Source organism: Hyperolius riggenbachi, chromosome 11, assembly GCF_040937935.1.
Source record: "Hyperolius riggenbachi isolate aHypRig1 chromosome 11, aHypRig1.pri, whole genome shotgun sequence".
NCBI classification, from domain to species: domain Eukaryota; kingdom Metazoa; phylum Chordata; class Amphibia; order Anura; family Hyperoliidae; genus Hyperolius; species Hyperolius riggenbachi.
The window spans coordinates 206,848,590-207,079,039 of NC_090656.1; the positions used below are offsets into that span (position 1 = coordinate 206,848,590).

At 45.4% G+C, this 230,450-nt stretch overlaps 1 protein-coding gene across 2 annotated transcripts; it reads left to right on the forward strand.

The window, feature by feature from the left end:
- The first annotated feature begins 17,527 nt into the window (after window positions 1–17,527).
- On the forward strand, window positions 17,528–212,056 carry LOC137538938 (uncharacterized). 2 transcript variants are annotated; one of them, XM_068261377.1, is made up of 9 exons: window positions 17,528–17,685; window positions 44,859–45,194; window positions 84,499–84,822; window positions 103,444–103,530; window positions 115,329–115,370; window positions 180,292–180,699; window positions 193,228–193,584; window positions 196,836–196,875; window positions 208,062–212,056. In XM_068261377.1, the coding sequence occupies exons 1-9, from the start codon at window positions 17,613–17,615 to the stop codon at window positions 208,072–208,074; spliced, it is 1,680 nt and encodes a 559-aa protein (XP_068117478.1). In that variant the 5' UTR covers window positions 17,528–17,612; the 3' UTR covers window positions 208,075–212,056. The 2 variants fall into 2 exon arrangements, with proteins under 2 accessions (XP_068117478.1, XP_068117479.1); XM_068261378.1 differs by lacking the exon at window positions 115,329–115,370.
- The last annotated feature ends 18,394 nt before the right edge of the window (window positions 212,057–230,450 follow it).

Here is a 230,450-nt window from a genome sequence, read left to right on the forward strand (position 1 = left end):
GCAACTGGCATTGCTTTTTACAGAATATAGTTGGCAGCTGCCATATTCCTCCCACTTCAGGTTCCCTTGAAGATCAAGTTACAGACAGCAGTTGCCAGTGCAAAGCAGATGATGGGGCAAAAACTGTTTAAAAAAAAACATAAAAATAACACTTGGTTAACAAGGTGGCAACTAATGATACAATTTGCTGAATGATCATTTACGAACGATTCTTTGTATGGATGGTCATAAATCATCATTTGGAACCACTAATGGACAAAAATCTCCTAACCAATCCGATCAGATTAATTAAATTGATCCGATTCGTTAGGAGGTTAAACCCCTACAGACATGGCACTTAGCGATTTTGGTAGCTGCATGTAGCTTCCAGGATCACCTGAGTTTGGAACACAGCGTTTGCGCAAATGATGGTACAGGATCATACCGGCACTGTCCATTCACCTGAATGCCTGTTTTAGGGCTGTTTAACATTGAAAGTCTCAATTTTGCTGTAGGGTTTTTTGCGATCGCTCCAAAAGCACTGCATGCGGTATGTTCCTAACTGTGGAAACAGACAGCTGAAATCTCTGAGACAGCTTTCTGTATCCTTCCCCTAAACCATGATGGTGAACAATCTTTGTCTTCAGGTCATTTAAGAGTTGTTTTGAGACCCCCATGTTGCTACTCTTCAGAAAAAATTAAGAGGAGGGACACTTACAATTGACCCCCTTAAATACTCTTTCTCAAAACTGTATTCACCTGTGTATGTAGGTCAGGGGTCACTGAGCTTACCAGATGAAATATGTTGAATGTTTTGATATTTTAATCTTCGAGTAATCTAAATATTTGATGATTTGAGCTCTCTGCATAGCTAGGGCCCTGCTGTGATGAGAAGGAGAATTGTCTATATTGGATGTGACGCGATTGAGATATCAAAACTATGGATCAATTATATATGTAATATTGATAAGACTGATTGAAAAGAAATCTTTGATTATCTAGCATAGGGGAACAAGGTTTCAGTGGGGATTTTAACATAACACTTTGTCCAGGATGTCTATAGACTGCCCCCTCACTTGGAATGTATATGCCAGCCTTCCCCCATAAGGTAATTAGAGCATGTGGTTCCCATCATTGGGGGCAGGGAATACATTCCTCAAGCCATAGTAGTACAATGAGGCTGTTAGAATACTAGTTTCAGCCAGAATACACCATGTGCTCTCTCTGGGATAAATGAAGTTATTTGAAGCAGCTAGGATTTGGTAGTCAGCGAATAGAAACTATAGCATTATTTAATTAGACCAATCAGAGATAGTATCGTGGGCATTATGGGATCCTCCCATTTCATAAGTAAGAACTTAGGCGGGAGAGAAGGGTCAGTCAGACTTGCTTTCTTCAGCCTCACACACACATTCAGGCACATGCAAACACACAAGCTAGAACAATAGGCCTTTTATTAATATATTTACAGATTACTCAGCAATTTCATTATTGTATGTTTTGTAACTATTTATGAAGTAACTAAGATTTATACCTTATTGATTTATTTTTGAATATTCATGGAAGATCAATAATGCTTAATTAAACAACCACAACTTTTTAAATGATTTATTCTGGTCTCTGAAAGACTTTGTTCTTAAACTACAAATCCCACATTTAACACCAAGCCAATTTGAATTCCAATAATTAGTTCTAAAGGTTTTGGAATCAATAAAATGACAAATTTATGCACCTGTCTAAATTTATTAAAACAATTATTGTGCAATTTCTGTAAATCCAATAATCTTAATTTCACTTCTCAAATATCACTGTGTGTCTCCTATATGATATATTTAACTGGCATTTTTTATCGTAACAACCAACGATTTATACCGGAAAATCATGATGATTAACAAGGTTGCCCAAACGTTCGCATCCCACTGTGAATGCATAATCTGCTCTTCTGTACAGGACATGTTTGTCATCCTTCCTTGTCTGTACCTCCTGCCAGTGATTTAGCTAGTGATGATTCTATTTCAGTTCACACACAGTTTATGAAGGGTACAAGGAGGCTGCCTGCTGTAGAAAATACCAGATTTCGGTAACTTTGTTGAATCTGCTATATATAAACTTCCTTAAAGGGAACCTGAGTAAAAAGGAAAGAGTTTTACCTGGGGCATCTACCGGCACCCTGTAGACGTCCTGTGCCGGGACAAACCGATCCTCCGGTCCCCCGCAGCATTGTTTCTGCCGACTGACCAACTGATACTGTGGTGAAACCCCTCCCACAGGAAACTGTAAGGACCATGGTCCTGGCAGTTTCCTGTCTGTGAATCTCGTTGCATTGTTGGAAATAGCTGTTTACATCTGTTTCCAACTGCCAAAAAAGCAAGCAATCTACTTCTTGAGCTGGTTCTACCCCAGCTGGCTGTTGGAGAATCAAGTGCTGTCAGAGCGGGAGTCAGTCCATTATGCAGCTTGCAGGGAGAGCTGCATTATGGCGACCAGGCATCTGACTAAAACAGGGGGGCACATCTGGCTGGCTGGCAGCACTAAGGGGCAGAATGCAGCAAATGTACAGCAGAGGGGATGCTTGAAACTCGGCTACAAGTCAGAAATTTAGGTCTGATGCAAATAGAAGTGGCCATTTGAAGTGGCAGTGGTGGACTCTTACCCACTCCAAAGGACACGACAGAACAAACGTTTTAATGTTTAACAAAAAATTATTCACACACTCCACAATATTTGCAACGTGTTTCGCAGGCGTGACCTTGCTTCATCAGGCAGTCAGGTAGGACTATACAGCTGATGCCGTCCAGGTCTGTGCCAAGCACCTCTGTAGAGTAGACTGTAGAGGCGCTTGGCACAGACCTGGACGGAATCAGCTGTATACTCCTACCCCTAAAAAGCTTACATACCCCAGTGATTTGGCTTGATAACATGCATACAACTTGACACAAATGGGTTTTAATGGTTATTAAAGGTAATCATCTTCACCTTTTTGTATCTTCACCTGTGTTCTGTTTGATTTTAATTAGTGGGTTTGTATAAAAGGTCAACGAGTTTCTGGACTCCTGACAGACCCTTCCATCTTTTATGCAATGCTGCACTGATGTTTTTTGGAGTGTAAGTCATGGGGAAGCCAAAGAAATGTCAAAGGATCTGTGGGAAAAGGTAGTTGAACTCTATAAATCAGGAAAGGGATATGAGAAAATATCCAAAGACTAAGAATGCCGATCAGCAGTGTACAAACTTTAATTAAAAAGTGGAAAATGATGGATTCTGTTGAAACCAAACCACAACTGCTAGAACAGGGGTGCCCACACTTTTTCAACTCAGAAGCTACTTTAAAAATTACAGAGCCCCAGAGATCTACCAACATTAAAAATGCTAAACTTTGCATACCCCTCCCCCCCCCCTCCAAACCACGATTGTGCAAATGCTGATACAGATTGCTTGCCCCTACCACCATATTATCAAACAGACGTTCCTTCTCCCAGTGTAGGTAGCCAGGCATATGTGCGCCAGTATAGGTAGCCAGGCATATGTGCAGCAGTATTGGTAGCCAGGCATATGTGCTCCAGTATAGGTAGCTAGGCATATGTGCTCCAGAATAGGTAGCAAGGCATATGTGCACCAGTACAGGTAGCCAGGCATATGTGCGCCAGTATAGGTAGCCAGGCATATGTGCGCCATAATAGGTAGCCAGGCATATGTGCTGCAGAATAGGTAGCCAGGCATATGTGCACCAGTATAGGTAGCCAGGCATATGTGCATCAGAATAGGAAGCCAGGCATATGTGCGCCATAATAGGTAGCCAGGCATATGTGCGCCAGTATAGGTAGCCAGGCATATGTGCGCCAGAATAGGTAGCCAGGCATATGTGCGCCAGAATAGGTAGCCAGGCATATGTGCTCCAGAATAGGTAGCCAGGCATATGTGCGCCAGTATAGGTAGCCAGGCATATGTGCGCCAGAATAGGTAGCCAGGCATATGTGCTCCAGAATAGGTAGCCAGGCATATGTGCGCCAGTATAGGTAGCCAGGCATATGTGCGCCAGTATAGGTAGCCAGGCATATGTGCGCCAGTTTAGGTAGCCAGGCATATGTGCGCCAGTGTAGGTAGCCAGGCATATGTGCGCCAGTGTAGGTAGCCAGGCATATGTGCGCCAGTGTAGGTAGCCAGGCATATGTGCGCCAGTGTAGGTAGCCAGGCATATGTGCGCCAGTGTAGGTAGCCAGGCATATGTGCGCCAGTGTAGGTAGCCAGGCATATGTGCGCCAGTGTAGGTAGCCAGGCATATGTGCGCCAGTGTAGGTAGCCAGGCATATGTGCGCCAGTGTAGGTAGCCAGGCATATGTGCGCCAGTGTAGGTAGCCAGGCATATGTGCGCCAGTGTAGGTAGCCAGGCATATGTGCGCCAGAATAGGTAGCCAGGCATATGTGCGCCAGTATAGGTAGCCAGGCATATGTGCTCCAGAATAGGTAGCCAGGCATATGTGCGCCAGTATAGGTAGCCAGGCATATGTGCGCCAGTATAGGTAGCCAGGCATATGTGCGCCAGTATAGGTAGCCAGGCATATGTGCGCCAGTATAGGTAACCAGGCATATGTGCTCCAGAATAGGTAGCCAGGCATATGTGCTCCAGAATAGGTAGCCAGGCATATGTGCGCCAGTGTAGGTAGCCAGGCATATGTGCGCCAGTATAGGTAGCCAGGCATATGTGCGCCAGTATAGGTAGCCAGGCATATGTGCGCCAGTGTAGGTAGCCAGGCATATGTGCGCCAGTGTAGGTAGCCAGGCATATGTGCGCCAGTGTAGGTAGCCAGGCATATGTGCGCCAGTGTAGGTATTCAGGCATATGTGCGCCAGTATAGGTAGCCAGGCATATGTGCGCCAGTATAGGTAGCCAGGCATATGTGCGCCAGTATAGGTAGCCAGGCATATGTGCTCCAGAATAGGTAGCCAGGCATATGTGCGCCAGTATAGGTAGCCAGGCATATGTGCGCCAGTATAGGTAGCCAGGCATATGTGCGCCAGTATAGGCAGCCAGGAATATGTGCTCCAGAATAGGCAGCCAGGCATAGGTGCTCCAGAATAGGCAGCCAGGCATAGGTGCTCCAGAATAGGCAGCCAGGCATAGGTGCTCCAGAATAGGCAGCCAGGCATATGTGCGCCAGAATAGGTAGCCAGGCATATGTGCTCCAGAATAGGTAGCCAGGCATATGTGCGCCAGAATAGGTAGCCAGGCCTATGTGCGCCAGAATAGGTAGCCAGGCCTATGTGCGCCAGAATAGGTAGCCAGGCCTATGTGCGCCAGAATAGGTAGCCAGGCCTATGTGCTCCAGAATAGGTAGCCAGGCCTATGTGCGCCAGAATAGCTAGCCAGGCATATGTGCGCCAGAATAGGTAGCCAGGCATATGTGCGCCAGAATAGGTAGCCAGGCATATGTGCGCCAGAATAGGCAGCCAGGCATATGTGCGTCAGAATAGGCAGCCAGGCATATGTGCGCCAGAATAGGCAGCCAGGCATATGTGCTCCAGAATAGGCAGCCAGGCATATGTGCGCCAGAATAGGCAGCCAGGCATATGTGCGCCAGAATAGGCAGCCAGGCATATGTGCGCCAGAATAGGTAGCCAGGCATATGTGCTCCAGAATAGGTAGCCAGGCATATGTGCGCCAGAATAGGTAGCCAGGCATATGTGCGCCAGAATAGCCAGGCATATGTGCGCCAGAATAGGTAGCCAGGCATATGTGCGCCAGTATAGGTAGCCAGGCATATGTGCGCCAGAATAGGTAGCCAGGCATATGTGCGCCAGTGTAGGTAGCCAGGCATATGTGCGCCAGTGTAGGTAGCCAGGCATATGTGCGCCAGTGCAGGTAGCCAGGCATATGTGCGCCAGTGCAGGTAGCCAGGCATATGTGCGCCAGTGTAAGTAGCCAGGCATATGTGCGCCAGTATAGGTAGCCAGGCATATGTGCGCCAGTGTAGGTAGCCAGGCATATGTGCGCCAGTGTAGGTAGCCAGGCATATGTGCGCCAGTGTAGGTAGCCAGGCATATGTGCGCCAGAGTAGGTAGCCAGGCATATGTGCGCCAGAATAGGTAGCCAGGCATATGTGCGCCAGAATAGGTAGCCAGGCATATGTGCGCCAGAATAGGTAGCCAGGCATATGTGCGCCAGAATAGGCAGCCAGGCATATGTGCGCCAGAATAGGCAGCCAGGCATATGTGCTCCAGAATAGGCAGCCAGGCATATGTGCGCCAGAATAGGCAGCCAGGCATATGTGCTCCAGAATAGGTAGCCAGGCATATGTGCGCCAGAATAGGTAGCCAGGCATATGTGCGCCAGAATAGGTAGCCAGGCATATGTGCGCCAGAATAGGTAGCCAGGCATATGTGCGCCAGAATAGGTAGCCAGGCATATGTGCGCCAGAATAGGCAGCCAGGCATATGTGCGCCAGAATAGGCAGCCAGGCATATGTGCGCCAGAATAGGCAGCCAGGCATATGTGCGCCAGAATAGGCAGCCAGGCATATGTGCGCCAGAATAGGCAGCCAGGCATATGTGCGCCAGAATAGGTAGCCAGGCATATGTGCTCCAGTATAGGTAGCCAGGCATATGTGCTCCAGAATAGGTAGCCAGGCATATGTGCTCCAGAATAGGTAGCCAGGCATATGTGCGCCAGAATAGGTAGCCAGGCATATGTGCGCCAGTATAGGTAGCCAGGCATATGTGCGCCAGAATAGGTAGCCAGGCATATGTGCGCCAGTATAGGTAGCCAGGCATATGTGCGCCAGTGTAGGTAGCCAGGCATATGTGCGCCAGTGTAGGTAGCCAGGCATATGTGCGCCAGTGTAGGTAGCCAGGCATATGTGCGCCAGTATAGGTAGCCAGGCATATGTGCGCCAGTGTAGGTAGCCAGGCATATGTGCGCCAGTGTAGGTAGCCAGGCATATGTGCACCAGAGTAGGTAGCCAGGCATATGTGCGCCAGAATAGGTAGCCAGGCATATGTGCGCCAGAATAGGCAGCCAGGCATATGTGCTCCAGAATAGGCAGCCAGGCATATGTGCGCCAGAATAGGTAGCCAGGCATATGTGCTCCAGAATAGGTAGCCAGGCATATGTGCTCCAGAATAGGTAGCCAGGCATATGTGCGCCAGAATAGGTAGCCAGGCATATGTGCGCCAGAATAGGTAGCCAGGCATATGTGCGCCAGTATAGGTAGCCAGGCATATGTGCGCCAGAATAGGTAGCCAGGCATATGTGCGCCAGAGTAGGTAGCCAGGCATATGTGCGCCAGTGTAGGTAGCCAGGCATATGTGCGCCAGTGTAGGTAGCCAGGCATATGTGCGCCAGTGTAGGTAGCCAGGCATATGTGCGCCAGTATAGGTAGCCAGGCATATGTGCGCCAGTGTAGGTAGCCAGGCATATGTGCGCCAGTATAGGTAGCCAGGCATATGTGCGCCAGTATAGGTAGCCAGGCATATGTGCGCCAGAATAGGTAGCCAGGCATATGTGCGCCAGAATAGGTAGCCAGGCATATGTGCGCCAGAATAGGTAGCCAGGCATATGTGCGCCAGAATAGGTAGCCAGGCATATGTGCGCCAGTATAGGTAGCCAGGCATATGTGCGCCAGTATAGGTAGCCAGGCATATGTGCGCCAGTATAGGTAGCCAGGCATATGTGCGCCAGTATAGGTAGCCAGGCATATGTGCGCCAGTATAATGATCATGTCTGCAGCGTTTACTGCTGGCTGCAGTAGTGTTGTAACCCAAGCAGTTCTGATGTCATTACATGCATTTTCTTGCATAGTTTGGTTTGCACTTAAACTAGTTGCTGATTCCATCTGCAGTCGCTCTGAAGTTAATGACAGTTTAATATGCTTTTGTGTAAACAAACATTGTCTGCTGCAATGGAGGGGCAATCCCTTTCCTGCAGGCTGCATATCATTGTCTGCCTTTTCCTGCTGTCAGCCTGTGATTAATTACCATTCACTTGTGTGGGAATCTGCAGGTCTGCTCCCATTGGATGACCTCAGTATAAAGAACTGCTTCCTGCAATGCTTGATGGGCTAGTCTCAGATTCTGTCTGTTACTCTGCTCGTGCCCCACCTCGTTCCTGGTTCGTGTGGACTGCGCTGACTCCTGCGAAGGGGTCAGCGAGTCCTCCTAGTTCTGCTCTTGTTCTAGAAGTTGTTACTTGCTTGTCTTGTGTCATATATTGGTTCATCGCCAATATATACACATACTGGCGCATTTTGTTATTTTCCTTGTATTCGTGTTACGTTGATACATCAGTGTTGCTGATATATACGTACACGAACTGTTTATTTCCTGTGTTCAGTTAGTCAGCCTTCCAGCACGTTTTGGTAGTTTGCGCGTATCGTGAGCACCCGTGCTGAGCTAGTATCCTGCTCCTGGTCCTGTTTGTGGATTGCGTTCATCTCTGCGAGGAGATAACGAATCCTTCTGAATCCTGTCCTGTTACCGTTTGTGGATTGCGTTCATCTCTGCGAAGAGATAGCGAATCCTTCTGAGCCCTGTTCCCTGTATTGCTCCAGTGCTAGTCAGAGTTCCTGCTTATGTCATATATCGGTTCATTGCCGATATATACATATGTTAGTCAGACGTTACAAATAGTTTCATTGATAGCTGTAATTGTAATACGCTAGGAAAACATACTTATTGTATATTTGTCTGTGTTACGTTCATCTATCTTGATCCTGCTATTTCCTGACTATCTTGTCCTGTCTTTGTGAGGCACGCCATCGCTGCAAACGCATTGGCTGCCTCATTCCAGTCTGTCTTATTGTGGACGCTTGCTGTCACTAAGTAGTGGCTAGTTAAGCAGGCGTTCATTCTGTCTACCTGTCCTGATCTCCTCAGTCCTGGTTTATGCGCTCAGCGCTACTTTGCGCTGAGACGTTATTACGAAAGTGTTGTTTGTGGCTGTACGGATCTGCACCGGCTCTGTGCACCACAATCTCCTATTGGAGTCAGTCCTCTCCTCCACTAAACTGGGGATATCCTGATCCCTTGTGCTAGTGTGTGCGCATATGTGCGCCAGTATAGGTAGCCAGGCATATGTGCTCCAGAATAGGTAGCCAGGCATATGTGCACCAGTATAGGTAGCCAGGCATATGTGTGCCAGAATAGGTAGCCAGGCATATGTTCACTAAACCAAACCTCATTCCATGCATAGCACAGCCAAACACTATTAAATAAATGACATGAGACGGAGTGCCAATATCTAAAGTGTATTCATAAGTATATTGATAACACACCTGACATTATAAACACTCCCATCCCACCTAATTGCATTCACCCAAATTAAACTCCATGCTGCCTGTATACTGCAGATGAATAATTGTCTTATACCAGCGCTGGTTGAAAATTATTGCACCATGAACATTGAGGTCTCAAAAATGAAGTCCATAAAAAACATTTCAAAAATGTAAAAAGTTGCGCTTGAATATCATGCAGTCCACTGGCATATCATGGCATTCATGATCGTGATAGTAAAAAAACGTTGTCCATAAAAGCTTATGGCCACACTGTAGTGCTGGTTAGAGTTCCTGCTGTGATGTGTGAATAATGAAGTCTGACCGACCTCCGCTTGTGGCATGGAGCGAAGCTTGAGCGCGTGGGCGTCCCCACTTACTCATTACTTGCATCTCTGCCACCTCGGAAGAATACTGCAATCTCCTATGACGCCGTTTGATTTCTCTTTCGCGCAGCTTCCCTCATCTCTTACCCGGCAACTACGGTGGGCTGTTGAGCCCAAATTACAGTCGACGCGTTTCACTCGCTGGCCACGAGTTTTCTCAAGACACAAAGGCCTCAATTCACTAAGATCATGCAGGAGATAATAAGGCAAGAGAAAACTTACCTCCACACAGTAAGAGAGTTATCTTATCTCTTCATTCCTTATGTTACCTCCTCTGTAGTTAATTTACCTCCTCTAGTTAATTTACCTCTCCTGTAGTTATTTTCACACGCTGTTAATAAACAGCCTGTCTTTAACTGTGGAGTTATTTTAAGGATTGAAGAGTTAACTTAAAGACAGAAGAGTTAACTTTAGGTTTGCCTGAGGTAAAATGTTTCATGAATACGACGTGCCTCATCACCATGGTGACCACTCTAGAAACGTTATTAACCACCCTGGCGTTCTGATAAGATCGCCAGGGAGGCTGCGGGAGGGTTTTTTTTAAATTAAAAAAAAACTATTTCATGCAGCCAACTGAAAGTTGGCTGCATGAAAGCCCACTAGAGGGCGCTCCGGAGGCGTTCTTCCGATCGCCTCCGGCGCCCAGAATAAACAAGGAAGGCCGCAATGAGCGGCCTTCCTTGTTTTGCTTACACCGTCGCCATAGCGACGAGCGGAGTGACGTCATGGACGTCAGCCGACGTCCTGACGTCAGACGCCTCCGATCCAGCCCTTAGCGCTGGCCGGAACTTTTTGTTCCGGCTGCGCAGGGCTCAGGCGGCTAGGGGGACCCTCTTTCGCCGCTGCTCGCGGCGAATCGCTGCAGAGCGGCGGCGATCGGGCAGCACACGCGGCTGGCAAAGTGCCGGCTGCGTGTGCTGCTCTTTATTTGGCGCAAATCGGCCCAGCAGGGCCTGAGCGGCAGCCTCCGGCGGTGATGGACGAGCTGAGCTCGTCCATACCGCCCAGGTGGTTAAAGACAGGAGATAAGCTTAGTGAATTGAGGCCAAAGTCTTATGCGTCTTGATGATCTCACGATCATGAATTCCATGACATGCCAGTGGACTGCATGATATTTAAGCACAACTTTTTACATTTTTTAAAAGTTTATGTACTTGATTTTTTGAGGCCTCGATCCAAGGTGCAATAATTTTCAACCAGCGCTGGTATAAGACAATTATTCATCTGCAGTATACAGGCAGCATGGGGGTTTAATTTGGGTGAATGCAATTAGGTGAGATGGGGGTGTTTAAAATTTCAGGTGTATTATCAATATACTTATGAATACACTTTAGATAATGGCACTCCGTCTCATGTGATTTATTTAATAGCCAGGCATATGTGCCATAGTATTGGTAGCCAGGCATATGTGCCATAGTATTGGTAGCCAGGCATATGTGCTCCGGAATAGGTAGCCAGGCATATGTGCCATAGTAGTGGTAGGTAAGCATATGTGCTCCAGAATAGGTAGCCAGGCATATGTGCTCCAGAATAGGTAGCCAGGCATATGTGCCATAGTAGTGGTAGGTAAGCATATGTGCTCCAGAATAGGTAGCCAGGCATATGTGCCATAGTATTGGTTGCCAGGCATATGTGCAGCAGTATAGGTAGCCAGGCAAATGTGCCATAGTATTGGTAGCCAGGCATATGTGCTCCAGAATAGGTAGCCAGGCATATGTGCCATAGTAGTGGTAGGTAAGCATATGTGCTCCAGAATAGGTAGCCAGGCATATGTGCCATAGTATTGGTTGCCAGGCATATGTGCAGCAGTATAGGTAGCCAGGCAAATGTGCCATAGTATTGGTAGCCAGGCATATGTGCAGCAGTATAGGTAGCCAGGCATATGTGCCATAGTATTGGTTGCCAGGCATATGTGCTCCGGAATAGGTAGCCAGGCATATGTGCCATAGTATTGGTTTCCAGGCATATGTGCTCCAGAATAGGTAGCCAGGCATATGTGCCATAGTATTGGTTTCCAGGCATATGTGCTCCAGAATAGGTAGCCAGGCATATGTGCCATAGTATTGGTAGCCAGGCATATGTGCTCCAGAATAGGTAGCCAGGTGTAGTCCCCTACCCACTCCATCAGCCGCCGCTCAGCTGCCCTCCTCCACCATGTTGGTATCCCCCTCACTGGTGCTGCATGATGGGCTCAGAGACCTCACATCAGCGGCGACCCGCAGTAGAAAGGAGAGAGGTAGCCTATTAATAGCACGTATATGCGCTGTTGCTAGGCTACCGCTTCCTCTCCACTGCTGGTTACCGCTGATATGAAGTCTCTAGGCCCGTCATGCATATCACTTCAAGGTAACTTTAAAACGGATGCGATCTAAAAAAAAAAGAAATAAAAAAAAGTGACTATATTGCTCCAACAGCATTTTAAATACATCTTTCAATAGTACAATTTAGATAAACCACACCCACTGTTGAAAATCTCTGATAAGTGAGTTTTTGGATCAAATCCTACCATCATCTTAAATGAAACCTTAAATGAGAGGGATATGGATGTTTTCTTTTAAACAATACCAGTTGCTTGGCGACCTTCTGATCTCTTTGGCTGCAGTAGAGTCAATCCAAGGTCGGTCGGCACACCAATTTAAATTCCCAAGCACATTTATTGAATGCACAGCATGACAATTGTTTCGGGGCCACGGAGGGTCCCCTTCATCAGATAAGTGCAGACATATATGTCTGCACTTATCTGATGAAGGGGACCCTCCGTGGCCCCGAAACAATTGTCATGCTGTGCATTCAATAAATGTGCTTGGGAATTTAAATTGGTGTGCCGACCGACCTTGGATTGACTGTATTGTACTGATGTTGCTTCTACATCAAGGTTGTGCACCCAACTACTCACGGCAAGGTGTGCCTTTCCAAAAATCTTTTACTATTTTGGCTGCAGTAGAGGATGAATCACACACCTGAAACAAGCATGCAGCCAATCCAGTCTGACTTCAGTCAGAGCACCTGATCTGCATGCTTGTTGAGGGGCTGTGGCTGAAAGTATTAAGGCTCATACACACATCAGACCATAGTCTTTGGAAAATGAAAGATCACAGACCAATTTTACCCCCTTCCATGTAGTATGAGAGCCATACCTACACAGTCTATTCTATGGAGCTGAACGCCACATCAGATAGAAATCTTTGCAAGATGCTGCACACAAAGATGCTGTAGACATTCAAAAGATCAGTATCTGCAAAAGATCTGTTCCTGAAAAAGATCCGTTCCTGCAAAATGCATTCATAGTCTATGATATCTGCAGATCATCATACACACCTTGTTTAACATACATTCATGTGCAGATCAGATCCACCAGGATGGATTTTCAGATCTGCAGATGATTGTCTGATCTGCAGATGAATGTCAGTTAAACAAGGTGTGTATGATGATCTGCAGATCTCATAGACTGAATGCAATTTGCAGGAACGGATCTTTGGCAGGAACAGATCTTTTGCAGATACTGATCTTTTGTGTCTGTATAGCATCTTTGTGTGCAGCATCTTGCAAAGATTTTTTTCTGATGGGAAGTTCAGCTCCATAGAAAAGACTGTGAAAGTATGGCTCTCATACTACATGAAGGGTGGTAAGATTGGTCTGTGATCTTTCTTTTTCCAAAGACTATAGTCTGATGTGTGTATGTGGCCATAGAGACACAGGATCAGCAGGAGAGTCAGGCAGCTGGTATTATTTTAAAAGGAAAAATCCATATCCTTCTTAGTTTAGGTTCCCTTTAAAAACACAAACACAACCACAAAATTGCAAATTGCACACAACCTAAAAATCACAAATGCAACCTAAAACTGCATAACGCAAAATGATTGTGGGAGAAGTGCTCCCATGAGCACTTATGATCTTGGAACCAGGAGAGCTGCAGTAGTTGATAGGTGAGGGTGGGAGGCTAATTACTTTAGAGGGTAATAGAAAAAGGAGAGGGACTATAAACATTTTACAGGGAAAATTAACGTAACCACTTCCCCTTAATTTCCTGGGCGGTATGCCTGACACTGTCTCAGACCAAACAAAAAGAGCTGAGCGCGGTATGCTCGACACAGTGTCGGGCATACCGCCCATTAGGTTTTTAAAGGTAGCCGTTGCCCCAGTATAGGTTAGCAAGGTATAGGTGCTCCCTCCCCTTCCGCGTCATCAAGTCGCAACCTAGTGCTTTCTTGGTGCATGGCATACAGTACATGCAAAGTTTGCTTCACTGCAACTGTCAACTGCACTGCATGCATCACGTTATACCAACTGATCCATTATGGTAGCAATGCGATTAGACTGTCCGACTTAATGCACCTTGACACGCCAGTGTGAAAGTAGCGTTATGCCTGGTACACACCATGCAATTCCCATGGAATCGACTATTTTCAACAGGTCCAATCTGTTTTTCTGTTCATTTTTCTTTAGATTGAGTTCAGGTTTAACCCATTCCAGTCCAAATTTCTATCTTCTGTTTATTTTGAACGTGAAAGAGGTTGGTACCTGGGGTTCCTTCAGCCCCTAAAAGTCTCTGTGTACTTTGCCGCGGTGTTGTTGCCCCCTCCGTACCGGCGGCAATGGCAGCTTCTGCAGATGCGCGGGTGCGCTGCTCCGGGTCATGCTCCCGTGGCCAAAAGTGTTCTGCAAGGAATGCTCCTGGCTACAGGAGTGCAACTGCAAGAGGCACATTTGGCTGCATGCACAGAAGCTGGGTGACAAAGGAACAGCAGCAAGGGACACAGACTTGGGGGGGGGGGGGGGGGGGACTTCAAGGGGCTGATGGAACCCCAGGTAAGTAAAGCTACACTGATTTAATTCACCTCATGTATCCTTTAAAGGGAACCTAAACTGAAAAGGATATGGATTTTTCCTTTTAAAATAAAACCAGTTGCCTGACTCTCCAGCTGATCCTGTGTCTCTAATACTTTAAGCAGGGCCGAGCCTGGGCGGGTTCTGCGGGTGCAAGGCACCCAGGCGCCTGCCTCTGAGAGGCGCCGCCCGGACGCCGCTCTCTCCCTGTGGCCGAAGCTCCCTCCCTCTAGCCGCCGCCGCGTCAGACCTCGATCAGGCGGGCGGGCACTCGGACCTAGCACGCCGAACTGATATGCGGAAGTGACATCACTTCCGCATATAGAGCGGGTGCGTCCGGCGCCCTCTTACTGGTCAGGTAGCCCGCTAATTGAGGTCTGAAGCTGCTGCAAGGTGAGGAGGGAGCGGCGGCGGCAGCGGCTAGAGGAGAGAGGGGAGGAGAGGGGGGGCGCTCCTGTCACTAACTACCTAAACGGGGACCCTATACCCCCTGGCTACATAGACTGGGCACATATACCCCCTGGCTACATAGACTGGGCACATATACCCCCTGGCTACATAGACTGGGCACATATACCCCCTGGCTACATAGACTGGGCACATATACCCCCTGGCTACATAGACTGGGCACATATACCCCCTGGCTACATAGACTGGGCACATATACCCCCTGGCTACATAGACTGGGCACATATACCCCCTGGCTACATAGACTGGGCACATATACCCCCTGGCTACATAGACTGGGCTCATATACCCCCTGGCTACATAGACTGGGCACATATACCCCCTGGCTACATAGACTGGGCACATATACCCCCTGGCTACATAGACTGGGCACATATACCCCCTGGCTACATAGACTGGGCACATATACCCCCTGGCTACATAGACTGGGCACATATACCCCCTGGCTACATAGACTGGGCACATATACCCCATATACCCCCTGGCTACATAGACTGGGCACATATACCCCCTGGCTACATAGACTGGGCACATATACCCCCTGGCTACATATGCTGGGCACATATACCCCCTGGCTACATAGACTGGACACATATACCCCCTGGCTACATAGACTAGACACATATACCCCCTGGCTACATAGACTGGGCACATATACCCCCTGGCTACATAGACTGGGCACATATACCCCCTGGCTACATATACTGGGCACATATACCCCCTGCCTACATATGCTGGGCACATATACCCCCTGCCTACATATGCGGGGCACATATACCCCTGCCTACATATGCTGGGCACATATACCCCTGCCTACATATGCTGGGCACATATACCCCTGCCTACATATGCTGGGCACATATACCCCTGCCTACATATGCTGGGCACATATACCCCTGCCTACATATGCTGGGCACATATACCCCTGCCTACATATGCTGGGACATATACCCCTGCCTTCATATGCTGGGACATATACACCTGCCTACATATGCTGGGACATATACACCTGCCTACATATACTGGGGACATATACCCCTGCCTACATATACTGGGCACATATATCCCTGGCTATATATTCTGGGGACACTGGCTGTTTGTCATTATGTGCATTTACTGGTGAAAATCTGTCTCTTATTATGTGCATTTGCTGGTGAAAAGCTGTCTCTTGTTACGTGCATTTGCTGGTGAAAAGCAGTCTCTTGTTATGTGCATTTACTGGTGAAAAGCGGTCTCTTGTTATGTGCATTTACTAGTGAAAAGCGGTCTCTTATTATGTGCATTTACTGGTGAAAAGCAGTCTCTTGTTATGTGCATTTACTGGTGAAAAGCAGTCTCTTGTTACGTGCATTTGCTGGTGAAAAGCAGTCTCTTGTTATGTGCATTTACTGGTGAAAAGCAGTCTCTTGTTATGTGCATTTACTGGTGAAAAGCGGTCTCTTGTTATGTGCATTTACTGGTGAAAAGCGGTCTCTTGTTATGTGCATTTACTGGTGAAAAGCGGTCTCTTGTTATGTGCATTTACATGGGGAAAAGCTGTCTCTTGTTATGTGCATTTACATGGGGAAAAGCTGTTTCTTGTTATGTGCATTTACATGGGGAAAAGCTGTCTCTTATGTGCATTTAGTGGGGAAGTTTTGTCAGTAAAAATAATCTTTTGTCAGTAAATTTTTAGGTATTTGTCAGTAAAAAATAACGTGAAAGGTTGGCAACACTGGCAGGCTGTGTGGCGCAACGGGAAAGATACAGGCAGCCCACCTTGGGCTTGGCAGGGGGGAGGAGCCAACATCAGCGAGCGAGAGTAGGGTGGCCGCAGGCAGCCATAAATACGCAGTGTGTGACTGCGTTGCACTAGCAGAGCCTCTCAGCCTGAGTCAGTCCAGAGACTAGCAGACTCGCAGGAAGCCAAAGCCAGCCAGGAGCAAGCCCATGGAAGAGGGGTAGGAATGGGGTATCACATGCATGCGTAAAGAGGTGGGTAAAGGTGTGGGTGTGATTAGGCAGGACATGGGTGTGGTTATGTGGTTGGGCGCGGTTAATTTAACCACTCCCATAGGCGCCAGAGAAAATCTTGCACCCAGGTGCCAGGCACCCCAGGCTCACCCCTGACTTTAAGCCACAGTCCCTCAACAAGCATGCAGATCAGGTGCTCTGACTGAAGTCAGACTGGAGCTGCATGCTTCTTTCAGGTATGTGATTCTGCCACTACTGCAGCAAAAGAGCAGTAGAGATCATCAGGAGTGCCAAGCAACTGGTATTGTTGAAAAGGAAACAAATCCATATCCCTCTCAGTTTAGGTTCCCTTTAAAGGAGTTACCAGGCAAACTGTAAAAAAATTAAACCAGAAACTGATTTAAATCTGCACACACTGAGTGAGGAAATAGTTAACACTGTCTAGGTGCAGTGCTAGGTTCCTGATACCAGCAGCCAGAATATAGTGCTACAGTACCCACAATATGCTCAATGTTTGTGTAGCCCTTGCTGTATAATACACAGAATACATGCAGGAGTGAACAGCCTGTTTTCCTCTCTCTGTTACCAGCAGCAGTCTCCGCCTGCCTCTGCTGCTCAGTTATCCCGGAAGTGATTTAGTGACCCAGCAAGCTGTGTGCGCCGTGAACCAGAACTAGGAAGTTACTTACTTAGGAAGTGAAAGTTTTTTTTTTCCGGAGTCTATGTAAACAGAAGAATGAGCCCGAATTTTCCCATGATGAGAGTCTTTAAAACAATCTGCCTTCTGGTTTTAGCACTAGCTGGAGCTGGTAAGTGTCTTCCCTATCACTATTATGATGAATGCATGCAGTAACACTTTCACGTGTGCCTGAAATGATGAGTCCTCTTTGCAGTTTAAAGGACTATCGCGAAACACTTTGTTTTTAAGTACCCCCATAGCAGTTACTGCATACATACAGAAAAATCACTGTGTATTTATTTTTAATTGGTTGTTTAAGGTTTGGAAGAGAGAGAGAAAATCAGTTTCTGTACCATATTAGGGCCGGTTCACACTTGCGGTTCTCTGCCAAACAGTCCGGATGACCTGACCGGATCCGGACCGGATCCGGATCGGAACCGTACGGTTCTGATCCGGATCCGATCCGGATCCGGTCAGGTTGCATCAGGTGTTCATCAGGATGCGATCCGGATCCGTTTGGCAAAAGATACTAGAAACTGAATAAAAATGTTGGGGTCTGGGAGGTCAGCAGAAGGTGGACCTGTGGAATCAGGCCCTCCGCTGTTTAGCACTCACCTCCACCTCCGACATACTGCCAACATCTCCAGCTCGTTTAAAGTCACTGCTGCTCCACTCCAAAATGCTTGCCCATGTGTCCCCATCCAAAATCGCCGCTACAGTACGCATAGGAAGTGGGGTAGAACATCCGGATTTTTAGCCAGTGTGTTGTGCGCTCTCCGGTTCTCATTGGTTTGTATTGGCCGGATGGTGCAGTCCGGCTCCGCCCCGGATACGGCTGCCGGAGGAGCCGGACCAAAAAATAGCGCATGTTGGAACGGACGCCGGAGTCCGGATCCGCTCCGGTCCGGATCCGGTCCGGCGAAACGGACGCATGTGAACGGACGCATAGGCTTTCATTGCTATGCCGTGCGTCCGTTCCATCCGTTCTGCATGCGGACCCCAATCTCGCTCCTGTGGTTTTGAGTGTTCTGCGTAGTTCATTAAGACAGAAACTATGCTTGTTCAGAATGCTCCTGGTAGCAGGAGCGCAATGTGGGCACATGTGTAGCCCACAGCTCGGCTGGATTGCGGGAATCCACAGCGGAAGAACGGAGTAGACTGCACTGACACGGAGGGAGGTAACGGAGCAAAGGAAGCTGAAGGAAGCCCTAAGTAAGTATAAATCATTTTGTTACAAATTTCTCAGGTTTACGTTAATGCAGCATTTGTAACTCTGAGTGTCAGAACTTGCAGGGCTGTTACTCGGCAGTTGAAAATTACATCATGTTGCATCTAAGTGCAGCCACACTCAATGCGATGGATGCCTCTGCACCGTCTGTGCCGAGCACTGGTAAGCACTCATTGGTTGCACGAAAGCAGCTGACGGGGTGAATTCCCTGATTGATACATTGATTTTTTTTTTAATTGATTTTTTTATTAACAGACTTAGTTTTTGTGTTTAGTAATGCTGCAAATACCCTGTTATCTGGATTGGCTATGCTGGATTAGTGTGCTTTCTGGTTGGTCGAGACTCAGTGTTAATAATATGCTTAGCTAATATTGTACTATACTCCCAATCTATATACTGTACATACATTCACCTTCAGGCTTGCTGGTGGCCAGTGTCCTGGTGGCCTCTGTAAAGAGAAGGAGCAGTCTTCAGTGTGTAGGCAAGATGCCTGCAGGGAGACTGAAGCCAGGGCTTTGATTTTTCTCTGTAGCTGTGAATGGCGGTGCCATCGTGCGCTAGTTGGCAGAATAAATAAAAAAATCTCTGAAGGCTTCAGTGAGGACGGAGAGGAAGGAAGCAAGGAAGCCTTGGGGGAGCCCCAGAAACCTGCTCTTGACAATGCCTTGCACACACACAGCCTTGAAACTCTGTAAGCGTGCTGTGAGGCTGGTTGCTTGAGACTTCCGGTTGGTTGAACTCTGGATAACAGGGGCTTTACTGTAATAAACGTTGCTTTATTACCCTGGTCTATCTCCTTTGGTGTGTGATAACCTTTCAGCTAGCTGATTTCAAAGGGTACCTGAACCAGGCATTAAAATGTAATATTAAGCCTGCCCTTGTTTCTTAAAGAGACTCTGTAACACAATTTTCAGCCTTATTTCTTCTATCCTATAAGTTCCTATACATGTTCTAATGTGGTCTGTCTTACTGCAGCCTTTCCTAGATGCACAGTGGCTGTATTATATCTGTTATATGATCTAATTTTCTCTCCTATGTTGTCTTTGTCGGCTCAGGCAGGAATGTGCTGATCTGCTTGTGATAGGATAGAAGCTATACACACCCTCTCCACGCCCCCTGCATGCTCTGTGTGAGTCACAGACTAAGCTCCACTCAGCCTATCACAAGCTGGTTAGAAGCCATGTCTTTTGTTTGTAAACACTGCCTAAAACTGGCAAATACAAGCCAGGATTACAGCAGGGAGTCACTGAAACAGCACAGAGCGGCCCAGGAGAACATAGTGAATAGAATGGTATGCTTTTTTATCGTAAGCATTTTAGAGTACAGATTCTCTTTAACAGCATGGGCCGGCACTTGCAGAGATACCAGTACACATCCAAATCACTCTAGCCGTGCCTTGCATGCTGCGGGAAACTGCATCATGCTGTCCAGAATTCCGCTGGCATGCAATCTGCACAGCATGCTATGGTACAGAATAGTCAGCGCTTACCCGTCCAGCTCGGAAGCTGGAAAACGCTGCGCATTTGTATGTAGTGGAAACGGGCCTTAAATGAATATAAACCTTCTGTAGAAGTCAGTTCAGGAATTTGCGCATGCCTGGGTTACATAGTTATCTGGGTTGAAAAAAGACATACGTCCATCAAGTTCATCCAGAAAATAAAGTACAATTCCAGCCTGCTCCCTCACATATCCCTGTTGATCCAGAGGAAGCCGAAAAACCCTTACAAGGCATGGTCCAATTAGCTCCAAAAGGGATACAAAAATTCCTTCCTGACTCCAGGTGGCAATCAGATAAAATCCCTGGATCAACACCACTGGGCATTACCTAGTAATTGTAGCCATGGATGTCTTTCAATGCAAGGACAGCATCTAAGCCCCCTATAAACTACATTCTGTGGCAATGCATTCCACATCTTAATTACTCTTACTGTAAAGAACCCTTTCCTAAATAAACGTTTAAAACGTTTTTCCTCCAGACTCGATTTCGAGGTTGTGAGCAAAGGAGATAGACCAGGGCAATAAAGCAACGTTTCTTACACTCAGGATTTTCCTCTCTTTAGAGTTTGTAGCTTTTCCAGATATGGGGCCATTTTATATTCTCTCTGTAAAGACTGATCTATGGTTAGCTTTTGTGTTTTAATTCACTCCTCCATTTTTTATGATTGTTATTATTTCGTATTCATATAGCGCTTACATCTTCCGCAGTGCTGTACGGAGTATATTGTCTTGTTTTTCCACATAGTCCTCTTTGCTCTTGGCTGCGGTGTGTTTTATCTGGACTCTTGTTATGACCTGTGGGCCGGGGGTTGGAGGGAGTATAGAGCTGACCACGACTTTCAGTGCACACGGCTTTTCTTGGTCTTCATTGTGCAACATGACTTTGTAGTGGGGTGAGTCAGGGCTGCTGTACTGTAGGTGGGCCCAGAAGGACAACACTCTCTTCTGTATCTCAAGCAGTAATGGGAATCTACCTAGATTAGCTCGGCAGGCATTGTTTGAGCTACTCGGATGGTTGGGGTGATGACACTGTCAAATACTTTCAGCCAGACCTTTACTGGTGGTTTGAGGTGCTACAGTGCTTTCCTGATGGCATAGAATGTTTGGCATGCTTTGGCTTTTAGGGCCTCCATGGCTGACTTAAAGCTTTCTGATTGGTTGATTTCCAGACCAAGGTATTTATCAGTTCTGCTGATTTCACAGTCATTGAGTGTAAAGCCAAAGGATGGACTCTGGGCTGACCTGTTTTTCCTTGCTATATAGACCTCAGACCTCATTCTCACACTAGATGGTTTTTGGCTGAGAATCTAACATTGCTGGATCATCTTGTCCCAATTGCAGGCTGAGGCTATTGTTCTACTCTTAACACCTCAAGCTTAAGGTGCCCATACACTCGTCAGATTGGCAGCAGATAGATAAGAAATGCATCTGATGATCTATCTGATGCGTTTTTAGAACATTTTTTACCAGGATAGAATTCCAATAGATTTCAGTTTGAAATCTATTGAAATTCGATCTGATGGCATTTTTTTGCCATCAGATTTCCATTAAGGCCAATGCAAACTGATAAGCAATCTCATCAGATCGACCTAAATTTTCCACCCTGCAAGTTCGATGGAAATCCATCGAAATCGATCGAAATCGGCCGTCGATCGGTCGATTGGCCAACCGATTTGCAATCGATCGATCGGGATCGATCGGTCGGCCAGAAAATCGGCTGAGTGTATGGGCTGCTTTAGTTGTTTTCCGCATATCGCTCTCTCTCCCCCCCCCCCCATCGCTCGGCCCGGAACTGTCGCCAGAGGGATTGAGTCTCAATCCCTGCAGGCAGCAGTCCTCATACATGTCCAAGGCTTTAATGATGACAGTTTTGTCAGCTCCTGAAAGAGCAACGAATGCCCAGACAGATGGGAACGTCAAAACATGGGTAGTCTTGAACATGCAGCTTTTTTTCCTTACCTCTGGGTGCAGATGTGGACAGCATGCTGCAGCTGCTAACTGTGGCCTTCTGCTTTGGGAAGTGGGTCATATTGTCCTTGTAACTAATCGTTGCTGTCATGCAAATTTCTCTTCTTCACCCTTCTCCCTGCCCATGATGCTAGGTTGGATGTACCTGATGACCGTTTTGCACTTCTTCTGAAGCTAAACCAAATGGTATGTCAACTTTATGAAGCCTATTCGCAGTGTGTACATATAGTCTTTGCATGGCCTTGCATGGCTCTGAAGTTTGACAGCACACTAATAAACAATCAGACAATTCTGGAATCTGTGCTTTAAAGGGAACCTGAGGCAAGAAAATATACCTTTTTTATTATTAAAAAAATTAACAATAATGATTAAAAAAATAACTAAACCTTGCAGCAGGAATTGGATGCCACCAACAGAAAGCTCTGTTGGTGGCAAGAAAAGGAGGCAGGATTAATTTTGCTGCTAAGTTGTACGACCCTGCTATAAACTGTTAAAGCTGCAGTGGCCTGAATTGTAAAAAAATAGCCTGGTCACTAGGGCGGTGTAAGCCTTTGGTCCTCAATGGGTTAATAGGAAATAATATGACACCCTCCATATCCCTCTCACTTTAGGTGTCCTTTAAAGAGGAACGTTAACCCAGGATTGAACTTCATCAAGTCAGTAGCAGATGCCCCCTTTCCCACAAGAAATATTTTCTCTAACAGATCATCAGGGGGGTCTGTATGTCTAAAATTGTAGTGAAACCCCTCCCACAGTGTGAGGGCATGACCATGGTCCTGACAATTTGCTGTCTGCGAACCTCGTTGCATTGTGGGAAATAACAACTTTTTCCAACTGCCAATTCATATCTGCCATATCTCCTTCTGTGCATAGAACTCTCAGTAACGAACATTCCGTACAGATCACCTGGCAGAACTAAAGATGTCACCACCAGTGATAAATTTCACAATGTAAATCAGAGAGAGGAAGGATTTTACAATGGGAAAACACTGACTAAATAATATATAAATATTAATTATTGTAAAAAAAAAAAAAAAAAGAATTGTATTAAAGATCATTTTCACTACAGTTCCTCTTTAAGGTTTGTGACTGTTAGTTTGCTCCTGAGCACGCAGTAATTATGTGGCTTGTCTTATTTTTCCAATATATGATCCCAAATAATTGGTAGTGCCGTCACACTCTGTGTCCACTTGACTTGCATCAAGTTTGTATATTCTCCCCTTACTTGTGTGGGTGTTCCCTATGGACTTCCATGTCCCAAAAACATATAGATACTGTAAGTTAATTGACAGTCCCTCAAAAATTGGTCTTAGACTATGATGGACATAAGACTATGATTGAGATAAGATTGAGACAGTTGGTGACTATATACTGTGTGAAGCGCTGCAGAATACATCAGCACTAAACAGGAAATCCTAGGTAACGAACAAGATAGGGGCCGAACCTGAATCTGTCCATAAGTTGAAACACTGCTACCTCTGTCCCCAGTACTTCCCCCTTTATGCCCTCCTGTGCCTCCAGTGTCCCCCTCTGTCTCACCTCTGCCTTCCAATGTGTCACCTGTGTCCCCCTGTGCCCTCAGTGTCCCCCTCTGTGCCACCTCTGCCTTCCAATGTGTCACCTGTGTCCCCCTGTGCCCTCAGTGTCCCCCTCTGTGCCACCTCTGCCTTCCAATGTGTCACCTGTGTCCCCCTGTGCCCTCAGTGTCCCCCTCTGTGCCACCTCTGCCTTCCAATGTGTCACCTGTGTCCCCCTGTGCCCTCAGTTTTTCCCTCTGTGCTACCTCTGCCTCTGAACCCCCTCCCCCAACTGTAGTTGAAAAAGTTTTTTTTTTTTTTTCAATTTTTTTAAATCGACTTTCTCAAAAATGTGTTGACAATTTTTTAATTTTTTTTACTTGCTCCCACACAATCTAATGTCACATTTTCAGCTTGTTCTTATCGACAGGTTGTTCATAAGTTAGGGACTACCTGTATAAATACAATGGACATTTGAGGGGTCTCTTACTATTAAATATGAAGTTCAAATAAGACCTTCCCCATTTAACTACACATGCCTTATACCAATGGGGAGCATTGGTATAAGGGGGCTAGGAAACGGAACAGCCAGCTCCCTCCCCCCAATACACACACATCCCCTTGCAAGGTAGCTTCTGTAACTGAAGCCTGCTACCTCTTCCACTCAATGTTTACTCTCCCCTCTATCCAGTTTTCCTTCATTCAAGGTTTATGCACACAGTTCAGTGATCACTAATGCATTCCTATGACCGCAGCACTAGTTCACATGATCTTTGGGCAAAACCAGACTATTTTCATTTTTAGGTAAGATCCTATAAATTCCCCTTTTTAGATTATTCTCTGGCAACCTCAGATGACGGCATAGAGCCAAAACCGGTCAGAGCTACAGAGTGGGCATCTTGAAAAGGTTTCATCTGTTGGTATGCTGGCACATGTAGCACCTCACCGTGATTTCATTTATTCTGGGTCCCTGTTGCTCAGTGTTTATGGATGCTCCTTGCTTTGAAAGTGCTTGTACCTGACTTTCTACTATTGCATCTTAATCCACAGTGATGTACAGAGCAGCTCATTGTACACAGTTTTGACCATGGTTATATTTGAATTTTTAAAAAACCGTACTTTTGATATAGACAAGGGCCTCAATTCACTAAGGGCAGTTCAGTAAAATAATTTCGGTTGGTTAAATATCGCATTCAGTATTGTACACTTCTTCTTTTTTTTTTTTTTTTTTTATTTCACTAAGATCTCCCGCATGCGGTAGACGCTCAGTAATTTAACAAAGAAACATGCTTCCTTTCACTAAGCCCTGCTTGGTAAAGTCTCACATGCTGTGGAGGTTCAGGCAGGAAGCTGTGAGTCTTCCCACAACTGGTGTGCGTGAGTCAGGGTTTTTCTGACCAGTGCATTCCCGGCATTCCTTTAGATCAGTGCTGTCCAACTTCATGGGCATGGAGGGCCATTTTTTTTTCAGACCCCATGGTGGAGGGCCGAAGGTTCTTGCTAGAGCCGCAACCCCCCCCCCCCCCCCCCCCCCCCCCGGAAAAAATGCAAGTAAAGGATAATTAGATTGGCAGCACTTTTCACAAAATGCAATTTAAAATAATGGTGAAGTTGAAAACACGAGGGTTCCCGAAAAATGGGTGTGGCCATGGACCAGAATGCGGGTGTGGCCACGGGTGGAGACAAATTTACATGAACTTAGCAATGTGGGACATTAGATTAGGATAGTGGTGGTGAACCTTTTGGAGGCCGAGTGTCCAAACTGCAACCCAAAAGTCACTTATCGCAAAGTGGCAACAGCAATTTAAACTACATACAAACGTTTTAACTCATACATGAACATTATGGAAAATCCAAGTTGAAAATAAACTGTGAAGATAAACAATTTCATCCATCCTACTCCTGAAAAATGTGGGTTTTTTTTTTAGAACCTCCCAGTTTTATTTTCCGTTTTAAAAAGCTAAAAAAGTAGGTTTAATGCTATTGTCTCATGATGACGATTCAGCTTTTCCATAGTCTCACAGTTCGCAATCATGTGACCCCCAACAAGACAAATTCAGCAATCATGAGGCCCCCAACAAATCATGAGGCCCCCAACAAGACAAATTCAGCAATCATGATGCCCCCAACAAGACAAATTTAGCAATCATGAGGCCCCCAAAAAATCATGAGGCCCCCAACAAGACACATTCAGCAATCTTGAGGCCCCCAACAAGACAAATTTAGCAATCGTGATGCCCCCAACAAATCATGAGGCCCCCAACAAGACAAATTCAGCAGTCATGAGGCACATAAATAGACAGCATTTCACATAAATAAGCAGAATGCCCCTTTAGTGACAGGTGCCCCCCACTTAGATAGTGACAGGTGCCCCCCACTTAGATAGTGACAGGTGCCCCCCACTTAGATAGTGACAGGTGCCCCCCAGTTAGATAGTGACAGGTGCCCCCCCAGTTAGATAGTGACAGGTGCCCCCCAGTTAGATAGTGACAGGTGCCCCCCCAGTTAGATAGTGACAGGAGCCCCCCCAGCTAGTGACAGGTGCCCCCCCAGTTAGATAGTGACAGGTGCCCCCCAGTTAGATAGTGACAGGTGCCCCCCCAGTTAGATAGTGACAGGTGCCCCCCCAGTTAGATAGTGACAGGTGCCCCCCCAGTTAGATAGTGACAGGTGCCCCCCCAGTTAGATAGTGACAGGTGCCCCCCCAGTTAGATAGTGACAGGTGCCCCCCCAGTTAGATAGTGACAGGAGCCCCCCCAGTTAGATAGTGACAGGAGCCCCCCCAGCTAGTGACAGGTGCCCCCACCAGTAGCGAGCCCGTTACCTCTGGGGCTGGCCTCTCCTGTGTCCCCGCTGGCCTCTCCTGTGTCCCCGCTGGCCTCTCCGGTGTCCCCGCTGGCCTCTCCGGTGTCCCCGCTGGCCTCTCCGGTGTCCCCGCTGGCCTCTCCGGTGTCCCCGCTGACGATGCCGCTGCTGCCTCACAGATCAGACCTCACAGATCGCGGCGACTGAAGCAAGCAGAGCGCACGCATGACACCCGCGCGGCAGAACGTCACATGCGGAAGTGACTAATGATTCACTTCCGCATGTGACGTACTCCGTGCGGGTACCATGCGCCCTCTGTTTACATCAGTCGCCGCGATCTGTGAGGTCTGATCTGTGAGGCAGCGGCAGCGGGGGGACATAGGAGAGGCAGCGGCAGCAGGGGGACATAGGAGAGGCCAGCGGGGACACCGGAAGGGCCATGCGGGGACACAATAAGAGGGAGCAGGCATGGCGCCCATAGCGCAAGCCATGCCTGCATCCCAGGGAGACGAGCGGGCCGCAGCAGGTGGCCTGGCGGGCCGGATGCGGCCCGCGGGCCGCCAGTTGGACAGCACTGCTTTAGATGTTCATGGAGCCACTAGATGGAGCTCTTCTGTATACCAGTATACAGATACAGTATGCTAAGAGGATAAATGGCTCTTTCTCCTGCTCTGCCGTTCTGCAGTTCTGCCATCCAGAGTATTGGACCAAATGGGGTGAGATGCAGGGCTTTGTGGCTCTCCCTATTGGCTGTCTGCTACATCTGTCAATATTACCGCATGGAGAGTGTGAGTTACCGGCTGGTTAGAGCTGGAGATAAATACCAAACACTTTAGCTTGAGTTACTGAATGCTTTAATCTTTGTGAATTGCAATTTCTTGAGGTATTTACTGCACAAGATGATTTACCTTACTAGTCGGTAATTTGACTCTTAATTCAGGTAATAGCTTCACTGAGTTGGCATTTGGCAAGGTGATTGGTAAACTCAGCTGTTTTATGCAGGGCTGTGGAGTCAGTACAAAAATCTTCCAACTCCGACGCCTCAGTTTCTGAAACCATGACTCCGACTCCGGGTACCCAAAATTGCTCAGACTCCTCGACTCCGACTCCACAGCCCTGGTTTTATGCATTAGCAAATGTGGTAATGCTTAGTGAATTGAGGCGAAGGTGTTTAACCACTTGCCGACCGCCCACTCCTTAGTCTAATACTTAACAGGGCTGTGGATTTTGTACAAAAATCATGCGACTCCTGACTCCGACTCCACAGTTTCTGAAACCATGACTCCGACTCCAACTCCGGGTGCCCAAAATTACTCAGACTCCTCGACTCCGACTCCACAGCCCTGGTTTTATGCATTAGCAAATGTGGTAATGCTTAGTGAATTGAGGCGAAGGTGTTTAACCACTTGCCGACCGCCCACTACCTATGGGCGTCGGCAAAGTGGCACCCCCAGGACCGCGTAACGCCGATAGGCTTCGGTACCTGGGGGACTGAATTGCTGGGGATCGCGCACAGTGATGCATTAGGCTCCGCCCACCCGAGACGGCAACACGCCGGCCAATTAGCAGCGCAGGTGAGTTGTTAACCTCCGATCTGCTGCATAGTAAGCGTATAATACGCTTTGTAATGTATACAAAGCGTATTATACAGGCTGCCTTCTGCCCTGGTGGACCCAATGATCGAGGGACCACCAGGGCAGGAGGCAGCTGTGTATGTAAGCACACACACACACACACACACACACACACACACACACACACACACACACACACACACACACACACACACACACACACACAGTGATCCTGCCCCCCGCCCCCTGATCGTCCACTGCACCCCTCAGACCCCCCCCTGATCAACACCTCAGATCACTGTTTGCACCCAATCACCCATCAATCACCCCCTGTCACTATCTGTCAACGCTATGTTTTAGATTAGGTCCTAAACTGCCCCCTGGGGGCTCCTGATCACACCCCCACACCCTCAGATCCTCCCCAGACCCCCCCCTGTGTACTGTGTACATCTATTCCCCCCCCCCCCCCCTGTAATCACCCACTGATCACCTTACCTGGCCAGATTACCAGTAGTAATATTTAAAGAATGGAAAGGATGGCAAGGGAGCACACACACTTCATGGGGCTGAAGGAGGCCCCAGGTAAGTATTAATACAGCAACTACCCGTATTTTTCGGACTATAAGACACACTGGACTATAAGACGCACCTAGGTTTGGAGGGCAAAATCCAGGAAAAAAATATATGCTAAACCTGGTGCATCTACAGTGCAGGGGTGTCTTGTAGACCCTTTCCCTACAATTATTATGTCCACCTGTGTCCTCTGTCTATAGCCCCTGTGACCTCTGTCCTTACCATGTCCTCTGTCCCCCTGTGTCACTTGTCTGTGCCACCTGTGTCTGCTGACCATACCCCCTATGACATTTGTTCATACTGTGTCCTCTATCTGTCCCCCTGTGTCACCTGTCCATCCCCTTGTGCCACCTGTCTACACCCCTTGTGTCTGCTGTCCGTACCCCTGTCCTCTGTCCATCCTGTGTCCTCTGTTCCCTGACAATGTGCATCCATGTGTCCCCCCAGAAGGAAGTGCAGGGGCAGACTAGAGTGCACTCAATCACCCATTGCGGCCAATCAGGAGAGGAAAGGCGGCAGAGGGTGGCTGTGATTGGCGGTAAGGGACAGCGCCCCCCGCCTGATTGGATAATGGTCTAGAAGAGAGAAGAGGGTGGACGTGATGTTCCCATTCGTGAATCTGCAGCGAGGGGGGCCCACGGATGATATGCGGACATACAGCGGGATAAAACTACCAGAGAGAGCCGGTGCACAGATGCACTGCTCCAATGTCAGCCACCAGCAGTGGTGAAGATTATATGGATGAGGCGGACAGTGGCTTACGCAGACACAGAAAAAGACCAGGCTTGTGCCAGAGCCACCTATGCAGCATGTCGGCTGATACCATCAGCGGGGACAAAGCCTGTGATCATCACTTGCCTGCAGGGAAGGTGAAATAGGCAGATGCAGCACTCAGAGCCGGGAATGAGTAAGTGAGTGCACTCTAGTCTGCCCCTGCACTTCCTTCTGGGGGGGTCACATGGATGCACATTCGTACTATAAGACGCACCCACTTTTTCCCCCCACTTTTGGGGGAGAAAAAGTGCGTCTTATAGTCCGAAAAATACGGTAATTACATCTCAGGTACACTTTAAAAGACTAATAAAGAAACTTTGTTATGGCTGGATCAAGACCGGAAACCCCTTACTAACTGCTGAACCCCAGGAGGGCACCAAACCTGCAGAATCACCTTACGAACAGTGCAGGAAGTTTGGGTACCGATGCAAAAAAAAAAAAAAGCAAAACATTTTTGGACATGAACTTTTTTTTTTTTTACATGTAAGAGATGTTTCGACTGCAGACACTGCACTACCAACGCTAGGAGACTTTTACTAGCAAAATGACTGGCCAAGAATTCAAAATTGATACATTTTATAACTGTAATAGCTTATAAGTTGAATAGCTACTTGAGTGCACATGCAGTCTTCCATAAGTTGGAAAGACTGAAAGAGAGTTCAAGCGTAGACTGTCCGCACACTTGCATAAGGTAAGGAAGGGAGAAAACTATGAATCCATACCAAATCTTTTTAACGCCATAACTATGATCCCTCTGATTATAGATTAACTGAAAAAACAATTGGAGAGGACAAAACGAAATATGAGACTTGTACAAACTCAATACCTAATGGCTTTTTAATCTTAAAACAATGAAACCAAAGGATCTGAGCTGTGATGTTAAGCTGTACTGCTTTATAGAAAATTCTTATATCTAATTTTGTCATTCTGTTTTGATGCACAGCCTTCATTTAACATCACACAGTTAATACCTCTTTTCACCATAAGATGGCATCTCAACCTCTCTTATCTATAAACCGTGCTGCCCATAATTAGTCATACCCCTGTCAAATTTTGACTTAGAATTACTTTTATTCAACCAGCAAGTAATTTTTTGACGGAAAATGATATTGGTGATCTATATATTGTTTTTTTTCCACCACCAATTAGGCTTTCTTTGGGTGGTACATTTTGCTAGATTTTGGCCAGTATAGCTTTAAAATAATACATGCTACCATAAGTAAAACCCAGGTATTTTATTTGCCCATTTGTCCTGGTTATTACACCATTTAAATTATGTTCCTATCACAATGTATGGCGCTAATATTTGGAAATAAAGGTGCATTTTTTCAGCTTTGTGTCCATCACTAATAACAAGCTTATCATTTAAACAAATGATAGTATTATACCCTCTGGACATGCATTTTAAAGTTCAGACCATTAGGTAACAATTTATGTGTTTTGTTTTTTAATTGTAATTTTTTTTTTAATAAAACATTTTATTTGGGTATTTTTTGGGAGTGTGGGAAGTTAACGGTTAATTTTAAATGTGATTTTTGAATTTATTTTAAAAAATGTATGTAGATTTAGTTTTGTTTTGTTTTTTCTTCCTGTAAGCGAGCGCTCTCGCTTCCAGGAAGCATAGGGAGGACGTGAAACTTTTTTTCTTTTTTAGGTCAGCGATACCGCGGCTTCTAATTGAAGCTGTCGGTCTTTGTAACGGGGACTTAGATCAATGCGTTCCCATTCATTGATCTCCAGGCTAACGGGCGGCGGCACAGGACGCGATCGGCCGTGGGAGCGCGCAGCAGCAGCCTTTTTGAGCATATATGTCTAAAATCAGTCCCGAGCAGGGTTCACACCATATCAGCAGCTCCAATTTGTATAAGCCAAGATTCACGTCATATGCAAAGAAAGAAAATAGAACATATATAGTTTATAACTGCAAAAATTAGGTTTTCTCAAACACCTTTTCACGTGCTATCCTCCCTCACCTTACACATTAAACCACCATTGATGGGACCCCCCCCAAAGTGCCCGCACTCACCCAAGCGCCCTCCAAAGTATTCGGAGGTTAGAATGACAGCATTGGGGGGTTTTGGATCCTCAGCAGCTCACGTTCCACTATAGCTTCCGCAAGATACACTACAAGCTAAAATAGACTAAAATAGTGTAAAACTATCGACTTTAATGATTAATAAAAGTATTGCACTCACAAGCGGTGTGTTTAAAGCGGAATATAACCCTGCATTTCAACTTTGCTCTAAAACATTATTTACAGTATATTATATGCAACCAGCATTTTTCCCAGAACGTCTCAGGACAGCAACCCTGAGACTTGTCTCCATCCAAACTACACTGGACAGGAACTAGATAAAAAAGATTTGCATAATTGGTTAGGCAGGCAGAACATATATAAACCCCTCATGCTCTTACCCCCTCAGTTGTCTTCCTGTCCACAGGACGCTAGATGTCGGGGAGGGCTGGCCACCCATGCTAGATTGCAGGAGCCGCGGCTTGGATGATCCCCTGGGCTGCGCACGCTAGTTTGAGTGCGTGGGATCATGCTGCTCGCACAGCCTTTCCTGGGATGGTCTGAGCGGAGGAAGCGGAAGCGGATCGGAGGCTCAGAAAGTCCCGCCCCCAAGTCACGTGACCGGCGCCGCACGTGACCCAGCGCCGGAAGCAGGAAGTTCCTGGCATCGGCGTGCGCTCCACTGAAGCGAGGCTGCAGGGAGGGAGTGAGAAGGCGGCTGACTCCGCAAACCAGCAGCTGTACAAGCGCTTCTGGGTGCTGTTTTTTCGCCAAGGTAGGCAGTCCTTGTATGAGGGGGGGGGGGGGGGCGGGCGAAATTTGGTGAGCTATTTAAAAGCTCGGCTATAGTCACATATGGTTGTTGGTGACTATGGAGGCTGCCACTGGATCTTCCTCCCAGGGCTCTGTGGAGTCAAGCTCCGTTCCCTCTCTGGTATGTGCAATGTGTTATTTGCTTCATATCTGATAGAGAGGTTTGTTTGGCGTTTCTTCAGGCTAATGGCTGGTATTTTGTTTGTATTTCAGCCTAAACCGGATAAATCAGACTCTAGATCTGAATCCAGATCCGGATCAAGACATGAGAAAGCTGATAAAATAGATAAGCCTGAAAAGCCTGACAAATCTTTACCTCAGTCAAAATCATCACATAAGTCAAGGAAATGTGCTGTTTGTGGCAATACCTTATCATCCTCATCTAAGGTGTTGTGTCAGGAGTGTACAAAAAAGATAGTTAGAGACGAAACTCCCTCTATGATGAAAGAACTTAAAGGTTGGATAAGATCTGAGATCTCATCTGCGGTGCAGACAATTAAAGCGCCTGAGATTTCCTCTAAATCAGATCCTATTTCAGATCCCCCACCTATTACAGAAAGACCGGGTCCATCCGGGCCGGCCCCTGTAGAGGATATTACTTTGAAAAGGAAAAGGAGAGAGGAGGATTCAGCTGAGTCAGACATGTCAGAGGGGGAGTTGGAAATTTCCTCATTGGAGGATATTCCATCAGAGACTGAAAAATCGACAGATAAATCTGTTAAGAATCAAAAGTTTGCTTTTTCAACTGACTTTATGAAAGAGCTGTTAGAAGCGATGCACCAGGCTATGGGTATTACAATTGAACGGAAAACTCTATCTCCCCTCGACCAGATGTATGAAACCCTTTCTGACCCTCAGATTGCTTTTATACCTGTACATAGTAGTCTTAAGGGGCTTATCAAAAAAGAATGGGATAATCCTGATAATAGAGCTTTTTGGCCAAAAGCATTAAATAAGAGATATCCTTATAGTCCGGAAGACCAGAAATGTTGGGGGACAGCACCTAAGTTAGACCCATCCCTGTCGAAAGTTTCCAGAAGGTCAGATCTTCAATTTGAAGATTTTGGGAGTTTAAAAGACCCAATCGATAAGAAAATGGATAATATCTTAAGAAGGGCCTGGGAGGCAGCATCCTTGAATTTTAAACCGTCAATCGCCTCCACTGCAGTAGCAAGGTCTTTAAAATTATGGTTGTTAGAGGTACAATCCCAGATTGCCTCTGGAATCCCCAGAGAAGAAATATTGAATTTTTTCCCAAAAATTTTGCATGCAACTAATTACTTATCTGATGCAGCAGATGACTCAGTGAGACTCACAGCGAGGACCACCGCCTTGGTTAACTCAGCCAGGAGAGGAATCTGGGTGAAGACCTGGCAGGGAGACACATCATCTAAATCGAAATTATGTAGTATTCCTTGTGAAGGAAACTTGCTATTTGGATCCAAATTGGAGGAGACATTAGAAAGATCGGCTGACAGGAAAAAGAATTTTCCGTACAAGAGGAAAACTTTCCGCCCTAATCGTTCCTTTCGTGCCACGGACAAATCGGAACAGACGATTAAGGGTTCCCAGAGAAGAAAGTGGATCCCTAATAAAACTCAGCGATCAAGAAATAACCCCCCCTATGCTTCCTCCGGACAACAACCAAAGCAATGACGCCAGGATTCCAGTGGGGGGCAGGCTAGCCCACTATTACGAACAATGGCACACAGTCTTCAAAAACAGGTGGCTATTGGACATTATCTTAGAGGGATACAAGATAGAGTTTATAGCCCCAGCACCATCCCAGTTCTTTATCACCCCCCCTCCAAGTGCGTCAGCTCAGGCCAAGGCTCTCCAACTAGAAGTGTCGTCCTTACTGGAAAAGAGGGTCATCAGGAAAGTACCAAGGTGTCAAGAGAGACGAGGGTTTTACTCTCCTGTATTCCTCATCAAGAAACCTCAGGGAAGTTACAGATTCATTCTGAACCTCAAAAGACTGAACAAAGTAGTGAGATACAAAAAATTCCGGATGGACAACATCCGTTCAGTGGTAAACCTCCTACAGGAAGCCTGCTACTTGACGTCATTGGATCTCAAAGATGCCTATCTTCACTTACCCATTCATCTAGAATCTCAACAGTTCCTGAGGTTCGCAGTGGTGTTACAGGGAGAGGTAAGGCACTTTCAGTTTGTTGCTTTACCCTTTGGTTTATCATCTGCTCCATGGCTTTTTACTAAGGTCATGGCGGAAGTATTAGCAGGCCTTAGGCTTCAGTCTATCCAGATCATGTCATATTTAGATGACCTGCTTATTTGGGGCCCTTCAGTGGATGTTGTGAATGACCAAATGAATATCACTATAAACTTCCTTCAATCCCTGGGGTGGTTAATTAATTGGGAAAAGTCAGCCCTAACTCCCCGCCAAAAGATGGAATTTTTGGGGTTTGAGATCTGTACAGTCAGCAACAGACTTTTTTTGCCTAGTAGAAAATCAACAATGTTGTTAAAGTCTGTTCTCTCTTTTCAGAACCTGAAGTTAATATCTCTGAGGAAGGCTATGGCACTATTGGGGACAATAACATCTTCCTTCCCGGCAGTACAGTGGGGTCAGCTTCACTCCAGAGTTCTACAGTCCTGGATTCTATCCAAATGGGACAAACGCATCTCCTCTCTGGACAAAAGACTCTTAGTCCCATGGAGCGTAAAACAATCCTTACTCTGGTGGATCGAGCCTCAAAATCGCCTGAAAGGGAATCTTTGGGAATTCCCCACACAGTGTGTCATAACAACAGATGCGAGTTCTTGGGGATGGGGAGCTCACCTCGATTCTCACACAGCCCAGGGACAGTGGTCGAACAGATCTCGTCTTCGGTCCTCAAACAGCAGAGAGTTACAGGCAGTTTGGGAATCTCTACAAGTATTCAGTACTCAGATTCTACAGGCACATGTCACGATCCGCACAGACAACAGTACTGTGGTTGCTTACATAAATCATCAAGGAGGCACAAGGAGCAGATCGCTGCTACATCAATCATCAAGGATGCTACATTGGGCGGAACAGAATGTGCAGTCTTTGAAAGCTGTTCATCTAAAAGGAACCTTAAATTGCCTAGCGGATTTCCCGAGCAGAAAGAGGCTTTCACAGGACGAGTGGAGCCTCAACGACCGAGTGTTTCAACAACTTACAGACCGGTGGGAGGTGCCTCAGGTGGATCTGTTCGCCAGGAGAACCAATGCGAAGTGCCGTCTGTTTTGCTCCCTGTGTCCCGAAGACAAGCCCTGGGCCCTGGATGCATTCTCAATCAATTGGGGTCACCAGACTATGTACATGTTTCCCCCTATCCATTTGATATCGAAAGTGATCAGCAAGATTTATCGAGACAGAGCTCAGGGAATTCTAGTGGTCCCATACTGGCCCAAGAGACCGTGGTTTGCACTGTTGCAGAGGTTAGCTTCAGAACATCTAATCCTTCCAGACCACTCGGATCTATTAGTCCAGGGGCCAGCAGTTCACCCCAACTTGAACCTCCTTCATCTTTCTGCCTGGAGCCTGAGTGGCGATTACTAAAGGGGAAAGGCTTCTCTAACAAACTTTCAGAGACTCTTATACAAAGCAGAAAAAAGGTTACACGTCAGATCTATTATAAGGCATGGAGAGTTTATAGTTCCTGGTGTGACGCCAACGCCAGAGAGCTGGCGCAATCAAATTCTGTTTTGGAGTTTCTTCAAAGTGGATTTCAGAAGGGTTTAAGCATCAGTACCCTGAAAGTGCAGGTGTCAGCTTTGAGTGTCTTCCTGGACAGAAGGCTGGCGGAAGAGGAATATGTCATAAAATTTTTTAAAGCTTTGAAAAGACTTCGTCCTGCTGTTCAGAATAGAGTACCGCCTTGGGACTTAAACACAGTACTGCAAGGGTTATGTGATCCTCCGTTTGAGCCTTTAGAAGAAAGTTCAGATAAACATTTGTCACTCAAGACAGCATTTCTCTTGGCGATAACATCAGCCAGAAGAGTGGGAGAACTACAGGCATTATCCATCCTAGAGCCTTACTGTATTGTATCAGATGACAGAATCACACTGAAGTTGGATCCAGCTTTTTTGCCTAAGGTGGTATCAAAATTCCACAGATCGCAGGAGATATTCCTTCCCTCTTTTTGCAATAATCCAGCAAACCAAAAGGAGGAAAGACTGCATCATCTGGATGTCAGAAGATGTGTTATGGAGTACATGCAACGCACCAGTTCATGGAGACTTTCGAACGCCCTCTTGGTACTATTTGCAGGAAAGTTCAGAGGTAAACAGGCTTCTAAAGCAACTATAGCCAGATGGATAAAACAGGCTATTAATCTCGCTTATACCAAACAAGGAAAGCAACTTTCAGCTAAAGTGAAAGCTCACTCAACCAGAGCAGTATCAACTTCATGGGCAGAGAGGGCAGGAGCATCGGTTGAGCAAATCTGCAAGGCAGCCACCTGGTCAAGTCACAACACATTCGTGAAACACTATAGGCTTGATGTCTTATCTAGTGCCGATTTAAGTTTCGGCAGAAAAGTGTTACAGGCTGTAGTCCCTCCCTAATGGTTATCTTGTATATCATCTCAGGGTTGCTGTCCTGAGACGTTCTGGGAAAGACAAAAATTACTTACGGTAATGTCTTTTCCAGAAGTCGGAAGGACAGCACCCTTTACTACCCACCACTGTTTCTATTAAAATTTATTTTGAAGCATCATTATGTGTGGAGTCTTTTTTTTACCAACTGAGGGGGTAAGAGCATGAGGGGTTTATATATGTTCTGCCTGCCTAACCAATTATGCAAATCTTTTTTATCTAGTTCCTGTCCAGTGTAGTTTGGATGGAGACAAGTCTCAGGGTTGCTGTCCTTCCGACTTCTGGAAAAGACATTACCGTAAGTAATTTTTGTCTTTTTTTTACTAGACCAGCATTGGAAGGGTTACACAGGGCTTTAAAGTTCCTGGAGATTTCTGCAGACACATCCAAAGCTGATATAGATACATTTTGTTTACATAAATGTATCTAAGTGTTGAATGTGACTCATCTCTCTGACTGAGGAGTTGGAGGACAGCCAAAGAGTGTGTAACATTTCTCAATAGATACATATAACTAAATAGAATGTAACAATCTGAGCTTCTGCATATCTCTCCACGGAACTTTAAACCTCTGTGTTTAACCCTTCCAATGCTGGTCTAGTAAAAAAAAATGCTTTTTGCATATAATATGCTGCAAATAATGTTTTAGAGCAAAGTTGAAATGCAGGGTTATATTCCGCTTTAAACAGGCATGTCAAATACAGATGCAGTACCTGGGTGACTGTCCCGACTGATGCCGTCCCGGACCCACGATACCCGCTGTTATGTGCACTTCCGCGAAGTCCCAAACTCCTCTGCTGGTCATGTGTGCCGTAGCTCCGCCCTATGCATTTCGTCAAGGTTTGACTCATCAGGGGCTGACGGCACACGCTGGACCAGCGTCTAAAAAAGGTGCATAGTGTTTCTTCACACTTTAAGAAAGAGCACCAATGCAATCCCGACCAAATGTTTTTTTGGGGAGTAGAAAAACTTTTTCAAGGTTGGAGAGGATCCAATAAATTACACGAGATATTTAAAAAGGAGACGAGTTGGATATATGAGATGGAGACTTTAAAGTGGAACTCCAGCCTAAACAAACATACCGTCATTAAGTTACATTAGTTATGTTAATTAAAATAGATAGGTAATATAATCTCTTACACACAGTGTTTTAAAAGAACAGGCAAATGTTTGATTTCATGATGGCAGCCATCTTTTTGGCAGGGTGACAGGGAGCATGAGACACAGTTCCAACTGTCCTGTGTTCTGAGCACCTCTCCCAGTTGCTAGGCAACGTGAATAACAACATAGGAAATCCCATCATGCTCTGCACAGCATCAGGGAAAAAAAGCCCGGCTGTTTTTCTTTGGGTGGAGATTAGCGAAAAATGCAGCTAAAAATTATTCTTTGGTAAGAAGAACAAAGTTCTGATGCTGTGAAACTGTTAACCTCCCAAGCGTTCTGGACGAGCTGTGCTTGTCCAGAGGCGCTAGAGGGCACCGCTCAGGCCCCGCTGGGCCGATTTTGATAATTTTTTTTTTCAAACACGCAGCTAGCACTTTGCTAGCTGCGTGTTTGCCCCGATTGCCGCCGCCGATCCGCCACTACCCAATGCGAAAGAGGGCCCCCCCCTCCGCAGACCCCGGCCAATCGCCGCCAGGCTGCGCTTTGGGGTGGATCGAGAGTCCCAGTGACATGACGTCACTCCGTTCGTCACCATGGCGATGGGGGAAGCCCTAAAGAAAATCCCATTTCCGGCTGCGATCAGAAGGGTGGGAGGGAGAGAGGAGGAAGGGGAGAATCATGTAGCTAGCGCTAGGCTAGCTACATGATAGGAAAAAAAAAATCGGGCGAAAAAAACCCTCCCACGGGCATGCGGCCGCGGGAATTGAAACGCCCAGCAGGTTAAAGAAACACCAAGCCTTTTCAGTTCTGCTGAGTAGATTTTTAGTCTGGAGGTTCACTTTAAGTCCAAAAGGATTAAATGTGGATTTAGATATAAATTGTTTCATTAGCAATGCATGAGCTAGTGGCAATCCTTATAGGAATGATGGACACCTGATCCCTAAGTTTTTTGAAATGTGGATATAGATTTACTAATTCTGCCTATTGGAATGATCGCTGAGGATTGTATGTGATTGGGGTAGGAGCGCTAGCGTAGAATTTTCTTGTATTAGTGTAGAAAATGCGTGTGTAAGGAGACTGTCTTCTCTGATGGCCTTTGAGGGTGGCGGTTTTTAAATCTTTTATGGGCTTTTTATTAATTTTTTATTTCAAATCTTATTGAATGCTACAACGGAGAGGGAGGGGCAGGCACCTTTTTTAGACGCTGGTCCAGCGTGTGCCGTCAGCCCCTGATGAGTCAAACCTTGACGAAATGCATAGGGCGGAGCTACGGCACACGTGACCAGCAGAGGAGTTTGGGACTTCGCGGAAGTGCACATAACAGTGGGTATCGTGGATCCGAGACGGCATCAGTCGGGACAGTCACCCGGGGACTGCATCTGTATTTGACATGCCTGTTTAAACACACCGCTTGTGAGTGCAATACTTTTATTAATCATTAAAGTCAATGTTTTACACTTTTTTAGTCTATTTTAGCTTGTAGGGTATCTTGTGGAAGCTATAGTGGAACGGGAGCTGCTGAGGATCCAAAAAACCCCAATGCTGTCATTCTAACCTCTGGATACTTTGGGGGGCGCTTGCATGAGTGCGGGCACTTATGGGATGGGGGTCCCCAGCACTGGTAATTTAATGTGTAAGGCGACGGAGGATAGGATGTGGAAAGGTGTTGGAGAAAACCTAATTTTTGCAGTTATACACTATATATGTTCTATTTTCTTTCTTTGCATATGACGTGAATCTTGGCTTATACAAATTGGAGCTGCTGATATGGTGTGAACCCTGCTCGGGACTGTCTGTGGATAACCTGAACAAGGATCGTGAGACTTTCTTGTATTTTTAGCCTATGATTTTGAGCGCAGACTTTCTTTTATGATTATTGTCAAACACAGCAATAGTGGAATGCGAGCCACGTCTGCAATAATACTATCCTAAGCCCATAAGATTTGTTTTAATATACGTCTTAAAGGCTAAAGTAGTTAATAAACGCAGGGCTGTCTCACCCTTTTTGTGTCTTGGATTTTGTTGTATATTTTATTCATCATGTTAATTTTGTCACTGTATTTACCAATTCTGTATTTTGTACAAATTCTGTATTATATATTGGTGTACACCATTGTCAGTATTATTATGTACCCCATGTTTGTGTCTTACTTTGTACAGCGCCATGGAATATGTTGGGGCTTTATAAATCAATAATAATAAAAGACCACGTAAAACGTATGATTACATACTGTACAGCAACACTACCATTCCAACTAGTTTTGAGCCAGACTTTGGCTTTTCTTCAGGTAAAATGGTGCACACCTCAAATTCCATATACTTTATACTCTAGCAGTCAACACCAACTAAACTACTACTATTAAAGGGAACATTAACTGACTTAAAAAAAAAAAAAAAAAAAGCCCCCTGCAGCCGTCCAGTGCACTCACCGGTCCTCGACAATGCTCCGGTCCCCCACCGCGGCTTAGTATTATTTTCGGTCAACTGAGAGTCAGCGGGCCACTGCGCCTGCGCGGCCCTGGCCACATACATCCTTGTCCACGTTCCCATCGTCAAGAGCGTCCAGCACAGGCGCAGTAAGAGAATACCTTGTACTGTGCAGGAAGCTCTTGACGACGGGAACACAAACAAGGAGGTGTGTGCCAGGGCCCCACGGGCGCAGTGGCCTGCTGACTCTCAGTTGGCTGAAAATGAAACTAAGGTGTGGCGGGGGACCGGAGGATAGTCGAGGAGCTGCGATGCCACAGGACGGCTGCAGGGGGCTGGCAGAAGCCCCAGGTAAGTGAAACTTGTTTTTTTTCTTTAAAGTCAGTTAAGGTTCCCTTTCATACTTACAGAGCTGCTGGATGAAAATCTTATACAAAAACATTCAAGAGCAAGAAATTCATACAAGTGTAGTACAAAAAAAATCTGTAAAACCCCCAAGAGCAAGAAATTCATGTAAGTATAGAGCAAAAAATTATATCAAGTGTAGACCAAAAAATGATGTGAACTTTAACCTCCTTGCGACCGCCTAACACCAATTGGCGGTTGCAAGGTGGTAGTCCCAGGACTGTGCAATGCCAATTGGTATGAACTGCAGAGGGAATGTTTTGCTGAGGATCGCATCCCTGCTTGAGTGACGGAGCTCAGCTCTGTCTTCAGTCTACCAGCGGCAATTGCCACTAGTAGATTGTTATGCTGCATACACACTTGAGATAAAAGTCTTTGGAAAAGGCAAGATCACAGACCAATTTTACCCCATTACATGTAGTATGAGAGCCATACTCTACACAGTCTATTCTATGGAGCTGAACTCCCCACCAGATAAAATCTTTGCAAGATGCTGCACACAAAGATGCTGTACACATTCAAAAGATCATTATCTGCAAAAGATCTCTTCCTGCAATAGATCCATTCCTGCAAAATGCATTCATAGACTATGAGATCTGCAGATCATCATACACACCTTGTTTAACAGGCAATCATCTGCAGATCATCTGCAGATCAGATCCACCAGGATGGATTTTCAGATCTGCAGATGATTGCCAGATATGCAGATGAAGTCTGTTAAACAAGGTGTGTATGAGGATCTGCAGATCTCATAGACTATGAATGCATTTTGCAGGAATGGATCTATTGCAGGAAGAGATCTTTTGCAAATAATGATCTTTTGAATGTGTACGGGCATCTTTGTGTGCAGAATCTTGCAAAGATTTTATCTAATGGGGAGTTCAGCTCCATAGAATAGACTGTGTAGAGTATGGCTCTCATACTACATGGTAGGGGGTAAAATTGGTCTGTGATCTTGCCTTTTCCAAAGACTTTTATCTCAAGTGTGTATGCAGCATTAGATGGCAAAACCACTGTCTGTTTACATTGTACAGCGCTGCGGTCTACGGCAGCGATGTACTGGGGACAGTCGTGTCACTCTGCTGTCCCCTACGGAAACTCCGAGAGAGAGATCGGCATATTGCTGTAATTGGCTGGCGGGTGGAGGGAGAATATAAAAATAACAACAAAAAAAAGCTATATTTATAAAACAAAGACACCACAAATAAATAAATAAACATGCCGGCAGCGATCAGAGCCCACCAACAGAAAGCTCTGTTGGTGGGAAGAAAAGGGGGGGGGATTCATATGTGCGCTAAGTTGTATGGCTCTGCAGCGAGCTCTTAAAGCTGCAGAGCCCTGAATTGTAAAAAATAGCCTGCTCACTAGGGGGGTGTAAGCCTATGGTCCTGAATTGGTTAAATTACATTGGACCTTGGGGTTGAAAGTGAATCAGAGGTGAGAAGTATATGGAAGCTGCCATATTTATTTCCTTTAAGCAATACCAGTTGCCTGGCAGCCCTGCTGATCCTCTGCCTCTGCCTCGAATACTTTCAGCTATAGACCCTGAACAAGCATGCAGCCAATTAAGTGTTTGGCATTATTATCAGATTTGACAAGATTAGCTGCATGCTTGTTTCTGGTGTGATTCAGACACAGCTGCACCCAAGTAGATCAACAGGGCTGCCAGGCAACTGGTATTGTTTAAAAGGAAACAAATATGGCAGCCTCCATATCACTCTCACCTGAGGTTCAGTTTAACCACTTAAGGATCAGGGGCTTTTCTTCTGATCGGTGCTGCGTGAACTCTCCAGCCCGCAGCACCGATCAGGAAATAGCCAGGGCGATCAGACTTGCCCCCTTTTTTTCCCACTAGGGGAATGTCCTCCTGGGGGGGTCTGATCGCTGCCCGCTTGCTGCGCTTTGCGGGGGGGGGGCTCTTCAAAGCCCCCCTCCGCAGCTTTTTCGGAGCTCCTGTCCTCTCCGTCCCTCCCTCTCCCTGTATGAGCTGCGCAGGATGGATATCCGTCCTGCGCATTGCGGGATAGGCTTCAGCCTATCATATGCCGGCGATCCCCGGCCAATCAGAGGCCGGGGATCGCCGATCTACGTCACGGCGCTGCTGCGCACCAGCGCCGTATGATGTTTACTACAGCGGGGATTTCTTCCCCGCGTGTTTACATTTTGCCGGCGAGGCGCGATCGGCGGCTCTCCGGCTGTTCACGGAGACTGACATGGAAAGGCGGCCGTTTCCATGGTAACCCACTTAAGACCTGCTGACGCCTATGGGCGTTAGCTGGTCCTTATTTAAAGAAAACCTAAACTGAAAATTAAAAGTCAAAACAAGCATACACAAGTCATACTTACCTTCCATGTAGTCTACTCCTCAGTGTCTTTCTCCTGTCCCGCGTCCTATGTGTTCACTGTGATCAAGGGAATTTTCCGTCCTCCATTTTGAAAATGGCCATTACCCATAACAGCTTTCTGGTCAGCACACTGTTAAACTGTAACATCGCCCACTTGAGCCATAGGGAAACATGGACACATCAGTTCTCCTCTCAGCTATAACTGACAGCAACTGATATTTTACTGACAGCAACTGATATATTTCAGATCTGACAAAATATTGTCAGAACGGGAAGGGATAATTGTCAGAAGAAAATGGTGAGCTTCTGAGAGGAACTGATGGCAAGGTAACTATGTAATGTTTATTTTAAGTTACCTCATTTGTTAATTTTAAATATTTTTACTCAGTACAGGTTCTCTTTAAAGTGGTCTGAACGTCAGAATTTCTACTTTGCTCTAAAAGATTCCTCACAGCTTGAAAGCTACTATCCCAGATTTTTTTTTTTTTAGCAGAACCTCACTGAAATGATTAAACAAAAGCATTTTGTCCTGCTATTCAACTTCAATCCGCATCCAAACTGTAGATAACAGTATATTTGTTTACATTTCAATCTTGTAACAATGAGTGTAAACACAGTGTAACAAGTGAATGAGCTCTCTGTGCTTCACACACACAAAGTTCAGAAAAGCTCATTAGAAGATGTTCATATATAATAAAATGCAGTTTGAATAAAATGCAATGTCATTTTTCAGGGTACGATAAACTACACTTTGGAAACTTGTAATTTGTAAACAGACAATATTACTTATGCACAAAAGCAAATATGATAACTGTATGAGTAATAAACAGTAGGAAAGCACATTTTTATTGAATGTTATGTCAGAGTTTCAGACCACTTTTAGGATTTAAGCTTATAAAATCTTCAGAAAATCACCCCCTCTATTTCCCTTTCTCAGTCATTTATTCCCATAGATCTCTAAATCTTACTTGCAATAAGCCACGTACAGTCAGTCATTAAACTTATTACCGGAATCAATGTTTGTTGGTTGGATGTCTGCATTTCTGGGTTAGCATTGTTCTCCCATCACCTGCCCTCCCCTTGCTGGCTACCTAGACTGCTTATGGTTGGAATTTGAGAGTAATACACTATGCTGTACATTTTTAAATGGACTTTGATGGTCAATAATATCTTTTAAGGACATCTAGATGTCTAATGTTTAAAAAATTATGTTAGAGTAAAGATACATTAGAAAAAGGGAGGGCTCTTTAAATATTCCTGCCGGACCATTATCCAGGTATACAGCTTAGGTGTCCAGGAAGCTGAAGGCAGCCACTTCCATTCCATCACAATTTTAGGCATTGTGTACCCTGCATAAATTGTGGTTTCCATGATGTGAAAGAGTGTGCATACAATCAGATTATCGGAAACATTAATCTGCTGCTTATGAGGATGGAAGTGGTTTGTTGCTGAATATTGTCCAATATTGGCCAGATTATAGTTGCATGTGAGTTGTATTAGTGTGTGTACACAGGCCTAATATAACTGTTGATGCGCTTCTTTGCATTATCTCTTTGCATCAGCTGGTCTGGCTGATCAAGGATTGTACCACTCACAGTTTAGCCTAATTAGGTTGGTGTGCATCCTACACATGTATGGTCTAACATGTTATCCTTTGTCTATCTGTCTAGATGCTTTAATGGTCACCACAAAGAGTTCACCAGTTTCAGTACTGAGATGGCAGATGGCCACCATCCGCTGTAATATAACTGGTCTGGATGCCAACAAACCATTAGCTGTGGATTGGAAGAGGAAAGTGGTAAATGGCATTGAGGAGGACGTGTATGTGTATGAAAATGGACACATCAGGGTGTACAGACAGGGAAGTTACATGGAGGGTGACATCCTAGAGGGAAATGCTGCTCTTCATATTCCCAGAGTGGAGTTCTCAGATGAAGGAGAATACACCTGTATTGTGACCAACACACCATATCAAGCATCAGACAAGACTTCTCTGCAAGTGTCTGGTGAGTCTCCCTGTCTACAACATTCAGTTAATTTGTAATGTTTGTAAATACTGAACATAGTATGATTTCCCTATTCCATGCAAACTAAAGCTAGTGAAGCATTAAATGCCTTGTACTTTATTAGGCCCATTACATTTATAAGTGCTAGGTTGTTTGCTTTGATAAGTTTGATTTGTGTGCATTTGCACTATGGTGGCACACATGGACACAGAAACTTGGGGCTTTATTAGGTTAGATTCTGGCTGGTTCAGGAACACATTGGTGTCAATAATAGTCACACTTATTAGAGGCTTCTCGGATATCCCACACTTGTGAATGGAAGGTTCAGGTGACATTACAGGGCCAGGTTCCTGTGACATATAACATAGGAAGAGGAGAGACCCAAATATTAGCAGGGGCTAAACACAGCTTATTAAAGCAACTGACAAATGTACAGTTTTGTTATCAGAGCCAGATAATACACAAGGCAATTCTAGGTAGTTGTCTGGGGCCTGGAGAGAGTCTAGAGACCTAGTGGATGCTAGCCCCACCAAATCTTTCAAAAAAAGTGAAATCTCTTAGAAGAAAGTGTTGTGAAATTTAATGGCTACATCATGCCAATCGGTGGCTTCCCCAGGACCGTGTAACGCCTACTGGCGTCAAGTCCTAGCGGTCGCCGCTAGGAGACTGCGAAACCGCCTTCTATTTAGACTGTACAGTGCTGCGATCTATGGCAGCGATGTACTGGGGACAGCCGTATCACCCGGCTGTCCCCTGGGGCGGCACAAGAGCGATCGGCAGTCATAGGCTGATGCTTATGACAGCCAATTGCGGTGATTGGCTGGCGGAGGGAGGGGAAAAAAAAAGATAAATAAATTTATAAAAAACAAAACAATAACCTGCAGCAGTGATCAGAGCATACCAACAGAAAGCTCTGTTGGTGGGCAGAAAAGGAGGGGGAAATAATTTGTGTACACGGATGTGTGGCTCTGCAGCAAGCCATTAACCGCTTCACAACTGAGGGGTTTTACCCCTTCAGCATCCGAGCAATTTTCACCTTTCAGCGCTCCTTTCATTCATTCGCCTATAACTTTATCATTACTTATCGCAATGAAATGAACTATATCTTGTTTTTTTCGCCACCAATTAGGCTTTCTTTAGGTGGGACATAATGCCAAGAATTATTTTATTCTAAATGTGTTTTAATTGGAAAATAGGAAAACATTTGGAAAAAAAAATCATTTTTCAGTTTTCTGCCATTATAGTTTTTAAATAATGCATGCTACTGTAATTAAAATCCATGTAACTTATTTTCCCATTTGTCCCGGTTATTACACCATTTAAATTATGTCCCTATCACAATGCTTGGCGCCAATATTTTATTTGCAAATAATGGTGCATTTTTTTTCAGTTTTGCGTTCATCCCTAATTACAAGCCCATAATTTATAAAGTAACAGTGTTATACCCTCTTGATATAAATATTTAAAGATTTCAGTCCCTAAGGTAACTATTTTTTCCCGTTCATTGATCTCCGTGCGAGCTGGCGGCGGCGTGCGGTAGCACGAGCACGTGCGAGCGGGAGCGTGGGTAGCGGCAGGGGGTGCGTATATTTAGGCTCCGGGCGGGGAACTCAAGTCCAAAGGAGCGTAGATATACTGTACCCGGGCGGCGAAGTGGTTAAAGCTGCAGAGCCCTAATTTGAAAAAATAGCCTGGTCATTAGGGAGGTAAATGCTATGGTCCTTAAGAGGTTAAAGCTGAACACTAAGCAAATATAACAATTCAAAGAAAAATTCAGTTATCTGAAGTATTGCACAAAAATATGAATAAATACATGTGTGTATTGTGATTTCTTTCATGCCCGTTTTAGGGTGTTTAGAGCCTGGGCACATGGGGGGGGGGGGGGCAGAGCCGGGACAAGGTCCTCCAGCACCCAAGCTGAGACACTAAAGTGCCCCCCCCCCTCATCACACACTGATTATTATTAGAATAAGAGGCATCCCAGGGCCCCCAACACCCTCAACACCCTAATCTCTAGTTATCTGGCTTGCAGTCACTGCCATGTATCCCCTTTTCTTATTTCTCTGTGCTACAAACACAATAGGGGAATGATAGCTGAGTGAGTTGTGCGCAGGGACGGATCTAACTTGTGCGCCCCCTCCTACACTGCGCCCTGAGGCTGGAGCCTCTCCTGCCTCTGCTTCGGCCCGGCCCCGGGGGGGGGGGGGGCACAGCGATGGGGTTAAGTGCATACAGAATGTGCAGCAGAAGCTGTTACTCACCTCACGGGATCCATGTGCCACATGTCTTTCCCCCTTCGTCGTTTTACGCATCCCTTATCATGGGCCGCCTAGAGCCAGGAAGGAGGAAGGACATGCAGTGTGTGGATCCCAGGAGGCCCGAACTCTCCTCCCTCCCTCTCCTTGTGGCCATCCTGTGCTCCTCTTACCACAGTCTCCTCCTTCATACAGTTGCTGGCACAGTACAGGAAGTGCACAATCATAATGTTGCTCCCTGTGTTTCCCTGCTCACCAGACCCTGTTGCTCTGCTCCACCTCCAGAGTGACCTCAGGGCAAGTAGAAGATGCATGCCACTCAGCTCCGCCTCTGCCCCCTTCCCCACATGAGTGCATGCTGCTGCTGCTCGCCTACTCAGACGCATCACGTGCAGGGTGGAATTCAGTAGTTGAAAACAGCATGAATCTGCATCGATCATGGGCTGTTGGAAAGGAGATAGTGAGTCCAGGAGCTTGTAAAAGATTCGGGTGGGGAGATCACACAGTAGTGAGAAACCCTACCCATGTGCTGAGTGTTACTAAATGTTTTGTATGGAGATCACATCTTGTCAAACATGTGAGATGTCGCACTGGCAAGAAACTATTTTCATGTGCTGAGTGTGGGAAATGATTTGGGCTGAAATCAAACCTTTTCATTCATGATAGATCTCATACTGGTGAAAAGCCCTATCCATGTGCTGAGTGTGCTGAGTGTGGAAAATATTTTGTTTCGAAATCTGCTCTTGTTCATAAGAGATCCCACACTTATGAGAAGCCCCATTCATGTGCTGAGTGTGGGAAATGTTTCCAGTGTAAGTCACTGCTTATTAGACACTTGTGTTCAATATGGGGAATGTATTGGCTAAAATTATATTTGTATAAAGAAGCAAATTTACATTCAGAAGACTGCATATTACTCAGCATATTGGTTTATAAATCGGTAAAGTCACTGAATTAAGGTGACACGATGAGATAAACCTATAGTTTTACGCCTAGTTAGCACTTGCCTGTGATTAGGGATGGTCGAACATTGCAAAATGATAGTTCGCGGTGAGCCCCATTGACTTTAATGGCAGACAGACTTCTAAAACCTTCAGGGCATCTCTGCAACCACAATTGCATTACAAAATGTGTACAAAGTGTTCAAAAACAAAGATAGTGGTATGGCAGAAGGGGATCAATGGCAAAATATTTGCAAAAAATGTGTTTAATGCAAATGCTTATGTAAGGTTTTTTGAGATTAACCCTAATAGGTAGGTTTTGGAAATGGGTAAGGGGTAAGTCAGTATTCCTATACTTGTTTCACCTGGGAAAGGGTAGGTATATGAGGGTCCCCTTCTTAAAGAGGACTCCCAGATGCCACCATGAAGCCTCCCCAAGGCTTCGATGTCCCCACTTTCTCCTGGGCCCTGAAGGTGGGGAAGAGCCCCTTGTTCACGGATTAGACAAGGGCTCCGGGGGAGAGGGGGAGGCTTGACCGCCCTGAAAGTTTTACAAGTTCATCTGCCATTTAAGTCAATAGGACTCATCTGGAACAATAATTTCACCATGTTCGGCCATCCCTAATCACAGGCAAGTGCTAACTAGACTTAGTACTATATGTATCCATGTTTATCTCATCATGTCACTTCAGTTCAGGGACTTTGCCACTTTAGAAACCAATACACCGAATAGCATGAGAGTCCTCAGAATGTAAATTTACTTCCTTGCGGGGGGGGGGGGGGGGGGGGGGGGAATAATGTACAAGGACAGTTATATCAAATACATTTTTCCACATTGATCACAAGTGTCTGATAAGGAGTGGCGTACACTGCTAACATTTCCCACACCCTAGCACATGGATAGGGCTTTTCACCAATGTGAGGTCTCGTGTGAGTAGTTAAGATTTCAGGTAACAAAACATTTCCCACATTTAGCACATGAATATGCCTTCTTACCAGTGTGGGATCACTTATGAAAAACACGAGCTGATTTTGAAACAGAGCATTTTCCACACTCGGCACATGGCTAGGACTTCTCATTGGTGTGGGATCTCTTATGTTTGACAAGGTCTGATTTCTGTGCAAAACATTTCCCACACTCAGAACATGAATAGGGCTTTTCACCATTGAGAGATTTCTTATGCATGACAAAGTTTGATTTGCTCCCAAAACATTTCCCACACTGAGCACATGAATAGGGCTTCTCACCAGCGTGTGACTTCTCATGTGGGACAAGAACTGATTTCTGTGCAAAACATTTACCCCATTCAATACATGAATAAGGATTCTCACCAGTGTGAGATCTCTCAGGCCTGACAAAAAGTTAGTTATGAACAAAAACATTTCCCACACTCAGCACTTGAATGTGGTTTCTCACCAGTGTGAGTGCTCTCATGTTTGACAAGGTTTCCTTTATTGCCAAAATATTTCCCACACTCCATTCCAAAATATTTCCCCACACTCTGATCATATTCACAAAGACTTAGGGCTTGATTCACAAAGCAGTGCTAACTGTTAGCACACTTGTGAAAAGCCCCCCTTCACGCCTAAACTCAGTTTAGGCGTGATAAAATCAACTAGTGCGCAAAGTCCTTATGTTGTGAAACAAGTTGAAGCAACATCAAAAAAAGTTGCTTGCTATTGTTCACTCAACTGATCAGACGTCAATCCAACAGTTGGATTGACAGCTTATCAGTCTTAGCAGTTGTGTGAAAAAGAGCAAGCAACTTTTTTTGAGTTGTTTCAACTTGTTTCACAACAAAAGTTGTTTGACAATTGTGCTGCATAAAAGACCGCTGTTGAGTTTGTGTATGGGGGCTTTAGACTGGCCACAATAAAAGGCTCCTCGGTATAATTATGTAAGGATGCTTACCCCAATCCCAGTCACCCTGATGCACACTCCTTTATGATCCTCCCTTATGCGGAGGTTCATTTTAAAAATGCTTTACTCCTAATGATCAGTTTCCTTTTAAAGAGTGCCTAGGGTGATGCAAACTTTACAAGATGTCCATGGGGCTTCTTATGTGTCCTCATAACACCTGTAGTGGCTCACTTTCACCCGTCTTCCCTCCATACTCCAGGCTCTGCACTGGGTGATACTGTACATCCAGAATATAAGACTGACTTTTTCTCCTCACTTTTACTCCAAAAAATACAGTAACTCCCTCTTTTGTACACTGCCCTGCAATTTGCAGTGTAGCATAGGTGAACATTAAGTATGCCTGCTTCCAACAGCTCCTTGCCTTTCTCTAGCCCAGCACTGTGAACTATGTGCACAGGCTTGTACCTCTATACAGCATTTGGAGCCTTACGGAGGTACGAGGCTGTACGTATTGGGGGGAGTACACCAGGTTAAGGCAGGTGACTTGGATTAGGGGCCCCATCCAAAGTTTTGCAGGGGTGCCCAGCGGTTTCTAGTTAAGCCTCCCCTTGCCTGCCCGACATCCCCCAAACTACTTTGCCTCTACACCACCTTCAATTAGACCACCAGGCGTTTAAAGGTGCAACCACTAGACACCAAGGATCCTTAGCCGATATCTAGTGTAAATTTCAATGATACTCTTATAAGGGTAATTACAATCACCTGTAGTGTCTTCTCTCCCAACTATCCCTGAAGCTTTGTATCTGCCAACTTCCAGCATGTAGCCCCACCCCCTCAAAAAATTATTTTCTGTTTTCTCTTTTGAGATAGAGAAAATAAAATGCTTTTTGTTTGTTTGGTTGTTCAGGGTGGAGAAACTATGCACGGATGCTGGTGGATACAGGGCTTTGGGGGAGGGAAAACCGCAGGTAATCCTAAATACCCTTACAAGGGCACCCCTAAAATTTACAGTTTTTGCTGGATACATGCTTTAAAGAGAAAGGGGATACCACTAGACTGCCAGGGAATGCTTAAAAGTGGAGGGGCCACCAGGAAATGCGGCGGGTACCACTAGACTACCTGGGAATATTTAAAGGGAAAGGGGGGCCACTATGCTCCCAGGGACAGTTACTGCGTTTGAGGGAGCTCACTAGACTGCTAGGGAGAACTGTGGGAAAGGGGGGGCACTAGATTACCATGGAATGCTTTAAAGGGGAAGAAGGGACTACTAGAATACCAGGGAATGCCTTAAAGTGAAACCATTAGTATACCCCTCCCCCCAAAAAAAAAAAATTAAGGGGATCAGTAGACCCCAGGGAAAGCTCCTCTAGACCCCATGGAAAGCTATATACACTAGCAATAAAACGTATGTCAACCCTTTGGAATTATATGGATTTCTGCACAAATTCGTCTTAAAATGTGATCAGATCTTCATCTAAGTCATGACAATAGACAATCATAGTCTGCTTAAAGGGAACCTAAACTGAGAAGGATATGGATTTTTCCCTTTAAAATAATACTAGTTCAGTGTTCTCCCCAGGCTCTTTTAGCCGGGTGCTCCACCCGGCTAGATTTGGTGACCACCCGGCTGTCATCGGCTCACCTCCTATGCTGTAAGCAGAGTTGCCCTGCATTTTCATCTCAACCCACCCGGCTACTTTTTCATGCCACCCGGCTACTATTTCATGCCACCTGGCTGGAAAAAAATTCTGGGGAGAACACTGCTAGTTGTCTGACTTTCCTGCTGATCCTGTGTCTCTAATTTACTTTTAGCCACAGCCCCTCAACAAGCATGCAGATCAGGTTCTCTGACTGAAGTCAAACTGGATTAGCTGCATGCTTGTTTCATGCACTGCTGCAGCCAAAAAGATCAGCAGGACTGCCAGGAAACTGGTATTGTTTAAAAGGAAACATCCATATCCCTCTCAGTTAAGGTTCCCTTCAAACTAATACCACGTTAGCCAGCTGGAGTTCAATCAATGAGATGAGATTGGAGGTGTTGACTACAGCTGCCCTGCCGTATAAAAAACACACACCAGTTTTGGGTTTGCTTTTTCCAAGAAGCATTACCTGATGTGAATGATGCCTCTCAAAAAAGAACTCTCAGAAGACCTACGATTAAGAATTGTTGATTACATCAAGCTGGAAAGGGTTAAAAAAATATCACCAAAAGCCTTGCAGTTCATCAGTCCACATGTCAAAAACCTGAGCGGTTCTTGCCTTTTTCATGATTGCTAACTCAGTAAAGGACCAGCCCTTAACCCTCCTGGCGGTCAATTCAAACCGCCAGGGGGCAGCGCAGCACTATTTTTTTTTTTTTTTTTTTTTAATGCACTATTTTTTTTTTTTTTTTTTAAATCATGTAGCTAGCCTAGCGCTGAACCGCGGCATCCCCCCACCCCCTCCGATCGCCTCCGGTGATCAGGCCCATCAGGAAATCCTGTTCTGAATGGGATTTCCATTAGGGCTTCCCCCGTCGCCATGGCGACGGACGGGAAGACGTCACATACGTCATCGACGTTGTGACGTCAAAGGGAGTCCCGATTCACCCCTCAGCGCTGCCTGGCACTGGGGGTCTGGGGGGGGCGCGACAGGTAGCGGCGAATTGGCGTGGAGCGGTGGCGATCAGGCAAATCGGCCCAGCAGGGCCTGAGAAATCCTCCTGCGCGGCATAGCCCGAGCTGAGCTCGGGCTTACCGCCAGGGAGGTTAAAGCGTTGCTATCATATAAATCTGGCATAGCGGGGTCTGAACCCTCTATAACAGTAATTATAGGTTGACAGTATATACCTTGAAATGAATCGGAGCACTCAGTATTTGATTTTATATAAAAAATTGTATTTGCTTATCATGCAGCATATATACAAAATATGAACAGTTCCAAGTAGTGTTTCCTTCCAACAGTATTCCATCTCATCGTGGCCTTTTATAACCAAGCGATCATCAATCTTCTAAGTACATTCAAAAACAAATATAACAGTTGTGTTATGTAGCATAATATCAAAAGAAGTCTCATCTGTATCAGTAACTGTGTATCTAGTAGGTGTGTAAAACTTGTAGTAATCTTCTTAAAGAAATAGCAAAAAAATAGCTTCTAAAAAAAACTTCTTGCTAACATCTTAACAAAACTTAATGCTTAAAAAGTAATAAAGTAAATCACCAGAATATTTAGCATATTACCCCTTCTCTGTCTCTAACCACTTATAGGAAGGTAGCTTCTGCCTCATGTCTTCTCAGGAGATTGTTGGGCTTCTGCAAACTATGAGCTTTCAGCTCCTACTTTTATAGGGATAGGATGCAATATGACTGCCTAATCTGGAATTTCCCTAATTCCCAGGTTCTGATTGGCTAAAGCTTCGTGTGTCAATGCTTTATCGTGTTTTGAATACCTAAATCATAATATTGTTTATAAATTCCTTAATTACCTTATCTTGTGGGAATTAACATGGGTTTGCAATGTTTACACATTCTGATCAGGTCATTTCTGATGCAGTTAATTAAAATGGACATCACCTGCCATCTTGTTTGCTGGTTGACTTTTTTCCCCAGACAAATATAATAACTTCAACTGGCAGATGTCAGCATTTCCTCATCTTTAACTGATTGGGAAAACCCCTTCTGTGTTTTACATTTTATAAAGCCTGTTCCCAAAACATCATGTGTTATCAGCTAGCTGAGACTAGAACATGTCAACAATCCTCCAGAATCATAACAATCTCACGAGAATGTTTTACTGTGTCAACTATCACTAGTAGAATCCAGCTTTTAACTGTATTTTCAAAGTATTAAATTATATAGAATTTAACTATAATCTTTTCTTTCTTTAGAAGGACTGTATTAATTATTAATATTTAGATTAATAATATTTATGTGTAATCATTGAGCAAATATACATATAAGATTGCTGCCGTAATGTGAATTTTAAAACTGCTTCCAGTCTGTACATACTGCGCCGTCTAACCTTGACATTTGAAAGATGCTTTGTACAATAAACAAGAATGTTTTAGCCTCTGTAACTAAAATAATATAATAATGAGTTTCACTGCTTGGAATATGCTGAGATGTCACAGAGCAATATTTTAAAAAAGTACTCCACCTTTACAGTTTACAATAAATTTTTTGCATAGAACATTAAAACTTAAGACATACACATATGACAGCTTTTCCTGCATATATAAAACCGCTAGAATTCTGACACACGGTAAGACAAATTGTGGATAGATGGAGAAAGTTCAGCACTGCTTCTACTCTGCCTAGGAGTGGCTGTCTTGCGAAGAGCACAGCACAAAATGCTCAGTGAGGTGAAGCAAAATCTTATAGTGTCAGCTAAAGACTTACAAAAGTCTCTGGCATATGCTAACATCCCTGTTAGCGAATCCATGATACGTAAAACAATAAACAAAAATGGAGTTTGTGGGAGGATACCACAGAGGTAGCTACTGCTGCCCCCCAAAAAATTGCTGCACATTTAAAGTTTGCAAAAGAGCACCTGGATGTTCCACAGCAGTACTGGCAAAATATTCTGTGGACAGATGAAACCAAAGTTGAGTTGCTTGGAAGAATCACACTATGGGCTTGATTCATTAAAGAGACACTGAAGCGAAAAAAAAATTATGATATTCTGATTTGTATGTGTAGTACAGCTAAGAAATAAAACATTAAGATCAGATACATCAGTCTAATTGTTTCCAGTACAGGAAGAGTTGAGAAACTCCAGCTGTTATCTCTATGCAAACAAGCCATTAAGCTCTCCGACTAAGTTAGTCGTGGAGAGGGCTGTTATCTGACTTTTATTATCTCAACTGTTCCTGGACTGTTTACTTTTCCTCTGTCCTTACTTCACAGACTGCTCTGAAAGAATCATTTTGAATGCTGAGTGTTGTGTAATCTGCACATATTATAGAATAATGCAATGTTAGAAAAAACACTATATACCTGAAAATAAAAGTATGAGAGTATTTTCTTTGCTGCTAATCTTCTAGTAATTATTCATAGTACACAACCAATTCATTATATCATATTTTTTTTTTCGCTTCAGTGTCTCTTTAAGCTGCACTGCTAAAGCAGCGCACCTTAATGTGAAAGAGCGGCCACTATGCATGCCTTACATAGCAGTGCTCGCTGCTATGTAAGGAGTGTGCCTTCCTAGTAACTATAGTTAAGGCCCATCTAAGGAAGGCACACTCCTTACACAGCAGCCAGTGCTGTTATGTAAGGATTGCGTAGTGGCCGCTCCTTCTTAAGGTGCGCTGCTTTAGCAGTGCAGCTTAATGAATCAAGCCCTATGTGTGGAGAAAATGAGGCACAGCACACAAACATTAAAACCTCATGAAGACATTTTGCAGGAGAACTGAAGGCCATCTGTCCACCAGCTGAAGCTCAGCAGAAGATGGGTGTTGCAACAGGACAACGACAAAAGCATAGAAGTAAATCAACAACAGAATGGCTTAAACAGAAGAAAATACGCCTTTTGGAGTGGCCCAGTCAGAGTCCTGACCTCAACCTGATTGAGATGCTGTGGCATGACCTCAAGAAAGCGATTTACACCAGACATCCCAAGAATATTGCTGAACTGAAACAGTTCTGTGAAGAGGAATGGTCAAAAATGACTCCTGACCGTTGTGCACGTCTGATCTGCAACTACAGGAAACGTTTAGTTGAAGATGTTGCTGTCAAGGGAGGTTCAACCAGTTATTAAATCCAAGGGTTCACATACTGTTTACACCTGCACTATGAATGTTTACATGGTGTGTTCAATAAAAACATGGAAACATTTAATTATTTGTGTGGTATTAATTTAAGCAGACTGGAATGGTCTATTGTTGTGACGTAGATAAAGATCAGATCACATTTTATGACCAATTTGTGCAGAAATCCATATCATTCCAAAGTATTCCAAAGTGTTTCAAAGGTTGCTACTGTATAAGACGTCTATGTAGATGAAATGGCACCTATGGCAAACACTGAAATTATACCCTTCTAGTCAGAACCCAGTGAGAGAGCTCATCCTCTGCCTCTCATACTATTAGCCATAGACCCTGAACAAGCATGCAGCAGATCAGATGTTTCTGACATGATAGTTAGATCTAACGAGATTATCTGCATGCTTTTGCATTTGGACTTCGCATAGGATTGGGGAGCGCACCAATTGTATTCTATAAATATGTTTGTAAGTTGTCATTACTCACTTAGCTCTTCACGGGTGAGCATGAAATAGAGGCTCCAGGAAAAATGGGCGTGGGGTGAAGCCAATATAAGTCTAAACAATAAATACCATTGTGAATTGGACAGCAATGAAAATGACAAAATATTGACAGTGGTAATAACGAAAGTAAAACATTAGTAAATGTTACTGATATTTTACTACAGTACAATGCATATTGTATTTAACCACTTTCTCTCCCCCAGGACGAGAAACTGCATCCCTGCAAAATGCCACAGCTCTGTGCTGGGACGTAGCTACTACGTCCCTCCCCGCCGCGCTTTCCTGCTCGCCTCCCCCCCACAATGAAGTTCCCATTCATTGACCTATGTCCCCATGTGAATGATCGCATGGGAACTTCACTATGTCCCCATGTGAAGTTCCCATTCATTGACCTATGTCCCCATGTGAATGACCGCAGACGCCATTCACAAAGACCATCCACACATCACTTTCTCTATGCGTACTAATACTACGTATGAGAAAGTGAGCGGCGAAGACCTCTTATGGCCAAAAAGTAAAATTACATCTACACTTTTTTTTTTCCAATAAAAGGACATATTTTGACCATATTTTTAAATTTAACCCCTGACCTCCCACACTCCCCATTAGCTACCAAAATTAAAAATAAATACATAAAAATAAAACTTTTTTTTTTTTACAAAAAAAATAAATAAATACATAAATAGTTACCTTAGAGACTGAACTTTTTTTTTAATATGTATGTAAAGAGGGTGTATTACTGTTACTTTATAAATTATGGGCTTGTAATTCGGGATGGATGCAAAACTGAAAAAATGCACCTTTATTTCCAAATAAAATATTGGCGCCATACGTTGTACTGGGGAAAAATTGTAAATATTGCAATAACTGGGACAAATGGGCAAATAAAATGTGTGGGTTTTAACCCTTTCACCTCCAAGGGTTTTTAAAAATAATTAACATGTATTTCATATTTCTATGGGAAGGTGTATAATAAGGTATTTGGGTGTGGTTTTACTTTTTGGCCACAAGATGGAGATATAGAGTCAGTGTGTTCTAAAAATAGAAACAGAACCATCTGTTTATATTTGTTTGTATTTGTGTACATACAGGGACGTAGATACTCGTGCTGGGGGAGGTGAAAAGGTTTTAAAAATGGTAGCATGTATTATTTTAAAGCGATAATGACCAAGAACTAAGAAATAATACATTTTCCCCCATATTTTTTCGTATTATTCCTGTTAAAACGTAGTTAGAATAAAATAATTCTTAGCAAAAAGTACCCTCCCCCCCAAGAAAGCCTAATTGGTGGCGAAAAAAAACAAGATATAGATTGTTTTGTTGTGATAAGTAGTAATAAAGTTATAGGCGAATGAATGGAAGGAGCGCTGACAGGTGAAAACTGCTCTGGTTTTTAAGGGGAAACCCCTTCAATGTGAAGTGGTTAAGTGTGATAAAGATTAAATATTTTGCTCTTCAATAAAACTCATAGATGGTATTGTGTCTCAGGGCTCTTATGATCACTGAAATCAATCTCAGACACCTCTGACAACTGGTTTGCCAGGTGTGTCCGATTAAAGGAAAAACTACTAAAAAAAAGGGTGTTCCACATTATTAAGCAGACCTCCATTTTCAAGCAATATGAGAATGAAAAATGATCTCGCTGCTGCCGAAAAGTGTGAAATAGTTGAATGCCTTGGACAAGGGAAGAAAGGCCATATGATTGACTGCTGGCGATACCTACATCCCCTGGACGGGGATTACACATATTATTCACAGATCCATGGGTTATATGCATGCATAGTCACATTATGGGTTGATTAGTATCCCTTATATGGGGTTTCACAAGCTAAGATTGAGAACATAATGATCTCCGATCACGCTGGGATGTGGATTGACATATAGGTGGGGCATTAAGGCTCCAGAGGCAGGCATTGGAGGTTGAATTACACCTTTACAAGATCTGGAAGTAATACAGACAATATAAAAAGTGAATCATAATTGCTTCAGAGAAAATACCCAGGCTGAAGGGTCCACATTACTTGGGAGGCCCACAAAGCAGTGGTTCGAGGGGAACTAATTTCACAAGGAGCACGTAAAAAAGGGAAAAAGACGGGTGGATATTAAACACCTTAAATAAAATAAATGATTTAGCATCAATTCCACGTTGTGGAAAAGGCCTTGAGAGAGGCAAGGGGGTTCCTTATGAAACTGTAAGATACTAAGACCAAGAACAGGCAGAGGATTTGGTGTGCCAATATGTATGAGTTCAGTAACAAATGTGGTAAAATGCTAGCCCAAAAGATGAGAAAGAAACGAGAGCAAAATTATATTCATAAGATTAAAGATCACAGAGGTAACCCTGAATATCAGGCTAATAAAATAGCCAGTTTCTTTAAAAAATGCAACGAGAAGTTGTACAATATAGGGGAGGGGCAATTTGGGGATGATTCTGCTGATCGTAAACGTAAGATAGGAGCCTATCTAAAATGAGTAGGGATGCCCAAATGGTCTGAGGAGTGGTGTGCGGGTCTGGAACAAGAAATCTCGGTTCAAGAACTTAGGGGAGTGCATAAGGAGATGTCTAATGGCAAATCAACAGGCCCAGATGGCTTCACTAAAAAATACTACACCACAGTCTCCCAACGCCTATTAGCGCCTTTGTGTGACACATTAAATAGCCTGCGTGAAGGAGGACATATGCCTCCACAAAGCATAGAAGCTCACAGCTTGGTTCTGTCTAAAAATGGAAAAGACCATGCCTTGTGCCAAAGTTATAGACCTATTGCCCTTATTAATTTAGACACCAATAGGAATAGGAATAGGAGGCACCACTGGGAATAGGAGGCACGGATCTATGCAGCTCTGATCATGTGCGTAGCCTGGGAGTTCTAATTGATGGGGATTTAAACTTCAGAACTCAAATCTCTGCTGTGGTGAAATCATCCTATTTTCACCTGAAGAACATTGCAAAAATCAAGCACCTCATCCCCCCAGAAGATCTGCCAACCTTAGTCCACGCCTTCATCACATCCCGACTGGACTACTGCAATGCTCTCTACACTGGCCTTCCAAAATAGGCCTTGTACCGTCTACAGCTGATACAGAATACTGCTGCCAGACTGCTAACCAACCAACCCCGTCACTGCCACATAACGCCAGTCCTGCATTCCCTTCACTGGCTACCTATAGAATGGAGGGTCCTATTCAAGATCGGCCTACTGACATTTAAATCCCTGAATAATCTAGGCCCTGGATACATGAAAGATATGTTACAGCTGCGTAGCAATCCCCGCATTCTCAGATCCACAGGTTCTAATAATCTAGTCATACCCAGAGTCCACTTGGAAACTTTTGGTCCCAGAGCCTTCTGTCATGCTGCCCCTACGTTTTGGAACTCCTTACCTCAACAGATCAGGACAGCCCCATCCCTGGACATGTTTAAATCCAGACTGAAAACCCACCTGTTCAGTCTGGCATTTGCAGAAATATAACTTTTGTTGTGTGAATACTTCATCCTACTAATTACTGAATCTGAGAGCCTAAGCGCTTTGAGTCCTATGGGAGAAAAGCGCTATAGAAATGTTATTGTATTGTATTATTGTATTATATATAGACGTGAAGCTCTTCTCTAAAATCTTAGCTAACATTATTAAAGAGGGCTTTCTGTCCCTAGTTCACCCTGATCAAGCTGGTTTTGTTTTAAACAGAGAGGCTAGAGATAACTCTTACAAGGCTTTGAATATTTTTCACTGGGCACGGTTTACAAATACTCCAACTGTTATTCTATCTACTGATGCGGAAAAGGCCTTGGACAGGGTAAACTGGAGACTGATACAGGCTATGATTGAGTATGTGGGATTAGGCCTAGTGTCGGACTGGGAGCTAGAAAAGCTGCTGGAAAACCACTTGCCGGCCAAGCAGCAGTAATCAGGTGTTGCTGCTGGTTTCTGTTGGGAGTGATAATACAGGGCTACTGCTGCTTTGCCAGCACGTGGATTCCCTCAGTTTTCCCACCTTCCAGTCCGACACTGATTAGGCCTATACATGCAGAATTGGATCAATAGCTTGTATATAAATCCATCAGCTAGGATAAGGGTCAATAGGCTTCTCTCACAGAGCTTTACATTGTCAAATGGCGCAAGGTAGGGTTCGTATGAACCTTGAGATTAAGGGGGTATTGATTGGGAATCAGCATTGTAAATTATGTACAGCTCCCTTGCAAATTTTACAATAAATGTACGTAAATCTAAAAACATTGTGATGGGATTAGACCCAAAAGAGATAGAGACTTCAAAGGGATTTCCTTTTTAAGTTAAGAGATGATACCTTGCGGCACCTAGGAATTAACCTGCCTTCAAAACTAGATACTTTATACTTATGTATCTTTCCGCAGTTGCTAGACTCTATCGGGAAAGACTTGGGCCACTGGACTAGAAATACAGTGGCTTGCAAAAGTATTCGGCCCCCTTGAAGTTTTCCACATTTTGTCACATTACTGCCACAAACATGAATCAATTTTATTGGAATTCCACATGAAAGACCAACACAAAGTGGTGTACATGTGAGAAGTGGAATGGGAATTCTACATTATTCCAAACATTTTTTTTACAAATAAATAACTGCAAAGTGGGGTGTGCGTAATTATTCGGCCCCCTGAGTCAATACTTTGTAGAACCACCTTTTGCTGCAATTACAGCTGCCAGTCTTTTAGGGTATGTCTCTACCAGCTTTGCACATCTAGGGACTAAAATCCTTGCCCATTCTTCTTTGCAAAACAGCTCCAGCTCAGTCAGATTAGATGGACAGCGTTTGTGAATAGCAGTTTTCAGATCTTGCCACAGATTCTCGATTGGATTTAGATCTGGACTTTGACTGGGCCATTCTAACACATGGATATGTTTTGTTTTAAACCATTCCATTGTTTCCCTGGCTTTATGTTAAGGGTCGTTGTCCTGCTGGAAGGTGAACCTCCGCCCCAGTCTCAAGTCTTTTGCAGACTCCAAGAGGTTTTCTTCCAAGTTTGCTCTGTATTTGGCTCCATCCATCTTCCTATCAACTCTGACCAGCTTCCCTGTCCCTGCTGAAGAGAAGCACCCCAGAGCATGATGCTGCCACCACCATATTTGACAGTGGGGATGGTTTGTTTAGAGTGATGTGCAGTGTTAGTTTTGTGCCACACATAGCGTTTTGCATTTTGGCCAAAAAGTTCTATTTTGGTCTCATCTGACCAGAGCACTTTCTTCCACGTTTGCTGTCCCCCCACATGGCTTGTGGCAAACTGGAAATGGGACGTCTTATGCTTTTCTTTTAACAATGGCTTTCTTCTTGCCACTCTTCCATAAAGGCCAACTTTGTGCAGTGCACGACTAATAGTTGTCCTATGGACAGTTTCCCCAACCTGAGCTGTAGATCTCTGCAGCTCGTCCAGAGTCACCATGGGCCTCTTGACTGCATTTCTGATCAGCGTTCTCCTTGTTCAGCCTGCGAGTTTAGGTGGACGGCCTTGTCTTGGTAGGTTTACAGTTGTGTCATACTCCTTCCATTTCTGAATGATCGCTTGAACAATGCTCCGTGGGATGTTCAAAGCTTTGGAAATCGTTTTGTAGCCTAAGCCTGCTTTTAAATTTCTCAATAACTTTATCTCTGACCTGTCTGGTGTGTTCTTTGGACTTAATGGTTTTGTTGCTCCCAGTACTCTCTTAGACAACCTCTGAGGCCGTCACAGAGCAGCTGTATTTGTACTGACATTAGATTACACACAGGTGCACTCTATTTAGTCATTAGCACTCATCAGGCAATGTCTATGGGCAACTGACTGCACTCAGACCAAAGGGGGCTGAATAATTACGCACACCCCACTTGGCAGTCGTTTACTTGTAAAAAATGTTTGAAATCATGTATGATTTTCGTTCCACTTCTCACGTGTACATCGCTTTGTATTGGTCTTTCTTGTGGAATTCCAATAAAATTGATTCATGTTTGTGGCAGTAATATGACAAAATGTGGAAAACTTCAAGGGGGCCAAATACTTTTGCAAGCCACTGTAGCTATACCTGGCTAGGCCGTATTAGTATAATTAAGATAAACATCCTACCTAGACTCCTGTTCCCGATGTCAACCATCTATTGCACTTCCCAGGAGCTTTTTTGGGAAAGTGGGATCTATGCTGATTCAGTTTGTATGGAGGGGTAAGAGACCCAGATTATCTTACAATGGCTATCATTCATAAAGCATTTCCGCATGCGGAAATGCTGAAATCGGCTCACTTTACCGACCACTTAGCAAAGTCTCCATTCATAAAGGCTCTTTCCGCATGCGAAGCTGACATTTCCGAGCAGAGCAATAAATCACCGCCTTGTGCGGTGATTATCATAACAAATGTAACAAACTGTCAATTCATAAAGATTACCGCAAGCGGTATGAGGACGGGGAATACCGCCCCCTCTGATGTGGCGATAACAATGTTAAGTTAATGGAGACACAGAACTCCCAGGCAGCTGCAGTAGAGCGGAACACGGAGAAATGTATCAACTCCGCAGCTTCTCCTGTTTCCGCAAGCCTACCGCCTGCCTAGTTCGGGGAATCTCCGCACTGCTATTGCAACTGTATCCTTTTCTATGAATGCCCACACAGAAGTCTAAAATATCGACAGCGGTGTTTTCCCGCACTGATTCTAATTACCGACAACACTTTTATGAATGATACCCAATGTGATAAGGACAAACTGGAGAGGAGGCTTGGAGCTACCAGACTTTAAAACAAATTATACAACGACTGCTGTAAACAGGATTTTAGACTGGCAACGTAATGGGAATCCGAAAGGCTGGGTCAGAATAGAGGCAGGAGCAGTTTGGGTTCCCCCCACTGCTAGGGCTCTATCCTCAGGGAACCCCTCCTTGGGTTAGACACACCTTGCGACAATGGGACTTGTTTGGATTTCGGGCAAGGTGGGCCCTGGAGACTTCTACCTTAACCCCACTTGAAGGAATCCCTTTATTTACCCCGGGACTTGAAAATGGCTTTTTCAGAACATGTAAGGGGACTAGGCTGTTGACTTTAGACCACTTTCCCACAGGTACCAGACTTAAAACAATAGGGGATCTAAGAGAGGAATATGGTGCCTTTCCCTTAGACATGTGGAGATGGCAGTAGAGAGCCCATTGGATGAGAACCAGAGGGGCAGTAAGAGCTATAGTAGACCTGACTGACTGGGAAAAATTGTTTGTACCGAAAAAAAACCTCCCCATTTGATCTCTTGGCTTTATAAGTCCATTCTCGAGGACAGGTGCGGAGGTAAACCTGTATTCTTGAAAGAATGGGAAAGAGACATGGGACAAGCACTGACAGAGGCACAGGAGTTTAGAGTACTCACCTTTGCCCATACCACATCCATAAGTTTACATATCCAAGAGGGATGCCATAAGCTACTTACACGCTGGTACAGAGTTCCTGCATTTGACCAGGATATATGCATCACATATATGCATCACAGGAGGTGTCTTGCTGGAGGGGTTGTGGAGAAAATGGCTCCCTGATGCACATATTCTGGAGCTGCCCAGTGCTCCAGCCTTTTTGAGAGAGGGTGAGAGAAGTGATAAAGGTGTCTGGCCTGGAGTTAGATTGGAATGTATGGCAATTCTTGTTTCACTTCACTCCCATCTCCATAAAGAGATATAGGGCTTATGTGATTCCGTTTTTATTGAACGCAGCAAAAAGTCTGATACCAGTGTGCTGGAAATCCTCTACAGTCCCCTTGGTTGCATGTTGGTTCCGGCATATCAACAGGTTACAGGAGGCTGTAATATTGGTGGGAAGGGACAAATTGGATAAACACAAATCTGTATGGATGTCATGGACAGGGATGCTCATCCGGATTCCGGATATCCGGGTAACCCGGATATCCAAAGTTTTTCCGCTATCCGGCCGGATCCCTGGGCCCAAATCCGGATAGCTCTATGTGGATATTTGGCCGCATACCCGGATATCCGGCGGATATCCGGATCCAATTACTGTAACTAAGGAGATGATGTCATTGAGCCAATCAGAGGGCTCCCAGCAGAAGCCCTAGCAACCAATCACAGAGAGGAATTCTGGCCAGCCCCCCCTATATATAAAGCGGCGGCCATGATGGATATAGTCGTCCTTGCTTTGAGACTGCCACAGAAATATCTCCAGTGTTGTTTGGCTTAAGCAAGTGTATTCCCAAGGTAAAAACCCAGCGTTTTTGCAGCTTAACACCTGTATTATACCACTGTTGTATTGTTGTGTAGATAGCTAGTTTTGTTGTGATTTTAGTTAGTGTGTGTCAGTCTCTGTGCTGCTTCTGGCTGCAGGCTGCAGCAGCTCTCTAGGTCCTGTGACTGTCTGTGTCTGTGTGTGTACTGTTTTGCACACAGGCCAGCCCAGTGCTATTAGCTAATAGCTAATAGCTATTAGTATTATTATTATTATTAGCCTTAATTTAGGAAATAGGCTTACTGTGCTATTATTGTATAGTTAGTACTGCAGTTAGTTGTTAGAGTAGTACTGTGTAATCTTACTACAGGTTACTGCAGTGCTGCTGTCTGTGCTGAGTGCCAGTGTGTGTGACAGTAGACCGTTCCGTTAGTGTGCACACTGTCGTCTACTGTTGTCTGCCAATCAGTGCTGATTTAAGTCCAACACTACCAATTCTGATTTCAATAAAGTAAAAGTACCCCACATCCATCTCATCAATCATCTATCACACAAACGTCAACTTGTTGTACTATCTATCATGTCTGCTGGAACTAGCACCCGGGGAAAGAGCAAAGGCAAGAAGAGAGGGAACGCTGGCACCGTCACCGCCAGCAGTTCTGCCGCACCAATGTCCAATCCACTGGTAACCACTGGCCGTGGGCGCACTGGGCGCCCAGCTGATAGGGGGAGTCACGCTGCAGAGGAGCAGCAGTGTGTAGCGGCAATTTTTCAGCATTTTTCGGCACCTCAAATTGGAGGAGAAAGACGCCAAGCCTGTGATGCAGCTAATGGTGGATGAGCAGGGCACCACCAGCTCTACAACAGAGAGCTCCACCACCACTCCTGTTTGCAGGAGCAGCAGCTGCCGCCTAGCAGCAGTGCGTGGGAACTCGTCGGTCATGTCGACCCCAGCGGGAAGCCTACCCTCAGTCAGTGTCAGGGCCGGTCCTGGACTTTCTGCTGCCTGAGGCAAAGATCGTGAAGGCGCCCCTCCCCCCCCGGGCCCCAGGCACCCCCCCCCCCCCTCAAAGCAAAATTAAAGAATAAAAAAAGACCGCTTCAGTTTCTGCTCTACAGTGAATTAACTATCACATACCTTGCATTACTGGAGACCTGTAGGAAGAGTATGCTTTGAAGGAGAATGAAAAGTTTGGTTTCAGGGCTCCAGATTGGCAATCCTAAAAAAAAAAAGTCAAGTTTAATTCAATAGTCCATGAGAGGGAGAGAAAGAGAAAAGACCAAGCCATATCTTAGGAACAAAGACCTCTAGAAGTTTTCTCCCCAGGGCCAGGCCTCCACATTATTGAAGATTGGTGTGGCAGAACCCCGTCTGCGATCCAAACACACTCAATAGGCCATAAAGTAAAATCATGAGTACATTTATTGAATACAAAACATAACAAATAGTTAAAAGTCAAATATAACCTGTAGCAGGAAAGAGGTATGCAGTCTAGTAACCAAGCAATATCCAACACCATAAGTTCTTGTGATTCACAATATGCATAGCTTGCCAGAACGCTAGAGATTAGGCTGACCTTTAGCGCCACCTAAAAAAAACTCAGTCTCTTTATCAGAGTAACGTAGCCCAGTCAGGGCAAAAATTCTAGTCCCTTAATCCAGATAGCTTTTTCCTCAGTAAAGGACACTTCATATAGCGTGCATAAGACAGATGTCCAATTGCAACGTCTAATCAGATTGTACAGTCTCTTGTTAGATTTTATGGAGACATCTCATGTATTAAATCCTGTTGAGCGGATATTGAAGAGAAGGGGATGCCCATTTGCAGTAACATGATTCCTCATATGCAGATACCTTTTGCATAGCTGGATAGGGCATCGCATGCATACAGGCTGGAATATTAGCAGGCAGGAAAGAGCTTGTTCAGCATAAGGTCCAAATTATTGACACCTATAAAAATAAATGGAGAGTCAAATAGTAAACCAGGAGAGGGAAGAGGGAAGGGGGAGAGAAGGACACATTGTCTGTTTACCTTGCATGCATGTTAGGGAAATTCATAGTGTAACGATGAAGCCATATTGTAGGACTAAAGACCTCTAGAAGTTTGCTCCCAGGCCTCCAAATTGAAACCTATAAGAAATAAATGGAGTCAAATCGTAAAACAGGAGAGGAAAGGGGAACTGAAGGGGGAAAGGAAAAAGGAAAGAGGAAAGGGGAACTGAAGAGGGAAAGGAAAAAGGAAAGAGGAAAGGGGAACTGAAGGGGGAAAGGAAAAAGGAAAGAGGAACTGAAGGGGGAAAGGAAAAAGGAAAGAGGAAAGGGGGAACTGAAGGGGGAAAGGAAAAAGGAAAGAGGAAAGGGGAACATGACAAAGGAAAGAGGAAAGGGGAACTGAAGGGGGAAATGACAAAGGAAAGAGGAAAGGGGAACTGAAGGGGGAAATGACAAAGGAAAGAGGAAAGGGGAACTGAAGGGGGAAATGACAAAGGAAAGAGGAAAGGGGAACTGAAGGGGGAAATGACAAAGGAAAGAGGAACTGAAGGGGGAGATGACAAAGTAAAGAGGAAAGGGGAACTGAAGTGGGAAATGAAAAAGGAAAGAGGAAAGGGGAACTGAAGGGGGAAATGAAAAAGAGGAAAGGGGAACTGAAGTGGGAAATGAAAAAGGAAAGAGGAAAGGGGAACTGAAGGGGGAAATAACAAAGGAAAAAGGAAAGAGGAAAGGGGAACTGAAGTGGGAAATGAAAAAGGAAAGAGGAAAGGGGAACTGAAGGGGGAAATGACAAAGGAAAGAGGAAAGGGGTACTGAAGTGGGAAATGAAAAAGGAAAGAGGAAAGGGGAACTGAAGTGGGAAATGAAAAAGGAAAGCGGAAAGGGGAACTGAAGTGGGAAATGAAAAAGAGGAAAGGGGAACTGAAGTGGGAAATGTAAAAGAGGAAAGGGGAACTGAAGTGGGAAATGAAAAAGGAAAGAGGAAAGGGGAACTGAAGGGGGAAAGGAAAAAGGAAAGAGGAAAGGGGGAACTGAAGGGGGAAAGGAAAAAGGAAAGAGGAAAGGGGAACTGAAGTGGGAAATGAAAAAGGAAAGAGGAAAGGGGAACTGAAGGGGGAAATGACAAAGGAAAGAGGAAAGGGGAACTGAAGTGGGAAATGAAAAAGGAAAGAGGAAAGGGGAACTGAAGGGGGAAATGACAAAGGAAAGAGGAAAGGGGAACTGAAGGGGGAAATGACAAAGGAAAGAGGAAAGGGGAACTGAAGTGGGAAATGAAAAAGGAAAGAGGAAAGGGGAACTGAAGTGGGAAATGAAAAAGAGGAAAGGGGAACTGAAGTGGGAAATGAAAAAGGAAAGAGGAAAGGGGAACTGAAGGGGGAAATGACAAAGGAAAAAGGAAAGAGGAAAGGGGAACTGAAGTGGGAAATGAAAAAGGAAAGAGGAAAGGGGAACTGAAGGGGGAAATGACAAAGGAAAAAGGAAAGAGGAAAGGGGTACTGAAGTGGGAAATGAAAAAGGAAAGAGGAAAGGGGAACTGAAGTGGGAAATGAAAAAGGAAAGAGGAAAGGGGAACTGAAGTGGGAAATGAAAAAGGAAAGAGGAAAGGGGAACTGAAGTGGGAAATGAAAAAGAGGAAAGGGGAACTGAAGTGGGAAATGAAAAAGAGGAAAGGGGAACTGAAGTGGGAAATGAAAAAGGAAAGAGGAAAGGGGAACTGAAGTGGGAAATGAAAAAGAGGAAAGGGGAACTGAAGGGGGAAATGAAAAAGGAAAGAGGAAAGGGGAACTGAAGTGGGAAATGAAAAAGAGGAAAGGGGAACTGAAGTGGGAAATGAAAAGAGGAAAGGGGAACTGAAGTGGGAAATGAAAAAGGAAAGAGGAAAGGGGAACTGAAGTGGGAAATGAAAAAGAGGAAAGGGGAACTGAAGTGGGAAATGAAAAAGAGGAAAGGGGAACTGAAGTGGGAAATGAAAAAGGAAAGAGGAAAGGGGAACTGAAGTGGGAAATGAAAAAGAGGAAAGGGGAACTGAAGGGGGAAATGAAAAAGGAAAGAGGAAAGGGGAACTGAAGTGGGAAATGAAAAAGAGGAAAGGGGAAATGAAAGAGGAAAGGAAAAAGGAAAGAGGAAAGGGGAACTGAAAGGGGAAATGAAAGAGAAAAAGGAAAGAGGAAAGGGGAACTGAAAGGGGAAATGAAAGAGAAAAAGGAAAGAGTAAAGGGGAACTGAAAGGGTAAATGAAAGAGAAAAAGGAAAGAGGAAATGGGAACTGAAAGGGGAAATGAAAGAAGAAAGGAAAAAAGGAAAGGGGAACTGAAAGGGGAACTGAAAGAGGAAAGGAAAGAGGAAAGGAAAGAGGAAAAAGGAAAGGAAAAATGAGAGAGGAAAGAGGAACTGAAAGAGAAGAGGAAAGGAAAGAGGAAAAAGGAAAGAGAAGAGGAAAGGGGCAGAGGACGCATGGTCCGTTTACCTTGCATGCATGTTAGGGAAATCCAGAGTGTGACGTTGAAGTCATATTGTAGGAGTCGGACCAAAGACCTCTAGAAGTTTGCTCCCAGGCCTCCAAATTGACACCTGTAAGAAATAAATAAATGGAGTTAAATCGTAAAAGGGGAGAGGGCAGAGAAAAGGGGAGAGGGCAGAGGAAAGGGAAGGGGGCAGAGGAAAGGGAAGGGGGCAGAGGAAAGGGAAGGGGGCAGAGGAAAGGGAAGGGGGCAGAGGAGGACACATTGTCTGTTTACCTTGCATGCATGTTAGGGAAATCCAGAGTGTGACGTTGAAGCCATATTGTAGGCCCAAAGACCTCTAGAAGTTTGCTCCCAGGCCTCCAAATTGACACCTGTAAGAAATAAATAAATGGAGTTAAATCGTAAAAGGGGAGAGGGCAGAGGAAAGGGGAGAGGGCAGAGGAAAGGGGAGAGGGCAGAGGAAAGGGAAGGGGGCAGAGGAAAGGGAAGGGGGCAGAGGAAAGGGAAGGGGGCAGAGGAAAGGGAAGGGGGCAGAGTAGGACACATTGTCTGTTTACCTTGCATGCATGTTAGGGAAATCCAGAGTGTGACGTTGAAGCCATATTGTAGGCCCAAAGACCTCTAGAAGTTTGCTCCCAGGCCTCCAAATTGACACCTGTAAGAAATAAATAAATGGAGTTAAATCGTAAAAGGGGAGAGGGCAGAGGAAAGGGGAGAGGGCAGAGGAAAGGGAAGGGGGCAGAGGAAAGGGAAGGGGGCAGAGGAAAGGGAAGGGGGCAGAGGAGGACACATTGTCTGTTTACCTTGCATGCATGTTAGGGAAATCCAGAGTGTGACGTTGAAGCCATATTGTAGGCCCAAAGACCTCTAGAAGTTTGCGTCCAGGCCTCCAAATTGACACCTATAAGAAATAAAAAATGGAGTCAAATAGTAAAACAGAACAGGGGAGGGAAGGAGGAAAGGGAAGAGGAGAGGGAAGGTAAGGAGGAGGAGAATGGAGAGGGAAGAGGAGAGAAGGCCACATGGTCTCTGTTTTATAAAGGTGGAATCAAAATACCTTAGATGCATGTGAAGGGAATCCAAGGATTCTTCCTCTATTACACATTCTTCATCTACAATCTGAAACCGGTTTATGGGTGATAGACGACACCTCTGTGTTCAATGGGCACAACATTCTCAGTGGATTCCCTGCAGCTCTGTGGGGAGTGCATACGTAGAGTATAGTACTGCTGTGTAACAAAGTAAACCTGAGACAGATTAAAGTTTTATACATACCTGGGGCTTCCTCCAGCCCCCTTCAGGCTATTTAGTCCTTCGCTGTCCTCCTCCATCACCTGGATCTTCTGCTCTGAGTCCAGGTACTTGAGGCAGTCTGGCGTAGTGCGCATGCACACACTCCGCCGCCGGGAGCGTACTACACCTGCGCAGCACTATTGCGCAGGTGCATAACGCTCCTGGCTGTGGAAGCGGCATGCGGCCAGACTGCGCTGACTGGCTGAATTACCAGGACTCATAGCAGAAGATCCAGGTGGCAGAGGTGGACAGCGAGGGACTGATTAGCCGGAAGGGGGCTGAAAGAAGCCCCAGGTGTGTATAAAACTTCTCTTTTCATCCTTCTCAGGTACCATTTAATTTGTAGCCACCAAACCAAATTTTACCGACATATCAAATTATTTGATTTCATGAGCAAAGAGAGTGCATACATTTGCATAAATCAGCATCAGCATCAACGCAGAATTATTTCCATCTCATTGACCATCTCTATTAGTGACACGGCTGCACATCAGGCTTTATTCTTACAGCGTAAATGATTTTTAGTATATATGAGATTCCTGTGTACACATCATATATACAGTCACAATCAGATGTGTATACCTGACTTTAAAAATACAGGGACTGTCTGCAGCACAACTAACTATTAATTGATTGGTTTATTTCATTTTTGTGGACTAAGCACAGATACACACACACACACACACACACACACACACACACACACACACACACACACACACACACACACACACACACACACACACACACACACACACACACACACACACACACACACACACACACACACACACACACACACACACACACACACACACACACACACACACACACACACGCAGGGCTGGGCCTGCATACCAATACCACTAGTCTAGGCACTGACGCATAGGGCCCAATCATCCCGTTTTCCGTAACTGTCACGATTTTGGGGGGGGAGGCGGCCCCCCGCTATCACGGTATGAGCCCCCAAGTCCCGGGGGGCAGTGGGCAGTGATGGTAGAAAAAAAAAGGATCGAGGCACCAGCCGCGGGTAAGTGGGATGCGTGCATCCCATTACTACCTCCCTCCCTCCCTTGGAATCTGGCCCCTGTGTGTCCCCTGGTTAGAGTGCGGAGCGGGCTGTCATTACCTGCCTCCATGCGTACCGATGTCCAGCTTCATTCTGCTTCCTGTGACGTCACACGAAGCAGGAAGAAGGCTGAATGAAGCTGGACATCGGTACGCATGAACGCAGGTAATGACAGCCCGCTCCGCACTCTGCTAACGGGAGGACACACAGGGGCCATATTCCAAGGGAGGTAGTAATGGGATGCACGTGTCCCGCATCCCACTTACCCGCGGCTGGCGCCTCGATCATTTTTTTTTTTTACAGTGGCACCCATCCTCACCCTCCCCACCACCCACCGGCACCCTCACCCTCCTCCCCACCCACGGCCATCCTCACCACCCACGGGCACCCTTACCCTCCTCACCACCCACGGTCATTCATCCTCACCCTCCTCCCCACCCACGGACACCCTTACCCTCCTCCCCAGCCACCCTCATCCTCCTCCCCAGCCTTGGCCATCCTCATCCTCCTCCCCAGCCATCCTCATCCTCCTCCTCCCCAGCCACAGGCACCCTTACCCTCCTTCCCACCCACGGGCACCATCACCCTCCTCCCCACCCACGGCCATCCTCACCCTTCTCCCCACCCACAGCAGGCACCATCACCCTCCTCCCCACCCACGGCCATCCTCACCCTCCTCCCCACCCACAGCAGGCACCCTTACCCTCCTCCCCACCCATGGGCACCATCACCCTCCTCCCCACCCACGGCCATCCTCACCCTCCTCCCCACCCACGGCAGGCACCATCACCCTCCTCCTCACCCACGTCCATCCTTACCCTCCTCCCCACCCACAGCAGGCACCCTTACCCTCCTCCCCACCCACAGCAGGCACCATCACCCTCCCCCCCACCTACGGCGATCCTCACCCTCCTCCCCACCCACAGCAGGCACCATCACCCTCCTCCCCACCCACGGCCATCCTCACCCTCCTCCCCACCCACAGCAGGCACCATCATCCTCCTCCCCACCCACGGCCATCCTCACCCTCCTCCCCACCCACAGCAGGCACCATCACCCTCCTCCCCACCCACGGCCATCCTCACCCTCCTCCCCACCCACAGCAGGCACCATCACCTTCCTCCCCACCCACGGCCATCCCACCCTCCTCCCCACCCACAGCAGGCACCATCACCTTCCTGACCCACGGCCATCCCACCCTCCTCCCCACCCACAGCAGGCACCCTTACCCTCCTCCCCACCCATTCCAAATAATAAATATATACCCACAACCTCTTCCACCAGTCAGTCTGACTGACTACTACAGCAGACTGACTGTCACTCACAACATTAAAATACGGAATCCGACCCCGGACCGACCCCACCGCTAACAGCCAGAGCCAGCCGCTGCTGAGCCGCAGCAAAGTGACTCACCAGGGTCCAGGGATGGTGGGGTCCGGACCGGACCGCGACGACGGCGGGCAGAGGGCAGCAGGCGGGCAAGGCCGGGGGGCAACGCGGGCTCATTATTGTCACGGTCACGAGCGGCAGCTCTCAGTGACCGTGACTATCATTGGCGGCGGGCGGCTGTCAGAGGAAGCGTGCAGTTACTTCCGTTCCCGCCGGATTCTGCAGGCGGAGCGGAGGCAGCGCAGCGGAGCAGCCAGGCCCAGGACGGACAGGACAGCCTCAGTCAGAGAGGCCTAGTAGCTCGCCTCGGAAGTCCGGCATGGTGGGTGGGCGTGGGCCGCCCGTCACGCAAGTGGCAGGGGCCAGGCTGGCGCCGCCGCCGCGTCACTGTCCACACAGGAGGCCAGCCAGGGTCACTCACCGGGAGATTTCACTGCAGCCAGCACTTGAGGCGTCCAGGCAGGCGGGCGGCAGTAGCTGGTAGGTAGTGACACTCCAGTCTCTCCTGTCCTGAGGGCGGCAAGAACCAGGCGCAGCCGGCACTTCCTCTTAATGCCTGGTGCCGCCCCTCCACTTCCTGCCGCCTGAGGAACCCGCCTCACCCCCCTCATGGGCGGGCCGGCCCTGGTCAGTGTGCTCTTTACTAGTCCAGACACCGCGAGCGCAATCAGGGCTGTTACCACTGACTTAGAGGAGGATATTCTGAGCAAAATAAGATATGTGGATGAGTCACGGATGCTGACTGATTGTTGGGGAGGGGTCCTACTCCTTGCCTGATGTGTCGGCAGAAGAGGAGTTGGAGTCCGCAACATCCCAGCAGTTGTTTGAGGAGGGAGAGTCTGATTATTATGATGATGAGGTGAAGGACTTAGACTACAAACCACAGGAGTGGCATATTAGCTCTGAGTCTGAGGAAGAGGATACGACTGTGGGTCTGTCATGGAGGATCATCATCTCTGAAATTGGCAAGAGCAGCAGTGACCCACAGCCTGCTGCTTCATCTTCTGCCGCTACCACCAGCCACACCACTCAACCCCAGGCCCCAACCCTCGCAGGGAAAAAACCAAAAGCAGCAGGGCGTAAGGGGAAATTTTTATCCCCAATCTGGCATTTCTTTGATCTTCCGTCAGTTGACAGCAAGTTTGTCACCTGTAAGGTGTACCAGGTGAAGCTGTGCAGAAGTTGCAACCCCTCCAACTATGGCACCTCCAGCTTCACAAACCACCTGGCAAAAAAACATTACATTGAACATGAGGAATTCAAGACGCTGAAGGAAGCTGGCGCTGGCAGTGTTCCAGCCAAAACCACCACCACCAGAACCTCCTTTGTCACTCCTGCCGACGCTGAGGCCTGTTCAGGCAGCCAGTCCTCAGTGGTCTCCTCTGCTCCCTCCCCGGCTTCCCGTGCAAGCCAGAAGCGACACCAGACCCTGCTGAGCGAGTCCTTTGTCATCAAGGCTCAGCCTCCCAGCAGCCGTCGCAGCTGGCAGCTCTACAGCCTGCTCGCACGGGCCATGTCCTCCCAGCTCCTTTGTGCAGGAGGGGAGCGACGTGTGCACTCCAGCAGTGCACAGCGCCGGATTGGCCTGTCCCCAGCCGGCACTATTTTTCACGAATGGTCATGCCAGCACTACACTGCTTCGTGATGGCCAACATCAAATGTGGGCTTGATCATGCGGTGGGTGAGCGGGTCCATGTGACTATGGACTCGTGGAGCAGCCGGTTCGGGACAGGCCGCTGTCCTTCCGCTGTCCTTCACTGCACACTGGGTCAGTTTGGTGGAAGGGGGTGAGGAGGGGACAGCAGCATCGTCAAGCTAGTGGGTGGTGCCACCCCGCAGCAGAGTCAGCGGAAGTGCAGCAGGTTCCTCTGCTCCGGGTTCCACCCTCTGGCAAACCCGCCGCCGCCAAACGCCCCCGCCTCAGCAGCAGTGTGAAGTCCCGCTACTGCCAAGCGATGCTGGAGATGGTCAGCCTGGGGAAGCAAAGCCTGACAGCAGAGCACGTCCTGGCCAAACTGGTCCGACAATGGGGCCAACCTGGTTGCTGTCATCCACCGGGGAGGCCTCACCCACATCCCCTGTTTGGCCCACGTCCTGAACCTGGTAGTGCACCGTCTAATCCTAGACATTCCAACATGGTAGAATTTAGGGCTGCACGGTTTTGCGGTTTAAAACTGAAACCGCGATTCACATGCAGGCGATCTTCAGATCGTCAGTAGCTTCGTTTTTTTTTTCAGCGCCCGCTACGCTTGGCCGCATGGTTTCGCCTACCGCCGCGCTGTCACAAACAGCAGTGTATAATTTTGACTGTTAACGAGCCGGGCAGCAGGGGGCGAGTCCAGTCCAGAGAGGCACACAGCTCCACCAATGGCTAGATAGAGATGGTATGACGGAGGCGGTAGGCAGAGCTGTACAGAGGGTACAGCTCCGCCTACTACTCCGCCTTCCGCCGCCGTCATACCATCTCTATCCAGTGATTGGTGGCGCTGTGTGCCGCTCTGGACTGGACTCGCCCCCCGCTGCCCGGCTCATTAACATTCAAAAATATGCACTGCTAGTCGTAGCTAGTGTCTGCTTGTCTCTCCTCCACCGGACATCTCGGCGAATCACGTGTGAGAGATGCCGGGCAGAGAGACAAGCAGCGGCAGCTAAGGGGAGAAGGAAGCTTCCGTATTGTAGCGGACTCTGTTCCAGCCAGAAGCGGTAATTGATTGATTGCAAAGCTCAGAAGTTAAAGCTACTGCCTATACTCCTTCCGCTCGCAATTCCCAATATCCGACCACCAGTGGCTATGTATACTACACAGGAAGGGGGGGGGGGGGGCTAGGGGGGGTCACATGGCTACCTATACTGCAGGAGAGGAGTGCGGTGTGTGTGGTAATTTGGATACCTATAATGCAGGAAGGTTAGGTGAGGTTACCTATAGTGGTGGGGAAATGTGAGTGTGTAAGATGGGGGAGGGGGGTTTGGTTGAGATGCTGTTGGTCGGGGCAGCTAGTGATGGTGGGCCTAGGGCGGTAAAAAGTAGAAATCCGGCCCTGGCAATACGCCGCACATTGTTAACTGCGCCCAGCGTCCTCACAGAAGGCCCCACCTGCATACATGTTCAATTTAGTGCTAAAGCTTGCTTTGAAAAAAAAATCGTAAAAAAATTGAAATCGCAATTTCTGAGTGAAAAATCGCAATTTCAATTTCTCCCTAAAATCGTGCAGCCCTAGTAGAATTCCACCCTGGCCATGTTGAAACGTCTGGTTGAGCAGAGGCAAGCTGTCAACCATTACTTGGCCAAAGCCACCGCCGATGCCACTGTGACGGTACCAGCACCAGCCACCTCCTGGAGATCATACGCAGTGTTGATTGGAGAAAAATGCAGCTGGTGTGCTTGGTCCTGGCACCTTTCCTGGAGGCCACCAACATGGTCAACCGGGACCGTGCGTCAGTTTGTGAGTGGGTGACCATGGCGTGAATGCTGCACAAGGCCCTGGATGGTCTGGTGGAAGTGGGAGAGAAAGACTTGATCCAGCAGGAGCAGCAGCCACCTTTACAGTCCACCTCTGTTCGGCAGGAGGAGGATTAGGAGGAGGTTAAAGACTTGGAGTTGGAGGTCCCTGACCTTGAGGATGAGGACGCACAGCCGAGTGCAGCTGCAGTGGTGCGGGGGTGGAGAGAGCAGGGGGAGGCTGAGGAATCAGAGGAGGAGGACAGCACTTATGAAGATCATGCGCCAGCAGATATGGCAGCCCTCTTCCCCATGGCAGCGCCAATGTTGCAGTGCCTGCGCAGGGACCCAAGGGTCAAACAGATGCGTGGTCGGGAGGACATGTGGATCACCTTGATGCTGGACCCACGGCTGAAGGGGAAGCTGCATCAGTTCCTGTCTGCAGCAGGAGGAGACCCTGTGCGCCAAATGAGGGAGTTGCAGCGGTCCCTGGTTCGGCACTTGGAGGAAGCCTTCCGCCAGACTTCAACCCCCTCCCTTACTGTCACAGTCCAGCCAGCACAGCAGCATGTGCCTGCGTCCATCAGCAGCAGGCGCCCATCAAACCTGCTGTCTCTCACAAAGGCGCTGTACGCCACACCGGTACAGCTGCCGACTGAGGAGGTGCCTGCAGCAGCATTTGGCTCTCAAAGCCAGAACCAGCGCCTGACCCGGATGGAGGCAGACTATATGGGGTCCTACGGAGGCCTTGAGAACGACACCACTGTGGACCACTTGGATTACTGGGTCAAGCACCTTAATGACATTTGGAGCGAGCTGGCGCAGTACGCCCTGGAAGTCCTTGCTTGCCCCCCTTCCAGCGTGCTGTCCGAAAGGTGCTTCAGTGCGGCCGGTGGCGTGGTAACCGAGAAGCGCCCTCGTCTGTCCACCCAGTCTGTGGACAGTATGACGTTTCTGAAAATAAACCAGGCTTGGGTGGTTGGTGAATTCCTGGCCCCTGTTGGCAAGAGGGGGAAATGAAGCAGCTGGAAATCACACTATGCCTTCCTTACCACCCTTTACCACCACAACCTTCAGGCTCCGCATAAGCCTGGTTCAAAAATGTTTGACAGCCGTGGTACCAACACACTAGGTGCCATGGTAAACACAATTGCTGTGTAATTTTTTTGGAGGTGTCAGTGCTGTCCGAGTTGTGGGGAGGCCCCAACTGCGGCAGTACTACCGCTTCCTGGAACCTCTCCTAATTTTTTAACTGTGCCGTGGTACCAACAAACTAGGTGCCATGGTGAACTATCTATGCTGCCTGCCAGACGTTACACTTCTTCTCCTCCTCCTATCTCCTGTTGCCTGTGCTGCTCCCACCGCCAGGGTGCATCGACCTACTCCTCCTGCTGCTGCTCCGGTCTGTGGTACCCACCAACACCAGGGTCCACACTAAACTATTCCTTCTGCTGCCACCAGCTATTACGCCACTACACTAGCCTGCCACCAGCTATCACGCCACTACAATAGCTTTAATTTTTTGGGAGATATCTGAGCTGAAAACTTTGATGTCCCACTTGTGCGGTTGGACTTTGGACACAATGTGGGCTGCACGACCGTCGACCGCTGTCTGGAACCTATCCTGATGTTCATTTACAGCCTTCTGAGTTTTTTTTTTTTTTTTTTTTTTTTATGTCCACCAAATAATAAAGTAGTGTTTCTCTTTAAAAAAAAAAACATGCTACATGCATCATTTACCCTAAAAAAACATTTTTAAAGCTAATTAAAGGGCACTTCCGGTTTTTCTATCCAGATATCTGAATAGGTCGGATATCCGCGGATAATATGTCCGGATATCCGCGTTCACGCGGATACCTAAAAGGCCAGATTCGGATATCCGAACCGGATCCGGATATCTGGGTATCCGGATCAATTCGGATTTTAAAGTGGACCCAAACCAAACATTTTTTTAATTCAAAATATTTAGTTGACACATACAAAGATAAATAAACACTCCTTCAAGCCTATGAGCATTTCAGTGCATGCTTTTCACCCTTCTCTTTTCATAACTAGGGTTACACAGGTGGCAGCCATTAGCAATTCCTCCTTTGCCGAACACCACCTACTCCACCATTTTGCCGGATTCTGTCCCGGCAATATGAGAGGAAGGGAGGGGTTCCTCCAATAAATGTAAAATATTTTATATTTTTCATCATGCAGCTGAAAAAAGGCTGCTATTTATTATTATAATTTAGAAAATAGATTTTATTTCTGAAATCTTGTATTTTTAATTTGAGTCCACTTTAAAAAGTACTATCCGAGTATCCCTGGTCATGGATAATACAGGTATACCAGTCCACGGATGATTATAAGACAATAATGTTGAGCGAGGCTCAGGAGAGTTAATTCCTTTGGAGGCAAATAAAAGGATAATATAGCCTCAACTCTGAGACACAATTTATAATCAAGTGCAAAGTGTCGCAACTGGTAGTTATTATTATTATTATTATTATTTCTATAATTTAATTTTAATTTTCTTTTATTTTTACTTTTATCTTTATTTTGTTGCTTTATAATCTTGTTCTTTTTCTGTTTAACGTTATAATTAAGATTGGGTGGAAATTAATAGAAGGATATAGTACAGCAAGAGGGGTTAAGGCATAATGCTTAAAGAGACACTGAAGTGAAAAAAAATATATGATATAATGAATTGGTTGTGTACTATGAATAATTACTAGAAGATTAACAGCAAAGAAAATATTCTCATATTTTTATTTTCAGGTATATAGTGTGTTTTCTAACATTGCATCTGTGAGGATCCGCGCGGCTGCCTGCGCAGGCAGGCAGCCTTTTGACCACTGTTTAGGTCTGCATTCTGCAGGTCTCTGGAAGAGAGACCTTTTGTCAGTTGTGCAGCTTGCTGCTGAGGAATTTGCATACGTTTGTCATGCAGATTGCCTAACCACATCCTTTGTAGGCTTGCTATATAAAAAGCTATCTTTCCCAGAGTCCTTGGCTGGTCATAAGGGTTAGTTCCTGTGAAACACTCTGGAGAATGTCAGCCTTGCTCATTGTTTGAAGATTAGCTTAGAGTAATTCCTGGGACTGCACTAGGCAGGTTCCCCTAGTGCAGTTAGGATTGCATTATTTGTATTGCCTGTTCTGTCTTTCTGTGGTGTGCTACCAGAGTAGCGGTTGTTACTGGTAGGCCCTTCTGTTCTATTGTTACTATACTTGGATCTCTGTTATCCTATTATCTACATCAAGTCCACCCTTGGTGGAGGGTTGTACCCTTCCTTCTTCAACTACAGAGAGCGACTTTTTAATCCTGAGTGGGGTCAGGACAATCTCCCCACCTGCTTTGACAGTGGTTGCCTACTTGGTAACCCTGGTTTGTGAGTATTAAATTAATATTATTACTCTATCAATTATACCTTACCAGTACATACTACATTATATTGGGCTCTTGGTGTTCTCTCTTTTTCTTATACTTGGATCGCACTCGCTCTGGCGGAAAGAGCAGTGGATCGTATCTCTTACGTATTCCTGTTTTCGTGTATCTGTTTTGTCTTGTACGAACGCTTGCTGGAGGCTCGGTGAGGTAACCGTTAAGCAAGCGCTCGCGTCCTCTGTTTTATGTTTGTCTGTCGGTGGTTAGTTAGGCGTGCTTGTCTCTATTGTGCTTATCACGTGGAGACCGCGCATAAACGCGTGCACTGTTGCGAATGAGTGCGGTGTTCGCATTTAGCTAGCGTTTGTTATTTTCCTTATCTTCTCATTGTATGATTTGCTGTGCCTTTACTACTCTCGTGTTCTGCCTTGCTGTAGCCTTGTGTCACCTCTGGCAATCGCCTCTCTCGCGATTGCGTTCCTACTTCATATCTGCTGTTGTGTATGCACCGTCGCGGGTTGGCGACTAGTTTGGTGCACACACATACAATCTGTCCCTTTGCTCAATCTCATTCGCAATCGCTTCTCAGGCGATTGCGTTCTCACTCGGTTTCCTTGTTGTGTGTCTGCCGTCGCAGGTGGTGGCTAGATTGGTGGACATACATACATTCCTCATCTGTGCTTATTCGGTCTTGTGTCTCTGTTAGCAATCGCCATCTCTGGCGATTGCCTTCTCACTTTGTCTTCATGGTTGTGTGTTCATCGTCGCAGGGTGGCGACTAGTTTGGTGAACACGCATACCCTCTGTTGCTTTGATCTCTCTCTTTCAGGGCTATCTTGCCCTGCGTTTCTTCCCTTCGTACAATTCCTGTCTGGCGTCTGTGGCAGGGCAGAGGAACTGTTCCTCTGCACTCCACAGCTCCACCTGTCGACAGGAATTTCCCTCTACAGGTGCATCGCACCTTTTGCTGGATTTCCTCAAATTACACGCTTGTGGAGGATTTCCGCAGTGTCAGCGCACGTCTTGTGCGCTGATCACGGAGGGAATTCCACAATCGTTACAGTATCATTCTCTAATATGTGCAGATTACACAACACTCAGCATTCAAAATGATTCTTTCAGAGCAGTCTGTGAACTTATGACCTCTCCTCTAGCAGATAAAAAGAAAACTGTTCACTTATAGTTGAGATAAAAGTCAGAAGACAGCCCTCTCCACGACTTTGAAAGTCGTAGAGATTAATGGCTTTTTTGCATAGAGATAACAACTGTAGTTTCTTAACTCATCCTGTACTGGAAACAATTACACTGATGTATCTGATCTTAATGTTTTATTTCTTAGCTGTGCTACACCTACAAATCATAATATCACAATTTTTTTTTCGCTTCAGTGTCTCTTTAAGAAGAAAGATCTACTGTAAGCGAATAAGCAACGGGGTTCATCAGATAGCCAAATGTTAATTAATACCTGTCATATTGGTTAAGAGTATGCCATTTTTATGTAAGGTTGTCCGATTGTTTACTTAAAGTCTACATGATGTCATCCTTATCATGTTTAATAAAAATTACATACAAAAATACTCCCTACTGTAAGGGACAGCAACATATGAAAAAAGTAATTTATGGCTCATTTTACTCTGAAAGAAACCTACTTCTTATTTGTATGTATTTATACAGTGGGTTGCAAAAGTATTCGGCCCCCTTGAAGTTTTCCACATTTTGTCATATTACTGCCAAAAACATGAATCAATTTTATTGGAATTCCACATGAAAGACCAACACAAAGTGGTGTACACATGAGAAGTGGAACGAAAATCATACATGATTCCAAACATTTTTTACAAATAAATAACTGCAAAGTGGTGTGTGCATAATTATTCGGCCCCCTTTGATCTGAGTGCAGTCAGTTGCCTATAGACATTGCCTGATGAGTGATAATGACTAAATAGAGTGCACATGTGTGTAATCTAATGTCAGTACAAATACAGCTGCTCTGTGAGGACCTCAGAGGTTGTCTAAGAGAATATTGGGAGCAACAACACTGTAAAGTCCAAAGAACACACAAGACAGGTCCAAGACAGGTCAGGGATCAAGTTATTGAGAAATTTAAAGCAGGCTTAGGCTACAAAAATATTTCCAAAGCCTTGAACATCCCTAGGAGCACTGTTCAAGCGATCATTCAGAAATGGAAGGGGTATGGAACAACTGTAAACCTACCAAGACAAGGCCATCCACCTAAACTCACAGGCCGAACAAGGAGAGCGCTGATCAGAAATGCAGTCAAGAAGCCCATGGTGACTCTGGACGAGCTGCAGAGATCTACAGCTCAGGTGGAAGACTCTGTCCATAGGACAACTATTAGTCATGCACTGTACAAAGTTGGCCTTTATGGAAGAGTGGCAAGAAAATAGGCATTGTTAACAGAAAGCATAAGAAGTCTCGTTTGCAGTTTGCCACAAGCCATGTGGGGGACACAGCAACCATGTGGAGGAAGGTGCTCTGGTCAGATGAGACCAAAATGGAACTTTTTGGCCAAAATGCAAAACTCTATGTGTGGCAGAAAACTAACACTGCACATCACTCTGAACACACCATCCCCACTGTCAAATATGGTGGTGGCAGCATTATGCTCGGTGGTGCATCTCTTCAGCAGGGACAGGGAAACTGGTCGGAGTTGATGGGAAGATGGATGGAGCCAAATGCAGGGCAAACTTGGAAGAAAACCTCTTGGAGACTGCATAAGAGTTGAGACTGGGGCGGAGGTTCACCTTCCAGCAGAACAATGACCCTAAACATAAAGCCAGGGCAACAATGGAATGGTTTAAAACAAAACATATCTATGTGTTTAGAATGGCTCAGTCAAAGTCCAGATCTAAATCCAATCGAGAATCTGTGGCAAGATCTGAAAACTGCAGTTCACAAACGCTGTCCATCTAATCTGACTGAGCTGGAGCTGTTTTGCAAAGAAAAATGGGCAAGGATTTCAGTCTCTAGATGTGCAAAGCTGGTAGAGACATACCCTAAAAGACTGGCAGCTGTAATTGCAGCAATGGGTGGTTCTACAAAGTATTGACTCGGGGCCGAATAATTACGCACACCCCACTTTGCAGTTATTGATTTGTAAAAAATGTTTGGAATGATGTATGGCTTTCGATCCACTTCTCACATGTACACCACTTTGTATTGGTCTTTCACGTGGAATTCCAATAAAATTGATTCATGTTTGTGGCAGTAATGTGACAAAGTGGAAAACTTCAAGGGGGCCGAATACTTTTGCAACCCACTGTATGTGTTTTAAATTTTACGATTTTCGCGATAGTGGTTCTTTTTAAAACCCCATTCCTGACACCTACCCTTAAGCTTCCCCCATGTCTCTATCCCTGCCACAGATAATGGTAAATACAGAAAACTGTGAATTTTGAAAAATGATACATTTCAAAAACAATAAATGTCAACATTTAAAGAATGATACATTTTAAAAAATGAAAATTTTAAGTTTGATATGTCCGGTGCCCGATAAATATTTATCGGGCGCTCAAATTTCTGATTTTGGCACCCAATAGATATTTGCATTAGTGTCTATGGGGCGTCCAAATTGTTCATTAGTCACAGGCACCCAAATTTCCTGCTTCCCTTCATTGGTGTATTGTGGGAACTGGAACCAAACTTTGTGTGATACCTGACCGCAAACCTTGGCAGGATCCGCCAATTTACACTATTATTCAAGAGTAGAGCACTCTAACAGATCACTTCCAAACAGGAGGTGGAGGTGACTCACACATTTGTGCACACTGTTTTTAGAGCTTGGAGTAAAAAGGCATCCTATACTACTTCTAAGTTACTGAGGTGATAGCTGGTTCAGAGCAGACCAGGATACCCAGTGTATCCAATTCCTTGCATACAGTATTAGTTAACCTCCCTGGCGGTAAGCCCGACACAGTGTCGGGCTAGCCGCCGCAGGGGATCGCATAGCCCCGGGAGGATTTTTTAAAAATAAAACTTGCGCTATAGTCTTCAGCTAGCATTTCGCTACCTAATTATGTGCCCCCGGTCCCCACCGATCGCCCCCAGTCACCGCCGTAATACGTACCTCCCAGGGATCTCGCGATGGCGCAGCCTCCCAATCGGCTTCAGGCTTCACTATGGGGAGGATCAGGACTGCACATGACATCATGTCGTCGATGACGTCATGTCTGATCATCGCCATAGCGACAGTAAAGCTGGATCGTGAAGCTGCGGCTCTCGCGGGATTGCGGAGGGGTAAATATTTCCGGCGGTAATATTTACCGGGGGGGGTTTAGTTGGTTGCCGAGGGACTTGGGGGACATAATTAGTCAACAAACTGCTAGCTTAGGCATGTGTTCTCTTCACAAGAATGCTTGCTTTTTGTAAACTGATTCATTGATTTGATGTTTTTTGTTTTTTTTTATAAATCTAAATATTGTCTCTATCGCACTGCTGACCGTGGTAGAGACTGTAACTGTATTTATTGACTGACTGCAGATTAATAATGTATGGGTAAAACACAGACCTGCAAGCTCCCAGCCCCCCCCCCCCTTTTTTTTTTTCCCCCTTGTGCTCCATCCTGCAGTGTATATGGCTTCTCCCGAACTCATAATAATCAAACATCAATCCTGGATGCATCCTTTTTAAAATAGATTTTCATTACATTTAGTTTTTCTTAATGAACTCAAATGTCTAACAGATTTAAATCTGTATATAATAATAATAATAATAATAATATATGCCTTGTCTGTCTATTACCATGAACAGAATCTTCTTCAGTCCTGTGGCCTTTAAAATTGTAATATTTTGTGTTTTGTTCTACAGTTATTCCAACATGTACAGTGTCAGGAGACACAAGCATTGAGCTGGGCACAGAGAAGACGGTGATGTGTGAAGTTCACAACTTTTATCCAAAAGAGATTAGAATACACTGGAAGGTGGATCGTAAAGGCTCCTCTAACCCTGCATACTTACCAGTGTGGTACAGTGAGGACAGTATGGTGCTTAATCCAGATGGTACATTCAGTTTTAAAACTCAACGGACCCTGAAACCCAGCAGAGAGGATGATGGGGATATATACTCCTGTGTTGTCAACCACAGATCTCTACAGAGTGACATCGCCAAGAATTTTACCCTGACGGTAACAGGTCAGTAAAGCTCCCCACTATACTGACATTTGTCATGTTCGCTCACAGTGTGGAAGCTGCTTAGTCAGTGTAAACTTTTATTAGGTAACAATAAAAATTGCTGTAAAACAATGCATGCACTTTAAATAAAATTGTATGCAAGTAACCTGAGCTCATTAGGGCCCCATAAATACAATCGTAGTTTGAAATACTACAACCATTTCTCAACCGTTCTCACATTACCTCCTATAGTGCTCTGTGCTTTGTAGCCGTGAGGGCCCGTTTCCACAAAGGCCGAAATGGGAACGAATTGTCAGCGGTTTTTCGCATACGAGAGGGGTGGGGAAACCCTGCCTATACCTACGATGAACTGCCCATCTGAATCGCATTGTGGTGCGATTCTGGACTGCATACTGCAGATTCCTGCAGCACGGACCTGAATCCCTATAGCCGTGCATGGCATCGCTTAGTGATTCATGCTGATGGGAGCCACGGCTAAATCGGGAACTGCCGTGGCACCTTGTGGATACCAGCTCTAAGAGTGACAGGATTATTATTATTATAAAGAACCTGAGACCATTGAGAATAAAACAAAATAGATGCTTAGCTAAGAGGCTCCAGAGCTTTTGCTTGTCCTCCTCCAGACCACCACCTCTGCCTGGGACCATCTGGATGTTTGCGCCTATGCTTCTCTTTGTGCATGAGTGCGGCCATGCATGTAAACTAGGTTAAAGGGGAACTGAAGAGAGAGGTATATGGAGGCTGCCAAGTTTATTTCCTTTTAAGCAATACCAGTTGCCTGGCTATCCTGCTGGTCTATTTCTCTGCAGTAGTATCTGAATAACACCAGAAACAAGCATGCAGCTAGTCTTGTCAGATCTGACTTTAAAGTCCGAAACACCTGATCTACTGCATGCTTGTTCAGGATCTATGGCTAATAGTATTAGAGGCAGAGGATCAGCAGGGCTGCCAGGCAACTGGTATTGCTTAAAAGGAAATAAATATGGCAGCCTCCATATACCTCTCTCTTCAGTTCCCCTTTAAAGCCATTCATATACAAGAGGCTTTGACTTCTTGCACAGGCACAATTACACTTCTGCAGGTGCAGTACATCGTGCTCATACACTGCATGGAGCTCAGCCATGCAAACATATCCAACAAGCTGTTTTAAGATATGATGAAGGGGTCTACATGTAGCAACACTAGTCTCCAGGAGAAAGTGAGAGGCCTCTGGAGGATCCAGAGTCTTCCCTCTTCTTAGGTAAGTATCTAATTTTATTATACAAACTTAAGCACACCAGCAGCTACAAAAATACCAAACTTTTTTGCACGTTATAATAATTGAAAAAAGTTAAAACCATTTCCAAAGGGGCCCTTCATCTGCGGTGAGCGATCTCCCTAAATATAATTAGACTGGCCTCATGTACAGAAGTTGAAGCCATACATTCATCCATACACATACAATCATTCCAGCATTGTCATATCATATGACTAGCACACCACTACACTGGTTCTTGATGTGTGTACTATAGGGTTCAAGGAGCAACAACTTTTGTGTAACTTCCACCCATAGATCACACTGAATACAGCAGGCAACCAATAATGGGTCCCGAGTTAACCACTCAGTTCAAATACTCCTGAATTCAGTTGTTGTTTTAAAGTGTACCTAAAGGGAAAAAAGTGTCCCTAGGGGGTTCTTACCTCGGGAGGGGGAGCCTCAGGATCCAGAAGAGGCTTCTGCCATCCTCAGCAGAGGGAACCCCGAGCTGGCTCCCCTCAAAATCTGCTTGTCGCTGCTCCAACGCAGGTGCACTAGCGGCTTTCCTTTGGGCTCCACTGGAAATAGATGACCCCAATTGGGTCCGCTGTACTGTGCCGTCACAGGATATCTGAGCAGCAGAACGGACCAGATAGGACTTGGCTATTTCTGCCGAAGTCCAAGAAAAAAAAAAACGCTAGTGCGCCTGCACAAGCAGGCGAAGGTCTATATCATTGTTTCTGTTGGCTCCGGGTCCCAGCGCTGGAACAAGCTGGCTGAGGACGACAGGGGAAGCCACATTAGGATCCAGAGGCTTCACCCTCCCGAGGTAAGTATCAGGTTTTTATTTTAAAACTCACAGATTCTCTTTAAGGCTGGATTCACACTTGTCCGTTTTCTCTTTTTGTTTTCTGCATAGGAAAACTGAAGAACAATATAGTAAAACAAATGACAGCAATAGAGCACGGTCAGAAAGCTCATGCTGAAAACTGATAGATAAGTGTGAATCCAGCCTAAAGCAAACTTGGCCACATCAAAGGTACTGTGTACCTTGGTATGGGATCAGGGATATGGGGTCAGCTGTATTTCAACTGTGATGAACTAACAGAGGAGTGGACAAGCACCATATAATCAATAATACATTATTTATAGTAACCAGGTGTAGATACGTGTTCCTAAATAGGAACCAAGATACCACAGCCTAACAGGTAGTTTGTGCTAAAGGGTAATATACAACTTCCACAAACACACCACAGTACCCAAGGAAAGCATCACCAATACTGCTAAGAGTTATACATTTATAACAATAACTTTATTCAAAAAATTCTAACATGAATAAAAACATTTAAAAACACCAAAAGGAGATGCACTGGGTAACAATTCTGTAATCAATAACTGTCAGCAATAATAATGAGGGGATCATCTTAGCTAATTACATATTATTTATTAAATAAAACAGTAAAAAAATGACAATATTGCCCACACCAAAAAAGTACCAAAAAATATATAAATCTATATATATAAAATTGTGTGTGTGTGTGTGTGCGCGCGCGCCGCGATCACGCAAAACCGATTTGAACGAAACTTGGTATACAAATCCCTTACTACCTGGGATGATATGTTCTGGGGGTCTCACGTTCTCCCTGCACACCTGGGCGGAGCTACAAATAGCCAATCAGATTCCACCCATTCAAGTGAATGGAAAAGGCTGCCATTCTCACAGTAATTGAGCCAGAGTCCAAACACTTGGCACAGTTGGTCACTTGGTGACCGAGGTTGCAAATCCAGGAAAAGTGGGCGGAGCATAAAACAGCCAATGAAATTTCAGACATTCATTTTAAATGGAAAAATGTAAACTGCAGCCATTCTTACACTGTTAATTGCAGGGTATTCAAACTTTGCAAACTTGGTCACTGGGTGAATGAGATTAATATTCAGGAAAGTGGGTGGAACCTACAACAGCCAATCAAAAGTCACCTATTGATTTTCAAGGGGAATATTAAAACTGCTGCCATTCTTACACTGTTAATGGCAGAGGCTTCAAACTTGCTACAGTCGGTCATTGGGTGACTGGGGTCCAAATTCACAAAAGGGGCGGGGCCACAAACAGCCAATCAGACTTTCTTGGTCGATAAACTACTTCCATTCACACATTTTTGATGCCAGGAACCTGAAAGCTCACAAACTTGGTCATTGAGTGACTGTGTGTCCAGGTTACAAAAAGTGGGTGGAGCCAAAAATAAAGTTCACTAGGAAAATATAAACTGCAGCCATTCTTACACTGTTACTGGCAGGGTTCTCAAACTTTGCTCAAATGGTCACTGGGTGAATGGGATGAATATTCAAGAGAGTGGGTGGAGCCTACAACAGCCAATTAAAATTCACCTGTTGATTTTCAAAGGGAAGATTTACATTGCTTCCATGCTGCCATTCTTACGCTGTTAATAGCAGATGCTTCAAACCTGGTACTGTTAGTCACTGGATGACTGGGGTTCAAATTCTGAAAGGGGCGGAGCCACAAACAGCCAATCAGATTTGTTTAATTTCAATGGGAATTTACAAATAATTGATACCAAAGCTCATAAACTTGATCATTGAGTGACTGTATGTTAAGGTTAGAAAAAGTGGGCGGAGCCAACAACTACATTTTATTCCAGGGGCAAATACAAACTGCAGCCATTCTTACACTGTTAATGGCAGGGTTCCCAAAGTTGACACGGTGGGCCACTGGGTGACTGGGATTAATATTCAGGAATGTGGGTGGAGCCAACAACAGCCAATCAGATTTCACCTATTGATTTTCAAGGGGAATATTTACATTGCTACCATTCTTACACTGTTAATGGCAGAGGCCTCTTAGGAGGACTAAAGGGGGTGGAGCCACAAACAGCTTATCAGATTTGTTAGATTGATTTCAGCCATTCTGTTATTGGCAGGGTTCTCAAACGTGACACAGTTGGTCAATAGATGAATGGGATTAATATTCAGGAAAGTGGGTGGAACCTACAACAGCCAATCAAAATTCACCTATTGATTTTTAAGGGGAAATATTGAAACTGCTGCCACTCTTAAACTAATAATGTACCCAGTTACAGTCGGTCATGACGTGGCTGGGGTTCAAATCCACTAGGAGTCACAAACAGCCAATCAGATTACTGGATAAACTGCTTCCATTCACACATTTATGATGGCAGAAACCCAAAAGCTTAAAACTTGGTCATTGGGATTTTCTGGGATTAATAATCAAAAAGTGGGTGGAGCCTAAAAAGTGTAACGATCGGTGTAACACAGAGAGGGTCTGATTACCGGTGAACTGCAGTATCACCGAGAATACAGAATATACCCGATTATTGATGATCTGCAGTATCACCGATAATCAGATATATCTACTAACCTCTGGACACCTGAGATAACAAGTGAGTGATTGGGTGTAACAGTAACACAGTGGACTGTACCTCAGGAGTAGGTACAGAGGCAGTAAGGAATACTGCACAGAAGAATGCTCCTTCCGTAAACCTAGACTCTCCCGGGGGAGGAGCTAAGCAGAATGTGGGAAGGACAGAGCGTTAGTGACACCAATGAGCGGGTGTCACTAACAGATCTGGGAACTGCTTCTAACAGTAAGGCTAGTTCTCGAGGTCGGCTAAGCCAGGTCGTCAACACACAGACAGATAAAGTACAGAATCAGAAGGCAGATACGGAATCCAATAACAGGCAGGGTCAGGCAACGGAGAATCAGAATAACGAGGTACAGAATCAGGAGGCAGGTACAGAGTCTAGGAACAAGCAGAGATTGGCAACAGGATATCAGAAATAGCAAGGTACAAGATCAGAGTTCAAAGGAATAGTCAGGCAGGCAGAAGATCATAACAAATAATACAATTCAATATTCCTAATGCTAAGGTGTGAACTCCTTGATGTCAACACCTTTGGAAACTATGCTAGAACACAGAAACAGACAAGGCCTGAGTGCTACCACGTAGTGATCGCAACGACAGACAACCAGAGAATGACCAGCACCCAGTATATATACTATAGCGCTCTCCAGCGCCACCCTAAGTGCTGGACCAATGAAAAGTGGTGGAGATGTCAGCTGACCAGCTTGGTCAGCTGACCTTCTTCTGGCTGTCATATAAACTCTGCCTCTCAGTGCGCGTCATTCTGTACCTGTGTGGACTATCAGTCCCAGCTACACCAGTCACGTTTTGCAATGTCTCTGCTGGCCTGCACTCGGGGTGAGATGCACCGCTATCTACACATGCGGTGGCGTCCCCGCGCCTGGTCAGACCGTCAGTAGCAGGCCTGTGCGCGCAAACCGCCACGTCAGATGTGGCGGTTTTTCCGCGTTCCGCTATGCCAGCCGCGGAAACAGCCGCCTCATCCTGCGTCCATGCGGCGGCTTTTCCGCGTTTCTTCACAAAAAGAAAATCAAAATTCACCTATTGATTTTCAAGGGGAATATTTAAATTGCTGCCATTCTTGCACTGTTAATGGCACAAGGCTCAAACCTGGTACAGTTGGTCATTGGGTCACTGGGGTTCAAATTTAGAAAAGGGAGCAACAGACAGCCAATCAAATTTTTTTCATCTCACTGGTAAATTACAAATTATTGATGCCAAGGACCCCAGAGCTCACAAACTTGGTCATTGAGTGACTGTGTGTCAAGGTTACAAAAAGTGGGAAGAGCCAAACACACATTTCACAAGGAAAATATAAACTGCAGCCATTCTTACACTGTTAATGGCAAGTGTTCTCAAAGTTTGCCCAGATGGTCACTGGGTGACTGAGATTAATATTATGGGAAGTGGGTGGAGCCTATAATAGCCAATCATAATTCACCTGTTGATTTTCAAGGGGAATATTTAAATTGCTTCCATTTTTGCTCTGTTAATAGCAGATGCCTCAAACCTGCTACAGTTGGTCATTGGGTTACTGGGGTTCAAATGCCGGAGAGGGGCAGAGCCACAAACAGCCAATCTGATTTGTTTAATTTCTATAGGAATATACAAATTGATGACAAAGACCCCAAAGCTCACAAACTTGGTCATTGAGTATTTGTGTGTTAGGGTTAGAAAAAGTGGCCGGAGCTAACACCAGCCAAATACATACCCGGGCAACGCCGATTCATCAGCTATTATTCATAAAAGTGGATAGAGCCTACAAAAGCCAATCAAAATTCATCTATTGATTTTCAAGGGAAGTATTTCATTACTGCCATTCTTGCACTGTTAATTGCACAAGCCTCAAACTGGGTACAGTTATTTATTGGGTGACTGGGGTTCAAATTCAGAAAAGGGGTGGAGACACAAACAGCCCTTCAGATTTGTTTCATTTCAATGCAAATTATTGATGCCAAAGACTGCAAAGCTCAAACATTTGGTCACTGAGTAATTAAGTAATTGTCTGTTACTGTTACAAAAAGTGGGCGTAGCCAACACCAGCCAAATACATACCCAGGCAATGCTGGTTCATCAGTGGGCGGAGACAAATACAAATTTCACTGGGAAAATGTAAACTGCAGCCATTCTTACACTGCTAATGGTAGGGTTCTCAAACTTTGCACAGTTGGTCACTGGGTGACTGGGATTACTATTCATAAAAGAGGGGGGAGCCTACAAAAGCCAATTTAAATTCATTTATTGCTTTTCAAGGGGAATATTCAATTGCTGCCATTCTTGCACTGTTAAAGGGGAACTGAAGTAAAAGAGGTATACGGAGGCTGCCATATTTATTTCCTTTTAATCAATACCAGTTGCCTGGCAGCCGTGCTGGTCTATTTCTCTGCAGTAGTATCTGAATAACACCAGAAACAAGCATGCAGCTAGTCTTGTCAGATCTGACTTTAAAGTCTGAAACACCTGATCTGCTGTATGCTTGTTCAGGGGCTATAGCTAATAGTATTAGAGGCAGAGGATCAGCAGGGCTGCCAGGCAACTGGTATTGCTTAAAATGAAATAAGCAGCCTTCATATACTTCTCTCTTCAGTTCCCCTTTAAGGACACAAGCTTAAAACCTGGTACAGTTGGTCATTGGGTGACTGGGGTTCAAATTCAGAAAAGCGGGTAGAGCCACAGCCAATCAGATTTGTTTCATTTCAATGCAAATGATTGATGCCAAACAATGCAAAGCTCACAAACTAGGTTATTGAGTCATATTGTGTGTTGGGGTTAGAAAAGTGGGTGTAGCCAACACCAGCCAAATACATACCCGGGCAACGCCGGGCAATCAGCTAGTATATACAGTGGTGTGAAAAACTATTTGCCCCCTTCCTGATTTCTTATTCTTTTGCATGTTTGTCACACTTAAATGTTTCTGCTCATCAAAAACCGTTAACTACTAGTCAAAGATAACCTAATTGAACACAAAATGCAGTTTTAAATGATGTTTTTTATAATTTAGTGTGAAAAAAACCTCAAAACCTACATGGCCCTGTGTGAAAAAGAAATTGCCCCCTGAACCTAATAACTGGTTGGGCCACCCTTAGCAGCAATAACTGCAATCAAGCATTTGCGATAACTTGCAACGAGTCTTTTACAGCGCTCTGGAGGAATTTTGGCCCACTCATCTTTGCAGAATTGTTGTAATTCAGCTTTATTTCAGAGTTTTCTAGCATGAACCGCCTTTTTAAGGTCATGCCACAACATCTCAATAGGATTCAGGTCAGGACTTTGACTAGGCCTCTCCAAAGTCTTCATTTTGTTTTTCTTCAGCCACTCAGAGGTGAATTTGCTGGTGTGTTTTGGGTTATTGTCCTGCTGCAGCACCCAAGATCGCTTCAGCTTGAGTTGACGAACAGATGGCCGGACATTCTCCTTCAGGATTTTTTGGCAGACAGTAGAATTCATGGTTCCATCTATCACAGCATGCCTTCCAGGTCCTGAAGCAGCAAAACAACCCCAGACCATTACACCACCACCACCATATTTTACTGTTGGTATGATGTTCTTCTGCTGAAATGCTGTGTTACTTCTACGCCAGATGTAACGGGACAAAAATACAATCGGGTGCGGCACCACCAAAGTAGTATAAAGCTCTTTTAATCCATAAAAGCAGTGACAGACGCTGTTTCGGGCTATGTAGCCCTTTCTCAAACTGCTGTAGACAAAGTGCACAAAACCTAGCCACCTTATATACACCCACGAGTGGGCGGAAACACTATGAACGGACCTGATGGGGAACAGGTAAACACTTACCACATGTACCACGTGTACACGCGCGGTGTGCTGTGATGCGCATATCCACATGCGGGTCTAAGAGAAAAGAAGGAAATGCTGACGCCCCGAGCGCACATCCAATGGCGACCAAGGTGCGCAATGATGTCAGACGCCGCGCACACAGCCAATCCTGGAGAGCATAGACCAGCCGCCCAGTCAAGATTGGCTATCAGCGGACCCAGGACACGCCCACCCTCACAGCACAGGTCGCATGCAAATGGGAGCCGTCACTACAGAACCCTCCCTCCGCAGCCTACGCGACGGGCACATGCGGCCAATAAACAAAACGAGCCACTCTCCACCAATCAGCTTGCGCTACGCAACCTATACACACCAACATACTGAGTCCGTCTCAGAAGGCCTCACCACGCCCCCGTTGCTAGGTAAACAAAGCAACACACGGGGCTAACAGTTCACAGGCTTAGATTCAATAAATATTGGTGGTGAAATAACATAGATCCGCATGTGTGTATGCAAAAAAGCACAAAAGTAATCAGTTTAAGTTTAAAAATTACTTAGTCTTCGCCCATCTGATCCGTGTAGCAATATTCTAAAAACATCAGAGCTATAATGAGACAATCTATAAACAAATACAGAAAAAAGAAATGAGATGGTTACCCCAAACATCCATACACAATGAGGTTAGATACAAAATCGTAAATCATACTCCCTGTTTAGTCCCCCCGCCCCCATGGTACCCAATTTCCTAATCCAAAAGGCCTCTTTGCGTAGTAATGCTTTATCCCTGTTTGCCCCTCTCCAATTGGAAGGAATACTGTCAATTACAGTCACTCTCAGCTGTGAAACTGAATGTCTATATTCATGGAAATGATCTGCTACAGCTAGAGTACAAGATAGATTGCGAATGCTAGATTTATGGGAAGCTACCCTTGTAACCCTGTGTGTGTGTCATTGCAACAGACACACACACCAAGGGTTACAGATGCATTTACTTTTTGTGGAAAGTGCTGCTGTAAAGGGAGCCTGCAGGTGCTGCCAGGGGGAGCCCATGAGCAGGGAAGAAGAGAGAGAAGCTGGGCATGTGCAGGGAGGAAGTAACAGTTGAGTTTTACAGTTGAAGGCTAGTGAGGGGGAGGAGCCAAGTAGCCGTGGAGACTGAGCTGATGATGCAGCAAGAAATATATTGTGTCACTAAATTGTGCAGCAAGAAATAAATACTATACACTACTGCAGCAAGAGATAAGCATGATTTGTGAGCAAATAGAGACACAAGAAGAGACCAGCCATTGGTGAGACAGTCTGAGCAAGGCAGAGCCACAGACAAGTGACCACTTACTGCAAACTAATCTAAGGAAGAGAAAGAGAGCTGCAGACATTACAGGAGAGGAGAGAGACCACTCACAACTACAGGCCAGTAAAGAGCAGCGATACTGGAGAGATAAGCCAGAAGAGAAAGAGAGCTGCAGACATAACAGGAGAGGAGAGAGACCACTCACAACTACAGGCCAGTAAAGAGCAGTGATACTGGAGAGATAAGCCAGAAGAGAAACAGTAAGCAATAAGAATGAAAGACAAGGACATTAAAATGTACCTGTAACAGAGAGAGATAACAGAAAACAGCAGAGACATTACAGTAACACGGGGACAACAGGACAGCAATGCATACAAGAGTGACACAGAGCAACAAGTGACAGGATTACAGAAAAGGAGTGAAGACTGCAGTGCAGTGTCTGAAGAGATGGTGTGACAACAGCTGGCAGACAAAATACAGAGGAGACAGCAGTGCTTCTTATACATTAAGTGATCATTCACAATTATCAATTCAACATATTTGTCTCATCCTGGATGTTGCTAGGTAACCACCAGACATTTCTCTACTTTCCCTTTTGTCCTATGCAAGAATTCAGGTCCACTTTAGAAAAGACAGCAGTGAAGAAGTGGCAAATAGCGGAGTGCTGTGTATGGAAAATTCTGGCAAGTAAATGCTAATAAACTGAATTACTTATATGGTTCCTGAACTAGCCCTGATCCTAACAGGCTGAAGATAAGAAGTTTATGAATGTTTTGTCACTAAACTCTTTTTTTATCCATATCATTTAATACAAATATTTCTTAAAAAGAACTTGATTGGTGTCTGGAGGATTTCTTTACAGTTAAAGCATTTCAAAGGTGTTACATTTGGCGTACAGTCGGCAGGATATTACCCAAGTGCCTTAAAACTGGAAGATGGAGTCTCAGCCTACACTACCCACCAGAAATGATGCTTCAGCTACTCAGGCTGCAGGAGAATGGTCAGCAAGCTACACATCAGTGTTGACCATGACCGCTATTGGGATGTTAGCTGCATACCTACCAAGGTTCAATGGTTATAATATGGCCCTGAGAGAGTGGAGTGAAAGAATAGAGAGTGCTGCGCAGGCTTATAAAGTGCCCATAGAGCTGCATATGGAAATAGCAGTAATAACTTTGGAGGGAGATGCTCAACGAACAGTAATTAATGCTAAATTGCCCACACCAGTATCGCTGAAACAAATTATCGAGGTATTGGAAGACATATATGGAGATCCTACAGAGCTGCATTTATGGAGAAAGAGATTTGTTGACAGAATTCAGAAGTATAACGAAAATATTCCTCAGTTCGCCAATGCCTTACAAGAAATAATGAGTGGACTACAGATAAAAGAGGAAAAGGAAAGAGGACAAACTACCACAGATTCTGCTGTGTGGCTGAGAGATCAGTTTATATGGGGATTAAGGAGCAACTTTATTAAAAGATCCTTAAAGCAGAAAGTAGAATATTCTCCAAGTTTGAATTTCCGGACACTTCAAAGCTTAGCTATCAAGCTCAGTCAGGAGGAAGAAACCAATCAGCTGGGAACACTGCAACAAAACTCCACTATGATTACTCATAAAAATTCAGCAGTTGAATTCATAACCAATAATGCTGAGGGGGAATTGAGAGAAATAAAAACAACACTCAAAGAACTAAGTGAAGAGTTAGCCAAAATGAAACAAAACATGGAGAAAACTGAACTCAGAACAGAAAATTCAAGGTGGAGATATAGAAACACGGAGGAATCAGGATGTTGGATCTGTCACCATGGTGATCACACTGCAAGAGACTGTGGAAGAGGCTTTCAGAGAAAATCAAGGAATTCTGCAGTGGTGGTCCGCATGGCAGGACAAAACATGAAGGCCTCAGAGAAATGGAAGGAAGATATGCTAAAGAGAAAAAATAAGGTCATCGCAACCAAAGTTCTAGGCATTGTCAAATGGTTTCATGTGCGAAATGGATACGGATTTTTAAATCGGAATGACACCAAAGAAGATGTGTTTGTGCACTGGTCTGCCATGAAGAAGAACAACCCCAGGCATTATCTTTGCAGTCTAAGAGATTGAGATTTGGTTGAATTTGACGTTGTGGAAGGAAGGAATTGTACAGAAGCCGCTAATGTAACTGGCCCTGGTGGAACTCCAGTTCAAGGAAGCAAGGATGCAAGACGTTGGAGACCATATAAGCCTCAGGGAAACTATGGTGATTATCACTTGAAGAGCTTCTTGTACAGCCAGAAACAAGGAGGAGCAAAATACCCTGTACAACCTACTTTATATGAAGAATTTAGACAGAGGTGTGATCCAGATTCATCTGTTCCTCAACCAGGAAGAACAACAAGTGACACTGGAAGCTTTCTGGAAGCTGAAACTAATGAAGGAAACAAAAGTAAGAATCCAGATGAACCTATTATTCATGCTCAGGGTAGAGCACCAGAAGATTTAGGCCATCAGAAGGCTGAAGACTGTGAAAGTAGTCGGATAAATAGAGAAATACCAGGACCTAGTCAGCAAGTAATGATTAACGACTTCTTAGTAGGAGATGAAGTATTACAACATAGAACAGATACTTCTCGAAGAAAGGAAGTGGAATCGTATTGGCAACCGATGCCACAACCTCAACGGCTCAAGCGTTCTAAACGGACACAGCGTTCATTGGAAACCATTCAGCTTACAAACGTCAAGGTAGCTCAAGACAAAGAGTTTGAGAAGTCAGAGAAGGGAGAGCAAAGGTGCTCAACGCAAACAGAGCTAGACCACGAGTCAAAATGGAAAAATACTCAACATTCCCCACTTCCTGAACAGTTCGGATTATATGTAGACACTGTGACTTGGTTAAAAGAAAAATTGTAGGGACTACAATTTGAAAAAAAGGGGGTGAATGTAACCCTGTGTGTGTGTCATTGCAACAGACACACACACCAAGGGTTACAGATGCATTTACTTTTTGTGGAAAGTGCTGCTGTAAAGGGAGCCTGCAGGTGCTGCCAGGGGGAGCCCATGAGCAGGGAAGAAGAGAGAGAAGCTGGGCATGTGCAGGGAGGAAGTAACAGTTGAGTTTTACAGTTGAAGGCTAGTGAGGGGGAGGAGCCAAGTAGCCGTGGAGACTGAGCTGATGATGCAGCAAGAAATATATTGTGTCACTAAATTGTGCAGCAAGAAATAAATACTATACACTACTGCAGCAAGAGATAAGCATGATTTGTGAGCAAATAGAGACACAAGAAGAGACCAGCCATTGGTGAGACAGTCTGAGCAAGGCAGAGCCACAGACAAGTGACCACTTACTGCAAACTAATCTAAGGAAGAGAAAGAGAGCTGCAGACATTACAGGAGAGGAGAGAGACCACTCACAACTACAGGCCAGTAAAGAGCAGCGATACTGGAGAGATAAGCCAGAAGAGAAAGAGAGCTGCAGACATAACAGGAGAGGAGAGAGACCACTCACAACTACAGGCCAGTAAAGAGCAGTGATACTGGAGAGATAAGCCAGAAGAGAAACAGTAAGCAATAAGAATGAAAGACAAGGACATTAAAATGTACCTGTAACAGAGAGAGATAACAGAAAACAGCAGAGACATTACAGTAACACGGGGACAACAGGACAGCAATGCATACAAGAGTGACACAGAGCAACAAGTGACAGGATTACAGAAAAGGAGTGAAGACTGCAGTGCAGTGTCTGAAGAGATGGTGTGACAACAGCTGGCAGACAAAATACAGAGGAGACAGCAGTGCTTCTTATACATTAAGTGATCATTCACAATTATCAATTCAACATATTTGTCTCATCCTGGATGTTGCTAGGTAACCACCAGACATTTCTCTACTTTCCCTTTTGTCCTATGCAAGAATTCAGGTCCACTTTAAAAAGACAGCAGTGAAGAAGTGGCAAATAGCGGAGTGCTGTGTATGGAAAATTCTGGCAAGTAAATGCTAATAAACTGAATTACTTATATGGTTCCTGAACTAGCCCTGATCCTGAGAAGTCGAAGAAGTAGGAGGCGCCCTTAGGTATATCACAGTAGTAAACAGTATTTTAAATTTATATGATAAAACTGAGTGATGGTTCCTACCTCAGATGAAGAGTCTCAAATCGATACGTTTAGTAAGAGCAATTTATTAGAAATTAGGAATGTTAGGTTGTTCCGATCGTTTGATAGGACTTCCTTTTTTCTTGGGAGCTGCGACTTTAAAGGCCGAGTGGAGACGGTACTTCTCCACATGCTTTGATAGTGGTTGCCGTCACAAGCAACCTATCCTTGTGAGTATATTACTTACCCTTGTATTTATCCAAATATCAAGACGTTATTACGCTATTTGGGCTCCCGGTGTCCTTGTGTTTTTTTTTTTTTTTTTTTTTTTTTTTTTTTCACTCTATATCTAGTTCAAGTAGCCCTGATCCTAACAGGCTGAAGATAAGAAGTTTATGAATGTTTTGTCACTAAACTCTTTTTTTATCCATATCATTTAATACAAATATTTCTTAAAAAGAACTTGATTGGTGTCTGGAGGATTTCTTTACAGTTAAAGCATTTCAAAGGTGTTACACCCTGTCCTTCAATCGCTGGGTGGTCTTACCTATGTAGGCAAGGCCACATGGACATTTTAACATATATATTACATATGTGAGATCACAATTAAATAATCCATGAATCCTGAGGGGGGCACAAAGAGAGGGATGTGAAACAGTGTCACCCCTTATGACACTACTGCACATGTGACAATTGAGACAGGGATACATACCACGACGTATGGTGTTCGGGCCTTTGTTCTTATCTATTTTAGTACTAATTTTGTCACGGACAGTTGGTGCTCGCTTAAATGACATTAAGGGTCGGTTTGCCATTGCCCTGTTGGAAATTGTGTTGAAATTTAATTACTTTTCCTTTTCAGGAGCATATTATTTACAGCGGCGTGGCACAGCAATGGGCTCGAATGTGGCCCCCTCCTACGCAAATCTCTTTATGGACCTTTGAAGAGGCCTTTGTTTATACTAATACTTTGTTCCACCAGCATGCTCTTTGCTGGTGGAGATTTATTGACAATATCTTTTGCGTATGGAGGGGGCCTGCTTTTTCTATACACAGCCTTTTTTACCCACATGATCTTACATGCACGGGGGGGATGACAAGAGGCATTAATCAGTTCAGAGGTTGTCAAAAGCCAATATAACAATAGGTTATGAATTGCGTCTCAGTACCAATAAGAAGAGCCACCATATGTTTAAAGGGAGCCCGGGATGAGTGATATGGAGGCTGCTATATTTATTTCCTTGGAGACCATTTCTGAGTCAAAACCCTGGAACAAGCATATGGCTGATCTAATATAACCTGAGTTATCTGAGTCAGAATACCTTATCTGCATATGCTTGTTCAGGGTGTATGGCTAAAAGTATTACAGAGACAAGTTCAGGAGGACTGCCAGGCAACCGGTATTGTTTATAAAAAGGAAATAAATATGGCAGCCTCCATATCACTCACCTCAGGTTATTTTTAATGTTGTGTAATTTATTCAATTTGTGGCCACTAGGCCACAATGTGGTTTACCTATATAAAGGGGCCCATACACTTACCGATTTTCCCGCCGATATACAGCCGATTCGATCACTGTGATCGAATCGGCTGTGAAATCGTCGCGCAAATGCTGACAGAACGATCGATAAGATTTCCCTCGATCGCCAGCGGGTCGGGAGTGTGTTGATAGCGGCGTTCGGATGCCCGACGACCGACGCTAGCGGCATTACATTACCTGCTCCGGCTGGTGCGAGTCCCCCTCTGTCCCCACTGCTTCTTCTCCGCGCTGGGCTCCGGACCGGCTTCACTGAAGTTCCTGTCCCGGCAGGAAGTGAAGTGAAGCTGGAGCTGAGCACGGAGTAGAAGACATCGGGGAAAGAGGGGGACTCTCGCGCTGGCCGGATCAGGTAATGTATGCGGGGGGGGAGGGGGGGGCGGCGGTGGCAACAGCCGCTCCACAGATTGTGGTCGATTTCATGCTGAAATCGATTCACACTCTGTTTGCAGTAAAGGCAGCCATACGATTCCTCTCTGATGAGATTCGATCAAAGAGGGATCTATCTGTTGGTCGAATTTGATGGCAAGTCGACCAGTGTATGGCTACCTTAGGACATGTGCAGCCTTATACATTGTCATTTCACCCTAATCCTCTATATTCCTGATCAAGGACTACAAATTTAAACCAATCTGTCACCAGTCTGTCACCTCTATAAGCTCGGGTAGCTCAGTCACTTTTTTAGAGGAAGAAACAGGAGACAGAGAGGTAGGAGAGGAAGAGGTAACACAAACAAAAGAGAAAACTTCCAAAAAAGAAAAGTCGAGAAGTGAAACCAATATTGAAAAAGAAGGACCCTCTTCCCAGGTAAAGCAAGAAATCTGGGGATAAGAAGTACTGTAGGGGATTTAGCATTGTTTTTGAGGAAAGTCTATTTATGCAAAAAATGTATGGTAATAATTGGTATCCGGATATTCCACTGGATGAGGCAACATTTGACGAGTTTAGCCTAAAAGTTAGAGATGCAATTAGGGATCTTCAATCCCTTTTTTTATTTGGGTACTATTACTAAGGAAGATCAAGGTGCAGAGGTTTGGAACAACCAAGTAGCCAGTAAGTTTCCCACTACTACGGCTAAGAGAGAGTCAGTTTATGCCCTCGTTTTCACAAGAAAAACATTTGTGACTATTTAGGGATTAGCATTCGGCGCACATGTCCCTCTGGTTAGGATAAATTTCTTCTAAAAGTGAGAATCGGTAATTGTGATTTATCAACATGTTTACTCTCTGTGTAATGTATAATTATATGCAGCTCTGAATTGGACCAATCAAAATAACTCCCTGTCAATTTTTTTTTTAGGCCAAGTTCAAGCTGGATAACAGTTAGATAAAATGTAAATGCAATGAAAAATAATTTGCATCTCATTGACCATCTGTACATGTTTATCTAATCGCGTCACATGTTGCCGCGCATACACTTTTATGATTTATCATAGATCTATACAGTGCGGTGCGAAAGTTTGGGCAACGTTGTTAATCGTAATGATTTTCCTGTATAAATCGTTGGTTGTTACGATAAAAAATGTGAGTTAAATATATCATATAGGAGACAAACAGTGATATTTGAGAAGTGAAATTAAGTTTATTGGATTTACAGAAAGTGTGTAATAATTGTTTAAATAAAATTAGGCACGTGCATACATTTGGGCACTGTTGTCATTTTATTGATTACAAAAACTTTAGAACTAATTATTGGAACTCAAATTGGTTTGGTAAGCTCAGTGACCCCTGACCTACATACACAGGTGACTCCAATTATGAGAGAGTATTTAAGGGGGTCATTTGTAAGTTTCCCTCCTCTTTTAATTTCTCTGAAGAGTAGCAACATAGGGGTCTTAAAACAACTCTCAAATGACCTGAAGACAAAGATTGTTCACCATCATGGTTTAGGGGAAGGATACAGAAATCTCGGATAAACAGAAGCGATGAATGGTGAGAACAGCCAGAGTCCCACAAACCAGCACCAAAGACCTACAACATCTTCTTGCTGCAGATGAAGTCACAGTGCATCGTTTAACCATTCATCGCACGTTACACAAGTAGATGCTGTATGCGAGAGTGTTGCAGATGAAGCCTTTTCTCCACCCACAGCACAAACAGAGCTGCTTGAGGTATGCCAAAGCACATTTGGACAAGCCACCTTCATTTTAGAATAAAGTGCTGTGGACTGCTGAAACTAAAATTGAGTTATTTGGGCATAACAAGAGGCGTTATGCATGGAGGAAAAACAACATAGCATTTCAAGAAAAACACCTGCTCCCTACAGTAAAATGTGGTGGTTCCATCATGCTGTGTGGCTAGTGCAGGGATTGGGAATCTTGTCAAAGTTGAGGGACACATGGATTCCACTCAGTATCAGCAGATTCTGGAGACCAATGTCCAGGTATCGGTGACAAAACTGATGCTGCGCCGGGGCTGGATCTTTCAAAAAGAAGACCCTAAACACTGCTCAGAATCCACTAAGGCATTCATGCAGAGGAACAAGTACAATGTTCTGGAATGGCCATCTCAGTCTTCAGACCTGAATATAACTGAAAATCTGTAGTGTGAGTTAAAGAGAGCTGTCCATGCTCGGAAACCATCAAACCTGAATGAACTAGAGATGTTTTGTATAGGAATGGTCAAAAATACCTACAACCAGAATCCAGACTCTCATCGGAACCTACAGGAAGCTTAGAGGATGTCCTTTCTGCAAAAGGAGGATCTACTTAATAATGATTTCATTTCTTTTTTGTGGTGATGAAATTTATGCACCTGCCTAATTTTGTTTAAAGGAGTTATCAGGCGAAATTGAACAAAATAAGCGCTACTTACCCTGGGGCTTCCTCCAGCCCCAAACTCCCAGCATGACCCTCGCCGCAGCTGTTCGCCGCAGCTCCTTCCCGGTCCCCGGCAATGATGTCAGGCCGGCCTCCAGGTCAGCCTGTACTGCGCCTGCGCGAGCAGCGCTGTCAATCACCGCCCAAAATTATGCACCTGCCTAGTTTTGTTTAAACAATTATTTCACACTTTCTGTAAATGCAATAAACTTCATTTCACGTCTCAAATATCACTGTGTGTGTCTCCTATATGGTCTATCTAACTGACATTTTTTTCTCGTAACAACCAACGATTTATACAAGAAAATCATTAAGATTAACAAGGTTGTCCAAACTTTTGATTCCGACTGTAGATGAGGAAATGTCAAAAGATGATACATTGGCTTTTACTGTAAGAAATGTTTATTCCAACAATTTAAACGATATTACATGGACAGTGGTTTGCATAAAATAATATTTTAGTGAAATATCTTGTTGTGTGATTGCAGAGAGAAAAGATCACACTGTAACAATAGTTGGAGTGATGATCGGTATATTACTGCTGGTGGGGGCCCTTGTGATGATCTACTGGAAAAGTGAGTGCTGAAATTCCACATTACTACTTTCATTGTTACTGTATGATGTTGTTACAAGGGGGTTTACCTAATATGAAATGCAGGACCACTCTAACACAGGGCAAACCACTATATTTCTACTTTAACCACTTCACCCCCAAGGGTTTTTACCCTAACGGACCAGTTTTCACCTGTCAGCGCTCTTCCCTTTCATTTGCCAATAACTTTTTCAATACTTATCACAACAAAATTATCTATACCTTGTATTTTTCACCACAAATTAGGCTTTTTGAGGGTGATGTTTGTTTTCAGTAATTACTTTATTTTCTATGCATTTTAAGGGGAAAAACAAGGAAAAAATTAAAAAATACACAATTTCTCCAATTTCATCCCCTATAGATGTAAATTAAACAATGCTACCATGCATAAAACCCACACATTCTACCTGCATACATAAAACCCACACATTTTACCTGCCTATTTGTCCTGGTTAGTGCAACATTTGAATTATGCCCCTAGTACAAAGTATAGTGACTATATTATTTGGAAATTAAGGTGTATTTTTTCTATGTTGTTGTTTTCATGTTCTCATTGCGCATTACCAATGATTACAAGCCCTTATTAACAAAAATAAGAGTAATACACCCTCATGGCACACATATTTTAAAAAAAGGAGTTTCTAAAGTAACTATTTATGTATTCTCTTTTCAGTTCTGTCACTTTGGGGGGTGTTTTATTTTGGTACAAAGTATATGAAAATAACAATTTTATTGCTTCTCATTTAGTTTGCAGCTAGAAAAAAATGCACATGTCATAGGCCTCAGATCTCAAACACCACAAATTCTGTTGCGTTTTCATGGTTAAAATGCTACCCAATATTCGTAATGAAGAACAGAGGCGCCAACAGGATAAAAAAAAAAATTCTTAAAACTTTTAAAATTTCTTAGGAGGCAGTGGTGGACTTACCCCTGCAAGCAGACACAAAAACTGTGTATTAAAAACAATCAAATGTATTGGTACACTCCAGAGGTTTTTGCAACACGTTTCACAGGTTAATTCGTGCTTTCTCAGGCAATAAAAAAATAGGAGTACACACTGAAAAGACAGAGACAAATAAAGTGTCCTCAGAGTAATGTACATATTGTTGAGTGTTATTTTTACAGTAAATAATATCGTCCATTGAAATGTATGGGCAGGGGTGGTGAGGCATGGGTGGGGAGGAAGTGTGAGGAGAGAAATAAATATCCTAGTGGGTAAGGGGGTGGGAGGGTATACAGGATAAAATTGTTAAGCTGAAGGAAGATTGGGCCAACGATGGCCCGGGATAGTGTACCAGGGGATAGGCCTATAGACAGAAGGAAAGATAGTTGTATAAAAATTCTGAATTTTAGACTTACCAGTGCAGTGTCAAGGTCACGATAAGTGCCTCTGTCTGAGGCAAAGCAGCTCCTTATATACCTATATGGGTGGTGGATTGGCCAATCCTGTGGTGTGCGGGGTTGTGGGATGGACCAATACCTGTATAAGTGGGGGGGGGGGGGTATATGTAAGGGGTGTGTCAGTTGTCCAATGGGGATATGGGAAATTGTTATGTAAGGAGTGGTGGGCGGTGTGCTGGGCGTGAACTTACATAATGGAACTGATGGTTAGAGTTATGTAAGGAGTAACGGGCAGGGTGTATAAGACGTGTCATCGCTGAAGTAACCTATGGGCAGTGTGCCTATGGTGGTGGCTGGATAGTGTACTGGTCAAGGGCACCACTTTTGACACAGGAGACCAGGGTGCAAATCCTGGATGGGATAGCATATGAAAAATTCCTTTTTTTTTTTATAATATTAATCCTTTTTTTTTGTATAGTGCTTTTCTCCTGTCGGACTCAAAGCGCTTGCTTCAATAGGCAGTAGTAGTGTTAGGGAGTCTCGCCCAAAGAACGCCTTACTGAATAGGTGCTGGCTTACTGAACAGTCAGAGCCGAGATTTGAACCCAGGTCTCCTGTGTCAGAGGCGGAGCCCTTAACTATCCAGCCACTTATAACAAAATAAAAAATTACAACATGTGAAGCAAGAAAATGAAATAATTAACATACCGTATATACTCGCATAGAAGCCGAATTTTTCAGTACAAAAAATGTACTGAAAAGTCTACCCCTCGGCTTCTATGCGAGTCATCTGGCTGTGCCCCCGCTATGTCTGTCCTTCCCCTGACGCGTTAGAGCAGCTGTAAACAGACTGATGTTCCCCAGCGCTCCCAGAGCGTGCAGCATTACGGAGCAGGCATCCTTTTGATGTAACTTTCACTCCACTCCCTCCTCACATGCTGAAGCCGGGCAATGTACAGTTGCTTCTTGTATTCTCAATGCTGCATCCTCCGTGGCAAGGCTGTGCGCTGTTATGTGCCGATAGATGTGTTTATGTGACAGGCAGCCACACGCTGTTATATTATGCCCGGATCTGTATACTGCCATGGCTCCAGCTCACTATCAGAGCTTCATGATAGTGAGCTACAGCCACAGCAATATACAGATCCGGGCATAATATAACAGCGTGTGGCTGCCTGTCACATAAACATATCTATCGGCACATAACAGCGCACAGCCTTGCCACGGAAGATGCAGCATTGAGAATACAAGAAGCAACTGTACATTGCCCGGCTTCAGCGTGTGAGGAGGGAGCAGAGTAAAGTGAGTCAAAGTTACAAGTAAATTCCGGGCTTCAAGAAACTACATCTCCCTGCATGCTTTGCTATTTTCCGCACATGCCCAGTAGATGGCAGCAGTCAGGAAGACAGCTCGTGAGTGCACATGGAGATGAGACATGCAGAGGAGAATGGAATGAAGTTATTCATGGCAGATGTGGGCTGTGTGTCTCAAGGATCAGGTGCATTCTGTGCCTGCAGCTTTGCAGATCAGTGAAAAGCACTTAGTGCCCTGGTGAGTCCAGCTTCACCTCACTGATTTGTCCTGTGTTTGTCTGGTGATAGTTCTAATCTGCCATCATGGGGAAATACACTCCTATTAGCAGCATTTAAGAGTCCAGACTCCAGGGTGTAGAAGATTTGTCTTGGGCAATGTCCCTGGTTGTCAGCAGGATGTGTGTCTATAAGAGGCTGGGTGCTAAGCAGATGTGAGGGGTAATTAGCAGAGACATGGATGCACATCTGGCTATGGGGAGGTCGGCTGCTTCATACTGGGGGCCTGTTTGGCTTTGGAAAGAGGGGATGTCTCATAATGGGAGCACATTTGGTTATTTATCCCGAAGCTATAATGGGGTGGGGGCTTATATGCGAGTCAATCACTTTTTCCTGGTTTATGGGGGAAAAGTGGGTGCCTTGGCTTATATGCGAGTCGGCTTATATGCGAGTATATACGGTAGGTGCATTGAGTTTTTTGTTTTGTTTTGTTTATGAGTAAAGACTATCTGATGAATAAAGTGTGAAATAATGTTGATTTTTTTTCTTTGGAGATGCATGATGTTTTATGGACATATATAATTCAGATATTATTCTTTTGGAATAAAATAATCAAAATAAAAATAAAAACAGAACAAACTGAACAAAGTAAAAATAAAACATAAACATTGTGAGGTAGGGAGGATAAATTGACAAATTAGTAGCAAAAAAACCAAGTACAACAATATAATTCCCAACTGGGGCACTAAGCAGCAGACATTTGATAATAACGGTAAAATAATATAGCGGATGTCCATGATAATTGACATAGTGCACGTGATTAATACATTATACTAATAATATTATCCATAATGGTAATATAAGCCAGGATGTGGGATGTTGCAAATATGATAAAGTCCATCCTAATAAGAGAAATGATAATCATGATAAAAAACAGTATATAAAAATAACAAAAACTATATGGTGGGCTAAAAATATAATATATAAAAATTGGAAGAAGGAATGATAAAAGAGGCGACTGATTAAAAATTAGTACGGTAGATTTCTAATCAGTGTATTTTTTCAAGTTGTTCGTTGAGGCCCTCTGGTACGAGGGTCCTCAACATTTGAATCCAGAAAATGTCTCTCGTTAAGTTGTTCAAAAGCATCCGAATGGTGCTGATTAATACTTTCTATAAGGGTGATGTGGAATAAAGTGGGGTTGCTGTTGTGATGGGTACCAAAGTGTCTAGATACGCTGTGAAGAGGAAAATTCTTGTGCATATTTCTCCTGTGTTGTCTGATTCTACTCCGTGCTAGTTGGGTTGTGCGGCTCACGTACTGGAGGTGGCAAGGGCAGGAGATGACGTAAATAACATCTAAAACTGCAGGTTAAATGTTTTTTTATCTGATATTGTAATTTAGTAGTATTAGAAGAAAAGGAGGTAGTGGTGTGGATGAAGGGACAGGCCAGGCATCTGGTGTTATTGCAGAGGGAGCAACCTGGTATAGGATGACCCTGTTGATGTCCAAATCTCATAGGTGGCTTAACATGGCTGGGTGCTAGGAGATTATGTAGATTGGGTGCTCTCCTGAAGATAATTGCGGGTGCTATTGGTAATGATGGCCGGATGGCCGTGATCCAGCCATCATTACCAATAGCACCTGCAATTACCTTCAGGAGAGCACCCAATCTACGTAATATCCTAGCACCCAGCCATCTTAAGCCACCTACGAGATTGGGACATCAACAGGGTCATCCTATACCAGGTTGCTCCCCCTGCAATAACACCAGCAGCCTGGCCTGCCCCTTCATCCAAACCACTACCTCCTTTTTTTTCTAATACTACTAAATTACAATATCCGATAAAAAAAAAACATTTAACCTGCAGTTCTAGATGTGTTATTTATCTTTTATCATTCCTTCTTCCAGTTTTTATACATTATATTTTTAGCCCACCATATGGTTTTTATTTATTATTTTTATATCCTGTTTTTTATCATGATTATCATTTCTCTTATTAGGATGGACTTTATCATATTTGCAACTTCCCACATCCTGGCTTATATTACCATTATGGATAACATTATTAGTATAATGTATTAATCACGTGCACTATGTCAATTATCATGGACATCCGCTATATTATTTTACCGTTATTATCAAATGTCTGCTGCTTAGTGCCCTAGTTGGGCATTATATTGTTGTACTTGTTTTTTTGCTACTAATTTGTCAATTTATCCTCCCTACCTCACAATGTTTATGTTTTATTTTTTACTTTGTTCAGTTTATTCTGTTCCTTCTGTTTTATTTTGATTTTATTCCAAAAGAAAAATATCTGAATTATATTTGTCCATATAACATTATCATGCATCTCCAAAGAAAAAATCAACATTATTTCACACTTAATTCATCAGATAACCTTTACTCAAAAGAAAACATTACTTTATTATTTTTCATATGCTATCTCATCCAGGATTTGAACCCTGGTCAAAGTCGGTGCCCTTGACCAGTACACTATCCAGCCACCACCATAGGCACACTGCCCATAGGTTACTTCAGTAATGACACGTCTTATACACAACCGCCCATTACTCCTTACGTAACTCTAAACATCAGTCCCATTATGTAACGGTCACGCCCAGCACACCGCCCTCCACTCCTTACATAACAATTTCCCATATCCCCATTGGACAACTGACACGCCCCTTACATATACCCACCCCTCTACTTATATAGGTATTGCTTTAAAAGAAAGAACACAGAGACCGAGAGCCAAATATGGTGTAGTATGTCAACAATCAGATGGAGACAAAATGAAAATAAATGATGGATGTACTCACAAGTCTGGGTTACCTCAAAGGCAACCACTGTAACTGCAGGTGGGGACGATTAGAACCTGACCCCACTCAGGTGTTTAAAAATGTCGCTCTCTGTAGACGGAAAAATGGGGAAAACCCCCTCCACCTGGGGTGGACTGTTCAGTGATAAAGCAAGGGTGACAGAGGCGCCAACAAGTATAAAATGATTAAAACCCGCTTAAAAGGAGGGGTGCAGGTGGATACACCACTCAGGTAAAAATAGACCAGCCAATAAGCCGTTAATAAATAACAGTAAAATTTATTGGGGATTCTCCAAAAATGCAACGCGTTTCACGGGCAAAACTCCCGCTTCATCAGGCAATCAGATAGGAGAAACACTGAGGGAAAAAGAACACAAAGGAAAAGGTGTGCTAGAGGACGCTTAATATACAGAAATGACAATATATGCAAATATATGTAAAGCTAAAATTCCTTATTAGTGTTTGTTATATAATACAAATACTAGGGGTGCATAACATTTTTGTATATACCTAAAACAAAAACAAAAGAGAGAAAGAAACAGAAAAATCGGTACATATTGATAATTATACATCAATATAGGCCTCTGTCATCTAAGCAATATGTTGAATGGAATTGCACTTGCTGCTCTATAGGCCATAGTGATCTCCATGTGACATGTTATAAGAAAGTCTCCGTGCTAGCATACCACAAATTAAATATGCAATAGACCAGACAAATGCTGCGGACCCAGCTCTTGATGTATGGAACAGCATGCTATAATTCATATATGTGGGAGTATATAAAGGAAAATGGCTTACCAGTAGTGGATCTATTTCTGGATCAAGCGCCTCAATAGGAGTCCATGTCGATCTCTCCGTGGTATATAACCTATTCTATTGGCGCCAGACTGAATTCTAATTGTGGGCGGTGGTATCTGTCAGAAGCGTCGCAATGACGACTTCCGCTCTAGCAGTGGGGCGAGCAGCACAATAAGTTATTTGGTCGCATCCTCTGGCTGTTAGGGTAGGCGGATGCGGAAGTGAAGTCGCATCCGTTCTGACGGAGGCAGTGTGATTAGTGGGCAGGCGCATGCGTAGTAGATGTAGGAGGCAGCGAGCGCCATATTTACTGATGGCAATGGTCTGTGATGTAAAGAGGGGTAATACTGTTACCCCTAAGTGCGTATCCAGAAAGCCTACAGTATTCTATCAAATAAACTAACAAGACACACTGTGACTAATATGTCTAAATGTTATAACAGATTGAGAATATACGCTGGATGGTTAGCAGTGGTTTTTGCTGACCAATGCTGCCATCTACTGGCGTTTTCTAAAATGACATGACACTGCATAAAAAGAGATGTGAACAAATCATTCACAATCCAAGCATCTCTTTGTGAGTGCTATGATCCTCTCTGTAAATTCTTGCTTACACTTCTCTTAGAAAAATGTCCATGAGTATTGGAGGGTCATGAAAATAAAAATGGAAATGGAAAACATCATAATACACAGTAATAAATAAATCCAATATATACAATTTTGTTCCTATGGCGATACAGAATATAAAAGACCCCCTTTAAAAATTTCATCCATTATTTCAAAAAGATGCGGATGAAAAGACAGCTTGGCACCCAGAGAAATTTAAGCGTCCAACAGATTTTTTTACACAAATGGAGACAATGATGAATATGGTAATACAAATTTTTAAAAAGTATTTCAAGGGAAAAGGGGGAAGGATAAAAGAGAGCTGACAAAAAACGAAAGCTGTTTCGTTGTTCAAAATAATTTTTCCAATGTCTCATTGAGGCCCTCTGGAACAAGGGTCCTCAGAATCTGTATCCAGAACATTTCTTTGTGTCTTAACACCTCAACAATATTATTAGGTGCCTGTGAAGATTCAATAAGCGTAACAGTGAGGGATTGTGGATTCCCACTATGGTGTGTGCTGAAGTGTCTGGAGACACTGTGTAGAGGATATCGTTTCAATATGTTGCGTTTGTGCTGTCCCACTCTTTCGCGGACTAATTGGGTGGTCCGGCCTACATATTGCAGGTTACATGGGCAGGAAATAATGTATATAACGTTCCTTGATGTACATGTAATGTGCTGTTTGATGTTGAATTCACTTTTGGTGGTGACGGACTGAAATTTCTCAGTTGTGCTAATGAATTGGCAGGCTGTGCAACGTGCATGGTTGCAGGGGGCCGAGCCAGGGTTTTTAGAATAGGTAGGTGGATTCCTATGATGATTAGTAGGTCTAAATTTACTGGGTGCCAATAGACTACGTAAGTTGGGAGCTCTTTTAAAGGTGAGTAGAGGATGTTTGGGTATGGATGATTTGAGGAAAGGGTCCTGTGTCAGGATTCAATCTACAGTTCAATCTAGCACTACGGAATTAACATTACCTGTTAATTAACTGTCTTTGCTCTGTCAAGGCACTACCTGTCAGGAAACTGCTATAGATAGGGTTATGAGGCTGTCTGGTTAAGCTACATGCTCTTTATTTGATCCATAATGTCACCCTGAAAATTGTGGGTGATACAAAGGATCAACTCTGCCTCTCGAAAAGCCTGCCCAAAATATACCATGATCAGAAATGTTTCCCATATATTTCAGATTGTACCCATAGGACTGGCAACTTACTTATTAAGGTGTTTCCCTTAAAAGCATTAGTATGAATTTCCCTTTTTAGTGCTTCAACATTTTATTAATAAATTCACAGTATTTCCCTTCTGCCAAGTCTCTTTATCAAACATATAAATAGTTCTTATTCGTTAGACTAATTTCCACAAACACACTACACAGGAGTAGTAACAGTGTGCCTTCCAATATTAGGAAAAACACCCATCAGCACTTGGATTAAAGCAATTACTTGGTTAAATACAATACCCTAATTATTTTAATGGGAAGTGTCAGTTGAACTAAGGATTAAGTTCTCAGTCTCATAGCTCACTCAATCATTGCTATAAGCTTAACATTGAAAATATGTAGACCGATTTCTAATAATATATTTAGTAAAAACAGTTTTATCCTAACTTCCAGTCAATTGCACACACAGCTTACTTCACTCCAAAACAGCCAGATATGTATTATCACACAGTTCTCATTTAACACTTATATTCTCACAGACAAAATAACATTCCCTTGCATGGACTTATCTAGCATTGTAACATTATTCCTCTCATAGCACTGGCTTTATTAATCATACGATAAACGTACATGTTATATTAATTTGCCTGATTTTAAAATATCAACCTGTCAAACAGCTCTGAGACACAACACATCCTCACATAATGCTATATCTCATAGAGTAAATATTCTTCATGTATTTATATCATTTTATTGTATTCCATTTATTGTCTTAATGATCTGCCAATATATGTTTGTTTAACTAATCTACTCCCCCCTGTTTGTGCAGCGCACTAAAATATATTGAACATAATTTGCACTGTTAAATTTTCCATTGTCTTCTTAAAGTTGTAAAAATTCAGTCAGACACCCTAGTAAAGGTCTGCACTTCTAGCCATACAATCTTACAAGATCTAATATAAAATCCCCGCACACATCAAACTCATGCATAATAAAATTCATCAAACAAACATAACACCACCTGTCAGATACATACTGCAGATTATGATACCGTACAAGCTGGCCCCTTTTTGAATGCATGAAATGGTTAAATTTAGTGAGTAGGTCCCAGTACAAGAACTGATCGGGATATACAGAGTGAAAGAAACATTCCATAAGGACAATATTTCCTATTTTGATTAGAACTAGACAAGCAAAGGGCATAAATTAAAGTTCCCCAAAAGAAGGGTGGCATGCGCCCCGAATGCCCCATGCGGGTACACGTCCCTCCACTCCCAAAACACGCATAGTGGTGTCTGCAAATGGGTGGCTGCTGCTGTTGGCATAGTGGTGTCTGCAAATGAGTGGCTGCTACCACTGTTAGTGGCAGCTGCTGCTTATAGGTGACTGCTGCTGGCATAGTGACAGCTGCTAATCAGTGGCTGCTGGCTCAGTGGTGGCTTCTAATCGGTGGCATAGTGGTGATTACTGCTTGCACAGTAGTGGCACAGTGGTGGTTCTGGCTGGCACAGAGGGGGCTGCTGTTGCTTAAATGGGGGCACACTGGCTGCTGCTCCCTCCCTCACCCTTTGCTCACCATGTCACTGTCTGTGTTTTGCCTTCTTCTCCACTTTTCCTTCTCCTCGAATGGCACTCCTGTAGCTAAGTTCCAAAGTCCTATAGTATCAAAATTGCTATAGGATAGGACTACAAAAAATGGTCTCTGGGTTGCATGCAATTAATAACAAAAGAGAGATTTGGGGGCCGCATGAAAAGGCTTGACGGGCTGCATTTATCTTGCGGCCGGACTTTGGACATGCCTGGCTTAGAAAGACTTGGCATCTGAACAATATAGACTGGGCAGGGCTGCAGAATGTGTTAGTATGTGGATGGGGGCTATCAGTGTGGGGTGCAGTGTTGAATGTCGAGGGGCCTGGACATCATGAGTGCTCATTGGCTAGAAAGCATGGTGTCACGGACGGTTGCGGGGCCGCAGGCGCGTCCTGGAACCGCCCATGAAGAAAAAGCGATCGCACTCGATTCCCTGCATCGATTGCGCTTCAAATCGATACAATCTGGGTTGAGTGTGTAGGGGCAGCTGAAGTCCTTTTCTTAGCAGAGGGAGAGCACCATCCTAAAGGCTGGATGGCTCTTTTGATATGCTAATGAGCCTGGGCCCAGAGAGTCCCTGGCTTCAAGCTGTGCTGATGGCCCATCCATCAGGTATAAGGTGACACCTAGCTGATCTCACATTCAGATGTTAATTGAAGGAGCCAACAGGGCCTTTCAAAAAAAGGAGATCCCAAGAGCAGACACAGCTGGACTCCAGTCAGGCTGACTCCAGCCTTAGCAGGAAGAAATGAATGTACTATATAATCTTTTGCCCATTTACAGAATACAATAAATAGGGTGGTTATGAGAGCGGTATCATTGGATCCGTAGGGTCATGCTGGATCTCTTGATACCAGTCGAGAGGGGCCCGGGGCCCCTACAACCCAGGTATGAATCTACCCAGGACCCTGATCTGCTGCACTAGCCATGTCGGATATCATATTAATCTGTATTTTCCTCCCAAGTATGAAGCTGTTACCCCCCTAAATGTAACATGTATGGTTCAGGAGTTACAGCAATTCATAAGTTTAGCTCTAAAATCTCTCGGAGGGAATGAACTGTCATTTGCTGGTAGCTCAGAGGGGGCTGGCACTGCCACACCCCCAAACCAGCTTCATCAAAAGCACCTGGCCAGCAGGAGGGCATCAATTCCTCCCTTTACCATCTTCATGACACACGGCCACTATGAGGAACAAGTGGTGGCCATCTTGACAGAGCTGAAACAAAGGACATCCTCCATTTTGTTTGGATTTTAAATCTTGCTGAACTTTACTCTGAAACAAAGAACTCTAAGAACTTGAAACCGTTTTGCTTGAACTGATGATTTTCCCACAAAAAGGACATCTTTCCAGGAACTAAGTATTTTTCTCCCTTCTTTTATTTTTTATACTGGCTATTACCGTCTTAATAATTGTGATTTTAATTATTTATATTGTGTGAATAAAAGACTTCCTCCAAGTCATTCACTGTTCCGCTACCCTGCTTATCAGCACACACAGAACTGATCCCGGGTCTCTGAAGATACGCTACCGTTTGTTTGTTGTTGGCTAGACAGAATATCGTGTGTTTAACCGTTTTATTCGCAGGACTAGTCAGTTAGTGGGCTCCACGGTCCCATGATAACCGCGGTGGTGGCAGTTTACTCTGAACCAGTGGGTGAAGTTGTAATCACCCGTGTCTCACAGGCTCCCTTCTGAGTTGTCTGCGGCTAATTCTTAACGGTTCCTGCGCATTGACTGCGACCAGAGTTCGCACGATCTGTGCGCTGGCACCGTTTAGAAGGCTAAGTGCGGTCAGCCACTAGGGCTCCTGTGACACATGGGTAAAGTTAATCTTTAATATAATATGCAGGAGCATACTATTTTATTGTTTTCCCAAAAAAAAAAAAAAAGGAATATTTCAGTGAAATATTTTTTTATTTTTTATTTCAGGGGATCTTCTGTATAGATTACTCACTAAAATGCTCAACAAAAGTGAGTACTGAATTCCACATTGATTCCACATTGTACTGTCATTGAAATAAATTGAATTCTTTATGTAAAGATGGTGCAGATAGAAATTTACAATTTGGCCATTTATTGTGCTCCGTTTCTACGCTTTTCATTTTCTCTAAATCCCCCTACAGATTCTTATTGATTGTTGCCCTGAATGATGAGATGCTGTAGAATGTCTAAAAGCTCAAAATACCATGTTGAAGTCCAGTAATCATTAAAGTCTTTGTATTGAACAAAAAAATGGTTTTCTGGCCAGTGTCCTACTGGCCTGTTGATTGATGTAATTCAACAACAGTTGATAGACAAAGTATACTAGAAAAAAAGGAAGAACCAAACCAGTATAGCTGCATTCGAAGAAAAAAAAATCTTTATTGCAAAGTTATGCATTATCACTAGTCAAATAAACAGCAAATCCCGTACAATATGGTAGATTCCTGCATAAATCTGAAACAGTGAAGAGACCCTGTCAGGCTTGTCTGGTCAATGGCTCATAAATGAGGCGCAGGCAGGAGGTTAAGGCAGGTGGCAATGGTTCATAAACGAGGTACAGGCAGGAGGTCGAGGCAGACGGCAATGGTTCATTATCGAGGTACAGGCAGGAGGTCGAGGCAGACGGCAATGGTTCATAAACGAGGTACGGGCAGGAGGTCGAGGCAGGCGGCAATGGTTCATAAACTAGGTACAGGCAGGAGACCGAGGCAGGTAGCAATCAAGAGTAGTCAGGAGGAAGCCAAGGCAAGATACCAGGAATTCAGGATCCGATTAGTTGAGAACAGGCCAGGTTAGTAACAGGAAGACAAACAATGGCTGGAAGTGAACCAGGAACAGTCTAGTGCAACCACAAACTGACAGAGGAATCAGCCCTGTTCTCTGGTCTGAACTCTCCTTTGCGCACGAACGTCTGCGTGCAATGCACACACGTGTATGCTTGTGCATCCATGCGTTCCAATGGTCGCAACTTCCGGTTCTGACGGCATGGCATGCGCGTGTACAACATTACATGGAACGCTGTGTGCGGCCAAACCACAACAATAGGAATTCCCGGCCTGGATCGTGGACAGGTTAGTGTAACATTTGCCCCCCCTTAAGGGCAGAAAGACCCTGGCAGTAACAGCAGCAGAAGGATTTTTCTTGAGAGGAATAAAACGTGCCATCTTTGACAATCAGTCTACCACCACAAGAATTGCTGTAAATCCCTGTGACGGCGGCAAATCTACAACGGGAGGGAACAGGTAATGGAGTTAACAAGCCCCAAGGTTGGGCCAAGGTATCTGCTGCTGATAATGCAGGAATCAGCAAGGTTCTTACAATCTTTCACCATCCCATGCCACCAAAATTGTCTCTAAAGGCGTTCAAGAGTCTTATGGCCCATACTCACGGGCTACTTTTGTTGCCAGTCGCTCGCACACGGGAGCGTGTGAGCAACAGTTCGGTGACAGCTCGTTGCCAGGTCCCTCCGCATATACACACGGAAGAGGGACTATGGATGTGACGGAAGCTGTCGCCGACGTTCCTCCCCCCTGCCGGAAACTCAATGCACCGGCTATTAGGTTGCTGTCGCTAGTCCGCATACACACGCGGACTAGCGACAGTTGTGGCGCCAACTGTCACCGGGCGGTTGACTGTGTCAATCGCCTGGCGACAGCAGCAGAGAGCGACGGTTCGGGGCGCGCGTGCCATACTCATGGGCGACCTGTCGGCGCAACACGCGCGTGCCACGTGGTTGCGGTGACAATTGTAGCCTGTGAGTATGGGCCATTAAAAGCCCCAAAGTGTACGGCCAACTTATTGTCATGGTTTAGCTGTAAGACCTTGACCCGCAGATTATCTGGAATTTGATACAAAACTCCATCTTTGTCTGAAAGTCCAGGATCCAGACAGGCGGAGGAGGAGGACACTTGCTTGATTTGAGTCATGAGTTCTGGCATAATTAGCAGAAAATAAAGGGCTGAGAGAATTGTATCCATTTATTCAGGAACTACACTCTGAGAAGAATCGAAAAACATCTGAGACAAGGCATCAGGCTTTGAGTTCTTTGATCCAGGATGATGGGTAACATGAAAGTTGAAGCGGGAAAAGAACAGAGCCCACCTTGCTTGTCTTGGTCTTAATCACTTAGTTGTTCAAAGATGCTCGAGATTCTTGTGATCAGTGAATATTAACACTAAAAGTTGTGCCCCTTCCAGCAGATATCTCCATTCTTCCAGGGCTGCTTTAATGGCTAGTAGTCCGCAATCACCAACATCGTAATTCCTTTCAGCACTGTTCAATCTTGCAAAAAAAAGGCAACTGGATATAATAAAGCTTTCATGCCAAAGTGTTGAGATGAGGTGGCTCCAACTGCATTCTCTGAGGCGTCAACTTCTACAATCTAAGGAAGGGTCAGATCTGCATGTCTGAGAATCGGGGCTGAGGTTAACCGATTCTTAAGGGTTTGAAAGGCTTCTCGGGCCTCAGGAGTTCAGTGAAAGGGTTGATCCTGTTTGGTGAGCCGAGTGATGGGAGCTACCACAGAAGAAACGTTTTTAATAATCTTCCTGTAAAAATTGGCAAAGCCGATAAATCTCTGCACCCCTTTCTTGTCTACGGGTTCTGGCCAATCAAGAATTGTTAAAACTTTTTGAGAATCCATAGAGATTTCAGCAGCCAAGACTTTGTCGTAGAAACTGAATTTCTTCCTTTTCGAATTCACATTTTTCTGGCTTGCTATAGAGACCATGAACTCGAAGACGTTCCAGGATCTCTCTGACGTGGTTTCTGTGTGACTCCAAAGATGAAAAAACTTCTTGCTAACATCTTAACAAAATTTAATGCTGAAAAATGAATAAAGTAAATCACCAGAATATTAAGTATATTACCCCTTCTCTGTCATCTCTTCAGCATCTAGAACTACTTGTGGGAAGGTAGCTTCTGCCTCATGTGTCTTCTCAGGAGATTGTTGGACTTCTGCAAAACATGAGCTTACAGCTCCTACCTTTATAGGGGCAGGATGCAATATGGCTGCCTAATCTGGAATTTCCCTGGATCCCAGGTTCTGATTGGCTAATGCTTCCGTGCGTCAAACGCTATCTATGTTTTGAATACCTAAAACACAATATTATTGTTTATAAATTCTTAATTACCTTATCTTGTGGGGATTAATGTCATCTGACATTTTGTTTAGGTCATTTCTGACGCACTTAATTAAAAATGGACATCACCAGCCATCTTGTCTGCTGTCTGACTTTTTTGACCCAGACATGGACTTCCAAAAACATTAAAGGGAACCAGAGAGGAAGCACCCTTGTGTATTTTACCATGTATATCAGTAAGAACATTAGAGAAAACACTTACCATGCTCTCTGTTTCACCCTCACTGCTAAAAGTGTCTGTTTTTAGCAGTCACAAGAATCCCAGACTGAGCAATTAAATCTGGCTTTGCTGGGAATGATTATTGCTGAGTCATTATAGCAAAGCCACAAGGGGGCAGGCTTGGGCTTGAAATAACACCACAGAAGACAGACTCAGCTATAATCTTGCTGTAGCAAAGCTAGACGGAGCAGCCTGACTTCTCAGTCGGGGATTCTTATCAGAGGTGATAACGGTCAGATTACACAGAGAACAATGAAACAAAGGGCAGATTAGGTGTTTACTGTCATGTTCCCACTGATTTATAAGGTAAAATACAAGAGGGTGCTTCATCTCTGGTTCTCTTTAAACAATGTCATTCATGACGCATTACTGATAAAATGTTCTCTGCTAATTAGTTTTTGGAATGTGTCTGTACTTTCCCAGGTCAGGTTGACACTAACACTGTACACGGACCTGTAAGAGCCTTCAGTAATTTAAAGCTTATTGAAGCATATAGGGCTTCTAATATACTTATTTAAATATAAAGCTTATTATATAATTCTTCTTAAAACAATTGATCATATAAGATATAATTGCATATTAAATCTTAATAATATAAAATCATGTTGTATATATTTGTCTTTCTTATAAAATAAATATTATATGTCTAACCGGCAGATGTCGCTATCTCATCATAAATAACAATCTATTAATAATAATTTTAAAACTATGAAACCACCAGGTGGCATCATTGAATCATCTTTAATTAGGAAAACACCTTGTTTTTGTTTTATATCTTTCATATTTTGACTTCTCTAGCTGGGAAATTTTTCTTTTCTTGCTGGCCTTGGCCTTCAAGCAAAGGAACATGTAAACAATTGTCTAGCTTACAAGTTAAAATAACCTTATAAAAGTTTCACTGTCTATAACTGTCACTGACAATATCTATTACTTTGAATTGCATTTAATGCTGGATTCTATCATATAGGGTTTAACAATAATTATTTCTTTCTTTAGAAGGACTGTATTGATTATTAATATTTAGATTAATAATATCTATGTGTAAGAATTAAGAAAATGTGCATATATAATTACTGCAGTAATGTGAGTTTAACTTGCTTCCAGTCCTTACACAGAAGCCTCTTTCAAATGTCAAGGCCACGCACTAACATAAACAATGTTCTGGCTTCTTGTAATCAGTACATCTATTATCTGCCAGCTTGCAAGTTAAAATAATCTCATAAGCTTTACAGCCTGGAATATGCTTAGATGTGATAGAGCAATATATTAAAGAAGTAACCCAACTTTACAGTTTACAATAAAATTTTGCATAGAACATTAAAATTTAAAACCTATACATATGACAGTTTTTCCTGCATAAATAAAACCGCTAAAATTCTGACAGTGTCCTACTGACCTGTTGATTGATGTAATTCAACAACAGTTGATAGACAAAGTATACTAGAAAAAAAGGAAGAACCAAACCAGTATAGCTGCATTCGAAGAAAAAAAAATCTTTATTGCAAAGCTATGCATTATCACTAGTCAAATAAACAGCAAATCCCATACAATATGGTAGATTCCTGCATAGATCTGAAACAGTGAAGAGACCCTGTCAGGCTTGTCTGGTCAATGGCTCATAAATGAGGCACAGGCAGGAGGTTAAGGCAGGTGGCAATGGTTCATAAACGAGGTACAGGCAGGAGGTCGAGGCAGACGGCAATGGTTCATTATCGAGGTACAGGCAGGAGGTCGAGGCAGACGGCAATGGTTCATAAACGAGGTACGGGCAGGAGGTCGAGGCAGGCGGCAATGGTTCATAAACTAGGTACAGGCAGGAGGGCGAGGCAGGCAGCAATCAAGAGTAGTCAGGAGGAAGCCAAGGTCCGGATACCAGGAATTCAGGATCAGATTAGTTGAGAACAGGCCAGGTTAGTAACAGGAAGACAAACAATGGCTGGAAGTGAACCAGGAACAGTCTAGTGCAACCACAAGCTGACAGAGGAATCAGCCCTGTTCTCTGGTCTGAACTCTCCTTTGCGCACGAACGTCTGCGTGCAATGCACACACGTGTATGCTTGCGCATCCATGCGTTCAAATGGTCGCAACCTCCGGTTCTGACGGCATGGCATGCGCGTGTACAACATTACATGGAACGCTGTGTGCGGCCAAACCACAACAATAGGAATTCCCGGCCTGGATCGTGGACAGGTTAGTGTAACATTTGCCCCCCCCCCCCTTAAGGGCAGAAAGACCCTGGCAGTAACAGCAGCAGAAGGATTTTTCTTGAGAGGAATAAAATGTGCCATTTTTGACAATCAGTCTACCACCACAAGAATTGCTGTAAATCCCTGTGACGGCGGCAAATCTACAACGGGAGGGAACAGGTAATGGAGTTAACAAGCCCCAAGGTTGGGCCAAGGTATCTGCTGCTGATAATGCAGGAATCAGCAAGGTTCTTACAATCTTTCACCATCCCATGCCACCAAAATTGTCTCTAAAGGCGTTCAAGAGTCTTATGGCCCATACTCACGGGCTACTTTTGTTGCCAGTCACTCGCACACGGGAGCGTGTGAGCAACAGTTCGGTGACAGCTCGTCGCCAGGTCCCTCCGCATACACACGTGGAAGAGGGACTATGGATGCGACGGAAGCTGTCGCCAACGTTCCTCCCCCCTGCCAGAAACTCAATGCACCGGCTATTAGGTTACTGTCACTAGTCCGCATACACACGCGGACTAGCGACAGTTGCGGCGCCAACTGTCACCGGGCGATTGACCGTGTCAATCGCCTGGCGACAGCAGCGGCGAGCGACGGTTCGGGGCGCGCGTGCCATACTCATGGGCTACCTGTCGCTGCAACACGCGCGTGCCACGTGGTTGCGGTGACAATTGTAGCCTGTGAGTATGGGCCATTAAAAGCCCCAAAGTGTACGGCCAACTTATTGTCATGGTTTAGCTGTAAGACCTTGACCCGCAGATTATCTGGAATTTGATACAAAACTCCATCTTTGTCTGAAAGTCCAGGATCCAGACAGGCGGAGGAGGAGGACGCTTGCTTGATTTGAGTCAGGAGTTCTGGCATAATTAGCAGAAAATAATGGGCTGAGAGAATTGTATCGATTTTTTCACGAACTACACTCTGAGATGAATCGAAAAACATCTGAGACAAGGCATCAGGCTTTGAGCTCTTTGATCCAGGATGATAGGTAACATGAAAGTTGAAGCGGGAAAAGAACAGAGCCCACCTTGCTTGTCTTGGTCCTTATCACTTAGTTGTTCAAAGATGCTCGAGATTCTTGTGATCAGTAAATATTAACACTAAAAGTTGTGCCCCTTCCAGCAGATATCTCCATTCTTCCAGGGCTGCTTTGATGGCTAGTTGTGAGGAAACGCGGAAAGACAGCCGCCTCTGTACAGCGTGAGGCGGCTGTTTCCGGGAAGGGCATGGCGGAACACGGAGAAACCGCCGCGTCCGACGCGGCGGTTAGCGGGCATGACCCTGCTACCGATACTTTGTCCCAGCGCGGGGAGGCCGTCGCCAGTGCTGCCAGCGGTGCGACCAACCCCGCGCATGGGGCAGCAGGAACATTGCAAGACGGTGTTGGTGTGGCTGGGACTCATAGTCCCTCTAGGTTTAGAATGACGCGCGTGCGCGCGGAGAGGCAGAGCTTATATGGCAGCCAGAAAAAGGTCAGCTGACCTGGTCGGTCAGCTGACAACTCCGCTCTTTCTCATTGGTCCAGCACTTAGGGAGGTGCTGGAGAGTATCTGTGTATATATACTGCTGGCTGTTCAGTTGCTGGTTGTCTGGCGTTGCGAACACAACGTGGTAGCACTCAGACCTGTCTGTATCTGTGTTCTAGCATAGTTTCCAAAGGTGTTGACGGCCACGGATCTCACACCTTAGCGTTAGGAAATTTTACTGTATTATTTGTTATGACCTTCTGCTTGCCTGACTATTCTTCTGAACTCTGATCCTGTACCTTGCTATTCTGATACTTTGTTGCCGAACCCCAGCTCGCCCTAAGACTCTGCATCTGCCTCCTGATTCTGTACCTCGATATTTCTAATACCCTGTTGCCGAACCCTGCTTGTTTATTACAGTAGTCATGAAGGAGTCCGCACACAGACTTCACGGAGCAATTTACATCAATTTATTGTCCCATCACATGTGTGTAGATACATAGTAGATACATAGTCTGACCTGCATAGGCCGACGATCGTTTCGGGGCCACTCAGGGTCCCCTTTATCAAGGCAGATAGCAGCAAAGACAAATACATTGTGTCCATACAAAAACCACAATAAATACCCCCCAAACAGAGATTACTGATCCCACCCATAGGCGTTCCCATCAATCAATAAAACGTTACATTTTCAAAATACAACACTGTGCAATGCTATTTGGCTCACCCCGTTGTCAATCAGTCTGCCCCTCTCCAGGATTCCATCAGCCGCGCTGTAAATTCCCACACGCCGCTCATCTTCCGTGAACATAATAGGCGTCCTGCTCGGCATGATGCCCAGCCAATCAGCCACTCCAAGAATACACCAATCCAAACGCAACAGCGTCATGCGTCACACGTACGCACCTCCGCATCGTCATATGACATACCAATGTACGCCATGACGTGTGCATGGCCCAGCCGCTCAATGCAGTCTCCAAGGGGCGTGTAATCGTAACGTCGCATACTGCCCTGCGCCATAGTAACAGAAGTTCACGCGGCCACATCACATTGAATCCTACGCGCATGCGTGCGCTTCGTATCGCGTTGCCATAGCAACAGGTCACAACCCACCGGGTATTGACCCGTTTGCAATGCCAAAATAGGACCTCACAAGCGCAAAGTCCTCCAAATGGATACCTGGACTATAGAGCCTAGCAGACTGAAGGACTAAACTGTTATAAAGAAAAAGGACTAAACTGTTATGTAGAAAACTTCCACCATAACCCGTCCAGTCACCTGCTGCCAAATTACATGCAAATATTCATATTGATGGAGAAAGAAAGGATATACTGCAGGAGATATCAAGACAACCATCAAAGTGCACGTGACCACCCTAAAAAATATCACACATATATAAACATTCATAAAAATAACTTGTTGCAACAAAACATAATAAAAACACATCATCGCTCACCCAAGAAGCAAGAGAGCCCATTATTGCTGTTGAGGCCATTAGGCTTGACAGTATTTAATGTAAAGATCCAAAACGCCTCCCTTTGCAGTAGACGCTTTTTACGATCCCCACCCCGTCTAGGGGCCGTTACCTGTTCAATGGCCATCCCCCTTAAACTGTGCATGCTGTGCCCAGCCGCCAAAAAATGCAATGCGACCGGTTTGGTGGCATCGGGTTTCCTACCCTTCCCCTCTGCCTCAAGTGCCATTTTAATGTCACTGCGGTGCCTCTGAAATCGTTTCTTGTATGGCCCCGTGGTCTTCCCAACATAGGCAAGGCCTTTGCTGCTATCTGCCTTGATAAAGGGGACCCTGAGTGGCCCCGAAACGATCGTCGGCCTATGCAGGTCAGACTATGTATCTACTATGTATCTACACACATGTGATGGGACAATAAATTGATGTAAATTGCTCCGTGAAGTCTGTGTGCGGACTTCTTCATGACTACTGTGACTTATGGCCTTGGGGCCCGGCACCAGCATACCCTCTGACGTGAGTGCGGTCCTTGGATTAAACTGCTTGTTTATTAGACCCCGCATCTGCCTTCTGAATCTGTACTGTATCTGTCTGTGTGGTTATGACCTGGTTTGTCCGACCTCGAGAACCGACCTTACTGTCAGAGGCGGTTCCCAGTCCTGGTAGTGACACTCCCTCCTGAGTGTCACTCAAGGTTGTCTTTCCTACTCTCAGCCTGACTCCTTCCTCCGGGAGAGTTCAAGTCTCCGGAAGGAATTTGTGCAGTACTCCTTACTGCCATGAGGCCTAGTCCTCTAAATATTACTGTTGCACCAAACACTACTACTCTACTCAGGTGTCCAGAGGTTAGCATATATATCTGATTATCGGTGATACTGCAGATCATCAATAATCTGGTATATATCTGTATTCCCAGTGATACTGCAGATCACCGGCAATTAGATCCTCTCTGTGTTACACAGATCGTTACACTAGTAGTTCGCAATTACCAACATCGTAATTCCTTTCAGCACTGTTCAATCTTGCAAAAAAAAAAAGGCAACTGGATATAATAAAGCTTTCGTGCCAAAGTGTTGAGATGAGGTGGCTCCAACTGCATTCTCTGAGTCGTCAACTTCTACAATTTAAGGAAGGGTCAGATCTGCATGTCTGAGAATCGGGGCTGAGGTTAACCGATTCTTAAGGGTTTGAAAGGCTTCTCGGGCCTCAGGAGTCCAGTGAAAGGGTTGATCCTGTTTGGTGAGCCGAGTGATGGGAGCTACCACAGAAGAAAAGTTTTTAATAAACTTCCTATAAAAATTGGCAAAGCCGATGAATCTCTGCACCCCTTTCTTGTGTACGGGTTCTGGCCAATCAAGAGTTGTTGAAACTTTTTGAGAATCCATAGAGATTTCAGCAGCCGAGACTTTGTCGTAGAAACTGAATTTCTTCCTTTTCGAATTCACATTTTTCTGGCTTGCTATAGAGACCATGAACTTGAAGACGTCCCAGGATCTCTCTGACATGGTTTCTGTGTGACTCCAAAGATGAAGAGAAAACCAGGATATCCTCTAAATATACTACCATGAAGATGTCCAGGAAGTCAAGGAATAGGTAATTGACAAAATGCTGGAAGGTGGCTGGAGCGTTGCACAGACCGAAGGGCATGACTGTATACTCAAAGTGTCTGAAGCGAGAATGGAAGGCTGTCAACCATTCATCTCCTTCACAAATTCTGACTAAGTTATAGGCTCCATGGAAATCTAGTTTGGGGAACACTTTAGCAGATCTGACTCTCTGAAACAAGTTGGTACTAAGTGACAAGGGGTATCGATTCTTGACCGTGACCTTATTGAGTTATCGGTAGTCGATACAGGGTCTAAGAGTTCCATCCTTCTGTTTTATGAAGAAGATACCGGCACCGGCCAGTAAAGTAGAGTGCCGGATAAACCCTTTTTTTTTTTTGTTTTTGTTTTTTTTAGATTTTCATCAATGTAATCTTTGAGGACTGCCATTTCAGGACTGGAAAGTGAGTAGAGTCTGCTAAAAGGAATCCATGCTCCTTGTAACAATTCAATTGGACAATCGTAAATCCGATGGGGTGGTAATTGATCTGCTCTTTTCTTATCGAAAGCGGCCAGGAAATCATGGTATGCATTTAGAACCAAATCTTTCTTGTCAACATTGACACAAAAAGTAGTTTGACCTAACACTCTAATTGGAGACCAGCGTGCTATAGCTGATTAGAAGTCATTGCTCATCAAGTTAAAAAATAGCAGAAAAAAAGGTATCAGCAGCACCGCTAAAGCGAAAAAGGTAGCTTATTTGTGTAATAAAATCACATAACAAAACTGAGCTGAAGGCAACAGCTCAATTTTGTTATGTGATTTTATTGCACAAATAAGAGCTATCTTTTTCAGTTTAGCGGTGCTGCAGATACCTTTTTTTCTGTTGTTTTTGTCAACATTGACAGTAAGGATAGAACCGACTTTTGGAAGACCGTGACTAGAGCAGTAACTGGAGTTGAAAGAGATTGTGCAAAAAGACCAGTCCACGTGGAGGTTGTGTGCTTGTAACCAGGGCATCCCCAAGATGACAGGAAAAGGGAGATTTAATCAGATTAAAGCGGAGAAATTCTTGCTATTCTTGTTTAATAGTGACCAATATTGGCAGAGATTCTTGTGTGATAGGCCCGGAGTGGATGTTAAAACCATCTGCTAGCTGAATGGTCAAGAGTTGTTCCTTGAAACTAGGAGGTAGATTAAGTTGCTGGGCCACATTGGAATCAAGAAAACAGGAACAAGCCCCGGAATCGAGTATGCCTTTAATCCTGGTTGTACCTCCTGGTCCCTGTAACGACAGATGATGGCCCGAATGGTTCGCCGGCAAACTTGTTGTTTGCGCAATTATCAGCTGTTCGTGTTCGCATCAAACTGCGAACACATAGCGAGTTCGACCCGCCCCCTATACAACATCAACTTTGACCCTCTACATCACAGTCAGCAGACACATGGCAGTGTATAGTGAGTTCTCTCACTATAGCAGCAGCAGACAGAGTGAGAAGATGATATATTTCAAAGATGTTGCTGCGCTCTCCACTCCTGTAAGAAAACAAACTTCACATAGGGCAATATCGTTCAGTCTGTATATTGAGCTAATCCAGCTCCCACAATCACCAGTGATTTGTGCTCCAGGTGGTTTATCAATCTATTTCCCTCACCCCTCTCACTGGATGCTCACCAGATTATATTTTCAGATGAATTCCAACTGCTGGAATATTCTTTGAATTATAACTATTTCTGGTATGGAGGGGCATATTATTTACAGCAAACTGGATGTCCTATGGGGGCAAAATTTGCACCAAGTGTAGCTAACTTATATATGGGGGAATGGGAAAAGAGGGTACAGGAATTAGAGCACTATGATAAGGTGGTGTCATGGTCAAGATTTATTGATGACCTCTTTTTTGTCTGGAGAGGGTCAGAGCAAATTCTGAAGCAATTTTGTGAAGATCTAAATAAGATCTGGCTGGAGATCAATATAACTGTAAACATAAATAAGGATAGAGTGGACTTTTTAGATCTACAGATCAGGAAAGAAAGAGATGTACTCACCACCAAAACGTACTTTAAAAGTACGGACAGAAATGGATATATACCCATAGGAAGCTGTCACCACACCAACTGGCTTAAAAATATTCCGAGAGGACAGTTTATAAGGATCAGGCGGAACTGCACCCACATAGAAGATTATCTGGAACAGAGTGAAACTATTCTTAATAGATTTCTAGAAAAAGGATACAGTGAACAAACGCTCAGAGCTGAGAGAATTCAAGTGGGAAAACTCTCCAGACAGCAACTACTATCAAATGGATCCAGAGGAAATGTCAATACTAAAGAGTATGCAATTGTCTTGGATTTTAATCAGCAGCACAGGGATTTAGAGAGGATTATTAGCAATAATTGAAATATTATTCAAACTGACGAAGTACTCCAGAAGGTTTTACCCAAAAAACCCCAGTTTATATATAGAAGAGCCCCGACACTGAAATCCACCTTGGTAACAAGTTGCTTAGAACCACCTAAAACAGTAACTAGTGATATGCTTGGACAGACGGGATTTTTTCCATGCAGGAGCTGCCTGGGATGTAGAGAAGCCCAGGCAGTAAGGGGACAACAGATTATATCGAAGAACACAGGGAAGATTCAGCAATGTATCACCTGTAGAACAAAGGGGGTAGTCATTATACTGTGGTGCCCTTGTGGGCTGGAATACATAGGAAGAACTACTAGAGAACTTTTTAAACGGATCAGGGAACATGTTAATAATATTAAAAAAGGTCTAGAGAGCCTTAGTGTGTCGAAGCATTTCAGATTACATCATAACAGGGATCCACAAGGTTTGAAATTTATGGCCCTGGAAAAGTATGTAAGAAAATGGAGAGGGTCAAATTTAACTAAAGAAATCTCCAAAGCAGAGGGCAAATGGATTTTTAATTTAAAAACTATCAGCCCACAGGGGCTAAATATTGAATTTGACCTGAACTGTCACATTGCCAATGACTAACGTGGACACTTACTGTTGTAACACGCAAGGTCAGTGTTCACAGTGGATTAAGTGGTATTAAGCACTTTTATAAATATGAACCTGCATGGGGGAGAGTTGAGGGTTAATGTTTCAAGGAATAAGATAATCACACTGAATTTTTGCAACTAGCACTTTAATTGCACAATAATAACATATTTTGCACACACAAGCACTTTACTTAAATGTTTAACACAAGCACAGGCAGAACAATATTTATGAGATGGCACATACTGGTATGGTTTAAAATGTGGAAATGGCAGATTAATATAATAGAAACTAAAGTAAAACATTTAATATATAATAGCAATGGCCACCAGAGGGCGACTATGTGAACAATAGAATTAACTGGAGGGGTCATAATTGATGTTGTGTAGGATTTTATACACAGCATACAAATATAGGTGGAATAAGTATCAAATAAGAGACACATAGCACTTGGAGAACTATACACTGGGCAAAAGGCAATTATAGATCAAGTAACCTGAAAATAAATTGAGTAGCACTTTAATTCAAAGGAATATAATATAATTTTTTAGGACGCATATGAATTTTTTAATTAATAAACAAACAACTACATAGCACAAGTAATGTATAAATAGAGCACCATGGGATAGTATGGTGATGGATAAAGAAGCACATAGGGACACGAAATATTAACATAATTTTGATAAATGTGAGAATTAATATTGGTCACAAGAGGGCGCACTGCGACCCATCTAATAGAAAGATGGAGCATAATAAGAGGTTAACCCTGACACTATTAAGAAGGGTCACAAGGTGGTGTACTAACATGTCATGTGAAGTGGGCATGTGAAACTAAGGATATAATATATACGTATGGAAACAATGTGGCAAATTGTAACGATTGTGGAATCGTCTCCGTGGTCAGCGCACCAGACGTGCGCTGACACGGCGGATTTACTCCTCAAGCGTATAAATTTGCAGGAACCCAGCAGTAGGTGCAGTGCACCTGCAGAGGAAAATTCCTGACGGCAGGTGGAGCTGTTGAGTGCAGAGGAACAGCTCCTCTGCTCTACCACACACGCCAGACAGGAATTGTACGAAGGGAAGAACTGTAATCGCAAGATAAGTGATTGAGAGTGAGCACAGAGACAGATTGTGTGTGTGTGTGCATAAAACTAGTCGCCAACCCGCGACTGTGCACACACCACAGCAGATATGAAGCAGGAACGCGATCGCGAGAGGTGCGATCGCCAAGCGTGACACAAGGCTACAGCAAGGCGGAGCACGAGAGTAGCAAAGGCACAGCAAATCATACAATGAGGAAATACGGAAAATAACAAACGCTAGCTAACCGCGAACACCGCACTCATTCGCAACAGTGCACGCGGTTACGCGCGGTCTCCACGTGATAAGCACAATAGAGACAAGCACGCCTAACTAACCATCGACAGACAAACATGAAACAGAGGACGCAAACGCTTGCTTAACGGTTACCTCACCGAGCCTCCAGCAAGCGTCCGTAGCAGACAAGACAGACACACGAAAACAGGGACAAGCGAGAGATAGGATCCACAGCACTAGCGAGAAGCGAGTGCGATCCAGGTACAGAGTAGCAGAACCGAAGGATCCACAGCACTAGCGAAAAGTGGCTAGTGCGATCCCAGGAGACAGAACAGAAGGATCCCCAGCGCTAGCGAAAAGTGGCTAGCGCGATCCCAGAAGACAGAACAGAAGGATCCCCAGCGCTAGCGAAAAGTGGCTAGCGCGATCCCAGGAGACAGAACAAAAGGATCCCCAGCGCCAGCGAAAAGTGGCTAGCGCGATCCCAGGAGACAGAACAGAAGGATCCCCAGCGCTAGCGAAAAGTGGCTAGCGCGATCCCAGGAGACAGAACAAAAGGATCCCCAGCGCTAGCGAAAAGTGGCTAGCGCGATCCCAGGAGACAGAACAGAAGAGATAGCTGGTAGCAACCGCTGCACCAGCTATACTCCAAGAACAGAGATCAGAACCATTTCCTGTCAACCACCGCTGGAACAGGACAACAGCAACAGAACAAACAAACAGATAAACAATCCTAACTGCACTAAGGAAATCTGCCTAGCACAGTTTCCAGGAATTAAGATAACTTCAACAAGGAATAGCATGGCTGACACTCTCTAGGAGTGTGAACTACAAACCCTGAAGGAATGACCAGCAAAGGACGGTGGGTAATCCCAACCTTTATACTGCCAGTCATCACAGGAGGCAGGTAGGGGATTTGCATAACGAATGTATGCAAATTCCTCAGCAGCAAGGTGCAGAACTGACAAAATGTCTCTCTTAAAGAGACCTGCAGAATGCAGACGTGAACAGTGATCAAAACGCTGCCTGTCTGCACAGGCAGCTGAGCAGATTCTCACACAAATACAGGATAATAGGTTGTGACTGTATGGGGTATACAAGATTTTGTAAACAATGCCCATCCAATAATATGGCGGAAGGTCCTCCAATCAGAGGGCGGCAGGAACTATGTAGCTTGACGTCGGGCAGTAGGAGGCGGAGCCCCTGATGAGTCTGGCATGAGGACGAAACGCGCGTAGGGCGGAGCTATACGTCTGACGTCGTAAGGAACTAGGAAGTGCGTGGACCAGCCGGTCAATCTTGGAGCACACGAGACGGAACCTTGCGACCGACTGAGGAGGCGGAACAGGGGAGCGCGGACGTAGCAACACGCACCCGGGAGCCAAGCGGATGGGCATTGGACAGCCATATGTATGAGATACGCGAGAATTACCTCTGAAGGCGTAAGTGAGATTGCTATTGCGCACAGAGATATTGTCAACAGTAATACGCTATATGCGGTTGTTCTCTTTTTATGTTTTTATGGAGCAAGTTTTAACAGTGATAATAAAGGAAGGGCCTTATGAGAGGCCTTTTTTCAAACTACTGAGGATCGTATTCGTGATTGGTCACAACATAAAGCGTAGTTTCCACCTGTGATAAGAAAGGTGGGCTACATCTGGTGAGCAGTGTGGCTTGGAATACGTTGGAGTGGCACGTTTGATGGGTGTTGACACAGAAGCACGGTGTTTGTAGCACCTTGATTGTTACATTGTTTGAACTGTATTACCCTATGTGGAGTTCCCCTCTTTTTCCTTAGAAATAACTGGAATTGGATATAGCACTGTACCTAAAATCCATCTGAAAATATAATCTGGTGAGCATCCAGTGAGAGGGGTGAGAGAAATAGATTGATAAACCACCTGGAGCACAAATCACTGGTGATTGTGGGAGCTGGATTAGCTCAATATACAGACTGAACGATATTGCCCTATGTGAAGTTTGTTTTCTTACAGGAGTGGAGAGCGCAGCAACATCTTTGAAATATATCATCTTCTCACTCTGTCTGCTGCTGCTATAGTGAGAGAAGGGAGAGGTTGCTGGAGAGATAGGGAAAACGTTAATTAGCTGTTAGCTTGCTCTTTACTGATATTTTTTTTGCTGAAAAGCACCCCAAAAAAGCTCTTTTGAGAGCTAATGTTCTTGTGATGTGTTTTTTTGTGTATTATACCAGTCAGTGCATACCTTTCACTGCATCTGTGTGACTGCAAACTGTATTTATAGCAGTCAATGCATACCTTTCACTGCTTCTGTGTGACTGCACACTGTATTAGTCCCATCAGTGCATACCTTTCACTGCATCTATGACTGCACATTGTATTATACCAGTCAGTGCATACCTTTCACTTCATCTCCCCCCCCCTCCCATATGGACAAAATAATAGGCAGGTCTGTTCGAGGTCGTGGTGTCGTGATTTTGTGCGACCAAAGTACAGTGTTCAGAAGGCATGTACCATCAACCCCCAAGATTGTCAGGGCGTAGTTGACTATTTAACACAGAACACCTCATCTTCCTCAGTTTCCGCGTGGAACCGTGACATATCTTCCTCCTCCTGCTCTGATTCTGGCACCCCATTTAACACTCAGCTGGCAGCCACCACCGCTACTACTAGCACCACATCTGCTCCACTTGAGATGTTGGAGAAGTTATTCACACATTCCTGTGATGAATTTACTGATGCACAACCTTTATTGTTACAAGATGAAGGCGCTAAGCATGTTACACCACCTCATATGTCGGGCATCAGTATGGACGTAAGGTGTGAGGATGATGAAGTACCTGTTGTTGGTGCAGTTTTGGAGGTGTCTGATATAAGTGAAGCTGTGGAGGATGATTATGATTATTATTATTTATTGGATTTTCAGGGCCAACATATTACGCAGCGCTGTACAATAAATAGGATTACAGACAATGATAACAGGGGTGACGGCACAATACAGGTAATAGACAATAGATACAACAAAACAGGTAACAAGCAATAAGACAATAACACAATGCATATAGTAATACAATGCCTGATCATACACTGGAGTGGTAGTGGTAAAAATACAAGTTCCATAATTCTGGGTAAAGTGCACACCATTAAGTATGATACACAAGGGGAGAGGGCCCTGCCAAAGGCTTACAATCTAGAGGAAGGGGTTGGTGACACGAAAGGAGGGGGTGCATCAAGAAGTTTTTGGCAGAGAGGGGTTAGGGCAGTGTTGAGTTAAGGAAGACCTCCTTGAAAAAATGAGTTTTGAGTGCTTTTTTGAAGGTGGGGCAAGCCTGATGGGCAGTGGGAGAGAGTTCCACAGGATGGGGGCAGCTCTAGTGAAGTCCTGTAGTCATGCATGGGAGTGCGAGATGCGTGGGGTGGTTAGGAGGAGGTTATTGGAGGAGCGAACTGGGCGGCCAGGTGTGTATCTGCTGACCAGGTCAGAGATGTAGGTTGGGCAGGACTTGTGTATAGATTTGTAAGCCAAATATAGGATCTTGAAGCTGATTCTGAAGCGAGTTGGAAGCCAGGGGGGGATTTTCATAGGAGAATTGTGGAAACAGAGCGGTGGGAGGAGTAGATTAGTCTGGCTGCTGCGTTCATGGTGGATTGTAGAGGGGCGATGCGATTTTGAGGAAGGCCTGACAGGAGGGAGTTGCAGTAGTCCAGGCGGGAGATGATGAGGGCATGGACAAGGAGTTTGGCAGTGTCTGGGGTAGTAAAGGCTGGATTTTGGAGATGTTGTATAAATGGAAATTGCAGGCCCTAGCTACGGTTTGGATGTGGGGGGTGAAGTCCAGGGCGACACCCAGGCAGCGGGCTTGTGTAGTTGGACGAATGATTGTGCCATTGACAGTGACGTAGAGGTCTGTGGGGGGTGAAACAGCACGGGGCGGAAAGATTAGGAGTTCAGTCTTATCCAGGTTTAACTTTAGGAACCTGCCAGACATCCAGGATGAGATAGCCAGGAGGCAGGAGGATACCTTCTCCATGGTGGTGGTGGAGAGGTCAGTGGTATGGAGGTAAATCTGAGTGTCATATGCATATAGGTGATAGTTGAAACCCAGAAAGGAGATGTTTTCCGATGGAGGCGGTGTAAATTGAGAACAGCAGGGGACCAAGAACAGAGCCTTGGGGGATTCGAACTGAAAGGGGGATGGATGTTGAGGAGGAACCATTGAAGGTGGTCTTAAAGGAGCGATTTGAGAGGTAGAAGGAGAACCATGCTAGGGCAAGGTCTTGGATACCCACAGATTGCAGGGATTGGAGAAGCAGGGAATGGTCAACAGTGTCGAATGCTGATGAGAGGTCCAGGAGGAGAAGGATAGTGTATTTTCCTTAGGCCTTGGCAAGCGTGAGTTCATTGACAACCTTGGTGAGGGCAGTCTCGGTGGAGTGGGCTGACCCGAAATCCTGATTGTAGGCTTTCAAACAGGGAGTTGGAGCCAAGGTAATGGGTCAAGGGTTGGTGGACTAGGCGCTCCAGAAGTTTAGCTGCAAAAGGGAGGAGGGAGATAGGGCGGTAGCTGGATGGAAATGAGGGGTCTAGTGAGGGTTTTTTAAGTAGGGGAAGTACAGTGGCCTGTTTGAAGTCAGAGGGGAATGTGCCCATGGAGAGGGAGAGGTTAAACAGAGAGGGGAGGACAGGAGCCAGAACAGGGAAGTGAGGACAGAGGCAGTTGGATGGCACAGGGTCTAGGGGGCTGGAGGTGGCAGGAGAAGTGGATAGGAGGCGCCTGACTTCATCCTCTGTGATAGGAGTAAAGGCGGTGAGTGGTGGGTAGGGTCGGGGAGAGGTGTGCGGGGGAGAGGAAGAAGTGATGGTGTGGAGGCAGGAGATTTCCCGTCGAATGCTGGCTATTTTGTTGGTAAAGTGGGTGGGTAGATTAGTGGCTGAGAGGGCGGAGGTGGGGGGGGGGAGTGGGGGGGTTAAGGAGGGAGTTGAAGGTGGCGAAGAGGTGCCGAGGGTTGGAGGCTTGGGATCCGATCAAGGCAGCAAAGTATTTTTGTTTGGCATCAGTTAATGCAGAATAGAACAGCTGCAGGTTGGCCGTGTACCCCAAGAATTCGCAGTTGAGGCAGGATTTCCTCCATTTGCGTTCATAAGCGCGTGTCTGTTTTTGGAGGTTGCGAGTGTGTGCATTGTGCCAGGGCTGGGGGTTGATGGGACGGCTGGGCCGGAAGACGAGGGGTGCAGCAATGTCTAGGGCTGCTGAAAGGGCCTGGCTGCTGAAAGGGCCTGGTTGTATTGCGCCACAGCTAGGTTTGGGCAGGTAAGGTTGGGGAGGGTGGATGTGAGGGAGTAGAGGGGGTTGTGCAGTTAGGTCTAGGTTACGCAGATCCAACAACCCGAGGGTGGTGGAGGGTGGGGGGAGCTTGATAGGGAGATGGAGAAAGTGAGAACGTGATGGTCAGAGAGGGGGAAGGGTGTGATGTCCAGGTTGGGGAGGGTGGCGGATTTTGAGAAAATGAGGTTGAGTGTGGCCAGAGTAATGCGTGGGGGAATTGGTGTGTTGGGTGAGGCTAAGGGAACTAGTGAGGGAGAGTAGTTGAGAGGCTGCGGGAGATTGAGGCTTGTCCATGGGAATGTTGAAGTCCCCAAGTATGATGGTGGGGAGGTCAGAGGAGAGGATGTGTGGGAGCCAAGAGGCCAGGTTGTCCAGGAATTGTGTAGTGGAGGTGGATGGGGGGCAGTAAAGGACTGCAATGACTGCTGAAAGGTGATGGCAGAGGCGGATAACATGTGTCTCAAAGGAGGTAAAGTTTAAGGTAGGGGTGGCGTGAGGACACGGAAAGTGCAGGATGGGGAGAGGAGCAGACCCACCCCTCCTCCGGACCTGTTGTCTGGTCTAGGGGTGTGACTGAGGTGAAGCCCCCCATAGGAGAGGGCCGCTGCTGCAGCAGAGTCAGAGGGGGTGAGCCATGTCTCTGTGAGAAAAAAGAGGGTGAGGGAATTGGAGAGGTAAAGGTCATGGATTTCAGTGAGTTTATTGCGGACGGATCTAGCATTCCAGTGGCCGCAGGAGAGAGGGGTAGTGTGCTTGTGAGAAGTCTGAATAGGAATGAGGGAGTGAATGTGGGTGCAGGAAGGAACTGTTGGGGAGGTGGAGACTGGTTTAGAGCAGGGGGTGCAGGGAGTCAGGGATGGAGTGGTGTGGGAGTTGCGTGTGGGTGGAGGACAAAATGAGAGGTTAAGATAAAGTGGGGTGGGGGTGGCAGGTGAGTGATGAGGTGGGGTGTTGACAGGTGGTGGAGGCAGAGTGAGGGGCTCGCATTAGATAAGGTTATCTTAGTGAGGAATAGGTGGTGAAGGAGCAGGTGGAGGAAGAGCATATTGTAATATGTAGGTAGTGGAGGATGGGGAGGAAAGGGCGTGCATAAAGGTGGAGGAGTCACGGAGTTAGTGAGTAGGGAGGGATTGTTTGTGTAGGCCGAGATGGCGTTAGTAGTGCACAAAGTTATAACTAGTGCAAATACCTCAGTTACTGCTGAATGCTGCTGAATTGCTGGTGAATTCTGGTAAATTTGATTAGTAAAATCCTTAAAGCGATCCTTAAAACGCGAGCCGACAAAATCGTCAGAGCCGACTACACAGCATCCTTATGTACACCCACACAGCCCAAGTGTTTGGATAAGATGATGATGATGATCCTGCCATGAATGTCACATGGGTTCCCAATAAACAAGATGATCAGGGGGGGCTGTTCAGAGGGGGAGTCAGAGAGGAGTAGGAGGAGACGAGTTGCTGTAAGAAGCGGGGGGAGCTCGTCATCAGAAACAGCTCGTGCCAGTGTCCGGCGGCATGAATTGCCACCTATGGACAGCCAGCCAACATTCCCTTCAAGGTCAGCTGCTGCCGCCACCACCGAAATGCCATCATCCCAGAGCTCACCGCTGTGGACATTTTTTTGTGTGTGTCTGCCTCAGATGACAGCCATGCCATCTGTACTCTCTGCCACCAAAAATTGAGTCGTAGAAAGAGCAAGACCCACCTAGGGACAACTGCCTTATGAAGGCACATGATGAACAAGCACAAACAACAATGGGATGACCACCTGAGGAAAAGCGGCACACAAACGCAAAGCCACCCTCCACCTCCTCTTCCTCCTTCAGGTGCAGTATCTTCAGCCGCTTTATCCCTTGCACCTTCACAGCCACCCTTCTCCACTCCGCCTCTCAACTTGAGCGATTCCTGCTTCTCTGCCCACTGCAGCCAGGTGTCCATTAACCTCCCTGGCGGTAAGCCCGTGCTGAGCACGGGCTATGCCGCCGGGAGGCACCGCTCAGGCCCCGCTGGGCCGATTTGCATAATTTTTTTTTTGCTACACGCAGCTAGCACTTTGCTAGCTGCGTGTAGCATCTGATCGCCGCCGCTACCCGCCGATCCGCCGCAATTCCTCTCGCCGCGGCCGCCCCCCCCCCAGACCCCGTGCGCTGCCTGGCCAATCAGTGCCAGGCAGCGCTATGGGGCAGATCGGAGTCCCCTCTGACGTCACGACGTCGATGACGTCGGTGACGTCATCCCGCCCGTCGCCATGGCGACGGGGGAAGCCCTCCAGGAGATCCCGTTCTTTGAACGGGATCTCCTGATCTCCGATCGCCGGAGGCGATCGGAGGGGCTGGGGGGATGCCGCTGAGCAGCGGCTATCATGTAGCGAGACTTTGTCTCGCTACATGAAAAAAAAAAAAAAAAAATTAAAAAAAAAGATTTGCTGCCCCCTGGCGGATTTTTTGCAAACCGCCAGGGGGGTTAAGGAAATCTTTGAGCGGAAGAAGCCAATGTCTGCCAGTCACCCCCTTGCCCGGCGTCTGACAACTGGCTTAGCGGAACTGTTAGCTCGCCAGCTGTTACCATACCAGCAGGGGCGCCCCCCTGCAGAAATTCTGAGTGGAGATCGACAATGTGGGGTGTGACAACAGCAGCAATCTCATTTCAGCTTTGAGTTTGGACAGCTTGACACATGTACCCTGCATGGCACGTTCTGAATCTTATAATCCAAAGATTTGTTTGTAAGTAACCCAGGCTTACAGGAGGCCCTGAAGCAGTCCAGGAAGGTGTGTGAGCATTTCAGGTGTTCCTACACGGCCATGACGCACTTGGCCGTTATTCAGCAGAGAAACAGCTTGCCGGTGAGGCGCTTGATTTGCGATAGCCCGACTCGCTGGAATTCAACGCTCCTAATGTTTGACTGCCTGCTACAACTGGAGAAAGCCGTCAACGAGTATCTGTACAGCTATGGTCAAAGGGCAGGCTCTAGGGAGCTGGGCATTTTCTGGCCGAAGTACTGGACACTCATGCGTAATGCCTGCAGGCTCATGCGTCCATTTGAGGAGGTGACAAACCTGGTGAGTCGCAATGAAGGCACCACCTGCCACTTGATCCCATATGCTTTCTTCCTGGGGTGTGCCATGCGTAGAGTGGTGGATCAAGCTGTAGAGGAGTGTGAACAGGAAGAGGAAGAAGAGTTGTAGGAACCATCACGACCAGAACCAGATTTGTCATCCACACCTGCGGCAGCACGGGGAGGAGGAGGAGTCAGATGAAAAGGGTGTTTTTTTTTTGAGGAGGAGGCGAAAGAACAACAGCAGCAGGCGTCTCAGGGGGCTTGTGCTGCTCACCTTTTCCATGGTATTGTTCATGGCTGGGTGGAGGAGGAAAACTTACCTGATACCACTGAGGAAGAGCAAGAGGTGATGACTAGTAGGTCAGCATCCAACTTTGTGCAGATTGAGTCTTTCAGGCTGTTCAGCCTGTTAACCTCCTTGACGGTTATCCCGAGCTCAGCTCGGGGTAACCTGCGCAGGAGGATTTCTCAGGCCCCGCTGGGCCGATTTGCATTTTTTTTTTTTTTTGGTACATGCAGCTAGCACTTTGCTAGCTGCTTGTAACATCCGATCTCCGCCGCTACCCGCCGCACCCCCCCCCCTCCAGACCCCTTGTGCAGCCTGGCCAATCAGTGCCAGGCAGCACTGAGGGGTGGATCGGGATTCCCTCTGACGTCCATGACGTCATCCCGCCCCGTCGCCATGGCGACGGGGGAAGCCCAGCAGGAAATCCCGTTCTGAACGGGATTTCCTGCTTGCAAAGATCGCCGGCGGCTCACTACATGATTTAAAAAAAAATATTTTTTTTTTAAAAAAAAGTGCTGCGCCTCCCCCTTGCCGTCAGAATTGGACCGACAAGGGGGTTAAGGGACCCCCGTATAAAAAAAACTCAAAGGGAATGACCTGTACTGGGTGGCACCGCTACTAGACCCTCGGTATAAGCCTAAAGTGGCAGAGATGTTACCGAATAAACACAAGTCTGAAAGGATGCGGCACTTGAAACACCATTTGCCAAGTTTGCTTTACAATTCGTTTAAGGGTGATGTCACAGCACAGCGGAATAAAGGTGACACTGCCAGTAATCCTCCTCCCATGTCCACTCAGGCAATGACAGGATGCTCTAGCGATCTCATGATGTCGGACATGCGGACATTCTTTAGTCCAACGCCTCGCCTTAGCCCTTCCGGATCCACCCTCCACCAACGCCTCGACCGGCAGGTAGCCAACTACCTGGCCTTAAGTGCGGCTATAGACACTCTGAGCAGCGATGAACCTCTGGACTACTGAGTGCACAGGATTGACCTGTGGCCAGAGCCAGGGGCGTAGCAATAGGGGTTGCAGAGGTTGCGACCGCATCGGGGCCCTTGCTCCAGAGGGGCCCCGAAGGGCCCTCCCTCAACTACAGTATTATCTTTCTATTGGTCCTGTGCTCACAATAATCACTTGTATAGATACTTTGAATAGTGGTAATCATTAACACACTGTTCCCCATCCCCTTCGTGCACCTCTGACACTGTAGTTGCCATTGGCAGGTTTTGGTGCGCCGTATCAATTGTTACATATAGAGTGTTTGGGGGGGCCAAAATGTAAAACTTGCATCGGGGCCCAGAGCTCCTTAGCTACGCAACTGGCCAGAGCTGTCGCAATTTGCCATCCAACTTCTGGCTTGCCCTGCCTCAAGCGTCCTGACAGAAAGCACCTTCAGTGCCGCTGGAGGCATTGTCAGTGAGAAGTCCCCTAGGTCAAAAAAGTGTTCAGTACCTCACCTTTATCAAAATGAATGAGGCATGGATCCCAGAGTGTTACTGCCTGCCCGAAGACTAAGTCAGTCCCCACACAGCATCTCTGCCTGCACGCTGTGGGACTGCCTGCCCGAAGACTAAGTCAGTCCCCTCACAGCATCACTGCCTGCAGGCCGCTTGACTGCCTTCTCCGCCACCACCAACAGGGTCCAGGACGCCAGGTGGATTCCTGAATTTTTAAAGAGAATCTGTATTGTTAAAATCGCACAAAAGTAAACATACCAGTGCGTTAGGGGACATCTCCTATTACCCTCTGTCACAATTTCGCCGCTTCCCGCTGCATTAAAAGTGGTTAAAAACAGTTTTAAAAAGTTTGTTTATAAACAAACAAAATGGCCACCAAAACAGGAAGTAGGTTGATGTACAGTATGTCCACACATAGAAAATACATCCATACACAAGCAGGCTGTATACAGTCTTCCTTTTGAATCTCAAGAGATCATTTGTGTGTTTCTTTCCTCCTGCATCTCTCATGCACTGAAGTTTCAGGCTGCTCTTTTCTTCCTGCAAACAGCTTTGCCCTTGTCTGTAATTCTTCAGTATGTGAAAGCCCAGCCAGCTCAGAGGACGATTTATCCAGCTTGTAAAAGATAAGAGAGAAGAGAGAAGCTGCTGTAATCTAAATAACACACAGGCAGTGTGCAGAGAGGGGCCTGAAAGGGGGAGTTCATAGCAGAACCACAACACTGAAGAACTTGGCAGCCTTCCAGACACAGGCTGACAAGTCTGACAAGAGAGAGATAAGTTGATTTATTACAGAGACTGTGATAGTACAAAGTGCTGCAGTAAGCCAGAACACATTAGAATAGCTTTTGGAACTTGTAGGATGATAAAAAACAGGATGCAATTTTTGTTACGGAGTCTCTTTAAGGCTGCTGCTAGCAGCGGCCACTAACAAAAAGAATACAAATTTTTCTGGTGCATGTACATACATGCCTGCCTAATTTTTCTGGCTGCACTGTGGCTGCAACAACCAAGGGCATGTACATGTGTCAATTCCCCTTCCTGATCGGTACCTTGTCGCAGTGAAGGTGCTTGCATATCACAATGAAGCAATGATCTATATGAGTGTGTTGGGGGCACACCCAAGATAAAAAGGTCGTTGCTTCATTGTGGACAGACCAAATTCAATCAGCTGGAGAGTCACTGTTGTTCTGTCATTGAGCTACCTCAGCCCGACCATATGGGCTTGAAAACCGCCATGGCCTGCACTCTCGCCATTGTTCGCGCCAGTCCAGCATGGCCATCACTACATAAACAGCTGTTTGCGGTGCGTTACACAATGAGTTTGGTCTGTCAGTGTGAAGCAGTACACTACTTACACTGCTGATCCATGTAAACACACACAAGATGTTTTCAAGCACTTTATGCCTACAATTTAGGAATGCAATGTGATGTCTGCCCTTTAGGGATTATAACCCTGCTCTGCATCAAATCCGTAATTTTCCCCGAGACTTTTGGCGTGTATTCCACTCTGCCATGCCCTTCTCCAGGTGTTAGACCCCTTGAAACATCTTTTCCATCACTTTTGTGGCCAGAAACAGTGTTTGTGGCTTTTCAAGTTCGCCTGCCCATTGAAGTCTATTGCGGTTCGACGGTTTGCAGACTTTTGCAGAAGTTCGCCTTCGCAGTTCGCGAACCCAAAATCTAAGGTTCGAGCTATCTCTAGTCCTTACCCATGGCTCTGACCGGGCAGGATTGGCGGAAGTGACCAGCAGCACCACAGAGCATACACAGATTGGTGGCCCTTCTACGCTGGCGTTCTTCTGAAGTTAATGATGGTCTTGCTAGACCCAACTGCATGGGTTCAACCTCATCACCTTGAGGTCTGACGGTAGTGGGGACTGTGGTAGCTAAGGGGTTGCAGACCCGAGGTACCCAGGGCGAGCCTGCATTGCCCAACTTTTCCAATCTTCTCTCACTGATCAATCTAGATGACTAATTGAATCTTGTTTTTAAATCTTTCTGGTGTTCCAACATGGGCAAGCTCATCCTTCAGCTGATCAAAGAGACCTTCTCAGAACTGACATTTCAAGGCTGCCTCATTCCATTGCATATCATTCTCCCAACGGCGGACCTCAGATATGTATTCTTCCACAGGTAGCTTGCCCTGCCGCAAGGCCTGAAATGCCGCATCAGCGGATGCAGCATGTCCGGGATTGTCATATAGTTCGGCCAGAGCTGTTTTTTCCATCAAAATAGTTTTTATTGATATTTTTGACATACAGATATAAAGGCTTTGCTGCTTCAAACATTTTAAACAACTTTATAAAGCTTATGTAATGATTAGGCCTTATTCATATAATCCATTATATACAGAATTATTTTGCTTATAGTATATATCCACTGTTATTGGTACTAAATTATTCGTAACCGTACATAGTATCATTAACTAAGCCGACTAGGCTGACACTATGCATACCCGGTTGTCCAATGGGGCTATCAACACCAGAGGGCCGAGGGCCTGTCGATAGCATAAGTATAGTATTCTATAGGGAAAATTGTACCAAGAAACTGTTATCTAAATTAACATTAACTTGAGATTAATAACAAATATCTCCAGTGTCTCACTACTTAAACCTATATCCAGTCGATAAACCTATCAGACATGGCAAGATTGATGATGAACATACTATGAGACCATTAACACCGGAGAGAGGTAAATAAAAAGAAAGAAAGAAACAACTTAAAAGTTCAGTCCACTTTTCTGCTTGCATAATAATAGATAGTGACCATCTGAGATCCTCTCTGATACCTTATGTGGACAAGTGCACCCAGTTTTCTGGCAATGAGAAGTTGAGTTGAGATCCAGGGCATCTTATCCTAATTTTTTCCTCCATTGATAGGTTTCTATTGACTAGTGCCAAGAGCGTAGAAATACATAATTGGTCTGCCGATTTCCAGTTGGATAATATGAGTGATAAAGCTGCTAGTATAGTGTGGCATATTTGAGGTTGAGCTTGCTTTGGAAGTTTATCTATACCTATCAGAAGTAGTGCTAGTGGGGGAGATATTTGAAAATCCCCTAGAAATAATTGTTTAATCAGATTCTCCACCTTGAGCCAGAAATCTTGAATTAGTGGACAATCCCACAGCATATGTACTAGAGTGCCTACATTACCAGAGCAGTGCCAGCACAAAGGGGAGATCTCAGGTGAGAATGATGCGATTTTCCGCGGTGTATAGTGCCATTTAAATAAAATCTTGCGGGACATTTCCCAATGGGAGTTGCACTTTGAGAATTTATTTATAAACGAATTGGTTTTAACTAATAGATCAGGGGTAATATTAGTGTTGAGGTCATAGGCCCAGATTAAAGCATATTTCTGAAGCGGAGAGGTAAGATTATCTATCAGCTCTTCATACCATAATGAGATGCCACCTGAGAAATTCCCTCTAAAATTGAGCATTGTTAAAATCTTGCTGGAGATTTGTGGGATAGTAATTTGGCGGGTTTTCAGTAGGTTATAGATTCTATGATACGTGTATAATTGTGATTGAGGGAGGTTATATTTAGTGTGAAGTGATTTGAAGGATCTAATATTCTGATGTTCATAGATGTCGTTTATGAACTTAATGTTAGCTGAATGCCACATGGAGAGGTCTAAACTAGGAGTAAATTGTTTCAAGGTATCGATTTGTATTAAGAGGTTGTGCGAGGTCTTTATGTCCGGAGGATGTTTGAGAAAGTATTCCCAAGCCTTTAGAGTTGCTTGAATGGAAGGGTACGGGGAGGGTGGTGTGGGGGCCCCTAACGCTATGCTCATTAAGATCTGTCTTAGTGGAGTTTTGAGTATAGTAGTTTCTAAAGAAACCCATGGTTTTGGGGAGTCAGAAGACCACCAGAATCTAATCATATCCAGGTTAGCAGCATAGTAATAGGAAATGATGCATGGAAGGCCTAAACCCCCTTTTATTTTTGGAAGTTTCATTATTTCGAAGGGAACTCGGGCCTTTTTACCTTGCCATATAAAATAGTTGATACATCTTTTAATATCCAGAAGAAAGGATTTACGCAATGGTATATGTACCGTTCTAAAGAAGTATAATATCTTAGGAAGGATGAACATTTTTAGTGCGGCTATACGGCCGGACCATGAGAGCCAGCTTTTGGACATTTCGGATGTCTCTTTTTTAATAGAGGCTAGCAAAGGGATGTAGTTGTATCGAAATAATTCTGCTGGGTTCTTCGTTATTTTGATTCCCAGATATGATACTTCCGAAACGGCCCAAGGAAAATTGAATGTCTTTGTTAATTTAGCTTTAATAAGGGCAGGCAAGTGAAACCCCATCAAGAAAGACTTATGTTGATTTAGTTTATAGTAAGATGCTTCTGAAAATGAGAGAAGGACATTCATTAGGGCGGGCAAAGAGTTTTCAGGGTTGGATAAGATTAGAGCTACGTCATCTGCGAACATACTGATCAGGTGTTGGGAGTCTCCAATTTTAATACCAGAGATATTTGGGTTTGCACGGATTTTTTGGGCGATTGTTTCCATTAGTAAGACAAAAATTATAGGAGATAGGGGGCATCCCTGTCGGGTGCCGTTTGATATGGAAAAGGGTTTGGACATGAAGCCTGCGGCATTGACTCTAGCTGAGGGGGAAGTGTATAATGCCATAATCGCCGTTGTGATCCAACCTGTGAAGCCAAATTTAAGAAGTGTGGCTTTAAGAAACCGCCAATGAACTCTGTCGAATGCCTTCTCCGCATCTAAAGTGAGCATCGCCGAAGGCATCCGACAGAGTTCAATAAATTTGACTATGTCCAGCATGCGTCTGGTTCCATCTGAGGCCTGCCTGCCCTTTGTAAAACCCACCTGGTCATGCGATAATAAGTAGGGGGTACATAGCATTAATCGGTTGGCTATAAGCTTTGCATATAATTTTGTGTCTGCGTTTAGTAGGGATATTGGCCTAAAGTTGGCAGGGCTGGATTGGTCCTTCCCAGGCTTTGGTAGGACTGTGATTATCGCCTCCAGGTATTCCTGAGGTATTTGCGTACCTTTTGCAAAGGTATTAAATAAAGTTGAGATGTGCGGGGCTAAGTTTTGAGCAAAGGTTAGGAGATATTCGTTGCTGAATCCGTCAGGACCGGGCGCTTTGTTACGTTTTAGGGATTTGATCACTCCTAATACCTCTGATGGGGTGGGCCAGAGCTGTTAATAGAGCTGATACAGATCTGGTTACCTCATGACCCTGTTCCATCAGACGAAGGGCCCATGCCTGTGGTTCTCCCTGTAAAAGCGAGATGACTGCCCCCGCCTTGGTGGCTCCCTGAGCATAGGTGCGAGGTTGCATAGAAAAGAACAGCAGGTTCTTGAAAAGGGAGAACTTTTTCTGGTCTCCGGAAAATAGTTCTGGGAGAAGCATCCTAGGTTCAGGGGCTGAAGTGGTTAGGACCTGGAGCAGGTGCTGCAGGTGCTAGAGTCTGTATCTGAGCACGTAACTATTGATAGTCCTCCTGAACACTTTGCGCAGACAAGGTCAGATTGGCGATCTGTTGACATAACTAGTCCATTGGTGATAATCCTCCAGTGGCGTCCATTTGGCTGATTCCTACTGTTATGACAGGTGGAGAACCTGTTGACCTTCACACTGAGGTGAGGGTTCCCTGAGAGAGTAGAATATAAGTGACCATGGGTCTTCACCAGAGAACCCCGCAAGGGATGATGGATTTTAGCTGCCTAGTGCCCACCAGGTTACGCTCAAGGAAAGACCCTAACAGTGAGTCAGAGAACAGGCCAAACCACATTGTGGAGGTTTGGAAGTCCAGGTGAGATTCTAGAATTTGAGAACTTCAAATGGTAGGAACACAAGCTGGAGTCAAGACTGGCGGCAGTGGTTTATAAACGAGGTACAGGCAGGAGGTTGAGGCAGGTGGCAATGGTTCATAAACAAGGTACAGGCAGGAGGTCGAGGCAGGCAGCAATCAAGAGTAGTCAGGAGCAAGCCTAGATCAGGATACCAGGAATTCAGGATCAGAGTAGTCGAGAAGAGGTTGGGTCAGTAACAGGAAGACAAACAATGGCTGGAAGTGAACCAGGAACGGTCTAGTGCAACTACAAGCTTTATATGTTGGTGCGTAACCGTGCTGCACATGCGTACGAACGTGTGTACGTATGCGTTCCATTGGTTGCGTCTTCCTGTTATGGCGCCCGTGCGCACATCATTACATGGAATGTCGCACGCGACCAAACCACAACAACAGGAATTCCCAGCATGGATTGTGGACAGGTGAGTGTAACACACAGGTTGCTTTTTCTGCTGGTTAAACCAGGAAGTTCAGCAAGCTGAGAAGGATGATCACCAGCCAGAGCGGGATGAATTGAGCAGGCTGGGGGACTTTGGCAGTGGCATTGTGCCAGGGAGTTCAGCCAACTGCTTGTATGTAAGCCCAGGAGGAGTATCACTAGCCGGAGCAGGATGAATTGAGCAGGCTGGGGGACTACTCTAGCTTATCCACCGTCTTAGATCCCTTCTCTTTGCATTTTAAATTGTCACTTTATACAACATTTACTGTTCCTTCATACTATAAGTTGCACCAATTTTCTCCCCCATTTTTGGGGGAGAAAAAGTGTGTCTTAAAAAAATTTGGTAAGCTGATGTAATACATATTTATTATTACAATCAATGTGGCATCTAATCTCATTCTTTACTATTGTCTGCATTCTTAAACCCCTTCTCCTCAAATACATAACTACATACTGAACACTTTTTACATCTACACAATTCCCAATTTAGTTTCAACCACAAGTCACTAGTTTTGTGTCTTAAGTTCAGAGTGCACCAGAGAATTGCTTCACTACCGAAGAATAGTACTGGTAAAATCACATTTGCCAACAGGCCTCACCAATATGTACAATGTTTGGTCTGTATGACCTTTGTTTCTGTTCTGAAAAAGTATGGCTACCTGCTACTTCAGACTCAGAAAAGACAATAGATGAGTGGGTCAGATTGTGCAAGCAATCAAGAAATTGTTTTTATCAGTGACTAGTGTCTGAATTGACATGAGGGTCTTTGCTGACCCCCCCCCCCCCCCCACAGTATATCTCCAGTGGGGTGTAGCTATCTCATTCAGTCTCAGATACTATAAATGTTTTTTTCACTAAACAAATCCTCCACAAGTGTCCATTTAATAGGTAAATGTACACATAGAATATGTCAATACCTATATATGTTTAGGGACATCAGCGGTTTCCTCCTTTGTGAGGGGGGGTCAGTGATGAACATAGTAGTCCCTTGGCATATAAGCACAGTATAAACCCCATAGGGGTCAAACACATACAGGTATATCTCCTTCATAGAAGGTAAACAGGGGTATAAGAAAAACTAGTGCATAAGGGTGCATAAATACATACAGTGCCACTCTACAATTGTTTCACCCCTAAAACGTAGCATCGTCAGGAGAAATATAGTGCACAAATAATAAATAACAATCCCCCCACCAAGCAACAGAGTTTCCCCCTAGCAACAGCCAAAGTCAGAGCTGCCTGGGTGTTCATCGTGCCGGCTTTAAATAGGATGCATTGTCCACACACTTCCTTACTCCTCCCTCACAAGCCACACCTCCCCCCTTATCACAAACCATGTCACCTGTTAAGGTGCGTAGAGTATTTAATTCCCTGTCACGGAATAGCCGTGAGAAACGCAGGTGAATCTAGAGAATTCACAGTCGCTTTCCTGATCGCTCCCTGTCGGATCTGAGCAGTCGTGCAAGCGATCCGAAAATTACATTTTGTGTTATTTTAAATCCAGAGATATGTTCCCCTGTGAGCCAGAGCAGTCCCCTCACCCCTCAGGAATGTCGCACGTGGCTGGACTCCCTGCAGGGCCCAGCTCATTCCCCCTACAGCAGATGTCCCCATGAAAAGGACCAGGAAACTGGCTCCACAGGGGGCCATAGAAAGCCAGCCGATCCGGCACCGAGCACGGGCCATAAGAAAAGCATGGGTGATATGATTTCCTGTCGGCATACGAAAACCGTATGTCGCACAGCTATAAAATTCATATCGTCTTGTTCGGTAAAATCTGGCCATCGTGCTGATATGAAATTCCTTGGGATAGACCGTCCGGTTATCGAGATATGAATCTTCTCAGGAGCCTGACCCGCTGGCTTAACCGTGTCTGATGTCATATTAATCTGTATTTTCCAATAAGTATGACGCTGTTACCCCCCTAAATATAACGTGTATGGTTCAGGAGTTACAGCATTTCATAAGTTTAGCCCTAAAATCTCTCAGAGGGAATGAACTGTCATTGGTTGGTGACTCAGAGGGGCCGGCATTGCCACACCCCCAAACCAGCTTCATCAAAAGCACCTGGCCAGCAGGTGGGCATCTAGTCCTCCACCCTGAAAACATCTTGAACTCATCGGTGCCAGCTTGAGGATATGCTGGCATCCACCTGGTCTGAACTTTGATTGAAACCCAGAACTCTGATTTTTTTCCCACAAAAAGGACATCTTTCCACGAACTAAGAATTTTTCTCCCTTCTTTTATTTTTTATACTGGCTATTACTGTCTTAATAATTGTTGATTTTAATAATTGTCTGTATATATTAGTTATTTATATTGCTGTGAATAAAAGACTTCCTCCAAGTCATTCACTGTTCCGCTACCCTGCTTATCAGCACACACAAAACTGATCCCGGGTCTCTGAAGATACGCTACTGTTTGTTTGTTGTTGGCTAGACAGAATACCGTGTGTTTAACCGTTTTATTCGCAGGACTAGTCAGTCAGTAAATCGGGTCCACTGGCCCATAACAGTGGTGGTGGCAGATACCGTGGAATCGTGTGTACGTTGTAATTACCCGTGTCTCACAGGCTCCCTTCTGGGTTGTCTGCGGCTAATTCTTAACGGTTCCTGTGCATTGACTGCGACCAGAGTTCGCACGATCTGTGCGCTGGCACCGTTTAGAAGGCTAAGTGCGGTCAGACCACTAGGGCTCCTGTGACAGTGTTAGGCAGCGGTTGGGACCTGTGTTGTGCTGAAAAGTATCTAAGTAACGAACTAATTTGTTGGTGTAGCTGGAAGGCAAAATATTTTTTATATATACAGAGAGACTGTGTAGCCAGTACCCCTCCCCAAAAGTTTTATTTTATTTGGCGTGGAAATGTCCGGGAACTACAAGAAAATGTGCCTGGCGGACCTGCAAAATCTTTGCCAAGAGAGAGGCATTGATGTCGGCCGCAAGAAACAACAGGACCTGGTAGCGGAATTGTTTCAATGGGATACCCAGCAACTGCGGGAGCTGGATGTGTCTGCTGAGGTAGACGCTGACCCATCTGACTCAAGGCAAGGGGAACCAGAGGCTGAAGATCCTAGGCGTACAGAGGTTGAGCATCCTGCGGGCCCTGTTGCAACAGTTACGCCAGAGACTGTCAGTATGGACCCCAATCCCAGAGTTTCTGAAAGTACTCGCCTGGAATCGGCCAGTACTGGACTGTCCGTTTGTGCTGACCCGGTAATGCAGCAGGCATTACAAAAACTGATGGAGACTGACCTGGAAAAGTACATGCAGTACATGGAAGCACGAGAGGAACGGGAGCGCCAATCTGCAGAGAGGCGGGAGAAACGACAGCATGAGCTCAACATGGCAAAGGTTCAACAGGCCAGCCGGAGTTCACCGCCCAGCCTCCCTGCTGAAGGAGCTGCACCACCCGTAAGTGCAAAATTTAAATTTGCTAATATTGAGAAAGACACAGACATTGACTTGTTTTTGCGATCTTTTGAAAAAGCATGCCGTCAGTGTCGTCTGTCCCAAGACCAGTGGGCCAGACATCTGACACCTTTGCTGCGCTACAAAGCGCTTGATGCCTTCGCAGAATTGCCTGCGGAGAAGGATAATGATTATGCTGCTATAAAAGACGCTATCATTACTAAGTACCAGCTGACGCCAGAAGCCTATCGGAAAAAGTTCAGGGCCTGGCAGAAAAAGTCTTCTGATTCGTACCGAGATGTGGTCAGCAACTTGCTCACCACACTCCGCCAGTGGACTCGAGGCCTCACCAAAGGGTCTTATGATGTCCTGGAGGACTTGATAGTCCTGGAACAATTTTTGAACATTTGCCCTGCTGATGTACGACAGTTTGTGTTAGAACGCAGGCCGGCTTCAGCCACTGTCGCTGCAGACCTTGCTGAGACTTTTGCAACTACCCGGGTGGCTGATACCCGCAGAACTGTCCCATCCAGCTGGAGAGGAGGTCAGCCCAATACCTCGGCAGACTCTCCTGCCCCTGTGAGCCGTCAGCCACAGAGGCCACCCAGGGCTGCAGCGCCTGGAGAGGTCACCTGTCACTACTGCCGCCAGCCCGGACACATGAAATTCGACTGTCCGGAGCGGAGACAGACACCACCAGCACCTGGATCATCTGCATCACCTGTACCTCACCCACAGCAGAGGCAACCCGCCAGCGAACCACAGCCTGGATCATCAGATTTTGTCCTGTTTGCCCGCGGAAAGGAAATCCGCGACCGAACCGACCAGCAGCAACTTGTTAGAGTGAACGGCAAAGTTGTCACCGGATTCCGAGACACCGGAGCTGACATTACGTTAGTTCACTCACACCTTGTGCCAAAGGAGAGCATCAGCCCCAGCCGATCCCTTGCCCTTACTGGAGTAGAGGGCACCCTTTTTCACATAGCCCACGCGAGAGTGAAGCTGGATTGGGGAGTAGGAGGAATCCAAGAAAGGGTTGTTGGGGTTATGAAGGATCTCCCAGTCCCTGTGTTGCTGGGGACTGATTTGGGCAAGCTTGTGTCCTACTATGAACTTGCCACGACCGCCTTGTCGCTCACGGAAGGAGACGGACTCTCCACCCGCCACCAGGTACTTTATACACTTGGGGGTGCACCAGGGGGAGGTGGGTTGAATGTGCCCAGTTCAAGGGTACCAGGTTCAATAGTGCCTGCTTCAAAGGCACCTGAGTTTGAGGTACAGACTGTCTGTTGTGATGATGCTGTAACTGTACCTGAGTTTCCTGTACAACCTGTCTGTAATGAAAAAATGTCTATACCTGTCAATGTCATTACTGCATGCAATGATGATTTGAGTAATGTCCGTCTGTGCCATTCTAACAGTGTACCTGTGCTAGCAGTACCGCGCAGCTGCACTGCTCAGAACCCGAGCTCAGAACAGGTGGAGGGGGTTCCGGCCTCCTCCCCCTCCTCTGACCGCAGGGATGAGACCTTTCAGCCGCTGGCCTCGTGTGACATGAGCCAGTTGGCTGAAACTGACAGCGCCGTATTCTCAGCCGCACTACAAAGTGACCCAAGCCTGGAGGTGCTCAGGCAAAGCTGCTGAGCCCCTCGCAGACGGGGCCGCTTTCAAGGTGTACTGGGAAGGTGGGAGACTGTACAGTGAGTCTGTACAGCCCCCTACAGGTAGATCCCACGCGAATACCAAATGGCTTGTGGTCCCGAGTGCGTTCAGGGGACATGTGCTGAAATCCGCACATGGTAATCCTCTGACAGGGCACTCAGGGGTCCGCAAGACACTTGCCGGTATTCGGAAACAGTTTTATTGGCCCCGGATGAACAGGGATGTAGCAAACTACTGCAGAGCATGTGCCGTCTGTCAAGAGCTGGGAAGGTCCAGGGATTCCCGCGGGGTTCCCTTAGGCCCACAGCCACTTAGCAGGGGAACCCTGCGTGGGCTGGCTGTTGTCCTAACCAACCCACTGCCCGTTGTCAGCAGTCCCGGCAGACACCACGTCCGACTGCAGTGGCGCAAATGCCCTGTCCAGAACGGTCCATGTCGGGTCAACCCTGAGGGTAGCAGACCGCGACCGGTCCAGGGGAACCGAGCCACAGGCTCCAATAGGTTTTCCCGCCGCACCGGCAACCCGAGACCCGTCAGCCAGGTTGGCCGACACCGGAACGCTGATGGGCTGTCCCGGTGTCAGGGGGAACTAGACCCAACAGCACCGATGGCTGCTACGGCGAATGTCTTGCTGACAACCCCCTACACAGCGTCAGGAAAGGGAGGTGTCACTGAATAGCCGTGAGAAACGCAGGTGAATCTAGAGAATTCACAGTCTCTTTCCTGATCGCTCCCTGTCGGATCTGAGCAGTCGTGCAAGCGATCCGAAAATGACATTTTGTGTTATTTTAAATCCAGAGATATGTTCCCCTGTGAGCCAGAGCAGTCCCCTCACCCCTCAGGAATGTCGCACGTGGCTGGACTCCCTGCAGGGCCCAGCTCATTCCCCCTACAGCAGATGTCCCCATGAAAAGGACCAGGAAACTGGCTCCACAGGGGGGCCATAGAAAGCCAGCCGATCCGGCACCGAGCACGGGCCATAAGAAAAGCATGGGTGATATGATTTCCTGTCGGCATACGAAAACCGTATGTCGCACAGCTATAAAATTCATATCGTCTTGTTCGGTAAAATCTGGCCATCGTGCTGATATGAAATTCCTTGGGATAGACCGTCCGGTTATCGAGATATGAATCTTCTCAGGAGCCTGACCCGCTGGCTTAACCGTGTCTGATGTCATATTAATCTGTATTTTCCAACAAGTATGACGCTGTTACCCCCCTAAATATAACATGTATGGTTCAGGAGTTACAGCATTTCATAAGTTTAGCCCTAAAATCTCTGAGGGAATGAACTGTCATTGGTTGGTGACTCAGAGGGGTCGGCATTGCCACACCCCCAAACCAGCTTCATCAAAAGCACCTGGCCAGCAGGTGGGCATCTAGTCCTCCACCCTGAAAACATCTTGAACTCATCGGTGCCAGCTTGAGGATATGCTGGCATCCACCTGGTCTGAACTCTGAATTTTGATTGAAACCCAGAACTCTGATTTTTTTCCCACAAAAAGGACATCTTTCCAGGAACTAAGTATTTTTCTCCCTTCTTTTATTTTTTATACTGGCTATTACTGTCTTAATAATTGTTGATTTTAATAATTGTCTGTATATATTAATTATTTATATTGCTGTGAATAAAAGACTTCCTCCAAGTCATTCACTGTTCCGCTACCCTGCTTATCAGCACACACAGAACTGATCCCGGTTCTCTGAAGATACGCTACTGTTTGTTTGTTGTTGGCTAGACAGAATACCGTGTGTTTAACCGTTTTATTCGCAGGACTAGTCAGTCAGTAAATCGGGTCCACTGGCCCATACCAGTGGTGGTGGCAGATACCGTGGAATCGTGTGTACGTTGTAATTACCCGTGTCTCACAGGCTCCCTTCTGGGTTGTCTGCGGCTAATTCTTAACGGTTCCTGCGCATTGACTGCGACCAGAGTTCGCACGATCTGTGCGCTGGCACCGTTTAGAAGGCTAAGTGCGGTCAGACCACTAGGGCTCCTGTGACATTCCCCATTGGTTATAAGACCAGCCTGTGTGCTGTATAGTCGCATGCTGTTTTCCCTGGCTGGGTTATGCACACCAAGCCTCATTTTCCCTTTGTGACATCACATTCTGTGATGACACATCCACTCTTCACCATGGCAACCTATACACATATCGGAGGGCAGTGCTTCATTCAAATGCATATGCTGCCTCTTCCTGCCATAGCAACCAGGCACCAACCATTCAGCTGGATGCAGCGCATTTCTAAAACAGAACCCGCTCTCCTAGATCTAAATAGCTTTAAAAAAAAAAAAGTTTTTATCTTTTATTTACTTTTTTCCCCTTCCTTCTTTTTTTCCTTACATTTCTTTCCCCTAAATGTAACGCTATGCAGGCATTAAGTATGTTGTGAGACATTGCTCCTCCGCATACCAACCTTCCATGATCCATTTGCTGCGGCGCATTTAAATGGGCAGATATCCAAATGCATACTGACCTTACTAAAGCCAATAGACTGTATCACGCATGAGGGGATTGATAGAAATGGGGGGAGAAGAGGGAAATGAGGGGAGGTGGGGGTTCGGAGAGTAGGTGGGAAACAGAGTGCTTTTGTGATCTAAGGGAGGGAAGGTGTTCCAAGGACAATCATCCCACTATAACAAATATGAACATGTATATATATAAATCGATACCAAATTTACTATAAACATACAACAGCAGCAGCAGCGAGGAATCGGCATGCTCAGAGGAGCGATAGCGCTGCGTACCGCTCGGCTGGTCTCTGTCTCCTGCACTGGCCAATCATGCTCTCACAGGAAGTACTGCAAGAGCGTGATTGTTCAGTGTGCAGGAGACGGAGACCAGCCCAGCGGCACGCAGCGATATCTCTCCTCTGAGCATGCCGGTAAGTGATTCCTCGCTGCTGCCGCTGGCTGGCTGCAATTTTGGAGGGGGGGGGGAGAGAGCGCGGAAGGGGGGGCCCCTAGGTGAGGGAGGGGGGGAGGCCCCCCCCCTCCCTGCCGCTCTGTGCACAATTTCCCCCCTTCCTGCGCTGTGCCCCCCTCCTCAGCTCTGGGGGGCCCCCACTAACTGGGACCTGCCTTTGTGGGGGTATCTGCCGCCAGCCAGATTGCATTTTGTGGGGGTATCTGCCGCCAACCAGATTGCATTTTGTGGGGGTATCTGCCACCAGCCAGATTGCATTTTGTGGGGGTATCTGCCGCCAGCCAGATTGCATTTTGTGGGGGTATCTGCCGCCAGCCAGATTGCATTTTGTGGGGGTATCTGCCGCCAGCCAGATTGCATTTTGTGGGGGTATCTGCCGCCAACCAGATTGCATTTTGTGGGGGTATCTGCTGCCAACCAGATTGCATTTTGTGAGGGTATCTGCCACCATCCAGATTGCATTTTGTGGGGGTATCTGCCGCCAACCTGATTGCATTTTGTGGGGTTATCTGCCGCCAACCTGTTTGCATTTTGTGGGGTTATCTGCCGCCAGCCAGATTGCATTTTGTGGGGGTATCTGCCGCCAACCAGATTGCATTTTGTGGGGGTATCTGCCGCCAACCTGATTGCATTTTGTGGGGTTATCTGCCGCCAACCTGATTGCATTTTGTGGGGTTATCTGCCGCCAGCCAGATTGCATTTTGTGGGGGTATCTGCCGCCAACCAGATTGCATTTTGTGGGGGTATCTGCCGCCAACCAGATTGCATTTTGTGGGGGTATCTGCCGCCAACCAGATTGCATTTTGTGGGGGTATCTGCCGCCAACCAAATTGCATTTTGTGGGGGTATCTGCCGCCAACCAGATTGCATTTTGTCTGGGTATCTGCCGCCAACCAGATTGCATTTTGTGGGGGTATCTGCCGAGAACCAGATTGCATTTTGTGGGGGTATCTGCCACCAACCAGATTGCATTTTGTGGGGGTATCTGCCACCAACCAGATTGCATTTTGTGGGGGTATCTGCCGAGAACCAGATTGCATTTTGTCTGGGTATCTGCCGCCAACCAGATTGCATTTTGTGGGGGTATCTGCCGAGAACCAGATTGCATTTTGTGGGGGTATCTGCCGCCAACCAGATTGCATTTTGTGGGGGTATCTGCCACCAGCCAGATTGCATTTTGTGGGGGTATCTGCCGCCAACCAGATTGCATTTTGTGGGGGTATCTGCCGCCAACCTGATTGCATTTTGTGGGGTTATCTGCCGCCAGCCAGATTGCATTTTGTGGGGGTATCTGCCACCAACCAGATTGCATTTTGTGGGGGTATCTGCCGCCAACCTGATTGCATTTTGTGGGGTTATCTGCCGCCAACCTGATTGCATTTTGTGGGGTTATCTGCCGCCAGCCAGATTGCATTTTGTGGGGGTATCTGCCGCCAACCAGATTGCATTTTGTGGGGGTATCTGCCGCCAACCAGATTGCATTTTGTGGGGGTATCTGCCGCCAACCAAATTGCATTTTGTGGGGGTATCTGCCGCCAACCAGATTGCATTTTGTGGGGGTATCTGCCGCCAACCAGATTGCATTTTGTGGGGGTATCTGCCGCCAACCAGATTGCATTTTGTCTGGGTATCTGCCGCCAACCAGATTGCATTTTGTGGGGGTATCTGCCGAGAACCAGATTGCATTTTGTGGGGGTATCTGCCACCAACCAGATTGCATTTTGTGGGGGTATCTGCCACCAACCAGATTGCATTTTGTGGGGGTATCTGCCGAGAACCAGATTGCATTTTGTGGGGGTATCTGCCACCAACCAGATTGCATTTTGTGGGGGTATCTGCTGCCATTTGACTACTTGATGAATTATCATGAGGCATGTAACTACTTGATTATTTTATCTAAAATGTATCTGGTCAGACCTAATCTCTGTGAATAACACCGCTACTTATTTTGTGTTTTGCTTTGGGTTTTTTTAAGTCTGCCCATAACTCATCATGACCACGCCGATTTTCCAGTGCGTGGTGACACCCATTTATTTGTGCGCGCGCCGCATGTGTACATATCCCTATTGGAGACTGTCCTCAGAAGTGCTCACAATCTATTCCCTACCATAAAGTCATGCAAAATTTCTAGAGTACATGTGTATGTGAGCCCAAAATGGGGAGGGGAGGGGGGAGTAGAGGGGATCGGTTGGGGGGGCAGGCCCCAGGCTGAAACTTCCTTGGTGGCCCCTTAGTGTCCCAGTCCGACCCTGGTCAGAGCTGTGTATGGCATTCATATGCCTTGCCACTGGGGTGTCTCTTTTATGTTTGAGATCACCCACATGTTCTGAAACGCGATCTTTAACCACATAAGGACCGCAGGCTTTACCCCCCTTAAGGACCAGACCCTTTTTTTCCATTCAGACCGCTGCAGCTTTCACGGTTTATTGCTTGCTCATACAACCTACCACCTAAATGAATTTTGGCTCCTTTTCTTGTCACTAATAAAGCTTTCTTTTGGTGCTATTTGATTGTTGCTGCGATTTTTACTTTTTATTATATTCATCAAAAAAGACATGAATTTTGTCAAAAAAATGATTTTTTTAACTTTCTGTGCTGACATTTTTCAAATAAAGTAAAATTTCTGTATACATGCAGCACGAAAAATGTGGACAAACATGTTTTTGATTTTAAAAAAAAACATTCAGCCTATATTTATTGGTTTGGGTAAAAGTTATAGCGTTTACAAACTATGGTGCAAAAAGTGAATTTTCCCATTTTTAAGCATCTCTGACTTTTCTGACCACCTGTCATGTTTCATGAGGGGCTAGAATTCCAGGATAGTATAAATACCCCCCAAATGACCCCATTTTGGAAAGAAGACATCCCAAAGTATTCACTGAGAGGCATAGTGAGTTCATAGAAGATATTATTTTTTGTCACAAGTTAGCGAAATATGACAGTTTGTGACAAGAAAAGAAAAAAAAAAAGTTTCCATTTCTGCTAACTTGTGACCAAAAAAAAAATGAAATCTGCCACGGACTCACCATGCCCCTCTCTGAATACCTTGAAGTGTCTACTTTCCAAAATGGGGTCATTTGTGGGGTGTGTTTACTGTCCTTGCATTTTGGGGGGTGCTAATTTGTAAGCACCACTGTAAAGCCTAAAGGTGCTCATTGGACTTTGGGCCCCTTAGCGCAGTTAGGCTGCAAAAAAAGTGCCACACATGTGGTATTGCCGTACTCAGGAGAAGTAGTATAATGTGTTTTGGGGTGTATTTTTACACATACCCATGCTGGGTGGGAGAAATATCTCTGTAAATGACAATTTTTTAAATTTTTTACACATAATTGTCCATTTACAGAGGTATTTCTCCCACCCAGCATGGGTATGTGTAAAAATACACCCCAAAATACATTATACTACATCTCTCGAGTACGGCGATACCACATGTGTGGCACTTTTTTGCACCCTAACTGTGCTAAGAGGCCCAAAGTCCAATGAGTACCTTTAGGATTTCACAGGTCATTTTGCGGCATTTGGTTTCCAGACTACTCCTCACGGTTTAGGGCCCCTAAAATGCCAGGGCAGTATAGGAACCCCACAAATGACCCCATTTTACAAAGAAGACACCCCAAGGTATTCTGTTAGGAGTACGGTGAGTTCATAGAAGATGGTGGGAAGTGGGGTCTCAGAGGCAATCAAACAATCACGGGACAATCAAAGCCGATCACGGGACAATCGAATACAATTACAGCACAATCAAATCCAATCACAGCACAATCAAATCTGATGCACTCGGAAGGTGATGGGGGGTGGGGGAGGTGGTGGTGGTGGGGGGGGGGAGGGGTTGGTGGTGGTGGGAAGTGGGGTCTCAGAGGCAATCAAACAATCACGGGACAATCAAAGGCGATCACGGGACAATCAAATACAATTACAGCACAATCGAATCCAATCACAGCACAAGCAAATCTGATGCACTCGGAAGGTGGTGGTTGGAGGTGGTGGGGGGGAGGGTGGGGTTGAGGGTGGCTGGAAGTGGGGTCTCAGAGGCAATCAAACAACCACGGGACAATCGAAGCAGATCACGGGACAATCAAATACAATTGCAGCACAATCGAATACAATTACAGCACAGTCAAATACAGTGCACTCGGAAGGTGATTAGGGGGGGTCTGAGGGCGATTTTAGGGGGTTGATCAGGAGCCCGCACGGAGCAGACTGAGTCCTGATCTGATGAGAGGCAGACACAGGGGGTTACTGATCGAAGATCAGTTAGTGATTGCTGGGGAGGACAGATGTAAACAATGCGCAGGGGATGTAATCAGGAGGGGTGTCTGAGGGCAATCGATGGTCTGGGCAGGTGATTGGTTGCCCCCGCGGGGCAGTTAGGGTCTGCTCTGATGGGTGGGGGTGCTGAGGGGTGATGGACAGGTGATAGACAGGTGATCAGAGGGGGATCAGGGGGTAAGCTAGCTGTATACAGTATACAGGGGGGTAGTCTGGGATGGGGTCCGGGGGTGATCTAAAGGTAGGGGGGGGGGATCAGGGGTGATTAGGTGGCAGTTAGGGACCTAATCTAGGGGATAGCGTCGATAGTTAGTGACAGGTGGGGGGGGGGGTTTAGAGGGGTGCAAGGGTGCTGGCAGGGGTCTGCTGGGGTGATCAGGGGGGGTCTGAAGGCAGGGGTGAGAGATCAGGGGAGGGCTGTGTGGGAAAAAAAGTGTGGTGTATACTCACTAGTGCTTCCTCCTCGCTGGTGGTCTCTGGAACAATGAGACCACGAGGCGAGGAGGAAGCGTGTATAAAGCACTTTGTTTACCTAACAAAGTGCCTTATACACTTTCATTGGTTGAATTCTTGTAGTCCTCCGCCCGCCGGCGCTGCTAAATGACCGGCGGGCTGGAGTCTAAATGCCCGGCCATCGATCCCCGGCGGAGGATCGCGTCACGGATGACTCGATCGATCCGCCCACGCCCCTAAAAGGACCGCCGCCTCTGTGCGTGAGTCGGTCCTTAGGGCTTCCACTTTCCGACCGCCCCTGTGCAGTGGGGGGGTCATTAAGTGGTTAAAGGGAACCAGAGAGGAACGAAGAGTAAAAATAGAAAAAGCTTTTATACATACCTGGGGCTTCTTCCAACCCCATAAGCCTGGATCGCTCCCACGCCGCCATCCTCCGCTTCCTCTATCGGCGGTACCGGGTCCCGTCACTTCCGGCGGACGCGACCAATTTTCCTGATGCACAGGGGCTCCCTCCATACCCTTACGCATGCGGCTGCGTAGTATGCAGCCGCACGCGTAGGTATATGGAGGGAACCCCTGTGATGCGGACAATTGGCCGCGTCAGCCGGCCGACTGGCGGAAATGACGGGACCCGGTACCGGCGGAGGACGGCGGCGTGGGAGCGATCTGTGCGTATGGGGCTGGAGGAAGCCCCGGGTATGTATAAAAGCTTTTATTTGTTTCATCTCTGGTTCTCTTTAAGGACTCTGGTTGTTTTCCTAACGTATAGTAATCACATTTACACTTAGCGACGTACACGGGGCCACAAGTATTACAATTAATGAACGGTTTTATCTCAAAACATCTATTACTTGTCAGTTGTCATATGACAGCTTAATCTCCCCTCTCGGTGCGTGCGATCGCGTTGGGAGCAGTAAAAGCAGGTGGTGTAAATCCTACACCGCATCAGATGTAGGGTGCCACATTGGGGGCCAAGCTCATCAGTGGGTCACAGCTTTTGGCCAACTGATTTTTAGGCCAAAAGTGCTGGAGGTGGTTTATGTGCACAGATAAATCATATATATTTTTTTCATAGTAGTGTGTGAGGCAGGCACTGGCAGCCAGCGTTAACACACACAAGGACATACATAGACATATGACTATGGTAGTGATTAGATTGTGCTCCCCTGTAAGGGACAGTTAAGTGACAAGACAGTATACTCTGTACAGCGCTGCAGAAGATGTTGGCACTATATAAATACTGTTATAATAAATAATTTATAGCAGTGACATCTTCTGTAGCACTTTACGGAGTACAAAGTCGTGTCACTGACTGTCCTCAGAGGAGCTCACACTCTAATCCTACCATAGTCATAGTCTAATGTCCTACCATATTATTATTATGTGTTTATATAGCACTGACATCTCCTGCAGCACTGTACAGAGTACATAGTCATGTCACTGACTGTCCTCAGAGGAGCTCACACTCTAATCCTACCATAGTCATAGTCTAATGTCCTACCATATTATTATTATGTATTTATATAGCACTGACATCTCCTGCAGCACTGTACAGAGTACATAGTCATGTCACTGACTGTCCTCAGAGGAGCTCACAGTAAATACATAAAATGTGCAACTTTATCATTACAGCACATAGTATTAGTGTGTGCTTGTGTGTGAGTGTATGTGGTGGGGGGCAGGGATGAAGGTGGGGGGGGGGGGGGGGGGCGCCACAGGTTTTCTCGCCTGGAGTGACAAAATGGCTAGAGGCGCCCCTGTAAGGCAATATAAGTTTTGGAGGCATTTGCTATGAACTGAATCAGTTTATGTTTAGCAGAGGTTATATTTTTGTTTGAAAGCCAAGTAGAAAAATCGTTGGGTCAAGATTAAGATGAAGATCTAGGATCTTATTTATCAATCTAAGAAATTTCTTCCAAAGATCAGCAACAGTTGGGCATGACCACCATATATGAAACATAGTACCAGAGCTTTGACATCCCGGAAGCATGCAGGATCCCTATCTGGATAGATTTGGTGCAATCTAGCAGGAACCAGATACGTTCGAAGTAGAATTCGCAATGAAACCTCCATGTGTGTAATCTGAAGGCTACCCCTGGATAATGTATCAAAACATTGTTGCCATTGTCCTGAGTCCAAAGTTAGACCACAGTCTGTTTCCCATTCCGTCTGGAAGGAGAATTTAGAATCGTCAGTGTTAGCATTATGTATTGAATATAACATAGAAAGGATTCCTTTACACAGGATCGGCGAGACATATGGATTCTAATGAAGAAAATTGCAGTTCCTGATTCAATTTGGTTATAGATAGCGCGTAGTGGAACAACTGTGTTAATCTAAAGTATTCCGTTGGTGGAACCTGAAATGTCTCAGTAAGGCCCCGTTCAAACTGCACGCGTTTCCAGCCGCGTTTTGGAAACGCGTGCAGGTGGCTGACACGCACGACATCAGACATTGCATGCAGTGCAATGTCTGATGTTCACACTGCATGCGTTCCGGACCTGTGCGGTCCGGGAACGCATGCTGCACGCATTTTTTGTAAAAACGCGTGGCTGACCCATTCACTTTTCAGTGATGGGATCAGCCACGCAACGCATACGAACGCGGATGGCGTGCGGTCTGCATGCGTTGCGGTCTGCATGCGTTGCGGTCCGCGTTCTGCAGTCTGAATGGGGCCTAACAGTGTGAAGTGAGCAGACTTTGCCTCCTATGAGAAAGCTTTTAAGAGTCGTGATCTTGTTCAAGGTCTACCAAGAGAATTTGTCTCTGCAATCCTTTTGAAAAATCAGGATTTGAGAAAAATTCCAGGAGACGAGTGGGGTATGATTGAAGATTGAATTTAAATCTGACTTTTCTCCAGACAATAAGCGTATAATATGAGTATGGAGACCTCTTTTTTTTAAATCGATAGGTTTCCAATGTTGAGACCATACAATACCTTTCCAGGTTAGGGGGGGCATGTGTTCATTTTCTAGGTGAATCCATTTAGGGGTATGGAACCCTGCATAAAGCATAGGCAGAAAAGCCAATTGGGAGGCTTGATAGTATTTATACAGATTTGGGACTGACATCCCACCTTCTTTCTTATGCAGTAGCATATAATAGCGTTTTATTCTAGGTTTCTTTTTGTGTCATATACAAAGGAAGATATGCTTTTGCAAAGGTTCCAAGGCCCTTTTAGTTAGAGGGATAGGGAGTGTACAGAAAAAGTACATGATTTTAGGTAACAGTGTCACCTTGACTGCTGTCACACGTCCTGCCCACAGTATATTCTGATTCATCTAAGAGACCAGTAGCCCATGCAGTGCTTTAAAAAGCGGGGTATAGTTCCAGGAGAATGTTTTGGTTGGATTGTTAGGAATTTTTACTCCCTAAATATTTAAGATAGTGAGGTTGGTACCGTATATACTCGCAAGCAAGCTGACCCGCATGTAAGCCGACCCCCCAACTTTTACCTGAAAAACCAGGAAAAAATGATTGACCCCCATATAAGCCGGGGGTAGGAAATTCTGGCTGCGTGATCCCCCCAGTGTGTCCCAGTATAGCTAGTATAGTGCCCAGTATAGCTAGTATAGTGCCCAGTATAGCTAGTATAGTGCCCAGTATAGCTAGTATAGTGCCCAGTATAGCTAGTAAAGTGCCCAGTATGGGTAGGTAGTCCCCCAGTATAGTGTCCCAGTATAGCTAGTATAGTGCCCAGTATAGCTAGTATAGTGCCCAGTATAGCTAGTAAAGTGCCCAGTATGGGTAGGTAGTCCCCCAGTATAGCTAGTATAGTGTCCCAGTATAGCTAGTATAGTGTCCCAGTATAGCTAGTATAGTGCCCAGTATGGCTAGTGTAGTGCCCAGTATGGCTAGCGTAGTGCCCAGTATAGCTGGCATAGTGCCCAGTATGGCTAGCATAGTGCCCAGTATGGCTAGTATAGTGCCCCAGTATGGCTAGTATAGTGCCCCAGTATAGCTAGCATAGTGCCCCAGTATAGCTAGCATAGTGCCCAGTATGGGTAGGTAGCGACCCAGTATAGCTAGTATAGTGCCCAGTATAGCTAGCAAAGTGCCCAGTATGGGTAGGTAGTCCCCCAGTATAGCTAGTAAAGTGCCCAGTATTGCTAGTATAGTGTCCCAGTATAGCTAGTATAGTGCCCAGTTATGGCTAGCATAGTGCCCAGTTATGGCTAGCATAGTGCCCAGTATGGCTAGTATAGTGCCCCAGTATAGCTAGCATAGTGCCCCAGTATAGCTAGTATAGTGTCCCAGTATAGCTAGTATAGTGCCCCAGTATAGCTAGCATAGTGCCCAGTATGGCTAGTATAGTCCCAGTATGGGTGGATGGGTGGGTAGGTAGTTAGTGCCCCTCCCCGCTCCCCCCCCCCCCCGCGGCTGCCGCTGCTATTACCTTAGGCGGCGCCGCTTCCTCTATCCCCGTCCTGCTCCAGTAACTAATTCACAGCAGAGCGCCCCTCGGCGGCTGCTGTGATGACGGAGGGTACCATAGTGAGCGGCTTCCTGTAGCGGCGATGGCGTTACTATGGGAACCGCTCTCTATGGTTTCCTTCGTCATCACAGCAGCTGCCGCGCCGAGGGGCGCGCTTCTGTGAATTAGTTACCGGAGCAGGACGGGGATAGAGGAAGCGGCGCCGCCTAGGGTAATAGCAGCGGGGGGAGGGGCACTACCTAACCACCCACCAACCCATACTGGCACATGACTCGCAAGCAAGCCGACCCCCCAACTTTTGGGCCGCTTTTGGGGGCTGAAAAATTTGGCTTGCTTGCGAGTATATACGGTATTTGAATTGAAATATTCTGCTAATATAATCACCCATACCTGGGGGAAAGTTATTCAACAGGGCTTCTGATTTATCATAATTGAGTCTCAGATCTGACACATATTCAAAATGCTTCAACTCCTTCAGCAAGTTCGGCACCGTGATGACTGCTTGGGTCAAAGTTAACAAAACGTTATCTGCGAACAGATTAAGTTTGTATTCTACCTTACCAATGCAGTAGCCTTTGATATCAGTGTTATGACGTATAGCACTCGCCAATGGTTCCATCACAAGCGGCATCCTTGGCGGTTGCCACATTTTTATAAGTATCGCCATCTGGGATGAGCTAGGGAGCTCAAGGTAAGCTTTGGGGACTGAGTATAATTGTTCAATAATGTGAAGGAATGAGCCGGAGAGGCCAGCCTTCCATAACACACAAAATTTATAAAATCCCAGGATATGGTGTCGAAAGCTTTCTCTGTATCTAATGCTAGGGTTAGAAGTTGAGAACCCGAATCTCTAGCATGTTGTATTATGTTCATGGTCTTGCGTATGTTGTCAGAGGCCTGCCTATACGGCACAAATCCAACTTGATCTTTATCCACTAGGAAGGGGAGGATTCTGTTAAGGCGCTGAGCTACCATACTTGTGAGGATTTTATAATCAAGGTTCAGTAATGCTATCGGCCTGTAGTTTTTAGCATTCAGTAAATCTCTATCAGGCTTAGAAACCACAGTAATGTGGGCCTCCAGAAACTCTGTTTGAGAAAGTGGTTTAGTTCTGATAGTGTGAAAACATTTGGTGAGACAGGGGATTAAGGTATGGAAAAACTTTTTGTAATAAATTGAACTTAAGCCATCCGGGCCAGTTTGAGGTTTTTTTGATAGTGTCCTCTATCTCCTCATCTGTAAATGGGACATTAAGTTGTTTTGCTGCCTTGCTGGTTAGGGTAGGTAGTCCAAGCAGTGGCGTAGCTAGGGTGTGTGACACCCGGTGCAGATAATTTACCTACACCCCCCTCCCCCAAAAAAGCGAAGCGCGCAGCAGCAAAAAAACGGGCGTGGTCATGCCGTGAGTGGGCGTGGCCATGGGTGGGGCGAAACGTACATGAACTTAGCAGCGGTGTAAGCTACAGATAATGGGCCTGCCCATTGAAATACTGGATGGAGCCCCCTGTCCTTTATTTAGATAATTTACAATCAGTATAGGCATAGATCAATTTTGATTGGTCAATCACTGACCAATTTTACCACCCCCATGCAGTAAGTGAGCCAACAGACAATAAATTTGATGAACAGAGCTAAAATTGGCTAATCAAAATTGTATGTGTGTACCAGGCTTTACAGCTAATACTGTACATTCCTAAAGTAGCAGGGATCAGCATACAATACAGTTGGTTTACAATCAGTAAAGGCACAGAGTAACACCTTATACTGTACACACTGGAGGTAGATCAGCACACAGTGCAGGCACTAGAGAACAGCTTATACTGTACATACTGTAGGCAGCAGAATTCAGCACACTGCAGCTAGCGCGCCGAAAAATATGAGGGTTACGTTGTGCGGCGCGCCGCACCGAAATATAAGAGGGCCATGGACCAGAATGTGGATGTGGTAACGGGTGGAGACACATTTACATGAACTTAGCAATGGTGGAACATTAGATTAGGACAGTGGTGGCAAACTTTTTGGAGGCCGAATGCCCAAACTGCAACCCAAAAGTCACTTATCTATCGCAAAGTGGCAACAGCAATTTAAACTAAATACTGTACAGACGTTTTAACTCATACATGAACATTATGGAAAATCCAAATTGAAAATAAACTGTGAAGATAAACAATTTTATCCATCCTACTCCTGAATAAATGTATTCATTTTTTTTTAGAACCTCCCAGTTTTATTTTCTGTTTTAAAAAGCAGGTTTAATGCTATTGTCTCACATGATGATTCAGATTTTCCCATAGTCTCGCCGTTAGCAAACATGTGGCCCCCAACAAGACAAATTCAGCAATCATGAGGCCCCCAACAAGACACATTCATCAATCATGACAAAATCAAGACAAATTCAGCAATCATGATGCCCCCAACAAGACAAATTCAGCATTCACGAGGCACATAAAGAGATAGCATTTCACATAAATAGGCAGAATGCCCCCTTAAAGTGAGCCTCCAGACTAAAAATCGACTCAGCAGCACTGAAAAGGCCTGGTGTTTCTTTAACAGTTTCACAGCATCAGAACTTTGTTTCTCTTATACAAGCCTCATTTTTAGCTGCACAGAAGAAAACTGCCCGGGCATTTTTCCCCGATGCTGTGCAAAGCATGATGGGATTTCTGATGTTGTTGCTCTTGTTCTGCTGTTTTGGTGCACATTTTTTTTTCTTACATTTTGAATTTGACATTTGAAGCCTAGGGTGCGCAGCTGGGAGGGGTTATCAGGACAAAGGACAGTTGGAACTGTGTCTCCTGCTCCTTGTCACCTCCTTTCAACCAAAAAGATGGCTGCCCCTATGACAAAGATGGCAGCCCCCATGAATCACAAACATTTGCCTGTTCTTTTAAAATGGGGTGAATAAGAGATTATATTGCCAATCTATTCTAATTAACATTACTAATGTAACTTAATGACAGTATGTTTGTTTAGGCTGAAGTTCCCCTTTAATATGGTAGACACCTCTCACCTGGCTTCTGAATTCTCCTCTACTGGCTGCTGTGCCTGGCAATACGGTTTTTGGCTGGAATGGTGGATGATGTGTGAGCTGAAAGGCCTGGCAGTGATGCTGTGGCCTGGCTGGCGGTGATGCTGTGGCTGGTTTGGCTGGCGGTGATGCTGTGGCCGATGTTGTGGCTTGGTTGGCTGGCAGTGATGCTGTGACCTGGCTGGCGGTAATGCTGGGCTGTGCTTGGCTGGTTGAAGTAAATGCTGGCCTGACTGGTGGTGATGCTGTGGCCTTTTTGACAGTGATTCTGTGCTGGTTGGCTGGTGGTGATGCTGGGCTGGCTGGCCTGAATAGTTTAGGTAGCGCCAGGTGCCCCCCAGCTCAGGTAGTGACAGGAGCCCCCCAGTTCAGGTAGTGACAGGAGCCCCCCAGCTCAGGTAGTGACAGGAGCCCCCCAGCTCAGGTAGTGACAGGAGCCCCCCAGCTCAGGTAGTGACAGGAGCCCCCCAGCTCAGGTAGTGACAGGGACCCCCCAGTGTATGTAGTGACAGGAGCCCCCAGTTTAGGTAGACCGGAGCCCCCAGTTTAGGTAGACCGGAGCCCCCAGTTTAGGTAGTGAGTGACAGGCGCCCCCAGGTTAGGTAGTGAGCGACAGGGTCCCCCAGTTAGGTAGTGAGTGACAGGGACCCCAGGCTAGATAGTGAGTGACAGGGACCCCCTCCCGTTAGGTAGTGAGTGACAGGGACCCCCAGTTAGGTAGTGAGTGACAGGGACCCCCAGTTAGGTAGTGAGTGACAGGGACCCCCAGTTAGGTAGTGAATGACAGGGACCCCCAGTTAGGTAGTGAGTGACGGCAGGGACCCCCAGTTAGGTAGTGAGTGACGGCAGGGACCCCCAGTTAGATAGTGAGTGACAGCAGGGACCCCCAGTTAGATAGTGAGTGACAGCAGGGACCCCCAGTTAGGTTGTGAGTGACAGGCACCCCCCTTAGGTAGTGAGTGACAGCAGGGACCCCCAGTTAGATAGTGAGTGACAGCAGGGACCCCCAGTTAGTGAGTGACAGCAGGGACCCCCAGTTAGTGAGTGACAGCAGGGACCCCCAGTTAGGTTGTGAGTGACAGGCGCCCCCCTTAGGTAGTGAGTGACAGCAGGGACCCCCAGTTAGATAGTGAGTGACAACAGGGACCCCCAGTTAGATAGTGAGTGACAGCAGGGACCCCCAGTTGGATAGTGGCAGCAGGGACCCCCAGTTGGATAGTGAGTGACAGCAGGGACCCCCCCCCCTTAGGTAGTGAGTGACAGCAGGGACCCCCAGTTAGATAGTGAGTGACAACAGGGACCCCCAGTTAGATAGTGAGTGACAGCAGGGACCCCCAGTTAGATAGTGAGTGACAGCAGGGACCCCCAGTTAGATAGTGACAGCAGGGACCCCCAGTTAGATAGTGACATCAAGGACTCCCAGTTAGATAGTGAGTGACAGCAGGGACCCCCAGTTAGTGAGTGACAGCAGGGACCTCCAGTTAGTGAGTGACAGCAGGGACCCCCAGTTAGTGAGTGACAGCAGGGACCCCCAGTTAGTGACAGCAGGGACCCCCAGTTAGTGACAGCAGGGACCCCCAGTTAGTGACAGCAGGGACCCCCAGTTAGTGAGTGACAGCAGGGACCCCCAGTTAGTGAGTGACAGCAGGGACCCCCAGTTAGTGAGTGACAGCAGGGACCCCCAGTTAGTGACAGCAGGGACCCCCAGTTAGTGAGTGACAGCAGGGACCCCCAGTTAGGTTGTGAGTGACAGCAGGGACCCCCAGTTAGGTTGTGAGTGACAGCAGGGACCCCCAGTTAGGTTGTGAGTGACAGGCGCCCCCCTTAAGTAGTGAGTGACAGGGACCCCCAGTTAGATAGTGAGTGACAGGGACCCCCAGTTAGATAGTGAGTGACAGGGACCCCCAGTTAGATAGTGAGTGACAGCAGGGACCCCCAGTTAGGTTGTGAGTGACAGGCCTCGTTCATAGGGCGACCCGACCAGTTAGAGCGTATGCTGGGCGCAAATATTAGCGGTGTCCGCTAGGTCCTAGCACCCGCTTTATCTGGTCGCCCGCTGATCGAGGTCTGACGCTCTGGCAGCGGGGATAGCGGGGGGAGGCAGTGGCAGCCGGGAGGGGGCAGCGGGCACCCCTGGGGAACAGATCCGTGGCACCCTAGGACAGATTGGGGGCACGCCTCCCCTCAAAATAGGGCTAGCGACGCCCCTGCAGTGCACCCCCTCAGGGCGGCTGGGGTCACCCCACCTGGTGTGGGTCGCACCCCCGTCACGACGCTACTGAGTCCAAGGTTATGTAGGAAGGAATTTATTTCAGCTTGTGGAGCGGTGGCAGAGTGGGCATAGAGCTGATCATAATAATCTTGAAAGGTGGAGTAAATCTTATCGGGGTTAATGGAAATGTGTCCGGATCCTACCTATTGTGTTATGCTTTTGTCGTTTTTTCAACTTAGCAGCAAGCCAAGAATCAGGTTTGTTAGCGTACCTGTAGTACCTGGCTTTTGTCATATGGAGTGATCTTTCAGTAGATTTAGCTAAAAAAAAAAAAAAAAAAAAAAAGATTTAGCTAGAAGTAGATCAAGTTTTTTTTTTGTACGTTAGGTAATGAAGAATCTGAACGTAGATTGGGTAACATGGCTGGGTGAAAAGCGTAGTTAGCAAAGAACGGGGTTTGTTTCGTAGAAGAGTGGGTCGAATTTTTTATATGCAAACTCAGCTGCAAACAGGAAAAAAGACCAATCTTCCTGGGAAGCAGATATGAAGCAGCGCAGGTACTCTTCAAGTGTTTGATTTGACCTTTTAGTCTGTCCATTAGATTGAGGATGATAACCCAAAGTCAATGACAGAAATATCTTGAGTTTCTTAGACAGTTCCCTCCAAAATGTAGATGTAAATTGAACTCCACGATCAGATACTATATCAGAAGGCACACCATGAAGACATACAATTTCTCTTAAAAAGCTTTCAGCAGTGGAAACTCCCTTCATCGGTATGAAGTGTGCCATTTTCGTGAAAAGATCAACAACTACAAAAATCGTAGTGAAACCATCTAAAGGAGGTAAATCCAGGGGAGCCTCTAGGCATAGGCAGTACAGGCCATTGGTCCTGGGGGCGCCATGTTGCTGGATTAAACCACGCCCCTGGCCTAAGCCACGCCCCCGACTGAAACCACTCCCGCTGACTAAGTCCCACCCCCACGGGTGTTTTATTACTTGCTTCTGCTGCATCTGCTTAGCATAAGTTGCAAGCAGCTGCCACTCTGTACCGCCCGCTGCCCCTCTGTGTACCTCCTTCTGTCCTCCTTTGTGTATTATTCTGTCCCCCATTATGCCTCCTTTTGTTGCCCACTGTGGCGCCTTGTGTCCCCTTGTGTGCCTCCTTCTGTTCCCTTGTGCCTCCTTCTGTCCTCCTTTGTGACTTCTTCTGACCCTCATGCCTCCTTCTGTCCCCCTGTGCCTCCCTATGTCATCCTGTGTGCCTTATTCAGTCCCCCTGTGCCTCCTTCTGTTCCCCTTTGTGCCTCATGAAAGTGGAGCCCTGCCTATGTGTATTTTCTGGTGAAACGCTGCCTGCATTGTGTATTTCTGGTGAAACGCTGCAGCCTTTACATGTATTTTTCTGCTGAAACGCTGCCACAATAAGTGTAATTTCTGTTGAAACACTGCCTTATTATGATTATTTTTGACAAAATGGCTAGAGGCACCCCTGGGTAAATCCGTAATAAAATCCATAGCATATGTCTCCCAAGGACAAGAAGGAACAGGTAAGGGAGTGAGTAAACGCCAAGGGATTTGTTGAGGGCTCTTGGAACGGGCACAGGTAGCACAGGAACTCACAAAATCCTGACAGTCTTTCTTTAACTCTGCCCACCAGAAGTTTGCAGAAGTAGATCAAGAGTCTTGCTTACTCCAAAATGACCAGCAAGAGCATTGTCATGACGTTCTTGTAGTACAGAAACTTGGTAATCCTTAGGAACATAGATCTTATCGGCACTAAACAAGAGACCATCCCTTAACTGCAGGTCATTTGTAGTCGGCTCATATTCTTTCAAGATTGCTTCCTTTATATGTCCTAGCAACTCTGGCTGAATCATCAGAAAATGTTGCAAAAAAAGAATGGTATCATGACTGGTAGAAGATAGATCGTCAGAAAACATGCATGAGAGAGCATCTGGTTTAGTATTCTTATCAGAGCTGGATTATGATGTAATGGGGCACAAGGCAAGGTAGTAGATTTGGGGGCCCCTTGTGGTCCTTTTGGTAAGCTGAAGTGAAGAGAGGTCAAAGAAGGTGGCAGGTGAGCCCCTTGACACCCACTAGGCCCCAAGCACCTGACTATGTTGCCTGGTGGATGATCCTGCTCTGATTCTTATTGACTGGTCTGTAAGTGAGATGAAAACCATCCTCAATTTATCATTGTCAGCCTGGCTCAACACAGGTATCTACCACATTAATGACCTACTTACTCAAAATAAACTTAAAATATTTACACAACTAAAGGAACAATTCCATCTCACAGACCAAAATTATTTCCAATACTTGCAAATCCTCCACCTCATTAAAGGGAACCAGAGAGGAAGCACCCTTGTGTATTTTACCATGTATATCAGTAAGAACATTAGAGAAAACACTTACCATGCTCTCTGTTTCACCCTCACTGCTAAAAGTGTCTGTTTTCAGCAGTCACAAGAATCCCAGACTGAGCAATTAAATCTGGCTTTGCTGGGAATGATTATTGCTGAGTCATTATAGCAAAGCCACAAGGGGGCAGGCTTGGGCTTGAAATAACACCACAGAAGACAGACTCAGCTATAATCTTTCTGTAGCAAAGCTAGACGGAGCAGCCTGACTTCTCAGTCGGGGATTCTTATCAGAGGTGATAACGGTCAGATTACACAGAGAACAATGAAACAAAGGGCAGATTAGGTGTTTACTGTCATGTTCCCATTGATTTATAAGGTAAAATACAAGAGGGTGCTTCATCTCTGGTTCTCTTTAAGGATAAAGTTCATCTACTTCTTTTCCTTCCCAGGTCTATTTGTACTTTTCTTAAATAGCCGAATCCCACTTAAAGGTGTATATCCCAATAGTCTGACCATTTAACCAGTAATTACTCGAAGTGATTAACTACTTTCGGACCACGCAAGTTGAAATCTACGCTCTGTTTTGATGCTGATCTGGCTGCCAGGGCGTAGATTTCAACTCACCGCCGCTGTGTGCATCCGCCGTTTTCATCACTCCCGCCTCTGTCTCCCTGCCGTCTCCCGTTGCAGCTCACTCACCTGCCAGTCTCTATGACTGCAGAGCTCTGTAAGCCGGTCAGGAGATGATTTCATTGGCTCCTGGCCGTGTCTATCAATGTAAGCAACTCCCATTGGCTTGCATTGATAGACACGGCCAGGAGCCAATGAAAATGGCTACTGACCGGCTCACAGGAACTCTGCTGTCAAAGAGATGGCAGAGTGGTTGGCCCAGGTTACCAACGTGCTGCGGTTGCGGTGGGTATGTGCGGCAATTCATCGGAATTCTCTAGTTTCTGTACCAGCGGTCTCTGGTCCTTAAAGGAAAGGTCAGAGTACTGTAAAAATAAAAATTCCACTTACCTGGGGCTTCTTCCAGCCCCTGCATCTGTCCTGTACCCTCGCCGCAGCTGCGGTGGCTCCCAGTCCCCTCCGGTGGAGAAGCCGACCTCGCCAGGTCGACTTCCACATCGGATTCTCCTGTGCTCCAGCGTGCGGCTCACTGGTCGCGCTGACATCATCCCAACTGTACAGTGCAGGCATAGAACTACTGCACCTGCGCAGTACAGTCCGGATGATGTCAGTGTGACTCTGAGAGCTGCTCGCACAGGCACCGGAGGGGACCCCGGGACATCAATGGTGAGCGGAGCTGCGGCAAGGACCCAGGACGACTGGTAGGGGCTGGAGGAAGCTCCAGGTAAGTGGATTATTTTTTTCAACAAGCTCAGATGTGTACTTTAAGGGGGCAGAGACCGCTGGTACTGGTTAAATAAATTCCTTAACCAATGGTCCTCTGATCTCCACTCCAGGGTAGATTTCCTAGCTATAAAGAAAGCCACTGAGTCAGTACTAAAATACGCCTCGTGTAACTCCCATTGGGAATCTCTCCAAAAATTAATCTTACAATGGTGTTTAACCCCATCTAAATTGGTGAGATTTTTTCAGCTCTCTTTGTTGGAGATGTCATAAAAACACAGGCACTCTTGAACATCTCATATGGGGCTGTCCATTAATTACTGCAATCTGGGCTAGTATCAGCCAATCTACAGTATATCTAACATGATACAAACCCCCTTCCTGCTTTCCCGCCATCTTGCATATAGGCCTTGAAGAGATTCTCATGAATCACCACAAAAAAGTAACACATTTACTATGTGCAACTAGACAATTATTCCTACAAAATTGGGGAACTTAGTCAGCTACTGCACTCCCGCATATTGAAGCCATAGTAGGTACCAATCATAAGATGGAACTCTTCTACAACAATCAACTCCAATAATATATACTAGTTGCCAGTATTGCCCCTGTGACCTAGATTATTTGATCACTACTGATTGACCTTAATCAACTTAAAGAGGCTCAGAGATGAAGAATACTAAAGCTCTGATACTTATCCGGGGCTTCCTCCCGCCCCATAAACACGTCTAAGTCCCACGGCGTTCAGCCGCAGTGAGCCCCGGTAACAGGCTCAGTGACATCAGTCCGGGTCTACTGCGCATTCGGGGGAGGTCTGCGCTTGCGCAGTAGACCCTGACTGGCATCGACTGAGCCTGGTAACGGAGCTCACCGCAGCTGAACAGACCACGGAAGGACAGCGTGGGACTTAGACATGTTTATGGGGCAGTAGAAAGCCCCGGATAAGTATCAAAGCTTTAGTATTCTTGGTCTCTGAGGCTCTTTAAGCAAGATTCTACATACCAGTTAATTTTAAAACTTAGTTCATAGAAGCAGGGTGGTCACTTCGATGACAGGTTTCATTGTTATTGAAGTGCAGAAAGCGCAGGATGTTCTCAAATCGTGTCCTGGACATGGCAGCAGAGTACAAGGGAACATGATATGCTGCGTTCGTAGACCAATAAGACCGCAACACATTCTGCTTTACTAGTCCCATGTGAAGGAGAAGGCCCAAAAAAATGTTAATTTCGGAATCTTGGACTGGTTTCCACCGAAAAGGCTGGGCAAGGAACTTATTCAGATTGGCAGTTATATATTGTGTGGCCTTACGGTTGGTCTCTGCCACGACTAAGTCTAAGAGATCCTGGGTGATGAACAGATAGAAAAAGTCTAGGACTGATCCTAGATTATCTGTCTCCACCTGGACTCCAGACTGGGCGGTGAAAGGGGGCAGTACGGGTGCGGCGGAATCAGGGGATTGCCAATTAGGATTTGCCAGCACCTCTCGTAAACTAGGGGTAGTACGGGCCCGTCTTCTTGGTGGCTGCGACTGGGATCTTACTGCACGTGCCACCGAACCAGTTTCAACTTCCATGCTGGTGCTCGCCACTTCACCAGGGTCTACGGAAGTACTGGTGCTAGGTCCAGGAGATGTTGTGCTGCTGGTGCCTGCCCCACCATGAAATCTCAGACCAGCGCTAGCACCACTCTGCTGCACTTGAGGCTGATCCTGTGCCACCTGCGGTCCAACAACATGGGGTGTGGTACGCCTGGCTCTAGCTGTGACCTCAACCTCATCATCACTATCGGTCAGTGAGCCACTGCTCTCTACAGGTTCAAACTCTGACCCAAAAGATTCGTCGAATGAGGCGTCCCAATCGTCCTCATCTGACTAGGCCATGTACCTGTACGCCTCATCATTGGAATACCTCTTTCTTGCCATGATGGACTGCTAAATTTAGGGGGTATTCCTCTAAGACTACCCAGAAAAAAAAGCACCTACCTAGCAAAAGGGAGTATTTAAGAGGTAGAAAGCTGTGGTCACTGAATTTTTATAAAAAAAAAATCAAAAGTGATCTTTACAGTGCCACAGCTATTGTACAGTGTTTTTGCAGTGATCAGAAAAAAAAATTCTGTCACTGCGGAGGGGCGGGCTGAACGCAAGTGCAGGTGAACGATCAGGCCTGATCGGGCAAACACTGTGTTTTTTTGTGGATCCTAGTGACTCTCTAATATAGATTTATCTGCGATCAGTAATGATCACTTACAGATACTATATAGTACTAATGTTGGTTAGCGACAGTGATGACACTAATTAGTGACTGTGGTGCAGTGGGCTGAGCACTAACTGACACTAACAAAGCGACCTAGCTAACTGGCCTAACTGCTAACACTAGTGATACTAAAAAAGTGACCGTTTTCACTGATCACTGTTTTTAGACCACTAGGATAGTGACAGGGGGTGATCTGGTGTGTGTGTGTGTGTGTGGGGGGGTACTGGCGAGTGGGGAATCAGAGGCAGTCAGAAACAATCACAGGACAATCCAAGCCAATCACGAGAAAACAAAGCCAATCACAAGGTAATCAAAGGCAATCTCAGGGCAATCGCAGGCCGATTACAGGGCACTCAAATCAAGGGACAATCAAAGCCAATCACGGGACAATCAAAGTCAATCACAGGGCAATCAAAGCTAATCACGGGGCAAACAAAGCCGATCACAGGGCAAACAAAGCCGATCACGGGACAATCAAATACAATTACAGCACAATCAAATACAATGTCAGCACAATCAAATACAATGTCAGCAATGTCGGGTTCGGCATATAGCGGAAAGAATTGACAGATTATTGGGTGGGGCTGGGGAAGACCCGGCTGTCATGGTACACATTGGCACCAATGACAAAGTTAGTGGGAGATGGAAGGTCCTCAAAAATGATTTTCAGGTACTTGGAGATAAACTTAAAGCAAGGACCTCCAAGGTGGTGTTCTCTGAAATACTGCCAGTGCCACGTGCTACATCTGAGAGACAGAGGGAGCTTAGGGAGTTAAATAAGTGGCTGAGAAATTGGTGTAGGAAGGAAGGGTTTGGGTTCCTGGAGAACTGGGCAGACTTTGCAGTCGGCTGCAGGTTCTACAGCAGGGACGGGCTGCACCTTAATGGGGAGGGTGCAGCTGCATTGGGGGAGAAGATGGCTAAACGGTTGGAGGAGATTTTAAACTAGGATCTGGGGGGAGGCGGGAGGATAAAGTCTCAACATATAGACAAGATAAGGTAAAAAGACAGTGGGAGCCTAACATTATGGGGGGTGGAGAGGGGGGTGGGGACAGTGTAAAGATTAAGGAGGTTGGTAAAACTTCAAGTAGCCCATTTCAGGTAAACAAAATTGGTAAATGTGGTGGTAAAAATATAAAGTGCATGATAACCAATGCTCGGAGCCTTGCAAATAAAATAGATGAACTAGAGTTCATTCTGAATGACAAAGGCTATGACATTGTGGGAATAACCGAGACATGGATGGATGAAAGTCATGACTGGATAGCCAATTTAAAAGGATACAATGTGTTCAGGAGGGATAGAACAGGAAAAAAAGGTGGAGGGGTTTGTCTCTTTGTTAAGAATTCTTTTACAGCTGTCCTCAACGATGAGATGGAGGAAGATTGCGAAGATGTGGAGTCCGTTTGGGTAAATATTCATGGTGGAAATAAAAGTTGCCAATTGCTTATTGGGGTATGCTACAGACCACCTCATATTAATGAAGCTGCAGAACTGCAATTACTACAGCAAATTGAAAAAGCGGCAAGTAAAAATGAGGTCATAGTTATGGGCGACTTCAACTTTCCAGACATTAACTGGAGTATTGAGGCTACCCATTCTGGTAAAAGCAGCAGATTTCTGGCAGCACTACAGGACAATTACTTGACTCAAATGGTAACGGAACCAACTAGGGGGAATGCGTTACTGGATCTGATCATTTCGAATAGACCAGATAATGTATCAAATGTGCAGGTTCAAGAACATTTGGGAAATAGTGATCACAACATGATAACGTTTGATCTGGTGACTGATAGGCCACGGGGCAGCGGGACCACTAAAACTATGAATTTTAGAAAAGCAAAGTTCAATCAAATCAGGCAGGCACTAAGTTTGGTGAACTGGGATAATATACTACAAGGGGAGGACACTGAAGGGAAATGGCAAGCTTTTAAACGTATTCTCAATCAATATTGTAGTATGTATATCCCATATGGAAACAAAATGTCTAGGAATAAAAAAAGGCCTCTATGGATGAATAGAAAGGTTAGGGATAAAATGAAGAGGAAAAAGAATGCCTATAAGGTCCTAAAACAGGAGGGGACCGAGGCTGCACTAAGCAATTATAAGGAGTGCAATAAAAATTGTAAAAAAGAAATTAGGCTGGCAAAGATCGAAGCTGAAAATCAAATCGCTAGGGATATCAAATCTAACCCAAAAAAGTTTTACAAGTACATCAACTCTAAAAAAAGAAAGGTTGACTGTATAGGACTCCTAAAGGATGAGGGTGGGAACTCAATGGTGGATGACCAAGGTAAGGCAGAGTTATTAAATGCTTTCTTTGCTTCTGTCTTTACAAAGGAAACAGCACTGTTGCAAATTACAGAGGCGGAAGAGTCTCAATCTTCTAACTGTAATATTAAATACTTAACGCAGGAAGAAGTAAAGGCAAGACTAAATAAATTAAAAATAGACAAGGCACCTGGCCCGGATGGCATGCATCCTCGGGTCCTAAGGGAATTAAGTTCAGTTATAGATAAACCCCTTTATCTTATCTTTTGTGACTCTCTTGCAACTGGCAGAGTCCCAGTGGATTGGCGTACAGCCCACGTTTTCCCATTATTTAAGAAGGGCAAAAAATCAGATCCAGGAAATTATAGACCTGTAAGCTTAACATCAGTTGTATGCAAACTATTTGAGGGGTTACTAAGAGATACTATACATGATTTCATAGTAGAAAATAATCTTATTTCTCAGCATCAACATGGGTTTACTAAAGACAGGTCCTGTTTGACTAACATGCTCAGCTTTTATGAGGTAGTGAATGCTAATATGGATATTGGGAATGCTGTAGATGTGATATACTTAGACTTTGCTAAGGCATTCGACACTGTTCCCCACAAAAGTCTGGTGCAAAAGATGAGGATGCAAGGACTGGGGAAGAGTCTGTGTGCTTGGATAGGGAACTGGCTAATGGACAGAAAACAAAGAGTTGTGGTCAATGGATCATACTCAAAATGGGAGACTGTTAGCAGTGGGGTCCCACAGGGGTCTGTACTGGGTCCAGTGCTCTTCAATTTATTTATTAATGACCTAGTGGATACAGTAGTGAGCAATGTTGCTATTTTTGCAGATGATACAAAATTGTGCAGAATCATCAACTCTAAGGAAGATAGTGTTATATTGCAACAGGATCTGGATAGGATGGCTATATGGGCACATACATGGCAGATGAAATTCAATGTTGACAAATGTAAAGTCATGCATTTTGGTCGTACCAATGGTCTAACACCATACAAAATAAATGGGATACAGTTGGGGACATCAAACTTGGAGAAGGACTTAGGAGTACTCATCGACAACAAGTTAAATAATCGTACTCAATGCCAAGCCGCTGCAGCTAAAGCTAACAAAATTTTGGGATGCATTAAAAGGGAAATAAAAACTCGAGATGCTAGCATAATATTGCCCCTGTTTAACTCTCTAGTAAGGCCACATCTGGAATATGGAATTCAGTTCTGGGCACCACATTACAAAAAAGATATTGCAGTTTTAGAGCAGGTGCAGAGACGAGCAACAAAATTGATACGTGGGATGGAAGGTCTCACTTACCAAGAAAGGTTAGATAAACTGGGTTTATTTAGTCTAGAGAAAAGACGCCTTAGAGGAGATCTAATTAACATGTATAAATACATCAGAGGGCAATATAATAGCTTGGCGGATGAGCTTTTTGTCCCTAGGCCTTCTCAAAGGACTAGAGGACATGATCTGCGCATGGAGGAAAAACGTTTTAGCCATTTATTTAGGAAAGGGTTCTTTACAGTAAGAGTGATTAAGATGTGGAATGCATTGCCACAGGAAGTCGTTATGGCAAACTCTATACCTGCATTTAAAGGGGGCTTAGATGCTTTCCTTGCGTTGAATGACATCCATGGCTACAATTACTAGGTAATGCCAATGATGTTAATCCAGGGATTTTATGATCAACAGGGATATGTGAGGGAGCAGGCTGGAGTTGTACTTTGTACTGGTTGAACTCGATGGACGTATGTCTTTTTTCAACCAAAGTAACTATGTAACTATGTAACAATCAAATACAATTACAGCACAATCAAATACAATGGGTGATGGGGGGGGGGGGGGCGATTTGAGGGTGTGGGGGATTGATTAGGTGCCCGCACGGGGCAGGCTGGGTCCTGATCTGATGGGTGGCAGATGGGAGATCAGTGAGGGATTACAAGGGAGAATAGATGTAAATAATGCACTGGGGAGGTTGTCAGGAGGGGGGTTTGAGGGCAATCTGAGGGTCTGGGTGGGTGATCAGGTGCCCCCAAGGGACAGTTTAGGGTCTGCTTTGATGGGTGGTGGTGACAAGGGGTGATAGACAGGTCATAGGTGATAGACAGGTGATCAGTGGGTAAGGCAGATGTATACAAACGTATACAGTATACAGGGGGGTGGTCGGGGGGGGGGATCTGAGGGTAGGGGTGGTGATCAGGGGACCCTAGGGGGCATTCAGGGACCTAATCTAGGGGATAGCGTTGACAGTTAGTGACAGGGAGTGATTGATGGGTTTTTAGGTGGGTGCTTGGGTGCAAACAGTGGTGTGCTGGGGTGGGCGATCGGGGGGGTCTGTGTGGCTGAAAGTGTGATTTTTTTTTTTTTTAACTTATCTGCAGGGTTGCCGTCCTCTCTGATGGTCGCATGACGAAGTGACCATCAGAGGAGGAGGCAGCCTGTATAATACACTTTGCTGCATAAACAAAGTGTATTATACGCTTCTGATTGGCCGATCGCCGCATTTGAACCCGCCGGCGCTGCTATTTGACAGGCGGGTTTCAGCGTAGGGTGGGCGGAGCCTATTGCCAGCGGCTGATCGTGTCATTAATGACGCGATCGCCGCCTAACCACACCTGCCGCCGCCGATGGGTGTATTGCGGTCGTTTGGGCCCAGCCCTTGCCGCCGGCCATCGGCTGTGGGACAGTCGCCAAGTGGTTAAAATGGTTTGTTTGCAGTTGAACTGAAGTATTATCAGTGTTTTATGTTTTTTGGGGGGTTTTTTTTGCTCTCTGTGTGACACTGACTGCTAAGTTGAGGCATATGGAGCACAGTTTAGAGTACAGTATATAAAGTTATGTTCTATGCGAGGAATTGTATTGTGTGTTTACTGAGACGTGTCTACTATTTTGTGTTATTTGTATTCCTGTTTTGTTGATATTATAATGTTCAGACTGCATGAACACTGTAGGAAAGACATCCGTGAATGCATAACGTAAAAGTAAGACTATACATGGAAGTATGTTACACTTTGTGACTCTTGATGTATAGTGTATTGCAGGTTGATGGCAGGAGACAGGGAGCAGCATGCGTGATGTTTCAGATGTGGGAGTCTAGGAATTTCTGTCTACAGAATGTGGCATGATTCTATAAGGTGGATGGGGTTTTTCATGGAAGTATGTAAGGGTGGATGCAAATGCTAAATATGGCTACCCTTGTAGGAGTGTGTGTAGGAGCAGTGTGTGTCTCTGGGCCTATGAATGTGAGTGTGGAGTAGAGTTTAAAGATGGCTGCAGACATTGGAACCACTGTATTCTTCCTCAACCTATTCCTGTGCTTTACTGCATTTAGAGGACTAGAAGGTAAGCAATTTTATGAATTATTATTTTCAGTGCATTTTTTTTTTATAAATATTGCTGGAATATAGAAAATGTTAATTAGAAAATATAGAAAATTTTTATTGACAAAAAAACAATATCTAAATACTTTTTACTGTCATTAAGCGATGTATGTTTCTTTCAGAATGCCCCACTCTGTCTGACATTACTGGGGATGGTGAATTGATTCACATGCGTAGGACAACGCTGATGTTTCAGATAAAGAACTATAGACCAGATGACATAAAAGTCTCTGTGTGTCTGAGAAGGCGTGACCAGGAGGAGGTGAACATCAGAGATGGAGAATGTGTGATTCTAGATGTGGAGGAGCACATGCTGGTTAATGGAGCTGCCACACAGGATGAGGGGCCTTTGCAGCTGGAGGTGGATTTTGTTCCCATGAGAAGTAGGCTCGGCTTCTTCAGCTGTCAGTATTTCCTCCATATAACTCCCAGCTATGATTTGGATAATGGAGCAGAATTATCAATACATGTGACACACCCAGCGCTGACATTACCGATCTCTGTGCGGAGAACTCTGAATGTCATTGGAGGTGAGTGAATAATTTCATGAATGCCAAATTAACACTGCGGGCACTGCTATTTATTTAGATAAACACAGTTGTAAGTACCTCCATATAAGAGACAGGTACGCTTTCTTAAAGGGAAATTATCACTCTTTACATAATATCAACTGTGAAATATTTTTTTAACAAAATACAGGGAGTGCAGAATTATTAGGCAAGTGGTATTTTTGAGGAATAATTTTATTATTGAACAACAACCATGTTCTCAATGAACCCAAAACACTAATTAATATCAAAGCTGAATATTTTTGAAAGTAGTTTTTAGTTTGTTTTTAGTTTTAGCTATTTAGGGGGATATCTCTGTGTGCAGGTGACTATTACTGTGCATAATTATTAGGAAAGGAAGTTGCCTAATAATTATGTACTCCTAATATAGGGTGTTGATGTCATTAGACCACACCCCTTCTCATTACAGAGATGCACATCACCTAATATGCTTAATTGGTAGTAGGCTTTCGAGCCTATACAGCTTGGAGTAAGACAACACGCATAAAGAGGATGATGTGGTCAAAATACTCACTGGTATTTCGCTTGCCTGCACTTTTCATGTCAGGCAACAAGCAACACTACATGCGATTCCGATTTTTTTTTTTTTTTTTTATACAATCTGATTTTTGGTTTAGATTAAAAAACGTAGCAGCATGCAGTACTTTTTTTAATCGGAATCAAAAAATCAGATCGTATAAAAAATAGGAATTGCATGTAGTGTGCAAGAGGCCTTAGTGAGATTTTATTTCTGTTTTTAAAATGCCATAAATATACAATGCATCAATGCTGCATACAACTTTTATTAAGTTATTAAAATTGGTCCTTCAGTCTTCTATGAATTGTGAAAACTCATGTCAACTCAAAATGCACTCTGTTTCACCCATAACAGTAGTACTCTGGGGTACAAACAGCCCAGAAATGCCATTATTAACTCACAGAGCAGGAGTCATTTTTACACATTTTCAACATCTGCACCAAATGACTGATATGACATCCACTTAAAGAGAGTCGGAAGGTAAATTTAAAAAAAAGCCAGATACTTACCTAAGGAGAGGGAAGGCTCTGGCTCCTATAGAGCCTTCCCATTCCCCTCCTGGTCCATGCGTTCCACCGCTGGCTCCCCTGTTAGCAGTCCCCAATCGATGAGTCAGGGACTGCTTTCTGCCGCTGCCCGAGGCTTCTGAAGTCTTCAGGAGCCCGAGTGCTCCCGAAGATGGGCCACTCCATACTGTGCATGCGCAGTATGGTATGGTCGCAGTCATGTTGCCGAGGGATGTTCTGTACCTGTGCAGGTAGTACTGCACAGGCGCAACACACTACCAGCGACTTGAACACATTTCCTTTTCATTCTGTTTTGCCACATTCCAAGACAACGAAGATAATCTTTTTCATTTCTTCTTTTGCAAGAATTTTATTGATTTTTACCAACAAGAAAGTGCAACAGCCTTGTCACAGAAAAATAGTGCATTACATTTACAGAATCCATGCACACAATAATGTGCCAAAAACACAATCATATTCTTTATTGTCCAGGCACACAGAAACAGTAGCTTTGCAAATACATATGATCAGGTACAATGGTCTCTCAACAGTGTTCTCCTAGCGTCTTGTAGGCAATCTGCCTGGCTAATTTAGGTGAGCTCCCGGCTGTCATCTCACATGGCGTTGCGAGATCTGCTTAACACTTCCAAATTTTATAGGTAGTGCGTTGTCTGCAGGCAGTATACATCTTTGTGCTGCTAGCATTATGGGAGGTGATTTATGCTCCCTCCCCAGTCCCTACCCCTGTTTGCCCAGCAAGTCTATCAACTAAGCTTCTGCGTCCTGTAGTTTAGCCTACGTTATCAGCAGCAGCATGCACTCTGTGGGCTATGAGCCGATGGAGAAGGATCTGATAAGTTTATACAGAGCAGCCTCCACCCAGGATGTGAATAGGGTCATCAGGCAGCTGCTGCACAAGCAGGACTCTGGTGAGCTCAGCACTCAGTTGCCATTCTCAGCAGTGTTGCTGGATAACATTAGCAGCAATTTCAACAGCTGGGGATGTCTCTGCTACATACCCAGCACTATAGATGCCGTAGTGCTACAAACTCAAGCATGCCCTTGGAGATCTGAGGGTGTGAGTTGCTTAAAGGATACTCGAAGTGACATGTGACATGATGAGATAGACATGTGTACGCACAGTGCCTAGCACACAAATAACTATGCAGTGTTCCTTTTTATCTATCTCTGCCTGAAATAGTTAAATAATAGGTATGTAAGTGGCTGACTTAGTCCTGACTCAGACAGGAAGTGACTACAGTGTGATCCTCGCTGATGAGAAATTCCAACTATAAAACACTTTCCTAGCAGAAAATGGCTTCTGAGAGCAAGAAAGCACTAAAAGGGAATTTCTTATCAGTGAGGGTCACACTGTAGTCACTTCCTGTCTGAGTCAGGACTGAGTCAGCCACTTACATACCTGATATTTAACTCTTTCAGGCAGAGAAAGAAAAAAAGGAACACAGCATAGTTATTTGTGTGCTTGGCACTTTACATACACATGTCTATCTCATGTCACATGTCACTTCGGGTATCCTTTAAAGGAAACTTGTAAGAAAAAAGTGCCCCTGGGGTGTACTTACCTCAGGAGGAGGAAGTCTTTGGATCATAAAGAGGTTTCCTCTGTCCTCTGCAGCAGAGGGCATCCATCGCTGGCTCCCCCATAAATTTTCCTTGTTGGTGTGCTCACATGCGCAATAGTGGCTCTCCCCTTGGAAATAGCTGAGCCCGATCAGGTCCACTCTAATACGCAGGCGCAGATGGTTCACACCTGTGCAGTAGAGGGGACGCGATTGGGCTAGTCTATTTTCGCTGGAGCCCAAGTGGAGATTGGTTACTGCACATGTGCTCACTCCGAGAAGGTAAATCTATGGGGGAGCCAGAACTGGATGCCTTCTGCTGCGGAGGGCAGAGGAAGCCTCTTTATGATCCAAAGGCTCTCCTGAGGTAAGTACCCTCCAGGGGCACTTTTTTCGTTACAGGTTTACTTTAAACTTGAGATAAATGGAGTGACAACGATCAGACTCCTCAGTCACAATTCCCCAAACAGCATACAGATTGTGAAGTAATATATGCACAACCCAGTTTACTGGATTCTTGGCAAATTTCCTACCGAATCATACTAGGAACCTATAGAAAATAGTATAGTTCTGTATTGCTTGATTTATTGTAAAACAATTTCTCTGCAGCTAAGACTTTTGGTTTCATTAAATTTATTGCAGACATGAACAAACGGATGAAATGTTCCTGCATTAGATTTGGACCATTGTCGTCACTGTCAGACTTCAGTTTCTGGTTTACTAAAACTCTTGGGCTCCTCTTCCACTTGCATTGCAAAACTGTGTTGCATTACCCTTTTTTATCGCAGAGTGCCACAAGTGCAATGCAAGTGTATGGAGCCTTCCACACCTAATGCGGTGCGCTGGAAGCATCAGCATCAGATCCGACACAAGGGTTGCAGCGCATTACTGCAGGCAAAACGCTTAACTACATTCTGCACAGCATGCAGTTTATCTACGCCCTGCAGGTCTTCATCTGAATATCCCAGGGATATTTGTCTATTGCCACTGCACACTCCTGCTCGCTCCCGCACCACCGATCTTTGGAGAGGAAATGCAGTTCCCATTCATTAATCGAAGTCCCTGTGTCAATATGATGCCGGTGGTCATTGTAATAACAGAACACATCCATGCATTACTTCCGTACTAATAGTATGCACAGGAAAGTAACTCCCGAGGATCTTGTGGCCAAATAGAAAAATTACACCTCCATACATATTTTTTTTAAATAAAAAGACCTACACTTATTTTTAAAGAGATCCAGAGGAGGCTCCTTGGGGGAGGGGGGAAGCAGATGGGACACAGAGGCATGTTATCTGCCTCATGACATGCCTCTGTGTCCCTCCACCACCGCGCTATGACCCCCCAAATTAGTGACATTATTTGTCGCTATCTCGGACGGCAATGGGACAAATGTTGGGGTGTTCCTGCAGGTTTCCCCAGCTGCTATTGCCCACTCTCTCACACTGATGAAGCCTGCAGTGGGCGGGCGCAATGCGTCAGTGGGTGGGGCTAAAACCTGCAACGTGACCTGAGCGCTCCGACGAACTCCGGACCTCCCGGCTGACAGTTTGATGTCTTGCAAGCCTGACTCACTGCTCCCCGCTGCGGACGCGCTGCTGGGTTGAGCGAGGTGTAAGGGACATATCCTTTGATCCGGAAGTCCACCCTTAGGACACTTGAACTTTTAAGAAGACCAAGATTTATGATATTCATGCTGGAAATATATGGGAACTGTTCGTATGCCACAGTAGCAGAATAGCACTTTATCTGGCCAGAGAATATGCTTCATGTGTGATTGGGGTGTGCATGTGAGGAGCGCTCCTAAGTCCAGGCAGGATTTTTTAGGGGGGAAGCGGGGTTTTATGGGATTATGAGTGTTTTTTTTTACCAATAAAATTTGATATGCAGATTGAGAACTTGACAGTTCCTTTTTTGTTTTTTTTTGGGCTACCTGATCCACCCAGCCCCCCATGAGCCCACCTCGGGCTCTCTTTAAAATGAACCCTTTAGATCCCACATTCTCCTATTTAAAAAAAAAAAAAAAAAGTTTTGCATTAATAAAAAAAAAAGACAGTTTTAAAAAAAATTACATAGTTACCTTAGGGACTAAACTTTTTAATATGTATGTCTGGAGGATATATTACTGTTATTTTTGAAAACCTGGGCTTTTAATTGATGGATGCAAAATTGAAAAAATGCACTTTAAAACTTTAAACTTTAAAACTTTAATGGCAAACAAATGAGAAACAAGTATTCTCATTAAAATGCATGTAGAATAAAATAATTCTTAGTATAATGTACCACCCAAAGAAAGCCTAATTGGTGGGGGGAAAAAACAAGATGTAGATAATTTTGTTGTGATAAGTAGTGATAGAGTTTTTGGTAAATGAAAGGGAGGAGCACTGAAAGGTGAAAATTGCTCTGGAAAAAACCCTCAACTTTTCCACAGAAGAGAAGTAAAACAGGGAATAACTCAGCTTGTTTGTATTTAGAGATAACAGGCTGTCTAATTCTCCCTTATCTGCAAGTAATAAATCACTGTAATTTGAGCTGACACTTCTGTCTGATTTGTGCTGTAAACACAGGAGGTTAACCATGTATGTGCTTCCATGAAAGCAGGAAGTAACTAAAACTGCAGTAGCTCTGAAAGCTTTAACCACTTCGCATCCAGACATTGTTTTCCCTTATGGACCAGAGCCGTTTTGATGTTTTAGCCATGACCCTAGTTAATCAGCAATAACGTTATCCCTACTCATGATACTTAAATGATCTATATACCGTTTTTTTCAAGACAAACTAGGCTTTCATTAAGGAGTATTTTGTACTAAGAAAGTAGTTGTTTTCTATTCATTTTAATGGGAAAAAAAGAGGGAAAAAATTAAAAATGCATGATTTCTTTTCGGTTCCAGCTTATTCTTATCGGTTTTATCGGTTCCAGCTTAAAAATAAAAAGTGCTACTGTCATAAAAACCATGCCACTAGTAATATGTCCCCCAGAATAGATAGCCAGATGTGTCCCTAGTATCAGCCCCCCCCAGCATAGTCAGATATATCCCCAATATAAGCCCCCCCCCAGTATAGTCAGATGTGTCCCCTGCATTTGCCACCCCCAGCATAGATCGTCAGATGCTCCCCTAAGAATAGTGCCCCTAATTATAGCCAGATGTGCCCCTGGGATCAGCATTCCCCCATTCCCCCCATAAATAGTTACAAAAAATCCTCCAGCAAGCAGCCTCACTCGCCTTACCTCGTTCCTGCGACTATCCTGAAGCCCGAGGCTCCTATCCCCACTCTGCAGTCAGCCCCGCTATGCCGAATATCCGGTCCCGGCTTGATGACCCGGATATTTGACATAGCGGGGCTGACTGCAGAGCAGGGATCGGAGGCTCGGGCTTCAGGATAGTCGCAGGAACGAGGTAAGGCGAGTGAGGCTGCTTGCTGGAGGATTTTTTGTAACTATTTATGCACAGAGTAGGACAGCTGAAGGATCGGTGCAGTTGACTATTGCAGCGATCGTTCATGGGAGGGGGGTGGACTAATTGGCTATAAGGGAACATGTTCCCTTTCGCCAATTAGTAATGCAGCTGACAGTGCCGGGGGTGCGCTCTGAAGCGCACCCGATCGTGCACGGCAGGGCTGCAAACAAGTCAGTATATCTATGTCATTGTGGCTTGGAGGAAGCCACAGCTGACATAAATATACTGTAGCAGTGGAGTAATTGGTTAAAAAAAAATATTTTATGTAAAGGATATTATGCTGTTGTTTGTTTTTTAGAGCAGAGAGGATGTCCTGGGTTTAGGTCCACTTTAAGTCTATAGGCGACACGAGTAGTGTAAACGGAGCGAGGTGTGGCACTCCTGCATGGGCCCACGGGAATCCCAGTGACGTACTTCCTGTCCAGCTAAGGGTATGTCACTGAGTGGAGGGCATGGTGATGCACACTCTGCTGCAGGGTCATATGACTGAAGTTTTTTGAATTGTGGTGCAATGTGGCAAAGGCAGCACATCACAATGCAATGCAAAAAACAGGTGTAAGAATGGCCCTAAAGTGTACCTGAGATGAGTAAAACAGAATTTATACTTTCCTGGGGTTTCCTCGAGCCCCATGTACTTGGTGGGCTTCCATGTCGTCTTCCCGGCTCCGTTGGTCTTCAGTCTGCTCCAAAAGTAAGGCTTCAGTCTCGCCATACCCAGCCAGTACGTGTGCTCCTGATGGCAGGAGCTCCATCTGTCTCTTATCTTGGGTTCCCTGTAAGTGATGTCACGTGATACCTGGAAGTACTTGCTCTGTGGTCTTGTAGTGCAGGGAGGCTTAGAGTGAAACACCGGCTAGGGCTCCTCTGTGTAGGAGGAAATGCCAATGAGGGGCACTCGGGAAACTCAGGAGGCAAATATGTTCATACGTGCAGAAGACCTTTCCTTTGGAAGCGTTCATAATACAGGGTAGCTGCTAAAGAAGCTTAATTTTATAGAAGATATACCTGAAATATAGTGCTAGCTCACAGGAGGTAATATTATTATTATTATTATTATTTTTTATTTATATAGCGCCAACATATTCCGCAGCGCTTTACAAAGCACAATAAGACGACAAGGGGAACATAGATACAACTAACAAATATACAGCAGAGTTCCAAGCAGCACAAATATTGTTACAAAGACAGTAAACATTAGGAGGATGACCCTGCCCTTGCGAGCTTACAATCTAATGGGTAGTGGGGGACACACTAGGTAAGGGGGTGGAGGATGGATGAGGCAGTGATTCTTTGCCTCTGATTACATTGTGACAAATAAGTAAATAAAGGGCTATAGAATGTTATAAGCTTGTCTGAAAAGGTGTGTTTTAAGAGTGCGTTTGAAGATGTCCAGGTTTGGAGCATGACGTACAGGCTGTGGAAGAGAGTTCCAGATAAGGGCTGATGCTCGTGTAACTACCTGGATGCGAGCATGAGAGGAGGTGATCAGCTTAGAGGCCAGGAGAATTTCTTGGGAGGAGCGAAGGTTGCGGGAGGGACAATATCTTGAGATTAGTGAGGAGATGTATGGAGGAGACAACTCGTGGAGGGCTTTGTATGTTAGAGTCAGGAGTTTGAACTGGATCCTCTGGGTAATGGGTAACCAGTGGAGAGAACGGCACAGTGGGGCTGCATCGGAAGAGCGTGTGGAAAGGTGAATGAGGCGGGCCGCTGCATTTAGAAGGGATTGGAGAGGAGCTAGCCTGTTTTTTGGTAGGCCACAGAGCAGGGTGTTGCAGTAGTCTAGGCGGGAGATGATTAAGGCATGAACAAGCATTTTGGTGGCCTCTTGTGTGAGGAAGGGACGGATACGGAATATATTTTTGAGCTGGAAATAGCAGGTGGTGGTTAAAGAGGCAATGTGAGGTTTATTGATAACCGGGAGCTTGTCAAATCTAAGACCACGGAACTACTATTTTGCTGTGGCAGGAAGAAAAAGAAAGATGGAGCACCAGCTCTGCTTGCTAGGGTTTATTGCAATCTCAATGGCGATACAGGCATGCCAGTAGGATAGGTGAGGATACCGGCCTAACAGTCGTTTCGCGGCAACTGCCGCTTTCTCAAAGGCAACAGAGGTATCAACCGGTTGATTCCTCTGTTGCCTTTGAGAAAGCGGCAGTTGCCGCGAAACGGCTGTTAGGCCGGTATCCTTACCTATCCTACTGGTATGCCTGTATCGCCATTGAGATTGCAATAAACCCTAGCAAGCAGAGCTGGTGCTCCATCTTTCTTCTTCCTGACAAGTTTGACATGTTCTCGTGAGCACAACTCTGGAAGGGGGGCAAACACTGTGAGTCTACTGAACAGCCAGCATCTGGTGCTTATTTATCTACACTTTACCCTACAGTAATTTGCTGGCCTTTGTTTGTCTACTAATTGGATGGAGAAGCTCAAAGGTGTTATTTATTAAGCTGTGTGAAGTGATGTGCATGATTGTTTCTAGTGAACGATCAAATAATTACTTAATTGGATGATTAAACTATTTTGGTACATATGAATTTTAATTTATACTGATGATGATAAATATTTACCTCTCAGGCTCCAGCGCAGACGCAGTATCCGCTCTTCCCACGGAGATAGGCGAAAATAGCCGATCTCCGTCGGGCCGCTCTACTGTGCAGGCGCAAGTCTCCTGCGCCTGCGCAGTAGAGCGGACCCGACAGAGATCAACTATTTTCGCCTATCTCCATCAGAAGAGCCGCAACAGCGCCCCCGCTGGAGCCTGGAAAGGTAAATATTGAACAGGCTGTCTGATTTGTCGCCTGTGCGTTCCGGGGGCTGCAGCGAGACCGCCGTGGGACACAGGAGGACGGGGGAAGCCGCGATAGGGTCCAGAGGCTTCCCCCTACTGAGGTGAGTACTCCCCAGGGGAACTTTTTTCAGTACAGGTTTTCTTTAAGTTTCCCTTTAAAAGGGTAATATACTGAGGTTGACTTATACATGAGGTTGACGTCCTCCAGACGTCCCCCGTCTCTGAGCTTGTATTTACATTTTTGAGGCCTCAAATGTTTTTTAAGAAAATGTACACCTTTGTGAAAAATATCCTTGCAAGATAACTATATATATTGCAAGGATCTTAGCGGACATAACACTCTCTAACCGTATCTGTAGTGAACAGATGTGCCATATAATTTCTGTGTGAGGTAGCTGAGCTGACTGGTCATGTGAACAGAAAGGGAAGCAGGAAAAAAGGGCGCCGACTGAGAGTGGACGATTTAGCCGTCACCATAGACTGGAATGCATTTATCGCTAATACGGCGCCCAAAGCAGAAAAAAGGTTAGGGTTAGGGCCCATTTACACTTAATCATTTGGTGTGCGTTAGTATGCGTTAGTATACGTTTTTTCCATAGCAGTGCATTTTGAAAAAGATTTCAGTTAAAGCGCGTTAAAGAGACTCTGAAGCAAGTCTAAATTCTCTTTTTTAACTTGTATTCATTGTAAGCACCATAAGCCCTGCTAAACCGCGGACATCCCGCGGCAAAACGAGGGGTTTATACCCTCCAAATCCCCTCTTTCAACTTTCTTGGTCGTGGATTTTGCTGCTGGAGGAGGCAGAGCTTTCAGCTGCAGCTCTGCCTCCATGCGCGTCAATCTGCCGGTGGATCTCCGCCTCTCCCCCGCCCCTCTCTATGAAGAAAGACTGAGAGGGGCAGGGAGAGGCGGCGATCAGCGGGGATTGACGTGCTAAGAGGCAGAGTTACAGCCCTAAGCTCTGCTTCAAGCAAGAAGGACTACCCGAACACAGGAGAGGGGATTTGGGGATATAAACCCTTTGTTTTGCCATGGCATAGCGGCGGTTTAGCATGGCTTATGGTGCTTAAAATGAATACAAGTTAAAAAAGAGAATTTAGACTCGCTTCAGAGTCTCTTTAGTGTGAAAGGTGCCATAGGAAAACATGGGCATTACTTTGAAAATCAGTTTTCTTTCAGTTTTCTTTTTAATCAGAGCAACTGATTAAGTGTAAAAAGGCCCTTAGACACCACTAGTGGGTAGTTAAGGTTAGGCACCACCAGGGGTGTGGTTAGTGTTAGGCACCACCGGGATGGGTTATTAGGGTTAGACATGTCTAACAACATCCGGTGAACTGGTTAATTAATGATGCATTTACCCCTAAAAACGGGAGTAATTAGATACCAATACTATTGAATTACAAACCAGGGAACCAGTGAAAAATCACAATGCATATCAAATTTATTCTGGTATCAAAAGCACATGAAAACCCCCATATCCCAACTCCATCTCCTCTAAAAACAATGCCTATTTTGATTGGAGCGCTCCTCACATCCATACGCATACAAAACACTTTCCTTGGCCAAGTGATTGTGATTGATCTGTTGGATAATAAAACTCAAGATATCGCAGTTCTTCATGTGATGGTAGAGCCTCTATATACAAATCTGCTAGGGATAATCTCCATTATGCAGTAGCTGATGAAATAACTTCAACTTCTATGAAAGCTGTATAGACTATGGTTTTGCACGGCTTCCGCAGACAATGCTCACATCTGCTGTGCAATTATGGCTTAACTAAGCACTTCAAGGTATTGTACAGAGTCCACAACATCAGTAGGCTAGAAATTGAACGTGTATCTGCACATCAAAATTGAGCAAGGAACAATCAATAGTAGTGTAATAGCACTCAAGTTCTAATATAGCTCCACCAGGGGGGGGGGGGTGGTTAGGGTTAGGCTCCCCCAGGGGAGAGTTCTTTGTGAGAGTAGGGTTAGGTTAACCTGTTGCCTGACCGCTCCACGCCGTGAATGGCTTACTTTGGGGATAGCAGGAGAGGGCACGTGCGCCGATGCGCACGCATCTCCATTTGGATGACGGAGCTCCGCTCCTCATTCAGTCTCCTCGGAGACTGTTAGACGGTAATACTGCTGTCTAATAACTATGTACAGCGCTGCAATCTAAGGCAGCGCTGTACTGGGGACAGCCATGTGACACGGCTGTCCCCCTGGGGGACACGGGAGTGATCCACTATGATAGGCTGCCTGGGGGAGGGAGGGAGGGAGGGAAAATTAAAACATGTATTAAAAAAGTAAATGTATTTAATAAAAGAAGAAAAATATTTACAAAAAAAAAGATATTGGGGGAGAGATCAGACCCCACCAACAGAAATTTCTGCTGGTGGCGAGAAAATGGGGGGGGGTCACTTGTGTGCTGAGTTGTGCGGTCCTACAGCAAGGCTTTAAAGCTGCAGTGGCCCATTTAGTAAAAAATGGCCTGGTCACTAGCGAGGATTAACATAGCGGTCCTCAAGTGGTTAAGCTGTATTCTTGAATTATGTAACGGTTTTTGAAGTAAATATATTTTGATTTGATTTCCCGTCTATTTTAACTACCTTAAGACCGTGTCACGCCAATGGGCGTGACCGCGGAGGCAGCCCCAGGACCACCTAATGAGACCGTGTCGCGCCAAGGGGCGTGACTGCAGCGGCAGCCCCAGGACCAACTAATGCCAATTGGCGTCAGGTCCTGGAGCTGGCTTGTGCAGGAGATCGTACACAGGCTGCGCGTGTAGCTCTGCCTTCAGTCTCCCAGTGTCGATCGCCGCTCGGGAGACTGTTAGGCAGTGAAAGTGCTATCTTTTTACTTAGTACAGTGCTGTGATCTGCAGCAGCGCTGTACCTGGGGACAGCCGTGAGTCACGGCTGTCCCCCTGTGGGACACAGGAGCGATCGGCAGAGATAGGCTGAAGCCTTTCACCGCCGATCTGTGTGATAGGCTGGCCAGGGGAGGGAGGGAAGGAGGGTGAGCAAAAAAAAACAAAAACAAAACATATATTTATTAAAAAAAATAATATAAATATTAGTAAAAAAACAAACAAACATCTGGGGGGCGATCAGACCCCACCAAGAGAGAGCTCCGTTGGTGGGGAGAAAAGGGGGGGTGATCACTCGTGTGCTGTGTTGTGCGGCCCTGCAGCAAGCCCTTAAAGCTGCAGTGGCCCTTTTAGTAAAAAATGGCCTGGTCTTTAGGGGGGTATAGCACCGTAGTCCTGAAGTGGTTAAAATTGTACTTTTTGTTAACCAATTTCATTAATGATGTTTATCCTGATTTTGTTATCCACCTGCACCAATTTGCTATCCCACAGTGCCCTTTTTACTGCACTCCCTTTTTTTCATGAACGCACAGAAAGTATTTTGTCTGAATGTGTCCATAGATAAGCTGCTCAGACGAGTCGGGACTTCACCACAGTGTACTGATGTCATAGCTGTCTTAGGAAGCATATTCTGAATACTATGCATGTCTAAATAATCAATCCTTTCATAACATTAAATTACAAAAGGGTTAGTGTAGCAATGATATACAATATGTTATGTCAATATATTTAAGTTAAAGTTTGCCAGTCCTTTAATTGGATTATACGCTGTTTAATTTTTCAGTGCCTCCCAGATTATCTGCTATTAAGGCAACTGACCATCAGATACACGAGAACGTGACTTTCATTTGTGCAATCAATAATTTTAAGCCAGGCCCTTTATCCATCATGTGGCTGAGGAGGGGCAAAGACAGCCAAGAAACAGTGCTGATCACCTGGCCATCGGAGACCCAGGAGCAGCAGCACAATGAGAAGTATTCACATCAGCTAATAGAGGATGATCATGATTCATCTTACTACTATTCTAGTGCTCTGACCTTCAAGTCAACAGTGAAAGATGATGGGGTGACCTACATTTGTAGGACCTTCCACCCTGCAACACAGCAGCAAGCACAGAAAGAGCTGACCATGAGGCTGATCGGTGAGTTATACAGGATTGTTACTGTCTGAATTCATAACATTTTTTATTTTTACACATTTGCGTTAATTTCTTACACTTATAATTGGTGTTGTATTCAAATGATATATTTATTTTACGGTATGGTTTATAAGAATATTTGGCTTTAGTTTTGCAAAGCTTCCATATTTTGCCATTCTACACTGAATTAATTAAATGGAGATCTCCATCAGTTGCTGTGGAAAACACTTTTGTTTTTTCAGAAGCTATCATTATTCATTTATAACTTTAATGAGTAAAACCGCCTAGCTACAAAAAGGAAGGCTACATCTGTCCCTGCCTCCGTCCAGCCCACCATCCTCCATGTAACTGCATGTCTACTCTATTCATTGGGGCAGATATGTGGGAGAGTGTGTGTGGCGGGAGTAGCAGGGGAGGTGCAGTACTACTTGTCACACACCACTTTCTGGTCAACCTGCGCAAACTCTCAATCTGCTCTGGCATACAGACAATCAAATTTTTGGGATACAATCAATGTGTCGGACGGTCAGCTGAGACTGGGTTTAACATATAATAGGAAGTGTCAGTGCCGAAGACCACAACAGAAATTCAATGGAGTGCAGCTTGCCAAAGTCTGTCGTCACATTATAGTTAAAAATAAGAGCCAAAGCGGCAGCGCACATCCAGCAAATAGTTAAAATACAGGTATCAGTACTGCAAGATGATGGAGAGAGGTACTGGCGGGTATGGGGTCCTCGGCTGTTTCACGCCAGAGATCTGTGGCATTTTATCGGAATCCGCACGTTATAGTCATGTTACGTCACAGTAGGTACAGTGAAGCATACAGACAATGAAAGTATGCTTCCCTGTACCTGTTAACGTGTAAAGATTACCTCACTGCATGCATTGCAGTGTGGTAAGCAGCCTTATAAGACTTTATAACGTGCATCCATAATGTCTCAATGTGAATCTAGCCATAAAGCGGAACTGAAGACTCTCTAAAAAAAGTTTTACTTACCTGCAGCTGACCTGTGCCCACACCGTTTCAAAACGATCCTATGTTCCCTCGCCGTGGCTCACTTCTTCATACAGTGGAAGCCGACTTCTAAGTTGACGTTCACTGCGCCCTGGCCACGTGTATCCTCTTACATGTTCCTGTTGCCAGGAGCGTCCTGCGCAGGCAAAATACAAGAAAATCTCTACTGCTCCTGCACAGTATGCTCCCGGCAACGGGAGCATGAATGAGGATGCGCACGACCAGGGCAGCGCAGGCGCAGTGGACACCCTCTGAGTGAAGTCAAAGTGAGCGGGGGAGCAGAGGATCGTTTTGAAATGGAATGGCATGGGCACAGGTCGGCTGCAGGGGGCTGGTAGAAGCCCCAGGTAAGGGTCTGTTTCCACTACATGCAGAATGGATGCATACAAACTGACTCCAATGAATACCTATGGGAAAATCTGTATCAGAAATATCGCGTTTAGTGGAAATAGGCCCATAGACATTAATTGGAGTCAGTTTTTCTGCATCCAATCTGCGTGAGTAGAAACAGGCCCTAAGTGAAACCTTTTTTTTTGGGAAGGGGGGGGGGGGGGTCTTCATTACCGCTTTAAAGAAAAAAAAGGAAGCAAGAAGTAAAAGAAAGAAGTGACAGATGAAAAATAGAAGAATACAGAAGTATGTTTTTCCCCTAATAAAATGTATTAATCTATTTTTTTAAACACTAAATAGGTATAGGGTCAAAAGGGACCTATTTCCCTGGACGGGGCAGGACATCTGATTACAAGGGTATCCCAGATTCCACGTAATCCCCCCCCTCCCCCCGACATATGTACTTCCACCCCTCCTGAGCACTGGAGGTGGGGAAGAGCCCCTTGTCTGTCATACAAACAAGGCCTCTGTAGGAGAGTGAGAGGCATTGCTGCCCCTCTCTCAGGGCTCTTTCACATCAGACAACGCATGCAGGAGCCGTTCTCCTGCACGCGTTGATAGCCTGCAGCGTGTCGTCGGGTATCTGCGGTGCAACGCAATAAGCGGCGGTAGTAATTAATTGAGCCCGACAGAAAATGCCGCCTCCCGGGTGCGTGCGTCGGGTGTGAAAGGTAAAATGAAAGTCTATGGACTTTCATCTTACCTTGGTTAGCGCAAACTTTAGCATTGCATTAAAACGCTCAAAGTTTGCGCAGATGTGAAAGAGCACTTACAGAGCCCCCTTATCATGTACCATGTGGGCTGGGTATGACTAGTACCACAGAGCCCTAAGGGCTCATTCACACTAGTCAGTGAGTTGAAATGTATGAATAAAAAAAAAAACGTATGTGTAGGTTTGTGAGTTGCTGTGCTAAATTGACAATATGAAATGCACTGCACAGCAACTCACTGTTGTAGTGTGAGTGGTAAGATGAAAGTCTGTTGACTTTCATGTTCCCTTGTAAAATGCACACCATGTGCAGTGAGTCAAAACTCACTGCAACTCACTCAGTGTGAATGAGCCCTAATTGTTTTGTCCCCGTGTAACTCGTCGGGCTTCAGATGTTGTTGGCGGCCGAATTACACAGTTGTTTTTTGTTTTTCTGTTTTTTTTTATTTGAGCTCCTGATGGACTGCTTCAAGTAATTTAGTCACATTTTAAAACGGGATTGAAATCTGTAGGAAAAAAACAAAACAAACAAAACAAAAACAAAGGTTGTTATCTAGGCTCTGCTTACTGAGGTCACTCTTTAAATCACAGAATGGTTTGTTTAGTACTTATATGTGTTTATGTAATTATACACCCTGTTATACACATATCAGTTTGGCCTGTGTTGTGTTATCATTTTTTACCACAAGGTGCCTCTAAGATAATTAAAAGTCTATGGCGCCTTAGACACTTAATGCTACGCGATACGGTGCAACGGAAGTAGTTAATCTCTGCCGCAAAGTCTGCGGTGTATTGCCACATGGTCCGTGCTTACATAGTCCGTACACGGACTATGCAGCAATGATAGCCGATGGCAATGCAATATGTATGAACTGTCAAACACTGTTGCAGTGCAGCGCGCATGTGCAGAGTGACGCTAACCCAGTAATGTACTTCCTGTCCAGTGGTGGGTGGACCTATACATATTACCGTGTCACCTCAGTCTGCTCCAGGTTAATGTGCAAGGGGAATTGGTGCAGTGCGATTGTCATGCCGCAGGAAAATTGCACCGCACCATGTGTGAAATTAGCCTCAAATGTTTGTTCATGTATGGAGCTGTCTGTGGTCCGATGATAAATTATAATTTTTCTTGTTATACAGGAGGGAGTGATGGAGGCGATGGCACCACCTTCACATTCCAGTAAGTAAACATAGACCTGGTATAACTTTTGTGTTGAGTTGTAAGATAAGTGACTGGCAGGGGCGTAGCAATAGGGGGTGCAGAGGTAGCGACCGCATCAGGGCCCTTTGGGCTAGAGGGCCCCCGAAAGGCCCTCCCTCAACTGCAGTATTAGCTCTCTATTGGTCCTGTGCTCATAATAATCACTTCTATAGATACTTTGAATAGTGGTAATCACTAACAAACAGTTCCCCATCCCCTCCTTGCTCCTCTGACACTGTGGTTGTCCTTGGCAGGTTTTGGTGCCCTGTATCAATTGTTATGTATAGAGTGCTTGGGGGGGGGGGGTGCTTGGGGGGGGGGGGGCACATTGTAAAACTTGCATCAGGGCCCACGGCTCCTTAGCTACGCCACTGGTGACTGGATATGGTAAATGAGATGATTATAATTCCTCCTGGCATGCAAAGGTAAAGCAAACTGTATGCAGCTTGGAACTGGACCAATCAAAATCATCAGCAAGCACATTTGACTGTGCCATTTCCAAACTGCTTACATTTTGCATTAAATGTGGATGCAAGCCAAATAATTAGCTGCTCTCTGACCTTCCCTAGTACTGACACCTGATGTTCCATTTTTCACTGTCAAAATTGTTCTGGGTTTATCAATGGTATTTGTGAACGTCTTGTTGAGTGGGGTCAGAAGAGGATAGGGGGTTGTAGTAGAAGCTGTCATGGTTTTAGGGAGCGATATTTGGTGTAGTAGTTACAGAACCCTGTTTTATTTACCTCCATTTGTATTGCCCTCTCTCCCTTGTGTTCCTTATTATAGTGTCCTCCATTATATTGCCCAAAAAATAATGCCTGCCTTTTACATTGCTCTTAAAAGGACACTATATGCAGCGTTACTTAGCTAGTGCTTCTTCCACACGCTAGAAGCAGGGTTGCTCACCAGGGCTCTCGAATTCGAATGTACCTGAATTATCCTGTAGATTTTCATGGTTGCCGAATTCGAATAGCGATCTTGCTCCCAAATTCGAAGTCGAATTTTCCTGAATAGTGCCTCTCTAATTCGGCTGTGATCACGGATTTTAACCCGTTCGGATTCGGCTACCGTCGCCCAAAACCCGCCGACTTTAAGGGTTAATAACAAAGCCCCCTTAAATGCCAGAATCACCAAATTTGCAGGTTATGTTAAGAAGAAAAGTGGGAGCAAGAGGACTTTTTTTTTTTTCAAAAGGACCTTATACTTTTTGAGAAAATCGATTTTAAAATGTCAAAGAAAAAAACGATACATTTAAATGCCAGTCAATGACAGATCGTGGGAAATATTTCCCAGCAGTTAATAGCAAAGGCCCCTTACATCCTAGCAACACCAAATTTGCAGGTTATGTTAAAAAGATAGTGGGAAACAATATTTATTTATTTTTTTAATTAAAAATGTTTATTTTTGGGGATGTTCTGAGTGTGGGAAATCTGAAAAAAAAATGACGTGGTGTCCCCCCTCCCGAGCCTCTGTAACCCCTTGTCCCCATGCAGGCTGGGGTAGCCAGAATGTGGAGCACCGGCCGACTGGGGCTTCGCACCCTGAGCTATACCAGCCCACATGGTCCATGGTATGGGGGGGCTCTGGGGGGGGAGGGGCAGCCAAGCCTCCCCCTCCCCCCAGAACCCTTTTCCAATCCATGGACAAGGGGCTCTTCCTCACCTCCGGTTCCCCAGGAGGAGGTGGAGCGACGACTCCCTGGGGGGGTTCATGGTGGCATCTGGGAGCCCCCTTTAAGACGTGGACCCCAGATGCCCGCCCCCCCCCCTCCCAGGAGAAATGAGTAAAGGGGTACAAAGTACCCCTTACCCATTTCTGCAAAGGGTTAAATGAAATAAAAACACGACGATGAGAAAAGTATTTTAATAATCTTAATTAACTAGAAATACTTACCTGTACCTTTAAAAAAAATGTTCCCACAGCAATAATATCCTCGGAAATGATCCAACGTATAAAGTATCCTCTATCTTGCGATCTTCAATTACTTGATTGAAGATCTCCCATGGCGATTAGCAATACTATACCTTACAATGTGTCCTGCCTAAGTATAGCGCCGGCTCCCACTGTCCTCCCCGCCTCCTCACCTGTCACCCTCACCTAGCCTGGCACCCAGTGCACCGGGTGCCACCCTAGGTGAGGGTGACAGGTGCAGGCAGGTGGGGAGAGATCACGGGAGCCGGCAGCTACGCATCCGCACAGGACGCATTCTAAGGTATAGTAACCGGCTCATCAATGAGCCGGTTCTTTTTGTATTGAATCAAATGAATCGATTCAGAGCCAGTTCATTTGATTCAATACAAAAAGAACCGGCTCTTCCCTGCTTCCAGCATCTGATTCATCCACTCCTTACCTGGGGATAAGTATTTTTCTCCTTTTGCACAGCTTCTCTCCATTCCTCTTTGTAGGCACCTAGTTCACAGGCTGCTCCAGAATATACAGGTTTACTTGTTTCAGATATTATTGTCACTTTATTTATTACACATTGTTTGCACTAGCAATTTTTGCACTTTGGGGTATACCCCCCTTCCTTCACTTATTTACTGAACCCGGGTTCAAGTATTGGTGGGCTCTATGATAGATGCCCATCATGCTGGTTTTTGATTCCAAACTATTATCAGGTGTATTGTGATTTATTTCTCAGATGCTGGATTTATACATTATTATATGCATCGATGATTGTTTTGTTACAGGGAATGGTCTTTGCTGTACATTTTAATTGATTTTAATTCATGTTGAATCTCATTATGTCTCCAAATACCTTTATCTAAATTGTGAAATAAAGTTTTTTGTATTTTTTCAAGTGGTGCTTGTTATGAGGGCTTTCTTTCTCTCTTCCAATACATAAGTAATTGAAGATCGCTAGATAGAGCATACTTTATACGTTGGACTTATTTCTCCTGGGAGTCGTCGCCCCACCTCCTCCTGGTGCACCGGAGGTGAGGAAGAGCCCCTTGTCCATGGATTGGACAAGGGCTCCGGGGGGGAGGGGGAGGCTTGGCCGCCCCTCCCTCTCAGATCCCCCCCATACCATGGACCATGTGGGCTGGTATAGCCCAGGGTGCGAAGCCCCAGTCGGCCGGGGCTCGCATTCTGGCTATCTCAGCCTGCATGGGGGACAAGGGGTTACAGAGGCTCGGGAGGGGGTACCCCACGTCATTTTTTTTCAGATTTCCCACACTCAGAACATCTCCAAAAATAAACATTTTTTTAAAAAAAAATTAAATATTGTTTCCCACTATCTTTTTAACATAACCTGCAAATTTGGTGTTGCAATTCAAGACAATGTAGAAAGACAGTATAGTGGTCGGCACTAACTGGAGAAGTTGCCCTTTAAATATGGCAGGATAGACTTGAAGTGACACCCATGTTCCCAATTGCGTGCTCAAGATGACATGGCACAACAGCAATTTCTATGTCACAAAAAGAAAATGAAAAACATGCGGCACTGCAGTAAATGGGAATTGCGTTTATTCCAGACTGTGCTCAAAAATAGAATGCATGCAGCAAACAGTTAAAGATTGAGAACAATACAGTCCTACCATGGGTGTGTCGATGGCAGTGGGCGCAGGGTGTGATACGGGCAGCCTGACGGCCGTTTCGCACGGCAGTGCTTCTTTTAAGGCTCAACCACTCAAATTTGGTGTTGCTAGGATGTAAGGGGCCTTTGCTATTAACTGCTGGGAAATATTTCCCATGATCTGTCATTGACCGGCATTTAAATGTATCGGTTTTTTCTTTGAACTTTTAAAATCGATTTTCTCAAAAAGTATAAGGTATTTTTGAAAAAAAAATGTTCCCCTTGCTCCCACTTTTCTTCTTAACATAACCTGCAAATTTGGTGATTCTGGCATTTCAGGGGGCTTTGCAATGAACCCTTAAATTCGGCGAGTTTTGAATCACTAATTCACAGCCGAATTTCCCCTGACCCGGATCCGAATGAATGCACCTGAATCGAATTTGAGTCCATTCGAATCGGGTGAATCCGAATTTGACCCAGACCCGAATTCCAATGTACTCGAATCGAATTTGGGTACATTCGAGCATGCCTGGCTAGAAGTCTGTGTGTCCCTCGCTGCAGCTGCCAGGGTCATTCAGCGCAGTAGCACTGTGCATGCACAGAATGCTCCCAGGAGCATGATTGTCAACGGCACGCACCCGCTCATGAACTCAAACCATCGCCTCAGGAGGGGACCGGAGCTGCAGCGAGGGACACACAGACTTCTAAGGGCTGGAATAAGGCCCAGGTAAGTAAAGCTGCATATAGTGACTTTACCTCGGATATCCTTTAAAATTGGCCTTATAACCTACCAAACTGAAACCCATGCTACAATGGGAATTAGATTTTGGTACCACTCTAACCTTACCACAATGGACTAAATGCTGTCTCACTATCAATAGAGGTAGCAGTTATTTCTCACACATAGAGACAGGACTGAAGGTCCTTCATAGAACCTATATCACGCCGACCATGCTGCATGGGATGGACAGCAGCAGGCCAAAGGCATGTTTTAGACACTGTGGAAGAGAGGGTAACCATTCTCAATATGGTGGTTTTGTCCGAAAATTAAGGTCTTTTGGTCCTCAATCTCCTCGCTCATTAGCTCAGTCCTGGAAAAAGACATATCCCCAGATCCATTTGTATTGCTATTAGGACACAAACCCAAAGGTTGGAAATTCCCCCCACACAGGTTAGCACAACACATAGCTAAAGCAGCTAAACTACATATTGCAAGAATGTGGCAAACCCCAACTCTTTCATTAGATATGACAATCATGATTATTACAGAAATATTAATCTCAGAAAGACATATTGCTATCGTCAATGATCATATGGATGTGTTTATTAAAACTTGGCAACCATGGCTGGACTATACTGACAACCCTGGACTAAGGTCTCTAGTACTTACCCCATAACTTGCACTAATTATTACTTCTACTAAGAATATCTTGCCTCAATCTGGACATAATGCTTTTCCCTTTGGACTGCCTCCTGTGCTGTTCCTTATACCCGTAGCTTCAATTATGTGTGGAATATTGTATATTAATATTTTTGTTCAAAAGAAATTTCTCTTTCACGTCCCCACTGAAGGGGTTAAAGTTAATGCTGTACACTTATAATTTGAGCTTTTGTTCAATAAAAACTTTTGAAACTAAAATTGGCCTTTTGGCCACTCCCCATAGTTAATAAAACACAATCATAAATGGTTACCTTTGGGACTCAGCTTTTTTTTAATATGTATGTCATAAGTGTATATCACTGTTATTTTTACAAATTAGGGAAAAAATACCCATTTATTTCTAAATAAAATATTGTCACCATACATTGTACTAGGAACATTATTTAAATGTTGTAATAAATGGGACAAATAAAGTGTGGGTGTTATCTACAGTAACACATTTTATTTTAAAACTAATATGACTGAGAACTGAGAAATAATGATTTTTTTTATCATTTTTGTTTCCTCTTATTCCCTTTAAAATGCGTATGTAATAAAATGATACTTAGCAAAAGGTACCACTCAAAGAAAGCCTAATTTTGTGGTGAAAAAAAAATTATATTGATCATTTTGTTGTGATAAGTAGTGATAAAGTTACTGACAAATGAAGGAGGAGCATGATATGCGAAAATTGCTGTGGTTTTTAAAGGGGACATAACCTGTGGTAGGGACCCTGAACAGTGGGGGAAAAAAAATGAACTTACCTAGGGCTTCCTCCAGCCCCATGTAGCCTGCTAGGTCGCTCGGTGTCCTCTGGGTCCCCTCCATGGTCCCGCTGGTGGCCCTGTCTGCCTGGCGACTTTGGGAGAAGTCATGCGCATGCACGGCCCTTCCAAGCACCCGTCTCTATCACGTGCATGTTGTCGTAAGCCTCATGTGCATGCGCCGTTCTCGAAAGACTGAACTGAGCTGGAGGCTTATGGCCGGGTGCACAGATGGGCCACGCATACGCAGTTGCACAAGTCTTCTCCCAAAGTCGCCAGGCTCACTGGGCCACCAGCGAGACCACGGAGGGAACCCAGAGGACGCCGAGGGATCTTGTGGTCTACAGGGGGGGGAGGGGAGGGGGCTGGAGGAAGTCCCAGGTAAGTCCAGATTTGTTTTTTCATTTTTTCACAGTTTAGGATCCCTTTAAAAAGCTCAGGGGCTCAATAAGTCTGCCAGGAATGGGAAGGAATTGTTTTACTTTTAAAGGTAATTGTCCAAGCCTTGTAAAGTTATTGTTTTTTTTTTTTGCCTTCTCCTTAATCAAATGCGCTATGTGAGGGTGCCAGACAGAAATGTGCCTGATTACTTTTTTTTTCCCATGGTTGACCTTGATGGATGGATGTATTTTTTCAACCAAGCTGATTGTGTTACTATATCATCTTCCTGTATTATAGTGCCCTCAGTTTTATTGCACCTTTTTGTAGTACCTTGCACTATACCAATCAACCCCTGTTACAATGACCTTTGGTAAACTGCCCCTATTCCACTGTCCTCTGTTAAATTGACCCCTACTGATTGTTCCCTATTGCAGTGGCCTTTGCTGCATTATACCCCTTTGTTATATTCCTCCCTATTGCCTCAGCCCATTACAGTGCAAGGATGCAAGTGGATTATGCTGAAATGTTTATATATCTCACCTGTTATCTACTCCTGTCCTGATAGAGTGTACAAGCCTTCTTGTCATGTCTCCCTTCCAGATTGTACAATCAAGATTGCATTTTTAGTGGGCACATTAATGCTGTGAATACTACATAAGTTTTTTCAGCAAATAGATGGTTCGATAGATGATTTCCGACATGTCAGATCCTATTTTTGATTTTTTTTCTGATCGATTTCTCATAGAAGTGAATGGAAATTGATAAGAAAATCGATCGGAAATAAGATCAGACAGTAAATCGACTGAAAAATCTCATTGTGTATTCCCAACTTAACTGTAGTGGTCCCATTCAGCAGGATCACAGTGGTGTTCCATGCTAGAACAGAATGATAATCATACATTTTATTTGTTTCCCCTCGAGAGGCAAAAGTATTTGTATTATGCACTTAATCAGCCAATCACAGTATTGCTCCCCTGTGCAGGCCCATGCTTTAGCTATAGAGAACCTGATTAGAGCAGAATGATGCTGTCTCTGTGGAGAAATTAGTGCTATTGCCCTGATAGTTATGGTTCCACTAATGGGCACTTAATTACAACGCTGAAAACCCCTCTAGTACTGTGTAGAAAAACAAAATTGTGTTATCATGAAAGTTAACTATATGTGAAACTATTATTTGCAGTCATGGTAACCCAGACAAAGATTCAGGGCACCCCAAAAAAGACCTTAAAGTCAGTGGCTCTCTCTGGTATCTGGTCTTCCTCTTATACGTCACACTGTTAATGTTCTCTCTCCAGCACCACTTTGACAGAAGGAAAACATAAAAATGCACCTTGTATGTATTTATAGAGTTAAGCCTGTCTTAATTCCCCCTTATTTGTGACTAATCATAAGTGTGGTTTGATCTCTCAGCTGGCTGCCTCCACAGAGCAGCTAATTTGTAAACACAGGATGTTAACCTTATGTCTGCTTCCATAAAAGCAGGAAATAGACACACTGCAGAGTTATTGCAGGATTTGCATCAGCTGTAACAAAGAAATGTTTTTCTTTAGAGGTTATTAATGCTGTTGCTTATCTTTTAGAACAGAGAGGAGTTTCTGAGTTCAGGTCCGCTTTAACCACTTCAGGACTCAGCCTTTACCCCTCCCCCCCCCCCCCCCCCCCTTAAGGACCAGCGCTGATTTCGCTGATCTGTGCTGGGTGGGCTCTACAGCCCCCAGCACAGATCAAACATTAGGCAGAGCGACCAGATCGCCCCCCTTTTTTCCCCACTAGGGGGATGATGTGCTGGGGGGGTCTGATCGCTCCTCTCTGCCTGGGTGTTGCGGGGGGGGGGGGGCACCTCAAAGCCCCCTCCACCGCAGGATTCCCCCCCCTCCCTCTCCTCCCTCCCTTCCCCGGAGATCGGAGGCTGCACAGGAACGGATCTGTCCTGTGCAGCCTCTAACAGGCTCCTGCCTGTCATGTGACAGCGATCCCCGGCCGCTGATTGGCCGGGGATCGCCGATCTAGTACAATGCTGCTACTGTTAGCAGCATTGTACAAATGTAAACAAAGCGGATTATTTCCGCTTGTGTTTACATTTAGCCTGCGAGCTGCGATCGGCGGCCCGCAGGCTATTCACGGAGCCCCACGCCGTGAATTGACAGGAAGCAGCCGCTCGCGCGAGCAGCTGTTTCCTGATTAATTAGCCTGCAGCCGGCGACGCAGATGTGCGTCGCTGGTCCTGCAGCTACCACTTTGCCGACGCGCGTTATGAGTGCGCGGTCAGCAAGTGGTTAAGATCCACAGGTACATTTTCCAAGATGGCCACCATGTCCCACCCTTTCAAGTGTTAGACATTGTGGGACAATAAATATTTAATTGTTCAATAAAGCAAAAGAGGTGAGAGCGAGTGCACACCTATGCCTTACAAGTTCACAATCCACAGCAACAACAACAGCGGTGCAACATCCAGATGAAAAGAGATTCAATCGTGTCATACAAAAGGATTAGAGTATCCAGGAGAAACTCGCCATACAATACTTCAATTAAGATTTCAAACTTTAATCTGTTTCTTCTATAAAAGCATTTGAAGTAAAAGACAATCGGGCAATACTTATCAATTCAGGAGGTGGTACAAGGCAGTGCGGAGGCTGGTCGACGATCGTTTTGCCCCTCAATGAGGGCTTTCTCGAGACCGTCTAACCCCCAATACCTAATCCCGCTCTGATATACTAAAGACCACGCCCCCTTGTAACTCCATCCACCAATTGGTGGATGAAACCGGAACAGATTAAAGTTTGGAATCTTAATTGAAGTATTGTATGGCGAGTTGCTCCTGGATACTCTATTCCTTTTGTATGACATAAATATTTAATTGACTGGCTACTACCCAGGTACCTTTCATATAAGTGGCAGGCCATCAGAAGGCTGGACCGCTCAGCGTCAACTCGGGTGAGACGGGATCTGCATATTTAACAAGAAGGATACCAGAGAGACCAGCCAGACTTTAGCCTCTTCTCATATGAGGATAGAGGATTAAATCTGATTTATTAAGCTGCAGTAGGAAAGTCACTTACAAGATAGTAGTTAAAAATGTGCGTATCACTTAGGTCAGGAGCGGGATCCTCCTTCCTGCTGTGCATGTCTCTTCTCAGCACTGTGGCCAGCAGCTGGAAGTCTCTCCTTCTCCCGTGGTCTTGCTCGAACTACCTGCGCCGACCACTGTTTACGGCTGTCCTAAAAACCGCTCATATCCATGTACAAACACGCTGTACCACAGCGTTATCTGACAAAGACGTCGTAACATCGAAATGCGTAATTATGCTGCTGGTACCTAGGACCTGCATATCCCTGCTGCCCGCTCCTGTCTTTTGTACATCCGGGTGATAATTATTTGGGAGAACCCTTTTTACAATTAAAAGAGCAAAAAAGAAAGTCCTTTTATGGGTGATCTACCACACCCGCTATACACATTTGCTTGTTTGGAGAGAACTATTGTCCTTCAGGAAAAATGAACACAATGTTGCAGTACAAAAATATATTCAAAAACTTTTTTCCATTCGTGTAGGTGTAGGTGGTCCTCATGAACATCAAAGTAATGCTTTCATGAAACCAATAAAGATATGGTCTGGCTCAAAGAGACACTGAAGCGTAAAAAAAATGATTATATTATGATTTGTATGTGTAGTACAGCTAAGAAATAAAACATTAAGATCAGATACATCAGTCTAATTGTTTCCAGTACAGGAGGAGTTAAGAAACTCCAGTTGTTATCTCTATGCAAACAAGCCATTAACTCTCCAACTAAGTGTTAGAAAAAACACTATATACCTGAAAATAAAAGTATGAGAATATTTTCTTTGCTGCTAATCTTCTAGTAATTATTCATAGTACACAACCAATTCCCTTCATCAGGCACCATATCTATAGAGATGGTTCTAAAAAATAACAGACAGAAGACAAATATTAAAATCTAGGTTTCAAATATACACTCACAGATAAGTTTCCATGGAGTTAAGAAACCACTCTCTCTGTGGTTTCTTAAAGGAATACTGTAGGGGGTCAGAGGAAAATGAGTTGAACTCACCCGGGGCTTCTAATCGTCCCCCGCAGACATCCTGTGCCCGCGCGAGGACACGGCAACGCAGGAGCAGTGGATTTCAGACTTTAAAGTCTGAAATTCCAGAAGTGAACCGGAGGCGGGGCCGGAGCATTGGGGAGTGGCTGTGCGGGCACAGGATGTCTGCGGGGGACCATTAGAAGCCCCGGATAAGTTGAACTCATTTTCCCCGACCCCCCCCCCCCTACAATATTGCTTTAACTCCATGGAAACTTCTCTGTGAGTGTATATTTGAAACCTAGATTTTAATGTGTCTTTTGTCTGTTTTATTTGTGTACATCCGGACAGCTACACTGCTGGCCATAGCGCTGAGAGGAGACCGGTACAGCCGGAAGGGGGATCCCGCTTCTGACCTAAGTGATGTGCGCATTTTTCATTACTATCATGTGACTTTCCTAGTACAGTTTAATAAACTGTATTTAATGCACTATAGAGCACTCTTGTATTCATCTAGTCTTCCTGCTTGCCCAAAGCGCTAGAGCTGCACATAGTTGGATACTGGTCAGCGATCCATTGATTGGTTCTCTTCTTGGTTGAGCGTATGACTTACTTGGAATTGTTGCGATATAACTTAATGCTGAGCAAAGGACAGCATTCAATACATGTGATTGGGGCCCTGCAATTCTCCACCACCTCAAAATGCATCTGTACACATTTTTTTTGTTGCCATGAGGCCAGCACCATGCTAAGTGACTAAAGATACTCAGACAGCAGAGGGCAAACATTTAACTTTCTTGCTGTATTTAAATGTACGGTAGGTCCAGTCTTTGGTGCTTTTTTGAGGGGAGAATTTTCACTTCCCCGTTGAAAATGGGATTTTATTGAAACATGGCTCCATGTATATAGCCACATGCTTACATCTCACACTGTCTGTATCCTGAGCCTAAAGTCATTGTACTATAATACTGGATATAATAAAGAGAAAGGAAGGGATACTCTGTAATAATCATGACATTGTCTTTCTCACTCTTAAACCCACAGACCTGGTGATTAAATTTGCAATACGTTAAATCAAGTGCCTAACAGAGTGCCCCAGTGTGGGTGCGAAGATCACAGTTGTTGGACATGTAAATGAATGTGACAGAAACATTTCTCCTGGTATAAAGGAACCTTCCCTATTGATGGAGAAATAGACAATCAGCAGGATGGCTCTGGCTGTACATCCACCATCCCCTTCACAGCAGAAGATTCTGACACAGACTGTACAATCAGACTGGAAGTGATTTATAACTATCAGACTAAAGAGGGAACCTATAACCTCCGCCTGGCGTACATGTGACACTGTATCTGAGGAGAGGAAAAGATCTTTCATCATGAGATGGGAGAGGAGTCGACAAACCAGCACTTTTTATGTGGAATTTGCATTTTGTAAGAAAGTGTTTTGTAATACAGTACTATATGTCTATGTATTTATATTCTGTACAGAATGATTCTTGGTTCAAGAACTTGTTTATAAAATCTATGAAATATGTAAAATATATATCTTCCTCTATTAGTATTATAATATTGGGCATTGCGCGTAGCGGGGACCATGCATGCACAGCAGTCCCCAACTTGCCCAGTCGAGGAATAAAAAGTGGGCTGGACAAAGCCCCAAGTAAGTATAAATCTTTTTTTGTACAAACGTCTTAGATACATTTAAAAAAAAAAAAAGCATTAACAAATTATACACATTTCTAATTAGTATCCATCAGATTTGGCAACACAGCAACTGCATCAGATGAGATATGTTAAATGGTTTCCCATAAGGTCCTTAATCCCACAGTACAATTATATCAGGTGAGATACAGTATGCTTGTTATGATGCCTTAATATCAATTCTAAGTGTTGAAATGCTTTACAAAATCTGTTCTGATCAGTGGGGAACGCATATTTGTAATGTACGAGGTTCGTCTAGGAAGTAATAGCCGTTTGTTATCTGCCTCGCAAGATATTTTTTCAGTCAGCGTGGGTACGGACCTTTAGTGAATCAGGTCTACTGTGATACCGGAGATTCTGTCTTCAAAGATTAAAAGCAAATCAAAACAAAACTTAAAGAGAAACTCCGACCAAGAATTGAACTTTATCCCAATCAGTAGCTCAAAGATTTTACAATGGGCAAACACTGACTAAATCATTTATACATAATTATTGTAAAAATGAAGCACTTTTTTATTACATTATTTTTACTGCAATTCCTCTTTAAAGAACACCTGAAGTGAGAGGGGTATGGGGGTTGCCATATTTATTTCCTTGCACATTGCCTGGCTGTCCTGTTGATCCTCTGCCTTTAATACTTTTAGGTATAGACCCTGAACAAGCATGCCGATCAAATGTTTCTGACTTAAAGAGAGTCTGAAGCGAGAATAAATCTCGCTTCAGACCTCATAGATAGCAGGGGCATGTGTGCCCCTGCTAAACCGCGGCTTACCGGGGGTCCCTTCACCCCCAAACCCACCCCCGTACAGAGCGGAATCTCTTCCGCATTGAAGCAGGGCTAACCGCCGCAACCCTGCCTCCCGCGCGTCTATCAGAAGCGTACCTCCGCCTCTCCCCCGCCCCTCTCAGTCTTCCTTCACTAAGAGGGGCGGGGGAGAGGCGGCGATGCGCGTCTGATAGACGCGACTGGAGGCAGGGCTGCAGCCGTTAGTCCTGCCTCATTTCACGACCAACTTTGCGACCAAGTGCCCCTGCTAACCATGAGCTCGGAAGCGAGCATTATTCTCGCTTCAGAGTCTCTTTAAGTCTGACTAGATTAGCTGAATGCTTGTTTCAGGCGTGTAATTCAAACAATTCTGCAGCAAAAGACATCAACAGAATTGTTAGGGCCCTTTTACACTTAATCAGTTGCTCTCAGATATAACTGAAAGAAAACGAATTTTCAAAGTAATGTCCATGTTTTCCTATGGCTGAGTTCCCACTATACACGTTTTAACTGAGGCAGGGAACACACTAGGCAGAAACGCTAGTGTTGCATAAAACGCAGCGTTTATGCGCATAATGTTAGTCAATGGGCCACATAAAAAAGCATTTATATGTGTTTTGTAATATGTGTTTTTTTTTAAAAACGCTGGTTTTGTTACATATTTTTCAAAAATGCTCATAATGAAAGTCAATGGTGACGCAAAGGTATTGCGATTTGCATGCGGTTTTATATGCCTTTGTTTTTTAAAAGAAAGTATGTTTTATGATTCATTTGCGCTTCCTGTTGACTTCCTAGTGATTTGCATAAAACGCATTAAAAAAAAAACTCATGCAAAACGCATGTGTTTTGTATATGCGAACCGCTAATGCATTAAAACGCACGCAAAATGCAAGAATAACGCATGTGTGGGGGGGAAAAAACGCTCAACGCAAACACACAAAAAATGCACTACAAATGCAAAAACACGCATGACCCAAAACACGACCTTTCACGCACTGACAAGTGTACACCCAGCATTAAAGCTTTTTCATAATGCACTTCTATGAAAAAACTGCATACTAGCGCACACTAACGCATTACGCGTAAAAACAACTGGCATTGTTTAAAAGGAAATAAACAGGGCAGCCTCCATATACCTCTCAGTTCAGGTGTCCTATATATGGTATCAGTTTAGCACTCTAAAGCAAACCATATATAAATAGACAATACCTTTAATCTCTAACCTCTGCCCGAGAAACTGATCTATCTATCACACAGCCTTTTCTAATCCATTTCTCATAATCATTTGGAATCTAGCACTTAAACCACGTGGACTTATCATGCAGGGATATTAGTTCAACCTGTCATCACCTCTGTTATGACAGCACAGAATCATTACCAGAGCTAATTAAATAGAATTTTATGACACATATGAAACACTTGGATAACGGTTTACCAGCATGAAGGATTAACGGACAACTGAAGCGAGAGGTATATGGACGCAGCCTTATAGTGGCAACAACTCCTTATCCAGGAAACACTTCTCCACGTCAGAGCTCCATGTGACAGGTTGCAACACTGTTAGTGCAATGAGCAACAATCTTTAGATGTTTAGATCATAATAGGGAACACATGCACACAGCAGGCTAGCTATTCAGCATATCTTGCTTGCAACCGAGGTGTATGCACAGCAAAGCCAGCACTCACAGACATATGTCCTCCATACTTACAGACCACATGTCATCTGCAGGTTGCTTGTGTTGCCGTGCATAAGTTGAGTGCAAGTGTCCCTGGTGAAAACAAATGCCCATAGGTAGGGGGCCTCAGTAGCTTCCACAATGTTTGCATTGCAGGTCCTTGTAGACACACTGCTGACATATGTAGGCAGCCTGCCCTCCGACCAAGAGCTAAGCAATGACTCTCTTGCTGCTCTCCTCAAATCAGCTGGCAGCTCACCTGTTTTAATTACCGATCTCTGTGTCCGCCCGGATGGTTACGTAGTAGCGCTCCTTCCCACTCGCTAACTCACATGAACAATGCAAACACAGTAGATCCCCATAAAGTTGCTTCGGCTTGCTGGATCCCCCAGAAGCAAACAGGTAGCTGCAGATCAATAGCAGCACTTCTCTCATCCCAGCGGCGAGAGAACGAGCAGTGCCCAGTGACGTGACGTGTAATTCAAATACAGGAAGTGACATCACCAAAAAGGGCATCACTCATCCACTGCCAGTCCTGCCAGGTAGGGTTGAGTAGTGGACTGATTTTATATTCCGTGTATCAAGTGTTTTCCCTGTATTTTGAATAAAGCAGGATATTTACAATAGATTCTAAGCGCACAAGGTCAGGGCTCTCTTTCTCACCATTTTATGTCAGATTTTATTCATGTTACTTTTTGTCACTGTATTTATCAATTCTGAATTTTGTATTGTATATTTTGTATATTTTTGTATGTTGGTGAATTATTGTCTGGTGCATTCTTAAGGATAAACACATTCCTTTTATTTTGTACCCCAAGTGTGTTTCTTACTTTGTACAGCGCCAGAGAATGTTGGCGATTTTATAATAATAAAGAAAAATACAAGTGCAATCTGCACTGTCTGTGTGTTATTTCCCAAGATGGCCAGCAGGTGTCTCTGCATACACAGAACAAGGACAGGAGTGGGAGAGAGGCTGCTGGCACAGTGTTCTCACTCTTTTTCCTCCTAACATAACAATGGTCATTATGACTAAACAGTTCGATCTTGGATTCCTCACACCAGAGGAAATATCTCCAGAAAGCAATATTTCTCTCATCAGCCTCCAGGACAGCCACTTGAGATTACCACTGAGCCCCTCCCCTATGGAAACAATGCAAGTGCAATTAATTAATTAGCCTGAGCCGCCCCCACCTATATAGCTAGTTCCCTCCTCATTCCCCTTAGTTCTTCATTGTTTCCACTCACCCGTGGACAGTGCAGTGCTTTTTTATTTTTGTACCTATAGGGCAGGAAGTGTTCAAGCTTATTGTAGCACAGTGGGGCAGACCAAGTTTAGATATTTTTGCCACACCTCAGAATGCAAAGACAAAGGATTTCTGTTCCCTACACCCTTCATCTTCAACGGACCGGTTAGACGCCCTGACAGTGAATTGGCCAAGGGGTCTGTTATACGCTTTTCCCCCGTTCAACTTGATTCCGAGAGCCCTAAGCAAGCTGAGGAATTCACAGGCGGAGGTAATATTCATACCACCCTGGTGGCCGAAAAGGGCCTGGTTCCCTTTCCTGCAGACCCTAAGAATAAGAGGTCCCTGGCATCTAGGAGACAGTAGACTTGCTGACACAGAACGATCAGATGCATGCAGACCCGGGATTTCTTAAACTCACAGCCTGGTTCCTGAGAGGCAGACTCTGAATAGGTTAGGTTTTTTGGAGAGAGTGATCAACACACTGATAAGATGTAGGAAAGGAAACACTAGGAAAATGTATGCCAAAGTATGGAAGATTTTTTGTTCTTGTAAAGAGAGGAACAGAATTAGTTCCAATGACACAAGATTTATTTTAGAATTCTTACAGGATGGGGTGGACATGGGTTGGCAGTTAGCACCCTCAGAGTCCAGGTGTCACCCTTATCTGTTTTTTTGGACAGGCAGCTATCCACTGAGTTGCATATAAAGAACTTCTTAAATGCAGTATCCAGATCTCAGCCGCTTCCGGTGAAAATAACCCCTCCCTGGGATCTGTCTCTGGTACTTGATTGTTTAATGTCGGATAAGTTTCACCCAGCAGAGAACATTTCAATCAGGTTGTTAACGTTAAAGGTGGCCTTGGAGGCTATCACAACGGCAAGAAGGGTGGGGGATATACAGTCGCTATCAATAAAGGACCCCTATAGGATAATTCACCCAGACAGAATAGTCTTCCGACCAGATCCGACATACTTACCGAAAGTAACCACACACTTCCATAGGATACAGGAGATTGTTTTACCGTCCTTTTCCACGAATCCCAATAATGAAAAGGAGGAGAGGTTAGCAAGGTTAGATGTAAGGCAGACGATTATCACGTACTTACAGAGAACACAGGAGTGGAGAAGATCCAGCAACTTATTGGTATTATTTTCTGGAAGCGGTAAGGGGCTACAGGCTTCAAGGGGTTCCATAGCCAGGTGGATAGGGACCCTATACAGTTGGCCTATAGGGACTCAGGTACTGCAGGTACTGACACACCCTCAGACATCAGAGCACATTCCACAAGATCATTGGCAGCCTCCTGGGCGGAAAGATCTGGAGCGACACTAGACCAGATATGCAAGGCGGCTACATGGGCGGGTCATTCTACATTCGTGAAGCACTACCGTGTGGAGTTGCTCTCCAGCCAGGATCAAGCGTTTGGTCGCAAGGTGCTCCAGGCAGTCATCTCTCCCTAAGGTAAATGTTTCTCGTTGGTCTCAGGTGGCTGTCCTGGAGGCTGATGAGAGAAAGGCCGTCCTACTTACCGGTAGTAGTGTTTCGGCGAAGCCTCCAGGACAGCTGCCTTAGTACCCAGCCCTAGAATGGTAGATGGTAGAATGTCATAAATATCTATATACGGTTGGGTGAGCTAAGTACTCTTCTAAGGAACTAAGGGGAATGAGGAGGGAACCAGTTATATAGGTGGGGGAGGCTCAGGCTAATTAATTAATTGCACTTGCATTGTTTCCATGGGGGGGGGGCGCTCAATGGTAATCTCAGGTGACTGTCCTGGAGGCTTCGCCGAAACACTACTACCGGTAAGCAGGACGGTCTTTTTGTCCCATATTACCCCATCCTAACTGCAGTCTGGCTATTTCATGATGGCTTAAAGGGAACCTAAACTGAGAGGGATATGTATGTTTCCTTTTAAACAATACCAGTTGCCTGGCAGTCCTGCTGATCTATGTGGCCTCAGTAGTGTTTGCATCACACACCTGAAACAAGCATGCAGCAATCCAGTCTGACTTCAGTCAGATCACCTGATCTGCATGCTTGTTCAGGGGCTGTGGCTAAAAGTACTAGAGACACAGGATCAGCAGGAGAGGCAGGCAACTGGTATTGTTTTAAATGGAAAAATCTACATCCTTCTCAGTTTAGGTTCCCTTTAAGCTATGTACCCACCTGGCGATTTTCCCAACGACCAGTGATTTTTACACAATATTGCCAGGTGGGTACATAAGCACGATTGCGAATGTCGCATAGCGTCGCGCAATGACTAAAGACCGACACGGGGGATTGGATCTTTAAGATCCCAGATGACACCTTGCAAAGTACCGCGATTGATGGAAGTCTTGCTCACGCCGCGTAAATTGCATGACCCAGTGCATAACCTGCCAATGTTAATCGCCGTGAAAATTGCATGACCTACTGCTTAACCCACCAACAGGAAGAGGTGTCGCTAGCGCCCTTCATGAAGGGGACGTCGCAGGACCCGTCGAACGGTGAGTACGCAGCTTTAGAAGCGGTGCCGGTTTCCTTGCTGAACAGCCTTTCAAGTAATGCAGATATAAAACTTGTTTTACAGTCTATATACTTGTCACCTATTTCCTTCAGCATACTCACACGATTTTTTTGCTGTTCTGGGATCAATTTGCAAATGGTTGCAGAGATGGCAAAGATCCAATTGAAAAAAGTGATCGCGAATATGAGATTAATCCCGGAAGTGCCTAGATCGGTCTCTTAATTGTAGCTTCTTGAATTTCGTCAACCTGATAGTGAGGAGGTTAAGTGATGGCCATATCTCAACACAAATTCACATATCTAGTGACAAGACCATATATATATGTACACTGTACAGCGCTGCGTAATATGTCGGCGCTATATAAATACTAAATAATAATAATAATAATAATAATAATATCTAGAACTCAACCATGCTGCCCAGACCTTATTATGAGACTCTGTATGCCCCATCATTAAATCTGTCAAATATGTGTTTGGGACCACATTGTTTATTCTATTTATTACTATTTCCCATACATTCTTCTTTTGTAGCCAGGATTGGGAAATCCCTATTCTAGTAGTGAATAGGATATGAAGGAATAAAGCATTCTCCGATTTGGATAGGAGTGGATGATGGACACTCAATGAGGCGTTCAGTGGAGAGGGGGTTATTGTCTTATGGAATTTATCTGACCGATTCTATGCCACAATGATGTTACTTCTGGGCAAGTCCACCAAGTGTGGAGTGTGTTGCCTATGTCTGTACACCCCCCTAAAGCATTGGTTACTCCCACCGGCTGAGAACTTGGCATATCTGTATGGGTAATATAGACTCTATGTACAAATGTAACTGACGTTTCTGTTTCTGGTACTTCTAACCATATTCCTCTAAATCTTAATCCATAAGGAGTCAGGTATATGGCACTTAGTCTTTCTCCCAATCTAATCGGTATTTACACTTAGATCCCTTAGTGGAATAGAAAGACGAGAGTAAAATAAAATGCTATTGCATTTGGTAATTGGTCCTGTTGGTAAAGAGGGTTTCTAAAACTGTTTATGAGGTTTGTAGCTCCTTAGAAATTTCAATATAAAATGTTTGTCCTGAAGATACCTAAAATGCTCTCTGAGAGGGATTTGATACTGTGACCTAAATTCTTCAGCTGTAGATCTGATACTCTGGTGAGTCCTGACCGTATCCACCATTGAAAGTCCATTTCCTTCAACCCGGAAGGAAATAAGCCTAAAGGGGAGTTTAGCCTCTCCCAGAGTCACAGCAAGTGTGGGGATATTATATTAGCTTTGCTCCACACTTTCTTTGGGTTTTCAGAAAGCCATATCTTATTTAAAAGGGAGTATGAATTCTCCATATGTCTCTAGACAGCCCTACAACTCTTGAATGCTGCAGCCATTAATTGGCCGATTCATAATATTTAATTAGATTTGGAACACCCAAACCCCCCAATATTTATGTTTTATACATAATGCTTGCCTTTATTTTAACTTTGTTTTGGCCCCAAATAAATTTCAATATTTCACGCTGGAAGGGGGAGCTTTAAAAGTGGAGCTTTATGGATTTCCATGGGAATAGACCGATAAAGATATAGGCGTTTGGGAAATACTAGCATTTTTATGGTATTAATCCTTCCAATACATTTAGTCTGTTCCAGGAAGCAAAGTTGGCCTTCAACTTCTTAGGCTCAGTTCACATTAGCTTTTGCCAACAGAACCGGCCATACGGCTCCGTTATCCGTTCCGATGAATGGACAAAAAAAATGCAGCAGAACCTATTTTTCCAGACCGTTTCTAATTCCCTGAGCAAAACGGTCTGGAAAATTAGGTTTTGCAGCACAATCAGAACCAATGAAAAAACTGATGTTTTACAGCACACTGGCTGTAAACATGGACCGGTTTCAGGGATCCAGATGGCTGGATCCGTACGGCTGGCTCCGCAAAAAAATGCAGATGTGAACTGGGCTTTAGGGAGTGTAATTATAAGCCCATAGATCTTTGAGGTGTTTAGTTAGGAGAATTCCCAAATACTTCAACATCTCTTTTTTTCCAAAGAAAATTGCTGTATTTTCTGGAATATAAGACGCTCCGGCATATAAGATGCTTATAGGTTTAGAGGGCAAAAATCAGGGGAAAAAAAACGAAACCTAGGTGTATCTATACTGCAGGGGGGTCTTATTGACCCAATGGCGCACAATTGTGTGTCCGCCACTATCTCCAAATAGTGTGGGGAGTTAGCTGCAGACACTTGGGGGGGAAAGAGTGGCACAAGTGCATAATAGGATACACCCGTGGGGAGGTGGAGCATAATGATCCATTGGCACTTGGCTGAAGCCAGCTTGGAGGGATACAAGTTGGATCTATACAGTGAGGACTCGCACATACTCCCATCAGGAGCTGTAAAACCCGGAAACACATTAGCAGAGCTGGGAGCATTTGTGCAGTACTACTGTGCACAGGCGCAGAACACTTACAGGTAAGGGAGAACGATGGGGTTGCGCACCTGGCTGGGCCACGCATGTGCAGGCTTTCGAGTACTATTGCGGGTGACAGGAGCCACCCCGGGAGATGGCGAGGGATGAGTGGCCTTAAATAGACACTGTAACCTCAAAAAGTTCCCCTGGAGGGTACTCACTTCAGGTGGGGGAAGCCTCAGGATCCTAATGAGGCTTCCCACGCCATACTCTGTCCCACGGAGGTCTCGTTGCAGCCCTCCGAACAGCCGGCGACAGACCCGACTATTAATTCAATATTTACCTTTGCAGGCTTCAGCGGGGGCGCTGTGGCTGCTTTCGGCTCCGAAGTAGACGGAAATACCCGATCTCAGTCGGGTCCGCTCTACTGCGCAGGCGCCGGAGACTTGCGCCTGCGCAGTAGAGCAGACCCGATGGCGATCGGGTATTTCCGCCTACTTCGGAGCCGACAAAGCGCCTGCGCAGGAGCCGGGAAGGTAAATATTTACATCGCCGCTGTACGGAGGGCTGCAGCGAGATCCCCGAGGGACGGAGGACGGCGTGGGAAGCCTCATTAGGATCCTGAGGCTTCCGCCTCCCAAGGTGAGTACCCCCCAGGGGAATTTTTGATGTTACAGATTCTCTTTAAAGTGGTCTAACACCCAGCATTTCAACTTTGCTTTAAAAGATTGCATACAGCTTATAAACTATTATGCCAGATTTTTTTTTTAGCAGAAATTCACTGAATGGATTAAACATGACATTTTAGTGCTGCATTTAGCTAGAAATACTCCTCAGTGCTTGCTTGTTTAGTTACGAATGTATCTATCTACAATGTAACAAACAAACACTGCTCTGAGAGAACAAAGAGGGCTTCCCCGGCAGGCTTTTCAAAGGTCTATTTGTATTCCAAATAAAGATACATTTGTAACTAAAAGATAAGAACGGATGCGGATTCCTAGTTGAATCCAACACTAAAATGTCATGTTTAACCCATTCAGTGAATTTCTGCTTAAAAAAAAATCTGGCATAATAGTTTGTAAGCTGTAAGCAATCTTTTAAAGCAAAGTTGTAATGCTGGGTGTTAAACCGCTTTAAGGGGGCTTAAGGTAGTCTCAGGTAAGTATGGAACTTGAGACGCTTCTTGTCTCAGGTTCTCTTTAAGCCCTTTATGATTAGTTAAAAAGACCCATTCATCACAAATATAAGCATCTCCATAATGAAACTTTGTATCCCAGCTGTATTATTCTGCCTGGATCAGACTTACAATACACTATGAGTAAAATTCACTACAGAAAATCATCTCCAGGCTTTGGTACAATAACATTAACTTTAGCAATCATAAATACCTTGACACTGCTCAGATCAAAGTCTACTTCTTCAGAGCTAAGGTTACTCGCAAGAAAAGTGATAGCAATACATTTTAGAGACCCAGAAAAAAAAACAGCATTATATGTTACCGTATATTGATTATAAGCTGAAGTGGTTAGCAATGATTAATAAGCCTTCCCCCTGAAAGCCATCACTGAACCAAGGGAAATATATGTAGGTCCACGTGCCACCTTACAGCATGTACAGTGGAATGTGAAAGTTTGGGCAACCTTGTTAATCATCATGATTTCCCTGTATAAATCGTAGGTTGTTATGATAAAAAATGTCAGTTAAATATATCATACAGGAGACACACACAGTGATATTTGAGAAGTGAAATGAAGTTTATTGGATATACAGAAAATGCACAATAATTGTTAAAACAAAATTAGGCAGGTGCATACATTTGGGCACTGTTGACATTTTATTGATTCCGAAACCTATAGAACTACCATATTTTTCGGACTATAAGACGCTCTGGACTATAAGATGCACCTAGGTTTAGAGGATAAAAATCAAGGGAAAAAAAAAATACTAAACCTGGTGCGTCCATGGTACAGGGGCGTGTTATGGACCTTTTTGTCTAATTATTATGCCTCCCTTTATGTCCTTCTTGTACTTGTGCCCCCTGTGTTCACCTATGTCCCTCTGTGTCCACTGTCCACCGATGTCTCAATGTCTTCTGTCCACCTGTGTCCTCTGTCCTGGTGTCTGATGCCTTGCGCTCTGTCCCCTTGTCCACTGTTTCCTCCATGTCCAGTATTTTCTATCCCCATTGTCCTAAAGTTTGCTATCCCTGTGCCCCAGTGTCTGCGTGTCCCTGTAACTCCATGTACTCTATGTTCCCGGTGTCTGCATGTCCTGTCCTAGTCTGGTGTCTTAAACATACACTTCATCTTCAGGCTGTACCCCCGCAGTGTCTCAAATACATGCCTCTTTTTCAGCTTGATCATCTATGTATGCATGCCCCCCGTGTCAGCATTTCCCCTGTTGCAGCGTCTGCCTGCACTCTGTGTCCCTGTGTCTGCATTTCTCCGTGTCTGCATTTCCCCGTGTCTGCCTGCACTCCCCGGTGGTAATGTCTGCCCGGTATTTACATGTCCCGTGTCTTAACACAAATAAATAGCTTATTGGTTATTGAAAGGTGAAAAGGATCTATCCTGGTCACGGCAGCGGAGGTGGCTGTCAAGAAGTGTTTTGCCAGCAATCTTGTGAAGCGCCTTTATGCCTATTTTCTTTATCTACATATAAGTAGCTGCCACATAGTCATCAGTCATCAGGCTGTCCCCTGTTATCCAAATACGTACCGCTCTTGCAGCTTTGATTATTGCGCTGTTTCCCGGTAGCGCCGTAGCTTGTATCAATCAGGAAGTCCCGGCCGTCTTTGCAGGGAAATGCACCAATCAGGCGGGGGGCACTGTGATTGGCCCCAATGACGGATAGGTGGTCCAGCCCTCAACACCATCGCTTGAGCATTGCGCAGCGTGATTGGCGGTTGCGGCTAGTGCCCCTGCCTGATTGGTGCATTTCCCTGCAAAGTCGGCCGGGACTTTCTGATTGATACAGGCTACTGCAGTACCGGCAGACAGCGCGATAATCAAAGCTGCAAGAGCGGTACGTATTTGGATAACGGGACAGCCTGATGACTGATGACTATATGGCAGCTACTTATATGTGTTAAGACACGGGACCGCAAATACCGGGCACACATTAACACCGGGGAGTGCAGGCAGACACAGGGAAATGCAGACACGGGGACACAGAGTGCAGGCAGATGCTGCAACAGGGGAAATGCTGACACGGGGGGCATGCATACATAGTAGACACGGGGATAGAGAACACAGGTGCAGGTCCTAATATGTAGCATTCGGACTATAAGACGCACTGACTTTTTCCCCCCACTTTTGGAGGAGAAAAAGTGCGTCTTATAGTCCGAAAAATACGGTAATTATTGGAACTCAAATTGGCTTGGTAAGCTCAGTGACCCCTGACCTAAATACACAGATGAATCCCATCCAACTACAGAGTATTTAAGGGGGTTGAAAGTAAGTTTCACCCCTCTTTTAATTTTCACTGAAGAGTAGCAACATGGGGTTCTCAAAACAACTCTCAAACCAGGTGATTCATTCCCGCACGATGGTTCGGATGCGCTAACTAACGATAATATTGCCATGCAAACACAGCGCATGTCAATATTACCAGTACTACTGCAGCACCGCGGGTTGCGTTAATAGCATAACTCATGTTATACTGCTGTGGTAGTACTGGTAATATTGCCATGTGCTGTCTCCGCACAGCAATATTAACACTAGTTAGTGCATCTGGCCCAATGTCTGATGAAGTAGAAATACTCTATTATTGAGTCAATCAGTTAAAAATCCAAGCACCAACCGCTGACATGTTTCAGAACGCACAATACAAGTATAGTGTAATGATCGGTGTCAGCACACACAGAGAGAATCTGATTATTGGTGATCTGCAGTATCACCCACAATACAGATATATACCTGATTATTGATGATCTGCAGAATCACCAATAATACAGATATATGACTAACCTCTGGACACCTAATAAAGTGTAAGTGTTTTGGTGCAACAATAGGCTGTCTCCCGTGGGGCGGGAGACGCAGATAACAATGAGCATGGACCACCTGAGGAGCAGGTGGCCCTTGGCTGTGGGAGGACTATCTCCTAGGACAGGGGATAGAGATCACCAGAGAGCCAGTGATTCCCAGCAATACCGGGAATCAGACTATACTGCAGCCAAAGGACTCCTAAGGGATAGAGCCCTTGGCTGTGCTGCAGAGAGGCCTCTCTAAGGAGCAAGAGGTCTCTGCAGCTAACTGACACCAGGTGGAATAGTGTCACGGGTAGTACCGACAGGCTGAACACTCGAGGGATGAATGACAGCCCGAGGGGTCGGGCATGCCCGGTCGGCAGCACCCGAGCAAATGGTAATAACAGATATAAAGCACAATCCTAGTCTGGGGTGTGAGGTCTCGACACCCAGGAACTAGTCTAGAGAATAACACAGTAATAGCACAGTGTTCCTAAGCTTGAGTGTGTGGTCCTTGGTCACAACACCCTGGAACTGGTCTAAATGATAACACAGCAATGACACAGTATCCCTAAGCTTGGGTGTGAGGTCCGTGGTCACAACAACCTGGAACTGGTCTAAAGTATAACAAAGCAATGACACAGTATCCCTAAGCTGGAGTGTGAGGTCCGTGGTCTCAACACCCTGGAACTGGTCTAAAGTATAACACAGCAATGACACAGTATCCCTAAGCTGGGGTGTGAGGTTCGTGGTCTCAACACCCTGGAACTGGTCTAACATATAACACAGCAGTAATCTGGCTCAGTGTGAATTCCCAGGTCCTCTTGGTTCTAACACACTGTGGGATCTGACTGGTCTGAGTGCTCACACGTATGTATTCGCAGACAACCAGCCACTGACAAGCAAGATCTATATATACTTGCAGTGCTGTGCAGCCCCGCCCGAGCCACTCAGCCAATCCAAAGTCCAGCTGGGATCAGCGATCGGCCTGATCAGCTGATTCCCCTTCTGCTGGTATAAATGTCCTGCCGCCTGTCGCGCGCACGCGTGCGTAGCTATCCATCTGTGTGCACTAGAGAAGGGTTTCTCAACATGCGGTACGCGTACCCCTGGGGGTACGCCAGACCATTGCAGGGGGTACGCACAGTGGCTTGTTACCCATGCCAAAAAATTTATTTATCTCCTTCTGCTCAGCGCTGCTTTTTACAGCTCCCCTCCAGCTCTGTGCAATGTCCAGTGCTATACCTTAGTGATTAGCAGGGACGGATTTGTACTTTTTACCGCCCTAGGCCGACTATACCATCTGTATGGTTGTTATCTCTGTGTGCCTGTAACGATAGGTGTCAGCAACCAGAGAGAATCTGATTATTGGTGATCTGCAGTATCACCAAGAATACAGATCTTTACCTGATTATGGATGATCTGCAGAATCACCAATAATACAGATATAGTACTAACCTCTAGACACCTGAAGCGTGTAAGTGTTTGGTGTAACAGTAGGAATTGAACCACCGGGGTAGCAGGTTGTCCAATAAGTAGAAAAAGACTCTACTGCAGTCAAGGGCTCCAGAAGGGAGAGTCCCCGACTGGTTTTGCAGCAGGGCCCCCCTCTGAGGAGCAGGGGACCCCTGCAGGAGGACTGAGCACCCAAAGGTTGGGTGACAGCCAGAAGGGTTGGGCAGGCCGGGTCGGCAACACACAGGCAGATAAAGTACAGAGACAGGAGACATATTCGGTAACCAGGGACAGGCAGGGTCGGCAACAGTAGATCAGATGTGCGAAGGTACCGAATCAGAAAACAGAAGAGAAGTCAGGAGAGATACAATTCATAAACAGATATCCAATAACGCCTAGTCTTGAGTGTGAGGTCCGTGGTCCCACACCCTGGAACTGGTCTAAGGAATAACACAGATGATATACAATATTCCTAGTCTGGGGTGTGAGGTCCGTGGTCTCTACACCCTGGAACTGGTCTAAGGAATAACACAGATGATATACAATATTCCTAGTCTGGGGTGTGAGGTCCGTGGTCTCTACACCCTGGAACTATGCTAGAGAATAACACAGATAATATTACAGTGAACTGGCTAAGTGTGGATTCCCAGGTCCTCCTGGTTCCACCACACTGAAGGATCTGACTAAGGTCTGAGTGCTAACACATAGGTATTCGCAACGCCAGACAACCAGCAACTGAACAGCAAGAGATCTATATAGTAAAGCGCTCCACAGCGCCGCCCAGCTCCCATCAACCAATCACCTGCTGAGCTGGGATCAGCTGACCGCCTCGATCAGCTGACCCTTCTCCTATTGGCATAAAGAGCCTGTCTTGCGGCGCGCGCGCGTAGCTCTTCTTCTGTGTGCACTACTAGGTCCAGACAAACCAGAAGCATGTTGCTGCGGGGAAACCGCCGCTCTGTGCGCGCCGCCGCCTCACTGCCAGAACGTGCGGCGGTTTCTCCGCAATCCGTCACAGTGCCCCAATGAGAATTCCCTTACTTTCCATCATTGGTTTCACAGACAATAGCCATTTTAGTAATATGCATATAGATTATAAGTGATGTTTTCCTTAAGAACTTTTATGTTATGCTTGCCATTTCGTTAATGATGGACCCAGTTAGGCTGATGTGTACCTGCAGGATAGAGCTTCCAGGTCTTGCTGGAATGACACAAGTGCAGGACAGAGAGTTCAAAGGTTAAAGCTGTCCTTGAAGAAAGGGATGGCTGCATAGAACAGTTTTACTGCCCCTCAATGAGCCGCCCCTATATTTCCTGTGCCCTAGGCCATGGCCTATGTGGCCTTGCCAGAAATCCGGCCCTGGTGATTAGATCACATAAAGTCCAATCAGAGGAGACAAGAACTATAGCAGCACCCCTACCAGGCAGAATGAGCTCGTCCACCAGTGCCCCCACCTCATGAATGTGGAGGAGGAGAAGAGAAGAGGAGAGAGATACACATTACCACGTGCTGCAATAACGGAGACAGACAGAGTGACAGAGCAGTGTGAGTTGGAGCTGCTGCTTATTTGTGTGTGTTCTGCTTGTGTATGCTGTGTGTGTGCTGCTTGTGTGTGCTGTGTGTGTGTGCTGTGTGTGTGTACTGCGTGTGTGTGCTGTGTGTGTGTACTGCTTGTGTGGGCTGACTGTGTGTGTACTGCTTATGTGTGCTGACTGTGTAATGTTTTATGTTTGTTTGTATTGCTTGTGTGTGTGTGTGTGTGTGTGTGTGTGTGTGTGTGTGTGTTCTGCTTGTGTGTGCTGCTTATGTGTGCTTTGTGTGTGCTGACTGTGTGTGTACTGATTGTGTGCTGACTGTGTAATGTTTTATGACTGTTTGTATTGCTTGTGTGTGCTGACTGTGTGTGTGTGTGTTCTGCTTGTGTGTGCTGTGTGTGTACTGCTTGTGTGTGCTATGTGTGTACTGCTTATGTGTGCTGACAGTGTAATGTTTTATGACTGTTTGTATTGCTTGTGTGTGTGTGTTATCCTTGTGTATGCTGACTGTGTGTGTGTGTGTTTTCTGCTTGTGTATGCTGACTGTGTGTGTGTGTGCTGACTGTTTGTGTGCTGTGTGTGTGTGTGCTGAGTGTGTGCTGAGTGTGTGCTGAGTGTGTGTGTGTGCTGAGTGTGTGTGTGTGTGTGCTGAGTGTGTGTGTGTGCTGAGTGTGTGTGTGCTGAGTGTGTGTGTGCTGAGTGTGTGTGTGCTGAGTGTGTGTGTGCTGAGTGTGTGCGTGCTGAGTGTGTGCGTGCTGAGTGTGTGTGTGTTGACTGTGTGTGTTGACTTTGTTTGTGCTCACTCTGCCAGTCTCAGCCAGCACCCTTTCCTGTCCCTCACCACCCATCACCCTCTGCCAGCCTCAGCTAGCATCCTCACCTGTCAGTCACTGCCCACCCCACAGCACCCTCACCTGTCCTCTGCCACCCACCCTTCATCCTCTGCCAAACCCAGCCAACACCCTCACCTGCCCCTCACCCTCTGCCAGCATCCTCACCTGTCTCTCCCACCCTTCACCCTCTGGCAGCCTCAGCTAGCCCCCTTACCAGTCCCTCACTACCTATCACCCTCAGACAGCACCCTCACCACCTATCACCCTCTGCCACCCTCAGACAGCACTCTCACCTGTCTCTCACCACCCATCACCCTCAGCCAGCACCCTCACCAGGTTCTCACCACCTAGCACCCTCATCTACCTCTCCACATCCAGCACCCTCAGCCAGCACCCTCATTCACCCAAGCATGTGCGCTTGCGCACACATTTGCGGGGGGTACATTGCCGAGATGGAGAAGCAATAAGGGGTACTTGGTTTAAAAAAGTTGAGAAACACTGCACTAGAGGGTCCAGCCAAGCCAGACGCGTGTCGCTGCGCGGAAACTGCCGGTCTGAACGCGGAGATAGCCGCCCCGTCACTAGACCACGTGGCGGCATCTCCGCTGTTCATTACATATAGCTGGTAAGCAACGAGGTATGTAGTGCTTGGTGCAACAGTAACAGAATAGTTTAGCTAAACCTCACCAGAGGAGCTGGTGGGTACTATAGAACACTGTAACTGATTAGTTTGGCCTAACCTCACCAGAGGAGCTGGTGGGCACTATTAGAACACAGTAACTGATAGTTTGGCTTCACCTCACCAGAGGAGCCGGTAGGTACTATCAGTAGAGCACCTCACCAGTGACAAGGGCTCACTGGTGAGTAGAGAGGTCAGACAGGCTATGATCAGTAACGAGTGAGCAGGCACAGTACAGAATCGACAGGCAAGAGATTAGTAAGATATCAGGCAGGGTTCAGCAACAGAGTCAGATGGGCAGATGTACAGGAACGATAAACAACAGCAGAGTCAGAGGGTAGCAAGAGTCATACACAGATTATCAATAAACAGTATACAATATCCTAGTCTTGTATGAAATCCCTGGTTTCCTCCCACATCAAAGCACACCGGATACTATCTAAGGTCTGAGCGCTAGCACATAAGTATTCGCAACAGCAGACAAGTTGCGAGTGAACAGAGAAGGCTTATGAAGCAGAGGAGACCCCCACCGCCACGCCCACAACAATCAACCAATCCGGAGCGCTGTGAGTCTCCTCTGACGTCAGCCGACTGGCTGGTCAGCTGACGTGCCTCCTCCCTGCATAAAGGTCCTGTCTCCGCGCGCCCCCGCGCGATACGGCAACTCTCTGTGCAAACGACAGACCCGTCCTCGGCGTACTAGACGCCAGAGGCACGGGCGAGGTCCCTGAACATGAAGGTAAGGCGGCTGCGGAGACACCCTGAGTGTCCGCAGCCGCCATTACTGCGGGTGTTACAGTAAACCCCCCCGAGGCGTGGACTCCGGACACGATCCACCTGGTCTGTCAGGGTACAACTTATGAAACTCCTTCCTAAGTTCCTCTGCATGCATGCGACAAGCCGGTACCCAAGATCTTTCCTCTGGGCAATACCCTCTCCAGTGAACCAGATACTGTAGGGAATTACGCACTACCCGAGAATCTAATATCTGTTCTATCTCATACTCGGGTTCCCCATCAATCACTACAGGTGGGGGGGGGGGGGGGAGAGGAATCCACATGCACAGCAGGCATCAAGAGGGACACATGGAACGATCTGACACCTCTCATAGAGGTCGGAAGTGAAACAACATAGGTAACATCATTGATCTTTTTGGACACTGGGTATGGCCCTATGAATCTGGAAAGCCCAGTTTTGCAGAGGGCTGCTTCAGGGCTAAATGACGAGTAGACACCCATACCATATCCCCTGGCGAAAAGACCCACTCCACAGATCGTCTCTTATCTGCCTACTTTTTCTGGGTAGCAAAGGCCTTCTTAAGATTTCTCCTGACCATACCCCAGATCTCCTTTAAAGTTCCCTGCCACTCCTCCAGAGCCGGGAAAGGAGATGACACTACGGGCAGTGGGGAAAACTTAGGTGATCTCCCCGTTACAACCTGAAATGGGGAGAACCCTGAGGAAGCACACTTCAAATTATTATGGGCAAATTCTGCAAAAGGTAAGAACTTGACCCAATCCATCTGGGTATCCGCCACATAGCACATAAGGAACTGTTCTAAGGACTGGTTAACCCTTTCGGTCTGCCCATTAGTCTGTGGGTGGTAGCCAGAGGAAATTGATAGATTCATACCCAAAGGATGGCAAAAGGCCCTCCAGAACTTGGAAACAAACTGGACTCCCCTGTATGACACCACACTCTCTGGGATACCATGCAATCTGAAAATGTGGTGAATGAAGAGCTCTGCCAGTTCCTGTGCAGAGGGGTGTCCGTCCAAGGGCACGAAATGGGCCATCTTACTGAACCTATCGACTACCACCCATATGACTGTTTTCCCATCAGATCTGGGCAATTCACCCACAAAGTCCATGGACAGGTGAGTCCATGGCTGTTCAGGCACAGGCAATGGCTGTAATGTACCCACAGGAGCCCGTCTGGATGACTTACTCCTGGCACAAACAGAACAGGTTCCCACAAAGTCTTTACAGTCTGAGACAATAGAAGGCCACCAGACACATCTGTCCAGCAACTTCTGCGTGCGGGTGATACCCGGGTGACCTGCATTCTTATGGGCGTGAAAAACATGTAAAATTTGAAATCTGAATTGGAGAGGTACAAACAGAACCCCATCTGGTTTCCCTTCGGGAACCTCCTGCTGAAAAGGGTTCAAGACAGATGCCCAATTTTTCCAGGTCTCAATGTCAGGGGTGTCAGAGGACTGTGATGACTCTCCCTTCACTTGAATCTCGGTAGCGCCTATAATGACTTTCTCCAAACAATGGTGACGACAGTAGGAGGACCAACTCAAGAGTTGTCTGGAACTCCAGTCGATCTGAGGGGAGTGTTTTTTTAGCCATGGCATACCAAGAATTACAGTGGAGGTGGACATTTTCAGAACCAGAAACTGTATTTGTTCTTTATGCAACACTCCTAGCTGACATGTTAGCACAGGAGTCTGAGTAAGTGGTTGTTTCCCCTGCAATGGTGAGTCATCCATTGCAGTAACCACCACTTGGCGTCCCACAGAAAGGAGAGGGAAACCAAATTTAACGGCAAAATCATAGGCCATCACCTTAACTGCAGAACCCGAGTCTATAAAGGCCTGGGTGGAATGAACCTGACCCTCCCAGGCAACAGAACACGGGAGAAGTAAACGATTGTTTTTTAGAGGTAAGACTGGATCGCCTAGGGTAGTACCTCCAGCTACACCTAGGGGATAGAGTTTTCCGCCTTTCAGGGACAATTTGCCACTATATGTCCTTTCTCTGCACAATACAGACAGAGTTTTTCAGCACGTCTCCTGTTCTTTTCAACCTCCGAGAGTTTGGTCTGTCCAATCTGCATTGGCTCATCCAGAGGTGGAGGGGAAGGAACAGGAGGTGAAAAAATACCAGAAGTGATTTGACCTGGGATTTTACCTCGAGTTTGCTTTTGATGGTGAACTCGCCGATCAATCCTGATTGCCAAGGATATCGCCTCATCCAAGGACTTAGGCTCAGGGTGACCTAACATCAAATCGGCTACAGCATCAGACAATCCCGTCAGAAAACAATCCAGCAGAGCATACTGCCCCCATCTGGCTGTTACTGCCCACCTTCTAAATTCGGATGCATAAATCTCGACAGGGCTTTGCCCTTGTCTGAGAGTCTTAAGTTTCCTCTCAGAAGTTGTAGCCAAATCAGGATCGTCATATATAACTGCCATAGCTTTAAAGAAATCCTGAACAGAGGCCAAAGCCTCACTACCCTCGGGGAGACTGTAGGCCCAGGACTGAGAATCCCCAGTTAATAAGGTCTTTATAAATGTAACCCTTTGACTCTCTGTACCTGAAGATACTGGCCGTAACTCAAAATATGATAAGCACCGGTGCTTGAAATTTCGAAAATCAGAGCAATGCCCCGAGAATCTTTCAGGAGGGGGCATCCTGGGCTCAATAGCTCGAGGGAAGGACACTTGTGCATTAGAACTCTTAAGACGGTTAATTGTCTCAGCCATTTGATCAATCTGAGTCTGCTGTATGTTAACCGTCTTGATGAGATCGTTAACGGACGTAGTCAAAATCTCGACCCGACTGCACAGTGTCTCCATATTTTTTCTGGTCTGCTGTTCTGTAACGAATGGTGTAGCAACACAGATGTCTGATTATGTGTGATCTGCAGAATCACCAATAATACAGACGTTATACCTGATTATGTGGTGATCTGCAGTATCACCAATAATACAAGTATAGCTGGTAAGCAACGAGGTATGTAGTGCTTGGTGCAACAGTAACAGAATAGTTTAGCTAAACCTCACCAGAGGAGCTGGTGGGTACTATAGAACACTGTAACTGATTAGTTAGGCTTAACCTCACCAGAGGAGCTGGTGGGTACTATTAGAACACAGTAACTGATTAGTTTGGCTTAACCTCACCAGAGGAGCTGGTGGGTACTATTAGAACACAGTAACTGATAGTTTGGCTTAACCTCAACAGAGGAGCTGGTGGGTACTATCAGGACATAATAACTGATAGTTTGGCTTCACCTCACCAGAGGAGCTGGTGGGTACTATCAGTAGAGCACCTCACCAGTGACAAGGGCTCACTGGTGAGTAGAGAGGTCAGACAGGCTATAATCAGTAACGAGCGAGCAGGCGCAGTACAGGATCGACAGGCAAGAGAATAGTAAGATATCAGGCAGGGTTCAGCAACAGAGTCAGATGGGCAGATGTACAGGAACGATAAACAAGAGCAGAGTCAGAGGGTAGCAAGAGTCTTACACAGAATATCAATAAACAGTATACAATATCCTAGTCTTGTGTGAAATCCCTGGTTTCCTCCCACATCAAAGCACACCGGATACTATCTAAGGTCTGAGCGCTAGCACATAAGTATTCGCAACAGCAGACAAGTTGGGAGTGAACAGAGAAGGCTTATGAAGCAGAGGAGACCCCACTGCCACGCCCACAACAATCAACCAATCCGGAGCGCCGTGAGTCTCCTCTGACGTCAGCCGACTGGCTGGTCAGCTGGCGTGCCTCCTCCCTGCATAAAGGTCCTGTCTCCGCGCGCGCCCACGCGATACGGCAAATCTATGTGCAAACGACAGACCCGTCCTCGGCGTACTAGACGCCAGAGGCACGGGCGAGGTCCCTGAACATGAAGGCAAGGCGGCTGCGGAGACAC

Excerpts from the sequence above, each read along its gene's own strand:
- LOC137538938 (XM_068261377.1), top strand. The coding sequence starts at position 17,613 with ATGAGCCCGAATTTTCCCATGATGAGAGTCTTTAAAACAATCTGCCTT. Across the intron at positions 45,195-84,498 it reads GACTTCTCTGCAAGTGTCTG|TTATTCCAACATGTACAGTG; the intron begins GTGAGTCTCCCT and ends TTTGTTCTACAG. Across the intron at positions 84,823-103,443 it reads TTTTACCCTGACGGTAACAG|AGAGAAAAGATCACACTGTA; the intron begins GTCAGTAAAGCT and ends GTGTGATTGCAG.